Genomic DNA, 288,358 nt, shown 5'->3' with positions numbered 1-288,358 from the left:
CTGCTAAATGCTAAAATATGTAAATGTAACGTAAATGTAAACCCATTGCCGTTATTATTGAGTTGTTCCTTTCTTTTTGGCTGTAACAGCTCTTCCGCTCTTCTGGTAATATGTCTGTGGGAATTAATGACCATTTAGATACATCTGTGTGTACATTCATTTACATTTAAATTTTTGGCATTTAGGAGACTTACAGTACTGTTACAGTATACCATCTAAGCAATTAAGAGTTAAGAGCCTAGCTCAAGTGCCCAACGATGGCAACCTGACAATGGTGCTAGGTTACGGTCCTTGCTCAGGGGCCCAAAAGTGGCAACTTAGTGGTGTTAGGGCTTAAAACACCTTCCGATTGTGGGACTTGAACCAATGACCCTTCAATTACTAGTCCAGTACCTTAACTGCGAGTTATTGCCCTGTGTGTGTGTGTGTGTGTGTGTGTGTGTGTGTGTGTGTGTGTGTTTATGTATATATACTGTATGTATGTGTACATACAGTGTATGTGTATACATATATATGTATATATATATATATACAGTGTATCACGAAAGTGAGTACACCCCTCACATTTCTGCAAATATTTCATTATATCTTTTCATGGGACAACACTATAGACATGAAACTTGGATATAACTAAGAGTAGTCAGTGTACAACTTGTATAGCAGTGTAGATTTACTGTCTTCTGAAAATAACTCAACACACAGCCATTAATGTCTAAATAGCTGGCAACATAAGTGAGTACACCCCACAGTGAACATGTCCAAATTGTGCCTAAAGTGTCAATATTTTGTGTGACCACCATTATTATCACTGCCTTAACCCTCCTGGGCATGGAATTCACCAGAGCTGCACAGGTTGCTACTGGAATCCTCTTCCACTCCTCCGTGATGACATCACGGAGCTGGTGGATGTTAGACACCTTAAACTCCTCCACCTTCCACTTGAGGATGCGCCACAGGTGCTCAATTGGGTTTAGTCCATCACCTTTACCTTCAGCTTCCTCAGCAAGGCAGTTGTCATCTTGGAGGTTGTGTTTGGGGTCGTTATCCTGTTGGAAAACTGCCATGAGGCCCAGTTTTCGAAGGGAGGGGATCATGCTCTGTTTCAGAATGTCACAGTACATGTTGGAATTCATGTTTCCCTCAATGAACTGCAGCTCCCCAGTGCCAGCAACACTCATGCAGCCCAAGACCATGATGCTACCACCACCATGCTTGACTGTAGGCAAGATACAGTTGTCTTGGTACTTCTCACCAGGGCGCCGCCACACATGCTGGACACCATCTGAGCCAAACAAGTTTATCTTGGTCTCGTCAGACCACAGGGCATTCCAGTAATCCATGTTCTTGGACTGCTTGTCTTCAGCAAACTGTTTGCTGGCTTTCTTGTGCGTCAGCTTCCTTCTGGGATGACGACCATGCAGACCGAGTTGATGCAGTGTGCGGCGTATGGTCTGAGCACTGACAGGCTGACCTCCCACGTCTTCAACCTCTGCAGCAATGCTGGCAGCACTCATGTGTCTATTTTTTAAAGCCAACCTCTGGATATGACGCCGAACACGTGGACTCAACTTCTTTGGTCGACCCTGGCGAAGACTGTTCCGAGTGGAACCTGTCCTGGAAAACCGCTGTATGACCTTGGCCACCATGCTGTAGCTCAGTTTCAGGGTGTTAGCAATCTTCTTATAGCCCAGGCCATCTTTGTGGAGAGCAACAATTCTATTTCTCACATCCTCAGAGAGTTCTTTGCCATGAGGTGCCATGTTGAATATCCAGTGGCCAGTATGAGAGAATTGTACCCAAAACACCAAATTTAACAGCCCTGCTCCCCATTTACACCTGGGACCTTGACACATGACACCAGGGAGGGACAACGACACATTTGGGCACAATTTGGACATGTTCACTGTGGGGTGTACTCACTTATGTTGCCAGCTATTTAGACATTAATGGCTGTGTGTTGAGTTATTTTCAGAAGACAGTAAATCTACACTGCTATACAAGCTGTACACTGACTACTCTAAGTTATATCCAAGTTTCATGTCTATAGTGTTGTCCCATGAAAAGATATAATGAAATATTTGCAGAAATGTGAGGGGTGTACTCACTTTCGTGATACACTGTATATATATATACAACAAAGAATGCAAGGAAAAAAGGATTTCTGAATAATTTACTCATTATATTTCATTGTAAAGTGTTGTGTTAGAGAGTGCGGACATGAAAAATATTTTTTTTCAGTAATATAGGGGGTTTTATTATGTTTTAAATTATATACTATATATACTAAATTTGCAATTAGATCAATTATTATTTAATTTTACTTAAATATTAATTTCTATACAAAATAACTTATTTTTACATTTATTTAAATAAAGGTTTTAACAGTAATTTTACATGTCTAAGGGTTTTAACTGATTATGTGTTTTAACAGTAATTTTTGCTGAGTAAGAAATTAAAGGTACTTTTCCTGAATACGAGTTTTAGCAGTAGTTTTATATGCGTCAAGGACTAGTATTATTTATTTATTTTCTAAATAATGGTTGAACAGTACTTTGAATTAAATAATAGTTCAACAGCAATTGATTTATAGTGTAGCTGTGTTTTACTTGAGTTATGTTTTAACAGTATTTTTACTTGAGTAAGGGTTTTACCTACTCTCACTTATACGTCTTTGCCATATAAACACAGCCAGCGTGGATAAAAAGGGAAAAGAGTAATGTTTCGGAGGGTATTTTTAGTGATGTATGGCCTTTTTTTATCAAGGGAATTTAAGAAAGCAGCCAGCACTCGCAAACTTCCCCCTTGGGGCTTCTGTGATAAATTTCCAAGTGATGATTAATAAATAGCGTTCAGTGTAAGTTAAATTAGGCTAGGGGAAATCTGTCCTTTCCGAGTTCTCTATTATCCTGTTAAATATGATTACAGAGTTAATCATACGGCTTACGTGTTGACAAGCAGATGCCGTTACTGTGTTTGGTTTGGTATTTACAATAGGATTAGCTTGCTACAACATCTGGATTGCATTAAAGCCATGTTTCTCTAATATTACAGGGTTTCAACCAGCATCATATTTTCCTCCCTTATTTACAATGTCAATGTATGTGCATATGTGTATGATTTAGCCAGTCATAGTACTTTCCCTTAATCCTTTATATATTTCCTAAATCACTACCAGCTTTAGGTCTAATCACTAATACAAATGGTTTTACACTGTATGATGACTTTACTTTACCAGTTTATAATTATGTGTAGAACATTTATACCCAGTGCATGCTTCTTAGGTTATACTTTTAATATACAGCTTTCAGAATCCTCTATAGTAGACTGTAAGAGCTCAGGACCAAGACTATGAATATAAAATTGTGTAAAAGCAGTCATGTAAACCAGCCTTGAACTATTATGTGATTACCAATTATTTTAATAGAAAAACATCGTACTTTCCACAGGTGTATTATTTAACCAAACAACCATTTGATATACCCATACTAAACACTAGTCAGTTTTTAGGCTTGTTCATTTATTAATATCTATTCATTTTACTAGGGACAGTGGAAGCCTAGTGGTTTAGGCTTTAGGCAATTAAAAGGTTGAGAGTTTGAATCCCAGCTCCCACTGTTGGGCCCTTGAGCAAGGGCTCTGACCCCAGCTTCCACTTACTGTACATGTGTAAATGTATACATGACAAATGGAGGCATTCTATTATACACTGATCAGCCATAACATTAAAAGCACCTCCTTGTTTCGACACCTACTGTCCATTTTATCAGCTCCACTTACCATATAGAAGCATTTTGTAGTTCTACAATTACTGCCTGTAGTCCATCTGTTTCTCTAAATACTTTTTTAGCCTGCTTTCACCCTGTTCTTCAATGGTCAGGACCCTTCACAGGACCACTACAGAGCAGGTATTATTTAGGTGGTGGATCATTCTCAGCACTGCAGTGACACTGACATGGTGGTGGTGTGTTAGTGTGTGTTGTGCTGGTATGAGTGGATCAGACACAGCAGCGCTGCTGGAGTTTTTAAATACAGTGTCAACTCACTCTCCACTCTATTAGATACTCCTACCTAGTTGATCCACCTTGTAGATGTAAAGTCAGAGACGATCGCTCATCTATTGCTGCTGTTTGAGTTGGTCATCTTCTAGACCTTCATTAGTGGTCACAGGACGCTGCCTACAGGGCGCTGTTGGCTGGATATTTTTGGTTGGTGGACTATTCTCAGTCCAGCAGTGACAGTGAGGTGTTTAAAAACTCCACCAGCATTGCTGTGTCTTATCCACTCTTACCAGTACAACACACACTAACACACCACCACCATGTCAGTGTCACTGCAGTGCTGAGAATGATTCACCACTCAAATAATACCTACTCTGTAGTGGTCCTGTCGGGGTCCTGACCATTGAAGAACAGCATGAAAGGGGGCTAACAAAGCATGCAGAGAAACAGATGGACTACAGTCAGTAACTGTAGAACTACAAAGTGCTTCTATATGGTGAGTTTCACTTCTGCTTTTTTTTACTCTTTTCTAAGCTTGGAACAGCCATGCACTTCTTTTTGAACGTATATTTTGTCAACTTCTTGGATGCTAAAAGCACTTTAAACAATCAAAGACCTTTCTAACTAAAAATTGATGACTCCTATCTAAACCCTGACTTTAAACTAAATAAAATTGGCTATTCAGCTCACTTAAGTATTTTGGCTTATCAGGACAACCAAGCAGACAGTAAAATATACAATAAGACAGACGACATGCATCTGAAAAATTGAATTTTCTTCATCTCAAGCTGTCTACAAAGAGTAGTAATCCATCTTACATCTTAAATGCCTGGCTGTGTTTCTACTCCTGTCCTCCTAATAGATAGAAAGTGAACGGAACGTGAACCAGGGTGATGTTACACTGGCGAATGACAAAAATAGTCCATAGGAGGTTAGGGTTTTATAATAGTTACAGAGCTGTGTTAGTGATTGCGGTGTCACTGCGTGGTCTCGACATGACGCGTGTCTAATCACTGACAGCCGAATGTAGATTTTCTGACGCAAGACCCTCGTAAAAGTGTCATAACCTCGGCAAATGGCTTCGTTAAGCTGCATGATGTAAAAAGCAATATGTCTCCATTCGTTTCGAATTCCTACAATCCGGGCGTAGGGTAAAATCGGACCCTTAATAAGGTCATTAAGTTATTCAACCTAATAAGTGGCTAAATGATGCTGTTTAGACTCGTACAGCGACAGAACCCTATCTCTTATCGTTCTTTGTAGGGTTTCGAAGTGTTTCCCATCGGCTGTGGAGTGTTTCCCTAAGCTGGGGTGAACCGGGGGTCAGGTGGTCTGTCTGTGACAACGATAAGCCTCTGTGTGAGGGGACGAGAGAAACGCTTTCATGGCCGAGCTGGCTGAAATGTGCATCATCTGCTAACACTTAGACATGGTGTTGCTGTGGCTTGTGGTGGGCTCCTACGAAGCCCCGGCCGCGGGCGTCGGGACCTGTCACTCTGATGGACGGCTGCCAGCCCTGCCAGGCTTCAGTCAGAAAGTGACGGGATGCAGGGTGACAGATCGCAGCGTGTCCTTCTCTCATCCTGTGAGAATATGAAACAAAAGCTTTACTGTAGCATCAGCTGCTGTTGATCCTTAGATGTGTCATGTGTGAGCTGTGATTCCCTCTCACTGCTTTTCAGTGATTGTACACTTTCAAATGTATTGTTCTACTGTCACAGAACTTTGTTGTGTGAAACTTTATCTCAGCAGTGCTATCAGCCTGGTTAGGTGCTTAACAGACACCATTGACAGGACAGATACTGTACATGACTCCTGCTGTCTTAGGTGCCAGCACAAGCAGTGGACGAACTCAGAAGATATATCATGCATAACATTATGACCACTGACAGGTGAACTGAGTAACACTGATTATCTCTTCATCACGGCACCTGTTAGTGGGTGGGATATATTAGGCAGCAAGTGAACATTTGATCCTCAAAGTTTGACAAGGGCCAAATTGTGATGGCTAGACGACTGAGTCAGAGCATCTCCAAAACTGCAGCTCTTGAGGGGTGTTCCCGGTCTGTAGTAGTCAGTATCTACCAAAATTGGTCCAAGGAAGGAACAGTGGTAAACCGGCGACAGGGTCATGGGCGACCAAGGCTCATTGATGCACGTGGGGAGTGCTACAGACAACAGACGAGCTACTGTAGCTCAATTTGCTGAAGAAGTTAATGCTGGTTCTGATAGAAAGGTGTCAGAATACACAGTGCATCACAGTTTGTTGCATATAGGGCTGCATAGCCACAGACCACGTGATCAGGCTGACCCCTGTCCACCGCCGAAAGCACCAGCAATGGGCACGTGAGCATCAGAACTAGACCACGGAGCAATGGAAGACGGTGGCCTGGTCTGATGAATCACGTTTTCTTTTACATCATGTGGATGGCCGGGTGCGTGTGCGTCGCTTACCTGGGGAACACATGACACCAGGGTGCACTGTGGGAAGAGGGCAAGCTGGCGGAGGCAGTGTGATGCTTTGGGCAATGTTCTGCTGGGAAACCATGGGTCCTGCCATCCATGTGGATGTTACTTAGACACGTAGCACCTACCTAAGCATTGTTGCAGACCATGTCCACCCTTTCATGGAAACAGTACTCTTTCAGCAGGATAATGCACCCTGCCACAAAGCAAAAATGGTTTAGGAATGGTTTGAATACGCTGAAATATGCCTGCAAAATGCCCACAACAATGTAAAGGGGTCACTATGGAGATCAAACATTCAAGCCAGTACTTTACAACAGTATAATAAGCCTGTCTGGACTCATTATATTTCTCTATTAATTTCTTTCTTTATTTCTCTTCTCCGGTCTACAAAATTGCAGCACAACCGGTCCTTTTTTATTGTTTCTTCCATTGCAGTAATGGAAACTGTGGCCTCTGATTTTTGGAAGTGGGTCTGGGCTTAGATCTCCAGTGTATAATGTCCACCGTGTAATACTTTACATAGAGGAGCTTTCTGCCAAAAAAATTCAATCATAGTGGCCTGCAGACCTTAAAATAAAAAGGAAATCCTGAACAGATCACATGCATTTAATACATATTTGAGGTTTTTGGCAAACTGGGACTAACCAAATTTTAAATAATGCAGTAGGATTTATTAAGGAAGGCCACTTGTGCTTTCATGCTCACAGGCTAGCCAAAGGAACAACACAGTACATATCCTGGTGGTATTATAGTCACATCCCCAAAGTGCATGTTGGTTAAACTCTAAATCTGGCATCTTATAAATCTGGAATTATGCTGTAATAGATGCTGTGGTGCAGCAGACCGCTTAGCTCTAGTGTGAGTGGATCAATCGCCACTAGTCCAGATAAATCTTTTTGAGTGGTTAGCTTACATAGTTATCCAGGTGAAGTAAAAAAAAAAATACTGATCAAAAGTTTTTAGACACTTGTAAGGGACAGTCTTGGGATTTTTAATATTAAGTAAATGATTGGAACACTTTTCTTTCTGGAAAAACAAACCAAGTTTGTCATTTCTGCTATACACAAGTACATTTTGAAATAGACCAGGGTGCAACACAATACAATATGCACAGTGGAGATAAACAACAGTACAATAAATACAAGAACTGCAATTAATACAAGGCATATTTCTAACCTAAGAAGTGAAGGGTACATGACCAAAAAACAAGTGTTGTGTTGGCCAGTAATGATGTGTTAGTCCTGAGTAAATGTTAAGTGATAATAGCAGCATATTTGAGAATAATGTGCAATATTGTGCCAAGATATAAGTGATAATATAGTCAAGACTGTAAACCCAAGACGTGGTGGTAAATTCGGTTCATTTTATGGACTCGGTTAATCTGAGTCACTCATACCCCTTTTCCACCGACGGGGAACGGAGCCCGTTCCGGTTCCCGAACCTGATTTTGAACCGGTTCCACGTGTTTCCACCGGAAAAAAGAGGTTCCAGACAGCGAACTAGCGGGCCAATCTGGCACCACAGAATACTTGGTTTTTCAGCGTGAACTGTGACGTCACCTGTGGGCGTGTCATGTTGTACAGCATACCGACAGCAACAATGGCGTCCGCTGGTGTCTCGTATGGAGCTTAATGCTGCATTTTAATCTTTTAAAGTTCACCTGATTCAATTTTGAGCCAGTTTGCTGCTGATATTTTCAAAGCGCCTTTAAAAAGATGAATTGTGTGATATGATGTGGTAAAAGTGACCCGGACAGTACGAACAACGCTTAGCGTGAAAAATAAAGCATAAAGTGGCTAAAACAATGAGCGATGAATTTGGGCAGTACAGAGCATTTATAACCAGTAATAACGGTGAGAAATGTAGTGTTTCTATGTTGTACTTTTAGTACATTCATCCACTTTACACTTTATTTTTTACGTGAAGCTTTTTCGACTCTCCTGAGAACCCCGAGCTGCAGAACCACCACACGTGAAGTAAATCCAGCTAAATACAGACACGTTGTATTTCAGAGTGGATTTGATGATTATCTCACACAGATGGATGTTCGTGTTGTGGAACTTTAATGATGTTTTATCGCTCAAGTCGAGCGCTGAGCAAATCGGTTATTTGCGCCGAGTCGCAGTGAAAGCGAAGCGCAAAACGCTTCTCATGTCAATGAACTAAAGAAAACAACAACTGCGACAAACACGTCCACGTCTTCTTATCACCGATAGCTGATTGATGCTTTTTTGCATAAAAACCAACATCTGTAACAACAGCACAAATGCTCGCACATAATCTACACACTCCGCCATCACATCACTGTTCTTTACTTTGGTTAAGCAATGCCCACTGTTGATGACGCAGGCAATTTGGGTAAACTGGTGGAAACGAGCGTCGGTTCTCTACAGAACACCAAGGTTCTAAGAAACCGGTTCAAGAAAATGCATCCAAATATCACTTGCTTCCGTCCACTCATCTTCTGTAAATAAATCCTTCTCTCTTAATTCTCTTGGCACCTCACACCTCTTGTCAGTGACGAGTTGACACTTTTTTCTAAGTGGAATCTTGATCATGGGGGAGAGGGGGTGGACTAATCTACCAATCTGATAGTTATATTAATGGGTCAAGGGTTCAAGGGGGATGGTCAACAACAACTTGCAATGGTAACTTCACCCATTCAGGCAGCCACAGTGACACCAAAACAAACAGTCAATAAGTTACCATGGGGACTATGATACTTCTTAAGTGGTACAGTCCTAAAGTAGCCTGTAAGCATTTGCATTTTAATAATAATATAACTATATTATAACAATATACTATTGTTTCCAGTGGTGTTTCCAGTGAGCCTGCTCGCTCGCCTTGTGTACTTAGCAGCAGCCAATCAGAGGACTCATAGGATCCGGGTTAATTGAGATTTCGAACTCGTGATTCCTGATTCGAAGATTCAAATCATTAACCCGGGTGATTCAGGAACCGCCCAGCTCTAATTACAGAGATTTTTTTTCCGACCTTGCCAAAGACACCACTGGTTTAACTACTTAATTATGGACAGCTGTTTGTACAGATGATTTTGGGACCTGAGATTGCTTAAGATAGCTCCGAGTGACAATCCAATACCAATTTAAATGACAGTATGTGTTGGAACAGCAAAAGATCCTTGAGAAATCTTGGCGTTCAGATCCTCTCCAGTGTCATTTGCTTTTTTGAGTTTGAGAGAAAGAGCTCTGCAAAATCTGAGTGCCCATGGGAAGAAACTCACACAGAGAATCAGAGTAAGCTTCCAGTTTATTACAGGGAGGAAGGAGTTTATATAAATGGAGATAACAGGTGTACATGAGAATGTGAGAATGTCCAAGCTTAGTGGAATTTTAATGATAGCAGAGAAGATGATTTTCAAGCAGAACCAAGTTAATGGTTTGGGGTGTTGGGGTTGTTTAACATTCAGAGAAGGTAGTAACACCCCATACGCAAATGTAATACATGTACATCTATAAAAATTTTCATATATAAAATATATGCCCATATTTGTGCAAACTATATATGAAACCTATTAGAAATTGGAACAATTTCATATATTGACATACAGTATATGTGTGTGGCCCATAGAAATATGTATGCTCACAAATGTGCAATAAATTTATTTGACATACACCGATCAGCCATAACATTAAAACCACTCCTTTTTTTACACTCACTGTGTAGTTCTACAATTACTGACTGTAGTCCATCTGTTTCTCTGCATGCTTTGTTAGCCCCCTTTCATGCTGTTCTTCAATGGTCAGGACTCTCCCAGGACCACTACAGAGTAGGTATTATTTGGGTGGTGGATCATCAGCACTGCACTAACACTGACATGGTGATCGTGTAGTAGTGTGTGTTGTGCTGGTATGAGTGGATCAGACACAGCAGCGCTGATGGAGTTTTTAATGTAAGAGGTCGTAATCGCATTCTGACAGAGAGAGACCCACATCCGGTTCTTTGTCCTGCCCCCCCCAACTGAGCAACCGGCCAATCGTTGCTCATACAGCCGCCCAGCCTCAAACCGGGGAGGCAGAGCTGGATTCGAAACAATGTACTCAGAATCCAGCTCTGGTTGCAGCGTGTCTTTTAACCGCTGCGCCACATGAGCGGCCTGATGGAGTTTTTAAACACCTCACTGTCACTGCTGGACTGAGAATAGTCCACCAACCAAACATATCCAGACAACAGCACCCCATGGGCAGTGTCCTGTCACCACTGATGAAGATCTAGAAGATGACCAACTCAAACAGCAGCAATAGATGAGCGATCATCTCTGACTTTACATCTACAAGAAGGACCAACTAGGTAGGAGTGTCTAATAGAGGGACAGTAAGTGGACACTGTATTTTGAAAACTCCAGCAGTGCTGCTGTGATCCACTCATACCAGCACAACACACACTAACACACCACCACCATGTCAGTGTCACTGCAGTGCTGAGAATGATCCACCACCTAAATAATACCTGCTCTGTACTGGTCCTGTGGGGGTCCTGACCATTGAAGAACAGGGTGAAAGCAGTATGTAGAGAAACAGATGTACTACAGTCAGTAATTGTAGAACTTCAAAATGCTTCTATATGGTAAGTGGAGCTGATAAAATGGACATTGAGTGTAGAAACAAGGAGGTGGTTTTAATGTTATGGCTGATCTGTGTGTATGCAGTTCCACGGGAACATGGAACACATTAACAGGTTTCCCATACATCCTTATAGGCAAAAATACCTTGATACTCAACGCCACTCCCAAAACCAACTGACGTTGAGTTTCAAGGTTCCACTGTATATTAGAATTTGGGTAAACTGAGGATCCAAATACAAATCCAGAAGGGCTTGTTTCCATTCCTCCTGTCAGTCACATCCATCTTTACTGCAATAATCACTTCAGCCCACATGATATGATAGAAAATCTCCTTTCCACCTTTAATACTCGTCACACTTTTCTTAGCAATGATGTAATGATGTTACACAATCTGTAATCTGGATGGGCTCCTGTTAAGCCATGTCAAGAAATCTCCTAAAATACCTGCACCCATGCTGTTAGCCCAAGATACGCGCCAAGTCCCCCATTACAGTCACCGTAGCCAGCTAAAGCAGCATGGCTTCATTATTTATTGGCATGACGTTCCCTTCGCTCTATGCATCTTACTGAAAGTGGATTTGAGGGGCTTCGCATCCAGTTTATCTGTGTTTACACCAGCGCTATCGGTCATGTTCAGCAAGCCGCCTCCGTACCAAGAGCTGGCACCCTTGTCTCTTTTTTTCCCCTCCTGCCCATTTTATTTAGGTATTAATCATTAGCTGTTTGCCCCCTGTCAGCCTGCTGCATGAGAGTGGGTGACGTTTCGTATTTCGCTTCAGACACGCTTGGTATCTGCCTGGTGCTGTTAGGAAGACTGGTATGCTGTCAATTTTTTTCCTTAGCACACTTTTTGGTGGAATGAAAAATAGCTAAATATACAGCAGATGGAATTATGGGTCTTGCTTTACTTGCTCCAGATCATAAACAAGACCAGTTCTCTCTCTACTTACCTTAATTTCATCTTACCTTGGAACCTGAGATCCTCTTTCTTTAGTGCAGTGGTAGCTCAGTGGTTAAGGGCCTGGACTAGTAATCAAAAGGTAGCTGGTTCAACCCCCACCACCACCAAGTTGCCACTGTTGGGCCCTGAGCAAGGCCCTTAACACTAAATTGGTCAAATTGTATTCAGTGGATGTATGCACTTTCTCCCACCATAAAGCATTCTCACATTGAAACCCTTCAGATACTCTATATGGTCAAAAGTATGTAGACACTTGAATATGAGCTGGTAGACACAAAATTTAAAAACTACAGACTCTTGGATCAATACTGTATGAAGGCCACTGGTGTTGGCCTACTGCACAGGGACACAGTCATGCTGAAACAAGTTGAACGTATCTGATTTATTGCCTACACCTGTTAGCAATAGGTGTGGCTCGATCACTCAACCTCAATAATTAGGAGCGTCCACATACACTTGGACATATAGTGTAGTTGTTCCTATAGAGAAGTACAGTGGCACAGCAGCTAGTTTGGGAGTCCTGAGAACATTGAACAGATACTCACCTCTGGTCATTATCTATGGGTAATAGATAATGAATCACGTGGGTTTTTTGAGGCTGTTTAGCATAGTCAATTTGTCTTCCGCCGCTAGGGGATCCCCGATTGCAGTCGAGGTGGTTATATTGCTGCTCCCGCCTCCTCCAGCCCTTAGTGGAACCCTTTTTTGCTCATGCATTCTGCATGCGTCCACATAGTCCGGTCATCCCGACCTAGCAGAACCATGTCTGCTGCAATTATGCCCGCTAGATGGCACCCAGCTGACCAATGGCAACGCTGAGTTTCGAACCGAGGAGTTTAGAATCTCGGCACTGGTGTGCTAGCTGTGCCACCTGGGCGCCCAAGCATCTACATTTACATTTTCGGTATTTAGTAGACGCTTTTATCCAAAGCGACTTACAATTATGACATGAACATGATTTTGAGCAGTTGAGGGTTAAGGGTCTTGCTCAGGGGCCCAACAGTGGCAACTTCAGTGGCAACTTAGCAGTGGTAGGGCTTGAACCAGCAACCTTCTGATTACTAGTCCAGTACCATAACCACTGAGCTATCACTGCCCTACATCTAATTTTTATATGTTGTAGATCTCTTAAAATGATATATTCTCTAAATGGTGTTTAACATCATTTATATAATGGTGTTAATAACATTGTATTAAACCATTCACGTCATGTCACTACATTGTAGTGATGGGAATTTCGGCTCCTTTTAGAGAGCCGGTTCTTTTGGCTCGGCTCTTTCGGCTCCCTGATGGCTCCTTAGATTTTTTTGTTGCTTAAAGTAATTTATTACCAAATTACATGTCAAATGAATTACTAATGTAAAAAACATTGTATCAAATGTTTATTATTTAAATTGCTTTATTTATATACTCAACATGGAACAGAGTGCTCCAACAATAAATTATAAAATACAAAAACAAAGACCCATCTCAATTAGACAACAAGATCTGATTGTGTAAATTATTTGTAAATTTGCATCTAGAGTGGGACGGCACGGTGGCTAAGTGGTTGGCACTGTCGCCTTACAGCAAGAAGGTCCTGGGTTCGATCCCCAGGTGAAGAGCCCGGGTCCTTTCTGTGTGGAGTTTGCATGTTCTCCCCGTGTCTGCGTGGGTTTACTCCGGGGGCTTCGGTTTCCTCCCACAGTCCAAAGACATGCAAGTGAGGTGAATGTTCCTGTCATGAATGTGACCAAAGTGTAAAACGTGACGTTAAAATCCTAATAAACAAAACAAAATAAACAAGCATCTAGAGTGAAACAACACAACATCAACGAAGCATCACTCACACTCAACAAAATATAAATGAAAATGTGCAAAAGTAAAAGAAAAATCAGCATCCAGGTGACAGTATTTGTAAGTATTTAGTGAAGATTAGCATTCAGAAAAACCAAGGAGCTCATCTTTGATGGGTTGATCCTGTTTCTCTTTTCTGTTATAGAGGGACTGAGCACCTAAGCATTTCACTCACCTTTCACACCTGTGTTAATGTGACGTGACAATAAAGTGATTTGATTTGTGTAAAGCGCTGAGTTCTCTGTGTGTGTGTGTGTGTGTGTGCGGTTTTGACAGAAAAAAACGAATCGGCTCCCAATCAGGAGCCGGATCCCGTCGTTCACTTTAAAGAGCCGGCTCTTAGAGCCGAATCGTTCGCGACCGACCCATCACTACTACATTGTCATTGCTTTGTGATGGTTGGCTGCACAGATGCGTCAACTTTCTTCAATGCCCCTCATGTCCTTTGTAGCAGACTAGCACCTGATAATGCAATCCATATGTTGATGTCAATTCAGCTTATTCTTAGTCTTCCTCATCTTCTGAGTCCTGAGTGTCTACAAAAGTAGCGTAACTTGCAGGTCTTAATGTGGTTCAGTTGGTCATTTATTGTTCTGGCCATCTTGTAGAACTGCTCAGTGGCACACAGCGACTTCAGACTCGACTCTGACTCGTTTCAATGACTTCAGACTCGACTCATGACTCACAAAAAAATGACTCGTAGACAACAAGAGTCCCTAGCGTCAGCATGTGTTAACATTAGTTACATGTGACAAGTTCACATTTACCAAATAACGGATTGTATTCCTAATGGGACACACGGTTATGAATTGAATAGTATCTGGAAGAACATAAGCTAAGGTAAGCAGTGGTTATGATTTTTTTTTTCTGTGTTTTGGATTTTGGCCGCTGTGCCATGATTTATCGCGCGCTTTTGTTATTCCATGAAAACAAAACGTATCAGTTTAAGCTTTTAACTGGTACCTTCTTGTTACGGAAATTACATTTATTTGCACAATGACAAGGAAAGTACAGGCACTAAGTAAAACGGCTAAATACAGTTGCTAATCTGTTGTTGTTTTTTTATCTGAATTTACATATTATTTGTTTATTTCTACGCTACATTTCCAATATATGTTTTGTGTAGATTATATTGACTCGTGACTTGACTCGGACTCTAGCCTAAGGACTCGTGACTTGACTCGGACTCGTATTTTGTGACTTGTGATCTCTGTTCAGCACTCATTCTCAAAAGCCTGAATGTGTCTTTCTTCCTTTTTCTTAGCTTGCTAACAAACATTGCACACTGGGTTTAAATGTACTGTATAATATCTGGAATAATGCTTACCAGCTTGCTAACATACTTACATGGGTTTAATTACCCCCCCCCCCCCCCCCCCCTTCCTTTTTATTAAAAACAGGACAGATCAGCTTTAGTAAACCACTGGAATAGATTCTGTCCTTCGTCTTCGTCTGAGACAGACTGGTCGTCCTAATACCCTACTTTCATTGTTAAACTGTGTCTGGGTCCAATTTAAGGAAATTACTTGACTTTTATTGCCAAAAAGTAATTTTCTATAAGAAAGGGCTGTCTAATTTAACGTCTACATTGTTAATACACTGCTCTCATTTTGAAAACACATTGTTTTAATATAAAAGAGCAGCATAAATGTTGTCAGACAACAATAACGTTTAAAAAAAAATAAAGGTCTCCATAATGTAATTCTGTATTTTGCTAGGCTGCCAATAATTGGCTAGAAACCCAAAGTCTGTCAACTCAGTTCACCGGCTGGGTACAATAACCGGCATTGCTCAGTGACATTGAAGCCAGTTCTAATTCATATCTCTTGCCAAAACCAACTCCTCATCTAGTATCAACAGATTAAAGGGTGTTTACTTGTCTGAATAACACAAAGACCTATTCAATATGATACCAAGCTAGGAGACCTTAATGCTTCTAAATCTATCTAAAATCACCCGACCAGAGAAATTAGTACTTTTTTTGACGTGAGGCACCGTCCGTCTGTGCTATTTTAGTTTGACAGTATTGTCAAGCTGGGTCTTGGGCATTTGCACTAATGGTGATACAGAGACTTATAGACGCTTTCCTGCTTGGACTGTTCATGTCTCGACTGCAAATGCAGACACATATTGGGTAAGCTTATGGCTTTCTCACCAAGTGTAGATTTTATTTCCTTTTACTTGGTTTATTCCTCAACCTTATGAGAATGAACTCATCAGAAATGTCCATGGATATCTAGGCTGGTCTGTTTTTGCTGGTCCACCATCATGGTCAAGCTTAATCTGCTCCCATTATGTGTCATTTTGGTCTGGATTAAGGCATTTCTATGAAGAAAAAAAAATGTCTATTTCATTGGTTTTTGCAGGATTGAGACTTGATACTTGGGAAAAAGTTGGGACAGTATGGGAAAATGCAAATAATAAAAAACAGTGTTCCTTACATTTATTTTGACTTTTATTTGATTGCAGACAGTTTGAATCTAAGATATTTCATGTTTTATCTGCTCAACTTCATTTCATTTATTAATAAACATCCATTCTTGCATTTCAGGCCTGCAATACATTCCAAAAAAAAGTTGGGACGGGGGCAATTTAGGGCTAGCAATGAGGTGAAAAAAACTAAATAATTATGTGGTTCCAAACAGGTGATTGTAATCATGGTTTGGTACAAAAGCAGCATCCAAGAAAGGCTGAGTCTTTGATGAGCAAAGACTATCAGAGGATCTCCAGTTTGTTAACAAATGTGTGAGAAAATTATTGAAATGTTTAAAAACAAGAAAGATTGGAAGGGATTTGCATATTTCTCCCTCTACAGTGCATAATAGCATTAAACGATTCAAGTGGGTGGGGTCTTCAAACACTGTGCAGGGACCCTGGTTTGTGGACCGAGTTGTCTGTGCAGAAGCACGGGCGTAAAAAAAGGGGGTCTGCTAGGACTGCGCATGGGTCGGAGGGCACATGAGCAGCAATATACCCTCCTCGAACGCAAACAGGGATCCACAGCAGCGGAAGACAAATTGGCTATGCTAAATTGGGGGAAAAAGGGAGCTAACAGGTTAACTGGGTCCAGTTATTATACTCTTAATGCCACTGCCGAGAGCTAAACTAAGAGTGTGGGTTTGGATCCTTCTTTTTGTGCCACAGCAACACGTGACCCCGGGACGCGGGTCGGATTACGGCCCTCTCACTCCAATAACCCGGTTGTGATTGACACTTTCCACCTCTGCCTCACCTTCGCCACTTCCCACACTCAACACGGCGATCACCAGCGGGTGTACCAGGCCTGTCAATTAGCAGCTAATGTAGGGTGCAGCTGTGTGTCACACAACTCTTTCCCTCACCGCCGGCCGCACATCAGATGTCCATCTGTCTGCCTGCGGGACGCGATGTCTTGTTACCGAAGAGGAACGAGGGAAAAAAACACCCAGCGGGAGAGGAGGACGGTCGAGACGAGGCTGGCGCGTTAGAGACCGGTTTTCCAACGCTCCGGCTAACGCAAAGAGACGTTACAGTTCGATTGATTTCAGACCTAGGGTCGTTTGTGGTGATTGTGAGGTCAGTGGCATTGCTTCTACTTGGCTGCAAACTTATTGTGATGTCATTGAAGTAGTTTATTTATTCATTTATTTATTCACCTCATTAACAGCCTTATGTCTAATTTGGGTTCTGGAAGCATTGGTGCAAACCAAGAGCACATACTGGACAGAATGCCAGTCCATCACAGAGCATCACATATTCACCCATGATCTCATTCACACACACCTAGGGGTCATTTAAAGCTGTCAGTCTAAAGGCGCATTCACATCAGAAGCAGCAAAATCAGCGCTTTGTTCAGCGATTGGCTTGAGCAGTGCGGTAAAACATCATCAAAGTGCAATAATGAGACGAATCTGCATTTGTGTGGAATAACCGTTAAATCCACTCTGAAAGCTCCATATACAACGTTCAGCCACAACATTAAAACTACCACCTTGTTTCTACACTCACTGTCCATTTTATCAGCTCCACTTACCATATAGACGCACTTTGTAGTTCTACAATTACTGACTGTAGTCCATCTGTTTCACTGCATGCTTTGTTAGCCCCCTTCCATGCTGTTCTGCAATGGTCGGGACTCTCTCAGGACCACTACAGAGCAGGTATTATTTAGGTGGTGGATCATTCTCAGCACTGCAGTGACACTGACATGGTGGTGGTGTGTTAGTGTGTGTTGTGTTGGTATGAGTGGATCAGACACAGCAGCGCTGCTGGAGGTTTTAAATATTGTGTCCACTCTATTAGACACTCCTACCTAGTTGGGCCACCTTGTAGATGTAAAGTCAGGGACAATCGCTCATCTATTGCTGCTGTTTGAGTTGGTCATCTTCTAGACCTTCATCAGTGGTCACAGGATGCTACCCATGGGATGCTGTTGTCTGGATATTTTTGGTTGGTGGACTATTCTCAGTCCAGCAGTGACAGTGAGGTGTTTAAAAACCACTCATACCAGCACAACACACAGTAACACACCACCACCATGTCACAGGACTCCCACAGGACCACTGCAGTGCTGAGAATGATCCACCACCTAAATAATACTTAATCTGTAGTGGTCCTGTGGGCATCCTGACCATTGAAGAACAGCATGAAAGGGGGCTAACAAAGCATGCAGAGAAACAGATGGACTACAGTCAGTAATTGTAGAACTACAAAGTGCTCCTGATGATAAAATGGACAGTGAGTGTAGAAACAAGGAAGTAGTTTTAATGTTGTGGCTGATCGGTGTATTCATTCATTTGTTCATTGCCTGTTTTACCACCACTTTTTCCTGGTCAGGGTTGCAGTGCATCTGATTTATTGGGCAAAAGGCTCCACTTAGCCCTTCTTTATGTGAGATGACAGTGCTACCCAATGCACCACCGTATTCGACCCTATAAATAAAATACATTAAATTTAGTTTCAAGGCACTGTGTATTAAATTACACTGAGTATTAATTAGCTGCACTAATATGACTGAATATCAGATTCTTTATCCAAATATTTAGCCAACATTAACTTAAATCCACAAACATTTGTAGGAACAGAACGAAAGCCACTGGAACTCTGCACATTTCCTCACATAAGCTGACCAAAAGCACAAATTATCCCTCCCCGCTAGCTGCTCTACCTTTTCCAAAGAAACATAAACATCATTTCATAAGAACCCTATCACCTCTTAAAAATAACAGTAATTACCCATTTTTAAAGCGAGCCAGACAAAGAGTCATGGATATAATTAATCATCTGTCAACAGGCATCACTTTATCCTGACTGAGAAGCGTGTCAAACATATTCCTTCTGAATCTCAACTTCATACGTTCCTGCCAAACACATGCATCGCAATGACATCTGCCAAAAAATATTTAAGGATTTTAAAGGAAATTATACATGTCACACCCACTCACTCATTATTAAGGAATCAGGCTTGTGGTAATTGAGGTGAGAAAATTTCAGCTTTTAAAAATGAAAAGCATGCCAACATAGAAATGTCTTAAATGATGAGATGGATGTTAGGCAGCCAGAGCATACAAGCTTTTGTCTGATGTGCCATTTTAATGACAACTCCAACGAAGGGGAGATTGAATAAAGCAGGATATGAAAGTCAATGCCCCCCTCTAGTGGTACTAAAGAAACATTACATCCTAGTCCAGCTGCAAATTCTTCCATTTTCCGTTGAAATGTCAGTTACATTTACAAATGTCAGTTACAGTTACAAAACATCCCATAATATTGCTTCTCATTTAATTTCATTTCATGGTGGGAGTTCACAGGAGTTCAAACCTAATTCTTCTATTAAAACCCTTTAATGATCTGCTCAACCATTTGGTCAAGCTTGTTCTAAATACTTGAGTCTAAATACTTGGGTAGAAATAAGCTGTATTTAAATCATCTTGTTTGGGATGTATTTACTCCTTGGTGTATGTATTCAACTCAAAAATATTTGTAGCTGACACTAGTTTAAAAAAAACAGCCATAACATTAAAATCACCTCCTTGTTTCTTCTTCTTCTATTCATTTTATCAGCTCCACTTACCATATAGAAGCACTTTGTAGTTCTACATTTACTGAATGTAGTCCATTTGTTTCTCTATATACTTGGTTAGCCACCTTTCATGCTGTTCTCCTTCTGTCTTTTTAATTTCTCTTTCTTTTTTCTTTCTTTCTATCTTTTTTCATTCTTTCTTTTTCTTTCTTTCTTTCTTTTTTCTTTTTTTCTTATTCTTTTTATTCTTTTTTCTTTCTTTCTTGTTGAATTTCTTTTTTTCTTTTCTCTTTTTTCTTTCTTTTTTCTTTCTTTTTTCTTTCTTTTTTCTTTCTTTTTTTATTTTTTGTCTTTCTTTTTTGTTTCTTTTTCTTTTTCTTTTTAATATTTCTTTATTTTTTCTTTCTTTATTTTTTCTTTATTTATTCTGTTTTCTTTCTTTTTTCTATTTTTTCTTTTTCTCTCTTCTTTTTTTTCTTTTTCTTTATTTCTTTCTTTTTCTTTTTTCTTTTTCTGTTTTTACTTTTTTATCTTACTTTCTTTTTTCTTTCTTTATTTTTTCTTTATACTTTTTTCTTTTTTCTTTCTTTATTCTTTTTTTTCTTTCTTTTTTCTTTCTCTATCTTTTTTCTTTCTTACTTTTTTCTTTCTTTTTCTTACTTTCTTTTTTCTTTCTTTTTTCTTTATTCTATTTAATTTTTTTCTATTTTTTTTCTTTCTTTCTTCTTTCTTTCTTTCTTTTTTCATTCCTATTTTCTTTTCTTTTTTCTTTCTTTTTTTCTTTCGTTCTTTCTTTTTTTTCTCTCTTTTTTCTTTTTCTTTCTGTTTTTCTTTTTTCTTTCTTTTATTGTTTTTTCTCTTTCTTTTTTAATTTTTTTTCATTTTTCTTTTTTCTGTCTTTTTATTCTTTTTTCTTTTTCTTTCTTTTTTCTTTTTCCTCTTGTCTTTCTTTCTTTTGTCTTTCTTTTGTCTTTCTTTTTTTCTTTCTTTTTTTCTTTCTTTTTTTCTTTGTCTTTTGTTTTTTCTTTCTTTTTTTTTCTTTTTATCTCTTTCTTTCTTTTTTCATTATTCTCTTTTAATTATTGATTTCTTTTTCTTTCTTTCTTTGTCTTTCCTTTTTCTTTTTATCTTTTTTTTCTTTTTTTTCTATATTCCTTTCTTTCTGTCTGTCTTTCTTTTTAATTTTTTAATTTTTTTCTCTTTAATTCTTTTTACTTTTTTCCTTCTTTATTTCCTTTCATTTTTTCCTCTTTCTTCCTTTTTTCTTTTTCCTTTCTTTCTCTTTTTTCTTTCTTTCTTTATTTTTATTTTTCTTCATCATTTTTCTATCTTTCTTTTTTCTTTATTTATTCTTTTTTTTCTTTATTCTATTTTTTGCTTTTTTCTTTCTTTTTTTTCTCTTTTTTCTTTCTTTTTTTCTCTTTTTCTTTCATTCTTTTTTCTTTCTTTTTTCTCTTTTTCTTTCAAGTATCCTATTTGGCATGTTCTACTTTTATCTACTATTACGAAAACATTACATGAGTTTTAAGATTTACCTAAATTTTTGTCATTTTAGATAAAATCATTATTTATTTACTTATTGATGTATTTGGGCAGTATTTTATTCAAGATTTGTCTGGCAATAGTCCATCAAGCCCCCAGATTTCTGGGTTTCCATTAGTTCAGTAGTGGTTGTTTATTGCACCATTTAGCTAATGCTAGGCTTTGTGCATTTTGATCTTAGGCTTGTGTGCTTGTGTTTATAATAGTATAAAATAAAAGTATAAAAAAATCAAAAAGACAAAGTGTACGAATTTAAAGCCAGTATATTGTGAACAGGTTCCAACATATTCCAGCAGTTGCATTACAAGCCTTGTGAGGTAACAGTGTAAAGAGGCACTGAAGATAGAGTTGGTACATTGTGGCTGAATTTAGGAGTTCTTGCTTCAGCAGTAATAAATTACCCACCATACATTACACTTATCACTGTTTCATTTAGAATTCAACACTGTCATACCTGTCTTTAGATGCAATTGTATTCACCAATATTATAATTGCATTAATACATCATAAAAAGCAAGACAAAGTAGGCAAAATAAAATACATCACATGTGACCAAATGTGGACACCTGAACATCACCTATAGTCCCAAATGGCCGCAAACAAACAAAAACAATGATATTTTATTACGTATCCACAAAACTTTACAGTTGGCACTAAAGTAGTCAATTATAAGGTTTATTCTGGTGACCAATAAATACTGTTTCATCCAGCATTGCACATTTTGATCTTAGGCTTGTGTGCAAATTCAGTTCTGTTTTATAAGCTTGTGTAGTGTCAAACTTTCAGTCTGAGCAGTTGTTGCTCCTAGATCTCTCACTTCACACCATGGATGGAAAGTCTGAAGGTTATTTAGCTCTACCAACAACGTTCGTCTGTGAAGATTGCATAGCCGTGTGCTTGATTTTATGCACCTTTATGCAAATTAAGTGGTTGAAAATTACAAAAGTGTTTACATATTTTTGGTCACGTAATGAATTTAATAAACCCTGTTTATCTTTGAATGTGTATCTTAACATACAGTATAATAAACCCGCCGGATACAGTAGCAATGAAAAGCGCATTGTGCATCTTCCAATTTACACCGACCAGGCATAATATTATGACGAAAAATGTAAAGTAAAAAAAAAAAAAAAAGAAGGAAAAAAGAAAGAAAAGGAAAAGGAAAGAAAGAAAAATACATAAATAAAGAAAGATAGATAAAATAAAGAAAAAAGAAATTAAAAAAAAGAAAGAAAAAAGAAAGAAAGAACGCAATATTAGGAAGTCATAATGTTATGCCTGATCGGTGTATACTATTTAATTGAATTAAGTATTTCTACTTTACAGTTAGTGTCTGTGCTTCTTTAGCTATGCATGCAGTTTGGCAAACAGAATAAATAAGTTCTATACTATATTAGCATGTTCATATTCGATACACTTAAACTCCACACAGACATTAACCAGAGTCACGGATCAAACCTAGGTCAATGAACCTGCGTGCACCTTAGCTGCATACTAAACCACCCTGCCGTCCTTAGCCAAGCTGAAATTCACATTCTTTTGAGCCAAACAAAAAAACGTATATGGAAAATTAATGCTGGTATTTTTCATTTCTTGCTTTATTCATTTATTGCAGAATAGCGCAAAACTTATTCCTATTCAGTTCATAATTTGCTACTCATTTTATGTCTATCTCCACCCTGGTTGAGGAGAGCCGTGACTAACACCCGCCCACTCCGACACGTGTGCGAGTTTATACGTGGATCAGCTTTGCGTACGGAAAAACACACCCTGATCCCATTATCCCTCGACTCTGTGAAGGCGGCATCAATCAGCCAGCAGAGGTCGTAATTGCATCTGTTATGACGTCCCCCCCGCCACCCTGCTGTTGAACAACAGTCACTCGCTGTTCATGTAGGAACCCAGCGCTGTACCCCCATGGCATTTGCTTTTTTTTTTTTTTTTTTGCTTGGGGTCAGTTAAACCATGGTGACCAAACGCCAGCAAGCAATGATGACCTATAGTCAGAGGTGGAAAGTAACGATTTACATTTACTCGCGTTACTGTAATTGAGTAGTTTTTTGGTGTACTTGTTTTTTTTTTATTTAGCACGTCCAATTTCGTCCCCATCTATCATCCTCTCATTAGTGCGGATTCCTGCTCCTGATTGGGGCTGACGAGGCCGTTCCACGCCTCCTCCGACACGTGCACAGCCAATCGACCGTCTTATCACCCACATTTGACGAGTGTAGCGTGGCAGAGTACTGTGCACGGAGGATCACACACTCCGCCACACCCCCTCCCGTCTCCATACAGGCGCCACCAACAAGCCAGCAGAGGGCGCGACCGCCCCGTTCCTGAGAGGGCATCCCCTACGGTCTCAAGTCCCGCCCCCCACCCGGACAACAGGCCAATCGTTGTCCATAGCCGACCAGCCTCGACCGTGAAGGCAGAGCTGGATTCGAAACGACGCTCCTTCGAAATCCAGCTCTGGTTGCAGCGTGTGTCTTTTACCGCTGCGCCACCTGAGCGGCTTGTACTTGTACTTTTTAAAGTAGATTTTACAACCAGTAATTTGACTTTTACTTAAGTATGTTTTGTATTAAGAATTGTAATTCGCTACATTTTAAATAACATCCGTTACTGAGTAAAATAAACGCTTAAAAAATCGCGTCTGGTTAACTGCTGCAGTAAATTCTGCGATGGGGAGTCGGATCTTTTGGCTCGGTTCCTTTTAAAGAGCCGTTCAAAAAAATGGCTCTTCATTCTTTTGTTCATGCAGCGAGGCAACGACTCCCAAAGGCACGACTCGGTTCCTTTCGTTCATTTTAAAGAGCCGTTCAATAGAATCAGATCGTTCACGGACGACCCATCACTAGTGGTTATACAGTTTGAAAAAGTTTTATGGGATGTCTGTACTAAAATGACACATTACACATCCCTAAATGTTTTAAATGTTCTATCAACATGTTTTTTCTATTATATTTGAATAAAAAACAACTACTGATTTATATCTACTTGTCACCCTCCCCTGTTAAAAAAAGTAACTAAGTAACGTTTACTCTGAGTACATTTTAAATGAGTTACTTTTTACTTGAGTAGATTTTTAGACTAGTAACTTAAGTAAAAATTCATTAAAGTAATAGTACTTTTACTTGAGTACAATATTTTAGTACTCTTTCCACCTCTGCCTATAGTGTAGGGTCAATGCCAGATTTTGACCTGTCACAACAGAATGTCACCAGACCAGGCAACTTCTGGCACCAACAACCAAACCACAAAGTCACTAGTATTACTTTTACCCCATTTGATGTTTAAAGTGACCTCTAAATGTATAATGCATGCCAACTGACTGTCGGATTGGATAATTACATGTAAATAATTAGTTTGTGTACAGTTGTTCCTAATAAAGTGGCCAGCAAGTCTATCTTCATACTGTTATGTTATTTCTGGAAATACGTTCCGCAGCCTGCAAATGCTTCACGCCAATATTGGTGCCAAGCCCTTTCTGCATCTACTTGCAGTTCAGTGCCTGAAAGCTTACAAATTGAAGGTGGGGGAGATTTAAAACCAAATAATGCCATATGATATTAAAGTAGCATAATCCAGTGCAGTCCATCGCTGACGGAATTTGCCCCACTATCTAGCATGATAGAAAATAACCCAACAATATTCATGACTACGTCTAGCATATCATGTTTTAAACTAGACCAGTGGAATATGTGCAAAAATAACCCTTTGACCTTCACATCACTTCACATCACACAAAACCCATTGAATACAGCCACACCATATTACCCATAAACCCAGGAGAGTCGTCCTGATTTAGTCCAGTACACTTTACCAACTAATTACAGGCACAGCAGGAATTGGAAGCCCGTAGAGCCAAACTGGCTATAGACTTTACAGCAGAGGTTGTGACTTTGTGACAAGCTCCAGCTCTGGAGATGTAGTTGGACGCCAGACGATGCAGCCTCTTAGCCCCGAAGGTATTATAGTGCCCGGGCATGACCTGTTCTACTTCCTCCTTATCCACCATCTCTACCAGTCTCTGGCAACTGCGAACGTAGTCTCCGACGGCGCTGTAGGGCAGCCAGTCGATCATGGAGCCGTCGTAGACCACGTCCCCACTGAAGAGCATCTTGTTGTCCTTGTCGTGGAGACAGATGCTGCCTCTTGAGTGACCCGGCATGTGCAGCACCGTCAGCTGCCTGTCCCCGAGATTGATGACGTTACCTAAGGAAGAAGAAGGGTGTACAGGAATAGGATATGAGACTGCACTGCAGCACTGACACAGCACAAATCGAACGGGGTAGAAATTATACAGGAAACAGAAAATCAGGTGATTTGTGGGGTTGTGGCAATGCAGATGCAACACACCCACTACAAATATACACCGATCAGCCATAATATTAAAACCACCTCCTTGTTTCTACCCTCACTGTCCATTTTATCAGCTCCACTTACCACATAGAAGCACTTTGTAGTTCTACAATTACTGACTGTAGTCCATCTGTTTCTCTACATACTTTTTTAGCCTTCTTTCGCCCTGTTCTTCAATGGTCAGGACCCCCACAGGACCACCACAGAGCAGGTATTATTTATATGGTGGATCATTCTCAGCACTGCAGTGACACTGACATGGTGGTGGTGTGTTAGTGTGTGTTGTGCAGGTATGAGTGGATAAGACACAGCCGTGCTTCTGGAGTTTTTAAACACCTCACTGTCACTGCTGGACTGAGAATAGTCCACCAACCAAAAATATATCCAGTCAACAGTGCCCGTGGGCAGCGTCCTGTGACCACTGATGAAGGTCTAGAAGAAACGGCAGCAATAGATGAGCGATCGTCTCTGACTTTACATCTACAAGGTGGACCAACTAGGTAGGAGTCTTTAACAGAATGGACAGTGAGTGGACACGGTATTTAAAAACTCCAGCAGCGCTGCTTTGTCTGATCCACTCATACCTGCACAACACACACTAACAAACCACCACCATGTCAGTGTCACTGCAGTGCTGAGGATGATCCACCACTTGAGTAATAGCTGCTCTGCGGTGGTCCTGTGGGGGTCCTGACCATCGAAGAACAGAGTAAAAGCAGGTTAAAAAAGTATGTAGAGAAATAGATGGATTACAGTTATTAATTGTGTCTGATCCACTGCTGTGTTTGGATATTTTTTTTTGGTTGGTGGACTATTCTCAGTCCAGCAGTGACAGTGATGTTTTAAAAAACTCCATCAGCATTGCTGTGTCTGATCCACTCATACCAGCACAACACACACTAATGCACCACCACCATGTCAGTGTCACTGCAGTGCTGAGAATGATCCACCACCTAAATAATACCTGCTCTGTAGTGGTCCTGTGGGGGTCCTGACCATTAAAGAACAGGGTGAAAGCAGGTTAAAAAAGCATGCAGAGAAACAGACAGACTACAGTCAGTAATTGTAGAACTACAAAGTGCTTCTATGTGGTAAGTGGAGCTGATAAAATTAACAATGTGTGTAGAAACAAGGAGGTGGTTTTAATGTTATGGATGATCGGTGTATATCTTATATGAAACCGGTCCGTGGTGCAAAAAAGGTTGGGGACTGCTGGCTTAGACTCAAACTCGGGTCACTTGTTGCTGGGATCAGGACCTGTAATAATAACCTCAAGTGTATTTTTATTTATAGAAAAGAATTGTACTATAGAATCAGAATTATTTCTATTCCATATATACTTTGAATTCCATGTTTTTGTTACCAAGTCCTGGTTGGTATCCAGTGCATGAGCTCATCTCTGTTTGCATTACTTCTCTCAGTGGACGATAACAAAATCCATCACGCTTTGTAAGGTGTGGGTCCGACTGCATCGATTCCCTGACCATTTGCGGGATAATCGCATAGCCCACCATCTCAAGACAATTCAGACTGACATGAAAACCACATTAGGCACTAGGATTGCCTCTCGGACCACATTCTTCCTCCGTTAAGACTCATGTAATTAAGTTAAATTCGATTCCACTTAAGATCGAGTGAAAACGTCAGGATGAGGGGAGTCGGACTGTGGGTACGAGGCAAATGACTACCCGGAAATCCAACATGTGGATAGATTTCCCCTTAAAAAGCTTAGAAAAGAACCGTGAACCTAATTTAATATTTGTGAATCTTTTTTTTTTCCCTTTTTCTCCCACTTTAGTGCATCCGATTACTGCCCGTCAATCATCCTCTCACTAATGCTGGTCCCCGCTCCTGAAACGAGGCCGCCCCACGCGCCCTCCGACACGTGCACAGCAATCGAACATCATATCACCCACACTTGACGAGTGCAGTGCAGTGGAAATGTACAGAGCAACAGATGGGCTACAGTCAGTAATTGTATACCCACTAAGTTCATCAGTATGGTAGGTATAGCTTCTGAAACAATCCATAACTATATATACTAGATAGGTGTTCCTAATAAAGTGCTCTGTGGGTGTATATTAAACACTCACTGTCCATTTTATCAGCTTCACTAACCATATAGAAGCACTTTGTAGTTCTACAATTACTGACTGTAGTCCATCTGTTTCTCTGCATGCTTTTTTAGCCTGCTTTCACCCTGTTCTTCAATGGTCAGGACCCCCTCAGGACCACTACAGTGTAGGTATTATTTGGGTGTTGGATCATTCTCAGCACTGCAGTGACAATGACATGGTGTTGGTATGAGTGGATCAGACACAGCAGCGCTGCTGGAGTTTTTAAATACCGTGTCCACTCACTGTCCACTCTGTAAACTCCTACCTAGTTGGTCCACCTTGTAGATGTAAAGTCGGAGACGATCGCTCATCTATTGCTGCTGTTTGAGTTGGTCATCTTCTAGACCAGGGGTGTCAAACTCACGGCCCGCGGGCCAGATCCGGCCCGCCGCGTCATTTGATCCGGCCCGCGAGAGCTTAAACGACTTTGTGATGGTTCGAGTCGTTATAATTTAATGCGCTCCTGCGCCTTTAAGAGACAACGCGACATCGTAGTCATGGCAACTAACTTTAACCTTCGCTAAGAAGCCATGTGACTTTTACGGCAAAAGAAGCGTAGTCAGTAATGTAAACAATAATAAATAAATACAAATAATTATATTGCAATATAATACCCAAGCATCGTCTGTAAGAAGTGGCGTTTATATTCTCAGTTGTTAGTAAATGTTTAGTGAGTATATCACAGCGCTTTAGTTACAAATTTACCGTAATTAAATACTGTTGTTACGTTACTATAGCAATTAGTATCTTTACACACAATTTTAACTCGTTATTTTACGTTTGGTTAAATCTCATATTGTACCAGATGTAACACTTGACTACAGCTGTGTGCTTTTACTGTATTAGGTTCTTTATTGTTTTTATTGTTTGTATTTTTACTTCATTTTGATGCACACAGCTGGGGAGCAAATAAACCGACTGTATTCTGAAGGGAGCTGTCTGTGTCTGTCTGTCTGTCTAGCTGAGAAAGGGGGATAAACTATTAGTGAGGGCAGAATGATTGTTTTAAAAATACACTGTAAAATCCTAAACAAACTGCATCTTTAATTTTGTGACCTACAAAGTGACACAGCCCGCCAGTAGATGATGTTACACATATTTACACATGATCCTAAAATGTACAAGAAGATAATTAAGAAAATTAAGCAGAAGGAGGAAATTTAATGAAAGTGAAAACAAGTTTGTGCTTCAGGAAGAGAAAACGGTGCGTCTCTTGTGTTATGAGGCTGTGTCTGTGGTAAAGTAGAACAATATAAATGCAGAATTCAGCCTCCAAGAAAAACAGCAATGTGACTGCAATCACAGCAGGATACGTTCCAATCGGCCCTTTGAGGGCCACCATAATGCTGATGTGGCCCTCGGTGAAAATGAGTTTGACACCCCTGTTCTAGACCTTCATCAGTGGTCACAGGACGCTGCCCACAGGACGCTGCCCACAGGGCGCTGTTGGCTGGATATATTTTTGGTTGGTGGACTATTCTCAGTCCAGCAAGGTGAGGTCTTATCCACTCATGCCAGCACAACACATACTAACACACCACCACCATGTCAGTGTCACTGCAGTGCTGAGAATGACCCACCACCCAAATAATACCTGCTCTGTAGTGGTCCTGGGAGAGTCCTGATCATTAAAGAACTAACAAAGCATGCAGAGAAACAGATGGAATACAGTCAGTAATTGTAGAACTACAAAGTGCTCCTATATGGTAAGTGGAGCTGATAAAATGGACAGTGAGTGTAGAAACAAGGAGGTGGTTTTAATGTTATGGCTGTGTATATCTTCCACATTCATTGCTGTATATATAATTCAGTGGATTATACCATTTCTACTCTTGTCTGCCTGCCTGGTTGTGTTTTCATTAAGCTTGCACTTGTCAAAGCCAAAGAAGGCTCTGCATGGTAATGTAAGTAGCTATCTAGCCTGTTTAATGCTCTTGTTGTCTGAGTTTCTGAATTAGAATGTGCCAACTGCACATTAGCTAGTTTCATTTTGCCAGTTTTGGGGTGTCCAAGTATTAATTAGGATGATCAGACCTCCCAATCTCCCCATAATGTGTGCAGGTAAGCTTGCATAACAATGGAAGTTTATTCTCTAATTCTAATTCTCTAATCACGTATACTCTGTTAGTCTGAGATTGATGGGTGTACTGGGAAAATCGATGTTTAGTGCTGGATAGTTTCAGCTTTGAATGCGAGCAGACAGCCTCATTCAATTAATTTCTCGTTCTATAGTCTGCCACATGATTATATTGACCGTGTCTTGTCTAAAGTTTAACTTAGTTCAAATCACAGTTCAGAGTCCATTATTACAGTCCATTATTTTCATTTAAATTAATGGCCACTATGCCATAAAGTCATTTTGAATACGACTGTATAAAATAAGGTTTTGTACTACTGTAGTAGTTTATGTGTACATGTGTTTGTGTTGAAAGGATGGGGGGTGTTGATACTAATTTCAATATAAAGCACTTCATGGGACGGGCTTGTTTAGATGATATGATGATATGTAGCCGTTACCACAAGGAGAAGCTCAACAGTTAAGGTATGGACTAGTGATCAAACGTTCGCTGGTTCAAACCCCACCATTGCCAAGTTTGTTTGTTTGTTTATTAGGATTTTAACGTCATGTTTTACACTGATTACATTCATGACAGGAACGGTAGTTACTCATTACACATTACACACAGTCATGGACGATTTAGTGTCTTCAATTCACCTCACTTGCATGTCTTTGGACGGTGGGAGGAAACCCACATGGACACGGGAAGAACATGCAAACTCCACACAGAAAGGACCCAGACCGCCCCACCTGGGTATCGTACCCAGGACCTTCTTGCTGTGAGGTGACAGTGCTGCCCACTTAGCCACCGTGCTGCCTGCGGGGCTTGTAACTCACATTTAGTAGGTAGGTGGATGTTTTAGGTGGATGTTTTACCATGAGGAGAAGCTCAGCCTTTAAGGTACGGGACTAGTGATCAAAAGGTCGCTGGTTCAAACCCCACCACTGCCAAGTTGCCACTGTTTGGCCCTTGAGCAAGGTCTTTAAACCCCAATTGTTTCTACTGTATTTGGTAACAAAAGTCACTTTTGATAAAAGCATCTGCTAAAGCTGTATCTGTACATATTTACATTTTCTGCATTTAGCACTTACAGTAATCTGACAGTATACTGTCTATTCAATTGAGTGTTATGGGCCTTGCTCAAGGGCCCAACAGTGACAACCTGGCAGGGTGGGGCTTGAACTAGCAACCTTTTGATTACTAGTCCAGTATCGTAACCACTAGGCTACAACTGCCCTAGACCTTTTAGCAATGGTGTAGTTTTGTGTACCTGAAAACATTTTAGATAGCACAGCATATTCCTGGCTTGCAACGCACTGACATACGCAGTCATGTTTAACATTTAGATTGTTTTTCCACAAGGGGTGGTCATTACATCTGCATTGTGTGTGTGACTGTATGTGTGTTAGATTCAAAGCTCCCCAAAGACCTGGCTTATAACTTACATACTCATGTTTAGCAGGCAAACGTGTCTGGTTCGTGTGTTGGGACCAGTCACACTGGTGCTCCGCATCAATGACTGTTTTTATTCATCAATAAGACCACAAGTTTGGTTCACTTTGGTTCAACCCTCCACCGCTGACTGAGGACGCTTCTCAACTGACACACGCCCCCTCCGACGTGCTCAGTACAGCCTGCATTTTTTTACCTGCACGAGTTGAGTTCATATATATCGATCAGCACTGTGCACGGAGAGCCACACCCTGATCAGCATTATTCCACAGCCCTGTGCAGGTGCCATCAATCAGCCAGCAGAGGTCGCAACTGCACCAGCCACGAGGACCCATGATCTGGCTTGCCCCTACCCTATGAACAACAGCCAATCGTTGTTCATGCGGCCGCCCAGACCAGCCGGGTGGCAGAGCTGAAATTCGATATGATGTGTTCAAAAACCCAGCTCTGGTGTGCTAGCGTATTTTACCGCTGCGCCACCTGAGCGCTCACTTTAATTTGTTTGATGTACTGTATATTGCACTAGCACACTAGTTCTGGGATCAAGGGTTCGAATCCCCAGTGGTGCTATTTGCCGGCCGGGCGTCTACATACGGACAAGATTGGCTATGTCATGGGGGGGAGGGAAAGGTTAGGACACCAGTCCTCTTTTCCTGACACACCCTGGACAGGACACCAGTCCTCTTTTCAAAACCCATCGAAAATAAGACTGGTGTCCTGTCCAGGGTGTGTTTCTGCACTGCGCCTTGTGATTCCAAGGAAACCGACACACCGTGACCCTGGCCAGGATAAACTATTATTGTATCTAGCTTTTACATTCAATTACTTTTTCATTTCTCTTCAGTAACATCTTCATCCTGATCGGGGTCAAATTTGGTCCAGAGCTCATGTAGAAACACTGGGTGCAAGGCAGTTATACATACTGACAAGGGTGCTAATTTAATATTAATCATCCATCCTTTCACTCACCAATACATGGACGCAATATTATTCAGTCAATGCACCTACTGCATGTGTTTTAATGTACCCTGGCGTACATGTAATCACCATGCTACACCTACACAAAACAGATTTCTCATCCTTGTGTGACCTCTTATGAGCATCACCCTACCTAAATTATCAAATCCCTGTCAGAATCTGAGAAGCAACCACTGTTCCAGTGATGGTCCCTATAAGCCAGGGGTGTCAAACTCGGAGCTTAAACGACTGTACGATTGTTGTGATGGTTCGAGTCGTTACAGAGACGCACTTATAATTTAATGGGACTCCTGCGCCTTTAAGGGCAACCGTTGGCATCGTAGTCATGGCAACTAACTTTGACCTTCGCTGAGAAGCCATGTGACTTTTACGGCAAAAGAACGCGGGTAGTAATGTAAACAATAATAATAAATATAAATAATTATCTTGCAATATAATACCAAAGCATCGTCTGTAAGTGGTGGCGTTTATATTCTCAGTTGTTTGTAAATGTTTAGTGAGTATATCACAGCGCTTTAGTTACAAATTTACCGTAATTAAATACAATCGTCACCGTTACTATAGCAATAAGTATTCTTACACAAAATGCTAACTCGTTAATGCTATTTTACATTTGGTTAAATCTCATATTGTACCAGATGTAACACTTGACTACAGCTGTGTGCTTTTACTGTATTAGGTTCTTTATTGTTTTTATTGTTTGTATTTTTACTTCATTCTGGTGCACACAGTGTATCACACAGCTGGGAAGCAAATAAACCGACTGTATTCTGAAGAGAGCTGTCTGTCTGTCTGTCTGTCTAGCTGAGCAAGGGGGATAAACTATTAGTGAGGGCAGAACAATTGTCTTAAAATACACTGTAAAATCCTACATTAACTGCATCTCTCAAAATGCATGCTGATGTTGTGACCTGCAAAGTGACACATCCCGCCAGTAGATGATGTTAAGAAATATTTACACATAATCCCAAAATGTACCAGAAGATAAGTAAGAAAATTAAGCAGAAGGAGGAAATTTAATGAAAATGAAAACAAGTTTGTGCTTCAGGAAGAGAAAACGGTGTGTTATGAGGCTGTGTCTGTGGTAAAGGAGGACAATATAAATGCAGAATTTAGCCTCCAAGAAAAACAACAGACTGCAATCACAGCAGGATACGTTACAATCGGCCCTTTGAGGGCCACAATAATGCCGATGTGGCCCTCGTGAAAATGAGTTTGACACCCCTGCTATAAGCTATGCTTTACATACAGTAGGTGTGATCCCATTGGTTTGCTGGTCACTGCATTAGCAAAGGATGAATGAGAGTCGATTCTAGCATGAAGCAGCACCACTGTACCCACCTTCCTGCAGTATGTGGGTTGGCTGCACTGGTTTGACTTTGTACTGCCGGGCGGTCCAGCCGGGACACGGAACCTCCACGATCTCCCTGTCTGAGAGCCATGTCACCGTCTCGAAATTGTCTCCGTTAGCCAGGGCATCGACCTCAGCCTCATGCACGCCCACCTGTTGGAACTGGTGCAGCCCACCCGAATGATCGAAATGCACGTGTGTTCCGATCGCCAGAAGAGGGTTTTTGCGCTTGCTGCCCTCCCCTAGAAGACCTTTCGAGCCGATATACTCGGGCAGACTGCGCAGGCCGAGCCCGGCGTCGACCAACACGTCCTGGTGCGATCCGCGGATCAGCCAGATGTTCGCCCGGTTCCCCGATTCGTAGAAACGCTCCTGGATCCAAAACATGCCGTTTTCGAGCGACTTGTGCGCGTACCAGTCCGTCGCGGACATCACAACGCAGGCACGGTGGTGTCGGTACGAACCCAGTCCGATTAACGACGAGCTTCTGCAGCGAAAACCACCAACCCCGGGTGGTGCCTGTCTAGCGTAATACTACAGCGGGAATCGAGTCGTGTCATTCGATTCCTGGTCTGTGAACGGAGAACCGATTCGAACCGTTCGATTCCTTGATTCCCGGTTTGAGAACCGAGAACCTATTCGAACCATTCGATTCCTTGATTCCTGGTCTGAGAACGGAGAACCGATTCGAACCGTAAGATTCCTTGATTCCCGGTTTGAGAACCGAGAACCGATTCGAACCATTTGATTACTTGATTCCTGGTTCGAGAACCGAATGTGCCTTAAAATCTGTCGAATCGATTCCGTACAGTGAAAATGATTCGTCTTGAATTTAAAGCTCATTGGGCTCAAAATAATTTGTAAATAAAATACAATATCAATTAAAGTAGTAAATAAAAAATATTGCTAGCCTATATATAGGCGTATACTACCTTACAAATGTTTTTTTTATCTTCAAGCAAGGGAAGCGTCATTTAGAAAATTAGTAAGATCAGAACTTGGTTCATATAACAATATAATGTCCAGAATATGTGTTTTTATATATTCATATTTATTGAATTTATGCATATTCGATTGCGCTATTGAATCAGAATCAGAGTCGACTCAGTGCTGTTTGAATTGAACAGCTCCAGTCCCCTTTCCGTAAGTAGCGCTTGTGCTAGAGTGACTCACACAGACTGCGAACTACGATTGGTCAAAAGGAGAACTAGTCCCGCCCATTATAGGCAATTTTGTATAAATACGCAGCATGTCATTTCACCCCAGCGTTTCTCAGCTTGTGAAAGTCAAACTATTGTTGTTGTTCACTACAAAATATATACATAAATATTACTAAAAGCATTAACAAGAAAAAATGGCAGGGAAAGGTAGAGGCATAGCAGCTTTTACCTTCAACGTAGAGGCTTTGGGCCTCACCAGAGGATCCATGCCTGAAACACAACGAGGGCCACAGCCATTGTTTCCTGTGAGTTGGGCCAATTTTAAAAATATTATATTATTTGTACTGTTCTTCCATAAAACCATTGCTATAAAAGATATACCAAACCGAAAAGATCCATTTTTGCACTCATAATGAACCTCTGCTGTTTTACTGATACATGGTTATATTCAAGAATTGGGCAGGTGCTAATTCAATTTCTTCCTATTTTTTTTTTATTGTAATACTTGTTTTAAAACAACTTAATAGTATTATTTAGAATACTCTACATCAAACCATCCTATTCATAAACCTTTGTAATAAAAAATGGGAAACAAACACCAGGTGCCATGCAGGAACATACCCTTGAGAGGGTGCCAATACATAACAGGGCATTACACATCTACAAATTCACCCACTTGTTAACTCTTTTTAGTTCAATTTAGATGGTCCAGTCCACACAGACACAATAAAAACATGTCCACAGAGGTGTGCATCTGTACAACCAATTAAATCCCAAACCACAGTTTAGATACAGATATATTTCACTGGTTCTTGATTGTAAAGTTTTGTCTTATGTTTATTCACAAATATAGTTTCTACATCACGATTCTCAGTGTCAATCCTGAAGGCCCACTGCATAAAGTTTCAAGTTATTCCTGCTTGAAGAACACCTGATCCACCTCATGAGCTAATCAAGCTTTTCTGAGGTAGATCAGGTGTGCTGGGAGCAGAGACAACAGCAGATGCGGTTTCTATTTTAGTCCACTAGGTGGAGACAAACGCACCATAAAATACACTGATCAGCAATAACATTAAAACCACCTCCGTGTTTCTACACTCACTGTCCATTTTATCAGCTCCACTTACCATACAGGAGCACTTTGAAGTTCTACAATTACTGACTGTAGTCCATCTATTTCTCTACATACCTTTATAGCCTGCTTTCACCCTGTTCTTCAATGGTCAGGACCCCCACAGAGCAGGTATTATTTAGGTGGTGGATCATTCTCAGCACTGCAGTGACACTGACATGGTGGTGGTGTGTTAGTGTGTGTTGTGCTGGTATGAGTGGATCAGACACAGCAGCGCTGCTGGAGTTTTTAAATACCGTGTCCACTCACTGTCCACTCTATTAGACTCTCCTACCTACTTGGTCCACCGTGTAGATGTAAAGTAAGAGACGATCACTCATCTATTGCTGCTGTTTGAGTTGGTCATCTTCTAGACCGTCATCAGTGGTCACAGGATGCTGCCTACAGGGTGCTGTTAGCTGGATATATTTTTGGTTGGGACAGTGAGGTGTTTAAAAACTCCAGCAGCGCTGCTGTGTCTGCAGTGCTGAGAATGATCCACCACCCAAATAATACCTACTCTGTAGTGGTCCTGTGGGGGTCCTGACCATTGAAGAACAGCATGAAGGGGGGAGCAGATAAAATGGACAGTGAGTGTAGAAACAAGGAGGTGGTTTTAATGTTATGGCTGATCGGTGTATTATCAGAACCCACGACAAGCAGACAGTAGATGAGCCGCGCACCACAGTGGAATTACTACTTATTCATTTTACAATCAGGTCACCCAGAATAAATGCTGCCAAACGTAACTAAATGTAACTTGATTGTTTCAGTAGCAGCTTATTATAAATCTTAATTCGATCTCAAACAAGCCAGATATAGGGCGGTGTGAGGTATGGTGCAGGTCCATCAAGCATCTTACTGTTTTACAGCAAACTGAGTTTAAACCAGTGCCTCTAAAAGCCGGCGAGGACGAGGACTACATGCTGGCTTTGAAACAAGAGATCCGAGGAAGAATGAAGGACCTGCCGTTCAACATCAAGCCCTGCTCTGGCAAGAGTGGTGAGTCGTGTTCTGTTAGAGTAAATCACTGTTATTCTAGTGCTTATGATCAAAGCTGATGTGCGTTGTCATTACTGATCCTGTGAAGAAAACATGGTGTTTTGGGGGTGGTTTACACACCTCTTAATATGTCCATTTACATCTTGTTTAAAATCTGTTCTTAGATGTTGAACGATATAAAGAAAAATACATAAGGGATTGCCAGAACATTGAGGATGAAGAGTGGACGCCAGGTAATATGTACTACAATTACTGACTGTAGTCCCCCTTCCATGCTGTTCTTCAATGGTCAGGACTCTCCCAGGACCACCACAGAGCAGGTATTATTTGGGTGGTGGGTCATTCTCAGCACTGCAGTGACACTGACATGGTGGTGGTGTGTTAGTGTGTGTTGTGCTGGTATGAGTGGATCAGACACAGCAACGCTGATGGAGTTTTTAAACACCTCACTGTTCCTGCTGGACTGAGAATAGTCCACCAACCAAAAATATCCAGCCAACAGCGCCCTGTGACCACTGATGAAGGTCTAGAAGATGACCAACTCAAACAGCAGCAACAGATGAGCGATCGTCTCCGACTTTACATCTACAAGGTGGACCAACTAGGTAGACGTGTCTAATAGAGTGGACAGTGAGTGGACACGGTATTTAAAAACTCCAGCAGCGCTGCTGTGTCTGATCCACTCATACCAGCACAACACACACTAACACACCACCACCATGTCAGTGTCACTGCAGGGCTAAGAATGATCCACCACCTAAATAATACCTGCTCTGTGGTGGTCCTGTGAGGGTCCTGGCCATTGAATAACAGGGTGAAAGCAGGCTAAAACAGTATGTAAAGAAACAGATGGACTACAGTCAGTAATTGTTGAACTACAAAGTGCTTCTATATGGTAAGTGGAGCTGATTTTCATATCATTATCGTTTTATTATTATTTTTGCAGATTGGAATCGTCTTCCAAAGGAGCTGATGCCCCAGAAGAAAAGAACAAGAAAGAAAACTGGTATATTTACTACAGAACCCTTAATAATTCACATCGCTTTAATTCTTTTAATTTTTAAGGTAATTAAGATTATTATTTACAGATGTTAAGAAATCTCAAAAGGTTTCAAGCAAGGACCAGGAGGCTCTGCTGTCAAAACTGGATGCAAGTTCCATTTTTGTATTTAATTAATAAACAACTTTTAATGTTCAATTCCAAACAAGAATACAAATGTTTGCTTCTTTTTAAAGGCGCTTGAAAAGAAAGGTGACGTGAAATCGGACGACGAGAAAGAGAAGGAGGAAAAGAAGGGTAATCAAGTTGATGAAGAAGAAGTTGAAGATGAAGAGTATGATGAGGAGCTTGAGGAGGTAAGACACCTTAAGTATGATATTGCATACTGCATATTAAGATGAGCTAGTAACGACAGGAAGAGGACTGTTGGAGCCCTGGTTGTTATTGGTCACTTACAGCGATCAGCCATAACATTAAAACCACCTTTTTGTTTCTACACTCACTGTCTTATCAGCTCCACTTACCATATAGGAGCACTTTGTAGTTCTACAATTACTGACTGTAGTCCATCTGTTTCTCTACATACCTTTTTAGCCTGCTTTCACCCTGTTCTTCAATGGTCAGGACCCCCACAGAGCAGGTATTATTTAGGTGGTGGATGATTCTCAGCACTGCAGTGACACTGACATGGTGGTGATGTGTTAGTGTGTATTGTGCTGGAATGAGTGGATCAGACACAGCAGCGCTGCTGGAGTTTTTAAATACTGTGTCCACTCACTGTCCACTCTATTAGACACTCCTACCTAGTTGGTCCACCTTGTAGATGTAAAGTCAGAGACGATCGCTCATCTATTGCTGCTGTTTGAGTTGGTCATCTTCTAGACCTTCATCAGGGGTCACAGGACGCTGCCCACGGGGCGCCATTGGCTGGATATTTTTGGTTGGTGGACTATTCTCAGTCCAGCAGGAACAGTGAGGTGTTTAAAAACTCCAGCAGCGCTGCTGTGTCTGATCCACTCATACCAGCACAACGCACACTCACACAGCACCACCATGTCAGTGTCACTGCAGTGCTGAGAATGATCCACCACCCAAATAATACCTGCTCTGTGGGGGTCCTGACCATTAAAGAACAGCATGAAAGGGGGCTAATAAAGCATGTAGAGAAACAGATAGACTACAGTCAGTAATTGTAGAACTACAAAGTGCTTCTATTTGGTGAGTGGAGCTGATAACATGGACAGTGTGTGTAGAAACAAGGAGGTGGTTTTAATGTTATGGCTGATCCTTTCTTCATGAGATATGTGACCCTCAAAAGCAGTGGTCATGATGATGTGACTCGACTATGTATTATATAATGTGATAATATTGTTTGTTGTTCTGGTTACTTTATATCCTTTTACAGGACAATGACTACATTGAAAACTACTTTGAGGATGGAGACGACTTCGGAGCTGGCAGTGATGACAACATGGATGAAGCCACATACTGATTCTTGTACAGAAGAAGAACTGAGTTTTTTTTTTTCTGCCAAACGGAAGGACCTGGTGAAATATTACTAGTGAAGCACTTGTCTCAGTTATTTATTTTGATCAACAGAAAAACTATATTTGTATGCTCTGTTACTAACATTCATATTAAAAAAAGGCTCTCCAGACTCAGGTACTAAAATATTTCATTTATTTGTAATTATTCAACCTGCAACTACGTTCCACAGGCCGAAGGCACAGACAGCTCGAATTCATCATTAACCAAAACAGACATGGTTAGGAGATGCAACTTGAATCTTCACGTGAGTATTGAACATGTCGCATCATATTGTCAAATTTAATAAGAATGTCAAACTGAATTAAAAGAAAAAAAACTTAGCATCAATACTGATTTGCTGTAACTATGACCATGTTTGAAAATAAATTAGTGTGTACATCCCTGATGAGACATTATCTCTGTGTTAATTTTACCATTAATAAGAATGTTACGTTTAATACAGTTACATGGCGAGAAAATAGCCAATGCAGAAACAATTATTTGGAAAAAATGTGCAAAATGCAATAAGCAGACTGTCAGTTCGATGTAGCTCAAACGTAATGTCCGAGCAGTAGCAGAATGGTCCCGTTAACAGTTATTTAAATGCAGTTACGGCTTGGCAGCTTAAGATTTTTGGGGGTTTAGCAAAAATCTAACTCACAAGTTCAGCATATCAGCAAGGACCTGATCGTCTCCCCTCTATTCCCCACTGGAGCCAAATACTCACTCACTCACTTTCTTAATCGCTTATCCAATTAGGGTTGCGGAGGAGGGGGGGGGGTTGCTGGAGGCTGGAGCCTATCCCAGGTTTTCAATGGTCGCAAGGCACACAGTAAGACCCCTGGACAGGGCGCCCCTCCATCGCAGGGCAGACACGCATACACACACATTTCAGGGCAATTCAGTGTCTCCAATTAACCTGACTGCAGTGTGGGAATACACCAGACAGGGCGTCAATGCAGAGCAGGAACACACCGGGCAGGGCGCCAATGCAGAGCAGGAACACACCGGGCAGGGCGTCAATGTAGTGCGGGAACACACCGGACAGGGCGTCGATGCAGTGCGGGAACACACCGGGCAGGGCGTCAATGCAGTGCGGGAACGCACTGGAGGTGCAAAAACACACTGGACAGGGCGTCTCTGCAGTGCAAAAATACACTGGACAGGGCGTCGATGCAGTGCAGGAACACACCGGACAGGGCGTCGATGCAGTGCAGGAACACACCGGACAGGGCGTCGATGCAGAGCAGGAACACACCGGGCAGGGCGTCGATGCAGTGCGGGAACACACCGGGCAGGGCGTCGATGCAGTGCGGGAACACACCGGGCAGGGCGTCGATGCAGTGCGGGAACACACCGGGCAGGGCGTCGATGCAGTGTGGGAACACACCGGGCAGGGCGTCGATGCAGTGCGGGAACACACCGGGCAGGGCGTCTATGCAGTGTGGGAACACACCGGACAGGGCGTCGATGCAGTGCGGGAACACACCGGGCAGGGCGTCGATGCAGTGCGGGAACACACCGGGCAGGGCGTCGATGCAGTGCGGGAACACACCGGACAGGGCGTCAATGCAGTGCGGGAACACACCGGGCAGGGCGTCGATGCAGTGCGGGAACACACCGGAGGTGCAAAAACACACTGGACAGGGCGTCTCTGCAGTGCAAAAATACACTGGACAGGGCGTCTCTGCAGTGCAAAAATACACTGGACAGGGCGTCTCTGCAGTGCAAAAACACACTGGACAGGGCGTCTCTGCAGTGCAAAAATACACTGGACAGGGCGTCAATGCAGTGCGGGAACACACTGGGGGTGCAAGAACACACCGGACAGGGCGTCAATGCAGTGCTGGAACACACCGGACAGGGCGTCAATGCAGATCTGTTTAGATGCCAGGCTGACCGATAGTACCACTGACATTTGAACCCTGATCTCGTTGATGGTCGATTAGTGCAATAAACCGCAATGCCACGCCACTGCCTTTGATTATTGTTATGAACTGTAATAGTTTTGTGATTTGTTGGATGGCTCACCCTTAATCTACCTCAATATTTACCAGTACAGCCAGTACCGACAGCTTTCATTACCTCACAGCTTTCACCTACACAGTAAAGTTCTATTTTTATCATATTGCAGCCTTTGAGATAAATTGTACAATACAATATTATTTACTGAATGTCGAATAAGCCAGATCAAAATTGTTGAATTATTGTTGGTCTTCATTATAATTACATTGGCTTTGTATTTCCAGTGCAAGACTAAAGTGGACGGCAGATACTGTATGTCTTGGTTGATCAGCTACGCTTGTGGTAAGTGGAACCTTTTTGTATATTTTAAAGGAACCCAGAATATAATTTCATTCTCCTTAACCTCTGACCACTCAATCCAGTTATTAATAGTATACAAATGTAGACTAAAGCTATTATTAAACAATGCTTTAGTTACAGTTGGCAGCCTGATGTTTGCAAAACAATGCCTTATCACTGGTATTATTTGTTCTAGGCTGTTATCAGTCTTGTGAAATGTGGCTTATGTAATTTATCATGTAACTGATTGATTAGAGCAGTGATGCACTCTAGTTTTTGCTCTGGAGAGACAAAGTCCGGCAAAGTTTGGTGATTTTTGTACGTAAGGATATCTGACTTTATTTCCAAGTTAATCCTGCACTGGGTAAAATTTTGGTTGACATTTTCTGTCCCTAGTATTAAAGATTAAGCTAGAGAACTGAAAAAAGCAATGTGCTGTAGTTGTTATCTGAGCAAGTCAATGATCAAACTCTCCTCTGGTGCAGGTCTTTTTGTGGGGCATGTCAGTTTGCTGTCGTACTTGCTAATGCCAGACATTTACAATGAATAAAATAGTAACGTCCCCATGATGGGCTGCTGTGACACAAGCTGCACTCTTAAATGGTAAATGAGCTTATTTAGGCCACTGATTGAGTTTAACACAATGACTTCAGCATCGTTAGCTCTAGTATTTAAGATTTACCTTCACAATTTGCTTTCAAAATTCCAAAAATTGCTCTGTGGAATCAGAGATTTGTGCTGTACGTTGGTGTTATAGTGTACCAAAAATGACAATGCTTCAGTGTAACCAATAGCCTTTCTTCTTCCAGAGTGGTAAAACACTCTAGCACACCAGAGCTGACATCTTAAACACGTCGGTTCGAATTTCAGCTCTGCTCCCGGCAGGTTGGGCGCCTACACTAAAAATGATTGGCCTGTTGCTGAAGGGGATTCCTCATAACTGATGCAATTATGACCTCTGCTGGCTGATTGATGGTGCCTGCACAGAGACGAGGGTTAGTGGGATCAGGGTGTGTCTCTCGGTATACAAAGCTGATCCATGTATGAACTTGTCTAGTGCAGGTGAAGATGCAGTCGCCTACTACACACAAGTGTGTTAGTCAAAACGAAAAAAAAAACCCAGCCCTTCTTCTGCACTTAAATGCTCACTGACTCAACTGCCCCCATGATCAAGTGGTTCAATACCAATTAACTTGGCATGTAAGGTAGAATCACTACAACAGTGGTTATAATTACAAATCCCTAATTATTCTGCAAACGCACAGGTCCACGTCTGTCCCTTTTATGTTTTCTGGTCCTTCCCTAGAACCGACGCCCCATGTTCAACAGCTGAATGCATAATAGAGTTCTCGTGAGCCACAGCCTTAGCAGGCAAAACAGGATGAGCGCCAAAGTCTGATTGCGTTGGCTCCGGCCTGATCGACTCCGTGGTAGCGTGGTGACTAACGTCTGCTTTCATCAGCACCTCGTAGTACAGCAGATAGAACACCGGCGTGACAATTCCCACCACCAGCATGATGGCTACTGCAGTCCACCACCTCATGCCCCAGTCCGCTCCGTAGTAGGGGTCTTTCCTGACGACCGGCCTGCGCTCGGCCTCTCCCAGCAAAGGTTGCTGCTGAGAGTTCAGCGAGGAAACGACTTCGCTCAGTGACGATTTAACCAGAAGCTCTATGTCCCTGTCTTTCTCCTGCAGGAAACACTCCACGCTGTCGGTGGAGGAAGATGAAGATGGGGAGCAGTCAGCAGCACCTGTGTCGGGCTGGATTTCCGAGACTCTGTGAACGCCGCTGGGCGAGCCGGTTTTGTGTGGAGCTGCGCTGTGAGTTTCGGTGAATGAGCTGAACCTTCTGACGGGGATCTTGATGGATCTCAGGACGAAGAAGTCCTGCTCCGTCAGCAGACTGTTGGCTCGTTTGAGGTCAGCAACCTGAGACGACAGAAGTACGTACTGTATTATGGTTTTTGGTTAATGGTCTTATAATTCACATAGTAACTCTTAAATTAAAGGTAAGTGCAAAATGTACACCGATTAGGCATAACATTATGACCAAGTATGTGTTCGAAATCCCAGCTCTGGTGTGCTAGCGTATTTTACCGCTGTGCCATCTAAGCAGTGTCTTTCTTTGTTATATGTTGGGCATTCTGTAACTATGTGCTTCTTAGTAATGGGTATCTGACAAGCTTTTTTGCAGTATACCATGTAGTTCAGGTTCCCCAAGTCAGGTGCAAACTCTTGATCCTTTTAACTAAGATCACCTCCCCGTGCCTGCGTGGGTTTCCTCCGGGAGCTCCGGTTTCCTCCCACAGTCCAAAGACATGCAAGTGAGGTGAATTGGAGATACAAAATTGACCATGACTGCGTTCGATATAGCCTTGTGAACTGATGAACCTTGTGTAATGAATAACTACCGTTCCTGTCATGAATGTAACCAAAGTGTAAAACATGACGTTAAAATCCTAATAAACAAACAAACTAAGATCACATTACATCCTGCAGCACAATTGTGTTCCAAATACTTACAGCAAACTGTTTCTATGGTAATAGTTTGTGGCGCACTTAAGGGCCGATGCCTATATTTAGAAAGCAGTGAGGCAGATAATTGGATAGTACTTGAATATAATTGTTTTAGTTTTAATGATCATAAGCTTATCTTGATTACTTAAGAGTAGTATTTCTGCTTTGTGGTGTTAAGGTCCGGGCCTCCATGTAGGATACGCTAAGTGTGATTTGCATGGTTGCAGGTTGGTGCTGCTTCACAGGTGTTTGTGTGTAAGGGTTGGTATATCCTGGGCACATACTGAAAGGGAGGATTTCATCTAGCTTGTTGTTTCTGTATCTCATCGTTTCCCATCTGTCTGTACTGTTTAGAAAAGGGCACTTTTAGCTGATCTATTTGCTTGGTCATTTACCGTAAACCCACAATGGCCTGGTATCTAGGGCTGTCGCGCTAACCGCAATTTTGAAATATCGCGGTATAGACCAGCCAACCGCAGGGCATGCCAAGCAACCGCAACACCGCGGTGTTCACGTTTTTTCTTTCTTTCTTCTATTTTTTTTTGTTTATATTGTTGCAGGGTCCATCTTGTTTCACGCTTACATTCGGGCATAATAAATGTTAAATAAATTCATAATGAAAATGAGCTAGGAGCGTCATTTTCCCGCAACCTGTTCCTATCCGTTGCTGCTGAGTGTCAGGCTTTGTGTTTTAAAATGTAAACAATCGCAACAGGAATTATAGGCAAGTTTATTAATGATCAAATTGAGTTCACACTCAATAAATACTTGTAATTTAGACTTTATTCAAACAGCCTTGGTGAACTAAAGCACTTAATGACGGTTAATATGGCATTGCAGCCTGCAAATATTCTCTTTCTGGTCTTGCTGGAATGATTTAAATGTATTTTTTCGTTGAATAAAAATGTATTGAAACGAATAATAACTTGAAATGTAGTATATATTGTTATGTTAATTATACCTACTAAATAGATAGTTTGTCGCATTGTAAAGTCGCATGCAGGTACAGTACACGTGTATTAGTGTAACGAGCCCCATCAGAGAGAGTTTTAGTACCGAGGGGAACATCGCTACCCCACTCAGATTCTCTCTAAACCACATCAGATGAACGTGTTGGTTCTTCTAGCGCGCATAATAACGCAGGTTTAAACTCTTACAGACTTTATTATATTTCTTTTTTACCATATTTTGATTAGATGTGTATTTACAATATTTAGCCTAAACACTTTTTTTTTTCCATTTCACAGTGTATATCTAGCCTAGGAGCTAAATTTAAACCTTTTTTTAATAGAGAAAAGACGCGCATCCCTGCTCTGTTCTGTATTTAACATTAAACACGCATTTCATTGGTCTTAAAGCTGTCTCATCTTTGTCATTATAAAGCAATAATATACCGAATCATAGCCTAACAATAAAGCTTGTTTATATAGCTCTAAAATGCAGATTAATTAAGTAATTTTCAAAAACAAAAAAAAATGGCGATATTACCGCGTACCGCGATATTGAGACAGGTTGAAAATCGCAAGTGGAAATTCTTTCACCGCGACAGCCCTACTGGTATCCACTAGAAGGTTATTTGGTATTGTTGCTTCTATTATTGTAGTGCATTTGCTTAGTGATCTGGGTTTACTGATCCAGTGGCTTGTAAGTAGGTGTTAGAATCAGTGCTTATTAGAACTTTAAGTTATATTTGGATATTTTAATGCAAAAAGCAGAGCGTGGGCCTTTGCTATAAAATCAGAGTTCTAGTCTGGTAGGCGGATGCTATGTTAGTCTTGGTGCTGTTATGGCATTTTCTGTTTTGGACCTTTATAGGGTCTGTAATTAATTTTGTATTAAGGAAGAGGAGAATGTTGTGTTTTGGTCCCATGGGGGGGTTGGGCAATGGTGTGTATTGGCTAGGATGTCTAGTTGGATGTTCAGATGTGCTATGTTCAGGTATGATCTTATCTGCTCTCCAAAGGGTCTTTCATAGTTATATATACAGCAACAGCAGTAGCAGTATGTGATCAGCCCCCTATCCGGCTTATAATCGTTTGGCCTCTGTAGGACAGTTTGCTGTTCAGCCTAGGAACTTTGTCTCTCTTGATATCATAATGCTGTCTCCATCGTAGTTGGCAAAAGTGTTTTGCATATGGCTTTAGAGAATTTAAATCTGTTTTCCATTTTTATGTGGTGAAATACCTCAAGCTGGATTATAAGTAGAAATGAGTTTTAATCCTGTCTGCAGAGAAGGATCACACTAACAAAGTCTCACATAGAGTCTCACATAGAGACTATGATATCAAGAGAGACAAAGTTCCTAAGGAGGGGGGAAAAAAAATCACCCTTAATACTCCCAGTGACCTTGTAGGACAGTGGAAGATTCCACCGTTAACAGAGATTTCTTAGCTAGAACATAGGAACTGGTCTAAACCAGCTAGAACTGGGTTTTTGGAGGGTCATACAATGTAATTGACACTAGGGCTGCAACGATTAGTCGACGTAATCGATAACGTCGACTATAAAAATTTGTCGACGTGGAATTTCATTGTCGACGCGTCGTTATTATTGCAATGCACTAAAGGGACTGCAGGGGGCGCAGCATCGCTTCCATGGCGCAGCGGGGAGTTTATGAAGACAGAGAGGCAAAGATAGAGACTGAAACTTTCTAAAGTATTTCAGCCAAAATAACCCAAAGAAACGAACTGGACGCAGACACTACAAAGCAGAGTTATGGTTTCATGCCAGCACTACGGTGAAACGCCTTGCAGCCGTGATGACCAGCGTTATTCCGGTAAGTTTTTACACCGCTTTGTGCTTTAACCAACGTAGTTAATGTTTGTTAATGCTAGAGTACTTGTCGGAAAACTATCGCTATTTTTCAGGTTTGTTTGCTAGCTAACGCATTAAGTGCAATAGTTAATCAGTCATTTATATGAGTAACGTTATATATAACTTAACATTATAGCCTAACGTTACCCTGTCTCGTCTTCCATATTTTTTGCTCTCGTTAATGAGAGCATTCATTCTAAATAATAAGCCTCCTCCACTTAATGATAGCTAGTTAGCTCAGCAGATAATTCAGTTAAGATATTTAACCTGTTATGGTTTAGTTGGCATAGCCAGTACACTATTTGTAATAAACTATGATACATAGCCTTCAGTTTGTGATAATTAATACAGCTTTCTCTTTTGCTCTTTCTATTAATAGCACTAAGCAATGGAGTGTGGATGACTTGGACCAGAGAAGATGTTCATGCACCCCTCAAATGGCTGAGGTCTTCACAGACAGCATTCACATGTTTCTCAACGACATGTTATAAATGTTTTTGACTTCCAGAGTGATAACTTCTGAAACATAACAGTTTCTAATGCTGTCCAAAGCTTTCTTATTTAATTGAATTTTTTTATTGTGATTGTGTATTAATGTTTCAAATATATTTAATTAAACTATCAAGTTTCATATTCATGTTTCATGTGTCATTATTTTAATTTGATATTGGAACTTAAATAACATAACAGGGTTTTGTTATGTTAAGGCAGAGATGGAGCGTGACATAAATAATCGTTGACTAGTCGACTAATCGAAAAAATAATCGTCAGATTAGTCGACTACTAAAATAATCGTTAGTTGCAGCCCTAATTGACACACTTCTTGTCACGTACACCATGTACACATCCAGTAACATTCCACTGTAGCAGTACAAATATTTGAATATGGCAACTGGCAATCATGCCCTAAATATATATATATATATATATATATATATATATACACAGTCTAAGTAGTAATTGATTATGGTTTTTATTGTGTCACATTTTCTTTGCAACTGTTATAAATGTCAGAAAAACATGTTAATTTACGCTTGGAGTATTAACACAGTGTTAACTTACCGTGCAGAAATACTGTAGAGAAATGCTAATCAGGGTGTCTCCCTCCTTAATGTCTCTCACTACGTAGACAATGTCATCCATCCTCTCTCTGGAGGCACTGCAGCGCAGCCTCTCTCGACCTCTGGAGCGCAGTTCGTAACTCTCGCCATCCTCCTCAGAGTACTCCGCCTCGGAATTGTTCCCAAAGATATACGTGTGTGTCCCCGTTGCAGTTGTTGTAGCAGACTGGAAGCCATTATATTGGTTCTTTCCAGTCATTTTCTCCCTGTTTGCAAAAACAGACATTAAAGTAAAAAGTATTGGGACACAACTTCTAATTTTTAACTCATGTAGTTTTGCCACAATATTTGCTAATCAACTACAGTATATAAAGACAAATATGTGCTTCCAACTTTGCAGTTTGGGGAAGGCCCTTTCCTGTTCCTGTGCACACAGCAAGGTCTATAAAGACAAACGCTTGGTTTAAACAAACTCCAATAGCCTGCCCAGAGCCCAACTAAATACAACATTGGTGACAAAATAACCACTGCCAATAGTTTTTGGGGGTCAAGACTTAAACTAAAGAATGTAAATGGCTTCCTGCCATTCAGAATGTTCTTACCGTATGAAGAGTTGCACTAACCTAATGCCAGGTGGGCTGTCCTAGTTTATTTTGGAAACATGCAAATGTTAACTGACGTAAATAGCACTAAAACTGTGACACACCTGGGATGTGTTGTATACCTTAGCCATAAACTTACACAGTCTGTATTAAATGCTCATTTTATTCTCTCTAAAATCTTCCATTCTGTATCTGTGCAGACCTTGGCTCTAAATATGCCTGCATATTCCATCACATTTTACATGGATATTATCTTGGTGGTTCAACATCATTATGCAGCATGTTCATTTTCATACGATTAGCCAGCAAATTTAGGATTAGTCAGCCAAAGCTGCTTCCAAGTTCCAAGATCATTAAGCAAGCAGAAATCTTTGTATACATTCAACGTGAAGAACAAACCACAGTATCACACGTCTATGACCAAGCACCCTTTCATTTCAGCCAAGTACATGACTTGGTATTGTAAGGTAATGTCCGGGCTGGCCACGTATGCCTATAATCACTATTTGTTTAATACCCAACAAGCTTTTGAAAGTGCTCAAAGTTTGTCTACTGTAAAATTTATGTTTGGAAACAGTTACAGGCTCAAACGCCACAACCAGGATGTTACATTTTATTAGCCCACATTTTATTAGCCTGCACAGTTTAATTTTTCGATTACAATTCAATTAGAAATTAATCAGGTATTTAACTATTAAAAAGAAACATATTATTGTGTTTATAATCATGTTATTAGGCATATTAAGTGGTTTGTCACCATGTTATTAATAGGGCCATGACAGTCATTGGTGTGGGTCATACATAAATTTATAGAAAAAATAAGCATGTAACAAATTGGGGCTACAAGTGGCCAGCGATGAAGAAATCCAACACAAGCTGGCGTTCATATTCAGAAAAATGCTGAGACTGTAAGTGCACATATTACACACAAGTGACAATAAAGAAAGCATGTGTTGTGCATAAATCAATATGAGAAGAATATTTATTTTGCCATCTATAAAAATCTGTGATGGTTGCTATGACATTGTCAGGCCATTTCAGTATTAATACAATGAGTAATGAAAACAATTTCAATGTCCCTAACAGTTGTTTTGTTTCTTTCTCTTTCTCGTAGCTTTGGTCACAGATTTTGATCTTAAATTCCTGACTCTGTCGGAGTTGGTTGTCTTTGATGACAGGATCACTAAAATCGTCTGGTGGTGAGGAGGATGTGTGTTCCAAGACCACCAATCCTTACAACCAAAAATCTTTCACAATAAAAGTGACTGCAAAATCAGGGCTCACAGCAAGAAGGTCCTGCGTTCGATCCCCATGTAGGGAGGTCTGGGTCCTTTCTGTGTGGAGTTTGTATGTTCTCCCCGTGTCTGCAGGGGTGTCCTTACACAGTCCAAAGACATGCAGATGAGGTGAACTGGAGATACAAAATTGTCCATGACTGTGTTTTGACATTAAACTTGTGAACTGATGAATCTTGTGTAATAAGTAACTACCGTTTGTCATGAATGTAACCAAAGTGTAAAATATGATGTTAAAATCCTAATTATCTCAAGAGGATTCATAACCAGATTGACATCCTAAAGTCTATTTAAATCGCTATGACTCGAGTTCCTGCAGTTAACAGATTGATGGATTTATCAAGTTTTAGATTTATCGATCCCGATCAATTGGTTTGTTTGTTTATTAGGATTTTAACGTCATGTTTTACACTTTTGGTTACATTCATGACAGGAACGGTAGTTACTCATTACACAAGATTCATCAGTTCACAAGTTTAATGTCATGCACAATCATAGACAATGTAGTATCTCCAATTAACCTCATTTGCATGTCTTTGGACTGTGGGAGGAAACCCCCGCATACAAACTCTACACAGAAAAGACCCAACCTGGGGATCGAACCCAGGACCTTCTTGCTGTGAGGCGACAGTAAATACTCATTACACAAGGTTCATCACTTCTCAAGGTTATATCGAACACGGTCGTGGACAATTTAGTGTCTTCGAGTCACCTCACTTGCATGTCTTTGGACTGTGGGAGGAAACCCACGCGGACACGGGGAGAACATGCAAATTCCGGACAGAATGGACCCAGACCACCTCACCGGGGGATCGAACCCAGGACCTTCTTGCTGTGAGGAGACAGTGCTACCCACCTAGCCGCCCCCATAACCAGATTGACATCCTAAAGTTCATTTAAATCGCTATGATTTGAGTTCCTGCAGTTAACTGATTGATATGTATTGATGTATTTATCAAGTTTTAGATTCATCGATCCAGATTAAAATTGTACAATACTAAACACCTGGTATATAATATAGTACTCTTAACATGAGCTAGACTAGAATGTAAACTTGATCTTGGCTAACTTGTAAGGAAATGTGAGAGGAACAAATATTGTAACTTCCAATAGATTAGAATCTATCTTAATTATATATTACTGGAAATGAACAGACAACAGTAACAGACAGTAAACATTTAAACTAACCAGAATGTAAATAAGAACCAAATGTGAGCAATAGTGCTGGCTAATTCTAACTAGCCACTTATAGTTTAACAACTAAGCTAATCTAATGCTTAGCTTAAAGTGTAGCGTAAAGTCAGTTAGCACACTATGGCTAACTTCAGTTAGCATTTATTAGCTGGGTAAATTAGCTCGCTCCTCGTCGTAAACAAACAAGTTCAGGGCGTGAATTTGAGCCATATTAAGAAAGAAAACGAGTGTTATTAGTAGAGGAGCGCGTACCTGATAATACCAGATGAATGCAGTGTGTTTGAGCTACGCCATCATTGTTTGTACTAACAGCTACCGCTACATCGCTTCAGCTCACCAGCCGTTACGCCACGTCAACACACGCCCGACGTCATGACGCAAGAACGCGTGGGCGGGTCCAGAAAGGTATAACGTGCGAAGGTTCTTCAAAAAGTTTCCGCACTTTTTAAAACTAATAAGAATTTCGAAAACAAAGTACCCCATTTTTCTACATAGTCTCCTTCCGATGCATTTTCCCAGCGTCGGACTAGCTTCTTAATGCCATCAGCAAAACACGTTTCTGGTTGAGCAAGAAGCCACTGATGCACCTCTGCTTTCACATCATCATCACATGAACATCTTCTTCCCCTTAAAGCTTCTTTGTGTGGTCCAAATAGGTGGAAATTAGGTGGCGCTCGGGTCATTCGGACTGTAAGCTCTCTCAGTCTCTCAAACACGACAAATTACTACTCCTCCCACATCACCTTTCCAACAAAAATATGAAAGTGCGGAAACAATGTTTGAGGATTTTGGTTTCCTTATTGTTTGTTTTGTAGACAGTATGTTCACTCTCACTTTTTACACTGCTCAATGGTAGTGGACTAGTAATCAGAAGCTTGCCAGTTCAAGCCCCTCGACTGCCAAGTTGCCACTGTTGGACCCCTGAGCAAGGCCCTCAAGTCTCTATTGCTATAATTACAACCAAAGATTTCTGATTTATTCTTGATTTTAGAATTACCTGTACTTCAGTATTTTGGATCATTTTTAAATATTTATTTAGTTGTAAGAATGCAAACTTCCACGAGAGGGCAGTGTTAACACATGCTACATCAAAAACTTCAGCACACAGCCTTTTGACAGGTGCCTGTGGGGATTTGTGTACAGGTATATTCAGTCACTCATACACTTATGTTGGCCAAGAAGGCCTGGCTTGCAGCCGACATCTCAATTTATCCCAAAGATGTTTAACATGAGTACAGATCACAGTACAGTTCCTTCACTACAAACCCATCAAACCTTGTCTTTATGGACACTGTTTTTGTGCACAGGGGTACAGACATTCTACAGAAGAATGAAAATTAATTTTGTAATAATATTCTAATAAGAAAAAACAAATAAAATGTTTATTAATTATTAATAATTACAGTAAACTGTTGGCAGTTATCTCCAATCAGCAACCTCCTGATTACAAGTCCAATTTCTTAACGACTGAGCTACCACTGCCCCCAAATAGTATTAACCCATTGTTTTTTTTCCTTCCACATTTTCATGTATGGCATTTAGAGGATGCTTTTATCCAAAATGAATTCCAATTGTGACCTAATACAATGCAAGCAATTGAGGGTTAAGTGTCTTGATCAGGGCCCAAGAGTAGCAACCTTCTACTCAGTAGTCCAGTACCTTAACCAGTAAGCTACCACTTGCCCTTTATGTACATTTACAGCATTTGTTTGTTTGTTTATTAGGATTTTAACGTCATGTTTTACACTTTGGTTACATTCATGACAGGAACTCATTACTCAAGTTTCATCAGCTCACACAAAGTTATATCAAACACGGTCATGGACAATTTTGTATCTCCAATTCACCTCACTTGCATGTCTTTGGACTGTAGGAGGAAACCGGAGCACCTGGAGTAAACCCACGCAGACACGAGGAGAACATGCAAACTCCACGCAGAAAGGACTGTGAGGCGACAGTGCTACCCACTTAGCCACCGTGCCGCCCCATTTACAGCATTTAGAGGACATTACCCAAAGTCTATTAATTGAGGGTTAAGGGTCTTGCTTAAGGTCCCATCAATGTCAACCTAGCATTGGTGTGTCTTGACCTATTGACCTTTCAATTACTAGTCCAGTAAACTCAAAAGTACTGCATACATACTGATGTATGTCGAGACTAGAGACTCAGTATGACGTTTTTAATGTGTGCCATGACTAACCTTTAAAAGAATATTATTATTGATCTTATTGCAACCGGATAGTAGTGGTTTAGGTCTGGGACGGTGGAGGTCATTGGGACAGGAATAATAACAGTTGCTTTGAACCATGTAGTGATGGATGGATGGATGGATTTTTGTAATTGATTGATTAATGTAGATGTTTTACGCCATGCCTACACAATGGTTATATTTATTCATGACTGGAAAGGTGGGTAATTTTCATATTTCAGTTTATAGTCCTTGTCAAGTGTTGTTCTTATATGTTGTTCTTTAGATGCGCTTTTTTAGACCAATTTTTCCATAAACTTGATTAAAGATTAAATATTTTTCTCATAGTCTTAGGCATTGCTACATACTGTCATTGCTGTAAGTATTTAAGAAATTAAGAATTTCTGTTAGTCTATGTTTGATAGAAACAGGTACAATGGTACCTTGTAAATTAACGTCCCTTAAACTCAAAATCTTTGAAGCTCAACACCCTTTGTCGAGAAATTTGTAAACTCAACGTTTCCCTTAAACTCAACATGTTCAGTTTAAAAAAATTTTTTTTTTAAATTTAATTTCAAATTAACAATGAACAGTCGCTTTGTTCAGCGCTTTTCTTAGATAGATAGATAAATAGACAGACAGACAGACAGACAGACAGACAGACAGACAGACAGACAGATAGATAGATACTTTATTGATCCCGAATGAAATTAAAGTCCCAGTAGCATTATACAGTACATCAAATACACACTATAAAAATTCAACAATATAAATTCGAAAAAAGTGGTGTGGTAATATGTCATCAAAGTGTGCATATGAGACAAAACTGCATTTGTGTGGAATTACTGTCAAATTCACTCTGAAAGCGTCCACATGTATCTGTGTTGAGCTGGACTTTCCACACTGTTTCACTTTTAAACTTGTGTTACAGCTCAGGGTTCTGAGAAATTGTAAGAATCAGCTTTTTATTTCAGTGTTTTTATATTGTATTTTCAGTGTATAAGTGTCAAAAACAACCCAGTTATTTTACATTAGCCTAAAATATATGCAAGTCTACGTGACAATGGAACGCATTAACAGGTTTCCCATACATCCTTATGGAAAAAAATACCCTGAAACTCAACGCCAGTCCCAGAACCAATTGACGTTGCGTTTCAAGGTACCACTGTATATGGAAGGTATCACTGAGTGGAAGAGGTTAGTGATGGATAATTTTGCTTGTGCAGGTGAAATGTGATAGATGTCTGTGTGAACGTATGTCATCTAGTATGCACATTTGGCACTGGTGTGTACATACTTTTGGTCATATAGTGCACATGTCCCTGGTAAGTATTTGTAAACTGATGGTTTTAACTGTGCTGTGTCGCTGGGTGGAGCTGTTTGATGGATTTGAAGGCTGTTGGAAGCTGCTTGATGGTAATGAGATTAGCGCTCCTGTGTGCAGGCTGAGCGCTACTGGAGTAAAGTGCGCGTCCTCTCCTGAGTTCAGTGCTGATCAGCGGCATGTTTACACACCTCACACGGAATACAGGAGCACACTGGGTGGAATTAAAGTGCGGGGAAATTCTATCTGGATATTTTGGGGTGGACAGAGATGCTGGACTGAAGCTTTGGAACAATGAGCCGTGAGCCGCGGTGGTGACAAACACAAGTGTTTCTTCTGGTCTGCAGGTTTGATCAGCCAGATCATCTCTCCTGTTCATCAAGGATCGTTTGTAGAAGATTTTAGGTGAGTAGTGATTAGAATTGATCTAAGAGATGAATGTGGACCTTGCATTAATCCCAACAGGTGTTTAAGAGCAATGCACTTGATCAGGAGACATGTGCAACATGTTGGGCATCCAGTGAATAGAAAACTACCAGAGTGCTTTGTTCATGTTCATAAACTCGCTTTGATGTTTAGGGTCAGTTTATGTTTACATCCACAATAAAGATTAATAACACGTCCTGATCAGTGATACCTATTAGTTTTTCCTGTCTCTGTGTTAGTAAACATCTGCTAGACCCTGACCCGGTTTGCCATTGGGTTAGAACCAAATCCAGGAACACTGGCCACCATCTAAAGGCATGGGGTAACACACCCTGTATAGGGCATCACAAACTCACCCATTTACCCACTCCATTGAGACAATTTAAGGTATCCAATTCTCACATTGGCATGTTTTTGAGCAGCTGGAGATAGAAAGAAACCCATCAAGACGTGCCTAGAATGGCAAACTCACAGACAATACCCAGAGACCAACGATGACTGGTCCACGGGACTTGAGTTTGATTTTCACCTTTGTGTCCATTCCCTTGAGTTTGATGAGCCTACAAGTGTTACTGTCTGATATTCTGGATTCCAATTTTTTTAAATGCCAGCAGGTAGATTGAATTATTAAGTTATATATTTATATAGGTGAGTGGGTGCGTGTAAAGCCTTGTTTATGTCCAGGGTACATTTCCACAGCTCTAGACCAGCTAAAACATGGATTAATGAAGTGATCTAATTATTAATTTTATAATGGATCTTAATCTAATAATTTAATTAATTTAATAAAATATATCCTGTAATTAAATGTCCTCAATTAAAACTTGAGATTTCCAAATCCAGTGTGAAGTATTCGTAAAGCTGCACAGAACACATTTGATTAAATTAAAATGAATCCCAAAGTTGGTAAAATATGCTGGTATAGCTCTGTATTACGAAAAAAAAGTCCCTATAGAATTGTTTAAACATTTAAACATTTTGCAAAATTCAATTTACAGTTTTATAAGATATACAGATGTATAAAAAAAAGGTAGAACCCTTCAAAGGATACAAAATAAACACAAATTCTATTAAAGCTCATGCATCAAAAAGTTTGTCAAGGATTTTGAGTCACAAAACATTTTTATATATTAAATTCTTCTTAATTAAGAGCTGACAATGAAATAAATTGTGAAATATATGAAATATATAGGGCAGTTGTAGCCTAGTGGTTAAGGTATTGGACTAGTAATCAGAAGGTTGCCACTGTTGGGCCCTTGAGCAAGACCCTTAACCCTCAATTGCTTAGATTGCATAAAAAGCTGCTAAATGCTAAGAATGTAAATATATTCTCAGGGAGTAAACATTGTCTAATCTTCCCTCTTCTTCAATAATTTCAATAAATCTTCAATAATTTCCTTATAAAAAATCTATCCATCCATCCATCCATCTATCTATCAATCAAACAGAAGTCACAGTCAGTTTGTAATCAAATAACACAAAAAGTGCCTCTAAGTAGTGTGAAAATTGTGCTCATGTGGTGCAGCGGTCTATTACCCCGTACCCCACCACCGCTGAGATCTGTGTTTAAATCTTGGCAGTGCTATCAGCCAGTCAAAGTGCCTACACATATGATTGACTATGTCTGAAGCCCTATGATGGTTTTCCCCCCATCAAGTGTATTAATGCCTCGTCGCACCCACTGTTTTTTATTAGATCCGGACCTTCCAGGTCCTTTCTGTGTGGAGTTTGCATGTTCTCCCCGTGTCCACGTGGGTTTCCTCCGGGTGCTCTGGTTTCCTCCCACAGTCCAAAGACATGCAAGTGAGGTGAATTGGAGACGCTAAATTGTCCATGACTGTGTTTGATATAACTGTGTTCGATGTAATGAGTAACTACCGTTTCTGTCATGAATGTAACCAAAGTGTAAAACATGACGTTAAAATACAAGTAAACAAGAACCGGACCTGCCGTGACCCTGACCAGGATAAAACGTTGATGAAAATTGAGGAAAAAAGAGATGAAGCAGCTTGAACATGTGTATGTTTAGTGTGTCTGAAATGAGGGCTTAGACTGATTAGAAACTGTTCAGCTTAAGCTTAACAGTCACTTTACTTCACTTCACTTTAGCTGAAAATGATCAAGAACTAATAAAATAAAAATATAAAAAATATAGAATATAAAATTTAATGATGTAGCAACATTACAGTAAACTAACTACACTTAAAATTTTATGTTAAATGAATATTGTAAACTGTTAATTAAACTTCACCAGAACATTCAGTTGCTTGGGACTAACAAATGCCTTGGGCTATACTGCTTAAGGAGATCAGCAAAATGTACTAGATCTCAGATGTTTAAAATAAATGTGTTTTTGTTATATTTAAATTGTGTTTACATAAACATAAAAAGTAATTAGGCATAACATTATGACCACCTTCCTAATATTGTGTTGGTCCCCCTTTTGCTGCCAGAACAGCCCTGACCCGTCAAGGCATGGACTCCACTAGACCCCTGAATGTGTGCTGTGGTATCTGGCACCAAGATGTTGGCAGCATGCTCGTCTGTTGGATCGGACCACACGGGCCAGCCTTTGCTCCCCACTGTCGCCGGTTTACCACTGTTCCTTCCTTGGACCACTTTTGATAGATACTGACCACTGCAGACCGGGAACACCCCACAAGAGCTGCAATTTTGGAGATGCTCTGATCCAGTCGTCTAGCCATCACAATTTGGCTGTTTTCAGACTTGCTCAGATCCTTACGCTTACCCATTTTTCCTGCTTCTAACACATCAACTTTGTGGATAAAATGTTCACTTTGTCCCTAATATATCCCACCCACTAACAGGTGCCTTAATGAAAAGATAATCAGTGTTATTTACTTCACCTGTCAGTGGTCATAATGTTATGCCTGGTTGGTGTATATGTATTTACAAAATGGATGTCAGAAATCAAACATTTGGCTGGTTGGGTGTTTACTTACTGACATGATTGGCTATGTCTGGGAAGGCCTGGTTGGATGGGGGTTCGGGGGTTTGTTGACCCTGCAATTGGCTTCCTGTCTAGGCTGTGGTACTGCATTGCAGCCAGTGATTTCGGGGAACCCAGACCAAATTGTGACCCTGACCAGAATACAGCAGTGGTAAAACATAATAACAAATTAATAATTAATTTAATTTAATTGTATTTAATTATTGAGAAATAACTTTGCGACCAGTTTATAATAAGTGTAAAACAAGACGGGAAATCCTGGAACAATAATATTCATAATGGAAGGCTATCCATTTACCGTTTCCATGGTAACTCAGTGGCGGCTGGCAAGGACAGCGTGTTTTGTGCATCTGTCCCCCCAAACCCATTGAGCTTGAACAACAGGGATCCCTTATTTAAAATAAGTACATTGTAAAATCATAAATAGTTTCATATGAGTAAATAAAATTGGTTCTAAATGCTGTTTGCACCACCTGTTTTTTACTGAGGGTTTGAGAAAGTAGTTTTTTTTGGCAATTTGGGTATAGATTTTTATTTCATTTAAGACTGATTATGCAGTAGCACAGGTCTATAAAGGTCAGGATGTCATAGGTCATGATGCTCTCTTGGCTTTAATGCTTTAACCTTATTTCCTCTGCTAGTCATGAATATTCAACCCAAGGAGATAAATGACTGCTGATTTATTTCTGTTGGTGTTCGACAAAAAGCAAAAATGAAACCTTTGCAATGCATAAGAGTTGTAATCAGTAAGGGATTGTGTTTATATTGATATAAATTAAAAAATAAAATAAAAATTACTTGCTTTTAGCTGTCCAACCCAAAATCACAAAATCACACATGGATTATTCTGCGGTTTTAAGACTACTACTGATTTTCATGAGTAGTCGGTTCCAGAACTCAAGGAAGACCAGCATCAAGGCTCTTTTTTGTACTGGCACCCAAGTAGTGGAACGAATTCCCCCTGTCCCTTCGAACATCTGAGTCTCTCACTGTCTTCAAAAGATTAAAGATTAAAGACACACCTCTTTTAGGGATGTAACAATACACTCTACCCACGATGCGATGCGATTCACGATACTGGGTTCACAATACGATTTTTTCAAAACTGAAATTGAAGACAAATTATGACAAAGTTTCCTTTTATTATTTCTTTTAAAAAAATAAAATAAAATACTGTATTTGTGCTTAACTTTTATTCATCTAAATAATGAATACCCTTTCATTTCTGAGGTAGGTACAAACTATGCAAAACAATTTTGAATTAAGCCGAATTTGGCTGAAAAACCCTGAATTTGGCAACCAGGCGTATAGCGCCAGTGACGTTCAACCAGGCGCGGTGAATAGCGCCAGCGCCCTCTGCTGTTTAAAGTGAATATCGATTTATTTATTATCGATAATTGTGAAATCTTTGAATCGGTTATTAACTGTCTTGTGGTGAATCGTTACATCCCTAACCTCTTTACTAAGCACTTAAGCTGAGAACTAATATGCACTTTCTAACCTTCTATAGCGGGGTGCCCAATACGTCGATCGCGATCTACCAGTCGATCGCACAGTGCACGCTGGTAGATCACGCCTCATTCAAACAGGTCAACGTGATTCACATGAAATGTAGCCACTGTTTCTTTAATTTGTGGTTTGTTACCATAGTTACGCCTCAGCCTGCCTAAAGCACTGCTAATCTAGAAAGTTTTCATTCATCAGTAGCCAGTTTGCACCATTTTTGCAATTTTTCTTTTTGTAACCTGCACTGTTTGTAAAGATGATTGCACAAAGTAGATTGCGATGGTCTGTCGACTGAAATAGTAGATCTCAAGCCACGAAAGTATAGGCACCCCTGTTCTATAGCATCTTATTTATAAAAACGAGTAAGGTAATGTTTACTGTGGAACACTTCTGTAAGTCGCTCTGGATAAGAGCGTCTGCTGAATGCTGAATATGTAAATGTAGATGCTTTTGTTTTATACTGTAGCTACTATGCAAACTAGCAGATTCATAAAATTCAATTCAGCTCTTTAGTATTGTTACCATAACCAAAGCCCGTGCACATGAACCAGAGCCGCTGAGTAACTCACACCATTGTGTGACGTACCGTAAACAGCTTGAGCATTGATGAGGCGCTAAGGCTTTGATTGATGATAAACAGACCACACTGGGACCACACATGATGAGAGAGCAGCAGGTGTACTGAGACAAAAGAGACAGTCATCCATACAGTGCAGCAGCTCAGACCAAGCTGGTACCTCCTCTGTACTCACTGTGAGCCGGACGGGTTGGGCCATCTTTCACTTGGACTTGGATGGATTTCTTTATTAGCTTTTATACAGGGATAAGCCAAAAAATTAGGAACACACCTCAAGAATGTGCATGGCACTATACTGTGCAACTATTTTATACCAGTTGTGCAGGTCACAGTACCCTATACCAGTATCACAGTACCACCCATTTCATACCAGTACCACCCATTTCATACCAGTACCACAGTACCAACTATTTCATATCAGTTGTGTAAGTCACGGTACCCTATACCAGTACCACAGTACTACCTATTTCATACCAGTTGTGCAGGTCACAGTACCCTATTTCATACCAGCTGTGTAAGTCACTGCTCCCTATACCAGTACCAATTATATTATACCAGATGTGCAAGTCACAGTACCCTATACCAGTACCACAGTACCACCTATTTCATACCAGTTGTGCAGGTCACAGTACCCTATACCAGTACCACAGTACCACCTATTTCATACCAGTTGTGCAGGTCACAGTACCCTATACCAGTACCACAGTACCATCTATTTCATACCAGTTGTGCAGGTCACAGTACCCTATACCTGTACCACAGTACCACCTATTTCATACCAGTTGTGCAAGTCAGAGTACCCTAATGCATACCAGTACCTATACCAGTGCCACAGTACCACCTATTTTATACCAGTTGTGCAAGTCACAGCACCCTTTACCAGTACCACCTATTTCATACCAGTTGTGCAAGTCAGAGTACCCTAATGCATACCAGTACCTATACCAGTACCACCTATTTCATACCAGTTGTGCAAGTCAGAGTACCCTAATGCATACCAGTACCTATACCAGTACCACCTATTTCATACCATTTGTGCAAGTCACGGTACCCTACTGTATACCAGTACCACAGTGCTATTTATTTTATACCAGTTGTGCAAGTCACAGTACCTTATACCAGTACCATAGTACAATCTATTTTATACCAGTTGTGTAAGTCACCGTATCCTATACCAGTATGACAGTACCACCTAAATCATACAGCTCCATACCATTACCGTATACCAGTACCAAAGTACCACCTATTTCATACCAGTTGTGTAAGTCACAGTACTTTATTTCATACCAGCTGATCAGCTGTGCAAGTCAGAGTACTTTATACCAGTACCACAGTTCCCTATTTCATACAAGTTGTGTAAGTCACAGTACCCTATACCAGTACCACAATACCACTTATTTCATACCCGTTGTGCAAGTCACAGTACCCTATAACAGTACCATAGTACAACCTATTTCATACAGTTGTGTAAGTCACAGTACCCTATACCAGTACCACAGTAACACCTGTTTCATTCCAGTTGTGTAAGTCACAGTAACCCTATACCAGTACCACAGTACTATTTTTTTCATACCAGTTGTGATCAAGTTGTTAAATAATTCACACATGTTGACCGAGAGCAGATTTTCGAGCCCTGAGCAAACGCCGGGCAAAGATCGTGTAGTGTGAACTAGGCATTACAGAAGTGCTTCCCTACTCTAGTTTTAAGTAAACAACATGCCAAGGATACAAATTTGCTGAAACTCAAAGGGTTAGAACCCTTTGCTAGATAGTTTTTTATACGATGCTATAAAAGGTTAGAAAGTGCATGTTAGTTCTCAGCTTAAGTACTTAGTAAAGAGTGAAACAGTCAGAGACGTTTAAAGAGACAGGTAAAGTTTGTTCTACCACTTGGTTGCCAGTACCTAAAAGAGACTTGATGCATGACATTCTTGAGTTTTAGGTGGGGGATCAAGGACGATAAGTTCTGTAAGGTAGCTTAGGGCTGGTCCATTTTTGGCTTGGTATGCAAGCATCATTGTTTTACACTGAACGCGGGCAGCTTTGTTGTCCACATACTTTTAGCCATATGGTGTATGGGACCGCTACACGTTTTAACACATTCACAAAATCTGTAGTTGCTGGCCTTTACACTGGCTCACCAATGAACGAATGATGCAAAACATTTAGTAGCCAAAAAGAACAAATCCAGAAACCGACCGATCTTTCAAGTTGGCATTAGTTATGGTCTGGTTCAGATTTCTACACCTTCTGAACTGACATAGCAGGGTTCCAATATGGATCGTCTTTTCCCACCAGATTGGGGCCTCTGGTAAAACAAAAGTGCCACACATGGTGCTAAGCGGGGTGAGAGGATGAATTCAGCTGCTCGAGACTTCACAAAACCTGTTCACCCAGAGCCACATGACGACACAGCGGGAACATTTCACTGGGCTTTACTCTGCATTCCGTAATCAATCCCGGTGTTAAATACGTGCCCCGGGTTGCTTGATAGATCTGTATAATACATTTGGAGTGCTTGACTTTAGAAGATTTGTCATTGTCATTTTTGCAACATTTTAATACTTTCACATGCTGGATGATTCTATTAACACAAGCCTCACAGCAAGTCTGCATTTCCTTTCAATAAATTCCCCAAATCTGCCCCATTATTTAAGAAAACCTACAATGGGCACGCAGGCATGGAAACTGGACATTGGAGCAGTAACTGGTCCAACAAATTCTGCTTTTTCCAAGATTATGTGGATGGCCTGACGTGTTCGCACCATTTACCTGTAAAAAAGATACCAACCGACCGCACAACATGCAGAAGTTGGTAATGTCCTGGTACCAGATATCTTGGCACTCTTTCAGGTCTTGGCTGATCAGAGTTGTTTTGACAGTATGTCATGCATCTAATGTTTTGGCTCATCGTTGTATAATCTTTTTTAGTTAATAAGGTAATTTAAACGTGAGACTCAATTTTTACAAATTTTTACACCAAAACACATTTTCTGGCAACCTTATCAGTGCCATTCATGATTAAAGGAAACTTTCATGTGGAAGTAGGGAAATATTAATGTAGATTTTAGTTTTTTGTGCTGGATTATGTTAGAAAAGCAGCGCTTACATGCATTTAAAGCAGCAGTCCCCAACCTTTTTTTGCAGCACAGACCGGTTTCATGTAAGATATAATTTCACGGACCTCTCCCAGGACCACTACAGAGCAGGTATTATTTAGGTGGTGGATCATTCTCAGCACTGCAGTGACACTGACATGGTGGTGGTGTGTTAGTGTATGTTTTGCTGGTATGAGTAGATCAGACACAGCAGCGCTGTTAAACACTTCACTGTCACTGCTGGACTGAGAATAGTCCACCAACCAAAAATATCCAGCCAACAGCGCCCCGTGGGTAGCGTCCTGTGACCACTGATGAAGGTCTAGAAGATGACCAACTCAAACAGCAGCAGTCGTCTGATGAGCGATCGTCTCTGACTTTACATCTACAAGGTGGACCAAGTAGGTAGGAGTGTCTAATAGAGTGGACAGGGAGTGGACATGGTGTTTAAAAACTCTAGCATCGCTGCTGTGTCTGATCCACTCATTCCAGCACAACACACACTAACACACCACCACCATGTCAGTGTCACTGCAGTGCTGAGAATGATCCACCACCCAAATAATACCTACTCTGTGGTGGTCCTGTGGGCATCCTGACCATTGAAGAACAGGGTGAAAGCAGATTAAAAAAGTATGCAAAGAAACAGATGGACTACAGTCAGTAATTGTAGAACTACAAAGTGCTTCTATATGGTAAGTAGGGCTGATAGAATGGACAGTGAGTGTAGAAAGTGAGTGTGAGGAGTTTTATGTGCTGGATTATGTAAGAAAAGCAGCACTACATGCATTTAAAGAATAAATAAAAAGCGATGTTTCGTCTAAGAGTTTCAATTCTGTTGCTTTACTACTCTGTATGCTTTATTAATAATAATAATGAAATGAAATCTATGTGAAATTTTATCTGAGCTATATGTGTAATCTTGTTCTGCTACAGAGCATTTATTTACTCATACGGGGCATGAATCCACACCACATGCAATTCACTTTCTCTCTTCTGTTCTATTTCTGGAAAGGCAAATGTTTTCTTGACATTGTTTGGTATGAAAACCAAAGCACAGCAGTTATGTAAATGTCAAGTACTTTTGGTGGTCATTGCAAACATCCAGAGGAATGTTCCTTTTAAATAAAAATAGATTATAATATTTAAATAGAATTAAGAAACATATTTAAATCTTGTATATTGCCACTGTACTAACGCTACTAATGCCAAAACAGTTAAAGAGTAGTTAAAGAAATGCAAGGCTGGCCTGTGTGGTACTGTAACTCAAATTGCTGGAGAAGTTAATGCTGGTTCTGATAAAAAGGTGTGAGAATACACAGTGCATCACAGTTTGTTACGTATGAGGCTGCATAGCCGCAGATTAGTCAGGGTGCCCGTGCTGACCCCTGTCCACCACCAAAAGCGGCAACAAGGAGCAGGTGAGCATCAGAACTGGACCACAGAGCAATGGAACAAGGTGGCCCGGTCTGATGAATCACGTTTTGTTTTACATCACGTGGCTGGCCGGGTGCGTGTGCGTCGCTTACCTGGGAAACACATGGCACCAGGATGCACTATGGGATGAAGGCAAGCCGACGGAGGCTTTGACACATACCACCTACCTAAGCATTGTTGCAGACCATGTCCACCCTTTCATGGAAACAGTACTCCTTTATGGCTGTGGCCTCTTTCAGCAGTACAAAGCAAAAATGGTTCAGGAATGGTTTGAGGAGCACAACAATGAGTTTGAGGTGTTGACTTGGCCTCCAAATTCCCCAGAAGCTCAACTCCTCTGCTCTACTGTTCATCACACACAGTGAACTACTGATCAAGACTGAATGATGTACAATCAGCTTATGATACTGCAGGACAGCATGACAGGATTTGTGACAGCACTGGAAAGACAGGAGACACTAGTTTAATATGATATCCCATCACAGAGTTCCACTGGCCTTGTCTGCCTTTTATTGTCTGGTTAAGACGTTGGCAGTAGCAGAGGAATTTAGAGGGCATAGTGTGATCCTCTGTATGTGTTGGGGCTCTCTGGATGAATCTTAGCGGGATAAATTAGCAGCTGGTGGTGTTACACGTGTCGGAAAAGGCGTGTGCTAGCCTGTGGTTTACCTCTGGTAGGAAGCGTGTTGTGCATAGGGGAAACTAAATCTGTGTAATTTGGTACCATGTACAATAATAACAATTAAAGAAAGAACTGTAAACCTTGTATTCTTTCAAATCTGCTACTTTGTTTATTATCTCTGCGTCATTGACTCCAAAGCAGTACATTACAGCTATGCTATTTACATTAGCTTATGCTAATGACATTTGCTATGCTAATTACATTTATATTACTGTAATGTAAGATAAATTGATCATACATGACTTAAGCAAAACATGATCAAAGTTTGTAATTTAAATTGACTTCAGATTCATCAATTAAAGATGTTTTAATACTGATTTGTAATATACACAGATTAGGCATAACATTATGACCACCTCCTTGTTTCTACACACACTGTCCATTTTGTCAGCTTCACTTACTATATAGAAGCACTATGTAGTTCTACAATTACTGACTGTAGTCCATCTGTTTCTCTGCATGCTTTGTTAGCCCCCTTTCATGCTGTTCTTCAATGGTCAGGACCCCCACAGGACCACCACAGAGTAGGTATTATTTGGGTGGTGGATCATTCTCAGCACTGCAGTGACACTAGTGTGTGTTGTGCTGGTATGAGTGGATCAGACACAGCAGCGCTGCTGGAGTTTTTAAATACAATGTCCACTCACTGTCCACTCTATTAGACCTTGTAGATGTAAGGTCAGAGACGATCGCTCATCTATTGCTGCTGTTTGAGTTGGTCATCTTCTAGACCTTCATCAGTGGTCACAGGATGCTACCCATGGGGCGCTGTTGGCTGGATATATTTTTGGTTGGTGGACTATTCTCAGTCCATTAGTGACAGTGAGGTCTTATCCACTCATACCAGCACAACACACACTAACACACCACCACCACCATGTCAGTGTCACTGCAGTGCTGACATGGTGGTGGGATGGGGGGGGGGGGGTATTGACCATTGAAGAACAGCATGAAAGGAGGGTAACAAAGCATGCAGAGAAACAGATGGACTACAATCAGTAATTGTAGAGCTACATAGCGCTTCTATATGGTAAGTGAAAAATTAATTAGCTACTTTGCGCTTGAATAGAAGTGAACATTGAAATAATAATCTTGACTAGTAGACGTAAACTATGTATGGCCACCACATTGTTGGTTCTAATGAAAGAAATTATAATTAAAAATACATGTTTATAATAATAATAGATAAGTAACTATGACTACAGATAAAAAAAAAAAAAAAGAGCTGTAAATATGCAGCGCTATCATTTAGCATTCAGTTTGTCCTTTAGATGGGCAGTGTAGCCCACAACCAACAATCTTCAGCAGCTGGATCAGATCAAATCACTTTCACAATCTGAGAACGAGACACATCAAAGGAATCATTTCTCCAGGATGTGATTCAAATGAACTAAATCTGTGTGTGAAAGGGTCCTGGGATAAAACCCTTGAGTTTAATCAGCTCACACAGGGGAGTCACAAATCCCAACCTGTTATACCTCTTGCTTTTGAGGGACCCCTAGTGCTTTGGTAAACTTCCTGGCTGTGGATGGTGAAACAGTTGTTATGGGAACAAAAGATTATTTTAAAGCTGCTATTATGTCGGAAACTTACAGTTTAAAAAAGGAAAAAACGAAGCAAAGACGCATTAAAGGTCAATGCAAACAGTTCTATACAGTGGAACCTTGTAACTCCCCTAAACTCAAAATCTTTGAAACTCGGCGCCCTTCGTTGAGAAATTTGTACCCTTAAACTCAACGTGTTCAGTTTGTTGACTGTTGAAACTGCATTAGTGTGGTATAATTGTCAGATTCTCTCTGAAAGCTCCACATGTATCTGTGTTTAGCTGGATTTTCCTCACTGTTTCACTTTTAAACTTGCGCTACAGCTCGAGGTTCTGAATGTATAGAATCAACTTTTTATTTCAGTGTGTTTATATTATATTTGTGTTATTTTCAGTGTGTAAGTGTAAAAAAACAAGCCCATTATTTTACATTAGCCTAAAATATATGCAGTTCTACGGGACCACAGAATGCATTAACAGGTTTCTCATACATCGTTATGGGAAAAAAAATACCTTGAAACTGAGCGCCTTTTAAACTCAACGCCAGTCCCAGAACCAACTGACGTTGAGTTTTAAGGTACCGCCGTATTTAGCAAAGTTGACTTTTTTACGTTACAACCCTCATTCCAAAATAGATAGATAGGTAGGTAGATAAGTAGGTAGGTAGATAGACTTTATTGTCATTGTAGTTAGACAATGAAACTTTAATTGTTAGCTCTTAGTGAGACCAGCGGCGATAATAAAATAAAATAAAAATTAATAAAAATTAGGGCTGTCGATTAACGCGTTAAAATTTTAATCGCGATTAAAAAAATTAATCAAGATTAATTTTAATTAATTAAATTTTTAATCTAACTATTTTTATTTGGCTGTTTGTGCCACATACATGTGTGTCTCTGTGGTAATTAACTGTTTTTCAGATGAATTAGGATGTAAAGCGCATGAACTGTCCGATGATAAACTACTTTTAGCGGTTTAACTTTTTTTACGTGTTGATGAAAAGATGAATGAAATCACGCAAGCTTTGTAACGAGTATTTCCATTGGCTGCTAGACCTGTCCATCAAAACCGTGTAGCTCCGCCTCCTCCCCCTCCGGCGGGAAGTGAAACTCTGTGTGTTGTTTCATCTCTACAGTTTATTCAGCTTATTCTATCACATGGTTATAAACATGATTTATATTTGTGATGTTTGTAGTTTTCTAAAAACACATTCGTATCTGATATTTATATGGACTAAGCGTTTACATGGACTGTTTTAATTAACACTTTTTTTATATAGCTACAGTCAATTACTTATAGATAATGTCTGCTAACTTGACTGTTTCAGGTATTTATAGGTGTTTAAATGGTAATTTAGAACAGTATTTCCCAGTATTCTTTCTGCACAAACACAGTATTAAAAGGTTTTCTTAATAGATCTATGAAATAATCATATCTGTGTTTTGATGCTTTATTGATGCCTTATATTAGATCAAAACATTATGGTTGGTGCACCTGATTTCAGTGTCAAGGTCATGAACAGGAAAAGATCCTCACTTTTGTCAGATAATGTGCTTTCTACAATGAATTAAGATTTAATAATTTTATCATATTTTATGAATGTTTTATTGGTAAACACATTCTTGCAATAACAATGTGCATAACTGTTCAAATTTTGCTTAATTATTAGTTTGCGATTAATTGAGATGAATACATATATATCAGGGCTGTCACACGATAATTTTTTTTAATCACGATTAATTTTGTTCTTTAATCGCGATTAATCTCGATTAAAATTTTTAAGCGTGTGACAGCCCTAATAAAAATATATATAAATTGCTGCATTAAGACGGACATGGGCAACACAGACTTCTTCACCATTGAGACCGGCGTCCGGCAAGGGTGTATCCTCTCACCCTTTCCGTTTCTAGTGGCAGTCGACTTCGTCACGAAGAAAGCCTTGACCGGGCTAGACGCAGGCACCAACTGGGATGGGCACAATCGACTTACCGACATCGACTTCGCAAACGATATCGCCCTGCTGTCGGAAGGTGGACATCATCTCCAGGACCCAACATCCAACCTGGACAGGGAAGCGGAAAAAATCGGCCTCCGTATTGGCGCTGAGAATTAAAAAATCATGCATATTGGCACCCAAACCGGCATGCCCAAGATCAAGATTGGTGGACAGGAACTCAAGGAAGTGGAGAGGTTCACATACCTCGGCAGCATCATTGGATGGGATGGAGATGCAGAGACCGACGTCAAATGTATCCATCTCTCTTAACATCAAGCTTCGTCTGTACACCTCTATCATCCTCCCGATGGCAGCTTTATCCTCTGAAACGTGGAAAGTGTCGGCCAGTGTCACACAAAGGGTGGACGTCTTTCACCAGATACTGCGCATCCGATACTTTGACCACATCACCAACGAAGAGGTCCTACGATGAAGCAGCATGCCCAGTCTCAGCATAACAATCGCACGCCGCCGCTAAGACTTGCTGGACACATCATCCGCATGGACGACAGGCAAATCCCGAAGACGGCGTTTCGATGGGTTCCACCTGAAGGCCAACGTGGCAGGGACCGGCCACAACTGACCTGGCGTCGGACCTTCATCAACGACCTCAAAGCCCTCAATGCCTCCTGGGATGAAACTGAAGACCTCGCGACGGGCCGTGATCGATGGAGAGCTCTTGTTGCCCGATACGTTCATTAGCGTGGGTGAAACAGAAGAAGAAAAAAAAAATTACTCAGTGCAGCTCAAATATAAGCTAAAATTTACATGGTGAAAAAAATATAGATATTTACACATGGTTGAATAGTGCAAACAGAACAGTGTAACGGTATCTTATCACAGTACAGAAAAATAATAATTATTATTATTGCACAAGTAGTATTTATTTATGTACACAGTGTAAAGTGCATTCAGTGGCAGCTTGGGGAGAAGAGGTTTCTAAAGATGCATGAATGTAAAAGCTAGTGTGGCTCTGGCTTTATAATGTGAGGTCTGAAAAGAGGTAGTTCTGTCCTCATTCCATCTCTGTCTTTATTTCACCAGAAGCAAAGCAAGGTTTCTTGCTGTTGTGCTTTGTCAGGGTAGAAGAATTTCTGGAGTGGTAGGAATTAAATAGAATCTGGGGTCATGCAGAGATTCCCATTGACTAGTGAATGCTGAGTGTAGAGCTGTTGCTTTCACTCTAGGAAGAGCTAAATGTTGTGCTGCGATGCTGCAATATCTTCATTGTTCAATAATTCAGTGGTTTTCAAACATTTTATAATTGTGTTTTCTCTGAGATGTTAAGGAGACAGTTGCACATAGTACTGCTATATACGACGGTTTTCATGCTAGACAGAGCAGGAAACCCTCTCTAGCAACAGTACACGGTTGCAAACAGCTATCGAAATGCATTTTATAAATCTAGCTCAGAAGTTGGTGTGTGAATCAGTGTTTTTTTCCCCCTTAAAAATTGGTTAATATAAGAAAAGGTTAAAATTAGGTTTGAATATCTTGTTAAAATATCTCAAACATTTCCAAAATTCAAGCATTCATGTTTATTTATCTTAAATCGGTAGCATTACTGGGTTCTCCACATGAAAAATAGATATTTTATTTTTTGTTATTCATTTTTCATTATTCATTTTTTTATTATTTATTAAATAATTTAATATTTTATATTTATTTTTTTCATTAAATGTAGTAATTTTTTTTTAAATTATTTATTAAATTAATCTAATATTTTATATGTATTTTTTGATAAAATTTAGTACATTTATTAAAAAAAAATTTTTATTTATTAAATAATCTAATATGTTATATTTATTTTTTCATTAAATGTAGTACATTTATTAAATGTTATTTCTTTATTTATTAAATTAATCTTGTTATTTTTATTTTTTCATTAAATGTAGTATATTTATTAAATTTTATTTCTTTATTTATTAAATTAATCTAATATTTTATATTTATTTTGTCATTAAATTTAGTATATTTATAAAATTGTATTTCTTTATTTATTAAATTAATCTAATATTTTATATTTATTGTTTTTCATTACATTTATTAAATTTTATTTATTTATCTATTAAATTAGTCTAATATTTTATATTTATTGTTTTTCATTAAATTTATTAAATTTATTAAATTTTATTAAATATTAAATATTTAAATAGATATAAATATTTTTTGCAACACTGAATGTACCCCATTGTCACCGATTTACATTTTTGGCATTTAGCAGACACTTTTATCCAAAGTGACCTACAGTGTATGCATTTTTTTAAGCAATGGAGAGTTTGCCTTGCTCAAGGGCCCAACAGTGGCATCCTGGCAGTGGTGAAGTTTTGAACCAGCAACCTTATGATAACTAATCCAGTACCTTAACAGCTAAGCTTCAACTATCCTGCACTTTTTAAGAATAACACAAGTGATGGTAAGTTAACATCAACTACAAAATTGTTAAAAAAAAAAAAAAAAGTAACAAAATAATAAAGGCTTAAATCGGCTCTCGAACTGCCTCTTCTTACGCTGGCATTTCATTTTATCCTCAATCCAACCATCTGCCCGAAGGCTGCCAAACTGGCCAGACTGAAGAGATCACGGCAGAAATTTCCCACACCTCTCCCCAACCGGAGGGGTCTTGGAAGGGGACGGATTTGGAGAAAGAGACCTAACTGTCTGAATGGGGGTTTCATTTGGAGGAGTTCTTGCATGAAAAAAGAGAATTGGGAGGGGTGCCTTAGAAAAAGAGAGAGGAAAAAAAACAATGTTGCAAGAAAAGAAAGAGCACAACGGTGAAGTTTGGGGGAAAAATGCCTGTTCACATTTTAGTGCGGCGGTTATTGAATCGAGCACTCGCTCTCGCTGCTTCGCTCTTTCTCGCTCGCTCGTACTCCACACCCATGGCTTCTGTCTGCAGATACAAAGAAAAGCAATTAGCATTTTGAGCCAGGCTTAGTCAGCCATGTCTGATGAAGTAATAAGTTTTATAATTTGCTCTAGGCTTCCATTTGAAACGTTGGCATTCGTTTAATCCTATAAAAGTACCTTTTCTTTTCGTTTTCAGACACCGTTCGACACAATAGCCAATCAGTCATGGAGCGCCGTGGCCCCAGGAGCATTCACAATGCCTTTTCTTTGCTTTCGAATTGTAACTAGAGAAGTCATTGTGTTTTTGGTAAACAGGAATACTCAATGCCCTTGGAACCAGTCAGACAATCCTTTTAAAGTGCATATTTCCCCTTTTTACTTACAACCCCAAATCAGAAAAAGTTGGGACATGTAAATTTGGGAAAATGATTGATGATAGATGATTCCGAGCCCAGAGAAGTTGACGCCGCTTCTGGACATGGTCAACGTAAGGCTTCTTTTTTGCACAGTAAAGTTTTAAGTGGCATTTGTGCATGTAACTCTGTATTGTAGAGCTTCACAAAGGTTTGCCAAAGTAATCCCTCACCCATGTGGTTATATCAGCTATTGTTGAGTGGCCGTTCTTGATTCAGTGCCGTCTGAGAGATCGAAGATCACGGGTGTTCAGCTTAAGCTTGCGCCCTTGGCCTTTAGTAACTGAAATTCCTCCCGATTCCTTGAATCGTTTAATGATATTATGCACTGTAGAGGGAGAAATATGCAAATCCCTTCCAAACTTTCTTTGAGGTTCATTGTTTTTAAACATTTTAATAATTTTCTCACACATTTGTTGACAAACTGGAGATCTCCTGATCATCTTTGCTCATCAAAGACTCAGCCTTTCCTGCATGCTGCTTTTGTACCAAACCATGATTACAATCACCTGTTTGGAATCACATCATTATTAATTTTTTTTACCTCATTACTAGCCCTAAATTGCCCCCGTCCCAACTTTTTTTGGAATATGTTGCAGGCCTGAAATGCAGGAATTGATGTATATTGTAATTTGAGCAGATAAAACATGAAATATCTTAGGTTCATCCTGTCTTCAATCAAATAAAAGTCAAAGTAAATGTAATGAACACTGCAATTTTATTTTATTTACATTTTCCATACTGTCCCAACTTTTTCTGATTTGGGGTTGTAGCTTTTTGCTTATACAGACTTAGTTTGCACTCCATAAACAGAAGGAAAAACTTTCTTTGGTCTCCTTATTCATGCCCCCTAAATAGATGAGCATTTGCTTCCACTTAAACCTCTCAGCACTCGACGGGGACGCAACCAAATTCACTCACAAACACATTTTTCTTTACTCGCACTGTAATTCTAGGTTCTAGGTTTAAATCGTCCAAAAATAAAAGCGTTTCGGGAAGTGCCATGCCAAATTAGTGTCTAACTGATGAAAACTAAAGGCTTCCAAAAAATGCTTCTCTGGTTTAATGATGTATGTTTTACCCATAGTCCCTTATTAAATTTCTTAATTTCCCCGACCACGAGATGCCCAGGACAGCGGCTTGCCTAAAATACTTTAGAGGCTGCGCGAGTGGCAATTACTGGCTTTTGAGCTCTCCATATAGATCAGCGCTGAGGGTTGCCAGAGCCCCTTAAACAAGGCAGTTACTGAGGCAACAGAGCATGTCATGAGAAGAAATGAGAACATCTCAATTTGTAAATATGCAAAGTCAGTGTTCAGATGTCTCAGCAATGGGCTTTGTGTTGAATTGCTTTACTGAAAATGTTGTCTACATGTGTGTAGGAAAACCTGGATCCTAGAAAGGCAAAATAAATAAAGAAAAAATTGCAAAAGTTGAGGTGGTTATATGGTGCGTCCCCTCGTAATCCGAGGATAGATCTCCATTACGACGTTTGGTTCTCCGTCTGTGTTTGGCTCTCTGATGGCTGGTGAGGCCAGTTCTTGAGGCAAACATTCTTGGACATTGTTCACAGGGGGTTGTAGGAGCTCTGGGTTGCCGTGCTCTTTCCTTCCTCCGTTGTCGTCGACCGGTGACAACGGCGAGTTTCGAACTGAGGAGTTCAGAATCTCAGCGCTGGTGTTCTAGCGGAACATCTTGCTGCGCCACCTGGGCACCACAAACAGTGGCCATGTTTCATGTCAGTCACGCTGACCTGTTTAAATGAGGCGCAATCTAACAGTGTGCACGGCGAGATCGATGTATTGGGCATTCTTCGTCTAAGTGAATGAACAAGTGTATGATGCCTTGCAAATAATGACCAGGGTGGTCCAAGGTATTTTTTTTCTTCCATTCATTGGTTTTGGAGGTGGTTTAAAGCAGTGTCCATTACCAGGATCTAAGATATACAAGTACATATTTTTTGTATCTTATATACGTATATATTAATTAAACAAATGAAACAAGTGACAGTCAGAGTGCCAGTGACATCCATAATTCTTATAGCAGAGTCTTAGTCATGCTTACAAGCCTCGGTTATGTGAGCCTGTTTGGTTCTCATAAATGTCTAATCAATGTGATACAAAAGCTGGATAGGATGTTTACCCAACTGCTCGATGCTGAGTCATCAAGGTCCAGCTTTTGGCCAGCATGTCCTAAGAGGAGATTGTGTAAGGATTAAGCTTCAGAGATAAACCCAGTCTGTGTGCTGTGACACCAGTGCTACACCAGTGGTTTATTGTCTAGATCTAAGCCATGTTCTGTATTATTCTGTCATTATTCAGAATAATATTGAATATTATTGAATAATATTATATATAGCCAGAGGTAGCTCAGTGGTTAAGGAACTGGACTAGTGGCCGCTCAGGTGGCGCAGCGGTAAAGTACGCTAGCTCACCAGTTGGGGTTGGGGTTTCGAATACATCGTATCAAACCTCAGCTCTGCCTCTCCGACTAGGCTGGGCGGCAGTATGAACAACGATTGGCTGTTGTTCAGGGTTAGGGGTAAGAAAGTCGGATCATAGGTCCTCATAACTGGTGCGACTGCGGCCCCTGCTGGCTGACTGATGGCGCCTGCACAGGGCTGAGGAATAATGCTGATGGGGGTGTGGCCCTCGGTGCACAGTGCCTGTCAAGTGTATGAACTCGACTCGTGCAGGTGAAAAATGCACTATCTGTACTGACTGTGCATACCGGAGGGGGCGCATGTCAGTTGAGAGTCGTCCTCAGTCAGCGGTAAGGGGTCAAATTAGTATAGAGGACGCATTCAGGGTAATTGGACACGACTAGACTGGGGGATAAAAATTTGGGGAAAAAAGAGGGGGGAAAAATATATATATAAAAAAAAAAGGAACTGGACTAGTAATCAAAAGGTTGCAGGTTCAAGCCTCACTACTCCCTTAACTCTCAATTGCTCAAACTGTATACAGAATTGTAAGAATTGTGAGTCACTTTGGATAAAAGCATCTGCTAAATGCTGAAAATGTAAATGGTTTTTTGGCCTGCTGTTTTGCGTTTGTGGTAGTCCACCCTTGTGTAGCTTTTTGAGAAGAATAGTGGCTTTTCCAATTATACGCCATTGGTTGGAACACAAACAAGGTTAAAAGTGATTGATGAGTTCACATCTTTAGCCACTTTATATGTCACCGTATGTACAACTGCCTATCACAGAAGCATTTCACAGATTAGAAAAGTAAGACCACCATTATATTAAGACATTTATGTCCGATAAGTCACGTGTGTGGTGTACTCCAAGAAATGCTAGCTATTTTTGCTATTTGTTGGCTTGGTGGCCTGGTTTGCGTCCTAGTCCTTTTAGAAGGAAGGGTCATAGCAAATCAATATAAATTTAGCCCAAAAACGTATTAATCATGATGGCTGTGGTCTCTAAAGGTTGACAGTACAGACATTCACAATGCATGAGGGGTCATTAAATAGTATAAAATTATGTAAACCATATGCTGTAGCCTTTTCAGTCATCAGACACTTATTTAAACACACTTGGCATTACTCACAGCATCAAAAGATCAATTTAGAAAATAATTTTGGAAAAATGCTGCTCTACCCCCTGTCAAAAGCTTGTAGAATCTATGCCAAAGTGCATTAAAGATCTTCTGGTGGCTCATTATGGCCCAAAACTCATACTCAAGGCTTTAAAGGTGGCAAAAGTAAATTTTCCACCATTTTGGCTATGTCCTAAACTGCATACAACTCCACTAATTGCTTTAATAGAAATTTGCACACTACTGCATTAATATTACTCTTTTAACATGCTGTGTAGTAAGCAGTAGAGTAGGATTTCACAGCTCCACATGGATGAGCTCTCAGAACAAGTTTAAGACCCTTTGTAATTTGTAATTAATAAATGTTGTGAACGTGTATTTGATGGGCAGTGGTTGCTCAGCGGTTAAGACACTGGACTACTGATTGAATCATGCCCCACCAATGTCAAGTGGCAACTGTTGGGCTCCTAAGCAACCTGAGGGTTGGTGCGATTAGGTTTGTGGCACAGAATACAGTTTAGCATTAAATGAATAAAATATATAAATATATTGCTGCTCATGCCTCCTCCGACCCGCTCACAGCCCTTAACGGAACCCTTTTCCACCTATGCACTCTGCACAGGCGCCTCTATCCGCCAATCAGGGTCCTTACAAAGCGTTTTGAAGACCCCACCCACATATCCTGGTCATCCCTGCCTGCAGGCACTGCCAATTAAGCCCGCTAGATGGCGCCCAGCCGACCGGTGGCAACGCCGAGTTTCTAACCGAGGAGTTCAGAATCTAGGCGCTGGTGTGCTATCTCGCTGCGCCACACGGGTGCCTGTTATTGTTCACTTTTAGTTTACATTATAAAGTACAGCCCCTGTCAGTCAAACAGTGGCGCAGGTCTCAGGAGTACATTTCCCGGTGTTTGCTCTTTTTTTGACCGATGATTTGTTGTAGGACTATTAAAAGGCATTTTGGGTTTGGCCTATTTTTGTGCCCAGAAGCCTATTGGTTTAATAGCGTTGCCATTTTTAGTTTAAAAACTACTAAAGTCTAAAGTCTGAATCACAAAAAAAGAAATAATTAAAAAGGAGTCAAAAAAATCTAAGAAAAATCTAAAAAGTTAAATTTGGAAACTATAAAAAGAATTTTACTGGTTTGTGTGTTATCTCACATAACAGAAGAACTAACATCATGTAATCCAGAGTCTCTTGGCTACGAACACTTACACACAGTACCTACAGTCCGGTTTACCTTCTCTGGAGCCTACCTCTCCACACAGGTTGCTCAGCCCTGGCTGTGAAGCCTTATTGATTGAATTATTGATGTTAAGATTACAGATCCCGGGGCTCAGCAGGGGTAATCCAAGAGGTAGCCGCTGGGCTACAGAGCAGACCCGTAACCATACACTTTGTCACATCTTTGGTCAACTGATCTAGTTTAATTGCTTAAGTCTCAGTTACATCGGTTACACTAATACATAGCTGCTATTTGAACCTGCTTCCAAGTTCAAGGGTTATAAGGGTCAAGTCCTTACTTTATGTATTAAGGTTGCCACATGAAGTTTTTTGACACAGTTAATGAATTTAACTAAATAAAGCTGCCAAGACTGGACATTATTGTGTAAACTTTGACCTGCTAATACTTAAGCAGCTTAATCTGCATCAACAGAAAAAGTGCTGAGTGCTATTCTAATCAAGTTTCCTGGCTTGAGCGGGTGGGTGTTTTTTTATTAGGGTTGGTAGTTCCAGAGATCTGCTACTGAAAAGCGATAAGATAAATCGTAAAATGTAGAAAGTGTAGGATGGAGCTGGGCTAGGCTTAAAGCAATTCAGGTTTTTACAGAGTGTAATTTTACACTGGGCATAGTTGCTGAAAGGTACCTTGTGAATGTAGCCTGTACACATTTAAGATTAGCTATTGTCGTCCTGATTAATACCAGAGACTACAGGACTTCTGTTCCTACTATTCATTTTACCCAGGAACCAATTTGGACTTGTTTTAGTGTTCTGGTTACAAAATGATATAATTATTGGGACTCAAACTTATGATCTTTTAAAAGCTTGGCTGTTGTACCACTTAGGAGCATGAGCCAACTTTCAATGGTTGTTGCTATTGCTAAATTATTCATAATCTGCCTCTGCTGAAGCTAGTTGTACGGATTACCAATGTAGGCAGTTTCACAACTGAACTAATGGGTAAAGCTAGACTAGGGCTGGCACCGATCTGATAATCTGTATCGGTATCGGTCCGATATTGGCACAAATCACTGGATCAGATATCGAGAAAAAAAACATGTACATGTACAATGAAACTGTACAATGTACAATGAAACTGCCTACAACATCCGATACTGTTGCATAATGTAAATAACACTTAATGTAAATAAAGCCATTGTTTGTGTGTAAAGCAAATAACACACGAAGATACGTTCCAACAGAGCACTGTTTATTGCTAGCTCACTCGGCAACTGCCATATCAAGGTGCATCTTGATGATCATTAACATGTGCCACTGATCTACAACTCATCTGCAGCAGCCATTCAGAAATTAAAACACACTGATCTACTTAAACTTAAGCATTTTTAAAAAATCATCTACTACTGCACATCTAAAAACACTGTTTAAACACAATAAAAATCATCTACTACTGCCACATCTAAAAACACTGTTTAAACACAATAAAAAATCATCTACTACTGCCACATCTAAAAGCACTGTTTAAACACAATAAAAATCACTTTATAAATGATAAATCGCTCACCTGAGATAAAGAAAACCTATTTTGTCCCGGCTTGGAGATATCTCACATCCTCAATGATTAATTCATTAGTGTTATGAAATAAAACAAACTCCACAGTTTCCTGTTTAGCCACGGATGTCCTCTTCAGAATTCAGCAGGGTTTTTTTAATAAGCATGCTTTGGTTTTTAATAATCTAAAAACGTGACAGAAAATCAACTCTGCGTCAATTCTAATTGGTCTAAGGTTCTTGTCTAGGTTCTTGATTTTGTTGTAGGTTCTGTATTTATTCCATTAGACTATTTGTTTCACAGTCTGATCAGTGTTATTTAGATAGCTAGTTTAATCTTGGTGCATTGAGACATGTATTATTACTTCTTAGTTGTTTGAGAGGAGAAATGATGGTATCGGATTGGTATCGGTATCGGCAGATACTCAATTTGCTGTATCGGTATAGGTATCGGACATAAAAAAGTGGTATTGAGCCAGCCCTAATCTAGACATACTACCTGTTTTTGCAAACATGGGTGCACTCACTGGCATTAATGCTAACCATCAAAGTGACAGCCTAGCAAAACTATTGGCAGGTGCTTGGGTGGTGCAGCGGGAAATTATGCTAGCCCACTACCAATGAGATTTAAGGATCGAAACCCTAGCAGTGCTATCGGCAGGTCAAGTGTCTACACACAGACTCTATTGGCTAACTCTCAGGACAGTCTAGGCACCGTGGTGGATTGTTGTCCAGTCTAAGGTGTGTTACCGGATGTGCCAATTGATTCTGGCGGGGAAACTGACCCAGTTCAACCCTCACCAGGATAAAGCAGTGGTAAAAATATGAAAATGAGTAAATGGAGGAATAAACTAGTGGCCTATAGGTGATGCCTGATCAGTTTGGTGAACATGCCATTCCAAAACATGGCAGGCCTTTTGTGTGAAGGCTTTCCAGAAGATTGCACCTAAGGGAATGTGTGACCTTTGGTTCAAAAGAGCATTTGTGCAGTTAGGCACTAATGCTGGCTTACACTCAATGTTACAATTTATCCAAAAGGTGTTTGTTGTGGTGGAGTTCGGGGCTTTGTCCAGGCCACTGTAGTTCTTTATAGACTTTACTTTGCACACAGGAGCACAGTGGTTCTGATTTTATACACCTGTTTGCAGTGGGTATGGCTAAAACAATTGAAATCATTAATTAGAAGCGGTGTTCAGATACTTTAGGCTATATTGTGTTGTATATCTAGTAGATTCTTGAACAGGTGCCACCATATGCCGACCTCATTTGATGGCAGATTTACTCATTCACCCTTTTTTTTTGTTCAATAACTCATGCTGGGGTCAGTCAAGGGGCCAGACTGCCAGGTTCTTGGCTGCACTGGTGCTTTCTGGTCACTGATAAAACACTTGATGTGACTCTGGCCAGTGTGTCCTGTGGTGGGCTGGCAGACAATGAAAAGATCCTTGTAGAGTCTTTGTTAATTAGTGTCAATAGGCTTCGCTGAAGCTCCTGCGGTAACGTTTTTGATGAACGATTTCTTGGTCACCTTTAATCAACCATCACAAATGTGACAGACAGTGTCGTGATCTTGGCATTTATTGAATGTCTGGATTGAATTTTAAAACATTTAAATATTAATGGGTCTGTAAGTTTGGCTTTGCACCAATCGAGCCAACATTGGCAGTAGAACTACAGTGTGGCCATTAAAAACCTGGAAGCTAAAATCCATTGCTGTCTTAGAAATTCATGACAAGACAATCCTGAATCTTGACATATCCAACTAGTTCTACTGATTAAGACACTTTATTAGAGTTGCCAGGTCTCCAATTTTTCCCCCACGCGGAAATGTAATATATGACATACTGTATATGCCCCTATATCAATAATGGTTGTGTGTGTATATGTATAATATATAATATAAATACACTCACTGTCCATTTTATCAGCTCCACTTACAATATACAGTAGAAGCACTTTGAAGTTCTACAATTACTGACTGTAGTCCATCTGTTTCTCTACATACTTTTTTAGCCTGTTTTCACCCTGTTCTTCAGTGGTCAGGACCCCTACAGGACCACCACAGAGCAGGTATTATTTAGGTGGTGGATCATTCTCAGCACTGCAGTAACACTGACATGGTGGTGGTGTGTTAGTGTGTGTGTGTGCATAACAGCGCTGCTGTAGTTTTTAAATACCGTGTCCACTCACTGTCCACTCTATTAGACACTCCTACCTAGTTGGTTCACCTTGTAGATGTAAAGTCAGAGACGATCGCTCATCTATTGTTGCTGTTTGAGTTGGTCATCTTCTAGACCTTCATCAGTGGTCACAGGACGCTGCCCACAGGGCGCTGTTGGCTGGGTATTTTTGGTTGATGGACTATTCTCAGTCCAGCAGTGACAGTGAGGTGTTTAAAAACTCCAGCAGCACTGCTGTGTCTGATCCACTTATACCTGCACAACACACACTAAGACACCACCACCATGTCAGTGTCACTGCAGTGTTGAGAATGATCCACCACCCAAATAATACCTGCTCTGTGGGGGTCCTGGGAGAGTTTGTTGACAGATTTTGTCCTTTTAGTAAATTAATATTAATAAGGGTTGGATTTTTCTCTTTTTTTTTGGGTGAGATTTAGCTAATTCACCAAAAGGAAAACCGTAATAATGGAACTCAATTCTAGACCTTATAGTCCACTACATGTCTGATAGAATCCAATTTATTGAATTAACTTAAAGTAAAAGTAAAACTATCCCACAATTCTTACAAAAGTGAGTTAATAGATGTATTATGTCTCTACCCTGCACTTTCACATTTCATCACTTTATTCAGAAAACACATGATATGGTAGAGTAGAGAAAATGTCATTTTTAAATATATTACAGGGGTCCGCACAGATCATTAATGATGCCATATAAACATTTAACCAGAATTGAAAGTAAATCTGTCAAGATTTTGGGTCCGACTTGAGCTTGTCCGTAAGGAAATGCTGTATAGTACTTTTCCAAATCCTGATCATTATTACGACCGTTATTATCATCATTCATCATCTGTTCACTGAACAGAAATACAGACACAGCATGAGTATTACAGACCTCAGCTATGCTCTGTTATAAAGTTTTGATCAGTATATAGATGTCGAGCGGAAGAATGATTAAATATGAGATTAAATCTGGATTAAAGGACAGAAGCAATGTGATAGTTAGAAGCATGGTAAAAAAAAGAGGCTTCCTTATATTGTCTCTGCTTTGTCTCATCTTTATATGGTTTATTTTTTACACATGATGTTACTGAAAAGGGGGTAAAGTGTAAATACTGGGTAGACCATTCAAACTACGGCCCGCTGGCCATTTGCAGCCAGTTATCATTTTTTAAATGGCTTGTGAGGTGTTTTAGAAATGAAAATGTAATCATGAGCTACATTAATTACCCAACTATTCATACATACTTTCTATGTGTGGAATGTTTGGGATCACTGGGGGCTCAATGCAGTGACACACCCTGGACAGGATGCCAATCCATCACTAGACCTCGGCCAGAGTGTATTGCCCCGTCCACATAGAACACATGTTCAATAGATGTGCTTTAATTAGTCAGAACAATAATGCTACATGCCACAAAGCCATACTACCTCATGGCTGTCTTTAAAATAGTGTGAATAAGGCGTCCAGGATGCCACCTGTCACGTCAGGGTTTGGCAAGGCTGAAATGTGGCAATGCTAATCTTAATCTGCATTCAATCTGCCACCTTTTTTGTTTTTACATAGACATGAATCTCAAATGACTTTGTTATGTATTTGTTATTGTGTTTTCATCCATGCATCCATCCATGCTTCCTCCATCCAGCCCCCCAGACTCCACACTCAGTAGAGCCTATCAACATTAATTCAGTAGTATATACGTTGCTAATTTTATATAGGTTTCAGTCATACTTATTGCTACCAGGTGAATAAATTAATTACAGAGTCGAGTCACATTATTATGACCAACAGCTAATATCCAGAGTAACCGCCTTGTGCAGCAGGGACAGAAGCTAGACGGCCTGGGAGTGAATCAATAAGGTCCTGGTTAGTTGTCACAGGTATCTGGAGTCATGCTGACTGCAGTGCATCCCACAGCTGCTGGAGGGTGCTTGGAAGAGGATCCATAGAGCGAACATGACCATCGAGGTGGTCACACAGATGCTCAATTAGGTTCAATCGAAAGTTGGAAGTGGTCATGATAATGTGACTTAACTGTGTGTATACATTTTCCCAATTTTCTTTGGTGTAGAGAATCTCCATTGACCTGTCCTCAGCCCTGTTCTCAATCTCATTAAACGTAAAACAGGCCTTCTTGTCCTAATCACTGCCTGACCTCACAAAAGGTCTAATGACTGAATGAACTCAAATGACCTCAGACATTCTAACATCTTGTAAAAAGTTTATGTTAAAGAATAGAGGGTCATGGTTTTGAAGTAGGGTGTCCAATAAGCTCATGGTCAGGTGTTTACATACTTCTGAACATATAGTGTATATAAATCTAAACAAATCCACTGTATCATAGTGTTTGCAAAGTCTTCCTTCCTGTTTACCAGAGCATGATCTTCACTTTTAACACCCTCAAGACCTCAAATAGCCCCAAAATGATGTACCAGGAGTAGAACAGCTTTCCTAAGCAGTCTCCCTTCTGCAGAATTAAATGATAATGCCCCAAAATACATATAAAAAAAAACCTTATTCTGAACTTGTGTATTTTTCCATCTTTAAGTACAGTACACATGAACTCATTCATACCAGACTAAGCATATAAATGAGCAGATGCCCACAAGCTAGTGTAAGCTGTTTGTTTTGTTAGCCATGACGACTGCCCTTTATCCGCCGAATGCCCGACTGGAAGAACGAGAGAGGGAAAAGTCCCTTCACCCGGGCTTGATGAGGAAAACGATCCCATCATTTTTTTTGTAGGCCAGGCTGCAACTGACCTTTAAAGACCAGGTCATACGTACACGGTGATGTATTTTGGGCCATAAGAAAAGTTTTGACTATCATTTTAGGTTCAGACTACGTTCAAAAGTATGTGGACACCCCTCTTAATTTTTGCGTTTAGGCATTTTTGCCTAAGGTCATTAATAGGTGAATAAAATCCATGATAAAAATGAATGAAATGCTTCCAGTTCGTGGTAACAGTTTGGAAAAAGCTCCGCCAAGCATTACTGTGTAAAAAATGGGAATTAATGTAGAGGAATTCCAATGTCTTGCACAAAGCCCTGACCCCAAGTAGGGCTGGGCGATATATCGCAGAGTATGCGTCGAATACACAGATTACCATTTGAGAACGTTTAAAACAGAGCACAAATGCGCTGCGCGGAACGCTTTCCTTCGCGTATGAGCGGGTGGGCGCGTGCACGCACACACAGGGAAACTGAATCACTGAGTCAACGAGTCAGAAATGACTCTTTTCAAACGAATTATTCATTGGAATCGAATCAGGGAGCTGTGCTCTTATCTATGGTAAGGATTCATCCGTTTTACTCACTCTGTTTCAGTTTATTTGCTGAAGAGATTCAGATGCATAAACCAATCAGAGCTTCCGAATTCATATTTTGGGCGGAATTTCAATCGCTCTCTTCATTGGTTGTTGTATAAGTGACAGCTTAGTGAATGAATTACCAGTTTCAGCTTTTTACTGCGAAAGCTGAGAGAATAAATGATCTAAAACGGTTTTCATTAGTTTGGTGGATAAACACAGTTAAATATGGATTTTTATATTCTGGAAATATTCTGGAAACATACAAGATGGCCTCCAAGAAGAAAAAAAGCAGATTATATTCCTAATTAAACAACACACGGATATAGGATTTATGTTCTCAATTTGAAGAAGAGAAGCTCAGGTAAGCAGCGGTTATGATTTTATGCTGCTGTGTGGTGCGGTTGATCTGGGTCGTGGTTCTCCTGTTTACCGTACGCTTTAATTTTGCAATGATAGCAAAGCATTATCAAATATTGAACTTTTTCGTCCTTTTTTGATGCTCATATATTTGAAGTAAAACGAACAGCACAAATGTGATTGTGAGATTCTGCTGGTTTGTTTGATATAAATATTGTCAATATGAATACAAAAACAACCTGTAATAATACAAAATATAAACACTGTAATTAGTACTACAGTATTTTGTGTTTTTAAGATAACTTGTAAACAATATAAGCTAAAATACGGGCGGTGGCCTGCCATTGTACTTTAAGTTTACATTATATTGTATAGTATCGTATATCACCACTTCTCAAAAGCATATCGAGTTTTTTTGTCATATCGCACAGCCCTAACCTCAAGCCCTTTGAAAACCTTTGGGATGAATTGGAATGTGAATTGTAAGCAAGGCCATTCTCCCAAAAAGGCCTCACTTTACTATTGCTTTTTTGACTAAATAGGCACAAATTCCTACAAAAGCAGAAGGCTAGACGCTGTTTTATCCACAAGGTTTGTGCAAGGTGGAAGTAGTCAGGTGTCCACATACATGTTGCCAATCCCTTTAATGCCAAACCTTTCTATGTCTCTCTGTATCGTTCTGCAGGAATGCCAGGTCTCCTGGCTCTAGCCGGCTTATTCCTGGTGCTCGTCATCCCCGGTGCCAGGTCAGAGTCAGCAGAGCTGAGGTTCCTCGGCCAGACGGAGTTTGTGGTCAATGAGAGCAGCAGAGCCATCGTACGTCTGGTGGTTGAGCGGGTCGGAGCCCCTGTCAACGTCACTGCTCTAGTCCTGGTAAGCTCTTCAGAATGAGATCACATCTTCATGTATTTAGAATTTATCTTTAGCAAATGCTAATGATCTGGTCAGGGTGGTGGTGGAGCCAGAGATTACTTCAGACAATCTTGCCACAAGGGAGGAGAATATACTCAGGACAGTCGGAAGGCATCACACCAACTGGCTCATTCACACTTGGATAGGAACCCAAGATTCTAGAACCCTGGAGTTGTGCAACACCTATAAAAAAAGCTTTTATTTAAAATTACTTACAGTTGTAACTAAATAGAATGCATCGATAAAGGGTAACATGCCTTCCTCAGTGGCACAACTAATGGCAACTTGGTGGTGAAAGGCTTGAACCAACAACCTTCCATTGAGAAATCCAATAACCCTAACCACTGAGATACCATCAAGCGATTCAGAATTGTGACTGAATGCAATCAGTGATATTGACCTGGTCTGGGACGTCCAAGCAGGCACAATTGGCTGTGCCTGAGGTAGGGAGGTCGACTGGGCTTTATTGCTACTGTACAATCTAGTGTGTATCTCCATACGCTATACGTCTGAGACCCCATTACTGTCAAGTGGAAGGATTCCCCTGGCGACAACCCACATGCCTAAGGGGTGCGCTTAATAGTCTCAGCTAACAGCCGCTCAGGTAGCGCAGCGGTAAAAAGACACGCTGCAACCATAGCTGGATTCTGAGTATGTCATATCGAATCCAGCTCTACCTTACCGGTTCGAGGCTGAGTGGCTGTGGGTGTGGGTCTCTCTCTGTCAGAATGCGATTACGACCTCTGTCGGCTGATTAGAGGCGCCTGCACAGAGATGAGGAAGAGTGCCCTTAGGGTGTGTCTCTCCGCATGCAACGCTAGGTGGCACAACACTCATCAATGTGTGGGTGTCAAAAATGCATCTGGCTGCTGCCCATGTTTCGGAGGGGATATGGGTTCGCTTCGATCTCCTCGGTCAGGGCAGGGTTCGGCATAGACAGAGAGGAAGGACGATTGCAAATTGAACAATTGGATGCTCTATAGGGGGAGAAAAAGGGGAAAAATTTAAATAAATAAATAAATAATAGTCTCAGCTAACTTCGGCTAGCACAAAGGGGTACAAGCACCACGAGAATTGCAATATGGCACCTGCCAATGATCAGATTGGGAGAAATATGGGGGCAATGCTAATAACACATTTGTCAGTCATAGAGCTGTTAGCCAGATGTGCATCTTGCAGTAGCAGCAGGATGGATCCCCATCCAGCCACCTGCCTCTCCTAACTTGCCAACTCACTTCAGTGCACATCTGGCCACAATTAGCAAAGCAGTGCTAAATCCCCTACTGTTCAACAAAGAGTGCCAACGGCTGTGCCAAGCATTTCACTGTGTAGAGTTATGCATCCCAGTGTTGCACTCCAGATGCAGCCAGTTGACTCCTTTGTAGGTAAGAAGAGAGAATCTGTGACCTTTTCATGTTGCCAGATGTAGTGGGTGGACCGTTTCTGTGGTGAGAAAGCTTTAAAGGATGTAAAGGCCTCAGCGTACTTCATGCGGAGACGACGTTCGTCTGGCTTCGGCGACCAATGTGACAAAATTGCGGAAAAAGCGAACAACCACGAACGTCACGCAGAGGCTTCGCTCGCCTTGTCACGCACATGGAAGCTGGAACGCCTGTGATTGGTCGGTCAAAAAAAAAAAAGAGTATGATTTTGGCTGCTCAGGTGGCGCAGCGGTAAAAATACACGCTGTTCACCAGAGCTGAGATCTCGAATACATCGTATCGAATCTCGGCTCTGCCTTCCGGCTGAGGCTGAGCGCCCATATGAACAATGGTTGTTCAGATAGGCGGCGGGATTAAGCCGGATGGGGACTCTCTCTCAGACCAGTGCGATTATGACCTCTGCTGGCTGGTTGGTGGCACCTGCAAGGAGATGGGAAAGGAGTGCGGTAGAGGGTGTGACTCTCCGTACACAGCGTTGTACTGCACTGCACTCATCAAGTGTAGGTGATAAGATGTTCGATTGCTGTGCACATGTCGGAGGGGGCGTGGAGCAGCCTTGTCCTCCCAAATCAGGAGCGGGGACCAGCATTAGTGAGAGGGTGATTGACGGGCAGAAATTGGATGCAAACATGGATTTTGAGGAGCGTCTCAACTGTGATCATCGGCTACGTCCGAAATCGCTACTTTCATACTGAACAGTACACAGTAGCGGGGAGTGTGTTCGAATACATAGTATTTACACTTGCGTACTGAAAGAGCTTACTTCTCTACCGGCCAAGCAGTGCGCACTGCCTCTAATTTAGTACGTACAGTTTAAGTATGCGATTTCGGCCGCTCAGGTGGCGCAGCGGTAAAGTACGCTAGCTCACCAGAGTTAGGGTTTCGAATACATCGTATCGAAGCTCAGCTCTGCCTCTCCGACTGGGTTGGGCGGCAGCATGAACAACGATCGCCAACTGCGGCCCCTGCTGGCTGACTGATGGCGCCTGCACAGGGCTGAGGAATAATGCTGATGGGGGTGTGGCCCTCCATACACAGTGCCCGTCAAGTGTATGAATTCGACTCGTGCAGGTGAAAAATGCACAATCCGTACTGACTATGCGTGCGCCAGAGGGGGCGCATGTCAGTTGGGAGGCGTCCTCAGTCAACGGTGAAGGGTCGAATCAGTATAGAGGACGCATTCAGGGTAAATTGGACACGATTAGACTGGGGGATAAAATTGGGGGAAAAAAGTGGTAAAAATAGTAAATAAAAAAAAAAAAATAAGATAAAAAAAAGTATGCCATTTCGGATGCAGCCATCGTTTTTCGGTAGTCATGGAACTTAACATCATAAATGTCACAGCGTCACCTGCAGCTGTGGAGCAGACGCATCAGGCAAAATGAAGTATGCCAGCTTGTAAGTTCGTGAAGGTGAGTCCAGCTTCTTGAACTTAGTTTCGCAGGAAGTATGCAGAGGCCTTAAGAATTGCTCCCATCTCTTTGTTCTTTGGGACAGGTCACAGTATTAAGGAATGGGTACATCCATTGGCAGTCATGCTTTTCAGCTCAATCTGGCAACGTGATTCAAATTAAACATGGTGGAAATAAAATGTTTGATCTTTTTCAAAGCATAAAACATAACCAGATTCATATTTTAGCATGTGGGTTCATTCACATTCAATTCAATATTTTCCACCCTGGTTGTCTTGCCTATATCATGAACGTATAATTATGACTAGATACTTAATGAAATATGATGACGATAATAAAAATGGGATTTGTGGTGATGCAGCTGCAGGGTGAGGACACCGGAGACTTCGAGGCCACCACTGCAGCTGCTTTCCTGCTGTCCTCCGAGTCAAGCAAAACCATTTTCATCGCCGTGAAAGACGATGATCTACCTGAAGCCGATGAGACCTTTGTGTTCAACCTACAACTCCAGGTAATTAGCTTTCAAGAGGGTGTTAAGAAGAGAAAACTTAAGAGGTTTGAGACATTATTGAAGGGAAAATCTACAACCCCAAATCTGAAAAAGTTAGGACAGCATGGAAATGCAAATAATAAAAAACACAGAATTTCTTACATTTACTTTGACTGTTATTTGATTGCAGACAGGATGAACCTGAGATATAACTTCATTTCATTTATTAATAAACATCCATTCCTGCATTTCAGGCCTGCAACACATGCCAGAAAAAGTTGGGACAATAAAGCATTTACCACTTTGTAATGTTGCCATTCCTTTTCACCACACTTAAGACATTTTGGCACCGAGGAAACCAAGCGATTATTTTGTTCCATTCTTCCTGCAAACACGTCTGAAGATGTGCAACAGTACTGGGTCGTCAGTGTCGCATTTTTCTCCACACATTCTCTGTTTGGGGCAGATCAGGACTGCAGGCAGGTCAGTCCAGTACCCGTACCCTCTTCTTCCAGTCATGCCTTTGCAATGTGTGCAGCATGTGGTTTTGCATCGTCTTGTTGAGAAATGCATGGACGTCCCTGGAAAAGATGATGTCTTGAAGGCAGCATATGTTGCTCTAAGATCTCAATGTACTTTTCTGCATTAATGCTGCCATCACAGAAGTGTAAATGAACTTTGCCAAGGGCACTGACACAACCCCATACCATGACAGACCCTGGCTTTTGGACTTGTTGCTGATAACAGTCTGGATGGTCCTGTTTGTCTTTGGCTCGGAGCAGACGGCGTCCATTTTTTCCAAAAAAGACCTGGAATGCTGATTCATCTAACCACAATACACGTTTCCACTGTGTAATGGTCCATCCTAGATGCCTCTGAGCCCAGAGAAGTCGACTCCGCTTCTGGACATGGTTAACATAAGGCTTCTTTTTTTGCACAGTAAAGTTTTAAGTGGCATTTGTGCATGTAACTCTGTATTGTAGTGCTTGACAAAGGTTTGCCAAAGTAATCCCTCACCCATGTGGTTATATCAGCTATTGTTGAGTGGCGGTTCTTGATGCAGTGCCGTCTGAGGGATCGAAGATCACGGGCGTTCAGCTTAAGCTTGCACCCTTGGACATTACACACTAAAATTTCTTGAATGGTTTAATGATATTATGCACTGTAGAGGGAGAAATATGCAAATCCCTTCCAAGCTTTCTTTGAGGTTCATTGTTTTTAAACGTTTTAATCATTTTCTCACACATTTGTTGACAAACTGGAGGTCCTCTGATCATCTTTGCTCATCTTTGCCTTTCCTGGATGCTGCTTTTGTACCAAACCATGATTACAATCACCTGTTGACATCACCTATTTGGAATCATTATTTAGTTTTTTTCTCATCATTTCTAGCCTTAAATTGCCTCCATGCCAACTTTTTTTGGAATGTGTTGTAAGTTGAGCAGACAAAACATGAAATATATCGGGTTCAAACTGTCTTCAATGAAATAAGTCAAAGTATCAGTCAAAGTTTGCATTTTTCACACTGTCCCAACTTTTTCTGATTTGGGGTAGTATGTTGTAGTATGTTCTATAATATCTGTAATTATTTTAAATCACTTTAAATTACATGTTTAATGGCACTCATAATTGTTCTGGTTGCAATGTGGGAGGTACATTTCATTAATCATTTATTTCTAACAGAGCTCACTTGTACCTAGAATCTTATAGTAGTTAAAGTACAAGTCTTAGTGTGATCTCTCTGGGTGCTCTTCACCTTTTTAACCTGGTTCAAAGGACCCATAATCCCTTACATTCCCTTTGATGGTGCTGTTTTCCCTATTCAGTCCGTGTCCAAGCTGCTTTGGCAGCAAGACTGCTTTAAAAGTCACATACTTGTCAGAGGAAACGAATAGTGACAGGCACAACTCAGCTGGCTGTAAGATTAAAAGGAAATTATGCACAGCGACTTGCTGAGAAAACCAACACTGTAACTAATCTCCCACTATGTGCAGTGACTAAATATTACAGTAGAATTTATAGTGATAGTGTTTTTGGTAAAACTGTTGTAAGAGCCCTCAAACAACATTCCAGTTTATCCCAAAGTGTTCAGTGGGGTTCTGTGCAGGCCACTGAAGGTCCTTTTTATGGACCTTGCTTTGTGCACAATAACAAAGTACACCGACCAGGCATAACATTATGACCCCTGACATGTGAAGTTAATAACACCGATTATCTCTTCATCACGGCACCTGTTAGTGGGTGGGAAATATTAGGCAGCAAGTGAACATTTTATCCTCAGTTTTATTCTTTTATCTGCTATTGTGGGGTGTTCCAGGTCTGCAGTAGTCAGTATCTATCAAAAGTGGTTCATGGAAGGAACAGTGGTAAACTGGCGACAGGGTCATGGGTGGTCAAGGCTCATTGATGCACGTGGGGAGAGGCTGGCCCGTGTCGTCCGATCCAACAGACAAGCTACTGTAGCCTAAATTGCTGAAGAAGTTAATGATGGTTCTGATAGAAAGGTTTCAGAATACACAGTGGCCATAATGTTATACCTGATCGGTGTTTGTGTCCACATACTTTTGACCATTTATTATACATACTGTGTCTAAACTAACAACACAATAACAGCTGTATTGCTCATGTTCTATTTAAAATAGCAATTAGCTATTTACAGTCCAGGCTGGTTTTACCAGTAGAGAGAGATTTTAGACTATTCTGGTATTTCATTTCATTAACAGGCCTCTTCAGGTCAGGTCAGGTCAGACCAGGCCAGTGAATCTTGAATTGGTGGGTTCTGATTCGGACCTTCTGTGTTTTTACCATCTAACTTCTATCTGGTGATAGACCAACTATCCTGACATTGTTCTGAATTTATTGTCTAGCCAGTGATTGTTAGCTTTCCAAATCCTGCCAAAACCACAGTATAATGCATCCTCCACCATGCTTTGGAGTTGGTATAAAGTTTTCAGGTACTCCAAATATATTGCATGTCAATCAAAAAACACCCACACACACACACACCCACAAACACTTGTTCTGTCTTATCACATTTTAGATCCACCCCTATCTCCCAGCTTCATGCATTTCAACAAGGTTCTTTAACATGTTTGATTGAGACGAGGTTCCTGTAAAACCTTTCTCAAAGGAGCACCTAAGACACAATTTTATAAGTAATAGAAAATACAAGTTATTTCAAATTGTTCATAAATACTTTAATGTAACTGTATAATAAAATTAAGGTTTGATAGAAGGTTTGATTGATAAGAGACCCTCCTTGTGTCTGTGGGCAGACAGACTGAGGGCAGAGGGCTTTTGACTGTGCTGGGATTATGTTTTGTGTCTCTGTGAGACGGATGGTAAAGGGAATTATTTGACTGTGTGTTCAGAGCTCAGTGTGTGAAGGAAAGCTTTGTTACAGCTGGGAAATGCTGGGCTGAATACAGAGGTTTGAACAGGGGTTAAGAACTGAGCTACTTCTTTTTTTTATATATAAACAGCACAAACCATCACCTACTTTGAAAGTGTATAAATACTCCTCTAACTCCTATTCCTTACTTCTACTATTTTATGTCTGATTTAAAAGCATTAAGATTTTTTTAATGCAATTTTAGGTGCAAAAGTTTTGCAAAATTAAAATTATGCAATTTTAGGTGTTATCATGCATGAACTTTAATGGTTAAAAGAATCTCTTAGTTTCAGTATTTTGTCATATTCTAATCTGAACCACTTGTGTTATTCCAGAGCTCATCGAATGGTGTGACAGTGGGCACTCCGAACATTGCCAGGATTACCATCTTGTCTAATGACAATGCCTTCGGAATAATATCCTTTAACTCTGTAAGTCTGAACATATATATAGTAGGGCAGTTGTAGCCTAGCAGTTAAGGTACTAGACTAGTAATCAAAAGGTCACACCACTGCCAGGTTGCCGCTGTTGAACTTTTGAGCAAGGCCCTTATCCCGTAATTGCCTAGACAATATACTGTCACAGTACTGTTAGTCGCTTTGGATAAAAGCGTCTGCTAAATGCTAAAAATGTAAATGTACTATACACCGGATGAGCCAAAACATTAGAACCACCTGCCAAAAATATGCATAGCAGTGCTTATTTAATAATAATTAGTAATAACTGACACATTCAGGTTAATGTTAAATGTTGGGCAGATGGTAGTTACTCATAGTACACATGGTGAGCTCAGCAGATATCAGCATGCATAAAGACAGTGGTAAGACAATGGTAGTTTAGAGGTTAAGGTACTGGATTAGTGATCAGTAAGTTGTTGGTTTAACACCCACCTCTGCCAAGTTGTCACCCTTGAGCAAGGCCCTCAAGCTTTAATTTCTTGACCTCACAAAAAAGCAGCAATTATATGCCGCAAATGACTGGGTTGAAGTATCTCCAAAACAGCATGGGTGCTCAAATGCTTCCGTTTAGAGTAACCACCAAGTGATCCCAAAATGGACAAGCCACGAACCACCAACTGGTTGTTGGGCGGACAAGACTCATTGATGCTGGAGGATGTGATTGCTATGGCATCTGTTACGGGCCAACAGAAGAGCTACTGGGGCTCAAAATGCAGATTTTAATACTGACGTTAAAGTGAATGTGTCACCACAGTGCATTGAATCTTTAAGCCAGTCAGAGCACCCATTCTAACTCTTGTCCACTGTCAAAAGCACCTATGGGCAAGCAAGCATTGGAACTGGACGTTGAAGCAATAAAAGAGGGTTGAATGGTCTGCCAAGTTCTTCTTCAAGATCATGTGGACAGCCAGACATATATGCATTATTTAACTGTGGAAGAAATAAAACCAGGATGCACTGTAGGAAGATCCACTTGGCAACTTATAGAAGTTGAAGGATTTTAGAGTGTGTGTCTTTTTAGTACCCACCAACAGTGATCCAAAGAGGGACAAGCCACGAACCACCAACTCATTGTTGGGCGACCAAGACTCATTGATGCATGAAGGCTATGGCATCTGTTACAGACCAACAGAAGACCTACTGGGGCTCAAAATGCAGATTTTATTACTGATGGTAAACTGAATGTGTCACCACACAGTGCATTAAACCCTTAGGCCAGTCAGAGAACCCATGCTAACTTCTGTTCATTGTCAAAAGCACCTACAATGGGTACAGAAGCATAGGAACTGGACACTGAAGCAATGAGGGTTGAATGGTCTGCTAAGTTCTTCTTCAAGATCATGTGGACAGCCAAGCATATATGCATTATTTAGTAGAACTAGGATGCACTGTAGGAAGATCCACTTGGCAACGTATAGAAGTTGAATGATCTTTGTGACCATCCCAAAGGTCTCCAATAGGAATAATAATGTGGAAAGGACCTTTCCCAAACTGCAGAAACCCCTAAACTCAATAATAAAGCGAGGTGTCCACATACTTTTCCCCCGTCTTTACATACAGACGTGAGAAAATGATATAACTACCGATGACATTTGTTCAGGATATGGCTGAGAGAGTTTCCAGGGTGACTCCTGTTGAGTTATTTTGTGTGTTTATTGAAGGGCAATTAAATCTACAGGGGAGGGACAGGGAGGAAATGAAAGTCGGGAGTGTTTCGGGGGGTGAGATGCCTCCTCAGAGGGGTTGTTCAGGTGAGTTGCTAGGGTGAGTAAAACTACACACAGTAACAATTTACTGAATGGATTAACTTGTCAATGGAAGTTTGGATATTGTCATGGGACCCAGCTAGGCTGTCACCCCACCTCAGGAGTCACCCTGGTTTTTAATCATTTCTTTAGAATGTGGTGGTTTGCTTTGACCTCGGAAAAAACATTGTGTTGAGTCATAACACATCACAATATTATAAACATGCCAATATAATGATTAGTGATGTGAATTTAATATTCTTTGCTGTCCAGACTGGCCTGATCACTGTGGAGGAGCCGAAGGGTAGAAACCAGTACGTGCCTCTTACACTCATCAGAGAAAAAGGAACTTATGGAACAGTAACTGTGAATTTTGTGGTAAGCACATGAAAGTGGAGTCATTCTATAGGAACACTTTTAGTCTTTAGCATTTATTAAAATGTGCGTAAACAACAATCTATCAATGTAATACAAAATATATAATAGTAATTATCTTAAGTAAAATTTAATATTATAATATTTAATATTAAAATTTTAATAAAGAATATAATAGTAATTATCTTAAGTAAAATTTAATAGTATATTTAATATTAAAATTGTAATTAAAATATAATAGTAATTATCTTAAAAGTAACATTTAATATATTTAATATTAAAATTGTAATAAAAAATATAATAGTAATTATCTTAAGTCAAATTTAATATTATAATATTTAATATTAAAATTGTAATAAGAAATATAATAGTAATTATCCTACAAGTAAAATGTAATATTATAATATTTAATATTAAAATTGTAATAAAATATAATAGTAATTATCTTAGAAGTAACATTTAATATAATATTTAATATTAAAATTGTAATAAACATATAGTAATTTTCTTAAAAGTAAAATTTAATATAATATTAAAATTGTAATAAAAATATAATAGTAATTATCTTAAAAGTAACGTTTAATATTATAATATTTTATATTAATATTGTAATAAAAATATAATAGTAATTATCTAAAAATTAACATGAAATATTGTAATAAAAATATAGTAATTATCCTACAAATAATATTTTATATTATAATATTTCATATTAAAATTGTAATAAAAATATAATAGTAAATATCTTAAAAGTTAAATTTATTATTGTAATATTAAAATACTCTATAAAGAACATTTCTTATCAATGTAGCAAATGGTACATGTAGGGCCAGTAGTACTTCAGCAATTATGATACTCAAATTTCAGGTTCAAGCCCCACTTGGCCTACATAAAGTGTGTACATGCATACTTACAATGTGAATGTTTCACACTTCTAGATTACTGGAGGCCCAAACCCAGCCAGTGATGATCTGAGTCCTGACAGAGGAAACATCACTATTCCTCCTGGTCGAGCAGTCGTGGTATTCAGCATACTAATAGAAGATGATTTGGTAGGGTTGCTTCCATAAATTGTTTTTTATTTATGTATTGTTAGAATGGCACAAACTGACCAGCAGTGAAGTGTTTTATGTAATGTCTGAATTATGGTAATTATAAAGCAATGACTCAAAAGCTGTTTATCCTCTCTGACTCAGAAATGAGTCACTCTTATATCAGCTTTAACACTCGAAACCAGGGGATTTAACTGGATACAATCATCAAACATGTTCATTTACACCTACAGCTTTGTTACATCACATTTTTTCTTTAGTACATACAGTTGATGTCTAATGTTCACACTTGTAAGAGACGTTTGTCAGTCCTGGAATTGTAATAATTTCTGTAACGCAAGCTTCACACAGGAAGGACCCAGACTGCTCCACCTGGGAATCAACACCAAGCCACCGTGCCTACACTCAAACAGTTAGGGGAAATTTAGAGGGTGGGTCAGGCTTTCTTCCCTTCAAATGTGCCTTCACACAAGTTAGAGGTTTCATAAAGCAAATAAAAATACACACACATTCACACCTAGAGGGATTTTAGTATTCCTAGTTAACCTGACTGCATGCCTTTGGACCGGAGCACCTGGAGGAAACCCACACAGACATTTACATTTTCAGCACTTAGCAGACGCCTTTATTCAAAGCGACTTACAGTACTGTGACAGTATACAGTCTAAGCAATTGAGGGTTAAGGGCCTTACTCAAGGGCCCAACAGTGGCAACCTAGCAGTGGTCTGGCTTGAACCAGCGACCTTCTGATTACTAGTCCAGTACCTTAACAGCTAGGCTACTCCTAAGCAAGCTTCACACATGAAGAACCCAGACTGCTCCACCTGGGAATCAAACACAGGACCTTCTTGCTGTGAGGTGACAGTGCTACCCACCAAGCCACCGTGCCTACACTCAAACAGTTAGGGGCAATTTAGAGGGTGGGTCAGGCTTTTTCCCTTCAAATGTGCCCTCACACGCTGATAAGTTAGAGGTTTAATAAAGCAAATAAAAATACACACTCATTTACACCTAGAGGGATTTTAGTATTCCTAGTTAACCTGACTGCATGTCTTTGGACTTGTGGGAGGAAACCGGAGCACCCGGAGGAAACCCACACAGACATTTACATTTTCAGCACCTGGCAGATGCCTTTATCCAAAGCGAATTACAGTACTGTGACAGTATACAGTCTGAGCAATTGAGGGTTAAGGGCCCAACAGTGGCAACCTAGCAGTGGTCGGGCTTGAACCAGAGACCAGCGACCTTCTGATTACTAGTCTAGTACCTTAACAGCTAGGCTACTAACAAGCAAGCTTCACACATGAAGGACCCAGACTGCTCCACCTGGGAATCAAACACAGGACCTTCTTGCTGTGAGGTGACAGTGCTACCCACCAAGCCATCGTGCCTACTCTCAAACAGTTAGGAGCAATTTAGAGGGTGGGTTAGGCTTTTTTCCCTTTAAATGTGCCCTCACACACTGATAAGTTAGAGGTTTCAAAAGTTTGTAACTGGTAATTATGAGTTATGAAGACGGGAAAAATTTTTACAAGAGGGAAACTTAGAATTATGGTCATTTACATTTCCTCTCTACACAAATACATTTATTAGAATTTAAATGATAAAACAGACCTGCCGTTAGCACGGTCAGGATTTTGGCTTTATAATATTTGTTTTGGACTTGGCATTTTTGCTGATGTTTTCTCTTTTCCATTAAGGTTCCAGAAGATGACGAGATCTTCACAGTGCTGTTGACAGGGGTAGAAGGAGGCGCTTTACTGAACCCCAACCACACCAGTGTGCAGATCAAAATCCTAAGTAACGATGCCCCCGTGCGCTTCCTGCAACCCTCCATCGGTGTTCCAGAAAGTGCCGGTGTCATCAATCTCACAGTTACCCGCGGCAAAACCGACGAAGGCTTTCTGATTGGCTCCGATGATCGTGAAGTGTCCGTGGCGTACACTGTAATCACTGGGAACGGAGCAGCCAGTGCAGCACTACTGGAGGACTTCTTGGACCTACAGGTTAAGAAGATCGTGGTTTTTCCTCCGGGCATTCATGAAGCAGTGCTGCGGTTTAGCATAGTAGATGACAGACTTCCAGAAATCGCAGAGTCCTTTCAGGTTGTTCTTTTGGAGGAGACACTGCTGGGAAATGCAGTGCTGGTGTCACCTAGCGTGGTGCAGGTGACCATTGAGCCTAATGATAAGCCTCATGGGGTGCTGTCCATCATCAGTCCTCCCCCAACACAACCCATCATTATAAACGAAGACACGACTACAAGGTGAAATATATTTTTATTTCTTGTTTACCATAGTTGTCATGTGGTCATATTGTTTATAAAAAAAAAAAGTCAAGAAAAAGTTTGTGAACCCCTGGAATTACTTATTTGATTTTTATTTGTCTTTGGTTTATTACCTTGTTGCATCTTTTAACCATTATTAGGCTTTAGGTGCTTCTCTGCCACTTGACCCCACACACACACACACACACCCACCCACACACCCACCCACCCCCACACCCCCACAGATCCCCCCCAGTGGATCTTCACAGAGTTGTACCATGTACCACAGTCACATTGTGCCCAAACCCTTCACCTGACAGCAGGTGTCTCCTGAACAGAGCACCAATTCAACAGCACCATTAAGACTTAAACTTAGAAGTTTAACCCCCCTTCTGTAGTGTGTTTGCTACCCTGACTTAGTTTAATATACTGAATGTCTTAGTTTCTAATGGCAGCAAATATATGATGCACCCTCCACCTAGCTTTGCATCTGGAATAAGGATTTGGTATGCAGTACCTTTTACTTCTTGCCTCATCTATCATAGCACATTCTTACATAAGCATTGTGAAACATCCAGGTATTGCTATAGATAGTCATTCATGTAAGTATTTAGGGTATTATGTTTTATAGAACATTCATATTTACATTTATATTTGTGGCATTTAGCTGACTTTTATCAACGTTTGAGCAATTCAGGCTCCTTGCTCAGGAGCCCAACAGTGGCAACTTGGCAGCAGTAGGGCTTGAATTGGCAACCTTCTGATTACTAGTCCAGTACCTTAACCGCTGAGCTATGACTGCTAGACATAGGTATTTGGTAGATTGAGGCAATAAATGCAAATTAATTATCTTCTTTCCATTCCAGATTTGAAGGCATCACCATTGTGAGAAACGGAGGAACTCACGGCTCAGTCTCTGTCAACTGGACCATAATCCGAAATTCCACAGACAAGGCCCCTGTCTCAAGTGACCTATCCCCAGTCTTTGGAACATTGAGATTTGCAGAGGGGCAAATGAGTGCCATCCTAACATTAAATATCAGTCAGGATGATCTCCCTGAAGAGGCAGAGGCCTTCCTACTTAGACTGATTGCTAGCTCTGTTCAGGGTGGGGCGGAAGTAGATGAGCCCATGGAGGTAAGTCAGACTGCTTTTAGTATTTTAAAATACACCGATCAGCCATAACATTAAAACCACCTCCTTGTTTCTATACTCACTGTCCATTTTACCAGCTCCACTTACCATATAGAAGTACTTTGAAGTTCTACAATTACTGACATCTGTTTCTCTACATACTTTTTTAGCCTGCTTTCACCCTGTTCTTCAATGGTCAGGACCACCACAGAGCAGGTAATATTTAGGTGGTGGATCATTCTCAGCACTGCAGTGACACTGACATGGTGGTGGTGTGTTAGTGTGTGTTGTGCTGGTATGAGTGGATCAGACACAGCAGCGCTGCTGGAGTTTTTAAATACCGTGTCCACTCACTGTCCACTCTATTAGATACTCCTACCTAGTTGGTCCACCTTATAGATGTAAAGTCAGAGACGATCGCTCATCTATTGCTGCTGTTTGAGTTGGTCATCTGCTAGACCTTCATCAGTGGTCACAGGACGCTGCTGGCTGGATATTTTTGGTTGGTGGGCTATTCTTAGTCCAGCAGTGACAGTGAAGTGTTTAAAAACTCCATCAGCGCTGCTGTGTCTGATCCACCCATACCAGCACAACACACACTAACACACCACCACCATGTCAGTGTCACTGCAGTGCTGAGAATGATCCACCACCTAAATCATACCTGCTCTGCAGTGGTCCTGGAAGAGTCCTGACCATTGAAGAACAGCATGAACAAAGCATGCAGAGAAAGAGATGGACTACAGTCAGTAATTGTAGAACTACAAAGTGCTTCTATATGGTAAGTGGAGCTGATAAAATGGACAGTGTGTGTAGAAACAAGGAGGGAGGATTTAATGATATGGCTGATCGGTGTATACATAAACAGGTGTACAGTACAATGAAGTTCTTTCTTCACATATCCCAGCTTGTTTGGAAGCTTGAACAAATCTGTTAAATGATGGAGATGTCTACATACTTCTGGTGGGTGATTCTGGTTATTTTCAGACAAGCTGAAACCCCCTTTTAACCCTTTATAACGTCATCTGGTTCCCACCGAGTGCCTGCACGAGGATGTGGTCTGAAAAGAACCATGTGCATCTTTGCCAGCAACATCTATGCCCTGTTTGTTACATTAAGAGTCACCTGGTCGCTCCCTTCATGTGGTCATGATGGAAAATCAAGTTCCCAGAAGAGTGCAGTGAACCAGTGCGCTTGTGTGTGTTCTGCCCTTAAGAACTTTACGACTGTCGCAGGTTCGGGTTCTAATTATGTGCGAAAGCGGTGGGTAGATCAAGCCCTTGTTTACGTTTAAGCTATTAAATTGCACTAATGCATGAATGTTCCCTTCCGCCGATCCTACCAACCTCTGTTACACATGTGGCTCCCAGAAAATCACTCAGCAGCATGTGAGGCCTGAGCGCAGAGACGAATCACAGCTTGTACATGTCAAGTGCCCGTATATACGAAATCCTTCTTTTAAATTGCAATGAAAATATGAATAAAAGGCTTTTGCTTGGCCCACATGATGTGTGGATAAATGACTTAACGGTAATAAAGTGGTTTGAGGAATCTATTCTTGGATGTGCATCTAATGGAAGAGGAAAGTTTGCCAATATTGGCACATGAATGCAGTTTTTAACATCTAAGATTTGTTAAATAAATGTTTGTGAACCTGTTGCAATTACCTAGCTTTCTAACTAAGCATAAATAATCATAACTTGGTAAAGACAGGCACAATATTGACTTTCTATTTGCCGTTTGTGTGGGTGAGTTGAGAAACTGAAGGCCCAGGGTCTAAATATACAATGTACACCGATCAGCCATAACATTAAAACCACCTCCTTGTTTCTACACTCACTGTCTATTTTATCAGCTCCACTTACCATATAGGAGCACTTTGTAGCTCTACAGTTACTGACTGTAGTCCATCTGTTTTCTCTGTATGCTTTGTTAGTCCTCTTTCATGCTGTTTTTTAAGTCAGGACTCTCCCAGGACCACCACAGAGCAGGTATTATTTAGGTGGTGGATCATTCTCATGTGTGTTGTGCTGGTATGAGTGGATCAGACACAGCAGTGCTGCTGGAGTTTTTAAATACCTTGTCCACTTACTGTCCACTCTATTAGACACTCCTACTTAGTTGGTCCACCTTGTAGATGTAGTCAGAGACGATCGCTCATCTATTGCTGCTGTTCGAGTTGGTCATCTTTGAGATCTTTATCAGTGGTCACAGGACGCTGCCCACAGGGCACTGTTGGCTGGACATATTTTGGTTGGTGGATTATTCTCAGTCCAGCAGGGACAGTGAGGTGTTTAAAAACTCCATCAGCATTGCTGTGTCTTATCCACTCCAGTACAATGGTCCTGGGAGAGTCCTGACCATTGAAGAACAGGGTGAAAGGGAGCTAACAAAGCATGCAGAGAAGCAGATGGACTACAGTCAGTACTTGTAGAACTACAAAGTGATTCTATATGGTAAGTGGAGCTGATAAAATGGACAGTGTGTTTAGGAACAAGGAGGAGGTTTTAATGTTACGGCTGATCGGTGTATATTTAATTATTTAATATAACTACTGTATATTGTGGCTTTGTTTGTAATGCCATGTTTTCACATGTGTGATATTCATGGCAGGAATTGGTGCGTTATGCTTGTTTTTCTTATATTTTCATTGTTGTATTTTGGGCATTCATTCAGGATATGTTTTATGGTGATTGTGTCTGACCTTCTTACTAGTGTGGGGTCTGTTGTGGTCTTAAAATTGCTGTTGGTCTCCTGGTAGAGCACCATCTTTGTGCCAGCCTACATATCTTAAGTTTGGCCAAAGTTAGTCATTAAAATAACCAAATCATTGGTTTCAATTATGATTCATATTACTTAGAAATAATAATAAAAAAAATGCTTTTAATCAATCAATTCCCTTTTATATATACTGAGTAAAATAACAGGATTGGTATTGGGCTTGTTTGGGAATCACTTAAACTCTTTTTACTAAGATGAATTGTTTTGGAAACTGAGTCGTACAAACAAACTGGACATTTTTTATTAATTGTATATATTTTAAATGCTTTTTTTAATTAAATGGCTACAGATTGACCAAATAACTCATTAAAGGAGGCTGTATTCTATCTACTGGCCACTTGTTAGTATAAAATACAAACCTGGACAAACACTGACTGGCTAAATTTAACTCTGTATTGGGATGTTGGAACAATACTATGAACTCCTGCATCTATAAACACAAAATAATATTAAGGCTATACATAAACCTGAGAAGCATGAGGGCTGTGTGTTCACTCGGACAATGGCAGTCTTCTACTGTGAGACAAAAGACCTGGGCAAACCATTGCTCATGAAATATATAGTCCCCATTTCCCGCCAAAACTTGGCACAGTGCATTGTGTTCTCAACAGAGGGGGGGTCTATGAGTATGCTGTTTAGGTAAATACAGTTTAATTTTGATGGTAAACATGCTTATTTTAATAAAGTGTGCTTGTTCTGTGTAAGTAAGTAGTTTATTTCAAACTGATTTATCTTATTTGCATGAATAAAGTTATTGTTCTTAAAATGGTTTGATCCAGGTGGCTTATACCTATTTAAGCAGTCAGAATCATTCAGTTGGTGGTTTGCTGCTGAGCTGTGTGGACCTTGCTGCTATGTTATATTAAAAGCTCATTTTCGTTCTTTCCTTGTTTTAGTTTCTTTTAGTGTGTTTATTTATTATGCCCTTTTTACTGTGTTTTGGACACATTGGATTATGCTAGCATTTTTTGTCTGGAAGTTGCTTCTTTTACTTTGTGGTAGAAGTTTGATTTGGGAAATACTCTTATTTCCTTCTGATTTTACAGAATTACAAATATAAATGGTTTACTGAAACAAACAAAACCTGACCGGCCTGTAAACAGTCCAGACTTTAACTTTAATTGTGGTGAATTTGATCAATTACTGCATCGTTGTGCTTAATATTATTATTTTTTGTTTAAAAAAATCCCCATGATTATGGATCCAAATCTATTTATTACATTTATTATTATAAGCTTTCCTGAGGAATGAAGCCTGTTACAGTAGCTAAGTGTCCCAACTGCTCATTGATGTTAATGGGTTTGGATATAATTTTAAAATGTCTGTAAACTTTGAGCCTTATAGTGTGTTAGAGTGTGTAACTGAACACATATCAGCTGTAGTATCTACCTTGGTACTTCTTGGTGTACAGGTAGTACTTTACCAGATATTGTCCAATGCACATTGTGTGGTAGTTTTTAATATTGGGACTCACTAAATACTTTGGGCCGGACTATTTTAACCTAGAAGTAATATTAAAAGGCATGTTTGTGTCTTTGGTTCTAAGAATCTGGTCAGAGGTAGATCTGTGCTTGCTAATTGCAAAGTTACCATAAGCTAAAATGCCTGATAAAGTGTCTGTTTGGGTACAAAGCAGCAGTATCAAATACATTTAAAAAAATATGTATTGTACTAGAAGTTTTGGCATTGTTTCTCAATCATTGTCATCTTGCTTTGTCTTTAAATTTATTGTTATAACCCTTCCTGAGAAATAAAGGCAGTTACAGAAGCAGTGTCCCAACTGCTAATTTCTGTAAACTTTGGGCCTTATAGTGTGTTAGCGTCTAACTGAACACCCATTGGCTGTAGCCTCTAGCTTGGTACTTCTTGGTGTACAGGTAGAACTTTACCTGATATTGTCCTATTCAGTGTTTAGTGTGTTAGTTTTTGATATCAGAACTCACTAAATACTTTGGGCTGGACTATGTTAACCTAGCAGTAATATTAAAGGACATGCAGACTAGCTTTGTATGGTCATAAGTAGATCTCTGCTGGTTCCTTTTTACTGATAAGCTGCAGTTCATAATTGCAAAGTAACCTTAAGCTAGAAATGCCTGATAAAGTGTCTGTGTTTGGGTACAAAGCAGCTGTATCAAATAAATAAAAAAATGTTTTGTATTAGAAGAATTATTGGCTTTGTATATCAGTAGTTCTCATCTTGCTTTTGTTTGATCCAGGTGGCTTATACCTATTTAAGAAGTCAAAATAATTTGTTTGGTGGTTTGCTGCTGAGCTATGTGGACCTTGCTGCTATGTTATTATTAAAAGCCCACTTTTAGTTTCTTACTACCCTGGTTTTCTTTCTTTCAGTGATTTTATTATGTGTTGTACTTTGTGGTATATTGCATTAAACGTCCTTGGGCAGGATGGAAATAAATATATATATTTTTATGCTAGCATTTTTCTGTGCGGATGTTTGTTTTTACTTTGTGGCAGAAGTTTGGAAAAAAATTACCTCCTTATTTCTTTCATATTTTACTGAATTACAAAAATAAATGGTTGTACTGACTGACCTGTAAACAGCCTAGACCTTAAAACAGCTAATGCAAGCCAGGCCTTTATAAATGTTCATGTTTTGAAAGTTTATCCCCATGGTTCTGGATGCAAATGTATTGGAAACCCTTTCGGAAGCTATTATAGCAGTATAGAGTGTCCCAACTATAGGTTGACGTTAATGGAGTATTGATATGATTGTTAAATGTCTGTAAACATTGGGTCTTAAAGTGTGGTACAGTGTGTAACTGAACACCTATCGGTCTTATAGTTTGCTGCTATTGAGCACATCTACCTGGGTACTTGTTGGTGTACAGATAGTACTTTATCTGATATTGTCCTATTCACATTTGTGTGTTAGTTTTTAATATCATGACTGACTAAATACTTTGGACCATAAGCTAGAAATGCCTGATAGAATGTCTGAGGTTGGGTACAAGGCAGTTGTACCAAATAAGCTAAAAAAATATGTATTGTACTATTATATATCAATTGTCTTCATCTTGCTTTCCTTAATCCCCAGATGGTGTTCTACATCCAAGACAGCGACGACGTCTACGGTCGATTCGGTTTTCATTCAGCTGAAAGACAGAGCATACAGAGCCAGCCTGAGGGGAGATTCCTCTCCCTTAGCTTTCTTCGTGAAGGGGGCACTCTGGGAGAAGTGCGTCTGGTGTTTACAGCCCTTTACATTCCTGTAGGATCCCTGGACCCAGCTAGAGCTCGGGATGGGGTCTTGAACGGTACCAGTGCCAACAGCTTGTTGTTCAGTTCGGGTCAGTCGAGAGTGCAGTTAATCCTGCCCATACGTAATGATGCATTCCTGCAGAACGGAGCCCACTTTTTGATACTGGTAAGCCCACAAACCTTTCTGCACTATAATACTCCCACTATGTAAAAAAAACAAAAAAAAAAACTAGATGATTTACATGTCAATAATTGTAATGGTATTCTTTAAGGTGCTTGTCTTTTTTCATGTTGTCTCTTCAGACTTGTAGGAACAAACTCAAGGGTTCTAACCCCTTTTGTTTTAAATACAAGAGTCTCTTAATGAGCTTGTCTGGCATCCACCTTAATGCATTAATGTGAAGACTTTGGCTTAGGATTTGTGTTGTTGCCCAAACAAATATCCTTTTAATTAAGCATGGCTAAGAATTTGACATGCCCCAATGAAAAAAAACTGATATGGTGGAACCTTAAGAGGTCCTTCTGAGAAAATCAACAAGACACACATACATAGACGTCTGTGTAACAACGAGAAGAGCTTGTTGGAAAGGTCATAGCATGTAACTTAAGATCTTGTTACCTTGATGTGATGAACATAAGAACACTGAGCTTGATCTTGACTTTTTGGTCCACATGTTGCAAGTCTGATTGCAACTAAAGGTAGGGTTGCACAATGCAGTATTTGGTGGGGGAAAGGCTGTGCACACCAGCACCATTAACTAACTGTGAAGCATGGTGGAGGGAACATCATGGTTTGGGGTTGCTGTGCTGCCTCTAGGCCTGAACTGCTTGCAATTTAAATTTGTATTAAGTGGTTTTACACTGCTTTGCTCATCTGGCCCTAATATTTTCTGTTCACAATTTAAAATAAATACATTTGCACAATATCTCTTCTCCTCAGCTGGACAGTTTGCAGCTGGTGAACATCACTCCTCCCATCCCTTCTGTAAGCCCTCGCTTTGGAGGGGCTACCAACATCTCCCTGGTTATTACACCAGACATTGCTAATGGAGAGATCGGCTTCACCAGTAACCAGACGGTGGTGGCAGTAGAACCAGAGGAATCAAACACAAGCGTGGTATATTACATCTAATTTGATCAAGTGTATCACAGACTGCAGATATGAATTGATTTTTGTATAACATATTCTGTATCTACCTAGATCGTTCTTCCTCTGAGAAGAGATGGGACAGATGGGCGAGCCGTGGTCTTCTGGAGCGTCCGACCTGTCGGGGAGAACAGAGTCGATGTTACTAGAGATGACCTCTCGCCGTTTGCTGGTTCAGTCACGTTCCTGTCAGGGCAGAGTGAAGCGAACATCACCATCACTGTCATGGCTGATGATGTTCCGGAGATCAATGAGACGGTCTTGCTCACTTTGGACAGGTGCTGATTAACACATAGCCAATAATCTAAATAGGCACTTTTTATTTATTATTGCACAATTTGTTAAGATGATATTGATGCTTTATTTGGTCCACATTTGTGGACAGTTAATTTAATTGGGTTAATATACACCGATCAGCCATAACATTAAAACCACCTCCTGGTTTCTACACACACTGTCCATTTTACCAGCTCCACTTACCATATAGAAGTACTTTATAGTTCTACAATTACTGACTGTAGTCCATCTATTTATCTACATTCTTTTTTAGCCTGCTTTTACTCTGTTCTTCAATGGTCAGGACCACCACAGAGCAGGTATTATTTGGGTGGTGGATCATTCTCATCACTGCAATGACACTGACATGGTGGTGGTGTGTTAGTGTGTGTTGTGCTCGTATGAGTGGATCAGACACAGCAGCGCTGCTTGAGTTTTTAAATACCGTGTCCACTCACTGTTCACTCTATTAGACACTCCTACCTAGTTGGTCCACCTTGTAGATGTAAAGTCAGAGACGATCGCTCATCTATTGCTGCTGTTTGAGTTGGTCATCTTCTAGACCTTCATCAGTGGACACAGGACGCTGCCCATGGGGCACTGTTGGCTGGATATAATTTTGGTTGGTGAACTATTCTCAGTCCAGCAGTGACAGCATTGCTGTGTCTTATCCACTCATACCAGCACAACACACACTAACACACCACCACCATGTCAGTGTCACTGCAGTGCTGAGAATGATCCACTACCTAAATAATACCTGCTCTGTAGTAAAACAGATGAGAAACAGATGGACTACAGTCAGTAATTGTAGAAGTACAAAGTGCGAGTGTAGAAACAAGGAGGTGGTTTTAATGTTATGGCTGATCGGTGTACAGCGCCAGTAATAAAAGTAAAGTCAGGGAGACAAGATGAGAAATTATATAAACCCTAGACAACTCATTTGGGATATTGGAATTCTAATATAATTAATTCTTACACATCCATTTTCTGACCTTGTTATTACACCTGTGGCTGTACGGGATTTAATCCCCATAGATATGTGGATTAGTAGCGTAGATATAAAATCTAGTTCAATGCCTTATCAGAAAAGTCTGTAAAAAGACTGTTTACCTTATAGCAATGGTGATATTTTTAGAATGAGATGTTTAGCAAGCATGTCTAAATGTTATGTCTGGGCGTCTAGACATAACATAATTTGTTTACAAATAAAAATGCTAATAATTGTGTAGCAGTTAGTTGTGAGCATTTGTTAATAATCATGGCTTCTTACATTGATCAAGCATAACATTATGACCACCTTCCTATGCAGCCCCATACACAACAAACTGTGATGCACTGTGTATTCTGACACCTTTCTATCAGAACCAGCATTAACTTCTTTAGCAATTTGAGCTACAGTAGCTCATCTGTTGGATCGGACCACACGGTTCAGCCTTTGCTCCCCACGTACATCAATGAGCCTTGGTCGCCCATGACCCTGTCGCCGGTTTACCACTGTTCCTTCCTTGGACCACTTTTGATAGATACTGACCAATGCACACCCCACAGGAACACCCCACAGGAGCTGCAGTTTTAGAGATGCCCATTTTTCCTGCTTCTAACACATCAACTTTGAGGATAAAATGTTCACTTACTGCCTAATATATTCCACCCACTAACTAACAGGTGCCGTGATGAAGAGATAATCAGTGTTATCCACTTCATCTGTCAGTGGTCATAATGTTATGCCTGGTCGGTGTATTTATTTTGAATAGTTGTATGTAAGACGAGGTTTTCTTTAAAGCCGTGACCTACGTGCCCTAATCGTTCATTCTGTCTGACTAAAAAACCCCTCTGTTATTAATGAGTTCTGACGGGAACGCTCCTTCTCGCCTCCCACTCTTCCATTGCAGGGTAGAGACTGCACGCTTTGTAGTGTACTTTGGGTAAGTGTACACTAAAGACACTCTGCCCTTTTGTGTGCTGTGAATCAGCACTCTGTGTGATGGAGCACTTTGGACCATGCTTTAACATTTCGATGGGGGAAGCCTTTTTCATCTGGGTGTGTGAACTAAAGAAAAAAAAAAAAAAAGGGGTGTGTGGGTCTGTGTGTGTGCATGCAAATGGATTGTGCGTCTATAGAGCGAATCAGTCAGGCCCAGCCTGTTGCTTTTTTTTGTCATTTAGCACCTCATTTAGCCACTTCCTTTCTTCCCGGCTGGAAAGCCATCAGTGTTTGTATGCATGCGGTGCATCCTCTGAATGCGTTTGTTTGGAATGCCGCTCCCTGTCTTGTCTTTGTCTGCCGTTTTACTAATTATCTTAGGCTTCCAGCATTGGCTCAGCCCAAGCCGAGCTCAGGGAAAACATTCACACCCCTGCTGGGTGGAGAGGGGCTTGTAGGCTATTGTACAACCTGGCTATGCACAGAAGCCCTAAAACCCCAAAGTTCCTAGTATATAATTGTAATTCTGTTTTATTATGCAAATTATAGTATAATACACTGTCGACTTTTGATGGCTGTGGCAGTATTATGATCTGGGGAATATTTTTGTGGCATTCTCTGGGCCCATTATACCTTGTGGAAGGTACTCTCAACTGATTTGGGTATAAATCAATCCTTGCAGATCATGTACACCCATACATGCTGTTTTTTCAGCAAGACAATGCGACATGTCACATGGCTAAAAATGTCCGACATTGGTTGGAAGTGCATGACCAAGACTTCCAAAATACAACCCTGGCCCCCTAATCTTCCAGACTTGAACCCAATTGAGCATGTGTGGGACCACCTCGATCATCGTGTTTGCTCTATGGATCGTCCCCCACGCCTCCTTTAGCAGCTGTGGGATGCACTGCAGTCAGCATGGCTCTAGATACCTGTGACAACCTACTAGGACCTTATTGAGTCACTCCCAGCCTGTGAATATAGTATAAAATATGTTTAATATCAATTGCTAACACACATTGTTCACTTTAAGAGCATTCGGAGCTGCCACATAGTTAATAACATTGCTACTGCCATTGCTATATTGCCTTGCTTACTATTGCACGTGACACCATATATCGAAACCTGGAGCTTTCTACCCCCGGATCCTTTTCTACTACCTCATATTTCTCATTTGCACATTCATACATATTTAATGCCTGTCCATATGTACCAATAAAGCATTGCACTTTGCATACTTTTCAACTGGACTACTTGTATATACTCTATCTATTTTATTTCCTAAGCAGAGCACAATGAATCTCATTGTACTTGTACAATGACAATAAAGGTGTTGTATTAATTTTGTAGATAAATATCTAACCTGTGTTTGATTATACAGGACCAATGTGGAGAACCAGATCCTGAAGCCTGGTTTCACCAGCCGAGAGATCGTTATACTGGAGAACGATGACCCTGGTGGAGTCTTTGAGTTTTCGCCTGTGTCTAGAGGCCCCTGGTATATCAACGTAAGTCCTCTGTTACCAAAGTTCTGTATTCTGAGTGGAGTTAGATCTAACTAATGAAAAATTATGACAGAAATTGTTTGTGCATATTCAAACTGCAGATATGCCTCTGGAGTTGCACAGTACGATATCTCTGTATATGACTACAAATAAACCTTGATTTGATTTGATTTTGTTGCTGTATTTTTCTGTTATTCTTGGTAAATTATCTATATAACATGAATAACTTTACTGATCTGTTATATGTGCCCTCTCTACAGGAGGGGGAGACAGTAGAGCTGAGGGTTATCCGACAGCAAGGCCAGTTGCTGAACCAGCTGATCCGATACACCGTGACACCTTCTGGAAATGAAGATTTTTATGGAGCCACAGGGATTCTGGAGTTTCAGCCTGGAGAGAGGCAGGTGGTGGTGGCACTGGTTGCCCGGCCTGATGGAATTCCCGAGGTAAAGCTAATTTGGTTATTGCTTAATGGATGTTTTTCGGAGAATGCAAAGTCGTGCAGTTACAGGAATAGTTCATCACATAAAATGAGCAATAGTAAAATGTGCACGACTTGTACAGATGTGTAAGTAATGTCAGCCTCTTTATAAAAATAAATAAATGTGGCATTTGATTCATTGATTCGAGTGGTCCAGGATAGACTTCACAACTTTAGATCAGACGTGAGGTCTTGCCTACGTCTTAGAAGGCTTAGTATAACTCTTGTGTTCATTGACTTTACTGCCTTGTTCTTTGGGGTTCCAGAGACCCCGGTGTTGTGTGGGTAAAATAAAATGACCATGAGTTCCAAACCTAAAGAGGGACCCATGGCTGACTATGGACCCTGTCATTGATTGAGCCATTGAGTGAGCTTCTTGTATGTGTATTTGCAGCTGGATGAATCGTTCGCTGTAATCCTTAGCAGCCACAGCACCCCTGCTAGTCGCCTGGGTAACCGCAGACAGGTCAACATCACTGTGCTTAAGAGTGATGACCCCTTTGGAGTAATCCAGTTCATGCAGCTGGACCTCAAATTCTCCATCAATGAAAGCAAAGGGATGGAACTTCATTCAGGTACACATGTTAGGTCTGTTTTAAATTTCTAAAATGCTGTCTGTCTGTCTGTCTGCATGCCTGTCTGTCTGTCTATCTGTCTATCTACCAGACAAAACAATTAAACTCTACACTTTCATAGTCACACAAACACACTAACCATTTGTACACACAAGTAAAGAAAGAAAGCAAATCAACCCCCTTGAGTAGCACTGTTACCACACAGCCAGAAGGTAGATTGGTCGGGGTCTCTTCTGTGTAAGGTTTACATGTTCTCCTCGTATCTGTGTGGATTTCTTCAAGGGTTACTGGTTTGTAATAGTCATCTGTGTGTTTGATTGAACTGGGGGTGGAGTTTTGTTTGATTAATCTATTTCATTGCTCTTTAATGGCATCAATTTATAAACAAATGGCAAATACGTTTCTGTTATAGCATCCTACCCCATTGTCAGAGGGAAAGGCCGCTTTGGGAACGTCTCAGTCCACTGGATTCTAGAGCCTGCCAATTTAAGCGATGTCAGCCCTGTGGAAGGGGAAGTCTTCTTTGCTGATGGGGAGTATCTAAAAAACCTGACCCTTTATTCCAAGCCTGATGAGGTAAAACCTTCTTTTGCTTCCAATAATATTACTACTATTTACTGATCAGCCATAACATCAAAACCACCTCCTTGTTTCTACACTCACTGTCCATTTTATCAGCTCCACTTACCATATAGTTCTGCAATTACTGACTATAGTCCATCTGTTTCTCTACATACATTTTTAGCCTGCTTTCACCCTGTTCTTCAATGGTCAGGACCTTCACAGGACCACCACAGAGCAGGTATTATTTGGGTGGTGGATCATTCTCAGCACTGCAGTGACACTGACATGGTGGTGGTGTGTTAGTGTGTGTTGTGCTGGTATGAGTGGATCAGACACAGCAGCCCTGCTGGAGTTTTTAAACACCTTACTGTCCGTGCTGGACTGAGAATAGTCCACCAACCAAAAATATATCCAGCCAGCAGCGCCCTGTGGGCAGCGTCCTGTGACCACTGATGAAGGTCTAGAAGATGACCAACTCAAACAGCAGCAATAGATGAGCGATCGTCTCTGACTTTACATATACAAGGTGGACCAACTTAGAAGGAGTGTCTAATAGAGTGGACAGTGAGTGGACACGGTATTTAAAAACTCCAGCAGCGCTGCTGTGTCTGATCCACTCATGCCAGCACAACACACACTAACACACCACCATGTCAGTGTCACTGCAGTGCTGAGAATGATCCACCACCACAGGTTAAAAAAGTATGAAGAGAAACAGATAAACATACTGTCAGTAATTGTTGAACTACAAAGTGCTTCTATATGGTAAGTGGACAGTGAGTGTAAAAACAAGGTGGTTTTAATGTTATGGCTGATCAGTGTATAATATTAATATATATTATTTTATACTTTAGGTGCCAGAAGCTGTTGAAAAATTCAGCATCACTCTTATTAATACAACTGGTGGTGCGAAGCTTGGAGATGTTCTGAAAGCCACCTTGGAGATTAACAAGAACGATGATCCCATTTACTTTGCAGGTTTGATTTTAAGGATTTGTTTGAATTAGTTTGAATTACAGTTTTATATTACCATCTAACAGTATTGTTTATTTCCATTGGTGTAGAACCAGTGATACAGACTGTCAGAGAGGGTGATGTGGCAAATCTTACCATTCTGAGGGCTGGGTTGGCAAGTTTTGTAGCCACGGTGATGTATCGGTTTGAGTTCGGAGGCACCTCATTGGGAGACTTTGTCGCCGTGAGCAATGATTCGATGCTGGTATTTGACTATGGTGAACGGATGAAGAATATATCGGTTGCTATAAGGAACGACGACATCCCGGAAACAGACGAGCCCTTTTACGTAGTTCTGTTCAATGCTACAGGTGAGTTACGTCCACAGAAAAAGTTTGTGAACCCTTTGGAATTGCCTACATATTCGCATTCATTATGGCAAAATGTGGTCTAATTATTATTACAAATTTATTAAATTAACTGATTCGTTATTCAATCATTGATGGAATTTATTTATTTGCTTATTTTTACTATTTTATCTCACCTTTTCACATATTTTAGCATAGCCAACTATTCTTTCACTGCTGGGGACCCCGATCTCTGCCAAGGAGGGTATATTTTGCCTGACACACGCTCCTTCCAATGTATGCGCAGCCCACCGACCCATTTTTATTTGCCTGTACTTTGGTAAATTTGCACATGAGGCCAGTTTTGTACATCTTCATGCTCCTCCACTTCTGTACAGGCACCTTGAGCTACTACCCAGGGTCCTTATGAAGCATTGGAGACCCCAATTCCTTTTTCAGTCCAGTCTTTTCCCACCCAGCAGACTAGTGGCCAATTTTGTCTGCTGCAGGTACTTCTAATTGTGTCTGTAAAGGGGTGCCCATCCGACCGGTGGCAAAGCCGAGATTCAAACTCAGAGTTCAGAATCCCAGTGCTGGTGTGCTATTATTGCTTGTGTGTTATTGGTTTAGGCAAAATCACATTTTATACTCATGATGCAGGAATCAAGTTCATTCCATAGAGTTCATAAGTGGAATTACACCCTAAATCAGCATTTTCATCCAGCCATGCCTCATTAGTAACTCAAATAAATATGTTTTGTGTATATTGAATGTGTTTCCATTTTCTCCATCTTTAAAAAGCAGTCTATTTGTTTCTGTTGGGCAACTGAATCGTTCAGACTTCCATTCATCCATGCAATGAGCCAAATAACGCACTTCATTTCCTTCTCCTTCAACTCCAGCTAATGAATCCACCTTATTTGGCAGTGACTTCAACACACTCTTGATTAAGCTCGACTGGTCTGACCCTGCAAAGCCCTGTCTAATCCCTGTATTGTGTAACACACATACACATGAAAAGAAGGCGGTACACTGTAGGAAGTTAATTACATATGCAGATTTTTTTTCTTCTTAATCTGTAAAGCAAACAACCCACCGAGTAGCTTCTGCTTTTAGTGGTGGAGATAATCACATGCTGGGATTATGCAAATGATTCTGGATTACCAACATCCACAATCAGGCAGTTGTTTCTACTGCTGTGATTAATATTTAGATTTATAATGATAGTAGTGCTTAGCCTAGGTGCTAAGCAGTGCTCAGATTTGTATGTGATTAAATTTACCTTAGTTTGACTGCACTAATTACAAACTGCATGATAATCTAGGGCTAGGTCTGGAATGCCTTTTTTATACTGTAATATATACAGTACATGTACATGTAGACACTACGGTAAAATTCTTCATTTCCATATGAGTCAGAACACAAAGGCAGTCAATGTACGGCACCCCTGGAGCCCAAGCCTTGCTCAAGTGCCCAACAGTGGCTGCATTGCACCTGAATCCACAACATTCCAGTTTGTAACCCACAGCTTTGGCCACTTGGCTACAACTGTTTCTGGCTACAACAGTGATCCACATGGACCTTATAACAGGGTCAGATGTAAAACCCAAATAGTCACCTTATGCTGAGGAAATGCAGATTATCAGGTGTAATCTTCCAATTATGAGCTGCAAGAATGTCCACAGTCTTGGATGTGTTACAGTGAAGATAAAAAAATAAAACAAATCCATTTTCTCCCCTTTTTATTCCCTTTTAGCTCGTCCAATTGCCCAATTGCGTCACGCTTCCTCTCCACCAAGGCCGATCCCCACTCTGATTGAGGAGAATGAAGCTAACCCATCCCCCCTCCGACACGTGGGCAGCAGTCGTATGCATTTTGTCACCTACACTTTGACGAGTGCAATGCGGATCAGCACTGTGTACGGAGAGACACACCCTGACAGCACTCTTTTCCCGTCTCTTTGCAGGCGGCATCAATCAGCCAGCAGAGGTCTCAACCTCATCAGCCATGAGATAGACCCTATCCGGCTATACCCACCCCTATCTGAACAACAGGCCAATTGTTGTTCATGTGGGTGCTCAGCTCAGCCGGCAGGCAGAGCAGAGATTTGATACGATGTATCGAGATCTGGTGTTCAGAGCGTGTTTTACCGCTGTGCCACCTGAGCGGCAGGTGTATGCTAATTTTTGACTGCAACTGTAAATGTCCTTTGAATGAACTCTCGCATCAACTCTGGAACTATGTTTACATGTTCTTTATAATGATCAGGTGGTTCTATGCAGCACTTTTACAGCCAAGTCTGGGTTGAGCAGTATTATAACTTTTACATTGACCAGATATATGATATGATTGGATGTACATGTAGCTTTTTTGAAGAAGCAAAATACACTATTTACGTGATTTACATTGCACTAGCTAAAGTAGCCTGCCAGCCAAAAGTTGAGCCTGTGGCTGCATTAAGCATGAAGGGCTAAAGTAGGCAGCCAAAAGTTGAGCCTGTGTTATTAAAATTCAAAAATTGCTCTGGACTGTCTGACCCAGACAGTACCAGCCTGGTATGCTTCTGAGCGAAAGACTCTAATGTGACTTGTGGTGTGTTACGTATGTGCAGGCGATGCTGTGGTTTATGGACAGGATGCTGCCACTGTGGTGATTGAAGCCAATGATGACGCCAATGGGATATTCAGCCTGGATGGCACTGAGAAGCCTGTAGAGGAGGGCAAGTCCAACAATTTCTAGTAAGAAACCACAACAAGAACATACAGAACTCACTAAAGTTAATTACAATGGAGATTTGTAGTCTTATAATTGTATCTGTTCTCAATGGTATCCAGTGTTATTAGGGAACGAGGGCATTTTGGCAACGTCACTGTGTTCTGGCAACTGTTTGTCAATGACACTCCTCTCGAGCCCAGTCAGGAGTTTGTCAACACATCTGGATTTATAGTTTTCACCATGGGAGAGAAGACCAAGCCAATAGTTCTGGAAGCCATCTCTGACAAACTCCCAGAGTTCAACGAGCTGTTCCAGCTGCGGTTAATAAACGTCTCAGGTCAGTGACAATCAACAAATGACTGTGTCAGCAGTTAATGTGTGTTGAGAAGCATAAAACAAAATAGCAGTTGTTTGAAACCATTAAACATTAAGTAGATCTACTTAGAATATTACAAACCATTATGGGTTTTGACTGAATTTTTACCCTCAAACAGTTACAAAAATATTAATATTTTTTAATTTGCAAACAGTTCTATATAATCCTGCTCTTCCATAATAGCAGGAAAGCTAGCTAACTGCCAACTATGTTGGCTCGCATAAAATGATTGGGACTTATTTCCAGTATCACTATCTGTCAGAATACATTAATATTTGTCATGACTTTGGTTAGACAAGTATATAGAGATTTATTTAGTACTATTTAAATATTTGACACAGTGTATTTGATGTGAAGCACCAGTGTGAGGTGAGTTACAACCAATGCATGATGTTTATAACCATTATTTTATGTAGGGTGATTAGTCACCTCAAAAGTCAACTTTGTCCACCTGATTGGGTCAACAGGTAGATTTTGATGGACTGGCAGACTGTGCATTGTTTTGTTTTTTTCCCAGTCAATGATGTACCTATTGGTAAATATTTATGAATGAAAGTTAGCATGTATAGGATTGGCTAGTATCTAAATAACCCAGTCCTCAGTCTTCAATGGTTGAATATGTTTAATCTAATAAATAAAATATGGGGGGATTGATTCATTTTGGCTTAAAAGCTAGCTTGTAATCTTACCGCCAAATCTGTGTCAGTATGTATAGTGCCAAATATACAGTACGGTGAATGAGGTCTTGGGTTGATGAATGGTTTTGTTTGGTGTACTTGGTTCCAGTGAGTGAGGGGCATTATTATTTGCTGTGGAAGTACTTGACGGGCGCTAGCAAACATCTAACAAAAAAGTTAGCAATCAACCTTAAAACTTTCCGGGGACCTCTGCGTCTGTATATTGGATTTGATTGCCTTATAATTGTGGGGCTTATAAAGGAATTTTACTTCTAACATAAGATTTGCTCAAAAAAACCTTTAGCCCTAGGCGATGATACATTGGTACCCTGTAACTCGACGTCCCCTAAACTGGAAATCTTTGAAACTCAACACCCTTCGTGGAGAAATTTGTACCCTTGAACTCAACGCTTCCCTTAAATTCAACATGTTTAGTTAAACAGTTTGTTTAATTTCACATTAGCAATGAACAGACATCATCAAAGTGCAAATATTAATGCATTAACAGGTTTCCAATACACCAGTCCCAGAATCAATTGACGTCAAGTTTTAAGGTACCACTGTATTCTTCTTACATATGTACATATGAGGTCTTTTTAAATAAGCATAATACTTAATTATTGTATCATGTCCTGGCTATGAAACTCAGTTTCTTCATTGGCTACTATTTCTTTACCTGTATTTTACTTCTTGTCATGTAGGTGGGTATCCTGGTGAAGGAGGCAAACTATCCATCAAGAACCTCAACGCCTCTGTCCTAATCCCTTTCAACGATGATCCATTTGGAGTGTTTGCCATTGACGAGAACAACCTGGACCAAGAAGTAGCAGAGGACGTCCTATCCGTGGATGACATGTCTTCAGTCACGTCCTTCACCATCCTCCGCAATCAGGGCACTTTTGGAGACGTCCGTGTGGCATGGGAGATCCTATCAGAAGCTTTTCCTCTTGGTTTACCACCGATGGATGACTTTCTCCTGATGGCCACGTTCCCTGAATCCGTCAAGCTCCAACCCCATGCCAGAAGGCACCATTCTGGAACAGATGCCTTCTTCTTCCCCGGCCTCCTCGGAGCTTACGGGACCATTGGCGCAGAAGCCCAGCCAGAGGCCGTTCCTCACAGCCTGGTGAACTTTACCTTCTCGGCCTGGCTCATGCCCAGACCCAACACGGATGGGTTTATTATTTCAAAAGGCACCGCTAATGGAGCTATGTATTACGGAGTGAAAGTCCAGACGAATGATTCCCATGTTAGCGTGACGCTTCATTACACGACCGTAGGATCTAATAGCACCCAGGTGGCAGGAGCTACGGCCATGAGGTTTGTAGAAGATAATGTGTGGGTTCATGTCATCATCGCAGTGGAAGATGGAATCATTGAGTTTTATTTGGATGGGAGCCCGATGCCTGGAGGAATCAAGAGTCTGAAAGGAGAGGCCATTATGAACGGTGTGTAAACTAAGATGTTGATGGTTTTATTTGCTAATGGTTGGGATTGTAAATGTTGCATTGCTTCATTCATCTTAATAAGCGTAGCTCAGAGCATATTCTTCTTCTTCTAAGCTGGTGGATTGCTGCTAAGCAGACGCAGAAGTGTATTTGTATTCAATTTAGTGGATTTTATTAGTATACTGTATGGCAAAAAGTATCCAGACACTTGACCATGAGCTTGTTGGACATTCAATTCCAAAACCATGTGCATTATTATAAAGTTGGCATGGGCAATTGTAGCCTAGCGGTTAAGGTACAGGACCAGTAATCAAAAAATTGCTGGTTCAACCCACACCACTTCCAGGTTGTCACTGTTCGGCCCTTGAGCAAGGCCCATAACCTTCGATTGCTTAGACAGTATGCTGTCACAGTACTGCAAGTCGCTTTGGAAGCTTCTGCGTCTTGCTTTTGTGGGAATCAAACCTATCAAACCTTGATTCATGCACATTTTTTTAAAGACACATTCATGTTGGCTATCACTTGGGTTTGATTCCCAGGTGGAGCAGTTTGCATGTTCTCCTCATGGCCATGTGGGTTTCCTTTCCTCTATAGTCAGGTTAATTGGAGATACTAGTACCCCTAGGTATGAGAGTGTGTATGTGTGTTTGCCCTGTGATGGACTGGCAACCTGTCCAGGGTAGCAATATTTGCTAAATTGGGCAGCACGGTGACTCGGTGGGTAGCACTGCTGCCTCATAGCAAAACGGTCCTGGGTTCGATTCCCAGGTGGAACAGTCTGGGTGCTTTCTGTGTGAAGTTTGCATGTTCTTATGTCTGTGTGGGTTTCCTCCCACAGTCCAAAGACAGTCCGGTTAATACCTCGTACGCTAGGAATACCCCTGTGTGTGTGAGTGTGGCGACCTGTCCGGGGTGTTTCTTGTCTTTTGCCCAGTGAATTACACCCACTGGGACCCTGACCAGGATAAAGCAGTGGTAAAGCAGACAATAAATTAACGAATAAATGATTTGGTATGTAAATAATGCACTATTAATAGTATAGTTACACTTTAGGTTATGTTATGCATCAAATGCAGTTTGGGATGCAGAACTCGCTGCGTCTGCTGTGTAAACAACGTCTGCTTGTCATGCAACATTAAATCTCTAATTTATGTACATCACTGTATAACCCCTGTATGGCCAGCTATGATCTACAGTATATATCGTGATTATGCCTGGCAAAAGCAAAGAATTGGCTTTGAACTGGGCCTAAAGAGTGATGGCTACAATCACAGGCTTTTTTAAAACCTCACGCTGTTAAACAAAAAAAAAACTTATATCCACAATACAAGCAAAACAACTTTATTATTAAATATAAATAAATTAATATTTCCTAAACGTGAATGTTTCAGAAATAGCCGTATCGTTCAATTTAGTTCTGCCAGAATTGTTTGCATACAAACAAATAATGGTGAACATTGTTAACCCTTTCTCACGGAAAAATGTAGTGTTCAAATTATTATGCTAATTTATTTAGCATTTATTTGCTAAATTGGGCGGCACAGTGGCTCGTTGGGTAGCACTGTCGCCTCACAGAAAGAAGGTCCTGGGTTTGATTCCCAGGTGGAGCGGTCTGGGTCATTTCTGTGTGGAGTTTGCATGTTCTCCCTGTGTCCATGTGGGTTTTCTCCGGGTGCTCCGGTTACCTCCCACAGTCCAAAGAGGCTCAGGTTAATACCTCATACCCTCACAACCTGTCCGGGGTGTTTCTTGCTTTCCGCCCAGTGAATTGCACCCATAGTGGGCAAACACACTCTTAGACCTTGACCAGGATAAAGCGGTAGTAAAACATACTATGAATGAATAAATGAATTTGCTAATTGTTTTTTATGATATGGCCTTAGTTGTGATCAGCAGCACTGTGTGTGTGTGTGTGTTCATATAACTGATGATTAGCAATGAGCGCTTATAAAGTATATTTGGTTATGATAGCTGACATTATTTTCCAGAGCACTGGCTGTGTCTCAAATCATTCTACATTATACAAAATGTATATATATACATATTAGGGACAGTAATGCGATTTTGTAAGCAGTCGTTTGGCTAAAAACATTCAAATTATCTAAAATTCACGTTTACGCTGGTGCTGACATTTTGTTGACCTGTCTTCCTCTCACTTTTTACTTCTCTGTGATCCCTCAGTCCACATCTGGTGACAGCTAGTTTGAAAAATTCACTGCTATTGAATAAAATGTCAGAGCTTTTATGCTTGAATGAGCAGATGAATGCTACTGTCCATTGTTAGCCACACATGAAAGCAGTTAGCAAGCTAGTAAAGCTTCCTCTGGAGTAATGGGAAAACAATGTGTCTTTTGTAATGAAGTGACATCTGCTGGGGGGGCTTCCTGTATATCTCTGATGTCGATTTGTATTGAGTAGATAGAGATGTGAATAGCTAGCATGTTTGACATGGTGTGGTAGCTATACAGATGTGAGCGATCTTTGTTAAAATGATGTTAGCGTTTGCTCAAGCGTGTTTCTGTCATTTGTACAGCTTTGTCAGTTTGAAAGTTTGACAGCTTCTGAATTTAAACACAAAAATAGGACAGATGAACTGATAGCACTTCTACTGTTGGGTTAAATCTACACTTTTAGCATTTTACAGTACATCTTAATGAAGTGTGCTTATTTACTGGTATTTTGGGTTGCCTGTTTTGTACAAAATACTTGTCATATTTTAAATGTCTAGAAGAGTAAAATAAGAGGTTTAAATACAAAAATTTACTGGCGCAGCAGTAAAAACACACGCTGGAACCAGAGCTGGGATCTCGAATACATCGTATCGGATCTCAGCTCTGCCTGCCGGCTGAGGCTGGGCGGCCTCATGAGCAACGATTGGCCTGTTGTTCAGATGGGCGGGACTAAGCCGGATGGGGTCTCTCTCTTTCATGAGTGGTGCAATTACGACCTCTGCTGGCTGATTGATGGCGCCTGCACAGAGATGAGAAAAGAGTGCTGTCAGGGTGTGTCTCTCCATACACAACACTGAGCTGCACTGCACTCGTCAAAGTGTAGGTGATAAGATGCATACAGCATGCTGCCCACGTGTCGGAGGGGGCGTGGGTTAGTTTTGTTCTCAGTCAGAGCAGGGATTGGCATTGGTGGAGAGGAAGCATGATGCAATCGGGCAATTGGATGTGCTAAAAAGGGAGAAAAGGGGGAGAAAATGCATAAAGAAAAGTATATCATATATATATATATATATATATATATATGTATGTATATATGTTTTAACCCAGCTTTTAATCAGCTTATGGGTTTTCTCTGGGTACACCATATTCCTGTGACCTTCCAAAACATCCAGATGTTCCATTGCTCTAGTTTGGCTTTAGATGTAGCTCTGGACCCCATTTTTTCCCCTAATCTAGTTGTATCCAATTACCCTGGTTGCGTTCCACTTCACCTTTACCGATACTACTCTCCACTGCTGACTGAGGAGCTTTGCAACTGACACACGCCCCCTCCGACACACGAGCAGCACTTGCACGAGGCGAGTTCATATGCAGATCAGCACTGTGCATGGAGAGCCACACCCTGATCAGCATTATTCCCCAACTCTGCGCAGGCACCATCAATCAGCCAGCAGTGGTCATAATTGCATTAGTTATGAGGAACCTTGGTCTGGCTTCCCACCCTGTATGAACAACAGCCAATCATTGTTCATGTGGCCGCCCAGCCCAGCCCAGCCCGATGGCAGAGCTGAGATTCAATACGATGAATTCGAAATCCCAGCTCTGGTGTGCTAGTGTATTTTACTGCTGTGCTACCTGAGCGACATGAATGCATTTTTAATAGCACATAAAATCAAATGCAATATTAAAATATTTGGCTGGCCCATAATCTAAGAAATCCAACATAAACGTAAAATAAACATGGGGTAAAACATCTAAAAAAATTAATAATGAATAAAAATCAAACTTAGTTAAGTTCCTAGTATCTTAGGTCTTAGTAAAGTTCTTAAAACTGCTAACTTTGTTACGTGACATCACTGGTTTACCTTGTTCTAACTCTTGACAGATGCTGCTCCTATAAGAATCGGCTCGAACCCTGACGGCCACCAGCTCTTCACAGGCCTTCTGCAGGACGTCCGTCTTTATTCGGTTCGTCTGAAGCAACCTGAGATCCGTGAGCTGCATGGTCAGCCGGCTAAGACCGACCTCCGCAACGTGTCCGGATATCTGGCGTATCGGCAGGGGGAGAAGCTCAAATCGTTTATCGTGGAAACTCGGGATGATCGAGAGGAAGAGGGAGAGGAGGTGTTCTACCTGCAGCTGGTGGCTGTTCATGGGGGAGCCCGGCTGCCCACGCCCCGTCCCACTGCCAGGCTGAGGATTATGAAGAGTGACAATGCTAACGGGCTATTTGGGTTCACCGGAGCGTGTATTCCTGATGTAAGTTCTATCCTTGGATTAGAGATACTCAAATATTTATATACTTACTTAAAAATGAAAGAAACACGTAATCATTTCAGTATAACACCAAGTCAGTTAACTTTCAGGGATCATTTACATTTACATTTTTGGCATTTAGCAGACGCCTTTATCCAAAGCGACTTACAGTTACAGTTACAGTCTGAGCAACTGAGGGTTAAGGGCCTTGCTCAAGGGCCCATCAGCAGCAACCTAGCAGTGGTGGGGCTTGAACCAGCAACCTTTGGATTACTAGTCCTGTGCCTTAACCACTATCATTCTAGCTTTTTATCTATCTATCTATCTATCTATCTATCTATCTATCTATCTATCTATCTATCTATCTATCTATCTATCTATCTGTCTGTCTGTCTGTCTGTCTGTCTGTTTATCTGTCTGTCTGTCTATCTATCTGTCTATCTAGCTATCTGTCTGATTGTGTCTATCTATCTAGCTAGCTAATCTAGCTATCTGTGTGTCTGTCAGTCTAGCTATCTGTCTATCAATCTGTCTATCTGTCTAGCTATCTGTCTGTGTGTTTATCTATTTGTCTGTCTATTTATCTAGCTATCTGTCTGTCTATTTATCTAGCTAATCTAGCTATCTGTCTGTATGCATGTCTGTCTGTCTGGCTATCTGTCTGTCTGGCTATTTGTCTAGATATCTGTCTAGTTATCTATATAGTTATCTGTCTGTCTATCTATCTGTCTGTCTGTCTGTCTGTCTGTTTATCTAGCTTATCTAGCTATCTGTCTATGTGTCTGTCTAGCTATCTGTCCAGCTATCTGTCTGTCTATTTATCTAGCTTATCTGGCTTCTGTCTGTATGTCTATCTATCTATCTGTCTGGCTGCCTGTCTATCTATCTATCTATCTATCTATCTATCTATCTATCTATCTATCTATCTATCTATCTATCTATCTATCTATCTAGTTGTCTATCTAGTTGTCTATGTAGTAGTTGTCTGTCTCTTTATCCATCCATCCATCCATCACCAAGTAGCGCCACAGACTGTCCAGGAGCTCACTCATCCAGGTTTCAAAGGAGATTCTCTAAAACACTATTCGCTTTGTCCGAACTGAATACAGACACATGGGGGTCCTGAATTACACACAATTTGGATCAGCCTTTGATTTGAATTGAGATCTTGATTCCAGGCCTTAATGGTTTGATGATTTCGGTTTCCACTGAGCATTGTTACATGATTTTGCTATCAATAAATTACACAATTTATATCACTAAACATTTTTAAAATGTTTCAGTCATCAAGGTCTGATGTGTGTCAAGTGTTCCTTTAATTTCTATCATTTTTTATGTATATATTCTGCCCAAAATTAAATGTACACTTATTATTTATTTATATATTAAAATATATGGCCATTTTTGGTTCCAAATACTTGAATGTTCCACTACTTTGAACTTCCCGGCTGTACAGACCTAACTGTCGTAGTAAACCATCCCAGGGAATTAATTGATTAAGTACACCTTGCTGCTTTCTAAGTGGTGCAACGCGACCCCTCGGTTGTGAGAGCGTGTCCTCGTGTATATTTAATGTAACTTCACGCCTGGATGGAAAGAGTTCACGTTGGTCTCATTAGATTAGTCATGGCATCTCCGATAGCTGATTCGGTTAACAGAACAGATGGCAGAGCCGGACAGAGCATTCCTTTACAAGGGGTACTTCTCGCTTACGGACAAAGGAGACACCGTGGCCCTCGTCTGAGTTTTCAGTGAATGAGGTACTAGTGTAGCTCTGTTAAAACATCTTGATGGTAGTAATTATATCCGTAAATAATTGGTCATGTAGTGAACAAGTGGATTAAGCTAGTTCAGTTTCAAATAGACAAGGAAATGTAGGAGCTGCCTTGGTCAATTGTAACTGCTGTTAGTGTATAGAGGGAACGTCTAGGAAAAACAACAGCACAGCCAGTGCCCAGTGCTGAGGCATTGTCTTTCATTGGTTGTAGTGTTACTACTGGGTTTCACGTTTACTGCAGCCACAATAGATTGGGTTTTCAAGTCCTAACAATTCTAAGCAATACAGTGTGGGCTGAAGTGGTGTAAAGCACACCACTATTGGACAATGGAGCAGTAGGACCATTTTATGTAATGACATACGAATCCAAGTTTGGTGAACATCAGGAAAATTCAGCCATGTCTACTTTAGTGCCAACTGCTGTTTGGTCAAGGAGGAATAGTGGTCTGGGCTTTTTTAACCCTTGATGTGAAGTAAAAGAGAAGATAAGTATTATAGCATATGTAAAAGTAAGCAGTCTTATTCAAATGTAAGGTAAATATTTCACATAATACTACATTTGAGTACTCACAACTTTGGCATATTGCCATCTATCCTCTTGTTATCAGGTATCTGAGGAGGGCTCGACTGTCTCCTGCGTGGTGGAACGAACTCGTGGGGCTCTAGACTCAGTCTACGTAAACTACACAGTGAAACAGCTCGATGCCCCTGCTGGAGAACCCAACGTCTCGGACTTTGTCAACGCCACAGGCTCCATCCTCTTTCTCCCAGGTCAACGTTCTGAGGTAACACGTCTGGTCATGCTGGACATTCTTCAAGTCTTTAGAAAAAGATGTTTAAAAGCTGTATGTACTCTGTGATGAAATTATTAAGACCGATTTTTACCAATTAGCCCCATCTAGTGGGTACTTAGGCTGTCTATTGTTGGTTTTGAGCTAAATTTAAAAAAACTACATACTGTATAAGTGTAGTGGTCATCAATGGATTTCAAGTGTTTGCCCAAATGTTTCTTCATTAATCTAATTAAATCATTTATTTGGTTATTCAGGGTTTTCTCAGTCACATGACACTGATATTCCAGTTTGTATTTCAGTAATTCAGATTAATGAAGTTCAAACTCTATTTTACCCCCAGTTTACCCTGTTCAGTCTCCCAGTGGGTCTGATTCACTGGGGCGAAAAACAGGAAACACACCGGACAGGTCACACAGGGCCAACACAAATGCATAGTGGCACACACACTCATACCTAGGGGGATTTTAGTATCTCCAGTTAACCTGACTGCATGTCTTTGGACTGTGGGAGGGAACCAGAGCACCCGGTGGAAACCCACAAACAAACACAGGGAGAACATGCAAACTCCACACAGAAAGGACTGGATTGTTCCACTTGGGAATTGAACCCTGGACCTTCTTGCTGTCATGGGACAGTGATAATCAATGACCCACCATGCTGCCAAAACATAGACTTGCATTGTTAAACTAAACTTTTGAGTTTTTGACACATCAAATTTAGAGGCACACTTGCGACGTTCTTTCTACAGTATAAATCCGGTGGTGTGTAGGATGAACCCTTGACTGACTAGACGTGTAGCTTCTTTGGCTGACTGTTCTGGTTACTCTATATAAGTTGCAGACTCTGGATTCAACAAAAGAGCCCCAGACTACCACACTTTCTCCTCACACACTGAGGAACCACTTGAGAAACTGAAGATCAGCCCATAGGACCCTCTTTACTGTAGTCCACTGGTAGTGCTGCACAGCCCATACAAGCCTATTTTTTTTTCATTGTGCTATCTTAGCAATGAAAGAAAAGGTGTCAGTGAGTACAACCCCACGGACCATGCTGGCCATCACTATCTCTATGTAGGAAAGACCTGTAGCTATTAGGATTGTAATAACTTGGCATTACAATAGCAATATTCTACATCCTGCAGTTGGCAGCTTAACTTTCAGAGGTAAAAAATGAACCAGAAATGTTTTTAATCCTCATCCATCCGATCAAAATGTTACCCCGTTTACAGAAATTCCATTAAATAACCGAAAGGCAGTCTCTAAATAGCTACATTTGCGATGTTAATTGATATGGACCATCAGCAGTGACCTAAGGATAAATATGTAGGGAGTTCCCCCCACAGGCAAACCTACACTAGAATGGACAGTCGAGTAAACCAAACCATCCTTACAAGATGCCGACTCGGACAATCTATGTTAACGCACAAGCATCTCCTCACTAGGGAAGATGCTCCAACCTGCCATCAATGTAAAGAAAGACTAACAATCAAACACATACTCATAGACTGCAAAACACTACACTCAGAAAGACAGGTTTTTTAACGAAAACGAGATACGAAATGTGCTTAAATGTGCAGCACTGGGGAAAATAATGAATTTTTTTACATATTTAAATATAAAACATCTTTTATAATTTGTTTTAAATGACACAAAATGAAGAAACAACTTGAGTACCGCCGTATAAATGACCCCAGTGTGTCGGCACGGCATTAAAAACTAATCAATCAATCAATCAATCCCCCCACAGGCTAGCCGTGCAATCGAAAGATTGCAACCGCATTTTGGTACATTGTGAGTGTCTCGTACAGTATATTGTAGTAGTAGTAGTGGTATCAATCCTAATAGGATTCATTTGAACCTCATTCCTCTCTTAGGTTTTGAATTTGCTGGTGCTGAATGATGACCTTCCTGAATTTAATGAATACTTCCAAGTGAAGCTGGTGTCTGCCCAGTCAGGTGATGGAAATCCAGGTTCTACTCCGACCAGTGGAGCCAGCGTTGATCCTGACAATGCTGTTAACAATGTTACCATCAAGGCCAGCGACCATCCTTATGGTATACATATTGGCTCTAAATTACATATCACTTTCTGTTTATCTAAACTTATACCAATAAGCACTAGAAAGCATGCTAAGCAGCTGAATTGCACCTGTTAGCACCTTTAACAATCAGTGGCATCACATTTAAAGACATCATGAGTAATGTAAGGCAGGAGTGTGTGTCTTAATGAGCCTGTGTAGCTAATGTTAACCACATAAACACTACAGAGAGCGACTCTGAAATGGGTCCTGCCCAAACACCATGCTGATCTTCAAGAGAACAATTTCCCTGTTTAGTTAGCAGGCTTTAGCTAGTTGGCTAGTGTGTCCTATTGAATCTCATCCCACAGTAAGGTTTTGGAATGGTGAGTTTGGCCTTAACAATCAGTTTTAGTATAAAATGCCCTTGCATTGTGACTATAACAGCATCCACTCTTCCAGAAAGACTCTCAACAAGATTTTGAAGTGAGTCACTGGACGTTTGTGGCCAATTATATAAATTAGCATTTTAGCGATAAAGCAGTTATTATGGACAAGAAAGCCTGGCTCTCAATCAAAGGTTGAGGCCCTTGTGAAGGCCGCTGGAATATTAATGTCGGATGAAGTTATGGAATCTGGAAGAGGTAAGGTCCTTCCCTAAACTGTTGCCACAAAGATATAAGCATATCATTGCTTCTATATCATTTACATTTGTGACATTTAGTGGACTCTTTTTTTACTGAAGGGATTGATCCAGTTCCTTAACCACTGAGCTACCACGGTCCTCTGCCACCAATGCCCATTTACTTAATACACATACAAATAGGTCTGACTGAAACACCTAAAATCAATAATTGAAACGGTGTCCACATACTTTTGTCCAGGTGTTTGATCTGCTGTGCCCGATGTTTCAGGTCTGCTGCAGTTTCAGCTTGCACCCATAACTCAGGAGATGATCAGGCCAGCTGTGGAGGAGCCCCACGTCAGCGTGAACGAAGAGGCTGGCGTAGTCAGATTGCCAGTGGCCAGAGCACAAGGCCTACTGGGAAGAGTAGTAGTGGGATTTCGAACTGTTCCTATTACAGCCATTGGCTCAAAGGACTATGAGGTAGTATGTCACGGTTCTGAGCCGTTTTATCTGGGTTTAATATAGTTGTATTAAATATTTTATATACTTTTATCCTTTATTATTTATTTTATTGTCGAAAAATGCCCCAGGTTCGGTTCATTTTGTGCACTGGAGGTTTTTATTACTAAATAAAAACATGTTTTCTGTCGAGCAGATCACGGAAGGGTTGCTGGATTTTCTGCCCGGTGAAAGACTCAAATATATCAACGTGACTATTATAGACAACTCGGTGCCAGAGCTGGACAAAGTATTTAGAGTGGAGCTGTACACCCCACAGGGAGGAGGTAAGAGATTTATTCTGCTTACTGCAAAAAATACACAGGACACACAAGAACATACAAAACTCCATTTCAACTTTACTCACTCACTTTATAAGCCACTTATCCTAATCAGGGTTGCAGGGGGTGCTGGAACCTGTGACAGCTCTCTACGGGCACAATGCACACACACACAAACATCTAAGTGCAATTTTAGTATCTCCAATTACCCTGACTGCATGTTTTTAGACTGTGGGTGGAAACAGGAGCTCCCGCAGGAAACCCACACAGACACGGGGAGAACATGCAAACTCCACACAGAAAGGACCCAGACTGCTGTAAGGAGACAGTGCTACCCACTGAGCCGCCGTGCCCAAATAGTTGTATTTAAACCACTTTTTTACATTTGTTCACCTTAAAATTGCACATATTATGTATTTATTAGCATAAACGAAGATTAGCACGTTGTTGCAAAATCATTTTTGGCAATTACAGCTTTGAAGCATTTTGGTTTAATTTTGTAATAATTGTCTAAAATATATATACATTAAAAAACATTACAATTGCATTTGAAAACAAATCTTAGCCATGCAGTGCTAAATATGCGATTGTCACTGGCTAGCAAGTAAAACTAGTACATTAGTAATTAGGAACAATGGCTGATTAGTAGCAAAATAACCTTATTTCATCCCGTAATGTAAAATTTCACTGTTTGTTTAGATTATATATTTTATTAGATTGATATTAGTCAGCTCATGTATAGTACTGCTGTGCCCAAACAGTGTAAATATAGTTGCCCTAAAAAGTTGTGTGTTTTCTTTCCATTAAACCTCTATTTCTATGACATGATCCCTTCTACCTTCTGTGTGAATCCTGTGTGAATCTGTCCTCTCTGATTGCTGTGTGCTGTTTAAGTGGATCTGTTCTTTGGGAGTGGGGACAGTGGCAGTGCAGAGAGTGAAACTGAATTCTTCCTTCCATCCTTTCACTATCATCCTGGTAAGCTTCCTTCTCTCAAGGTTACCCTGAAATAAAACCGGACCTCTGAAGTCTGCCATATAGAAGCACTTTGTAGTTACAATTACTGACTGTAGTCCATCTGTTTCTCTGCATGCTTTTTTAGCCTGCTTTCACCCTGTTCTTCAATGGTCAGGATCCCCACAGAGCAGGTATTATTTAGGTGGTGGATCATTCTCAGCACTGCAGTGACACTGACATGGTGGTGATGTGTTAGTGTGTGTTGCGCTCGTATGAGTGGATCAGACACAGCAGCGCTGCTGGAGTTTTTAAATACCGTGTCCACTCACTGTCCACTCTATTAGACACTCCTACCTAGTTGGTCCACCTTGTAGATGTAAAGTCAGAGACGATCGCTCATCTATTGCTGCTGTTTGAGTTGGTCATCTTCTAGACCTTCATCAGTGGTCACAGGACGCTGCCCACGGGGCACTGTCGGCTGGATATTTTTGGTTGGTGGACTATTCTCAGTCCAGCAGTGACAGTGAGGTGTTTAAAAACTCCAGCAACATTGCTGTCTCTCATCCACTTATACCAGCACAACACACACTAACACACCACCACCATGTCAGTGTCACTGCAGTGCTGAGAATGACAGTAGTGGTCCTGTGGGGGTCCTGACCATTAAAGAACAGAGTAAAAGCAGTCTAAAAAAGTATGTTGAGAAACAGATGGACTACAGTCAGTAATTGTAGAACTACAAAGTGCCTTTATATGGTAAGTGGAGCTGATAAAATGGACAGTGAGTGTAGAAACAATGAGGTGGTTTTAATGTTATGGCTGATCAGTGTTTAAAGCCTTCTCTGGCATGTGCAACTGCAACCTTAATGAAGAACTGGTCGGTAATGGGAGTGAAGGCAGGCTGACGAAAGTGGAAATGGTATGGTCCACTTTATGGTGTCTGAAATTTTATTTTTGTCACTGTATAATTTACACTCTGGTAAATTATGACTTAGCGTCAACTGATTTTGTGGCCTCCAAATGAAAACCGACCTGGTGAATTTGAGACTAAGAGCTGTAAATGTGGGATCAGTTGTCCCGTTAATGCCCAAGTAAAACAATCTTTTTTTATAGCACTGGATGTTTAGTGGTCTTATGCAGTTTGAAGACTTCTGTCTGCAGGGCTGTTTACGTTGCACCAAGGCCAGTGAGCACTTGCAAGAAAAATGTGGGAAAAGCAAATAACTGTTATTGAGTAAAAAGCAGCCGTGGTGAGTGGTGAATGTCAGAAGGTTCATTTTCCCCATAGAGACTCATTTTATAATGCTTATAGAGTGATGTGCGTGAGTGTATTTGAGCTGGCATGTGGAAGGTACTTATTGGCCTGGGTTACAAATTTTTCTGATCAGCCATAACATTAAAACCACCTCCTTGTTTCTACACTCACTGTCCATTTTATCAGCTCCACTTACCATATAGGAGCACTTTGTAGTTCTACAATTACCGACTGTAGTCCATCTGTTTCTCTACATACTTTTAACATGTTTTTACCCTGTTCTTTAATGGTTAGAACACCTACAGGACCACTACAGAGCAGGTATTATTTAGGTGGTGGATCATTCTTAGCACTGCAGTGACACTGACGTGGTGGTGGTGTGTTAGTGTGTGTTGTGTTGGTATGAGTGGATCAGACACAGCAGCACTGCTGGAGTTTTTAAATACCGTGTCCACTCACTGTCCCTCTATTAGACACTCCTACCTAGTTGGTCCACCTTGTAGATGTAAAGTCAGAGACGATCGCTCATCTATTGCTGCCGTTTGAGTTGGTCATCGTCTAGACCTTCATCAGTGGTCACAGGATGCTGCCCATGGGGCACTGTTGGCTGGATATTGTTGATTGGTGGACTATTCTCAGTCCAGCAGTGACAGTGAGGTGTTTAAAAACTCCATCGGCACTGCTGTGTCTGATCCACTCACACACAACCACCATGTCAGTGTCACTGCAATGCTGAGAATGATCCACCACCCAAATAATACCTAACAGATGGACTATAGTCTGTAGTAATTGTAGTAATTGTAGAGCTACAAAGTGCTTCTACAGTGCCTTGCAAAAGTATTCCGCCCCCTTGAACTTTTCAACCTTTTGCCACATTTCAGGCTTCAAACATAACGATATGAAATTGTAATTTTTTGTGAAGAATCAACAACAAGTGGGACACAATCGGGAAGTGGAACGAAATTTATTGGATATTTTAAACTTTTTTTAGAAATAAAAAACTGAAAAGTGGGGCGTGCAATATTATTCAGCCCCCTTGCGTTAATACTTTGTAGCGCCACCTTTTGCTGCGATTACAGCTGCAAGTCGCTTGGGGGGTATGTCTCTATCAGTTTTGCACATCGAGATACTGAAATTTTTGCCCATTCTTCCTTGCAAAACAGCTCGAGCTCAGTGAGGTTGGATGGAGAGCGTTTGTGAACAGCAGTTTTCAGCTCTTTCCACAGATTCTCGATGGGATTCAGGTCTGGACTTTGACTTGGCCATTTTAACACCTGGATACGTTTATTTGTGAACCATTCCATTGTAGATTTTGCTTTATGTTTTGGATCATTGTCTTGTTGGAAGATAAATCTCCGTCCCAGTCTCAGGTCTTTTGCAGACTGCAACAGGTTTTCTTCCAGAATGGTCCTGTATTTGGCTCCATCCATCTTCCCATCAATTTTAACCATCTTCCCTGTCCCTGCTGAAGAAAAGCAGGCCCAAACCATGATGCTGCCACCACCATGTTTGACAGTGGGGATGGTGTGTTCAGGGTGATGAGCTGTGTTGCTTTTACGCCAAACATAACGTTTTGCATTGTGGCCAAAAAGTTCGATTTTGGTTTCATCTGACCAGAGCACCTTCTTCCACATGTTTGGTGTGTCTCCCAGGTGACTTTTTATAGATATCTTTGAGAAATGGCTTTCTTCTTGCCACTCTTCGATAAAGGCCAGATTTGTGCAGTGTACGACTGATTGTGTCCTATGGACAGAGTCTCCCACCTCAGCTGTAGATCTCTGCAGTTCATTCAGAGTGATCATGGGCCTCTTGGCTGCATCTCTGATCAGTCTTCTCCTTGTTTGAGCTGAAAGTTTAGAGGGACGGCCGGGTCTTGGTAGATTTGCAGTGGTCTGATACTCCTTCCATTTCAATATGATCGCTTGCACAGTGCTCCTTGAGATGTTTAAAGCTTGGGAAATCTTTTTGTATCCAAATCCGGCTTTAAACTTCTCCACAACAGTATCTCGGACCTGCCTGGTGTGTTCCTTGGTCTTCATGATGCTCTCTGCGCTTTAAACAGAACTCTGAGACTGTCACAGAGCAGGTGCATTTATATGGAGACTTGATTACACACAGGTGGATTCTATTTATCACCATCAGTCATTTAGGTCAACATTGGATCATTCAGAGATCCTCACTGAACTTCTGGAGTGAGTTTGCTGCACTGAAAGTAAAGGGGCTGAATAATATTGCACGCCCCACTTTTTCGTTTTTTATTTCTAAAAAAAGTTTAAAATATCCAATAAATTTCGTTCTACTTCACGATTGTGTCCCACTTGTTGTTGATTCTTCACAAAAAATTACAATTTCATATCGTTATGTTTGAAGCCTGAAATGTGGCAAAAGGTTGAAAAGTTCAAGGGGGCTGAATACTTTTGCAAGGCACTGTATATGATAAGTGGAGGTGATAACATGGACAGTGAGTGTAGAAACCAGGTGGTTTTAATGTTATAGCTGATATACTGTATATGTGCCATGCAGCCACTGTGGGCCCTTGAGCAAGGCTCTTAACCCTCTCGGCTCCACCTGTATATGTATATATGACAAATAAAGACTAATTATATTCGAAAACATTCTATTTTATTTTATTTTTAGAAAATGATCATGGGTAAATATTCATTGTGTCTGATTTTCTGTTTTTGTTCCCCATTTCTTTGCTTTAAAGCCAACTTGGGACTGGCATCTCACATCACTGTGACCATCGCTGCATCTGATGAAGCTCACGGCATCTTCCAGTTCAGTCCCGAATCTCTCTCAGTGAACGGAACCGAGCCAGAAGAAGGACGGAGTACTGTGGTGTTACAGGTCAGGCCTATTCATTATGAAAAAATCATTCAACGATATAGCGGACTACCCTACAAATCTGGGCTTTTCAAATGAACTTTTCAAATGAACTGTGCTAACTGTGAAGTATGGTGAAGGAAGGATAATTCCAGTGCTCTCAAGCAAAGTCCAGAAAAATGGTTTTCAAGAGTTTGGTTCCTAAGAACAGCCTGCAAATAGCCCTGACTACAACCACCATCCAATACCAATTAAATTGCAGTGGTACCTTGAAACGCGACGTCAGTTGGTTCTGGGAGTGGTGTCGAGTTTAAAAGACGTGGAGTTTTAAGGTATGCGCTCAAAGCACAAAACGCTTCTCATGTAAATGCACCCTAATGCTTACCACTTTGTTTACTTCACTCAACGTCAAGTTTAGGGGTACACATTTCTCGACGATGGGCATTGAGTTTCAAAGATTTTGAGTTTAGGGGACATCGAGTTACAAGGTACCACTGTAATTAGAATGACTGTGTGCCAGAATCCAACACCCAGCAGGCATGTTCCACAATCTAGTGCTTTCTAATTCTGGAAATCTAAGTGTTTCCAGAGGATTAAAGGCTGTTATAGCAGCACATGGGCACAATTTCATAATGTCCATATTTTTTGATGAGTTTTGTTTCTAATTTTTACCAAACATATGTGGATGTGATGTTCATGTGTCCACTGACTTGCTCTTTTAGGTTGTTCGGAATTTTGGAGCTCTTTCCAATGTGACTGTGTACTGGGAAGCAGATCAGAGTTCACAAGAAGAGCTTATCTACAGATCTGGCAACTTGACCTTCACTGTGGGACAGACCACTGCAAGCATCTATCTGTACATCGCTCAGGATGACGTTCCTGAACTGGACAAGAGCTTTAAAGTCCGTCTGTTGAACACTTCTCATGGACGGCTAGGCGGCCAGACGGTCGCCACTCTGACCGTCTTAGCTAGTGATGACCCGTACGGACTGTTCATGTTCTCAGAAAGCAGCAGGCCGGTCCGGGTCCCGGAAGCAGACGCTCCGGTCGTCTTGACGATACAGAGGAGGAAAGGATTGATGGGACGGGTACGGGTGACTTACAGGACACTTGGGGATACAGATCTACAGCCTTACATTACACCGGGTGTGGGCAGGGCAAGCGCTGGAAATGACTTTGTACCCATTTTGGAGTCAGTAACGTTCTCTGCCAATCAAAGTGAAGCTAATGTTACTATCAGAATTCTGGATGACCGAGACCCAGAGAGAGCAGAGGCGGTGTTTATAGAGCTCAGCAATGTCATGCTGGTGGAGGGTGCGCAGACCAGACCAGGTAACTTATCTTTTGATTTTTAAAGGTGTATTTATATATATTATAGGTGCCCCTATAAGGTCTCAATGTACTTTTCTGCATTAATGCTGCCATCACAGAAGTGTAAATGACCTTTGCCAGGGGCACTGACCACAGCCCCATACCATGACAGGCCCTGACTTTTAGACTTGTTGCTAATAACAGTCTTGATAGTCCTTTTCGTCCTTGATCCGGAGCACACGGCGTCAATTTTTTTCCAAAAAAATTCCTGGAATGCTGATTCGTCTGACCAGAATACACATTTCCACTGTGTGATGGTCCATCCTAGATGCCTCAGAGCCCAGAGAAGTTGACACCGCATCTGGACATGGTTAACATAAGTGGCATTTGTGCATGTAACTCTGTATTGTAGTGCTTGACAAAGGTTTGCCAAAGTAATCCCTCACCCATGTGGTTATATCAGCTATTGTTGAGTGGCGGTTCTTGATGCAGTACCGTCTAAGGGATTGAAGATCACAGGCGTTTAGCTTAAGCTTGCGCCCTTGGCCTTTACACACTGAAATTTCTTTCAACCTTTTTTTGTTTTTTTTATCAGTCGCTCAGTCACCGCGACTCGGCATGAGAGACGTCTCCGTGGCTCAGATCATCATAGAAGCCAGCGACGACGCGTTTGGGGTGCTTCAGCTCTCTTCTTCAGCAGTGAGCGTGGCTGAGAACTATGTCGGACCCATTATTAACGTCACGCGCACAGGGGGGATTTTCGCTGATGTGTCGGTCAAGTTCCGTGCAGTACCTATGACTGCAAGGGTTGGTGAGTAGAAATAAAGTCTAAATCTAAATTAGGGACTGCATTTTGAACTTAAAATAATGCTGTGTAAAATTTAAAGAACACAACAATATATGAATGCTTACGACACTTTATTTTATTATCAGCCTAGAAGGTTTTTGCATAGAAGGTACTACAAACTTTCCTGCCATAAACAAGGCCCAAGGGCAGACATGGTGTTAGAAAATAAACACTAAACTAAACCTTTAATGGTGCTAAGTTATTTAGGATTACACTAATGGATTGAGAACAAATAATACATTTGCTACATTTTGAACTTAAAATCTGTATATTTTTGGCCATTTGCTGCATAATCTGAACTACTAACAGTTGATCTGTTATGTAATACATCCTATATTTAACGTTTTAATATGGTATATAATATGCTTTCCTCCAATGGTTCTGCTTTGGCTGCATTGGACTTGAACCCTGTTACCCTGAGGTTGTAAATGCTGGTTTTTGACTTCAAAACCTAAACTTTATTGTACAGGGTTGTTTGCTCTGGATCTGAACCACAGCCTACAGTGGTTTACATCATCTGTGTTGGAACGTCAACTTTGTTGGTATTGCACCAACACTGTGTGCTCAAACCCTCCAGCAAAAACTTACTCTGTTAATGTAATATTTTATTTTATTATTTGGTTTCAGTCAGGATTTTAGGGTTTCCAGCGTTTATTCGTTGTTAGCATTTATTAGTGTGCAGCTTGTGTGCCATTGTGTGGCAGCTGTAGCCTAGTGGTTAAGGTACAGGACTAGTGATAGAAAGGTTGTCAGTTCAAGCCCCACCTCTGCCAGGTTGCCACAGTTGGGCCCCTAACTCTTCATTTCTTAGATTGTATATTGTCACAATTGTAAGTCGCTTTGGATAAAAGCATCTGCTAAATGGCGAAAATATGAATGTAAATTTTCTTAGATCAGGCCAGCCTGGGTTTTGTTTTGGATCTTGGTTTAAGTTTTTAGGCAAATAAAACAGGCAATGTAGATATTTTAAATATAGAGTAGGATTAATAATTATTATTAGGGTAAAGTATGTTCCTGATTGCACACACTGGAACCAGAGTTGGATCTCGAATACATCGTATCGAATCTCAGCTCTGCCTGCCGGCTGAGGCTAAGTGGCCACATGAACAACGATTGGCCTGTTGTTCAGATGGGCGGGACTAAGCCGGATGGGGTTTCTGTCTCTCATGAGTGGTGCAATTACAACCTCTGCTGGCCGATTGGTGGCACCTGCACAGAGATGAGAAAAGAGTGCTCTTAGGGTGTGTCTCTCCGTACACAACGCAGAGCTGCACTGCACTCGTCAAAGTGTAGGTGATAAGATGCATACGGCATGCTGCCCATGTGTCGGAGGGGGCGTGGGTTAGCTTCGTTCTCCTCAATCAGAGCATGGAGAGGAAGCATGATGCAATCGGGCAATTGGACGCGTATTTATGTTCCTGATTTACTTATATAAGAAATATAATCTTTGCTATGCATACTTACCTCAACTCTGAACTTTGCTATTTGTCTGTAGGTGAGGACTACAGCGTGGCCTCCTCAGACGTTGTCCTTCTGGAGGGAGAGAGCAGTAAGCCGGTTCCCATCCTTATCATTAATGACTTGGTGCCTGAACTGGAGGAAACGTTCCGCATTGAGCTCCTAAACCAGACCACAGGAGGAGCCTTCTTGGGCGAGCCCTCTCAGGCAGTCATCACCATCTTGCCCTCTGATGACCCGTATGGATTGTTTGGTTAGTGTGACAGTGTGACATCCTGATCTGGGAGTATTTATGTTTATAAAGTTTATATGACAGGTTTATAAGCATCTCGTTCTTGGTTGTCTTGCTTAGTCTTTCAGGCTGGACCAGTTACTGTTGAGGAGCCGATGGTCAATGGGTTTGAAGTGTCTTTACCGATTGTGAGGAATGCCGGGACAGTAGGTTACGTGGCTGTCCAGTGGAGGGCGACTGTCAACGGTAGATCAGCAGTCGGTGATCTCCGGCCTCAGTCTGGTGAGATCAGTTTTGCTCCGGGTGAAACCATGAAGACTTTAAGAGTAGAGGTTTTGGCTGATGATGTACCAGAAATTGAAGAGGTGAGGAGTCGTACCAATCTTCTTGGCACTTGAAACGTTTCTGTGTGTGTTTATCTTTACCATCGAGTGAATTCGGTTGTTTTAGATCATCAGGGTGGAGCTTACTGGTGCCACTAATGGTGGGAGCATCGGAGCTGAGAATGCAGTAAACATTATTGTCCCGGCCAATGACAATCCTTATGGAAGAGTGCACTTTGAGCAGGTGGTATATAGAGTACAAGAGCCTCTGGAGGGAGTCTACGTTGTCAACGTTACTGTTCGAAGAAGGTATTGCTGGCTTGTACCCAGTGTTTCCAACTTTGACTTCTATTTAATTGCAGACAGGATGAACCTGCTCAACTTCATTTAATTTATTAATAAACATCCATTCCTGCATTTCAGGCCTGCAACACATTCCAAAAAAAAATTGGGACAGTAAAGCATTTACCACTTTGTAACGTTGCCATTCCTTTTCACCACACTTAAAAGACGTTTTGGCACCGAGGATACCAAGTGATTTAGTGTTTCAGCTTTTATTTTGTCCCATTCTTTCAGTAAACACGTCTTACAGTGTGCAATGGTACAGGGTTTAAAATTCTCCACACATTCTCTATTGGGGACAGGTCAGGACTGCAGGCAGGCCAGTCCTGTACCTGTACCCTCTTCTTCCTCAGCCATGCCTTTGTAATGTGTGCAGCATGTGGTTTTGCATCGTCTTGTTGAGAAATGCATGGACGTCCCTGGAATAGATGACGTCTTGAAGGCAGCACATGTTGCTATAAGATCTCAATGTACTTTTCTGCATTAATGCTGCCATCACAGAAGCCAAGGGCACTGACACAGCCCCATACCATGACAGACCCTGGCTTTTGGACTTATAGCTGATAACAGTCTGGATGGTCCTTTTCATCTTTGGTCCAGAGCACACGGTGTCCATTTTTTCCAAAATAGACCTGGAATGCTGATTCATCTGATCACAATACACGTTTCCACTGTGTGATGGTCCATTCTAGATGCCTCCGAGCCCAGAAAAGTTGACTCCTCTTCTGGACATGGTTAACATAAGGCTTCTTTTTTGCACAGTAAAGTTTTAAGTGGCATTTGTGCATGTAACTCTGTATTGTAGAGCTTGACAAAGGTTTGCCAAAGTAATCCCTTACCCATGTGGTTATATCAGCTATTGTTGAGTGGCGGTTCTTGATGCAGTGCCGTCTGAGGGATCGAAGGTCACAGGCGTTCAGTTTAAGCTTGCACCCTTGGCCTTTTACGCACTGAAATTCCTCCCGATTCCTTGAATCGTTTGATGATATTATGCACTATAGAGGGAGAAATATGCAAATCCCCTCCCATCTTTCTTTGAGGTTCATTGTTTTTAAACATTTCAATCATGTTCTCACACATTTGTTGATAAACTGGAGATCCTCTGACCATCTTTGCTTATCAAAGACTCAGCCTTTCCTGGATGCTGCTTTTGTACCAAACCATGATTACAATCACCTGTTGACATCACCTGTATAGAATCGCATCATTATTTTGTTTTTTTCACTTCATTACTAGCCCTAAATTGCCCCGTCCCAATTTTTTTGGAATGTGTTGCAGGTCTGAAATGCAGGAATGGAGGAACATTAATAAATAAAATTAAGTTGAGCAGATAAAACCTGAAATATCTCAGGTTCATCCTGTCTGTTATCAAATAAAAGTCAAAGTGAAATTAAGGAACACTGTTCTTATTTTATTTGCATTTTCCATACTGTCCCAACTTTTTTGACTGTATCAATTTAATTTGATAATTTTTTGACATTAAACCATATCAAATGTATCAAATGTTAATAAATATTTTTACTTTCCAGTGGTGGTAACTTTGGTCTTCTAGAAATCGTCTATAGTACCTTTGAGATTGACGTGGTCAGTAATGCTCAGAAAACTGGCCATAACTTCCTCACGTACTACAATACACCTGTGTCTGGTGCACCCACCGCCGCCGTCCGAAGCGCGATCAACATCACCACATCCAGGGACCCGCTGAACTTCTGTGCAGCCTTTTGCCTGCGAGAACGAGCCTGCCAGGCCTTTTCTTTCACTAATACCTCAACTGCAACGTGCTTCTGGGTAACCTCAGGATCAAACCAAATTTCTGCTAGTGCCCAAACACTGACTTACATCAAAAACGCCACGGCTGCTGCTTTCCTCTTCAGCTCACAGGCCACCGCCGGGAGTGACTACGTTACCATGATCGGGCAGACCGCAACCATGCTGGACGGGTCGAGTACGGCCAACCTGACCGTGCCCATCGTGTCGGACTCATCGCCAGAAATGGATGAAAGTTTTTTGATACAGATTTTGAAAGTTAGCTTAGTTAATATGACCGTCGCTGGGAAACTCTTACCTACCATTATGCAGCCAGACATAGCTACAGTGACGATTGGGATGAATGGCGATGCGTTCGGAGTGTTCAAACTGTACAGTATTAATCCCAATGCTACCCGGAATGGGCTATATCTGGAGGTCAGAGAGGAGCCTGGTGCCAGAGTGCTTCTGGTTATTGAGAGGACAGGAGGGAGTCTAGGCCAGGTTGCAGTGGAGTGGATGTATGTTGGCGGCAGTGCCAAACCCAATGAAGACTTCAGCGGCACAGGGGAGACGCTTATCTTTGCTGAAGGTAGGTGTACAGATCGATCTCTAAATTAGCATTTTGTCCACCCTGGGACTATCAGTGACAGTGCATGCCAGCTAGCTTTGGCGCATAGGGTTACCCTTTGAACCCTATGATGAACCCTATGATGAATGATGTAGCCATAAATTAATTGTTGAAGCAACCAAATGTACTGGGATTAAGCAGGGGGCTTCTAAAACATTGCTGCCATATTAACAACTGATGGAAACACTGACAGATCCTGTTAGTACATAAGTTGCTTTCTTATTTTTACATCATTATATTATGAACATATAGGCATAACATTATGACCACTGACAGGTTACGTGAATAACACTATCTCTTCATCACTGCACTTGTTAGTGGGATATATTAGGCAGCAAGTGAACATTTTATCCTCATAGTTGAAGATGTGTTAGAAGCAGGAAAAATGAGCAAGCGTGAGGATTTGAGCGAGTTTGACAAGGACCAACTAGTGATAGCTAGACGGCTGGGTCAGAGCATCTCCAAAACTGCAGCTCTTGTGGAGTGTTCCCGGTCTGCAGTGGTCAGTATGTATCAAAAGTGGTCCAAGGAAGGAACAGTGGTAAACCGGCGACAGGGTCATGGGCGGCCAAGGCTCATTGTGTGGTCCGATCCAACAGACGAGCTACTGTAGCTCAAATTCCTGAAGAAGGTAATGCTGGTTCTGATAGAAAGGTGTCAGAATACACAGTGAATCACAGTTTGTTGTGTATGGGGCTGCATAGCTGCAGACCAGTCAGGGTGCCCATGCTGACCCCTGTCCATCGCCAAAACTGGACCACAGAGCAATGGAAGAAGGTGGCCTGGTCTGATGAATCTGATAGATCTATCTATCAATCAGTATATTAATATGTCAACGTATCTTCCACCAGATAACTGATCTTGGGCTATATTGCTTCAGGATATCACCAAATTATACATTAACCTTCCTTTAGAGACAAAAAAATACAATTTGTGTTGATTTGAACACTCATGAGGGATGTAACTTAATGCTTAAAGAATGTGTACTGTTGAAATTGGGCTTCATCTTAAATTTTAGCCCCCATTCTGGAGAAAACCAATCAAGAACCACTAATCTATATGAAATACATTTATTCAATTCAACTTATTAGTCATTATACCAATACAGGGTTGTACAGTGTCAGGCCACTTCTCTGGTGCAGATATAAAAGACAGTACTGCAGAGACAATAGACTAGACCATTTGCACTGTCTGAGATAGTATTAACAGCTTAGATTTTGTGTGCATTTTGTGTGTTTTTTTTAGGTGATGTAAGGAAGACCATTGAGCTATTCATCACAGATGACACTGAACCAGAAGACAATGAGACCTTACGTATTGGTTTGGTGAGGACTGAGGGTGGCAGTCGTATTCTGCCCAGCTCAGATATGGTTACCGTCCTCATTCTTGGCAATGACCATGCGGCCGGAGTGTTGGGCTTCCACCCAGCTTCACGGTCGGTCATAGTTAGAGAGGGTGAGTACTCTCTCTCTTGGTTGATTTATTTATTTATATATTTTTAATCCGAAGGGCTGGGTCTATGACTATGACTAAAGCTTTCATTTTTATGCATGCATAAGCGAGCGTTTTAAACACCCCATCACCCCCATACCCCATAGCAATAACATGAACACAAAGCACACTATTCAACACACTATGACATAATAACTACATAGATGTAAACAAACCACTTTTTAATCTTAAAACACATGCAAGCCGCAGCCTAGTGGTTAAGGTACTGGACTAGTAATTAGAAGGTCGCTGGTTTAAGCCCCACCACTGCCCAGCTGCTGCTGTTGGGTCCTTGAACAAGGCCTTCAACCCTCAATTGCTCAGATGTCACGTCTGCTAAATGCCAAAAATGTAATGTAAATGTAAAACACGCTGTTTATTCCCTAAAAATGCTTTGGCCGTGGTCACATGGTGTCATGGGATGATGCACCCGGTTATGCACGCAGGGGAGCGCACACACACACACACACACACACACACACACACACACTTTACTTACTTATTTATTGGATTATATGGTAGGGAAGATTTTGAAACTTAAAGTAAGTGCTGACTTTTTGTTTACAGTCATTCCCATTGCTTCTGTTAGAACAAAATTACCAAGCTTTAGGTTTTGCTATTTTTTGTATTTTTGCATTTCACATTTTAAGTGTATTTTTTACACTTACACACAATGCGCCTTTGATCCTGAGTGAAACGTTCTATTGATATGGAGAGATTCATTATTAATGTCGCCCTTTCTGTAGGTATGTGTGTGAAGGTATTCGAAACCATTTGGGTGTCATTGCATGATCAGGTTACAGTTCAGCACTTCCCAGTTACCCGTGATACACAGTGACTGGGATGAGGAGAGAAAGTCTTACAGCAGCTGGTACACTGGGAGAAGGAGATGAGATGTTATACAAGCAAGACAGAACAATATGATACATGCCTTTGTGTGTCCCACTAGTGTTGGATTACACAATGGAACAAGGAGACTTACAAATGAATGAATAGATTAACGTAACGTAATTTTTTATAAATATATTTTGTGTATTTGTGCATTTAATAATTTATGTTTTTTTATTTTGGCTTTTTACAGTAAACAGCCCTTAAAAGTTTCAGCATTTAGCAGATGCTTTTTATCCAAAGTGACTTAGTATACTGTCTAAGCAGTTGAGGGTCTGGTTAAGGGCCTTGCTCAAAGGCCCCATCGTGACAACCTGGCAGTGGTGGGGCTTGAACCAGCTACCTTTTGCTTACTAGTCCAGTACCTTAACCACTAGGCCACAACTACCCTATTTTTTTCTCTTTTTCTCAGACCCCCCTCCCCCCCTAATTTTCACCCCTAATCTAGTCGTTGCGCTTCACCTCTACCGATACAACACTCCACTGCTGTGACACGTGTGCAGTACCGACTGCATCTTTTCACCTGCACGAGGCGAATTCATATGTGGATCAGCTTTGTGCACAGAGAGACTAAACCCTGATCAGCATTATTCCATCAGTCAGTGAGCAGAGGTCATAATTGCATCAGTTCAATCGTTGTTCATGTAGCCACCCAGCCACTCAGATATGATGCCCCCACCTGAGTGGCAACTACCCTGTTTTAATAATTGGTTATTTAATTTGTTAGCATTTAGGTTTACCTGCTCTGTTCAGCCTTGATTGTTAATGATTAATTAGAATATACGACATAAATGGTACAATTGTTGATTCTTTGTTTTGTATGTTCTGTACTGTGTGTTGGACTTGGTAGGTGAGAGAGTCTCATTACTGGTGCAAAGAACAGCTCCTGCAGTAGGAAATGTCTCAGTGGAATGGAGAATCGAAGGTCCTCGTGCCTTACTGACCTTTGTGGAGACCTCTGGTGTTCTTTTCTTTACTGAGGTAAAACATACATGTGCAGTTGCAGTCAGAAGTTTACATACACTTATAAGAGGCAATCCGTTGCAGTATTTTAATGGGTCCATTTTCTAAGGATAATTATAAATAATTGTAAATTTTGAATACATGGCACTTGGAACTGTGGTCTAATTGGGAAGAATACCTAAACTGTCACCTTATGCCAAGAGAAGATTTTTGGAAGGTCAAAATTAATCCAAAAAACGCTTGAATTAAAAGCCGGTGTAACTGTCCACAGTTTACCCTGATAATAGCTTAAATAATTCCATTTGAGAAAGAAGTGCTGCACTTAAATCAGCAACTTAAATCTCCATTAATGTTTGTTGCTAATTATTTCAACAAAGGAAAAGACTTTTGGAGGACGTCTGTAGTCAAATAAAACAGAGATTAAGTTAGTTGTCCACAATGGTCGAAGTATGTTTAAAAGGTATTCATAGTTCAAACCCTACACTGAAGTAGTAAATTTCAATTCTGAAATATAGGATACAGATATACACCGATCAGGCATAACATTATGGCTACCTTCCTAATTGACTGGTCTGTGGCTATGCAGCCCCATACGCAACAAACTGTGATGTACTGTGTATTCTGACACCTTTCTATCAGAACCAGCACTAACTTCTTCAGGAATTTGAGCTACAGTAGCTTGTCTGTTGGATCGGACCGCACAGGGTGCATCAATGAGCCTTGGCCGCCCATGACCCTGTCGCCGGTTTACCACTTTTCCTTTCTTTGACCACCTTTGATAGATACTGACCACTGCAGACCGGGAACACCCCACAAGAGCCACAGTTTTAGAGACACTCTGACCGTCATCTAGCCATCGCAATTTGGCCCTCGTCGAACTCGCTCAAATCCTTACGCTTCCCCATTTTTCCTGCTTCTAACACATCAACTTTGAGGATAAAATGTTCACTTGCTGCCTAATATATCCCACCCACTAACAGGTGCAAATATCAAAGTAAATGATGCTTTAAGGAATAACTTAACACAAGTAGTACGTGTCCCAATTATTTAGTCACATAAGACTAACATGCGGTACATCTCTTTCTAACAGATGTACACTTTTACCATAATTAATAAATATATTTACTAATGGCAAATATTGCAAGTTTTTTGTTTAATTGTACTGTTGTCATGGTTACAGGGGATGCTGAATGACTCCTTGGTGCTGCAGTTATTGGATGATAGTACTCCTGAAGAAAGAGAGGAGTACAAAGTGTCCCTCTCCAACATTCAAACTATGGGTAAGCTGCCATCATGCCATCACAAATTCTTCAATCCAGTCAACTGTAATCTTTGTTTTCTTTTATTATCTGACCTTGTATATACATCACTGCCTCTCCTCACAATGGCTTTTAGGACTAAATGAGCACAAATTTCCACAGATGCATTTCCCAATCTTTTGGGAAGCATTCCCAATAGAATTGAGGGAACTGACTTCATATTAATGCCCATGGTTTTGGACTGTAATGTCCAACAATCGAATATTAAGGTGTCCACATACTTTTGGCCAAATAGTGTATATGTACTGATTGTATATCACAAGTTATCTAATATTGATTTATGTCTCTTAGGAGTAACAGCCACTGGTGCTGCTGTTTTGGATGTTCAAGGCCGGGAATCAGTGGTCAGTGTGGAGGCCAGTGATGAACCGTTTGGCATGCTGAGCATTGCACCTTCCTCCCTAAGTGTATCCACTGAGGAGAGAGATACTACCATCAGAATCTACATTAACAGAGAGTTTGGAGCTTCAGGTTTGTAGGATTGTGTCAAACGGAATGAAAATTTGTACAGTGGTGTGAAAAGTAAACTCAACAGTTTTTTTTTTTTATTACTGGATATTTACACTATTTGTTAATTATAATTTAATTTATTTACTGGATATTTACACTATTTGTAAATTATAATTTAATTTATTTACTGGATATTCACACTTTGTAAATTATAATTTAATTTATTTACTGGATATTCACACTTTGTAAATTATAATTTAATTTATTTACTGGATATTCACACTTTGTAAATTATAATTAAATTTTTTTTACTGGATATTCACACTTTGTAAATTATAATTTAATTTTTTTTACTGGATATTCACACTATTTGTAAATTATAATTAAATTTTTTTACTGGATGCATTTTTCACACCACTGTAATTTTCTATATTAAAAAAATAGTGTAAAAATATTTTTATGACCATGAATGCTAACATTTGTTGTTATTTTGAATGTATGAATGTTGTGAATGACTGTGTAGGATCAGTAAATATCAGCTACGAGACGGTGAGAGGGTCTCTGCAGGATCTGACCAAGACTGAAGGGACACTAGCAGAACCTGATCAGGATTTCCAATACGTCTCCAGCTTTGTAATCATGCAGGACGGGCAGACGTCTGTATCTATCCCAATTACTATCAAAGATGTAAGTTTCTCGCAGTAAGCTTAACTTCATGGAGTTGGTTTGTGTTTGGTTTATACTTATAGAAAATTAATAATAATAGATAATATTGTACTGGAATGTATGTTTTTTTTTTTCTTCACACAGGACGACATCCCTGAATTAAAAGAATTTTTTCTGGTCAACATAACATCAGCCGTTCTGATATCTACTCTTTCATCTGCTCCTAAGCTAGGTACTTATGTCAGATGTCTGATTCCAGGATCCTTAAACCCTTAAATTACTATATATTATTTAAAAAGAAAATGTTTTTTCTTAATTGTTCCAACCAATCTTCTTTTTTAATGTATTTATTCTGTCTTTGGACGTCACTAGTTGTGCGTTATAGACTAAAAGGTATTTGTACATGGATGATTTTACTCATGTTTACTGGTAGTACTAAAAGCTGTGTAGATATAGCCAAACCCTTTCCAGGTCTACCCTTTGTGAAGGTCAATAGCTTTAGTCTGCAAAATTAATTATAAAGCATTCTGTGGTACCACTTCACCCTTCATTATGACTCATGAACCTATAATAACAGATCATATATGCTCTTGTGAGTATTATAACAGTGTTACATAATCAACACACAATTTTTCTGACAGCTTTTATAATGTATAATGTTATATAATCAGAAGCCGTCATTATGTCACATTAAATACAATAAGAACTGTCATTATGCTAACGCTACTGGTATCATAAAGTTAAATATCACACACAGCCTCAATTTTTATGACCACCCATGACGGAATGTGACATAAACATACGTAACAGGATTGTAATGAAGGGTTTAAATAGTGTTAGTTATTACAGGTCTAGAGTGCTATATGTATTTACTTTATTAATAACACTTCCACTAGCCACATCCAGACATGATTACTGCTAGACCTGTTGATATAATAAATAAGAGGAATATAGATGTAGAAGATAAATAATTCATCTTTATTCTCTATACATTGGATGATTATTTAAAAGCAGAATTCGTGTATACGTTCTAAGTCTAATTCTGAATATGCTAACAGATACTCAGGGGCTGGTGGCAGAAGTTATCATCAGTGCTAACGATGGAATCCAGGGTATCATCAGCTGGCAAAGCACAGAGTAAGAAAATATCAAAAAAATATGAATGCACACTGTAAATCTTCTATATTATTTATACTGACAAATACTGACACTTTGCTTGAACCCTCTAGTATAAAACTGACATCATCATGTCATAAATCTCTTAAACCAGCTGCCATAAGTAATCATAGCACTGTTATTGTGAGTGAACTTAATGGTTATGTTACTAGTATTGGCTTAATGGGGTTTGTAATATGTAATGGCACTACAGCTAACGTTATGGGTACATAGCACAGTTATAATGATTACCATGGTTTACAATATGACCAAACGTCTATAGACACCTGACCATGAGATTGTTTGACATCCCATTATAAAACCACAGACCAAAATATGGTCTTCCCTCCTTCCCATTGGAGCAATTGTTTGGTCTGGCACTGATGTTGGAGGAGAAGCCCCGGCTCTCTGTAAATGTTTTATTTATCCCAGCAGTGTTTGTTTGGGTTGTGGCTCTGTGAAGGTCTCTGGATTTTCTTCCACCATCATGTCAAACGGCGTGTTTATAGACCTTGATTTGTGTTTAGTAGCACAGTCGTGTTGGAACAGGGAAGATCCTTTGTCAAACTGTTGGAAGCATAATTTGTATGACATACAGCAGTGGTCCCCAACCACGGGCTGCGGACTGGTACTTGTCCGTGGGTCATTTATTACCGGGCCGCACAGAATGAATAAATAATTGAAGATCGCTACAAGAGCAATTCAATTTCCAATACTCTTCAGGTGTTATTGTCTCCAATCACCACTAGGTGGGAGCAGCATCTTGTTGCAGCGAAAAAAGCTCAGAATTAACACTGATCCGTGAAATTATATCTTATATGAAACCGGTCCATGGTGCAAAAATGGTTGGGGTCCGCTGACATACAAAAAATAAATATTTTATATTTATATTTACAGTTTTCTCCACACTTGATAGCAGTTGGTGTGGCTGAAAACCATAGTCAACCAAGTCAAAAGCTAAAAAGGGTGTCCACTTACTTTTTGTCAGTTTTATGACTAAAAGTCAACGTTTAGAGTCACATTTTCATTGTGTTAATCATTATTCTGTAGGTATGAAGTAAACGAGACGATTGGAATCATAACTTTGGTGGCATATCGGGAAGCTGGGACGTACGGGAATGTCTCCCTGTACTTCTATGCTCAAAATCTGGAGGCTCACTCAGGCCTGGACTTCAATGCTACACCGTCTGTAAGTCAGAAATGTATTATTACTGTCAGCTGTGAATTTTGTGAAGTTAGAAGTTGTTTTTCAAGATAAATCCAATCGCTTTTGCAGGTTCTTCATTTCCTGAATGGGGAGAGGTATAAGTTTGTCCAGGTGGAGATACTGGATGACATTGTTCCTGAGGGAGACGAGAAGTTCCAACTCATTTTAACGAACCCATCACCAGGGCTTCAGCTCGGCATGAACGTTGCAGGTTTGTAATATGCAGAAGAAAATAGAACATGTGAAAGCTCCAATAATTGATGTTGAATTACTTTAATGTGTGTGTTGATACAAATGGGTGACAAATTAAAGGAAAAACCAACATAACGTTTCATATTAGGATGTTAACCCTTAATGGGGTCAAACTTTTGGGTCTGTACTGTTCTCTTGGTGTATGCCACGTATGCATTTTGCTTACTTGACTTATCCAAATCTTTCTAGACCGATGCCTATTGCTTTTGCAACAACCTTAGCCAAGTTCACCAGAGCTGAGATTTTGAACATGTCGTTTCGAATCTCAGCTCTGCCGTCCGACTGGGCTGGCCGCCCACACGAACGACGATTGGCTTGTTGTTTATAGGGTAGGATAAGCCGGATAGGGACTCCTCATAACTGAGTGGATTACGACTTCTGCTGGCTGATTGATGGCATCTGTACAGAGTAGAGGAATAATGCTGATCACAGTGCGGCTCTTCGCGCACAAAGCTGATCTGCATGTGAACTCTCCTTGTGCAGGTGAAAAGATGCAGTCGGCTACTGCACACGTGTCTGAGGGGGTGCTCTCCCTAATCGGGCCGGGGGTCAGCTCCAGTAGAGAGGAAGCATAATGCAATTGAGTAAAAAAAATTGGACTAAAAGATAGTAATTTTAATATTAATTAATATTATTAAATTAAAGTAAATTTCTATTAAATATTATTTATGTATCTATTATATATACATAAATAATTAAATAGGGTATGTGAAATACATAATGGACAAAATGCATAAAACTACAATTTACTGATATTTTTCTTAAATAAAGTATATAATTTGATACACACATATTTAACCTGATCTTACAATAAAATAAATTATGAGATATCAAGTACAAATAAGCTGCATTAATCTACTAAATATTCCTAATGAAGAATCACTAAAGATCAGTATACAGTACTTCACAAAATTGATTGATAATAGCCATTTTGAATAGCTCATTAAAAGGTCCTCTGGTGCATGCAGTACATGAATAATCTACCGGGGGCAGACATGTATCTGATTGTATACATCAGGTTTTTCAGGAAAACAATACACCTACTGATAATGTATCGGTCACTCAAATCATGTATCAAATATGATACGCTTGGCATTATAGGGTTAAAGCTCCAGTTTACTTTTTTAAAATATTCCTGTAGATGATGTATCAACTTATAGCGACTTACAAATTCAACAAAACAAAATTTGATCAAAGAAACTTTTGCATTGCATTGTAAATATTTCCCTTGTTCCATGTTCTGAAATTAATGTTACATGTGCCTGTTCAGTGTGTTTGTACATGGCACATAATGTGGTATGATTACTCACTTGTAAGAACTTTCAGGAATTCAAACATTTACTTCTCTGCTCATGTTCAATAGCAACGGTGACCATCCTGGCCAATGACGATGGGCACGGCATCATTTCCTTCAACAACAGCGAGCACTTCCTGCTGAGGGAGCCCTCCTCAGTGACAGGTCTGGGTCAGAGCGTGGCTACTCTTCACATTGTACGGAATCCTCCAGAAGGTGTATTTGGGACTGTGACTGTACAGTTCTCTATAACTGATGTGAATGGTACTCTTAACACTGATGACCTGACACCTTCTGAGGGCTTCGTGGTTCTGGAGAATGGAGTCAGATATAAGGTAAGCAGTGCTGGAGCAATTTTATGGATTTTATTTGGGTGTGCTATCAAATCCTTATTACATAATGGATTTGTTTGTTTCCTGTTGTACATTTAAATATTTGTGAAAACTGTATAGCTAAAAGTGCATGGGCAGGTCATGTCATGTTTTACACTTTGGTTACATTCATGACAGTTCACGTTTAATGTCAAAAACAACCACAGACAATTTTGTATCTCCAATTCACCTAATTTGCATGTCTTTGGAATGTGGGAGGAAACCAGAGCTCCCAGAGGAAAGCCAGGCAGACACAGGTAGAACATGTAAGCTCCACACAGAAAGGACCCGGACCTTCTAGCTGTGAGGCACTAATGCTACCCCCGGAGCTACTGTGCCACCCGACCTGTTAGACATTTCATTGCAAAACCACTTTACGGCTATAACAGTCTGACAGGAAGGTTTTCCACAAGATTTTAAGTGTGTCTGTGGAATCTGTGCCCATTTACTCTAAATAAAACTTGTCAAATAAAATGTTTAGTGACCTAAACACAAAATACAAAACAGCGGTTGTGATCAAGACAATCGGTTCAAAGAAACACTCATTACAGGCTATGGATAGCTCTGAGACCTAGCACTGGTCTGTGGAAACAAACATGCAGAAGTACAAGAATGAATCAAGACACAGGTAATGGAAACTGAAAACGGGTGGAAAGATTAAAGCGGATGGAAAACAGGTGTACATACCTAAATGGGTGGAAAACACAAAAACAAGGTAGAGATGAGTGTGAGGTATTAACATTTACTTTTTACAGTTTTTGTTACAATTAAAAGAAAGTCATTAAATCGTCCACATGTATGAATAACCTGCACCAAAGACATTAAAGAGCCATTGAGGAATTTCTAAATAAGTTTAATATTCAGGACCTGAATGTTTATGAATATAACAATATAATGTTGTGTAAATAATGTGTATAATGTGGTGTAGATTACACACAACACCTATTGTTATAGTTCCCTTGTTGTCTAAAAAGTTCCCACTTTAAATGACTTACCTGTAAATCATACTGCCAAACGTTTGCTTCTTCATAACTGGAAGGCGACTGCTCATATTTCTCTTGTTCTTTCAGTAAATTTGGGGGGGATGGGGGGATTTGGGGGCATGTGATTACATTCTTGGTTTTGTTAATGTTATTATGTACTGGGTTCTAGACTCTGGAGATCTGGGCAGTTCTGGATGCAGAACCAGAAATGAACGAGACCTTTAAAGTCTCTCTGTTCAACCCCACTGGAGGAGCACGACTGGGAGAACCTACAGAGACGTTTATCACTGTGCTGCAGAACCAGGCTCCACTGGGACTGTTCAGAATATTTCCATCTAGCAACAGGTACACTATATGGTCAAAAATATGTAGATGATTCTATTCATTATTACTTTTGAAAGCAACAATTGTGACAGTATACAATGCAATGTAAGCAATTGCGGGTTAAGGCCCGTGCTGAGGGGCACAAGAGTGGAGGTGATGGGGCATGAACCTTATCTACTGAGCTACCACTGCCCACGATTTAAATAAATTATATAAAACAAATCATATATAATACCCCTCCAACCTGGCAGTAGTAGTTCCAGCATGACTGTGCTCCTGTGAACAAAGCTAGTTGACCCAGTGTTGGGCACAAAGGGAGTGGAATCGGTCATTGGGTCAACTTCATATTATTGACCCTGATTTTAAAATGGTCAGATGCCCACATACTTTTGGCTCTATTGTATATTCACGTGCATGTGTTTGTCAGCACGTTTATATTTACTGTTTACACGTGTGTGTGTGTGTGTTTAGATCTCTGAGCACTTTGACAGCGGAGGAGACCGTTGGCACTGTGTATCTGACCGTGGCTCGCAGCAACGGTCTGGATTCTGCGGTCAGCGTGGAATTTGAGACACGCTCAGACACAGCCCTTGGCATGAGTATGGTTTTTACTACTTGTATCTTAAATTACATTCAGCTATAAAACACTACACTACAATTGAACTATTATACAACTAATTGTAATGAACGTACATGCACATCACTACAAAATACAACATATAATCGTGTGATATCTTTATAAAATGAGTAATAAAATGTGTATTTTGCAGTGGGTGATTCTTTATATCTGGCTGTGTACCAGCGCTTTAGAGAAATGCATCCGGTTGGATGGTGTTCTTTGCGTGGTGGGGAATCTGCTCTGGTACTGAGCCTAATGCAGGACCAGGTCACACTCTACTTGTGGCAGGGAGTTTTGGTGCCCATTCAGGTATGTCATTTATAATATGTACCTGGCTGGTACAGGTATGATTATTTTAGTAATATATTTATATTTACAATTCAACATAAATTATTAGACAGACCGGGCTATGATATAAACAATACAAAAAAATTCCTGAATGTAGTCAGCGATTATATTATTATCTATACAAAAAAGGAAAACAATCCCTATTTATTATCCCAAAAATAATCCCTTCAATATATGAACTTGGTCACACATCATTGGAGCAGGCCTCAAAGTTAGTGCTAATTTTCTGCTATTGGTGGGTATTGGTTGATTTAATGAGAATAGAATAGAATAGAATGTCTTTGTCACATATACATGTGTACATAACATTTATTTTCTGCATATCCTAATTTGCTAATTTGGAATCTGGAGTCAGAGCACAGGGTCAACCAAGGTACAGCACCCCCGGAGCTGAGAGGGTTAAGGGTCTTGCTCAAGGGCCCAACAGTGGCTGCGTGGCAACGCTCTACTTAATAGACTACCACTGTCCCATTATTAAAATTGCAAGTAAGAAGTCCCAGGTTCAAAATTGGCACCTTAAATCTTGACTGAATTTTGTTGCTGACCACATGTACAAGGCAGGAGCTTCTATTTTAAAGTGTATGTAAACTCATACAGTGACATGCTTTAATAATTAACATTGGTATTGCTAGAAAAATCTGTCTAAACTTGAATATAATTAACTAGGGATGTAACGATACACTCTACATGCGATACGGTTCACAATACGATTTTTTACCAATTTGTTTTTAAATGAAATTGAAGACAAATTATGAAAAAGTTTCCTTTTATTATTTCTCTTTTAAAAAAATTAATCTTTTATGTATTAAAATAATGAATGCCCTTTTATTTCTGAGGTAGGTACCAACTATGGCAAATAATGCTTATTGTGTAAAAAAAAACTGAAATGAAATTTTAAAACAAACCCCACATTATTTAAATAAATGAATAATACAAATAAAGAAAGTATCCTCACATGAATACATTTGGCTGGAAAATCCCCTACCTGGCAACTTTGTGAAGTGCCTTCAACCAGGCGAGGTGAATATCGATTCATCTTAAATGAATAACCGATTCGAATCGTGACACATGTGCATCAATTTTTAACTGTCTTGTGGTGAATTGTTACATCCCTGTAATTAACTATATTGCAAAGTCTGTCGTTTTGCTGCATAATACTGTAAGTCATTCTGAGAATGAAACACAGATGGTAAACGATGAGCCATAAAGAACCCTAAGAGTGAATTCCACGTCTGTTTTGCTGTTCCAGAGTGTGAGTGTGCGGAGGCCCAGCTCTTGTGTGGGTTTTATCGTAAGTGGCTCTACATATGTACTACTGGCCCACAGAGACACCACAGAGTCGCCTTCTGCCAACGTCAGCGTGTTCCGCCTCCAGCCAGACCTCAATCTTACTTTAGTGAGTCCCATGTGTTGGCATGTTTGTTTACTTGCTGCCTTGTACAAGCGTCAGTTGTCTCTCTGTGTTTTCACATGATTTTATTTATAGTTATTTTCTGTATTATTTCAGGAACACACCAGAGCTGTGGGAAGCCATGAGGTTAAACATTTCTCTGTCAAGTCTCAGGAATATTTCATTTCTTTGAACCAGGTTGGGAAATTTTCAAGCCTCCTCCGTGTAATCTGATATTTGAACCAGATGTACCAAAGTGTGCATATTTTTTGTTTAAATATATATATACAGTATATATTCAAATTTTCTAGACAAAGATTTTATTGGACATCTTTTAGACCTTTTTCATGCTCACTTTTTTAACCACACACATTACAAACAGGTGCATAAAATCAAGCTATGCATTTTCATTAGCCAAACGTTGGCTTTAGAATGGGTTGTATTAGAAGCGCAGTGACTTAACAAGGTATTTGGACAGCACAATGGCTCAGTGGGTAGCACTGTCACCTCACAGCAAGAAAGTTCTGGGTCCCTTCTGTGTAGAGTTTGCATGTTCTCCCCATGTCTATGTGGGTTTCCTCCAGGAGCTCCGTTTTCCTCCCACAGTCCAAAGACATGCAAGTGAGGTGAATTGGAGATACAAAATTGCCATGACTGTGTTTGACATTGAATCTTGTGTAACGATTAACTACCGTTTCTGTCATGAATGTAACCAATGTGTGTAAAACATGTTGTTTAAACACTAATAAATAAATAAATAAATGTATAAATTTAACAAGGCATTTTCATAAAGACCAAAAACGTTCATTAATTTCCTGTCTTGCTAAAGCTACCACTGCCAACTTGGATCGATCTTATTATAAATTGGAAATCTCTTGGAGCTACAACTGTTCAGCCATCTTCTTCCCCTTAAAGCTTCTTTGGGCGTCCAAAAAGGAGATTATAAATCCAGACTATAAGCTCTCTCTCAGTCTCTCAGACATGATCAATTACTATTCCTCCCACCCTCACCCTTTCCAACAAAAAGATTGAAGATCCCTCTACTACTATTTTACTTTTTACTATTATTTACTGTTTACGAATTTTTTTATGCATTGCATGCGAGGAGGGTATACTTTCCTGACACACCATGTGTGCAGTCCACCGACCCCTTCTTATCCGCCTATACTTTGGTGGATTTGCTGATCTCTGCATTCCTCCGCTTCGGTACAGGAACCTCAGGCTACTGACCAGGGTCCCTACACAGTGTCAAAGACCCCACCCACTTACTATTCACAACCAGCAGACTTGTGGCTCGTTTTGTTTGCTGCAGGCACTGCCAGTTGTGCCTGCTAGAGGGTGCCCAGCCGACCGGTAGCAAAGCTGAGATTCGAACTCTGAGAGATCTTTGATACTTTGCTGGTCCTTTCTTCATGAGAGTGCTCTCCTGGAAACCCTATTCTGTCCTTGCACCCAGTGTTTGCCTAATGTGGGTGTCACACCCACCACATATTAGCATAAAATAGTTACTAAAATCAATGAGTAAATACATTTTGGGAATTAATACATTTCACGTTTTCCTTTTCAGGTATTTGTATGGAATGGAAGCTCTCTGATCCTTCATCACACCCTGGAGATTCAGGGCACCACCATATCAACTCCCTTTAACCACACAAGTAAGAACAGCCAGTATTTAGCCACCAGCAGAAACGGAAATTCATCCAACTGCCTCATCTATCAGTGGGTTAACGGCATCTTCCAAGACCCTCAACCACTCGCCATCAGTGTCAAAATCAAGCAACTAGAGTCCGTCCACATGGGAGTCGACACGCTCCTGCTAGCTGTTACAGAAGGTAATTTTATTTTGAAATGCTGAGGTTATGTGCTGTGTAATTTCATAGAAAACTGAATCCAGCGCTAACAAGGCTTAGCTACAAACTATGGTATGTGGTTTAGGACAAAGCCAAAAGTGTGTGAAGGCTCAGGCTAACAAGGCTAACTGTAGGCTGTATTTTCAGTCGTTCTTGAGTGATGCTGTTTAAACTGTGGTGTCCGAACCACTCTACTCCCACTCCCGTCAGACAACACCAGACATGTCGGCTCTGATCCATATTTAGACTTAGGAGCTAATGTTAGATACTAAAGCATGCACTCATGGATCAGAAGTGTAGGAAATGTCAGGTTCTGAGCCAGGTTTGTTTCTAAAACTACAGCCATGAGCACGGGAAGGTTATAATTTTATCCTGGAGTGGGAGTGTGGATGGAACCACAGTCTGAACCACACTGTCACTTGAAAGAAGAGCTGCGTATTTGTGTCAGGCTTGTAGTAAACAAATCAAGTCCATGTAGGGGTCGTGCCAATATGTGGCAATATATCAAAAGTATGTGAACGCGCCTTCTAATTGGTAAATTATAAATACATTTTACACATTTATAAAATAAAATACATTTTACATTTATTTAAAATACATTTTACACATTTATAAAATAAAATACATTTTACATTTATTTAAAATACATTTTACACATTTATAAAATAAAATGCATTTTTCACATTTATAAAATAAAATAAATTTTACATTTATTTAAAATAAATCTTTCACATTTATAAAAATAAAATAAATTTTACATTTATTTAAAATAAATCTTTCACATTTATAAAATAAGAGAAATTTTACATTTATAAAATAAGAGAAATTTTACATTTATTTAAAATACGTTTTTCACATTTATAAAATAAAATAAATTTTACCCTTTATTTTGAATTTTTTTTTCACATTTATAAAATAAAAATAACATTTACATTTATTTAAAATAACATTTTCACATTTATAAAATAAAATACATTTTAAATGTATTTAAAATACGTGTTTTACATTTATTTAAAATACATTTTTCACGTTTATAAAATAAAATAAATTTTACATTTATTTAAAATAGTTTTTCACATTTATAAAATAAAAAATGTAACATTTATTTAAAATAAATTTTTCACATTTATAAAGTAAAAATAAAATTGACATTTATTTAAAATAAAATCTTCACATTTATAAAATAAAATACATTTAACTCTTAATTAAAATACAATTTCACATTTATAAAATAAAATAAATGTAATGTTTATTTAAAATAAATTTTTTCACATTTATAAAATAAAAATACAATTTTACATTTATTTGAAAATTATTTTCATAAACACACCAAAATCTTTTGTAAAGCTCCACCAAAAATGAGTAAAGGCTGTTATTGCTGCAAGTGTTAGTGCTTATACGTATGGTATGTGTTTGTGTGTGGGCGGGGAAACTAACAATGCCTAATGCTTAATTCTGGTGAATATATAATAACCCATGCGTTGTATTTTTTTTAACAAAGGCCCAAATCCTACGTGTGAGGTGTTTTTATGGAAAGCTCAGCAAGCCTTCTTCCAGCCAGCACAGTCTATTCCATTCATAGGTCTTTCCTCAGTCCATGCCTTCACCCCTTCATCTGGCACACGTACGTCTTTTGGCTTTACACAGTGTGCATGTGATTACATAAGTGTTTAATAGCTATTCAACATGCTAACAGTATCTATATTTTATAGCACACCTCTTACTTGCCGGGACTAATGACTCGGCGTTGTACACGTGGAAGTCGCATCTTCAACAGTTTACTCCAGTCCTGAGGTCCTCACCAGCTCAGACGTTTTTCTATTTTTCTGTCCTGTTGCCTAATGCAACAAAGAACCTGATCGTATCTACAGGAGGATCAGACTCCATCCTGTACGAGCTGACCCCTGTGTCCAACCAGTCCGACTTTGTCCATCGGTAAAGTACTTTCATTTAATCCATTACATTTCACCTGCACCAGGTGTTATAAGCCTGATATACTGTTAAGAAACATGTTTTATCACTGTGTAGTTCTGGTGAGCTGTTCTTCCAGCCAGGAGTGAGTGAGTTAGAGATAGCTGTAAACATAATTAATGATGATACCCCTGAAGAGGATGAACGATTCCACCTGAGCCTCAAGAACCCCAAAGGAGGAGCAGAGATTGGCTTCCGAGGACAAGTTACTGTGGTTATCCCAGCTAATGATGATGCCTATGGTTTTATCGGTTTTACCCAGGTAATGTACTACAAAGCATAAATAATAATTAATAAAAATAAAAACAATAAAAGCATATGTGTAGTAATAATAATAATAATAATAATAATAACAAGCATATGTATAATAATAATAATAATTATAATAATAAAAACAATAACAGGCAAATGTGTAGTAATAATAATAATAAAAAAACAATAACAGGAATATGTGTAGTAATAATAATAACAAGCATATGTATAATAATAATAATAATAATAATAATAAAAACAATAACAGGCATATGTGTTATAATAATAATAATAATAATATCAAGCATATATATAATAATAATTATTATAATAATAAAAACAATAACAGGCAAATGTGTAGTAATAATTATAATAACAAGCATATGTATAATAATAATAATAAAAACAATAACAGACATGTGTTATAATAATAATAATAATAATAACAAGCATATATTTAGTAATAATAATAATAATAACAAACATATGTATAATAATAATAACATGCATGTGTAATAATTATAATTATATATGTGTTTAAATGTGATAATAATAATTTTTTAATAATAATGTAATAATATATGTAATAACAGTGCAAGCATATGTGTAATAATAATAATAATTAATTAAATAATAATAATGGTATTTTATGTTTTTAAGGAAACACTGTTTTTGTGTGAATTCTTTGTTTCAAATGAAATAAGTGTTTAAATTTGAAACTTTTTTTTAAAATGTATTTTACCTTATTTTGCTTGTATTTTTACATTACACCTCTAAAGCAGAAGGGTGATGGCTAGCATGTGCTTCCTCTAAAACATTGTGAAGCCAAGCTCTTATCATGGCAGCTAAACACAAAAGAAATAATAAAAAAATATTAAAACTACTGCTTCTGTTTTACAGTTTCTTTCATGTCATTTGTTTGGTTGTGCAATATATTTAAATAGTTTTATTAATTCTATTTTCAGATAGTTTTAGTCAACAAACTTTTCTCTATTATTATTATTATTAAAGAACTATGTAGTCTTGTTAAAAAATGAAATTCAGCCACCTAATATGCAAGCTTATCACTGCACAGAGGAGAGAAGGAAGATGGGTTGTATAATTTTAAGTTAATTGTACAGACAATAAATCTAATCTGTTCTGTATCTAAGAACCATTTAACCATTTACCTAACCTGTATTTGTGGCCAGGACTCTGTGTTGTTGGAGGTAGAGGAGTTGGAGAGGGATAGCCCCATCTCTCTCAGTGTGGAGAGGAGGAGAGGTAGGTTTGGGAGGCTCACTGTGCGCTGGGCAGCAAATGGCAGTCTGGAGGACGTCTTCCCCACATCAGGAGTGGTGAGTTTGTTGGCACCCTGTTTAAATGTTGGTATTGTTTGTTACATGACAGTTGCACACACCCATTGCTAACAATGGATTTTGAATAATCAAATGTAATTAATAATTACATGAATGTAATTACATTAATTAATAACATTTTATTTCATTTATTCTGTCTCCAGGTTACATTTTCTGAGGGTCAGGCAGTGGCTACTATCACACTGACTGTATTAGCTGATAGAATTCCAGAATTAGCAGAGAAAATCACCATCATGCTAACAGACGTCTCAACAGTCGGGGTCCTGGATCCATCGAGAAGAGCTGCGATTGACCCGCAGCGTGCCAGGGCTGAGCTCACTGTTAAAGCTAATGGTTCTCCGTATGGGGTGATCGGATGGCACCTGGACTCCCAGTACTTTATCACAAGTGAACCTTCAAGTAATAAATCTATTTCTAAATTATTTATAGGGTAAACTATATAATAAAAAGTGTATTAATACATAGTAGTATAAAAATATAACATATACACTTAATAATTTTAGAAGGGTGTAGAACGGTTATATGATGTTATTTAGATTAATTTACATTTACTGCATTTATCCAAAGCAACTTACAGTTATGACTGAAGACAGTTTGAGCAATTGAGGGTTAAGGGCCTTGCTGAACCTAGCAATGGTGGGGCAGGAAAAATGGACAAGCGTAAGGAATTGAGCGAGTTTGACAAGGGCCAGATTGTGATGGCTAGACGACTGGGTCAGAGCATCTCCAAAACTGCAGCTCTTGTGGGGTGTTCCTGGTCTGCACTGGTCAGTATCTATCAAAAGTGCACCAAGGAAGGAATGGTGGTAAACCGGCGACAGGGTTATGGGCGGCCAAGGCTCACTGATGCATGTGGGGAGCGAAGGCTGGTGAGGAACGTGTGGTCCGATCCAACAGACGAGCTACTGTAGCTCAAATTGCTGAGGAAGTTAATGCTGGTTCTGATAGAAAGGTGTCAGAATACACAGAGCATCACAGTTTATTGTGTATGAGGCTGCATAGCTGCAAACCAGTCAGGGTGCCCATGCTGACCCCTGTCCACTGCCGGCTGTTTTGGCAACAAAAGAGGGACCAACACAATATTAGGAAGGTGGTCATAATGTTATGACAAGTCCTGCACAGTGGTCAGAGGGATTTTAAGCCATTCTTCTTGCAGGATAGTGGCCAGGTCACTACGTGATGCTGGTGGAGGAAAACGTTTCCTGACACGCTTCTCCAAAACACCCCAAAGTGGCTCAATAATATTTAGATCTGGTGACTGTGCAGGCCATGGGAGATGTTCAACTTCACTTTCATGTTCATCAAACCAATCTTTCACCAGTCTTGCTGTGTGTATTGGTGCATTGTCATCCTGATACACGGCACCGCCATTGGATGCACATGGTCCTCCAGAATGGTTCGGTAGTCCTTGTCAGTGACGCGCCCATCTAGCACAAGTATTGGGCCAAGGGAATGCCATGATATGGCAGCCCAAACCATCACTGATCCACCCCCATGCTTCACTCTGGGCATGCAACAGTCTGGGTGGTACGCTTCTTTGGGGCTTCTCCACACCGTAACTCTCCCGGATGTGGGGAAAACAGTAAAGGTGGACTCATCAGAGAACAATACATGTTTCACATTGTCCACAGCCCAAGATTTGCGCTCCTTGCACCATTGAAACCGACGTTTGGCATTGGCACGAGTGACCAAAGGTTTGGCTATAGCAGCCCGGCCGTGTATATTGACCCTGTGGAGCTCCCGACGGACAGTTCTGGTGGAAACAGGAGAGTCGAGGTGCACATTTAATTCTGCCGTGATTTGGGCAGCCGTGGTTTTATGTTTTTTGGATACAGTCCGGGTTAGCACCCGAACATCCCTTTCAGACAGCTTCCTCTTGCGTCCACAGTTAATCCTGTTGGATGTGGTTTGTCCTTCTTGGTGGTATGCTGACATTACCCTGGATACCGTGGCTCTTGATACATCACAAAGACTTGTTGTCTTGGTCACAGATGCGCCAGCAAGACGTGCACCAACAATTTGTCCTCTTTTGAACTCTGGTATGTCACCCATAATGTTGTGTGCATTGCAATATTTTGAGCAAAACTGTGCTCTTACCCTGCTAATTGAACCTTCACACTCTGCTCTTACTGGTGCAATGTGCAATTAATGAAGATTGGCCACCAGACTGGTCCAATTTAGCCATGAAACCTCCCACACTAAAATGACAGGTGTTTCAGTTATTTTGTCCAACCCCTGTATATTTATAATAAACATGTTACTGATCACTAGTGTTAGAGTAAATTAATTTAGCAACCATCATATGGGAACAGAGGCTAAACTTAGAATTACAGACACCTTCTTGATCATTTTAGTGTAAATTCAAATTTAAGAAGGGCTTGTCTGGAGTAAACAGCTTCATTTAAACTGCTTTCATTTGTTACATGGTTATATTAAGATATATTAATTAATTCTAAATTCAAAAAATTTTTGTCCTTATACATTTAGGAAACCCAAGCAATATCACACTCAGCATAGTGAGAGATCAGGGAGCATCAGGGAATATCCTGGTCCATTATACAACCAGAGCTGCACTCCCACTGCCACCCAGCAGTCAAGCCAGTGAGGGTCAGGACTATATCGCCAAACAATCTACAGTCATTATGATGGAGAATGCAACTGTTGCCCTCGTAACCATCACCATCTTACCGGTAACTATGCTTTTACAAAAATATATCAGCTTTTAATAATGCTCTCGATTGGCTTAGCTGAACAGAAGTCAGTTGGTATGTCCACCCTCATTACAGGGTACGTTACTGTGCCACTGGCATGCTTACTTTTAATTGACTTTAATGCCAAGCTATTTATACCCAAAAACATAATTTTGTGTAGCCTGTATACCTGTAATCTTTACACAAATCTAGATTATTGTGTCATGTGTGCACATGTGTATCATGACAGGATGAAATTCCCGAATTGGCCGAGACTTTTCTGGTGAACATAACTGGTGTGGAGGTGATGGGGGTTTCAGCTGGGGCAAGCCTGCCCAGAATCAGGAGGCCTGGAATGGAGATTGCTGAGGTCACCATCCAAGAAAACGATGACCCCAGAGGAGTCCTTCAGTTTAACATTTCTAAGGTAGAACTGTATAAACTGTATAAACTGTATAAACATTCTTTCTGTAGCGAGATATAAAAAAATTACATTGTATTTGTGTCATGTTATTTCAGTTGTACTGTGCACAAGGTTTAAAGATTCGGATAGTTTATAATGCGCTAGAATGAATTCCCTGACAGTTCCTAAACAAACACTTGAACATCCCATCAGGGGAAGGCTTTAAGAACATATTAAAGCTAGCCAGAAAGGTAATACATAAACCCCATCAGAACAAAATTCTACCATTCATAGTGCTTTTCATAGTGCTTTTCCATCAAAAGAACTCGTGGAGAACTGGTGTTTTTTTAGAGAAACGACCTGCGTTTCCACCAGTTTTGGGAACCAAGCATCAACGGTGGGCGTTACATAAAGATGGCGGAGCGTGTAGGTTACCTGAGAGTATTTGTGCTGCTGTTACAGATGTTTGATTTTATGCAAAGAGCATCACTCAACTATTGGTGATAAGACGTATACATCGCCATTGTTGCTTTTTCTTGTGCATTCACGTGAGAAGCATTTTGCGCTTCGTTCTCACCGTGACCCTTGGCACAAATAGCCGATTTGATCAGCGCTCGGCTTGAGTGGTGAACATCACTAAAATTCCATGACACGAACGTCCATTTGTGTGAAATAACCATCAAATTCACTCTAAAATACAATACATGTATCTGTGTTTAGCTGGATTTACTTCACGTGTGGTGTTTATGCAGCTCGGGGTTCTGAGCAAAAAAGCAAAAAGCTTCACCTAAATAAATTTCTCTCTGTTATTACTGGTTATAAGTGATCTGTACTGCCCAAATTCATCACTCATTTTAGTACAAGCCACGCTGCGCTTTATTTTTTACATTGAGCGTTTTTCGTACTGTCCGGGTCGCTTCTACTACGTCATATCACAGTTCATCTCTTTTGAGCTGCTTTGAAATATTAGCGGCAAATTGGATCAAAATTTACAGCTTCTCATGTAAAAGCATCCAAACCTCTACACTGAGACACGCCCACCGATTACGTCACGGTTTGGGCTGAAAAATCAAGTATTCTGTGGTGCAAAACGCTAGTTCGCTGTCTGGAACCGGTTCAAAATCAAGTTCGCGAACCGGAACGGGCTCCGTTCCACGTCAGTGGAATGGGGGTAACGGACAACTACAAGGAAATCTTCACCTCAGCACCCCCCAAAAAACTGCTTAAATTCCAGGTAGCACTAGCACTTAAAAACACAATATAACTTATAAAAAACAATTAAACCGTACATCCTCATAGACACGCAAACACTAACCACTATACACACATGAAGAAATGCAAATTGGACCATAATTTGATATTTAAACAATGAATGTACTATCCAGCCATTATAATAGCCATAGTAGCTGACATGGTGTTAAGAATTCAACAAACAAACACTGGGGATGAATAAATACCATTTTGATGTTTGAATGAATAAATATACTACTGTGTGTTTGTATTAATGCGATAGAATGATCATAATTCTTCAGGACTATAATGGACATTTGTAATTTTCAGGATGCTTCTGGATTTGTGTTTGCTTTTGAGATTCCTCCACCTGGTAATGTCCTTCATCTACCAGTGGTGAGGCTCGCTGGTGTGACCGGTCGGCTGGTTTTGTACTGGGAGACTCAGCCGGTCAGTGCTACCTTTGAGGATTTTAGCCCATCTTCAGGCAACATCACATTTCAAGATGGACAGGTATTATTATCACTTCTTATTATAGTTGAACATGCTTAATGCCGCTTTGACATTTTTAAAAGGGTAATATATGTACTGGGTTATTTATTTGTATTTAGTATTTAAGTACAAGTTTTTTTGCTTTTGTAGGCAAGCGGGTTGATCGAAATCACGATCGTTGACGACACAATCGTGGAACCTATGGAAACATTTTATTTGAAGCTGACACGTGTGATTGGAGGAGCCAGACTAGGAACTGAATCTTCGGTTCTGATTAACATCCCGGCCAACGATTCACCTCTGGGTCGCTTCGGATTCGAGAACCTAACAGTAAATATGAATTAATATTAATAGCAATTTTTATGATGCTTTCATTTAGACTGAACTACAATGCACTTTTAATTAACACTCTTAATTCATATTTTATTTACTTAATAGTTTACTGTCTCTGAGCCGCAATTTCCTGGTGACCCCGCTTCAGTGGCGAATCTAACAGTGGTGCGCAGTTCAGGTGGTGTGGGTACAGTTGAGCTCATCTGGATACTGGAGCAGAGGGGTAGAGAGGATCTACAGCCTCATAACGGGACGCTTGTTTTTAATGGGGTATGATGTAAAACTATACACATTTACTGTCACCTTTATCACAACTTTGTGAATTTTATCATTTATTTTGGATTTTATTAATTCACATAATGTTTAATATAAAGAAAATTATTTTTTTTCCGTGCTGTCTACTTTAAATGTTGTATAAATCACCTTGAATGGAATCCCATAGATAGATAGAAGCAATAAATAAATAAAAGCTCAATCTTTTTTCATTAAAATTTAATTTAGGAATTTTAACATTGTCAGTAACAGTTATATACCAATTAAATATATACTATGAAATTCCTTTTTTGTTTAAAAATAAATAAGAAAGGTTGCAACTATAAACATCCTTATAAAACAGTGGTAATGGACAACTATTGTCCATATTAGTTTGTAATTTTTGGATGTTTTTTTGATTTTCTATTTTGAAGTTGAAGTTTTATATTGATTTTTTTATTTATTATTTATTTATTTACTTACTTTTTATAATTATCACTAATATATTACTTTTTACTTTATTATTATTTTTATTTATTTATTTTTATTTACCTATTTATTTATAGAATGAATCCAGACAGTCTGTGGTGATCCATGCTTTGGCAGATACGGTCCTAGAGGGTGAGGAAAGATTCACTGTCCAGCTTCTCTCAGCCAGGAATGAAGCCATCATTGACCAAACAAGAAGTCAGTATTTGGATCATTAAGTTAGATTTAGTTTCATTTTTAAAGGCACTAGAGTTCACGTTTTGTTTTTGTTTTTCCTGCTTTGAACAAATAGACGTGGCATCTATTGTGATTAGTGCTGACCATGGTGCACTGGGTTTTGTGGGCATAGCTGAGTCCTCCAGGAATGTCCTCATTGGAGAACCTCATGGCACCTACAATGGGACAGCTCTGGTCAGGTACAACTTTTTTTATATTCTCTTAATTTTTTTATTATTTTTTTATTATTCTCTTTGTTTTTTTGTTTATCATCATGTGGTTTATGTGTGTATTTGTGTGTTTTAGTCTTGTTAGAGGACCAGGCATTTTTGGTGAGATTGAGATATCATGGAACATCGTGCCAGCTGTAGCCACTGAGTTTATGGAGATCTCTGGAAAAGTTATAATGAAAGATCAGCAGTCTGGTGCAATAATTCAGCTAAAAGTAAGTAAAAGACTGAATTGTATTTTTGTTTTACTTTTATTTAACTTTGCTTGATGTTACTTTTAGTGTGTGTGTTTTCTTTAAACATTCAGTCTATGTCTTAGTTTTAGGTAAACTAACAGATGAAAGTTTAGGTTGAAAGTGAGTGGAATGGGATTATTCCACCAGTACACCAGCTCTGGCTCAGCCGGTCGGTGGGGCGCCCTCTAGCGGACACAATTGGCCATGCCAGCAGCAGACAACAATTGGCCACCAAAGTCTGTGGGTGGAAAAGGACGGGGTCCTTGAACGCAAGTGGAAGACCAATTGGCTACACTAAATTGGGAGAACAAGAAGAGAAAATGCATAAATAAAATTGCAAAAAAAAATGATTTAAAGGACTCTCCATCTTAAAACACATTAAACAAATTATCATTTATTATTTTAGAAATATTTATGATATATGTGTATTTTATTTTAAATTTAGTCATTAGTTTAATAATTAGTTTTTGTTAATTAAAATAGTTAAATAAAAACAGACAACACTTTTAATCCCTTTAAATCTGTTTTAAAGTTAATTATTTTGCTGAAATATACGCTAATCTTATTTTATTAATCTTTTGGGCATTCGGGACACCTATTGTTGTAGTTCTGGATAGTCCAGGGTCTTAGCTTTTATAATTTATGACACTTTTTCAAAAGGAGCTGGGTCTGGACTGTAGGCAGGTTTGTCTAGCACCTGCACTTTCAGTTTACAGAACACTGTTTTTATTTACACTTTCCTTACTTTCCCAACATTTTTACATTGGGTTTATAAAATAGATCAGGGCAGTGAGTAAGTGTCTGTTTTATTTAATTATTGCATAATGATTGTTCTTGTTTTTCATTTAATAATAAGGAAAAGATGGCACACCACTATGCCAGAAATATTAAAACATTGCAGAGTAACAGTTTTAAATTCATAGCACTCCTAATTAGACAGTGTTTTGCAAACTTTAATGGATTATATGTTGATTATATGTTTATTTTTTTCAGTTTTTAGGATTTTGGAACAGTATGGTCAATGTAATAGCAGTTTAAATTATTTGTTTGATCAAAATGCTTAAGGCGATGGTTCTTCCAAAAGCTCTTTACATTTTTAAACCTTTTCATGTAAAATAAATCATGGCAGTGAATAATTGTGTTTCTGCTTTATTTAATTATTCTATAATTATTTATTATGCAATCAGTGTTTTTGTCTGTATAAAGTGGAAACAGATTTGATATTTAAGGTATTTCTTGTGGGAGAAAAATATTTATTTGGACTAGAATTATTAACACACAATCAGTTTTACTACTTAGAACATGTAGATATGCTTAGGTCACGACTGCCAGTAGTCAGTTCCAATATTCCAAGAGTACTGCTACAGTGGAATGTTACTGGATGTGTATGTGGTGTATGTGGCAAGAACTGCGTCAATAGCATTTTATGACCTTCAAAACCAAGTTCAAGCTGGAATTCTCTGTTAACTGAGGAAATGTCTATTGCCCTACTACATAAGCATGATTACTTTCCTCCCTTCTTATCACATTTCCATGTATAACGTCAGTGTGATCCTTCTCTGCAGACAAGAATAAAACTCTTTTCTAATCATAATCCAGTCTCTGAGGAATTTCATTAAGAAACGCTGTAAGGATTATTACAAATTCAGTACAAAAAGTTACCAATATGAGCAACTAAGATACTTTGTTCCTCTTGCAGGCACTGGACGATGATATCCCAGAGGACAAGCGCCTATACGAGCTGACTCTTACCTCTCTGACTCCCGGTTTAGAGATCAACCCCAGCAGACAGCGTGCCACCATCACCATGGCAGCCAGTGACCTGCCCTATGGCCTTTTTTCTTTCTCCCAGGCCTTGCTGAGCGCACCAGAGGACGTTGGATTGGTAAACCTCTCCTTACAATATTAATATGGCTCTTACAATATTAAATGAATGAGATCAATACTGCCAGTTTAAGACGGATAACCCGCTAACCATGTTGTTTTTGTAGGTGAATGTAACAGTGGTACGCACCATGGGGGTGCTGGGTAGCGTATGGATAAGCTACCAAACACAAGATCACACGGCAGTGAGCGGTCTGGATTTCGAGCAGTCATCAGGCAGGCTGCTGTTCGGCCCGAACCAGAGCTCCCGGTTCATTACCCTGAAGATCCTGGATGACTCCCTGGCGGAAGGACCTGAGCAATTCTACCTCAACATCACTCAGGTTCAGCTTGTCAATGACAGGTACAGAAAAACAGGGCACATTTAAGTGGACACCTGACCTTAGGCAATGGTCAGGTATTGATAATGGAGGAAAAGGAAAAAGCTAGGTTCACTATTAGTGTTCTAATTAATCCCGAATGGGATGACATGGGGTTAAGGTCCAGGCTTTGTGCCTTACACAAACTGTTGGCACAGAATGTGAAGCATGTTATTTATTTTATACACCTGGATTTAATAATTAGGCATGTCCACATACTTTTGACTTAAATAACACTCATAAATTGAATGATAGAGTAAATGCAGGCTACAATACACAGCACAGCCTAGCTTAACAGTTGAATGTAAACCTAGAACATCCAGCGACCCAGACAAACGCTTCCACAGAATTGGTTGGGAGTTTTCCAAATTCAGTTACCTGAGTCATGTTTTTAGCTGCTTTAGACCTCGACATATTGGACATTTTGACTAAGCGATTGCTAACTGAATTGCTGTAGGATTGCTAGGACCACCTCATAGTGCAATTTAACCAATAAACGTGAGGCACTTGAACTCGATGCAGATTGCATATTACACTGGAAACGGCTCATTTCAGGGTTCGTGATGCGATTTTCTCGCTCGTGAATTAGGCAGGGCCTTAGTCATGACCCTTGTGCATGAACCCTTGTTTCTGTATGCTCTCTTTCTACCCTCAGTACACTGGACTTCACCATCAAGGATCAAGGTCTGCAAATTGACCAGCGTCCAGCTATTGGAAACATTTCGTCCATCATGATCGACATCCAGAAGAATGACAATGCTGAGGGTGTCCTAGAGTTTGACCCGTCCTATGTGAACATTACTGGTACACACACACTTTCACAGCTTTCTGCTAGCATTAATAGTTGTGACCACTTACTGACCCCTAATCCTAAAGAATTCTGTCTTTCTTATTAATTGCTCACAGTTGAGGAGGACGTGGGGACTGTTTCTATCCCTGTCCTGAGGAAAGTGGGTACGTATGGGCAGGTCGGGGTTGATTTCATCTCCAGAGGCTTGACCGCCCAGCAGGGCTCTGATTACGTCCTGCTTAATGGCACCATCGTATTCGGACACGGCCAGAACCTCGGTTATATTAACGTCTCCATAGTGGATGATCTGGAGAGGTAAGAAGGTCATGTATTATTATTTTGGGTGGCTTGGTGGGTAGCACTGTCGCCTTACAGCCAGAAAGTCCTGGGTTCGATTCCCAATCTGGGGTTTTTTCTGTGTGGAGTTTGCATGTTCTCCCCGTGTCATGGGTTTCCTCCGGGAGCTCTGGTTTACTCCCACAGTCCAAAGACATGCTGTCAGGTTAACTGGATATACACAATTGCCCCTAGGTGTGTGTCCAATTGAATTGCACCCACCGTGACCCTGACCAGGATAAAGTGGTGGTAAAACAGAGTGAATAATATTAAATTCCAAAAATGAATACATGAATAAGCTATGTATTCAGACATCAGCTGTGTATAAGGAACAGTTTGACATATCACTCCTGAGTCCAGTGATTGTGTGATTTACACCACTCCAGTTAATACTAGGCTTAAACATGGTGATTTTCAGATAGTTCTCAGCTGCTCTGCCCCTTCCGACGCATGCACAGTCCTCAACCCCTTCTTTTTCGCCCATGCTTCAGTGGACTCGCATAAGAGGTGCCTCGGTCTGCTTGACCCCACCCACTTAATCCAGCCTTTTTCCCCTACTCAGCAGTCTGCTGCAGGCACTGCCAATTGCGCACACTAGATGGCGACCGGTAGCAGAGCTGAGATTCGAACTGGGGTGTTCAGAATCTCAGCGCTGGTGTGGTAGCGGAAAATCCTGTTGCACAACCTGGGCAGATACATTTAGGTTCTGCAACCTTCTGTCTATTGCATGTCTATAGGCAGTTGTAGCCTTGTGGATAAGGTATTGGACTAGTAATTGAAGGGCAGTTGTAGCCTAGTGGTTAAGGTACTGGACTAGTAAGCAGAATTTTGCTGGTTCAAACCCCACCACTGCCAGGGTGCCACTGTTGGGTCCTTGAGCAAGACCCTTAACCCTCATTTGCTTAGACTGTATACTGTAAGTTGCTTTGGATAAAAGCGTCTGCTAAATGCCATAAATGTAAATGAAAGGTCACTGGTTCAAGCCCCACCACTGCCAGGTTGCCACTGTTGGGCCCTTAAGCAAGGCCCTTACCTCTCAATTGCTTAGACAATGTACTGTCACAGTACTGTAAGTCGCTTTGGATAAAAGCGTCTGCTAAATGCTGAAAATGTAAATGACCATATGCTGTGTCTTTTATTGTTCCAGGGAATATATTGAAAGGTTTGAAATCCAGCTGACCGCTGCCACAGGCGGTGCTATACTCGGCTCCCGACTTATCGCCCAGATCACCATCGCTAAGAGTGACTCACCCAGCGGACTGGTCCGATTCATCAATCAGAGTTTAATCTTCGTCCCAAACCCTGACCGTGTTATGAGACTCAGCCTTGTACTGGAGCGTTTTGGTGGACTGGTGGGAAATGCCACGGTAATGATGTCTAGACAGTGATGTCATATTATCGTCTGTTTTAAATGACGTCATAACATCTGCACTGTTTTTCCAAGAATTTTTATGTTAAAGAAAATCTGTTAAGAGGTTTTAATTACATTGAGTAATGTGGTCATGGGGATCATATAAATAAATAAATACAATTTATGTGGGCTTGGGACCAACACTGGCAAGTGCACCATCTGATGGCTGGACTGTGGTGTTCACATACTTTTAACATATTGAATTAAGGTTTTTTATAGAAGCTGATTCATTTTGAACTGTGTGGTTTCCTTTTCAGATAACATGGAACATTTTAGGTCCAAACTCAAATGAGGTTTTGCCAGCTGTGAACACAGATATTAGTGAACCAGTCGATGGATCGTTCCAGTTCAGAGACGGTGAAGGAGGAATGCGTTCCATTCATCTCCAGATTTTGCCTCATGGTGAGGTAGAAGTGGAAGAAACGTTTGTGATCAGACTTAGTATCTTTTCCGGGGACATGGACATTGACCCCAGAGCTGGTTCTGTAACACTTCGGGTAGGCTGTATTAATTTTAACTTAAATCTACCTTAAATTCTAGCTTGACCTGAAACTTTTCATATAACTGTATTGACCAATCATGTTTTTTAAACAGATTGCAAAGTTTGGGGATCCGAATGGTATAGTGCAGTTCACAGAGCAGGAACTGAAAGAGCGGGTCTACAGCGAACCTGCTGACCATGAAGGTCCATTCAACATCTCCCTACTTATCACCCGCAGAGAGGGAGTCATGGGAAACATCACTGTGATTATTCCTTTTTCATTATTCCTTTTTCATAGTAGTGTTATGATTATTAGTATTATCTCTATTATTATTATTATTGCTTTTATTATTATTTTTATTATTAGTAGTAGTAGTATTGTCATTGTTATTATTGTTATTTTTATTAATATTATTATTATTATTATGGCTATTATCATTATTATTATTAGTAGTATGATTATTAGTAGTATTATCATCATTATTATTTTTATTAGTAGTAGTATGGCAATTAGTAGTATTATCATTGTTATTATTATTTTTTTTATTATCATTATGGCTATTATCATTAGTAGTAGTAGTATCAGTAGTATGAATCATTAGTAGTATTATCATCGTTATTATTAGAAGTATTATTGTTATTATTATTGCTATTATCATTATGCTTCATTTTATTATTATTGTTGGACTTATTATTATCTTTATTATTATTATTATTATTATTATTATTAATGCTATTATTATTATTAAGGCTATTATCATTATTGCTTTTGTTCTTAATATTTTTATTATTACTGTTATTGCTGTTATTATTATTATTTTTTGTTATTATTGCTGCTCTATTATTATTATTATTGTTATTATTGTTATTATTATTTTTGTTATTGCTGTTAATATTATTTTATTATTATTATTATTATTATTGCTGCTCTTATTATTATTGCTGCTCTTATTATTATTATTACTATTATTATTATTTTTGTTATTGCTGTTATTATTATAATTTTTTTATTATTATTGCTGCTCTGTTAATATTATTATTATTATTGTTATTATTATTTTTGTTATTGCTGTTATTATTATTATTATTATTATCATTATTATTATTGCTGCTGTATTATTATTATTATTATTATTATTATTAGAATTAGCAGTAGTAGTAGTATTGTTAATATTTTTATCATCATCATAATTATTATCTGCATGACTATTATTATTGTTGTTATTATACCAACAGCCATAATAATTTTAAAAAAATGACATTCAAAGGCATTAATTTTAGAAGATTTTTACTTTAACACCGTTCTTTTTTAATGTGTGTAAGCAGGTATTCAGAAATGATTATCAGACTCAACTTTTACTTTTTTGCAGGTATTCTGGGAAATTCTCAGTGATTCAGACACTTCAGGTGACTTCGCCGCAATCCGGGGCTCAACCACTATCTTGGCTGGCCAGCGTGTGGCAGAGATCACTCTCTCCCTCCTTCCTGACAGTGTGCCCGAGTTGGAGGAGACCTACACAGTTCGCCTGATCTCAGTAGAAGGCGGCGCTGAAATTGATGCCAACCGCAGCAGTATCCACCTCAGAGTCCGTGCCAACGATGAGCCGCACGGCGTGTTTGCTCTTTACACCGATCGCCAGGCACTACTTGTGAATGCCACAGACCTCAGTAGGTACCTGGTTCTGAACATTACCAGGCTGGCAGGACTGTTCGGCCGTGCCAGTGTTGAATACAGGATCAGCTATCCAGCTTCTGGGCAGAGCTTTACTGAGATCAGAGATTCCGGCAGTGTTGTGGTTAGGGATGGAGAGAGGTCTGCCAGTGTCGCTGTGCCAGTTAGTACCCAGGTTTGTAATGCAGATGTTGTGTTGATATTTTCTGAATGTTTAAATTTAGTTACTGTTTCATATCATCATACCCTGTCAGAATTTTTTTTCACATATCCAGGCTCATTTGGAAGCACAAAGTCAGCCATTGTACGGTAACCCTGAATCCAAAAATGTTAATGGCCTTGCTCAAGGGCCCAACAGCTAAGATTTAAACCCTCAACCTTGTGATTGATATCCCAAAGCTCTACCCACTAGGCTACCACTGTCCTGCGGCATTAATATCCAATTTTGACTAAATACATTTCAGTCAATTGAGAATTAAGTGCCTTGCTCAGGTGTCCAGCAGTGGAAACTTAGCAGTGCTCGAACCAACAACCTTCTGATTACATTTGACATTTTATCCAAAGTGACTTACAGTACTTTCACAGTATACTGTCTAAGCAATCGAGGGTTAAGGGCCTTGCTCAAGAGCCCAACAGTGGCAACCTGGCAGTGGTGGTGCTTGAACCAGCGACCTTTCATTTACTAGTCCAGTATCTTAATCGCTAGGCTACAACTGCCCGTACTTTACTAGTCCAGTACTTTAGCCACTAAGCTGACACTGTCTGGTATAAGTAATCACATTACAGATCATACACTAGGTTGATTGGCCCCCATCTGACCAATCATTGTGGTGTTTATTACTTTAAAGTGAAACCAGCTCTTGCTTGAGGGTTTCACTACTAGTTGTGCATGAGGTTGCAAGGAATTGTTTCAGGCTGATTCACCACTCATCACATGAAAGTCTTCTTCCTCCTCTTTGAGCATCCAAACAGAAAATCAGATGCCGCTAAATCCGGACTATAAGCTCTCTCAGTCTCTCAGACACGACCAATTACTACTCCTCCCACTCTCACTGTCTCCAAAGAAAATATAAAAGTGTGGAAACTTTTTGAAGATCCCTCGTAAAATAGAATTGTAAGCTTGTTATTAAGATGTTATCTATATTAGCATTTCGCTGGCATGTTACGGTACCCTGGATTACCCCATAGAATACACCAATTCCACCTACTGGTCAAGTTTTTCAGTCCTGTTGTACTGAGTTGATCTTTGGGCTGGTTTTCTTTACAGGTTTTCTTGGTAACTGGTTTTAATATCACTGTGGAGCTGACAAATGTGAGTCTGATCGGGACACTTTTTAGCACTCCACCACGGGTGCAGCTGGATGCCAGGGCTGCTATTGTGTCTGTGCCTGAGGAGGCTGCCAATGCTGAGGTCAGTGCTGTTATTGCATATATATATATATATATAGACTGATCAGCCATAACATTAAAACCACCTCCTTGTTTATACACTCACTGTCACTGTATGCTTTGTTAACCCCCTTTCATGCTGTTCTTCCATGGTCCTGACTCCCCCAGGACCACCATAGAGCAGGTATTGTTTAGGTGGTGGATGATTCTCAGCACCGCAGTGACACTGACATGGTGGTGGTGTGTTAGTGTGTGTTGTGCTGACACAGCAATGCTGATGGAGTTTTTAAACACCTCACTTTCACTGCTGGACTGACAATAGTCCACCAACCAAAAATATCCAGCCAACAGTGTCCTGTGGGCAGCGTCCTGTGACCACTGATGAAGGTCTAGAAGATGACCAACAGCAGCAATACATGAGCGATCGTCTCTGACTTTACATCTACAACGTGGACTAACTAGGTAGGAGTGTCTAATAGAGTGGACAGTGAGTGGACACGGTATTTAAAAACTCCAGCAGCTCTGATCCACTCATACCAGCACAACACACACTAACACACCACCACCATGTCAGTGTCATTGCAGTGCTGAGAATCATCCACCACCTAAATAATACCTGCTCTGTAGTGGTCCTGTGGGGGCCCTGACCATTGAAGAACAGGTTGAAAGGATGTTTAGAAAGTATGTAGAAAAACAGATGGACTACAGTCAGTAATTGTAGAACTACAAAGTGCTTCTGTATGGTAAGTGGAGCTGATAAAATGACAGTGAGTGTAGAAACAAGGAGGTAGTTTTAATGTTATGGCTGATTGGTGTATATATTTATATTATATATAAAGGCTGTTTTATTTCTACATACAGCATTACATGCTTTAAAGCTCTTGGTTATTGCTGTTTTTTCCAGGTGGGCTTTTCCTCTTTGGCCCTGCAGGTGTCTGATGTCGTGACCGGACGCTGTGATGCATTAGTGAGCAGGACGGGTCTCTATGGTGACGTGAGCGTGCATTGGAAAGCTGGATTTCCTCCTGGCCAGAGTCCGTCAGGTTACCAGCCCGCAGTCATCACCCCCAGCTCAGGTTAGTTGGCATCAAACATACAAACAAACAAAGTGTGGGACACAAATACATGATAATTGTCAGTTGTTGTTTTTTTTTTCACATCTTTGATTAATGCCGTTTGGTTTGGTCTGTAGGCACCGTGACCTTGTTACATGGCCAGAGAGGAGCGTCTATATCTTTTATGGCTTTGAGTAATACATCTGTGCCTGTTGCACAAGCTGTTCACCTGGCCAGCATAGAATCCAAGTCACCGGGTGGAGCCAAATTCAGGTAATTATTAAATTGAAATAAAAAATTTTTAAGTATTATGTCTTTAATTTTATTAGTTTGTCACACAAAGGAGCCAAATTCATGTAATAGTTACTGATATTTTACTCGCTCACTCACTGTCTAAACCGCTTATCCAATTAGGGTCACGGGGGGGTGCTGGAGCCTATCCCAGCTTTTTCAATGGGAGCAAGGCACACAATAACACCCTGGACGAGGGGCCATCGCAGGGCAGACATACACACACCCATTCACCTGTAGGGCAATTCAGTGTCTCCAATTAACCTGACTGCATGTTTTTGGACTGTGGGAGGAAACTGGAGCTCCTGGAGGAAACCCACACAGACACGGGGAGAACATGCAAACTCCACACAGAAAGGACCTGGATTGCTCCGTCTTGAAATCGAACCCAGGACCTTATTGCTGTGAGGCAACAGTTCTACCCAGTGCTACCCTGGCCTCAATGATCATACAAAAACAAAGGAGAAAAGATAAATGATTTAAACCTAACATTACTGTACATACTGTCAGTAATAATGATGCTGTTATGCATTACTTAAAGTGAACAGAATTATAACAAAGGAGACGATCCTAATATTCTTTAGTTGGATGTTCTTGTAGGACATTGACCCCAAACATACATTTGACCTGTGTTTTGTGTTCAGGCCTGGTCACACCGTGGCGGAGGTGGAGCCGTTAGGTCTTTATCAGTTCGCTCCAGGTTCTCGGCATCTCATAATTGAAGAGGACGTTCAGACCATCACGATCTACATCCAGCGCCTTTATGGCTTTCGCACCAACCGCACACAGCTGTACTACAAATCGTCCCCGGGTACCGCCCATCCCGGTGAAGATTTTGTCCCGGTAAATGATGGACGCCTGCTGTTTGATGGCCTGCTAACATCTGCGTCTATCAACATCTCCATTCTGGATGATTCGTTAATGGAACCCAACGAGACGTTTTATGTAAACCTGACTGACGTCCGCGTTCTCGGTGCTAACTATCCGCTGCCTGGTGCGTATCCACGTATCGTGTCTGTAAACAGCATTTCTACCATCTCTATTCTCGCCAATGATGTCATCATAGGATTCGGATTTTTGAGTATCGGCCCTGCTTTGATCCGCGCTACTGAAGACGGACAGGGAGGGGTGCTGTCCCAAAAAGTTGGCCTGAGAGTGCGCAGGACAGCAGGGCAGATCGGTATGATAAGCGTCCGGGTTCATGCTTATGCAGGAGGCTTGGTTTCTCCAGATCTGCACGGCGCTCCGTTCCTCCAGGAACTCAATGGGACATGGGCGAAGGAAGGAGAAGACTTTACACTCCAGTCGCAGGTGGTGACTCTTTTAGAGGGGCAGACGGAGGCTGAGGTCAGCCTCTTCATTCTGAATGACCAGGAGCCAGAGGCACAGGAGGTCTTCTTTATCTACCTGAGTGAGCCTGAGGGGGGAGCACAGCTCGTCAGCTCACCGGATGAATTAGGATTTACTTCTTTTGCCAAAATAATTATCCTCGGTAGGTACAGCGAATGTTGTCTGGTGTAAAATTAATTCCTTTTGAACTGACAGCTTTTCTAAAGTCAGTTTGGTCTTATTTTTTTTAAACTTTCTCATTTTTTTGTCCAAAAACCTTATCTATAAAATAATGTTATTTTAAATAAAAAAAATAAGAATTCTTTTTGAATTAAATATTATAATATAATAATAAAAATTATATTTTTAATAGATTACAATAAAAATATAAAATGGGCCCCAAAATATAAAGACAAAATTAAATAAGCAGACAGAAACATAATACCTATCTTCCTAAAGTCAGTTTGGTCTTATTTTCTTAAAACATGGTTTAAACAAAGGTGTTACAAGTAAATGTAGCAACAAGAGCATATCTAAAATCTAAATATATTTTTTAAATATATTATATTTTGGTCCAAAAAACCTTACTTATAAAATAATGTTACTTTAAATTAAAAAAATTATTTTTTTTTTTTACATTAAATAATATAATATAATAATAAAAAATAATAAATGGTAAATGGTTTACAATTAAAATAAAAATGAAAATATAAAATGGTCCCAAAATATAAAGACAAAATAAAATAAGCAGATATATATTTCTATGAAATATATCTATGAAATAATGTTATTTAAAAAAAAAAAAATTATTATTTTTAAATTAAGTAATATAATAAAAAAATAAATAAAAATATATAATGGTCCAAAAATATAAAGACGAGATAAAATAAGCAGACATAAACAAAATACCTATCTTGCCATAAAATTACACTTGTTGAACATGGCATTAAAAATAAAATAATAAATATATAATATATGATAATATACGTATAATGAATATACATAATATATAATATATATAAAATATAATATAATAAAATAAACAGATTTACAAATTACTTACCAATATATGAACAAAAGTATTAAGACACCACTAATTATTGAATCCATGTGTTTCGGCCACAGCAATTGCTAACAGGTACAATAAATCAATTATATAAAGGAAATTATTTGCTTCATACTTTGTAGCACCAGTTTAGGGAAGGCTATTTCCTGTTCCAGAATGACTGTGCCCCTGTGCACAAATCAAGGTCTATAAAGACATGAACTGGAACATTAATTGAGGCTGTCTTGACCAACATCAAGACTATCATGCCCAGTTATACTCTCTTTTGACTGAATGAGCACAAAAGTCTTGTGATAACCCTTCAGTGGCTGCTACTATAGCTAAAAAGATTATATAGATGTCACTTTAAATTGAACTGACTCATCAAGCTCATGGTCAGGTGTCCAAATACTTTTGACCTTACAGTGTATGTATATACAGTATATACCTCATAGATCTGGCTTTTAACTTAGTAGAAGTTAGTTCCTTCACCAGGCACTGCAGTAGTTTGTGTATATGTGTATCAGAACCTCATTTATGTATTTATTTAGCTGTGAATTACCTTAGTGGCAGCTGTAGCATATCATCATGTCTGACCTTATTTTACATACTTTTATTATTTCTCATCTCAGGAAGTGATCATCACAATGGAATTGTGGGCTTCACTTTGAGATCTCAGTCAGGTCAGGTTCTGGATGAAGATTCTGACAACAGGACAACCAGACTCTTCCTCCAGAGGCAGGAGAACAGGTACACATCCACCCGTCAGCACCGGCTCCCTGGCGGCTACACGAACCGTGATCGGCATGTTGTTCGGGGGTGCTGGAAAGGATTTCTCATAACTGATGCAATTATGACCTCTGCTGGCTGATTGATGGCACCTGCACAGAGTTGAGGAATAATGGGATCAGGGTGTGACTCTCCGTGTGCAAAGCTGATTCACATATGAACTCGCCTTGTGCAGGTGAAAAGATGCAGTCGGCTACTGCACACATGTCGGGGGGGTGTTAGTCACGACTCTCCTCAGTGAGGAGTGGAGGTCAGCATCAGTAGAGAGGAAGCGTAATGCAATCGGGTAATTGGATACGACTAGATTGGGAGGAAATAAATAAATAAATACCACACTGTATTTGGATGCTGTAGAATGAGTTGATGTTTTGGGCTACAAATACACTGTGCTTGTGTGTTACACAGGGCGTTTGAGGATGTTTTCGTGTACTGGAGGGCCACGTTTAGCCTCACGGCTCAAGCTGTGCTCAGTCAGGGTGTGAATCTGACCAGAGAACTACAGCAAACCTCCGGCCGGGCTCTGTGCAGCAGAGGAGAGGTGCTGTGCTTCCTTGATCTGGAGGTCCGACCTGATCAGGTACAAAAGCATGCTAATGCTAGCTAGCATTTTACTTATTCATCTACTGCTTTGTTTTATGGTCCTTAAGCTGCTTTTATTGCATTTTTATTCTTTAATCAGACTGACTACTGTTCTTTTTAATCTTCTTTATAGAATGTAAAGCTAGTTTTAGCATTTCCCATACACCACAGCCATAGTATCTAAGCATTTAATTAAGTTTCTGTCCCTGGTTAGAACAATCCTGCAGCCAAGTTATTAAAAGTGGATTATCAAAGCTGTATTTCTCATTAAAAGAAGGTCAGTAAAAATAGATTTTACTCAGTTTTCCAGTTCCCTTGATGTAGGTCATCAGAAGAGCCACAAATTGAGAAAGCCAGCCAGCATTTTTAAGCCAGTTTATTTCAGATCTGTTTGAACCCCATGTGGTCTTGTGTTTATGATTCGTAGGACCCCGAGTTCCAGATCTGGTTCCTGGTGGAGATCTATGAGGTAGGCGAAGGCGCTGCCATTAATCAGAGTTCCCGTTTTGCCAACGTGACCATGCTGGAGAGCGATGACCCACGGGGGCTGGTGTACTTTGCCGTTGGCTCCCGGCTGCCTGTGGTCACGCTCAAAACTACCAGAGTGACTCTGCAGGTCTACAGGCAAGCCAGTGTGGCATCAGCTATCTCTGTGAAGTACCGAATCCAGGTAGGGACTCTGCTACAAAGTAAGCAAAAGTTTATTTTTGTCCGTATTTCTGTAAGAAGCCCAAGTGGTGCCTACATTGATAATTTGCTAGCACACCAGCACTGAGATTCTGAACTTCAAGAGTACTAGTCTTGGCTCTGCTATCGGTCGGCTGGGCGTCCCCTAGCAGTCACAATTGGCAGTGCCTGTAGCACATAAAATTGGCCACTAGTCTGCTGGGTGGGAAAAGACCAGACTAAAAAAAGGGTGGGGGTCTTTACTGCTGTGTAAGGACCCTGGTTTTAGCCCGAGGTGCCTGTACAGAAATGAAGGAACGTGGAGATCAGTGCATGACTCTCCATGTGCAAGACTGGTCTCATGAGTGAATCCACCGAAGTGCGGACGAATAACATTTACATTTTAGGCATTTAGCAGATGCCTTTATCCAAAGCGACTTACATTGCAGTTACAGTATACAGTATGAGCAATTAAGGGTTAAGGGCCTTGCTCAAGGGCCCAACAGCAGCAACCTGGCTTGAACCAGCTTGAACCAGCTTGAACCAGCTTGAACCAGCGACCTTCTGATCACTAGTCCAGTACCTTAACCACTAGGCTACAGCTTGCCTCATCGTAGCCCCATCGTAGAATAAGAAGGGGTCAGTGGACTATGCACTTGTCTGAGAGATTATACCCCCGCAGACTTATGGCAACAGTTTGGGGAAGGCTCTTTGCTGCACCAGTGTTGAATCATGTGTCACCAGTGTTGAGTCATGCTGAAACAAAACAAGGGCGGCTCGGTGGGTAGCAGTGTCTCCGGTCTGTGGAGCGGTCTGGGTCCTTTCTGTGTGGAGTTTGCATGTTCTCTTCGTGTCTGCATGGGTTTCCTTCGGGAAAAACTTGAACTGATGGATCGTTGATTTGATTTTGAATCCATTGGCCTGAATGTGTAGGAGAAGCTGCCCTTTTTGCTGCTATAACAGCCACCACTCCTCTGGAAAAGCCTTCCACAAGAATTCAAAGTGTGCCTGTTGGACATTGTGGCCATTTGGTCAAAATGGCATTTATGAAGTCAGACAGTGGTGTTAGACGCAAAGGTCTGACAAATAATTGACATTCCAGTTCATCTCAAAGATTCTCAGTGAGGTCACGGTCAGAGTTTTGGTCGGGTCACTGGATTCCTTCACAGTAAAGTTGTGTACAGGGTCATAGCCCAAGTTAAAAGCATGTAATTTATGTATTTCTTTTTATAATCCTGTATCAATATTGTGACAATAATGCCTATTAACAAAGGCTGTCCACATACTTTTGGCCACTTTTCATAAGTGTCATGTGATTTTCTCTCACCTGTGCCGCAGGAGCTTCCAAAGGCCGAGTCTGTGGGCCCCACTCTGATCTGGCCCGCCGTGGCTGGCATGGACTTCGTCATGGCTGACGGTGAGCTCACGTTTGAGGTTGGCCAGCAGAACGCCGCTCTGGACGTCACCCTGACACCCAGCGCGGGCTCCTCCAACCCCACGCCCAAACGCTTCCGTGTGCTTCTCTCCGACGCTACCGGAGGGGCGAGGGTTCACCCGGTGTACGGCGTAGCGAACGTGACTTTGGTTGCAGATACGGAGACGCAGGCTGTGTGGGCACTGCTGGATCAGCTCCATCAGCCGCTGGATGAGACGGTGGTGGACCGTGTACTGCAGGGACTGATCAATAAAGTCAGCGTAGATATGACACGGGAACAGATGACCGCAGTGCTGGATGCGTTGGGGAAGGTGAGGATGAGTGTGTGTGGATACCTTCCCTAAATGTTGTGTTTAGGTTTTCAGTCACATCTATTGCCAGTTAATCAATTACAGTGGAACCTCGATTTAACGGACCTCCGTTTAACAGATTTCGGATTTAACGGACAAAATCTGGATAACCGATTTTCCCGTTCGATTTTTTAAAATTCCTGCGAGAAGCATACCGAGACCAGTAGTGTTAAGTAATTGTTCACATTAGTGAGTCTTTTTTTTTTTGTAGGTAGGCTCTCTTTGTTCTCGCCTTTTTCTCAGTGTTTTATGCTTAATTTTTGGCAAAACGTAAGGAAACCATAAAAATGTCTGAACTGATTTTTCACCCTGAATAATTTATGTCTCTCATGCTACAACCAGATCCTGAGCGAGGCTGAGCAGACTCCACTGACAGACAGCAGCCGTGGTTTGACCTACAACCTTCTCTGTGCGCTATCCAAACCAAGTCGCGCAGACACTCTAGGCTTGAGCCACCTGGCCGGGATAGCCGAACGCTTTGCCTTCTCGCTGGTTGGTGACGCGCCATGCAGGACGGAAGGTCAAAGGTAAAGGCTTTTGTTATACCTCTGCATCTGTCTGCATCTGTGTGTATTTGTGCAGGTGTTTAAAAGTCTAGATCAAAGTCTTTCAAACGTTTTCTAAACCAGCGGTTCCCAACCACCGGGCAGCGGACCGGTACCGGTCCATGGGTCATTTGTTACTGGGCCGTTTTCACTGCTTATATTTCGGGTGTTATTGTTTCGTATCACTCCTAGGTGGGAGCATTTTACATCATTTGTAAGCAGTATAATTAAATCCTCCCTCCCCCGCCGGTCCGTGAAATGATATCTTATATGGAACCGGTCCGTGGTGCAAAAAAGGTTGGGTTCCGCTGTTCTAAACTACCCACATTTTGTCCATGATTTTTACCGTGACCCAGGCAACACAAAACAATGCATCAAAACAAAATATACTTAAATAATAAAACGTAACGCGTAAGCCTCCACAAGGGGGCGTTCATGTACAAGTTGATTTTGTGTTTACGTGCCTGTTCGCTTGTGCCTGTGTTTGTGTATTTAATTATTATTCTTTTTTTGTTTGTGGCGTGTGACTCGCCCAAGAGTCCAGATTACACATGCTTATTGTAGCCTGCTTTTCCATGCAAGCACACATTACATATGTATATTAAGTAGCTTCCCAGGTTCATGTGTTTATTCTCATATGACTAACAATTAATGTACAGTACTTAGTTTTGACTTTGGTTCATTTCTGCCCTTTTTTTCCAGAGGAAAGACCATCCTTGATACTTGTCCTTACTTCACCATCGCTGCCCTGCACTGGTATCCGACACAGATCAACGGTCACACTTTTATAGGCACGAACGGAGACACTTTCACTCTGCCCGAAACCTTGCTGGAGGTGCCAGTAGTGCCAGGGGGTGGCATTGCTTCCTCTGCCTGCCAGAAAGTGCACTTCATAGAGTACAGTACCGAGCACTGGTTCCTCACCAACAAAAAAGCCAGTTCTCTGAATGACAAGGTGATCTCTAGTTTATAAAGTGTTAGTTTATATAGTGGTTAAGGAACTGGACTAGTAATCGAAAGGTCACTAGATCAAGCGCCATTGTTGCCAGGTTGCCACTGTTGGGCCCTTAAGCAAGGCCCTTAACCCCTAATTGCTTAGACAACATAGTGTCACTGTCCTGTAAGTGTCTTTGGTTAAAAGCGTCTGCTATATGCCGTAAATGTAAAAAATGTAAAGTGTTAGTTTTGGGGTGTCCACCTGGTGGCAGTGTTGGTCTGTTATTTTTTTTCACAGCTTGGGATTTCAGTGATGTCCTCATCACTGATCGTTTTGTGTGACTAGATGATTTAAACTCATGTTAAACAAAGTAGAGACCTTATTCTTCACATAAATTCAAGCACTTTGTAATGTTTGCATGTTCTCCTTGTGTCTGTGTGGTTTTCCAAAAACATGCAGTCAGGGTAATTAGAGACACTGAATTGTCTGTGTATGTGTGTGTATATGTGTCTGCCCTGCGATGGACTGGTGCCCCGTCCAGGGTGTTACTGTGTGCCTTGCGCCCATTGAAAAGCTGGGATAGGCTCCAGCACCCTCAATCACCCCCCCCCCCCCCCCCCCCAGACGACCCTAATTCGATAAGCGGTTAAACAAGTGAGTGATTTTATTCTAATCTATTCTATTCATAAAGCTCAATTTAGTAGTTTTAAGCTACTAAATTGAGCTTTATGAATAGAATAGAATGTAATTGAACTGAATAATTTATCATCCACTGTGTGGAAATTTGTCTTCGGACACTTAAAACTGTAAATATATACACATAAAACATATACACATACATATTTACCTTCACAGCATTCATACATTAAAAAACATTCATAAATAATTATGACATTTATCACATAAAATATCACACATCACATGATTACAGGGAGAACTACTGAGAATCCACACTTTCCACAGCATTTATTTAAAAAAAAAGACCTCTTATAGATGTTCCTAGTTGCCCTCAGCATCCTGCACCGCCTGCCTGATGGTAATTGTTGGAATTGTGGGTTTAGAGGATGTGGGTTTTATTGTATAAGTACAATCCCTGTACAGGTCTTGTAAATGTCTCACTATTCTCATATCGCTAACTGATGTACCTGAGGCTAAACATACCCAAGTTTGGGGAAACGAAGTGTCAGTCTGTAAACACAGCCATTCGAGTAAGTTTTGGGTCTTTTAATTCCTCCTTGTTGTGTAATTTTGATGTGAGAGAGGGGGTAAATGAATAAACAGTTTATTGTAAGTACAGTTTCCCAGAAGCAGTGTGTGCATTTCAGATATATAGTTACAGACTTATCAATATTTGTTTTCTTGTTTGTGTGTGCAGATCTTCTCTGTAAGTCTACAAGGCAGAGGATCCAGACCTTTAGGAGAGGGTAGAGAGGTGGTGTACCGCATACACACACCAGACCAACAGGTCAAACCACGCCAGTCATTGTGTCTTCTCTGGAACCAGGCGGCTGAGAGGTGGTTTACTTTATTCTGTTTACAAGAAGTGCATGTGTAAATATTGTATAAATGTGTTTAGTTACTAAATATCCTTACATGCCATGCCATATGGATTATTTCATCCTTGACCTGACTTTTTAAAACCTTTTACCTATCAAAAACCAAATTACATAATTCAGTGATGAATTGATTAATAACAATAAATAAGTAAACTGGATTTTACAGGGATCTATGTCAGCGTTTCCCAATTTTTTGCACCACGGACCGGCTTCATTTAAGATATAATTTCATGGACCAGCAGGGGCGGGAGATTTTAATAATATTTCTCACAAACGATGTAAAAATGAGCTTTTTTCGCTACAACGAGATGCTGCTCCCTCCCCGGGGTAACAATGACACAGTAATACCCGAAATAGAAGCAGTGAAAATCTCTCGATCTCTATTTATTCATTCGTTTTGTGCGGCCCGGTAATAAATAGCCCACGGACTGGTACAGGTTACATGCTAAAACTAGTCTTCATAATTTTGGTAGGTCAATGATGTTGTTTCATAATTTTTTATTCTTTGGCTGTTTAGGTACTAAAATACTTTTTTTTTCTGGTTTTGCATGTCTAGCTGGCTGTCTGATGGTCAGTTCTGTCGAGTGCTTGATGACACTGAGAACTATGTGGAGTGCGCCTGTTCACATCTGTCCATCTACACGGCATACGCAGAGACGGACTCACTCTCCTCTTACAACAAGGTTTTCTACGCTGCTGGGTTCATCTGCATCTCAGGTTAGAGTCTGATTGGTTTATTACAGGGCTGACAAACGGGCAAAGTGTTGGGATATTTGTATGGTGTGATGTCCTGTGATGGACTGGCAACTTGTCCGGGCTGTTTTTTTTACCTTACACTAAGTGAATTGCACCCACTGCAAGGTTGACAATGAATCAATGAATGAATTAGTAAATAAATCAATGCATGAATCAATGAATGAATCAATGAATTAATTAATGAATTTATCGATTGAATTAATTAATCAATAAATGAATGAATAGCATCAAACCTGTATATCGAACCTGGTGTGTATTTTAGCATTTAGAATCAATGAATGAATCAGTGAATGAATCAATGAATGAATTATTGAATCAATGAATTAATTATTGAATAAATGAATGAATTAATGAAATAATTAATGAATCAATTAATGAGTCAATTAATTAATGAATAGCATCAAACCTGTATATCGAACCTGGTGTGTATTTTAGCATTTAGAAACAATGAATGAATCAGTTAATTAATCAGTGAATTAATCAGTGAATGAATCAATGAATGAATTAATGACTGAATTAATGATTGAATTAATGAAATCATTAATGAATCAATTAATGAATCAATTAATGAATCAATTAATGAATCAATTAATGAATGAATAGCATCAAACCTGTATATCGAACCTGGTGTGTATTTTAGCATTTAGAATCAGTGAATGAATCAGTGAATGAATCAGTGAATGAATCAATGAATGAATCAATGATTGAATTAATGAGTTAATGAAATAATTAATGAATCAATGAATGAATGAATGAATAGTATTAAACCTGTATATCGAACCTGGTGTGTATTTTAGCATTTAGAATCAATGAATGAATCAGTGAATGAATCAGTGCACACCACTATATGGACCCTGCAGACCTGGGTTTGAACCTTGCCTCATTTAAGTTAATAAATAAAAAATAAGATAAAACATTAATGTCATGTCACTACATTGTTATCGCTTTGTGATGGTTGGCTGCACAGATGGGTCAGCGTCCCCCAGTGCCCTCTGTTTTGTGTCGACTGCAGCAGACTAGCACCTGATAATGCAACCTCCATCGTAATGTTGTTGATCCTTGATGCTTGGTCTTCCTCGCCCTCCACAGGTCCTGTCATAACACTGCCTTCATTGTTGTCATGTGAAAATCAGCTGATCTAAGCAGACTGATCTAAGGAGTGTATGGGTGCAGTACAAATATCTCAGGGCTGTGTATAGAGTGTCTGTGTGCTCATGACATGGATTTAATGCTTAATTAGTGAACTTTTTTTACGGTTGAGCATACAGCACTTTTTTTATCTCATCCTCAAGCAAGATGAAACATAGCACCACTGTGGAACGATGTGTTGTGTCGATGGTATTTCATATGAGTCATTAATGCAGTATAACAAACACAAAACAATTACATTACATTACAGAATATGATTTGAGAAAGTTACTAGGCGCTTGTTCCTAGGCGCTCAGGTGGAGCAATGGTAAATTATGCAAGCCCACTAGTACTGGAATCCAGAGTTCAAATTTTCAGCAGTGCTATCGACCAATCAGGTGTCTACATACATTACATTTTACATTTGCATTTAGCAGACGCTTTTATCCAAAGTGACTTACAGTACTGTGACAGTATATTGTCTAGGCAATTGAGGGTTAAGGGCCATGCTTAAGGGCCCAACAGTGGCAGCCTGGCAGTGGTGGGGCTCAAACTAGCAACCTTCAGATTGCTAGTCCACTACCTTAACCACTGAGCTGCGACTGCCATTTTATCCAAAGCGACTTACAGCACAGTGACGGTATACAGTCTAAGCAATTGAGGGTTAAGGGCCTTGCTCAAGGGCACAACAGAGGCAACCTGGCAGTGGTGGGGCTTGAACCAGTGACCTTTTGATTACAAATCCAGTACCTTAACCACTGAGCAACAACTGCCCAACATACATACATGCTATGTCTTACAAGGGAGCTGCAATGGATTAGCGTAGGTTGCATCCAGTGAGGACATACAATGACACACGAATAAATTGGTGGTAAAACAAAAAACAAAAAAACAGCTAAATAAAATGAAAATAACAATACAATCCCAAATCAAAAAAATTGGGACTATGGAAAATCAGCAATAGCTGATATAACCACATTGGTGAGGGATTACTTTGGCAATCCTTTGTCAAGCACTACAATACAGAGTTATATGCACAAATTGCACTTAAAACTTTACTGTGCAAAAAAGAAGCCTTATGTTAACAATGTCCAGAAGCGGCATCGACTTCTCTGGGCTCGGAGGCATCTAGGATGGACCATCACACAGTGGAAACGTGTATTGTGGTCAGATGAATCCAGGTCTTTTTTTGGAAAAAAATTTATGCTGTGTGCTCCGGACCAAAGACGGAAAGGACCATCCAGACTGTTATCAGCAACAAGTCCAAAAGCCAGGGTCTGTCACGGTATGGGGCTGTGTCAGTGCCCTTGGCAAAGGTCATTTACACTTCTGTGTTGGCAGCATTAATGCAAAAAAAAGTACATTAAGATCTTAGAGCAACATGTGTTGCCTTCAAGACCTCATCTTTTCCAGGGACATCCATGCATTTTTCCACTAGATGATGCAAAACCACATGCTGCACACATTACAAAGGCATGGCTGAAGAAGAAGAGGGTACGGGTACTGGACTGGCCTGCCTGCTTCTTAAGATGTGTTTGCTGGAAGAACGGGATAAAATCAAACCCTTAAACACTTAATCGCTTGGTATCCTCAGTGCCAAAACGTCTTTTAAGTGTGGTGAAAAGGAATGGCAACATGTGGCAACATTCACAAGGAATGTGTTGCAGGCCTGAAATGCAGGAATTGATGTTTATTAATAAATGAAATGAAGATGATCAGATAAAACATGAAATATCTCAGGTTCATCCTGTCTGCAATGAAATAAAAGTCACCTGGAGATTAAATTTTTATGGGTTGCCTGCGAAAGTAAAATTGCTCTTTTTCAGGTCAGACTGTCTTTTCAAAGAATTTGGCAACCAGCCTCTTGTTTAATTTCTGCTCTTTAAATGACCCTGTGCTTTAAACTCTCCTCTTCTGTGGAAAGTCGAGTCTGTTCCCTTTGGAAGTTGCAGTGCTTTTGGATTATAACAAAATATCTCCTATTTTATTTTAAAGTTTATATGTGTTTTGTCTCCATTCCTAGGCTTTGCTTTGGCCATCATATCTCATCTCCTGTGCTCCAGATTCCCGATGTTTGCTGCCAAACTGCTCACACACATGATGGTGGCTTGCTTAGGCATGCAGGTAGGACAAACATTTTAATTACTCGAACCCGGAGGAACAAATACCTGCAAGGTGCAAACACTTTCAGTGTATGTACAAGTCTGTTACAGGTTGACAATGATGGATTGTGTTTTTCAGATTAGGAACGTATGTTTTTCTTCATATATGACTTCATGAATGAGTTATGTGATGCTAATAAAAGTAACGACCAATCACAGTGCGAGATACAAAGATCAGAAGTCATTTTGGGAGTAGTGGTTAAGTGTGTGAATTACCTGAACTAAAGGGCAGGTATTAAACTGATGTGCATTTTGCACCATGGCTGCAAGAGAAGTGAGAATTAAGTCAAGCCAACATTATTGAATATTTATATAAAATACATACAGTATCTTGCATTTGTCTCTAATTACTTTTATTTTTACCAGGGGTGTAAAACTCATTTTCACAGAGGGCCACGTCAGCATTATGGTGGTCCTCAAAGGGCCACCAACATGGAGTTTGCATGTTCTCCCCGTGTCTGCGTGGGTTTACTCCGGGAGCTCCGGTTTCCTCCCACAGTCCAAAAACATGCAAGTGAGGTGAATTGGAGACACTAAATTGTCCATGACTGTGTTTGATATAACCTTGTGAACTAATGAACCTTGTGTGAAGATAAACTACTGTATTCTGTCATGAATGTAACCGAAAGTGTAAAACATGACATTAAAATCCTAATAAACAAACAATCACCACACATAATATCTATATTCAGCTATAGTCAGTAAAACAACCAACTAGCCAGTAGTGGAAGTGAGTACTGGAGTGAGCGGAAGATTCGTTCTTCTAACAAACTGGAGAAACTGGTCAATTTTTTCCAGCCTGAGAAAGAGAAGAAACGTCTCTTATCTCGTGAGTATAGGAGGGAGGTGTTTTAGATGTGGATGGATGGATGGATGGGATGGACGGATGGACGGATGGATGGACGGATGGATGGATAGATAGATGGCGGGATGGATGGATGGATGGATGGATGGATGGATGGATGGATGGATGGATAGATATGGATGGATGGATAGATATGGATGGATGGATGGACGGACAGACGGATGGACAGACTGACAGATATGGATGGATGGATGGATAGATAGATAGATAGATATTGTTATGCATGTTTGCATGTTCTGCTCGTGTCCAAGTGGGTTTCCTCCAGGTGCCCCGGTTTCCTCCCATAGTCCAAAGACATCGATTGCCCTTAGATGTGTGTGTGTGTTATGGTGTGAATGTATATGTGTGTCTGGCCTGTGATGGACTGACGCCCATTGAGAGCTGGGATAGGCTCCAGCATCCACCGAGATCCTGATTAGGATAAATAGCTTTAACTTAAATTGTTGTGTACCTTTTACTACTCTCATGTGAGCTGCTTTATTGCAAAACCACTGCATAAGATGAATGGAAAAACTGGAAAAAACTGGAAAATTAAGGCACTCTTTTAAAAACCAAACAGACCTGGTAGTTATTTCTCCTCAGCATGCCCCTATTACCCATTCCTAGAAACATATTGCTAACAGCTTGGATGAAAAACTTTAAGTGGGTAACAACCCAGCTATCTTTAGTCTTCATTACCATAAAACCAGAGGGAAAGTGGGCTAATGTTTGTGGACCAGTGAACATAACCCGAGTGGGAATTTTCCACTCGTTTCAGCCTGGCATTGAATAAAAGCGAAGATGTGCCTTGCTTTAGCCGGGCCTTAATAAACCGTTTGCATTCTCTCATCCATAATTGTTTTTGCTCTCTTTCCATGTCACCACCTGCTTTGAATGGAAATTTCCACTGTGGCCAGTTCATTGCCACACTGTGAAAGTAAAAGTGTTTTAATGTTGACTGGACATATGAGTAAAATTCAGTCAAAACTGGAAACAAACTGAAATCACTTCACATCAAAAGTCACAGTGAAATGTTGTTGGCTTTTTACTTTTACTCTTCTACACCTTCTACAGTATTGTTTATTTAGTTCCTGTCCTGGGCTCTGTGAAATTGAAACTAGGTCCTTAATTCACACATGTATAGATGTAATTTATAAATGTTTCACACTATTATTATAATTATTCTTAATAATTTTCCCACATCTTCACTGCTGACCTGCAGAATCAACTTGATGTATACAAATTCGTCCAGTATATTTGAAACCTCAGACAAAAGGTATTAAGTTAAAGAATCCATGATGAAGGTATATTATCTTGGTATTTTCTGATTTTGGTTGTTGTAGTGGGTTCAGTTTTGGTAAACTGGTGGTAGGAGCTTCTTCACCTTGGTTTCCTTTAGTAGGATCTGCATCAACAACTGAATTGGATTTTTTTGTAGTCGTTGTATGTTGAAAGTTAAATGGCATTATAGAACTTTTCACCGCATTGAATGTCTACGTTGGTCTATGTTCAGCATATTTTTGTAGTTTTTTTTAATACAAAGCTCAATTACTTGGTCACAAAAAAAAGACGGTTACAGAAATCCCCCCACATACCGACACTCTCCTACAGGTCTGTGTTAACCTTTCACTTCATCTGTATAAAATTTATTAAGAACCAGATTTTCAATTCAAACTACTTTCTGATAGTCTCACTTTGAACCCATCAATCTTTCTTCACAAGATGTTCTCACTCACATCTCTAAATATTCAGCTTCACCATTACTTCGGTAATTCAGGAAAGCAGCGAGCCCGTCCAACATGACTCAGTTTTTCCCTTTTCAGTTTATAACGAGCACAAAACTAAGAACCCAAGTAGATTTTCCAAACCTTCGCAGCTGTTGTTTTTTGTGAGGTCAGCATGCTCCTCGTTTAGCTTATTTTAAGGCTTATTTTAATCCAGAAGGCAGTGTTTGTAATTATTTACTGCTTGAGCATTATGATTAATCTGTTATTCATTTGTCTTAGATGACCTTTGAGTTGGTAGTTTAAAGTTTAACATAAATGCATGCATAAAAATGAAGTACTTTTTATAAGATTTTGAAACATGAGTGATAAAGCCCAGTCGCAGAACGTTCTAGAGGTGTTGGATAAAGAACATTATGTCCAATCCAACCATCATTAAAAGCAAAGAGCTATCAAAAACAGCTCCAAACCAACACAATACAATATACACCAACCAGGCATGACATTATGACCACTGGCAGGTGAAGTGAACTGTTAGTGGGTGGGATATATTAGGCACTAAGTGAACATTTCATCCTCAAAGTTGATGTGTTAGAAGCAGGAAAAATGGGCAAGTGTAAGGATTTGAGGATTTGACAAGGGCCAAATTGTGATGGCAAGACGACTGGGTCAGAGCATCTCCAAAACTGCAGCTCTTGTGGGGTGTTCCCGGTCTGCAGTGGTCAGTATCTAGGTAAACCGGCCACATGGTCATGGGCAGCTAAGACTCCACCTCACAACTTACAGGAGTTACAGGATCTGCTCCTAACATCTTGGTGCCAGATACCACAGCACACAGTCAGGGGTCTAAAAGGGGGGACCAACACAATATTAGGAAGGTGGTCATGATGTTATGCCTGATCTTTGTATATAGACCAGATTATTACCTTCTATGTGCTATGGCTGCTTACCAAACATCAGTGTAGAGCAGATTCTCAGATGAGCAGTTACTCCTCACTGCTCGACCTGAATTGTTAGATCATTAATCAATAATACAGGTTAAGCCACTTGCCCCCTCCCTCCTCTGAGAGGCAACTAAAAATTGTAGTGAGTGGAAAGTTACCCAGACGAGCTCACCCGGCCATGTGTGTCAAGGCGGTTTGCGCTCTTCATATGAGCAGCAATAACACATTTGACTAGGGCAATTAGGCAGCAAGCCTAGGCAATAAACGGGTGTTCATAAGTGCACAGTTTAGCTTCGAATGCATGCAGGCGGAGTCCACTGAAACATAGGGAGTAAACATGTACAGATTTGTTAATGTTTTTTTGTTACTATAGCCAGTCAGCGTCCCAAATCACAACAAAGGTGTTGGTTAGGGTTGAGATCAGGGTGGCTGAAGGGTGGTGAAGGACAGGTAATTTATTTAAATCCATTTCTTTATGTAATCATGTCAGGCTTTTTTAGTACAGTATATCACTGAGACTGGTTGACCAACCCGACCCAAACCATAAAGAACAATAACAAACCATTGCCCTCACCACACACACACACCACAATTTACATTTGCCAATACGATGGGAAGTACGTCTTGTTCTTTGGACAACAGATTGCCGGATAGGGAAGCGAAAGTGATCACTGCAGAGAATGCATTATAATTGTGTGATTTAAAGCACTGTAGCTGACGTGTAGCTTTGACTTTGGTGACCTTGCCCTGTGTGTGGCTGCTTGTCAATGAAAACTCAGTCTGCTCATATTACATTTACATTTTAAGCATTTAGCAGATGCTTTTTATCCAAAGCGACTTACAGTCGTGACCGTATACAATCTAAGCAATTGAGGGTCAAGTGGCAGCCTGGTCTGGTCATTGAAGTTGTCCTCCAGGCCGCCACAAGAAATATGGGTCCCTGATGAGTCTGGTTCCTCTCAAGGTTTCTTCCTGTATTTTAAGGGAGATTTTCCTTGCCACTGCTGCCCTCGGCTTGCTCAACAGGGGTTTTTTGGTCTGTTGGTCCTGGAGTCTGTAAAGTTGCTTTTTCAGCATTTAGCAGACGCCTTTATCCAAAGCGACTTACATTACAGTTACAGTATACAGTCTGAGCAATTAAGGGTAAAGGGCCTTGCTCAAGGGCCCAACAGCAGCAACCTGGCAGTGGGTGGGGCTTGAACCAGCGACCCTCTGATCACTGGTCCAGTACCTTAACCACTAGGCTACAGCTGGCTTTGAGACAATGTCCATTGTAAAAAGCGCTATACAAATAAAATTGACTTGACTTGACTGGTAGTGGTGGTGGCTTGAACTGGTAACCTTCTGATTACTGGTCCAGTACCTTAACCACTAAGCTACAGCTGCCCTGATATTGCTTTCACATTGAATTTCACTTCTCAGCACTTTGTGGTTGTCCTTTGTGGATTTAGATCTGTTGACTGGGGAGGCCATTGAATTACACTGAGCTTATTGTCATTGTGGCCATAAAATATGCACATGGTAAGCAACAATACTTAGATAAGCTATGGCAATTGTCACAATGGAAATAATCTGACCAGCTTAGGTGATCCAGAGCCCACTGTAGCCTTAAGAGTAGTTATTTAAGAACCAGTGTTTGTCAGCTTAAACCAGTCTGGTCATTCTTCTAACCTCGCTCATCAACAAGGTACTTCTAGTCAGCGAACTGCCACTCACTAGATCAGGGGTGCCCAATACATTGATCGCGATATACCAGTCGATCACACAGTGCTTGGTGGTAGATCACGCCTCATTAAAACAGGTCAACATGATTGACATGAAATGTGGTCACTGTTTCTTTAATTGCGAGTTTAGAACGTTTTCATTCATCAGTAGCCAGTTTGCACCATTTTAGCATTTTTCCTTTTGTAACTTACAGGGGTTGGACAAAATAACTGAAACACCTGTCATTTTAGTGTGGGAGGTTTCATGGCTAAATTGGACCAGTCTGGTGGCCAATCTTCATTAATTGCACATTGCACCAGTAAGAGCAGAGTGTGAAGGTTCAATTAGCATGGTAAGAGCACAGTTTTGCTCAAAATATTGCAATGCACACAACATTATGGGTGAAATACCAGAGTTCAAAAGAGGACAAACTGTTGGTGCACGTCTTGCTGGCGCATCTGTGACCAAGACAGCAAGTCTTTGTGATGTATAAAGAGCCACGGTATCCAGGGTAATGTCAGCATACCACCAAGAAGGACAAACCACATCCAACAGGATTAACTGTGGACGCAAGAGGAAGCTGTCTGAAAGGGATGTTCGGGTGCTAACCCGGATTGTATCCAAAAAACATAAAACCACGGCTGCCCAAATCACGGCAGAATTAAATGTGCACCTCAATCTTGGGCTGTGGACAATGTGAAACATGTATTGTTCTCTGATGAGTCCACCTTTACTGTTTTCCCCACATCCGGGAGAGTTACGGTGTGGAGAAGCCCCAAAGAAGCGTACCACCCAGACTGTTGCATGCCCAGAGTGAAGCATGGGGGTGGATCAGTGATGGTTTGGGCTGCCATATCATGGCATTCCCTTGGCCCAATACTTGTGCTAGATGGGCGCGTCACTGCCAAGGACTACCGAACCATTCTGGAGGACCATGTGCATCCAATGGCGGTGCCGTGTATCAGGATGACAATGCACCAATACACACAGCAAGACTGGTGAAAGATTGGTTTGATGAACATGAAAGTGAAGTTGAACATCTCCCATGGCCTGCGCAGTCACCAGATCTAAATATTATTGAGCCACTTTGGGGTGTTTTGGAGAAGCGAGTCAGGAAACGTTTTCCTCCACCAGCATCACGTAGTGACCTGGCCACTATCCTGCAAGAATAATGGCTTAAAATCCCTCTGACCACTGTGCAGGACTTGTATATGTCATTTCCAAGATGAATTGACGCTGTATTGGCCGCAAAAGGAGGCCCTACACCATACTAATAAATTATTGTGGTCTAAAACCAGGTGTTTCAGTTATTTTGTCCAACCCCTGTACACTGTTTATGAAGATGAGTGCGCAACCAAAAACAAAGAAACCCAAAAACGGTTCGATTCGGGGCCGCTCAGGTGGCGCAGCGGTAAAAACACACACTGGAAACAGAGCTGGGATCTCGAATACATCGTATCTGTTGTTCAGATATGGGCGGGATTAAGCCGGGTTGGGTCTCTTTCTCTCATAACTAATGCAATTACGATCTCTGCTGGCTGATTGATGGCACCTGCACAGAGATGAGAAAAGAGTGCTCTCATCGGTGTGTCTCTCCGTACACAGTGCTGAGCTGCACTGCACTCGTCAAAGTGTAGGTGATAAGATGCATACGGCATTCTGCCCATGTGTCGGAGGGGGCGTGAGTTAGCTTCGTTCTCCTCAAACAGAGCAGGGATCGCATCGGTAGAGAGGAGGCATGACGCAATCGGGCAATTGGATGCGCTAAAAGGGAGAAAAAGGGGAGAAAAGCATAATTAAATATATATATTTTTTTTTTAATGGTTCGATTCGGGCAGGAACACTGCAAAGACGGCTGTTTTGTTCATACACAGAAGAAGCTGACGCAGAATATTCAGATCTGATGTTACATACAGACATTTTAACCCTACAATCTGACATTTATATGATGTCAAGGGGCTCTGCTGGACAATTTTGGATCTTACTGGATGAGGAACAATATCCAATTAGGTTAGTCTGGTTTTTCAGTCACTTGCCCTGTAATGCTGAATATCAATATAGCCAACTGAAGCGCATTTAAACCTTAAAAACTAGATCACGATGACCTGTCGTCTGAAATAGTAGATCTCAAGCCATGAAAGTATGGGCACCCCTGCAGTAGATGTTTTTCCACCATTTATACAAACTCTAATAATTAAACTCTATTATTGAGAGTGGCAATCCCAGGGAAACACCAACACTTGTCCCATTCTGGTGATATAAAACCCATAACTCATGTCTGTATAATGTTATGCATGTTTTGCTGCTATAACATAACATACGGTTTAGAAAATAAGATGAGCAAATTGAAAGGTGGCTAGTGTGAACATTTGTATGAAGGATCTAGGTAACAGGTAAACAATATTTCTAAGAATATGTGTTCTTCTAACCTGTCTGGTTGTTCAAAGCTCCAAAACTGTTCTTACCCTTATATTTATACATAACATATTGCTCCTCAGGCTATGAAGGCATTTTTTTTGGAAATGGGTGCTTTAGTGCAATGAACTCGGTCATAACAGGAATGTCTTTATTGCAATCTAGGCATAGCTTTGAAACTGTCAATATGTTTATCTTAACAAGAGCACTATGTGCTTCGAACCTTGCTCTAGAGTTTTTTTTTTATTATTAATTTAAATGGTATTAAATTAGCCCATACAGGTTAACTCTTCTCTGGCTGGGTAGTGGATAGTGTTGGTACATCTAAGCTCCAGGAACGTGAGTTTGTTTCCTTTCTTATTGTTGTGTGCCATGTTTTATTTATAACTGCATTTTCCATCACATTTCAAAAACCCGTCAGTAGCTTTAAGAAATTTCCCCCTGGCTGCTCAGGTGGCGCAGCAGTAAAAACACATGCTGAACACCAGAGCTGGGATCTCGAATACATCGTATCGGCTGCCGGCTGAGGCTGAGTTGCCACATGAACAACGATTGGCCTGAGCCGGATGGGGTCTCTCTCTCATGACTGGTGCAATTACGACCTCTGCTGGCTGATTGATGGCGCCTGCACAGAGATGAGAAAAGAGTGCTCTCAGGGTGTGTCTCTCCGTACACAATGCTGAGCTGCACTGCACTCGTCAAAGTGTAGGTGATGAGATGCATACGGCATGCTGCCCACGTGTCGGAGGGGCCGTGGGTTAGCTTCATTCTCCTCAATCAGAGCAGAGATCGGCATTGGTGGAGAGGAAGCATGACCAAAACTGCAGCTCTTGTGGGGTGTTCCCGCTCTGCAGTGGTCAGTATCTATCAAAAGTGGTCCAATGAAGGAACAATGTTAAACCGGCGACAGGGTCATGGGCGGTCAAGGCTCATGGATCCAACAGACGAACTACTGTAGCTCAAATTGCTGAAGAAGTTATTGCTGGTTCTGATAGAATGGTGTCAGAATACACAGTGCAGCGCAGTTACAGGGCTGTTTTGGCAGCAAAAGGGTGAAATAATGGTTTCTAGAGAGTACTACTCAGGAAATGCCTGGCAACCTCAAAGCATTTTTGATATTATGAATGCACTGTCATTAAAGCTTGGTCCATTTACTGTAAGTTTTATTGTAAGTAACGTTTTGGGATTTTTGAAACTCTAAAAGCTATTTAGAGTCATATTGACCTTTTTTTGTAAATAGAAGAAATGTATTTTTTTTATTGGGTGCAAAGGGTCAAGCACTGACCAGAAAACATCATCAACTCTTCTCCAATAGTACACAAAAAGTCCCGGAAATCAAGCTCTGTAATCCTGGAATTTCCACTCTTGTTTAGATCTCGAGTGCCGTCATGCTGAACTGTTTATCTGTGCGAGCCAGACGCAGAAGACCGAACTCTGTGCGTCGCTCGTGATGGAGTGCTTTCTGAGCGCTCATTTACTGTAAATTGATAAATCGCGGGGTGACAGGCGGACACCTATGACGTCAAACACAGAGGGGAATGGGGAAGTGTGAGAGCCTAGAAAAGGAAGAATCACCCAAGCCCTTTACATCCACACCCCTCCCTCTTCTTCCTTTGCCTGTGCTGAGTTCCGTGTGTATTTCACTTCACTCTCGCTCTCACACGAACATGGACGAGGGAATCCAAACAGCGTGTCGGTCCCACGACGCTATCTGATTAGTTGATGCAGGCCATGTTGCATTGCGAAATGAAATCTGGTCTATTAGCTATTTTCTTCTAAACTAATTGGATTAACGTTTGTTCGTTTGGCATAAATTAAGTAAAAAATTGTTGTTCTTCTTTTCACTGTCTGTTCAATGTCTGGCTCAAACCAGTCCTAGCCCTGTGTTTTTATTTAACCCATGTGTGGTGTTTGGGTGTGTGGGACTCGTTTTCAATGTTTAACAAATGAAAAATGATGCTATTTATTATTATTTTAACCTCAGACTCCTTGCCTTTGGCTCATTTTGTGTGAAGAACATATAAAATAACACATTTTTAATGAGTTCACACTACACCCCCCCCCCTACACATGTGGTGTTCGGGTCGACTGGACCTGCAGATATAAAAGTGTGTCCCTTTACTCTGTCCTACTACAACATGTCCTGCTGTGAGTGTGTGTGTCTCTCTGTGTGTAAGAGAGACAGACAGACAGAGTGCCCGACAGAGAGAGAGTCAGACAGACGGAGAGAAACAGACACACACACAGAGAGAGAGAAAGACAGACCGAGAGAAACAGATGACCAGACAGAGACAGACAGATGGAAAAAAACAGACAGGCAGAGACAGACAGACAAATAGATAAAAACAGACAGGGAGAGAAACAGACAGGCCGAAAAAAACAGACAGACAGGCAGAGACGGACAGGAAGGCAGGCAGTCAGAGAGAGACAGACGGACATACAGAGACATACTGATAGAAAAAGAAACAAACAGAGACACAGATAGAGAGACAGACAGACAGCATACATGCATCAAATAAATGTAAGCAACACACACAGTAAAGCTGACCCTCGTGTTGTATAGACTAGCATGAACAGACTGTGTTCAGTGGGACTGATGTGTAGACTGATACAGATACTGTATCTGTTCAGACTGCTGTTTCTTACACTGACAGATGTTTTAAATTTCTTAAGGCTTTTCCAGCCACATTTTGATATTGATTTTTCTTTTTTTAAATTTTATCACAACAAATGGATGGCATTGTTATTTATGATCCAACATAGGTAGATAGTAAATGTTAACCAAATCTGCTGTCTTTATTGCTTGTAAATATCTTGAAGTATACATCTGCTATTCTGTGTGTTAAATAAGTTATTGACATTTGACATTTTTGGCATTTAGCATACGCTTTTATCCAAAGCGACTTACAGTGCTGTGAGCAATTAAGCAATTGAGGGTTAAGGGCCTTGCTCAAGGACCCAACAGTGGTAACCTGGCAGTGTGAGGCTTGAACCGGTGACCTTTCGATTACTAGTCCAGTACCTTAACCGCTAGGCTACAACTGCCCTTATGGCTGTATTAATTTAAAAACACAGTAATGCGGTGAGTAACAAAACTATGAACACCACACAAGGGTTAATAAGGGTAATTGGATGCTCTCTGTGCAGGTCAGGACCTTGCTTCTTTAGCACATGATTAAATGTGATCATCTCCGTCTGGTTTTAGGCCCAAACAGGTTGACTAACTTTACCTCCCTGTGTCAGCTCATCTTTCAAGGCACCCGTGATCAAACCCTTACGTTGATTGTATCATTTTGTTCAGGATTAAACTGAAAGCAAAGCAAAAATTGATCTAACAAATAATATCTTTCTGCATTTTAATAATATAGAATAGAATGTAGGGAAGAAACGATATGATGCTATTCATGATACTGGTTCACGATACGTTTTTTACCCAATTTTTTGAACTAAATTAAATTGAAGACAAATTATGACAGTTTCCTTTTATTATTTCTCTTAAAAAATAAAATAAAATACTGTATTTGTGCTTATCTTTTATTTATTTAAATAACGAATGCCCTTTTTTCTAAGGTAGGTACAAACTGCAAAACAATGCTGCATATTTCCCTTTTTGTGTAAAAAAAAAACTTAAATGAAATTTTAAAACAAATCCCACATTATATAAATAAATGAATAATACAAATAAACAAACTATCCTCACATAAATAAATTTGGCTGGGATACCCCGAACCTGGCAACTCTGTGTAGTGATGTCAACCAGGCGAGGTGGGGAGTGCCAGTCCCCTCTGCTGTTTAAAGTGAATATTGATTCATTTTACATCTCAAATCGATTTGACTCATGCACCAATGTTTAACTGTCTTGTGGTGCATCATTACATCCCTAATAGAATGCTTTTATTTGTCATATATACATATCCCAGCTTGTCTGGAAGCTGGGGTCAGAGTGCAGGGTCAGACATTGCACAACGCCCCTTGAACCGAGAGTGGCTGCACGACAGAGCTACGGTTTGAACTCTCAACCTTTTAATTGATGGCCCAAAGCTCTATCCACTAGGCTACTACTGTCCCTGTATTTGTCTTAATACATTTTAAATTTTAAAAATGTAATGTATTTTCTTCCTTTTTCTCCCAATTTACTATAACCAATTAGTCTTCTGCTGCTGCGGACTCTGATTGCATTCGAGGTGTGTCAGGCCTACCTCGAATGCAATCAGAGTCTGCAGCATTTGAATGCATTTGAATGTGAGACCAGTCTCGCGCATGGAGAGCCACACACTGATCTCCGCCTTTCTCCACTTCTGTACATGCTCTTCGGGCTTCTAAGACCCCACCCTCTTTTCAATCCGGTCTTTTCCCCACCCATCAGACTAGTGGCCAATGTTGTCTGCTGCAAGGACTGTCAATTGTGCCTGCTAGAAGGCGCCCAGCCGACTGGTCGCAGAGCCGAGATTCGAACTTGGAGAGTTCAGAAACCCAGCGCTGGTTTGCTAGAGGACACGGTCCAAGGTCCAGAGCGACACAGTGGCTCGGTGGGTAGCACTGTCACCTCACAGCATGAAGGCTCTGGGTTCACTTCCCAGCTGGAGCGGTGGGTTTCCTCTGAGAGCTTCAGTTTTCTACCACAGTCCAAAGACATGCAAGTGTGTGAGATGAATTGGAGATACACAGTTGTCCATGACTGTGTTTGACATTGGTGGTACAAGCCTTGTATCTCAAAACAGTAAGCCACCTCAGCCCCCCAAAAAAAACATATAAATGTTTTATTTTTACCCCCGTCAAAGCTCAAACCTACTTTATTATTTTTTTTTTTTTTAGCTTTTAATGACCTTTACTCTGTAGACCTAGTGTTTTGTTTTTAAAAGAGAAAATGTTTGAGAGCAAACACTTTACTGTGTGTCTGTGTGTGAACCCCAGGTCATGTTCTCTTCCCTGCCAACAATGACTGACCACATGTAGGCTTGAACTCATAACAAGGTCAGCAAATACAAACAAAACCAGCCTGACCTTTTAACATGATTATTTTAGCTGGGAATACTAGATTCTGCTCACAGGAGACTGTTTGTGTCTGGACAATAGATGTTTGCATTTTAGCTTCTCATTGCCATGGCATGTTCCTTACTGCAAACAATACTGTGGTGGTTTAAAGAAGAGGTGAAGGCCAGCAAGGCTTAATTTAGCATTGTGGTGGTTTGTTTAAGCCGTGTCCTGCCCAGGCTGTAAAGTTTTTGTCTTGCTGGGGGCAGGGGAGTTCATGTTCTTATTCACATTTTACACATTTACCAAATGCATTTTTTTTCCTGACAAACTCCACAAATTTAGTGATTTATTATTAATTTATAATTATGATATTTTTTATTATAACTTACAATTAAAACAATAATTCTTTAGGATTGATTGCTGTTTTATTATTTTATTTTATTTATATTTTTTTTTATTTACTTCACTCAGCACTTTACAACACTGTCTTTTTATTTATTTTTTTATTCTGCCTACCTATAATGTTTAACCTGTTTATGAGATTTTGCATTGGGACCTGAGAGTCCCATGTGAGTCATTATTACAACCCTAAATCAGAAAAAGTTGGAAAATGCAGATAAAATAAAAATGCAGTGTTCCTTACATTTACTTTTACTTTTATTTAATTGCAGACAGGATGAACCTGAGATAGTTCATGTTTTATCTGCTCAACTTCATTTCATTTATTAATAAACATCCATTCCTGCATTTCAAGCCTGCAACACATTCCAAAAAAAAGTTGGGAGAGAAAAGCATTTACCACTTTGTAATGTCGCCATCCCTTTTCACCACATTTAAAAGACGTTTTGGCACCGAGGATACCAAGTGATTTAGTGTTTCATCTTTCATTTTGTTCCATTCTTCCTGCAAACACGTCTTAAGATGTGCAACAGTACGTGGTCGTCGTTGTCACATTTTTCATTTCAAAATTCTCCACACATTCTCTATTTGGGACAGGTCAGGACTGCAGGCAGGCCAGTCCAGTACCCGTACCCTCTTCTTCCACAGCCATGCCTTTGTAATGTGTGCAGCATGTGGTTTTGCATCGTCTTGTTGAAAAATGCATGGACGTCCCTGCCTAAAGATGTTGTCTTGAAGGCAGCACATGTTGTTCTAAGATCTCAATGTACTTTCTGCATTAATGCTGCATCACAGAAGTGTAAATGACCTTTACCCAGGGCACTGACACAGCCCCATACCATGACAGACCCTGGCTTATGGACTTGTTGCTGATAACAGTCTGGATGGTTCTTTTTGTCTTTGGTCCAGAGCACACGGCGTCCATTTTTTCCAAAAAAGACCTGGAATGCTGATTCATCTGACCACAATACACATTTCCACTGTGTGATGGTCCATCCTAGATGCCTCCGAGCCAAGAGAAGCTGTTGTTGAGTGGTGGTTCTTGATGCAGTGCCGTCTGAGGGATCGAAGATCACGGGCGTTCAGCTTAAGTTTGCACCCTTGATTATTTAGTTTTTTCACCTCATTACTTAGCCCTAAATTGCCCCCGTCCCAACTTTTTTTGGAATGTGTTGCAGGCCTGAAATGAAGGAATGGATGTACTGTATATTAAATGAAATTAAATTGAGCAGATAAAACATGAAATATCTCGGGTTCAAACTGTCTGCGATCAAATAAAAGTCAAAGTAAATGTAAGGAACACTGCAATTTTATTTTATTTGCATTTTCCATACTGTCCCAACTTTTTATGATTTGGGGTTGTACATGGCAATTATGGACACTAGTTTAAATAAGCTTTTACTTAATCTACCATACCTCAATTTGCAGACTATACATTGTCTATTCTTTCTTATTAGTGGTCTATCAATTGCACTATATGGCAAGAAGTTTATGGACACCTTACTATGATCTAGTTACCCAATATTTAATTACCATTCATTTTAAATACCTACAATATTAATATTTACATTTTCAGCAATTAGCAGACGCTTTTATCCAAAGCGACTTACAGTACTGTGACACTGTATTGTCTTTCTCAAGGGCCCAACAGTGACAACCTGGCAGCGGTGGGGCTTGAACCAGCGACCTTTCAATTACTACCTTAGTACCTTAACCGCTAGGCTACAACTGCCCTATAATACACTATATGGTAACATTTCTAAAGTTGCTTAACATCCAATTCTAAAACAATGGGCTTTAATAATAGTAGCCAAACATATTAATGCCCCCCTTCCCATGCCCACACACATTATTACAGCCGTCACTCTTCTGAGAATGCATTTCCCAGGATTCATGTAGTGTACATTTGTTCCTAAAATATCTGTGCTTAGTCACATATAGTCCTCATGCTTTGTCAGGCTTCCCTCACCTACATTTACAGGGTTATGCACGTTGGTCACGAATCGTTCCCACCAAGGGTCACCTGTCTCTCCAGCACAGCAGTTTATTGGAACTTTGGACTCAGACTGCAGGGGTTGCTTTATTTTTGGAAATTTTTTAATGTGTAAGTGATTCATTTGGACGTTAAGCAGGGGTAAAAGTTCACTCTTTCGATTAGCCATGTTTGTCGACTGTGAGTGTTAGGTCAGTAGATCCCAGATGAGTAGACGAGGGCATTGTTTGGGCATTTTGTTAACATTTAATTTGAATAAATGTTACATTGTTCTGGGAATGATTTACTTAAGAGTATTTGTGAAGTCAGGCACTAATACAGAACTGAGAAAGTAGTTGAAAATCCAAATTATATTTAAGGTAGTTATTAGGGTTTAGGTCAGGGCTCTGTGCAGGCCACTGGAGCTCTTCCACAAGAAACTTGAAGCTTTGTGCACACAGGTATTGATACCCTGAAAGCATATACATTGGTATCTTGAAACTCTACGTCAGTTGGTTTTGGGAGTGGCGTTGAGTTTAAGAGGTGTTTTTTTTCCCATAATGATGTATGGGAAACCTGTTGATGTGTTCCATGGTCCTGTGGAACTGCATATATTTTAGGTTAATGTAAAATAAAAGGGTTGCTACACTTATACACTAAAAATAACACAAATATAATTTAAATAAAAAAACACTGAAATACAATTGAAAAACAGTTAAAATCAATATAAAATTACAGTACAATAAAACCGGCACTTTACCTTTACTTCTTTGTTGTTTACTTACGCTTCTTAATCCTGGAGATCTAGGAATACCGTATTCCGTTCAGTAAAGGCGCATTCACATGAGAAGCAGCAAAACCGCTTTTGCACTGGCTGTGCCATTGCTTCCTATGGAGTATGGCAGAGTGGTGGCACAAAACTTAACATTAGTAATGTTAGGAATTTCATTAGTGGAGAGAACTTATGAGCAGTAATAATTAAGAGAGGTTTAGTTTTTCTAGGTCATTCTTTTAATACATTAATCCACGTTAAGCTTTATTTTTAACGATAAGCATTTTAGACTCAGAAAAGCTGATTCTCACAATTTCTCAGAACCCCGAGCTATAACACAAGTTTAAAAGTGAAACAGTGAGGAAAATCCAGCTAAACACAGATACATGTGGATGCTTTTAGAGTGAATCTGATGGTTATTTCACACAAATGCCGATTCGTCTAATATTCGCACTTTAATGACGTTTTACCTCACCGGCTGTTCGTTGTTAATTTGAAATTATATAAATACATAAATAAATGAAGCTAAACACAGTGAGTTTAAGGGAAACGTTAAGTTTAAGGGTATAAATTTCTCCACAAAGTGCGTCGAGTTTCAAAGATTTCGAGTTTAAAGGACGTTGAGTTACAAGGTACCACTGTAAATAATTTCATATATTTAGATCAGTCGCATGTAAGCAGTGGATAAAGCACAGAAGTCTTTACGGAACTTTTGCTGTCTTTATATTGGTGTAGTTTATGTTTACATTTTCAGCATTTAGCAGACGCTTTAATCCAAAGCGACTAACAGTACTGTGACAGTATACAGTCTAAGCAATTGAGGGTTAAGGGCCTTGCTCAAGGGCCCAACAGTGGTAACCTGGCAGTGGTGAGGCTTGAACCGGCAACCTTCTGATTACTGAACCAGTACCTTAACCACTAGGCTACAACTGCCCTATATATACTGCCCTATTATATCCTTAAAGGACAGTATTGGCATGCCACTCAAAGTCTGTTTGCCCAGAAATCACCAGCCAGCAGCATCAAGAACACAGGTACCATTTTCCACATGTAGATATGAGATAGCAGCATGTCATGAAAAGTACACAGGCCAGACACACACGAGCTACGAATACGAATACCTTTATTGCCATTGTACAGTGTGCAAAGTGCGATGCTTTATTTTTACATATAGACAGGCATATGTTTAAGTGTGCAAATGAGAGTATGTGCATATGAGGTAGTAATAAAGGATTCTGCAAGTAGAGGCTCCCAGTTTCCAAGTAAGGTGTTCTGTGCAAAGTACAAGTACCAAGGCAATAGAGCAATGGTATTAACCGTTAGCAGGTCCCAATATTATTACAGTGAGCGATGTGCAATAGGGAATGATATTAAATATATACTTCACCATACTCACATACTATATACCAACTATCCATAATATGTACATGCATGGATGTAATAATGGCATGGTATACTTTTAAGCTTTTATAAGTCTTCTGAATGTCTTTGTGTCAGTTGGAATGACGTTTCCAAGGTCTGACTGAAGAAGTTAATCGCCTTGAAAAAGAAACTGTCCCTAGGTGGATTACATACCTAGAAAATGTTCTACTCTAGACCATAACACCTTAAGTATGCCCAAAAATAAGCACATACAAAATACATGGATACAATTTGTTTTGTCTAATTTTAGGGCCAGTATTAACCTGATTATATTCTAACATTTAGTCTTTGAAATGTTTAGGTAGTTATTCCAACATGGGTCATTTTAAACACTCCAGAGCAGAGCTCCAGTGATGGGAATCGTGAACATGTTACAATAAGACCTCCCAAAGGATTCTGGGAAAGGAAAGACACTGGAAGCCGATTATAATAGAGTAAAATACTGCTGTTTCCAAGATGCTAATCTGGGCAGGATGTAAATAAAACATGGAGTAGAGAAGTGAATAGAACTTCATTAAGTACTGGTGCTATTTTTGTATTCTTTTGTTTCAGTTCCTTGACTGCAGGACTGTTTGGTTTAGTTTGGTCAGTGTTAAGCGAGCATTGTGCAGATTGTCGTGTTGCCAGTCGAGCTGTCTGTCATGTTTAAATATGCTGATAAGCCAAATCATTAGGGCATGTACTAGGATTAAGCAAATTTCACATTTGTATATATTTTGTAGTAATCCTTATGTCAGACTGTCTTAAAAAGATCATGTTAATAAGAAATGTAATTAAACTAAGCAGCACTTTTACCAGCTCTAACATTTATTTACGATCTGAAGTTAAACATTTCAGTAGGAGCAGTGCCAGCTGTCTTTAATGAGGGTGAATAGACACTCGTGCATTCATTTAGCTTTCCTTTTCTTTATCATATTGCTGTGGTTTGTCAGTCATATGACCGCAATTGGATCTAGCATTCAGAAAACCTGGGCATGTGAAAACCCAGGAGCCTTCAGATGTGAATAAACATTTGTATATATGAGGTTAGAAAGCAAATAGTACAAAAAAGTGTAACTTAAGTGGGTCAGTGGTGGCTCAGCAGTTTTATCAAGGTTTCAGGCCTTACCACTGCTTAGCTGCCACTGTTGGGCTCTTAAGGAAGGCTCTGAACCCTCAGTTTTTATTGCTTTTAATAAATGCATACATATAAGTGTAATTCGGGAATTAACTGCAACCGTTATCTTTTTTCAAGAACAAGAATCTAAAGCGCCAGTAAACACCAAAATATGAAAGTTGAATGTTAAAGAAAAGTTGCCAGGTTTGGTAAATCTGGATTTTTGCTTCAGTATGCAGCTAGTATGCTTAGAGTGTGTCATAAACATCATAAATTTATGAACCCAACCTGCCCTGATTTAACAGTTCAGGCTGGTGTAGTGTAGTGGTGTGAGATGTACAGTGGTGTTCAAAAAAATAGCAGTCCAACACCATTAACCTGATAAATCACTGTTTTTAGTAGAAATGCTATTTCTACATATCAAAAATTTTTACTTGAAAGTGTAGTAGAGTAATGAAAACAAAACAAACCCAACAATTAGGACATGCATGCCGCTCATTCTGAGTAATCAAAGCATTGATTAAAAGGGGGTTGTTCAAAATAATAGCAGTGAGGAGTTCAATTGGTGAAGTCATTCATTCTGCAGAAGAACGGGTGTCAGTTTTGGCCCTTATTTAAGGTAGGAGGGGGGCAAATGTTGCACAGGTTGGTCATAGCGCATTTCCTTCTGAAATACTGGCTAAAATGGGTTGTTCCAGACATTGTTCTGATGAACAGCGTACTTTTATTAAAAAGTTGATTGTAGAGGAAAAAACATACAGAGAAGTGCAGCAAATGATAGGCTGCTCAGCTAAAATGATCCCAAATGCCTTGAAGTGACAACCCAAACCTGAAAGACGCAGAAGGAAGCGTGGAACTACTGTTCGAATGGATCAAAGAATAGCCAAAATGGCAAATACTCAGCCAATGATCACCTCCAGAAAGATCAAGGAACATCTGAAGTTAGCAGTGAGTACAGAAGATGATTAAGTGAAGCCAAGTTACCAGCAAGAACTCCTGCAAAGTCCCGTTGTTAAGAAAAAGACGTGTCCTGAATGGGTTCAAATCTGCCAAGGAACACATTGACTGGTCCAAAGAGAAATGGCTCAACATTTTGTGGACTGATGAAAGCAAAATTGTTCTTTTTGGGTCTAGTGGCCGTAGACAGTATGTCAGACGACCCTCGAGCACTGAATTCAAGCCACAGTACACTGTGAAGGTAGTAAAGCACGGTGGTACAAAATGATGATATGGGGATGTTTCTCATACCATGGTGTTACGCCTATTTATCACATACGAGGAATCATGGATCAGATTAAATATATCAGAATACTTGAGGAGATCATGTTGGCCTATGTCAAAGAAGAAATGTCCTTAAAATGGGTGTTTCAACATGACAATGACCCAAAACATCCTGGTTACAGACAAACAAGATTAAGGTAATAGAGTGGCCAGCCCAATCCCCTGACTTCAGTCCCAGAGAGAACTTGTGGGCTGATATCTGAAACGCGTTTTTTTGAGGCAAAACCCAAAAATGCAGAAGAACTGTGGAATGTAGTCTAATCATCCTGGACTGGATACCTGTTCAGAGGAGCCAGAAGTTGGTCGACTCCATGCAACACAGATCTCAGAAACAATTGTTATGCCACTAAATATTAGTTATTATTAGTTAAATATTAAAGTAAAGTGAAACCTCAAACATTTTTTTCAGTTTGTAGATACATTTTTTGAGTTTTTAAAGAAAAATGCTGGCACTGCTATTTTTTTGAACAGCCTAATATTCATTTTTCTTAACTTTCTGTAAAGGATTAACACAAACTGGCTAAATTTTGTTAATGTTTTGAATTAGAATTGAAAGTGGAGTATTTTCAGTGCATTTGCATTTATGGAAATAAAAGTTATCATAATGATTTTGTGCTTTATTCACTTTTTTAAAACCACTGCTATTTTTTTGAACACTACTGTATGCTTGGCACACCCAGGGCATTGTTTGAATGCTACAGCATATTGAGGTATTGTTGCTGACCACATGCATCTTTATGACCGCATTTTGCCATATTGTAATGGCTAATTCCAGCATGATAAAGCACCATGTCCCAAGTCATAAATGGCCTTCAATGGCCTCCTCAGTCACCAAATCTAAATGGATATTGATTACATTTGTAGCAAAGATGTGTAGCAAATAAATGTGCATATGTAACATGATGGGTAGCACTGTCGCCTCACAGCAAGAAGATCCTGGGTTCGATTCCCATTTAGAGCAGTACAGGTCCTTTCTGTGTGGAGTTTGCATGTTCTAATGTTTAACATTAAACTTGTGAACTGATGAATCTTGTGTAACCAGTGATTACCTGTCCTGTCATGAATTTAACCAAAGTGTTTAAAACATTACATTTAAATCCTAATAAATAAATGATGCCATGCCACATAGAACGGAGGCTGTTCTTAAAGCAACAGGGTACAACCCAGGATAAGTATGGCGTTTCTAATAAAGCTTTATTGAGGGTTTAAAGACATTTTGACTCAAAAGAAGGTCCAATCAGGAATGTTTTTATCCATTAATATCAGATTTAATATAATGATGTACCAGTTATCGTGGATGTTTTTGTGTGAGCTCATGTGTGATGGGGTATCTTATAGCACTGACACCCAGGAGCCAATGATGGTCTTTATTCATCTATGCATAAGACTCAACTTTGCCACTGAGCCAAATCTAGAAAATGCTTGATTGCTGTGCTTACAGACATGGCTGGATTACTGACCGGGCCAGTGGGGCCAGTGCCCAGGGGCCCTTGAGGTAAGGGGGCCCTGGGGGGGCCCTGGCCCAAAACATTTTGCGATGCCTATCAACATTTATGATACAATATATTTTTATTTCCGAGGGCCCTCCATTTTAAGGATCCTCTGACTATTAGGGACTTTGACCCCAGGGCCTCTTGGGGGCCCTAGCCATGCTTTTGGGGCCCTTATGAAAATGGATGAGGCGTTGTGGCACTGCTCTGACTTCGACTTCTGGCTATTAGGGGTCCTAGGAAAGAGGGGGGGCATATTTTTAGAGGGCCCTGGTTATGAGAGCCCCTACCAGGGGGCCCTAGAGAAGAGCAGGGCATACCATTAGAGGGCCCTTGATCATGAGGGCCCCTGCTATGGGGCCCTTGACTTCCATAGAAGTCGTTTACCATGGCTCCTTGACTTTCTAGGGACCTACAAATTGCCAGGCAAGCTACCATATTTCATATTTCATAACTCTTTGCCCAGGGGTCCAGACTATCCTTAATCCGTCCTTGCTTACAGACACACATGCTGCAAGTTGAACACTGAATAATGCAAATAGTTTGAGTATTGTTGTCATGGTCAGCTGTTTAATCTGGTCTGTCTTCCAGATATCGAGCAATAATGTGGTCTGTTACTGTATGTTAAGAAGAATGTCATGTGATCAGTCTTGATCTGAAATCTTTGGAGATCCTAAATCAGACCAATTTTAAAAGCATGTTTGAAAGCAAAATTTGTATGGACCTACCTGTAGGGGTCGCACTATACCACATTCTTCACTACAATCTTGTGTAGTTTGCTGAGCTGTTTCAGAATGAAGCGTATGAAGCTTGCTTTAGGCTCACTGGAACCCTGATCAGAAGGGTTCGGCTCTAAACAGTCGTGATGACATTTAGTGTGTTCACTCACTCACTTTCTTAACAGCTTATCCAATCAGGGTGGGGGGGTCTGGGGCTTGGAGTTTATCCCAGCTTTTCAATGGGCACAAGGCACACAGTAACCATCGCAGGGCAGACACACACACACACACACACACACACACACACTTACACACACACACATACATACACTACACCTATAAGGCAATACAGTGTCTCCAATTAACCTGACTGCATGTTTTTGGACTCTGGGAGGAAACCCACGCAGACACAGGGAGAACATGCAAACTCCGCACAGAAAGGCCCCGTCTGGGGATCAAACCCAGGACTTTCTTGCTGTGAGATGACCGAGTTATCCATCGAGCCAAGTGCCATAGCAGAATAGATTTTGGCTGGTGCCCCTTACATCATTTATTCATCAATCATTTAGTAGATAAAATGAATACTCATAATTGCAGGATAAATTAGTGACTAAAGATGATTGAATTTTTGTCTACAGGGTCTTTTTTACTCACCCTAAATTGCTTGAGGGCGTCTGGTTCATTTGGGTGCCACACCATTGTAAATGTCTATTTATAAGTGTGTTCCCATGGCTGCCTCTGTTCTTAGTCTAAGTAGTTGAGATAGCTAATGGACATCAGAAAGATAAAACGCGGATGCTTGCAGATATAAAGTACAACTATGAGCCAGGCATATTTGAATTGAATTACTAGACAAATCAAAAGCTTTTTACCTATAACCAATGCAATTAGCCAGACAGGCTAACTATCCAGACAGTTAGCTGTGTTGTAATACAAAGCACAAGTGTGAAGTATGATAAACATGTTTGTTTACTATTTAATAAATCACTAATTATGTAATAATGCAAAGCAAGACTAGTACTGAAATCATATGTATTAAAACTTGTGACCAATGGTAACACGTTAATCAGCAATTAGCTTCAGGCTGTTAGCGACATGGCTACACAGCCTCTTCTTGTAGGTTCTGTAAAAACTCCAGAACTGGATCGTTAGCTTGTCTGGTAGCCAGCTGTTTGGTTAACTGTGTGCTAATACATTTCAAAAAGTTTATGAATGTATCTAGATGTTTACTCTGACTGCAACAATGAGTATCCTCAGTTTCCAAGTATTCGTACAGTGTAATTAATAGGAAACGAGCCTCTTTAGTGCCTCTTTTTCATGCCCACACAGGTTAAAATAGGACACAGAATCCAAGGCCTTTTGTTTCTTTTGTAATCTGATCAAGAGTATGACTGTGTCCTGGTCATAAATATTTTCTGGTTTCCTGTATTTCTTGGCTCTTATCCTGTAACCACTATCACAATCTGGGCTATTCCATTATTTTTTTTATGACCAAGAGATGAGGTCTACGTGTTATGAGTCAGGTTTTAGACATGGCCTGCTCACACTTCCCTTTTCAATCATTACCAGTGTGATCTTAGTTTTTGGGCATTCATCAACTGTGTGCCAATCAGGAACACATTGCATGCCAAGTGCTATTATTCTAAAACAACTGTCTAATGAAAACATTATTTTTTTAGACCTTGTTACTGTGTCGCTTCACTGCAAGGAGGTCCTGGGTTTCATCCCCAGGTGGGGCGGTCCGGGTCCTTTCTGTGTGGAGTTTCCTCCGGGAGCTCCAGTTTCCTCCCACAGTCCAAAAAAAACATGCGACTGAGGTGAATTGGAGATACAAAATTGTCCATGACTGTGTTTGACATTAAACTTGTGAAGTGATTAATCTTGTGTAACGAGTAACTACAGTTTCTGTCATGAATGTAACCAAAGTGTAAACCATGACATTAAAATTCTTATAAATAAATAAATGTTACAGTTAAGCCAGGTTGGAGCAGCACTTAAAACTAACAGATCGTGTAATGACCAGCATCTTATGCAGGCTTTACCTAGCAGTTTAATAGATTGCACACTTTTACTCATAAACAAAGGTAAAAGGTGAATGTTTAACAAATTTTACATATAAACGCTTGAGTATTTTATCATATGTGGGATTTTTTTTTACTAAAGCACACATTAACAGTGATTCACTGCTGACTCATTCAGCAAAACAGTCACATATAGATTACTAAAGCATAGTCATGTGTTAGTCATTCAAATAGATTTTGGAATCTATTAATCCCGAAGAAAATTAAGGCCTCAGTAGCAAGTTACATTAATCAAAAGTAAAAGTAACAGCTGTAAAATATAAATTGTAAAGTGAAACAAAAAATGTGCAGATTTATGTACAAATATTTTTTCCAGTTCAGTACAAATATTCCCAGTTGATCTGTGTACTGGGACAGGTAGATTTTGTGTCTGACCTACCAGTTTATAAATATTTGCCCAGCAGCCAGGTTACGTTCTGATATTGAGTTTTAACTGTTGCTATTACTAGCATTTCTTATTTTTGGTTTCATGGTTAATGTATGTAGTAATGCACTTGAATAGTAATTAAAGTTGCATTTGGGACTTATTTGTTGCCGCTCAGGTGGCGCAGCGGTAAAAACACACGCTAGCGCACCAGAGTTGGGATTTCAAATACATCGTATCGAATCTCAGCTCTGCCATCCGGCTGGGCTGAGTGGCCACATGAACAACGATTGGCCTATTGTTCATTAAGCCGGATAGGGACTCGTAACTGATGCACTACGACCTCTGCTGACTGATTGATTGGCGCCTGCACAGAGGCGGGGAAAGAGTGCGGGTCAGGGTGTGTCTCTCCGTACACAAGGCTGATTCGCATATATGCACTCGCCTATTGTGGGTGACAAAATGCATACGGCTGCTGCCCACGTGTCGGATGGGGTGTGGGATAGCTTCGTTCTCCTCAAATCAGAGCGGGGGTCGGCATTAGTGGAGAGGAAGCTTGGCGCAATCGGGCAATTGGACACGCTAAAAATTTGGGAGAGAAAAGGGGAGAAAATGCGTAAACAAAATATTTAAAAAATGAAGAAACTGGGCAAGCTGGAGGACTAGCTATAATATGTTTTGTCCACACTTGACAATGAAGAAATGAAGACGGCTTATTCTGAATTGAGACAAATAAGGACACACTGTATATACTGTCTACCCCAAACAACATCTGACCAAGTTTTTATATGTAGGTATTTTACAGCTTACATATGTGCATAGAGCTGAATAGTTATAAAGCCTAGTCTTGTTAAACATTATCATTGAATTCAGCCTCCTATAACATTATTTAACAGGAAAAGTGGTTTTATGTGTAGTAAATCTATCAGAACTGTTGAATTTGATATCTCCTTTGTCTTGCCTCAGTAATATATCTGCTCTTATGTACATATGAGCTATGTACTAATTGAATTCATGTCAGTTTTGTCTATATTTTAGCTCTTGAAATATGTTTAGATAACAATTACCTAGTATATTGCATATAAAAACCCAGCTGGACCTGTATACACAAGTAGTTTAATTAAATGAAAGTACCCACTGTGTAATAGGTTTAAACTTACAGCAGTGTAAAGAGAATAGAAAGTGTTTTGGATAGATAATTCATAATTATTGATTGAGCCTGAAGCGTTAGGCTATGGGAGCAGGTCTGTGAGCTTTGTGCGGCACACTCAGCCTTCCAGAACAAAAGCGGAAACACCCACAAGGCTGCCAAGGCTGGAACCAGCTAGTTCAGACCGGTATCTCTTAGAGGAGGCGGAAGGGAAAGAGAGAGAGAGAAAATAAGGGAGGGAGAGAGAGTTTGGCAGTGCATTACACTCTCACAGATGTCATCTTTTTGGCCAATGCTATTAATATCTTAGTCCTGAAGCTGTATCAGCAATGAATCATTAGACTTGTGGTGATTCTCCAGAACTAATTACATAACAAGTGTGGGATACAGTTAGTGGAGAGATACAGGCTATATTGCTGAGTGTTGATTTTATATAGAATAGGTTGGTATATAATGATGTAGTATATATTTAACCCTTTGATGCACAAGCTAAGCAAACCCTTTCTGATGCACAACATGGGTCAAAAATGACCCATATTCATCCATTCAAGAATATTTTCATATGCACATTTGTCAGTTATTCATGTATTTGCGGTCTTAGCTAATAAAAGCTATCTATACTAGAATATGTAAACAGCTAGCAAGCAAATAGTATTGGACATATTCAAGATTCAAGAGCCTAATCTTTGGTTGTCTTTCAAAAGATCAGTAAATATATTTTTGACTACAAACACTTACAGATGTCAGTAGTTTCTGTCAAATTCCATAGTAAATACATAAGGGTCATTTTTGACCCATGTTGTGCCTAATTACAAGTGACTGGACCAGAATCTGAGTAGCTTCCATGGAGAGAAATGGATGGATCTTCCTGATGTTGTAGATGAGGAACCGGCACGAACTTGTCATGTTGGCTACATGAGAAGAGAAGGTCAGCTGGTTATCCAGGACAACACCAAGGCTTCTTACCTGTTTTGTCTGTTGAACTACATTTCTTCTGTTAATAAACATCAATTCCTGTATTTCAGGCTTGCAACACATGTTGGGACGGTAAAACATTTACCACTTTGTAATGTTGCCATCCCTTCTCACGACACTTTAAAGACATTATAGCACCGAGGATATAAAGTGATGAAGTGATCAGGTGTTTTTTCCCTATTCTTCCATGAAATAAAAGTCAGCATACATTTAAGAAACACTGCATTTTCCCCATACTGTCATGGTCATGTCCTGTCTGCAAGCATTTACATTTTTAAGGCCATAACCTTCGCCCAAGTTATGACATCATAACGATTTTTCCATCAAGATGTATTGGATTTTTTTTTTTTTTTTCATTTACCGCACTTCACAGATAGTACCCTGATTTGAGAACTGAACCTGGGTTGCTAAAGCTGCTCAATATATTACAATATTTAGTTTGTCTCATTTTACAGTTTTTTTTCCTACCCAATCTGGTTTTAACTGAGCGTGCCAAGGTCGGTATCTCTGAACTGTACAGAACGATCTGTCCAACCCGTATTGGCTTGCTTTAGAATGTGTTTTCATGCTTTACCCACAACATCTCTAGTCCTGTCATCTATTTATCAGTAGACAGTTTCAACCTACCTGAAGTGCATGGATCTCATAAAAGTAAAAAAGGAATTCCTATGTTACTTCACGTATACAAATAATAGTAGTAATGCACTATAATAAGCTGAAAGGCTGTTTTGTTTGTTGTATTTTTAATGTTTTAGCCTACACTGCAATGCTTAGTGTCAGCCTTGTTCTGGCTTCAAGTTGCTTTGACTAGATCACTGTTTATGAACTACACAGAACAAACTATTTAATCCTTGTCCAACATATATATACACCGATCAGCCAAACCACCTCCTTGTTTTTACACACACTGTCCATTTTATCAGCTCCACTTACCATGTAGAAGCACTTTGTAGTTCTACAATTACTGACTGTAGTCCATCTGTTTCTCTACATACTTTTTTAGCCTGCTTTCACTTTGTTCTTCAATGGTCAGGACCACCACAGAGTAGGTATTATTTGGGTGGTGGGTCATTTTCAGCACTGCAGTGACGCTGACATGGTGGTGGTGTGTTAGTGTGTGTTGTGCTGGTATGAGTGGATCAGACAAAGCAATGCTGATGAAGTTTTTAAACACCTCACTGTCACTGCTGGACTGAGAATAGTCCACCAACCAAAAATATCCAGCCAACAGCGCCCCGTGGGCAGCGTCCTGTGACCACTGATGAAGGTGTAGAAGATGACCAACTCAAACAGCAGCAATAGTTGGGCAATCGTCTCTGACTTTACATCTACAAGGTGGACCAACTAGGTAGGAGTGTCTAATAGAGTGGACAGTGAGTGGATACAGTACTGTTCCTCTCATACCAGCACAACACACACTAACACACCACCACCATGTCAGTGTCACTGCAGTGCTGAGAATGCCTGATTCTGTGTATCACGTACCGCCATCCTATACTGCCTATTAATGACTGCATGGGGCTAAAACCTATTATATCTGAATTCAGTGTGTAGCACAGTTGCCACACATCAAGAAGGTCTTGGGTTCCATTCCCAGGTGGAGCAGTCCGAGTCCCTTCTGTGTGGGTTTCCGGAAGCTCTGGTTTCCTCCCACAGTTCAAAGTCATGCAGGCAGGTTCACTGGGGGTAACAAATTACCCGTGACTGTGTTTGACATTAAACTAGAACGATGAATCATGTGTAACCTGTAACTGCCTGTCAGGTCATGAATAGAACCAAAATCCTAATAAACAAATAAGCTCTGAATTCCTCTCTGCTTATTGGGTACTAATAAGCAGATACTAAACAGGAACCTTTATATTTATTATGTATATTTTTTTTATGTAATTAGTGAAACATTTCAAAACCCTTTATTGGACAAATATATACATTTGTAGCTATATTAATATAAAAGCCATACTGATCTGTAACCCTAAAGTGTTGGAGAGCATTTCAGTTGAAGACTATCTCCATTTACAGTCCATCTGCTTTATCACTTTGCCCATGCAGCAGTTATCCCCTCTTATCTATGTTGTTCTTACTCAGCTCTGAACCTCCAGGATTATCCACTGTCCCCATGCCAAACCCCATGTTATGTCATCAGTGTTCATGCCTGTAGGGTAAGCTTCAGGAGCAACTGCATACCCGAAAGCCTAGCCGTCATGTCATCAAGTAGCTCCAGCTCCACTTAGCAGTATACTGTATATATGGAGTTGTGTGTGTGTGTGTTGCAACACATATATGAGAAAGCATTCAGGGTCCCACAGGTTTTTATAGGGTTTAGATCAGTGGACTGAGATGACCATGGCAGAAGCTTGTTTTGATGTTCAGTAAAGTGTTTTTATGTTTGACTGGACATACGTCTTAAATCATTGTCCTGCTGGAAGAAATAGACATTTTAATGCTGCCGTTTACCCTATCAAGGTATTCCAGGGCCTTTGGAGGAAAGCTGACTCGTCACCATACTTAACAGTGGGCATTAGGTTCTCATCAGTGTAGTCTTTATCTTTTTACATTAAACACATCTTGAATTTGTTGCCAAAAAGTCCCCCCAATTTTTTTCTCCCTTAATCTAGTCGTATCCAATTACCCTGATTGCGTTACGCTCCACCTCTACCGATACAACCCTCCACCGGTGACAGAGGAGCTTCGCAACTGACACACGCCCCCTCCGACACATGCGCAGTACCGCCTGCCTCTTTTCACCTGCACGAAGCGAGTTCATTTGCAGATCAGGCTTGTGCACGGAGAGCCACACCCTGATCACCGCATTATTTCCCAACTCTGCGCAGGCGTCATCAGCCAACAGAGGTCGTAATTGCACCAGTTATGAGGAACGCTGGTCCGGCTCATCCCATCCCTGGACAACAGCCAATCGTTGTTCATGTGGCCGCCGAGCCAAGATTCGATACTATGTGCTAGCGTATTTTACCACTGCCCACCTGAGCGGCCAAAATCCCAATTTTGGTTACATTTGTGGTTAGATGACAGGAAAAGGCTTCTTTATAGCAAGACTTACAAATAATCTGTTGGCGTGGAAGTGGCATATGATGGTAGTTTTGAAGACTTGGTGAGCCCAAGATTCAATTTCTTCTGTAACGATACAACAGTGATCCTTAGGGATTATTTTGTTTCTCTTACCAACATCTGGACTGTATGTAGGGGCGAAACTTGTGTCCTTGTCCAGGCAAGTTTCTCACAGTTCCAGTTGATTGGAACTTTTTAATGATTGCATTAATTGTAGAAATGGATATTGGCAGATGAATTTTGAAGGACGACACATTATTTGAGTTGTGTGTTCTTTTACCTTTTCTATGTTAAGAATTTCACCTGTTTGTCACCTCATATTTACACCCCATTGATAGAGACAACTATGCCTTACCTTATTAAAAGTTCATAGACATTCTGATCAACTTGAAAACGTAAAATATAAATGGGAAAATTGCTTGTTCTGAGAATTTGGTTTCTAAGAACGTCTAGTCGTACCAATAATTGTGGTTTTGTTAAAAATAATGATTTCTTGGTGAGGGTTTTTTTTCTCAGAATACGTGAGCTTTATTTGAAGGTTAGATTTTTTTTTTAAATGTCCATTTTATCATATAGGAGCACTTTGTAGTTCCACAATTGCTGATTGTAGTCCATTTGTTTCTCTACATACTTTTTTAGCCTGATTTCACCCTGTTCTTCAATGGTCAGGACCCCCACAGGACCACTACAGAGCAGGTATTATTTGGGTGGTGAATGGTTCTCAGCACTGCAGTGATACAGACATGGTTGTGGTGTGTTAGTGTGTGTTGTTCTGGTATGAGTGGATCAGACACAGCAGCGCTGCTGGAGTTTTTAAATACCGTGTCCACTCACTGTCCACTCTATTAGACACTCCATCCTATTGGTCCACCTGGTAGATGTAAAGTCAGAGACGATCGCTCATCTATTGCTGCTGTTTGAGTTGGTCATCTTCTAGACCAGTGGTTCTTAAACTGTGGTACGTGAAGCAGCACGAGGTGGTACGCCAGATAATCTCTGAAAAGTAATTACATGCACCGAAAAAATAAATAATTTAATAATTATAAATAAAAAAAATATGAAACAAAATGTGTAAATTACTAATAAAATCTGTTTCAAAGTTCATATAATTCTCTTTTAATAAAATTAGTTTAATTAAAACGAATGTGTTTTTAAAAATATTCGGAGCTACGCAGACACCGTACTTCATTACGTCTATACTTCAAGTTCGCGGTTTCCATCTCGAAATTTCCGAAACGCTTTTGTCAGAGCCAGATCTGCGTTTGAAGCTCACTGATCTCGTTCCTGACATCACAAGGCTGCTCGGCTAAACAGGCGCACTCACTGAAATGGTCAGTGGTAACTGCATATATACTAGTGATGAGTCGTTTGTGAACGATCCGATTCTATTGAACGGATCTTTGAAATGAATGAAAGGAACCGAGTCTTTTATTTCTGCACAGTTCTTATCGACTGTAATCCACCCATTCAGCTTCGCATCAGTAGAGGGAATTAATCATAACTCGTAATAAGAGCTGCACTTTCAGTATCACGGAGAGCGAGCGAGACACACACACACACACACACACACACACACACACTTACATTCGCATACACTAACACCACACACAAACACACACTCGCACGCATGCATACTCACACACACACACACACACATACACACAGAGCTAGAGCTAGTAGTATAATGACAAATAATTGAGAAATAAACTATAAACTTGTTATACTTGTTATTTCATTGTGCTTATGTTTTAAAGCAGAAACAAACAGTCGCATCTCTGCACAAAAGAGGATTTTTCTGAAACTTAATGCAATGCAACCACAGTATGTCTCTTGCCTGTGTTTTTTTTTTCCTTTTGAAATAAATCTTTTTTTCTCATTTAAGTGTTGTTTGAATTAGGAATACATTTAAGGCAAGGTAGCAAAATTTGATATTAATATCGGGTCTGTCTTATAGTTTACCTAGTAGCGCCTCCCGAAGAACGAAGAGCCATTTTTTTGAACGGTTCTTTAAAAGGAACCGAGCCAAAAGATCCGACTCCCTTCAAGAAGACATAATAGACATAATTCCCATCACTAATATACACACACACACCTAATTAATGTGTGCCATATGTGGTTCTGTGATGAGAAACATAGGTGGTACTTGGAACTTTTGGTTTGATAATGGGTGGTACTTGGTCTAAAAAGTTTGAGAACCACTGTTCTAGACCTTCATCAGTGGTCACAGGACACTGCCCACAGGGCGCTGTTGGCAGGATATTTTTTAAGTTGGTGGACTATTCTCAGTCTAGCAGTGACAGTAAGGTGTTTAAAAACTCCAGCAGCATTGCTGTGTCTTATACACTCTTACCAGCACAACACACACTAACACACCACCACCATGTGAGTGTCACTGCAGTGCTGAGAATGATCCAATGGTTTGAACCAACAGACGAGCTACTGTAGCTCAAATTGCTGAAGAAGTTAACGCTGGTTCTGATAGAAAGGTGTCAGAATACACAATGCATCACAGTTTGTTGCGTATGGGGCAGTAAAAGGGGGACCAACACAATATTAGGAAGGTGGTCATAATGCTATGCCTCATCTGTGTATGTTTAACTTGATGCAAAAATTACTTATCCCATAGACATCATTTTTTACATATTTTTCCAATTAATTTAAAAGCATAATTAAATAAACCTCTAGTCCTTACCATAGCTATTTGTACGTTTTGACATGGGTCCGATCATGTGACCAAAAATTAGTCAATGACACTAAAGGCATCAATTATAAGGTCTTTTAGTGCATTATCAAAGTAGTTGCTGTTAGTGTGTGATTGATGGCAAACACTACCCTGCCAGATGGCATATTTTACAAGCATGTGAGGCTTGACACATGTACACTTATATTTTTTTATTATTATTTTATATTTATTTATTTTTATGTATAGTATACAGTATAGTTTAAAGCCCATTTAGCTTGGTGGGTATTTTTTTCTAAAGCATCTTTTTATTATTTTTTTGTAAGATGTTGTGTTTTATCTCTGGCCAGACAGCAAGCCAGTAAGGTGACTAGACGAAGGAATACACCGTCTGTTCTTCCCACAAAGCAGAGTGTAAAGTTACTGATGTAATCAATTGAGTACACAAACAGTTTTCTTTAAAGCAGTAGATCCACACTCCATCCCCCCTGCTCCATTCACTTCAGGATCTGCCCTGGGGAACAATACCACAGAACATGTTTTGCCCCAGTGTGTGTGTGTGTGTGTCATCAGAGCTGTTTCTATAGAACCTGCTGTACAGTGTGTGCTCGTTTAAATGCAGAAGGTGTGAAACAAATCAGCTGGAATTTAGAGTGGTGGATTTTAAAATTACAAAAATGAATACTAAATTGTTAGGGTTGCCAGATATCAGTCAAGCAACCCTTTATTTTACTCGGCTAAACGGTTAAAAAACGAGTGATTAGAAAGTCTGATTATTTAGGTTGACTTGATTTCTTTATATTTTTTCTTTAAGCTGATAAAGGTTTAAATGAAGGAAATGCATAATGTTACTTATGACACAATGGCTTGATATGTCTGTAAAAATTATATTTTCCATTTGAAAAATACAACCCCAAATCAGAAAAAGTTGGGACGGCATGGAAAATGCAAATAATAAAAAAACACAGAGTTTCTTACATTTACTTTGACTTTTATTTGATTGCAGACAGGATGAACCTGAGATATTTCATGTTTTATCTGCTCAACTTCATTTCATTTTTTAATAAACATCCATTCCTGCATTTCAGGTCTGCAACACATTCCAAAAAAGTTGGGACAGTAAAGCATTTACCACTTTGTAATGTTGCCATTCCGAGGATACCAAGTGATTTAGTGTTTCATCTTTTATTTTGTCCCATTCTTCCTGCAAACACGTCTTAAGATGTGCAACAGTACGCGGTCGTCGTTGTTGCATTTTTCATTTTGAAATTCTCCACACATTCTCTATTGGGGACAGGTCAGGACTGCAGGCAGGCCAGTCCAGTACCCGTACCCTCTTTTTGCACAGCCATGCCTTTGTAATGTGTGCAGCATGTGGTTTTGCATCGTCTTGTTGAAAAATGCATGGACGTCCCTGGAAAAGATGACGTCTTGAAGGCAGCACATGTTGCTCCAAGATCTTAATGTACTTTCTGTATTAATGCTGCCATCACAGAAGTGTAAATGACCTTTACCCAGGGCACTGACACAGCCCCATACCATGACAGCCCCTGGCTTTTGGACTTGTAGCTGATAACAGTCTGGATGGTCCATTTCGTCTTTGGTTCGGAGCACACGGCGTCCATTTTTCCAAAAAAGACCTGGAATGCTGATTCATCTGACCACAATACACGTTTCCACTGTGTGATGGTCCATCCTAGATGCCTCTGAGCCCAGAGAAATCGTCGTCGCTTCTTGGTTAACATGAGGCTTACATGGTTAACATGGTTAACATGAGGCTTCTTTTTTGCACAGTAAAGTTTTAAGTGGCATTTGTGCATGTAACTCTGTATTGTAGTGCTTGACAAAGGTTTGCCAAAGTAATCCCTCACCCATGTGGTTATATCAGCTATTGTTGAGTGGCGGTTCTTGATGCAGTGCCGTCTGAGGAATCAACGATCACTGGCGTTCAGCTTAAGCTAGCACCATTGGCCTTTACACACTGAAATTTCTCCCGATTTCTTGAATGGTTTAATGATATTATGCACTGTATAGGGAGAAATATGCAAATCCCTTCCCATCTTTCTTTGAGATTTATTGTTTTTAAACATTTCAATCATTTTCTCACACATTTGTTGACAAACTGGAGATCCTCTGACCATCTCTGCTCATCAAAGACTCAGCCTTTCCTGGATGCTGCTTTTGTACCAAACCAGGATTACAATCACCTGTTGACATCACCTGTTTAAAATCACATCATTATTTAGTTTTTTCACCTCATTACTAGCCCTAAATTGCCCCCGTCCCAACTTTTTTTGGAATGTGTCACAGCCCTGAAATGCAGGAATGGAGGTATATTAACAAATGAAATTAGGCTGAGCAGACAAAACATGAAATGTTTCAGGTTCAAACTGTCTGCAATCAAATCAAAGTCAAAGGAAATGTGAGGAACACTGCATTTTTATTTCTATTGCATTTTCCATACTCCATAATTTTTTCTGATTTGCGGTTCTAGAACAAATCCATCAAAAAAACAAATACATTGAAATATATCAAAGGATGCCTTCATTCAGTAATGGTGCTTACTAAATAATCCTTATTTACTGACCGGGATCCACTGTTTTCATTTATGGTCTGTCTGGAGCTGGACGAAATGCCCAGTCGTGAATCATTAAAGGTTGTCCTGAGGGTTATGAGAGGCTGGAATGTCAGAATGAAAAGTGTAACTGAACTGGTATACTGTATGGCTCTATTTATGTGCTTGCGTGCCCTTCCTGTTGAGAAGATATGTGTGGTTAAAGGTGACTAATAAATCCTTGCTGGTAAATCTGGTCCTGTTGGCGACAACAACCAGCCATAATTATGTTGGGTACTAGCTGTTTATTTGGCAGGGTTTGTGTATGTGTGTGTGTGTGTGTGTTCGTTTTGAACATTTGGTGTTGTGTATTATAATATACAAAATATCAAGACAGTTTTCCAGATGTGCTGTAACAATGTAGGGGATTTATGGCATGCCATTTGTCTTCTTTTTACGATTCTAAGAACTATATGATGGTATATATTATCAGTTGAGTTGAGGTTCCAAAAAAGAATACACACCTTATTGGACTACTTTACTCATGCTTCTAATTACCCTATAAAACACTATACAATTATATACCAACTCCAGGATGACAACGGTGGCACAGTGGCTCAGTGTTTGCCCCTGACGGTGTTTGACATTGAACTGATGAATCATGTGTAACAAGTAACTACCTGTTCTGTCCTGAATGTAACCAAAGTGTTAAACATGATGTTAAAATCCTGATGAACATGAAGTATGACATCCAAAAATTATTACTTAAAACCACCTCCTTGTTTCTACATACATTGTCCATTTTATCATCTCCACTTACCATATAGAAGCACTTTGTAGTTCTACAATTACTGACTGTAGTCCATTTGTTTCTTTACATGCTTTGTTAGCCCCCTTTCATGCTGTTCTTTAATGGTCAGGACCCACACAGGACCACCACAGAGCAGGTATTATTTAGGTGTTGGATCATTCTCAGCACTGCAGTAACACTGACATGGTGGTGGTGTGTTAGTGTGTGTTGTGCTGGTATGAGTGGATCAGACACAGCAGCGCTGCTGGATTTTTTAAACACCTCACTGTCACTGCTGGGCTTAGAATAGTCCACCAACCAAAACTATGTGCAGCCAACAGCGCCCCGTGGGCAGCGTCCTGTGAACACTGATGAAGGTCTAGAAGATGACCAACTCAAACAGCAGCAATAGATGAGCGATCGTCTCTGACTTTACATCTACAAGGTGGACCAACTAGGTAGGAGTTTCTAATAGAGTGGACAGTGAGTGGGCACGGTATTTAAAAACTCCAGCAGCACTGCTGTGTCTGATCCACTCATACCAGCACCATGTCAGTGTCACTGCAGTGCTGAGAATGATCCACCACCTAAATAATACCTGCTCTGTGGTGGGCCTGTGGTGATCCTGACCACTGAAGAACAGGGTGAAAGCAGATTTAAAAAGTATGTAGATAAACAGGTGGACTACAGTCAGTAATTGTAGAACTACAAAGTGCTTCTATATGGTAAGTGGAGCTGATAAAACAAGGAGGTGGTTTTAATGTTATGGCTGATCGGTGTATATAGTAATGCAATCCTTAATTTAAGAGGGTCGTTCTTTGCTTAGGACCTTCTCACTGAAGCCACCATGCCACTCTACTTACATTAATTCTTGTAAAACCTTTAATAGGGTGGCCTGCATGTTTGTACTGTTCTAAAACTTTGACTAAAGTATATTTGCTCTTTCTTTGTTTCAGATATGCTTCCTAGTTTCAGCATTTAGGGGGAGAATGTTCTCCGAGGACAGCTGTGCTGCTTTAGGTCTCTTCTTCCACTATTTCCACCTGAGCCAGTTCAGCTGGATGGTCATACAGGTAGGAACCATCACATGTAACAACACAGCTGTGACATGAGCAGTGTAGATATATAATGGTTTAACAAATGACCTTTGTTAATTGGTTTTTTATACACAATCTCGTTCTAAATATGACTAATTTCTTCAAATAATACAGATCTTCACATTTTGGTTGACAATATTTGATAATGAACATATATTTAAAACTTTCCCTTATTCTTTTCTGCAGGCTGTGAACTTCTGGCAGACCCTGATGATGAATGACGAGCACACAGAAAGACGTTACCTGCTCTACTTCCTGCTGAGCTGGGGGCTTCCTGCCCTGGTTATCATTATTCTTGTCACGGTACTGCTGGGAGGGTACGGCTGGAACATTCATGATGTCTATGGACTGGTACATGGCGATCTGTAAGTGTACTAACACATATAATGTGAACATTTTTCATTTAATCAATCTAAAAACTACACTTGAACAGTGCAGGCCCGGGCTGGACCAGTATTTTCATGGCACCTCTTATAATGTACAACCCCAAATTAGAAAACGTTGGGACAGTATAGAAAATGCAAATAAAATAGAAATAAAAATGCAGTGTTCCTTACGTTTACTTTGACTTTTATTTGATTGCAGGCAGTTCGAACCACCCAAGATATTTCATGTTATATCTGCTCAACTTCATTTCATTTGTTAATAAACATCCATTCCTGCATTTCAGGCCTGCAACACATTCCAAAAAACAGTTGGGACAGGGCAATTTAGGGCTAGTAATGAGGTGAAAAAACTAAATAAGGATGTGATTCCAAAGAAGCAAAATGCAATGCGAAACCACATGCTGCACACATTACAAAGACATGGCTGCTGAAGAGGGTACGGGTACTGCAGTTCTGACCTGTCCCCAATAGAGAATGTGTGGAGAATTTTGACTATGACGCCCCCGTACTGTTGCACATCTTAAGACCTGCTTGCATGCGGAATTTTAAGTGTGGTGAAAAGGAACACCAACATTACAAAGTGGTAAATGCTTTACTGTCCCAACTTTTTTCGGAATGTGTTGCAGGCCTGAAATGCAGGAATTGATGTTTATTAATAAATGTTTCACCAAAATTCTATTACTTAGTCGTCCTGCTTAAGACTCTGGAGGAAATTTCTGTCCCTTTCTTATGGTGCAGCAGGAAATCTGCCTGGATATAAGTTTGGAACTTCTGGACAGTACTCCCAATAGTGTCTCTAGGAATGGTCTTCAAAATCTTAGACCCATTTAGTGCAAATGATCTCATCTATTAGCTTTTGGGATCTACTTAGTTTTCACCATGGTTGCATCACACCTTGTGAACACTTGAATCTCTGGGTGGTGTTTATATAACAAATAACAGCTGAAGCTAATTAAGGGTGGTTATTAAGTTCCCAATGGTTTAGTCATGCTTAAATCCAACTTTAGCTCATACAGAATAGCAGTAGGTTTAAGATTAGCAGTATGTTATTAGGGTTGAATAATTGTGATATGGCAGTATTAAACAATATACACTGATCAGCCATAACATTAAAACCACCTCCTTGTTTCTATACTCACTGTCCATTCTATCAGCTCAACTTACCATATAGAAGCACTTTGTAGTTCTACAATTACTGACTGCAGTCCATCTGTTTCTCTTCATACTTTTAAGCCTGCTTTCACCCTGTTCTTTAATGGTCAGGACCCTCACAGGACCACCACAGAGTAGGTATTATTTAGGTGGTGGATCATTCTCAGCACTGCATTGACACTGATATGGTGGTGGTGTGTTAGTGTGTGTTGTGCTGGTATGAGTGGATCAGACACAGCAGTGCTGCTGGAGTTTTTAAATACCGTGTCCACTCACTGTCCACTCTATTAGACACTCCTGCCTAGTTGGTCCACCTTGTAGATGTCAAGTCAGAGACGATCGCTCCTCTATTGCTGCTGTTTGAGTTGGTCATCTTCTAGACCTTCATCAGTGGACACAGGACGCTGCCCACGGGGCGCTGTTGACTGGATATTTTTTAGGTTGGTGGACTTGTCAGTCCAGCAGTTACAGTGAGGTGTTTAAAAACTCCATCAGCATTGCTGTGTCTCATCCACTCATACTAGCACAACACACACTAACACACCACCACCATGTCAGTGTCACTGCAGTGCTGAGAATGATCCACCACCCAAATAATACCTGCTCTGTGGTGGTCCTGGGAGAGTCCTGACCATTGAAGAACAGGGTGAAAGCAGTATATATACACTGTAATGTAATATTCTATTGTTACATGGTACTCTTCTTTAAAAGGGAAGCTTAGTGTGACATAAGTCAACTGGCAGTATAAAGGCTTCTTTTCTCAGTTGCCTTACCCAGAATGGGTGGAGGTTGGATTTGCTGTTTGTATTAGAGGCAGAGGGGTTATTTTTAGTTTGACTTTAATTATTTGATCTAAGATTCTGACTCTGCATGAATCCAGTTTCATACCTGCCTACGTTCTGCTAATAGAAAAGGCCTTCAGTTTCTTTTCTCCACCCTTTTTCTGACTGACATTTCAGCAGTTTCCAGGGTGGTTACACTCCTGACCGCTTCTGAAAGAGTAAACATCCCTCTCTTGGAGATGCAAACAAGTGATGTCACCTTACCTCATCTTACAAGCGCGTCTAGTTCCCGCCTCTTCTTAGGGAAACAAGTTTGAAGGACTCAGTTGTGTAGTCGGGGAGCTGTGTACTGTGTCTTAAAATGGGCTTAATTTGAGAAACGTGTTTGTTTTGACACACAGGACTCATACATTTGTACATTTTAGCCTTTTACACTAGAGAAGTGATTCTCCAGCTTTTATAATGAACTATCCCTGATCAAAACAAAACCTCATATACCACCAAATCATTTTACAGAAACTCACATTTCCTTGAATTAAATGGGCCTGTCAATAGAATACCTTTGTCATATTTTTTTTTGCATATCCCAGCTTGTTTGGAAGCTGGGGTCAGAGCACAGGGTCAGCCATTGTACAGTACCCAAGAGGGTTTGTATGGAGCCAAGAGGGTTTAGTATCTTGCTCAAGGGCCCAACTGTGGCTGCCTGGCAAAGCTGGGATTCGAACTCTCAACCTTTCAACTGATAGCCCAAAGGTCTACCCACTAGGCTACCACAGTCCCTAGTCCCTAATAATTGTTCATAATGATTATTGTCTTGCTTCTTTCCACTGGTAAAGTAAATACCAATTATCCATCATACAGCAATTTTTTAATATTTACTAGTCACATGACCAGTATGTAATAAGTTAGGTCTTAAAGATATAAAGCAATGAGTGTAATGTTGTGTGTAATGTATGTTCTACGTAGTTAAATATGGTGTCTGCAGCTGCTCAGGTGGCGCAGCGGTAAAACACACGCTGTTCACCAGAGCTGAGATCTTGAATACATCGTATCGAATCTCGGCTCTGCCTTGCCGGCTGAGGCTGAGCGGCCACATGAACAACGATTGGCCTGTTGTTCAGATAAGGGGCGGGATTAAGCCGGATGGGGACTCTCTCTCAGACTAGTGCGATTACGACCTGCTGGCTGGTTGGTGGCGCCTGCACGGAGATGGGAAAGGAGTGCGGTAGAGGGAGTGGCTCTCCGTACACAGCGCTGTACTGCACTGCACTCGTCAAGTGTAGGTGATGAGATGTTCGATTGCTGTGCACGTGTCGGAGGGGGCGTGGAGCAGCCTTGTCCTCCCCAATCAGTAGCAGGGACCAGCATTAGTGAGAGGATGATTGACGGGCAGAAATTGGATGCGCTAAAGTGGGAGAAAAAGGGGGAAAAAAATATGGTGTCTGCATAGCTAACAGTATTTGGATCGGAAGTGTTCATAGATTTAATCAAAAAAAAAAATAATTCATATTATTACCTATTGTGTTAATAGTCACAGCACATTTTTCACCATCATCTAGTGTTTCATCTGGGACTTCATGTACCACAGTTCCACTGTTCTAGAGTAATTAAAAACTGGGTCAGTAAATCCTAGCAATCCAGAGATAATTTTTCCCTTAATAAAATTGGCAAGTTGAAAATCTTTTGAGACTTTTGGCAAAATCATGTCCTTCATATTTCCAGTCTGGCATAGAATGTAAAATTGGATTTTGTTTTCACTGTACCAGACTAAATGAAATCTTTAACACCTCCGCTGCCAGATTTTACTACAACCAAGATTGAGATCAGTAGGAAAAATGAGTTGTTGCTCATTTTTATTAAAGTGGACTCTTACTTTAGTTGCACTGACATGGTGGTGGTGTGTTAGTGTGTTGTGCTGGTATGAGTGGATCAGACACAGCAGCGCTGCTGGAGTTTTTAAGTACCGTGTCCAGTCACTGCCCACTCTGTTAGACACTCCTACCTAGTTGGTCCACCTTGTAGATGTAAAGTGGTCAGTGGTCACAGGACGCAGCTCATGGGGCGCTGTTGGCTGGATATAATTTTGGTTGGGGGACTATTCTCAGTCCAGCAGTGACAGTGAGGTGTTTAAAAACTCCATAAGCATTGCTGTGTCTTATCCACTCATACCAGCACAACACACACTAACACACCACCACCATGTCAGTGTCACTGCAGTGCTGAGAATAATCCACCACCTAAATAATACCTGCTCTGTAGTGGTCCTGTGGGGGTCCTGACCATTGAAGAACAGCATGAAAGGGGGCTAACAAAGCATGCAGAGAAACAGATGGACTACAGTCAGTAGTTATAGAACTACAAAGTGCTCCTACATGGTAAGTGGAGCTGATAACATGGACAGTGAGTGTAGAAACAAGGAGGTGGTTTTAATGTTATGGCTGATCAGTGTATACTGCCAGTGTAAGCATAATTACATGTGTATTATAATTCCTTGAGAAGTTTTCACTGCCTGTAAAGCCTTATGTAAAGAACAGTGATAAAGCCTGCTCATTACCTTCAAAATGTAAGAACACATACGAGTGGAAAGCATTTTGTTTACCCTCTGAGTGATTAAAAGCCTGGTAGCGAGCTCCACTCCCTGGGGTGGTTTATTTGGCAAGTTTGCGTCAGCTAGCTTTGTATGAGCTCTCTGTTTTCTTAATCTGTCCTTACTATGTCCCTCTCTCCACCCTTCATTGTTTGGCAGGAGGCTTTGGCTACAGTTACAGCTTTACTTCAGCATCTCACCATCCTCCCATAGTGGAGCTAATATTACAGCCATGCAAGGACACGGCACCCACAATAAGACGTGACCTTCAGAGTGTGAAAAAGAGAAACTTGTTGACTACTTTGGTTTTAAACATGTTTACATTCAATGCAGATGTTCATTATATTGCCAAACGTCTAGGTTGGATATATTATTCCAGTTCCAATAGGAATTTGATTTATTACAGCCTCTTTTCTTCTGTTGAGGCTTTTTGCAAGATTTTGAAGTGTCTGATCTTTGAATTTATGGGCACAAATTCCCACAGAGACTGATGTTCATTGAGAAAGTTATTGCGTTCAGTGTTAAAAAAGGGTTTGTGGGCTACTCTTTTGAAAAGGATTTCCCACAAATCATATTGGAAGATAAGGCTTGCCTCGCAAATAGCTTTCCTTTATTTATACTGGGGGTATTGTTGAGGATTGAGTTTAGAGCTGTGCGCAGACCAGGGTGGGGTCATTTCTAGAATGTCACTTCATAAAGCTTGAATATGAAGCTTACTAACAGGTCTAGTGCTGATATTGCCTTCTTGGGCAGGTTGGAATTCGGTACTGGGTGCTGCGACTCAGCACAGGTCCTAAACTATGAGCTTGTGTGGTCTTCAGTATAACTAAGCTGTGATTACACTAGGGCAGAGGTTTAAATATCTGATATCAAAATTTAATCATCTAAATTGGCATCTAATGTCAGTGCTGAGTTGAATGTCAAGCAACTGTTCAATATGCCTTATTATATTTGTATGAAGATTGCAGTGTGGTATGATGTATGGCTGATATTTATGGCTGTCAATTTAAAAACGTCTTCTAACACACCAGCGCCAAGATTCTGAGCTCTCGGGTACGAATCTCAACTCTGCTACCGTTTGGCTGGGCACCCTCTAGCAGGCACAATTGACAAAACTGGCTTCCAGTCTGCTGGGTGGAAAAAACTGGACTAAGGGGTGGGGTTATCAATGCTGTGTAAGGACCTTGGTGGCTAGGGTGCCTGTACAGAAAGTCGGGGCGTGGCTCTCTATACACGAAGCTGACCTCACAGGCAAATCTACCAAAGTATGCGTGAATAAAAAGGGATTGGTGGACTGCACATATGTCAGAGGGAGAGTGAAGTGTGTCAGGCGAATACACTGATCAGCCATAACATTAAAACCACCTCCTTGTTTCTACACTCACTGTCTATTTTATCAGCTGCACTTACCATATAGAAGCACTTTGTAGTTCTACAATTACTGACTGTAGTCCATCTGTTTCTCTACATACCTTTTTAGCCTGCTTTCACCCTGTTCTTCAATGGTCAGGACCACCACAGAGCAGGTATTATTTAGGTGGTGGATCATTCTTAGCCCTGCAGTGACACTAACATAGTGGTGGTGTGTTAGTGTGTGTTGTGCTGGTATTAGTGGATCAGACACAGCAGCGCTGATGGAGTTTTTAAATATCGTGTCCACTCACTGTCCACTCTATTAGACACTCCTACCTAGTTGCTCCACCTTGTAGATGTAAAGTCAGAGACGATCGCTCATCTATTGCTGCTGTTTGAGTTGGTCATCTTCTAGACCTTCATCAGTGGTCACAGGACGCTGCCCACAGGGCTCTGTTGGCGGGATATATTTGGTTGGTGGACTATTCTCAGTCCAGCAGGGACAGTGAGGTGTTTAAAAACTCCATCAGCGCTGCTGTGTCTTATCCACACACTAACACACCACCACCATGTCAGTGTCACTGCAGTGCTGAGAATGACCCACCACCCAAATAATACCTGCTCTGTAGTGGTCCTGTGAGAGTCCTGACCATTGAAGAACAGCATGAAAGTGGGATAACAAAGCATTCAGAGAAACAGATGGACTACAGTCAGTAATTGTAGATCTACAAAGTGCTCCTATATTGTAAGTGGAGCTGATAAAATTGACAGTAAGTGTAGAAACAGGGAGGTGGTTTTAATGTTATGTTATGACTGATAGGTTAAGACGTAGTGACTGACTGACTTCTTACTAATTCTTGTCCTATCATATTCATCATTCAGTCTGAACAACCCTCTGAGTATATCTGCACTGGTTATGTTTCTTCATATTTATTTTGTCACATTTCATTATGTTCTATTAGTTTTCAAGTTCTTGCTCCCACTGTATGCTCATGTATGAACACGAACCTCCTACCACAGGTTTATTTATTCATAATACATTAGATCTATCTGAAAATTCCTACACAGACAACTCCTACTGAAGTTTTTTTACCATTTCTGCACACACACTGCATGCCTCGAATTCTATTATGGCTACACCATGTCGTTTACCTCTCCCTCCTAAATGCATTTGGGCTTATTTATCATTCTTGTTTTCTCACTATAAAGATGCTCTCCTGTGAATAAAGGTCTGTTCCTTACTTGGGTATCTGTTACGTCAAAACAAAATCAGCTGGCACAGCATTCTTCTAGTTTTCCCAGGGCAGAGACCAGTTTGAGGCGTCCTAATTGCATGGTGGTGAAAAACAAGTGCCGACTGAAAGAAATTCCAGAGATTAAAAAAAGAGAGCGGATGGGAAATGGAAAGAGTCAAAGAAGACAGAGAGGGACTGTGTAGATAAGCAGGAAATAATTCACCTTCCTAGAGTCCTGGGGTAACTTGGCAGTGTCTGTGTAGGATATAAACTCAGCTTAAATCATTAAATCAATTAATTAACATTAAATCAAGCTGGCAGACTATAGAATAGAACACCTTTATTTGTCATATATACATATACAGGTGTACAGTACAACAAAATTCTTTCTTTGTGTATCCCAGCTTGTTTGGAAGCTGGGGTCAGAGCGTAACATAGGGTACATAGAGTAAAAATACAGTAAACTAAGGTATTTCCTACCAGTTATTATTGAAGAAAAAGTGAAGCCATATTATACACTACACTATAATATAGACTTCACACTGTTTTTGCCCCTGGTTCAATCAAGATTCTGTCCTTTAGTGTTCAAAAGTACATTCACAAAGCGCCTTACAGTATAAAGTCTGAGCAATTGAGGATTAAGTGCCTTGCTCAACAGTGGTAACCTAGCAGTTATGGGGTTTGAACCAGCAACCTTCTGAATACTAGACCAGTACCTTAACTGCTAGGCTACAACTGCCTTCAAAAGCAGATTACATTGCATCACATTTGCAGCATTTAGTGGATGCTTTTATCCAAAGTGACTTACATTATACAGTCTGAGCAATTGAGGATTAAGGGCCATGCTCAAGGGCCCAACAGTGGTAACCTGGCAGTGGTGGGGTTTAAACCAACAACCTTCTGATTACTAGTCCGGTACCTTAACTGCTAGGCTACAACTGCCTTCAAAAGCAGATTACATTGCACATTTGCAGCATTCAGCGGACGCTCTTATCCAAAGCAACTTCTAATAGTGACTGAATACAGTTTGAGCCATTGAGCGTTAATGGCCTTGCTCAAGGGCCCAACAGTGGTAACCTGGCAGTGGTGGGGTTTGAACCAATGACCTTCTGATTACTAGTCCAGTACCTTAACTGCTAGTCTACAACTGCCTTCAAAAGCAGATTACATTGCATTACATTTGCAACATTTAGCGGACGCTTTTATCCAAAGCAACTTCTAATAATGACTGAATACAGTTGAGCAATTGAGCGTTAAGGGTCTTGATCAGGGGCCCAACAGTGGCAAGTTGGTAGTGGTGGGGCTTGAACTGTCATCCTTCTGATTACTAGTCAATTACCTTAACCCTAACCACTGAGTTACCACTGCCTTATAATTTTATTTACTTTTCTATTTGTTTTATCTATTTTGAAGTATTTTGTATCTTTTATTTACTGAGTTACAGGTTATTAAAAAGACTAACTAAAAACACAGCTTCTTAAGTCTATTTAGTGCGACAGGGTGAAAATAGTAAGTCAAGTATGGAAAAAATGCCGCTCAGGTGGCGCAGCGGTAAAAACACACGCTGTGATATGTCGTATCAAATCCAGCTCTGCCTTACCGGCCGAGGCTGAGCGGCTACATGAACAACGATTGGCCTGTTGTTCAGATGGGCGGGACTAAGTTCGGAAGTGGGTCTCTCTCTGTCAGAATGGTGCGGTTACGACCTCTGCTGGCTGATTAGAGGCGCCTACATTTAGATGAGGAAGGAGTGCTCTTAGGGTGTGTGTCTCCGCACGCAACGCTAGGTGGCGCAACACTCGTCAATGTGTGGGTGGCAAGATGCATACGTGTCGGAGGGGATGTGGGTTAGCTTCGATCTCCTCGGTCAGAGCAAGGATCGGCAGAGGCAGAGAGGAGGCGTGATGCAAATTGGGCAATTGGACGCGCTAAAAGGGGAGAAAATGCATTAAAAAAAATAAAAGCATGGAAAAAATAAGAGGTTAAACACAAATAGAAGCTAAAGTGATAGTTCAGTCACCTATTTATTTAATTAAAAAAAGAACATAGATTGATTTACTTAATTCAAGCAAAAGCACAAAGTTTGTTAGTACAATCATTGTTTAAAATTAGATTGCTAGATACCTAATGACACATTTTTGATGTTAATACTTATTCAGTAAAATCTTGTCTAAGATTGTCTTGACTACACAACTGTAAAATGCTGTAACATAATTTTTAGTAACATAATACTTTGATTATTGCACTTTTCCTCTGCAGGTGCTTTATCCCAAACATGTATGCAGCTCTCTCTACGGCTGTCTTCATTCCTCTGAGCTGTTTGGTAGGAGTGCTGGTGGTTTTCATCCACGCCTATCATGTCACACATCAATGGAAAGCCTACGACGATGTCTACAGGGGACGTACCAACAGTTCAGGTATGTTCACTTACTACATGATTGGTTGGAAGTTTTTCAAACTCGGTAACCTGAGTCGTGTTTTTAGCTGCTTTAGACTTTGACATCTTGGACATTTTTGTTTAACCGATTGCTCATGTAACCGAGTTTATAAAGTAAGAAATAAACTGTACATAGACAAACTACATTGATCAAGCATAACATTATGACCACCTCCTTGTTTCTACACTCACTGTCCATTTTATCAGCTCCACTGACCATATAGCAGCACTTTAGTCCGCCTGTTCTCTACTTTTTTAGCCTGCTTTCACCCTGTTCTTCAATGGTCAGGAAAAATATCCAGCCAACAGCGCAGCATCCTGTGACCACTGATGAAGTGAGAGTGGACATGGTATTTAAAAACTCCAGCAGCGCTGCTGTGTCTGATCAACTCATACCAGCACAACACACACTAACACACCACCACCATGTCAGTGTCACTGCAGTGCTGAGAATGATCCACCACCCAAATAATACCGGTCCTGTGGGGGTCCTGACCATTGAAGAACAGGGTGAAAGCAGGCTAAAAAGGTATGTAGAGAAATAGATGGACTACAGTCAGTAATTGTAGAAGTACAAAGTGCTTCTATATGGAAAGTGGAGCTGATAAAATGGACAGTGAGTGTAGAAACCAGGAGGTGGTTTTAATGTTATGGCTGATCGATGTATATTCTTTTGAGGCGCAGCACAGACTACACAGAGATGAGCAGGTGTGTAGAGAAGCACACTTTTACATTGATTATGGAATCCCTGAAGAAACAAAAAATGCACTCGATACGTAAATACATATATCAAATATTTTCAGCACACTAAACCACAGAAAAGGAACTTAATTGCTGTAGGATTGCTAGGACTGCCTCATATTGCATATCGCACCACGTATTTTATGCTATGCTATACACAAACCTTAAATTTTGAATTTTACAGTATATTAAATGGAAAATGGCTCATTTAATTATTATAATATATAATAATATATATATAATAATAGATCTTGTGGTTTAGTAGCTTTAAAGTACATTTTCTTTTTTACATGGTAGGATAAATGCTGCATTGAAATAAAATAAGCATTCTTTTTTTTGAACTATTACAAACATCTGATCAAACCTTTACAAGTTTAGCACAAAGCTTCTTCACTTTGTATTCCTCACTGTCAAACCAACCATGTTAACCTTTATACGGCAGCTACTCTCAGACCATCGCACATACAGATATAACATAAACAAACAACTCGGATGTGATTAGCATTACCTGCCTGACTAAAAGGTTTCCAGGAAAAAAGCACCGAGTTGTGTAAGCACTCCCCTTCTCACAAGCACCAACTGCACGGGCCAAAATAAATCTTTAAATAGTCCTCTCATACAGTAATTATTTCCACTAATAGCTCTAAAAGAACATTCTTGCCCAGAGGCTGCAGCTGTTCACGTATGAAGAAGTTGTTTCGAGGGCAGGGACATTCTGCCTTGGTGGGATTTCAAGATTTTTCAATGTCAGAGCCGCTCTTTCGACGGTTCTCAATAATGCAGAGTACACTAAGCAGTCCTGGCTCAGGCTCACGGCAAGTTTTAGAAGATGATGACAGAGGGGAAAAGGATAGCACACAGGTTGCCTGACCACAAGCTTGGCTCTTTTAACCTGTTTGATGGCAGATTGGCTCGGTGTGGTACAGACTGCAGAGTCAGCAGAGGTCTGTTTATTACTCGCTGTGGAGGGGAAGTGAAGGGCTGAGTCAACTTCTGAACCAGAGACAGAAGGGTGTCTAGAAGCAACTCCACCTCCTTGTTTCTACACACACTGTCCATTTTATCAGCTCCACTTACCATATAGAAGCACTTTGTAGTTCTACAATTACTGACTGTAGTCCGTCTGTTTCTCTACATATCTTTTTAGCCTGCTTTCACTCTGTTCTTCAATGGTCGGGACCCCCACATGACAACCACAGAGCAGGTATTATTTAGGTGGTGGATCATTCTCTGCACTGCAGTGACACTGACATGGTGGTGGTGTGTTAGTGTGTGTTGTGCTGGTATGAGTGGATCAGACACAGCAGCGCTGCTGGAGTTTTTAAATACCATGTGTCCACTCACTGTCCACTCTATTAGACACTCCGACCTAGTTTGTCCACGTTGTAGATGTAAAGTCAGAGACGATCTCTCATCTATTGCTGCTGTTTGAGTTGGTCATCTTCTAGACCTTCATCAGTGGTCACAGGACGCTGCCCACGGGGTGATGTTGGCTGGATATTATTGGTTGGTGGGCTATTCTCAGTCCAGCAGTGACAGTGAGGTGTTTAAAAACTCCAGCAGCGCTGCCATGTCTGATCCACTCATACCACCATGTCAGTGTCACTGCAGTTCTGAGAATGATCCAACACCCAAATAATACCTGCTCTGTAGTGGTCCTGTGGGTATCCTGACCATTGAAGAACAGCATGAAAGAGGGATAACAAAGCATGCAGAGATACAAATAGACTACAGGGAAGTGGAGCTGATAAAATGGACTATGTGTGTAGAAACAAGGAGGTGGTTTATTTTTAAAATGCTAAACATCTGGCAACCCTGTTTCCAACCTGGAATGTAGCCTAGGTTGGGGGGATAGTGCACATTTGACATGCAGTCTATATCTTTTATCTGTTTGGTTTTTAAAGAGGAACATAGTGAAAGTTTCAGATGCAGCGCACTATGTGTGACGTCTGTATGTGACATCTATTAGTGACATCTGGCCAGATGAGATACGTAGCTTTAAACAATAAGCTAATAAGCCATATCTTGCATACATAACCCCAACTTTACCTGCCACATTAAAAAATGGCTGATGCAGCAGTGTTTATCAGTCATATCTGTGTATACTGTATCTGTTTTACAGTATAATGGATTGTGTGTGGAGGCAGAGAACAAAGTCTGCTTTTTATGGCTGTAATTTGTACTTTGAAGTGATATTGCTCTTATCTGGATCATCTGGATCTAACATTGGCAGGTCTACATAAGAGAAAACAATGAGGTTTTTAGGATTTTAAAGTGATTTCTTTTTACATCTTACTTTAAACTCCAGGCGGGTGGTTGGTAGTGTTAAATGTAATATAGACCTTTGACTTTTAGCAGAATGTTTATACACCGATCAGCCATAACATTAAAACCACCTGCTTGTTTCTACACTCACTGTCCATTTTATCAGCTCCACTTACCATATAGAAGCACTTTGTAGTTCTACAATTATTGACTGTAGTCCATCTGTTTCTCTGCATACTTTTTTGCCTGCTTTCACCCTGTTCTTCAATGGTCAGGACCCCCACAGGACCACTACAGAGCAGGTATTATTTAGGTGGTGGGTGATTCTCAGAACTGCAGTGACAATGACATGGTGGTGGTGTGTTAGTGTGTGTTGTGCTGGTATGAGTGGATCAGACACAGCAGCGCTGATGGAGTCCACTCTATTAGACACTCCTACCTAGTTTGTCCACCTTGTAGATGTAAAGTCAGAGACGATCGCTCATCTATTGCTCCTGTTTGAGTTGGTCATCTTCTAGACCTTCATCAGTGGTCACAGGACGCTGCCCACAGGACGCTGTTGGCTGGATATATTTTTGGAGGTGTTTAAAAACTCCAGCAGCACTGCTGTATCTTATCCACTCATACCAGCACAACACACACTAACACACCACCACCATGTCAGTGTCACTGCAGTGCTGAGAATGATCCACCACCTAAATAATACCTGCTCTGTAGTGGTCCTGGGAGAGTCCTGACCATTGAAGAACAGCATGAAAGGGGGCTAACAAAGCATGCAGAGAAACAGATGGACTACAGACAGTAATTGTAGAACTACAAAGTGCTTCTATATGGTAAGTGGAGCTGATAAAATGGACAGTGATTGTAGAAACAGGGAGGTGGTTTTAATGTTATGGCTGATCGGTGTATAGTACTATAATATTTAGTTTCATCAGGTTCACATTACTCAGCCTTTTAATCTTCATGACCCCTGTATTTTTATCTCCTACAAATTACAGTAGTTACATAATGCTATTCAAGGGTAACTGTCAGTTGTTCATGTACTTGTGTGGTGGCAGGAGTCTGATAACAAGGAAAGTTCACAACAGAGAACTCACTGACCGTGTTAACAGAGAACATTATGTAATGTGATGCACTTTTACCAGGTTCATTCTTCTTTACCACCGTTTCAAGGTGCAGGCAATAAAAAATACAAGGCAGTTTGTGCTCAAATGGGAGGAAGTTAAAGAAACTAAATGAGCTCCAACAAAAGAGAAGTATTCAGATGTGTTTGGACAAAATGCCCTTATGGTACTGCTAATATCATCTTTTAATACTGTGAACCTTTTCTGGAACACAAGCTTTGGGACCTTGTATGTTATTTTAGCTCTATCGCATGCAAATCATGCACTACTGATCCCGGATCTACAAATAAAACTTGACTTGACTTCTGTCTGACCTTGCATTTTTAGTTTTGCTTAACACTCCAGCTGGACGTTATTAGTTATCCTCCAGAGAGACAGCAGGGATCGGAGAACACAGTGTGTGAAACATCTGCTTAGATATTCACTAATGCCCGGAACAGTATCCACACCCCTGGCTCTTGAAAGAAATCGAAATATCTAAATGTCACACCCATGCACACAGAGCCAGTGATATTGTTATCTTAGATGTTCTTCAGGCCTTGCTGACATCCTACTGTTGATGAAGTCAAATGTATATTTTACCAGCACTGCTCCATTGTTTCGGTTCTACCATTCTCAGGGACACTGGTTCCTGGATTACTTGCCCTGTGATACACACATCTGTACAGATATTAAGGGTCTTGATTTCAGTTAGAGCTTCTAAGGTGTCATTTAAGTAATTATTACTTTATTTGTTTGTAATTATTAAAATCTTCAATCCGATAATTAAACAGCAACTTGTCTGTTTATTGACGCTACATGTACATTTACATCAGCAGCAACATTATCTTATGTAATATTCTGATATTATGAGGGTGCTTTGCATAACAAATTAAGTGGCCTAGTCAAAGTCCTGAAATCCAAGAGATGCTGTGGCGTGACATGCTTTGTTTAATGATGCAGTCAGAAAAGAGGAATTACTTTTCAGACCACTGTAGTTTAATCCTCTGGCATGCTGGTATGTAATGTAAATCAATTTTGCTATTCACATGTGCATCACTGCACTGCACCAAAATGACACTTTCCATGCTCAAACCCAGTGCTTTGTGATTTAAGTGGCTGTCCAGAAGTATTTTTCCAGCAGCGTCCTGTTTAACATGAAACCAGATGGAAGCGTCCTCATTGTACTTAAACTCTTCTCCAGATCAGATGATTTTTAAGACGGTGCTCTGGTACTGTTGGGTATTAGTTTAGTGAGAGGACTTTTCTGGATTTGGGAACAAGCCACATGAGAAGGAGAGAGGACCAGACCAGAGGAAAGAATGTGCTTATACAGATGGAAAGCGAGGGTTTTTGGTGGGGAAGTGAAGTAGAGGCTCTAGGAAAGATGAGAGCAAAGTTAAGAGTAAATATGAAGAGTAGCCAGGAATGAAGGTTAAAGAAGACTTAACGAAAAGACTTTGTTTTAGCTTAGCGGATCAACACGGTACTTTGCACCCTGTGTTTTCTGTCTGGTGAGGAATGTGTGGCCCACTTTCATGTCTGATTTCGTCTCAGGTATCAACACCATCTCCATATACTGAGCTCCTCGGGCATTAATAACACCAGCCTGCCTGTTTGTCATTCAAACTGAATATCTTAGTCAGTCTGTTATTCAGGTCAAAATGTTCCCTGGTCCCCATTATGATCAAAGCATCCCAACCTGTGCCAGCCAACCCAGCAGATGTTAGTGCTTAGAAATAGCTCATAATAAAGAGCAACCTGGTTTTAAAAGTAATAAGAGCTTTATAGTGTTATTGGAAATGTCAGACTCTCATCAGCTCAGATAAAAGGGGATTTCTAACAGCTGTATTGGTGTTGTGTACATACTTTAGCATTGTGGCTAGACTGTTTACTATTTTAATATACAGTGTATCACAAAAGTGAGTACACCCCTCACATTTCTGCAGATATTTAAGTATATCTTTTCATGGGACAACACTGACAAAATGACACTTTGACACAATGAAAAGTAGTCTGTGTGCAGCTTATATAACAGTGTAAATTTATTCTTCCCTCAAAATAACTCAATATACAGCCATTAATGTCTAAACCACCAGCAACAAAAGTGAGTACACCCCTAAGAGACTACACCCCTAAATGTCCAAATTGAGCACTGCTTGTCATTTTCCCTCCAAAATATCATGTGATTTGTTAGTGTTACTAGGTCTCAGGTGTGCATAGGGAGCAGGTGTGTTCAATTTAGTAGTACAGCTCTCACACTCTCTCATACTGGTCACTGAAAGTTCCAACATGGCACCTCATGGCAAAGAACTCTCTGAGGATCTTAAAAGACGAATTGTTGCACTACATGAAGATGGCCAAGGCTACAAGAAGATTGCCAACACCCTGAAACTGAGCTGCAGCACAGTGGCCAAGATCATCCAGCGTTTTAAAAGAGCAGGGTCCACTCAGAACAGACCTCGCGTTGGTCGTCCAAAGAAGCTGAGTGCACGTGCTCAGCGTCACATCCAACTGCTGTCTTTGAAAGATAGGCGCAGGAGTGCTGTCAGCATTGCTGCAGAGATTGAAAAGGTGGGGGGTCAGCCTGTCAGTGTTCAGACCATACGCCGCACACTACATCAAATTGGTCTGCATGGCTGTCACCCCAGGCTGTCACCCCAGGTGTTGGGGAGTTACATTTCATTGAGGGACACATGAACTCCAATATGTACTGTGAAATACTGAAGCAGAGCATGATCCCCTCCCTCCGGAAACTGGGTCGCAGGGCAGTGTTCCAGCATGATAATGACCCCAAACACACCTCTAAGACGACCACTGCTTTATTGAAGAGGCTGAGGGTAAAGGTGATGGACTGGCCAAGCATGTCTCTAGACCTAAACCCAATAGAACATCTTTGGGGCATCCTCAAGTGGAAGGTGGAGGAGCGCAAAGTCTCGAATATCCGCCAGCTCCGTGATGTCGTCATGGAGGAGTGGAAAAGCATTCCAGTGGCAACCTGTGAAGCTCTGGTAAACTCCATGCCCAGAAGAGTTAAGGCAGTTCTGGGAAATAATGATGGCCACACAAAATATTGACACTTCAGAAACTTTCACTAAGGGGTGTACTCACTTTTGTTGCCGGTGGTTTAGACATTAATGGCTGTATATTGAGTTATTTTGAGGGAAGAATAAATTTACACTGTTATATAAGCTGCACACAGACTACTTTTCATTGTGTCAAAGTGTCATTTTGTCAGTGTTGTCCCATGAAAAGATATACTTAAATATCTGCAGAAATGTGAGGGGTGTACTCATTTTTGTGATACACTGTATATTAGAACATGTTTAACTATGTGTGTGCCACACACTTTTTACACTTATTTTGTTGTATATTTGTGTATATCTGACGTGAAGGACTCACATATTTAAAATGTTATATAAAATATATTTAAAAATGTATTTTATTCCATAATTTTGTTTTGCAATACATATTGCATTTAAATATTAATATATTAATATTATATATTAAATATTGTATTTATTTACTAATCATTTAAAATGCTGGAATCCTACTGTAATCTTAAATATAGCTTATTTACAATATTTTGATTATAAATTTTTTATTAATATATATTTTTTTTTCCATGTTCATCTCCCGCTTTATCCTGGTTAGGGTCGCTGCGGGTCGTGTTTCACTGCAAGGCAGGAATACCCTGGACACAGTGCTCCAGCCATAGAACTACATTCCTTGCTGCTACGTAGTAGCTTAACTACATTCTAGATATATTTTATAATATTACTATTAGTGTCTGTGTGGGTTTCCTCCGGGAGCTCCGGTTTCCTCCCACAGTCCACAGACATGCAAGTGAGGTGAATTGAAGATACAAAATTGTTCATGACTGTGTTTGACATTTAACTTGTGAACTGATGACGTGATAAAGTGGGTAGCATTGTCGCCTCACAGCAAGAAGGTCCTGGATTTGAAGTTTGCATGTTCTTCCAGTATCTACGTATAATCTTTATAATTGTTCAGAAAAAGAATTATGAAATTATAAAGCAGTACCAACAACGCAACAAGTTTTATTGCACATTGTATAGAATAAGGAATTTGTTTGTTTATTAGGATTTTAACGTCATGTTTTACACTTTGGTTACATTCATGACAGGAATGGTAGTTACTCATTACACAAGGTTCATCAGTTCACAAGGTTATATCAAACACAGTCATGGACAGTTTAGTGTCTCCAGTTCACCTCACTTGCATGTCTTTGGACTGTGGGAGGAAACCGGAGCACCCAGAAGAAACCCAAGCAGACACGGGAAGAACATGCAAACTCCACACAGAAAGGACCCAGACCGCCCCACCTGGGGGTCGAACCCAGGACCTTCTTGCTGTGAGGTGACAGTGCTAGCCACCGTGCCGCCCTATAGAAGAGCCTTGTAACTGTACATCATTCTTACATAGTCAGCATCCTTGTCTCTGTCTTTTAGCTGCTGTGGTAAATGTTATTGGAATTTAATAGCTTTAACCCTATTATAACCATGCACTAGCACGAGTGACAATAAGCTGATTAGCAATTGGCACATAAAAGTTTATTAGCTGCATTGCTATGTGCTTTACTACATTGCTAGATATTGTAATATTTACTTATTATTATTTTACTATTATTCTTTTGTTGTTGTTGTGTAATCCAATGAAATCTTTTTTTTTTTTCACATTCATGTGATCATTTGTAGGGCGGCACGGTGGCTAAGTTCGATCCCCAGGTGGGGTGGTCTGGGTCCTTTCTGTGCAGAGTTTGCATGTTCTTCCCGTGTCTGCGTGGGTTTCCTCCGGGTGCTCTGGTTTCCTCCCACAGTCCAAAAACATGCAGCCAGGCTAATTGGAGACACCGAATTGTCCTATAGGTACCTAGCTGCTAGGATGCATAAACCAGTGCATTGTAGTGCCAATCCCAAACCCGGATAAATAGGGAGGGTTGTGTCAGGAAGGGCATCCGGCGTAAAAACTATGCAAAATCCCTAACAGGAGCAGGTTTAGGAAATTGATACATAGATAGATGTGATCATTTGTAAATTTTCCTTTATTACACCATCAATTTAACACAGTGTTGGCCTTGGAAATTGTTCATGTACACACACTTTCACATTGCTTACTTTCACTTAGTCACTTGTGAAAATACAAGCTTTAAGAATTCTGGATTTTTCAGGCATTAGGGACATACATATGGTTAAAGTGTGCATTTTATCTCCAAAAGCTTTTAGTTTTAAATATTGACACCTTACACATCAAAGAAAGCCTCTGATCGGCTAACAGCCTGTTAACTGAGTTTTCAGAGGACCTCTAATTTGGTATCTTGCAGCTGAATGGGAGCTGGGAGCTATTCCAATTTAAATAAGGGTCAGCGTGGGTTTTGGAGACATTGTTCTCTCTGTCTGAGTGCTAACAATAGTGCTTTTTAACAGGCTGTGATGTTTTTAATGTCAGTGCATTTTAGACACTGCAATAGTGGTTGTTTGGTTTGCCATTGAATAGATGCAAAAAAGATAGGGGTTACAATAGGAAATGGGACCTGAGACACTGACCAGTCTCTTCTCTAATCTAATGCACTTTGAATGTGATGTAATACAGGTGTGATATGCTGTACTTTTTGGTTCAAGGTTACTACGGATTAGGGTCGTGGTACTTGCTCCAGTGTCAGACGTGCCACATTGATTATTGTGCACTACTGATATGATAACAGCTTATTCAGTCTGTATTTACACATTGTCTGTGCTGCATATCTTAATTTAAAAACAAGAGATTACAGCCTGTTGTAAAGTGAGATTGCTTAATGAAGAGGCTTAAGATAACACGCACTGTCAGGCAGCGTTCAAGCCCACCTATATCTTCCAATAAATTCCAATGTCAGATAAGGGAAAGCAAGTCAGCGAGAAGCCAAATGTTTAATTAGCATTTACTTACATTAAGGCATAAGTAAAACCCAGCAAGCATGAATGGACTTATCTTACTCTGTACCTTATATCCCAGAACCTTAAGCATGCTTAGACCTATTGTCATCCTTACAAATGAAGGAAAACCTGCATCATGTCAAGTCGTCAACTTTATTTATATAGTGCTTTTTACAATAGACATTGTCTCAAAGCAACTTTACAGAATCCAGGACCAACAGACCAAAAACCCCTGTTGAGCAAGCCGAGGGCAACAGTGGCAAGGAAAAACTCCCTTAAAATTAAAGAAAGAAACCTTGAGAGGAACCAGACTCAGCAGGGACCCATCCTCCTTGGGTGGCCTGGAGAATAATTTGAATAAATAAGATTTACACAATATCTTACACACAAACTAAAACTTATAATTAGCAAAAATAACTGGAGTTCTTTATTATTCAGACCAGTCTGTGATAAAGTCTGTAGTGGGTTATTGACATTATTGGTGCAAACACACCAGATTTCCGTCACATCTGGCAGAAGCAGCATTCTCGACTTGGCACGGCAGTCTCGACTTCATTCCTTAACCTCTGGTGGGTTAACAGGTTTCCATCAGAACCACCTCGGGGTGAAACAACAGAAAATGTAGTTAAAAATGGCATTGCTTAATGTTCGTTCACTCAACACAAAAAGTACTGTACTCAGTGAATTTATATCTGACAGTGAACTAGACTTTTTCTGTCTCACTGAAACTTGGCATAAACCCTTGGATTATTTTATGTTAAATCAGACCACGCCAATGGGATACTCGTATATTGATGAACCTCGTATGGAAGGGCGAGGTGGTGGTGTTGCTGCAGTCTATAGGGATGATATTAAAATAACCACTTTGTCTTTTCCTGCTGCTCTTTCTTTTGAACACCTGGCTTTCAAGTTGTCAGGGCCTACTCCTCTGGTCACTGCTGTAGTTTATCGTCCGCCAAAGCCAAACGCTTCCTTTCTCTCTGATTTTTCAGATTTTTTAACCCAGCTTAGTGCCCTCTCATCCTCTGTACTGCTTATGGGTGATTTTAACATCCATATTGATGACAACAACTGTAAATTTGCCAGGGAATTTTTGGAATTGTTACAGTGTTTTAATTTCACACAACATATACATTTTCCAACTCATAAAAAAGGTCATACTCTTGACCTTGTCTGCTCTACTGGTGTCCTAGTTCATCAGCCGTCCAGCCATGACCTTACTGTCTCTGATCATTTGACAATCATCATGGACATTGAGGTCACTAGGCCCATCACTAGAGCTAAACGTAAAATATCCTTCAGGAATCTTCAATATATCTCTCCCTCTGCTTTCTCAGATTCTCTTGTTAAAAAGATGTCTGTCTGTCCTGTACTGTCTAGTAATTCATCTGACCTTGTCGATTACTATAATGACATACTCGCCTCATGTCTTGATGAGCTGGCTCCTTTGAGAACCAAATTTGTTTCATTTAGTCATTCCGCACCATGGTACACAATTGAGCTTCACCAAATGAAATCCCGTAAACGCCAGCTTGAAAGACTTTATAAGAAAACCGGTCTAACAGTACATTATCAGATTTATTCTGATTATCTTCAACATTACAAAGACGCTCTTACGGCAGCCCGATCCACTTACTATTCCGAACTCATACATGCTGGATCAACAAATCCTAAGACTCTCTTTTCCACAATAAATAAACTTCTCAAACCAATTGACAATACTACCAATTCCTTTACAGTTGACAAGTGTAACTCTTACCTCTCATTTTTTCAAACAAAAGTTGAGAATATCCACAATTTTCTGACAGTTTCCCCTGTCATCTCTGTTTCTCCGCCTATCTCATCTCAATTTATTACCCAGCCTCTGTCTCAGTTCTCACCTGTGTCTCTTTTGGACCTATCTGAGATCTTAACAGGGATGCGAAGCTCCACTTGTGTTTTGGATCCTGCTCCATCAAAACTTGTTAAGGGTTGTTTTCCAGTTATCTCATCACTTATCACAGAGATAATCAATTCCTCTCTTAGTTCTGGCTCAGTCCCTCAATCACTCAAATTGGCTGCTGTTACTCCCATACTTAAAAAACCTGGACTTGACTCTAACATTATGAGTAACTTTCGGCCCATTTCCAATCTTCCATTTCTGTCGAAAATACTGGAACGTGTTGTTGCCTCACAGCTCAAAGATCACCTAAATTCCAATAATCTATTTGAATCATTTCAGTCTGGTTTCCGCCCCCAGCACAGCACTGAGTCAGCCCTCCTCAAAGTCACAAATGACCTTCTTCTTTCCTCAGACTCTGGACAAATTAATATTCTCGTCCTCCTTGATCTTACTGCAGCTTTTGACACCATTAATCACTCCATTCTTCTGTCCCGCCTTGAATCCTCTGTCAACATCACTGGTACTGCCCTTTTGTGGTTAAGGTCATATCTCATAAACAGACAACAGTTTGTTAATATCAACAATTGTAGTTCTGCCATTGCTCCACTGTCCCAAGGCGTTCCCCAAGGCTCAGTGTTAGGTCCCCTTTTGTTTATTCTTTATATGCTCCCCCTTGGTGACATCATACGTCGGCATGGTTTACATTTCCACTGCTATGCTGATGATATTCAGCTTTACATCTCCTCCAAATCCATTAATACTGAACTTCACTCCACTCTGACAAATTGCATCACTGAAATGAAATTGTGGATGAAAGCTAATTTCCTCAAATTAAACTGTGAAAAATCAGATATGATCATCGTAGGTCCTACAACCCTGGCAAAAACCACAAAAAATTTTCAAATTACCATTGATAATGACACTTTGTCTCCGTCTTCTAACATCCGAAATCTTGGTGTAATTTTTGATAGCAACCTCTCTTTTGACCGCCATGTAAATCACATCACCAAAACTGCTTTCTTTCATCTAAAAAACATAGCACGTCTACGTCCATCACTCTCCTTTTCTGCCGCCGAAACCTTGATTCATGCTTTTATTACATCCAGAATTGATTATTGCAATAGCATCCTTTATGGTACATCTAACAAAATCCTAAAAAAACTTCAGTATATCCAGAATTCAGCTGCTCGCCTCCTTACTCATACTCGCTCCCGTGATCATATTACACCTGTTCTACAAAAACTTCATTGGCTTCCCGTTGCTCAACGCATTCAATTCAAAATTCTTCTATTCACTCACAAAGCTCTCCATAATCAGGCCCCATCCTACCTCACCGACCTGCTCCATCAGCACATTCCCTCCCGTAGCCTTCGCTCTTCTGAGGCTAACCTACTGTCCATACCCTCTAGGACCAAGCACCGGACCTGGGGTGACAGGGCCTTTTCCATAGCTGCTCCATCTTTATGGAATGCTCTCCCCAAACACCTACGAGATTGTCCTGACCTGTCCAAATTCAAGTCACTTCTCAAAACTCATCTATTCAGAGTGGCATTTAACTTGTAACAACACAAAATAAATGCTTTTATTTTTGCTATTCTTTTTAATAGTTTTTATACTTAGATCACGACAGAAATGTGAAGTCCTAGATCCTAAAACTTGTAAAGTTTTCAGTTTCCTGATTGCATGTAAATCTGTCCTGTTTCTGTCTAATTTTAAGAAATTGTTCTATATTTGTTGTTCTCTCTCATAATTTAGCTAATTTTTAATGAACTGTCTTATGCTGCTCTCTTTGTTTTTATCTTAATTATTCTTGATGTTGATGTACTATTTTGATTTTGTACTATGATTTGTATGGTGTATGTACGTATTTGTTTTGATTATTTGTCTTATGTAAAGCGTCTTTGAGTATCTTGAAAAGCGCTATATAAATAAAATGTATTATAAAAATGTAAAATGTGAGTTGAGTAAGATGTCAGTTTTACAGAGAGTAGCTTGAGGGCATGAGGGCTTTCACAGGACATCAGCGCCCATCATGTCTGTTCTTTGTACTGACACCCAAATGAATGAACTTCCTATTGCTTCAAGCAACAACTGAAGACCTCTCTCTTCATTTAGTACCTCTGGGCTTGGTGCGTAGCACTGTCGCGTTATAGGAAGGTCCTGGGTTCGATTTCCAGGTGGAGCGGTCCGGGTTCTTTCTGTGTGGAGTATGCATGTTCTCCCCGTGTCTGTGTGGGTTTCCTCCGGGAGCTCCGGTTTCCTCCCACAGTCCAAAGACGTGCAAGTGAGGTGAATTGGAGATTCTGAAATTGTCCATGACTGTGTTTGACGTTAAAGACTTGAACTGATGAATCTTGTGTAACCAGTAAAATCCCAAAAATTGCAAAGAATTTTTTACCCATATGAACTCCTAACAGCATCTACATGACTATAAGACTACATGACTAGGAGAAGAATCTCAAGATCAGGACCCAAATTGCTGTAATTGCAAATATTAATACAATTGTGGTACATAGGAGACAGGTTATGTCCACAAGGACCTGTTAAATTCATTTCCTTGATAGTCTCTTCTCAATACAATTTATTGACCAATCTTTATTGGTTCTTGCACTCTGCCCCTGTGCCAGCCCTTAATGACATTAAGTGAAGGTTCTAAATTAAAAGCCTCTCTGTAAATTCACTTGCTTGTTTTTGGGCACCTATCCCAGGACAATAAATGTGCCTAAGCAGAGACTATGGAAGTTATGTAAGCATCAATGGGCCAGGGTATGCAAGCCCTAGTTGCCCCACTAAAAGAGCCCATGCCAAACCAACATAATTTCTGAATACCAAGACAAAAACAATAATAGTTAGTTTTAGATTTTAAACAAATACCTGTATTTATATTGGTATAACGTCAAGAGTTCTGATTACTTCCTAAATGTTTCGTTATCTTGGCATTTGCTTTCCAGAGGTTCCACTGGTGCTGCTCCTGTTTGCCCTGATCTCACTAGTTTGTCTGTGGGCTGGTCTCCACATGGCTTACCGACATCTCTGGATGCTCATTCTTCTCATCATTTTCAACATATTGCTGGTAAGAATCTCTACCTTCATTATAAATCACTTTTTTGCATTAGGACTGGCATGATGATGATGACGTGGTGCCGGACAGCTTTGGGATCCCACGTTTGATCAGACGTGTGTAGAATTTGGCTTGTTTTGTTAGTCTTTGTGAGGATTTCTTCTAGGTACTCTGGTTTTCTACCACCCTCCAAAACATTGCCTACTTTAATTTGCCCCTAGATATAAGTAAATACAAGGACGTAATGACCTATGATGGACTGACAGCAAGAATAGGGCATTCCCTCCTTCAATCTGACCACATAATCCAACATAAGCTGTGAAAGCTACAATAAAGACTTTTGATTTATATTTTTATGATTTGTACTCGGGCAGCACGGTGGCTCAGTGGGTCGCACTGTCACAGGAAGAAGGTCCTGGGTTCGATTCCCAGGCATGTTCTTCCCATGTCTGCATGGGTTTCCTCCGGGAGCTTCGGTTTCCTCCCAGTCCAAAAACATGCAGTCAGGTTAATTGGAGACACTGAAGTGCCCTATAGGTGGATGTATGTGTGTCTGCCCTGCGATGGACTGGCGCCCCGTCCAAGGTGTTACTGTGTGCCTTGCACCCATTGAAAAGCTGGCATACGCTCCAGCACCCCACCCCACCGCGACCCTAACTGGATAAGCGGTTAAGAATGTGAGTGAGTGATTTGTACTCCTTTTGTTTAGATCCCAGATCTACTACTTCCTGCAAGATTATATCCCACTATCTGCTAGTTTATTTGATTTACTATACTGTAAATTCCTATGGTCGTAACAAGCTTTGTGTGGTAAATAGGGTCAACCTTTACAGATTAACGAAAATGTACATTTCTAAAAATAGACTGGATTAGACACTGGATTAAAGTCCTGAACTGTTCTTATCTTATATTATGTAGCATTTTAATGTGTTAATGCAGAAATTCTAACGTAGTTAAACCTGGCTTAATAGTTAAATAGCCAAAATAGCCTCTTATATGTTTAGCGTATTGATTTTTCTCTGGCCCACAGGGCTGTTGCATAATATTGATTCCTTAAGTAAGTGCATACCTAGAGTGGGCTTAACATTATACATTTATCAATGGACAAAGACTGTTCAAATAATGACAGTTGTCTGCTGTAGATTAGTGTCATTAGAACATTGATAATCTTTGTAGTAAAATGACTTGTTTCTGACTGGCTCTACGTTTACAACCCTCTTATCATTAGCTTTCCTAAGTAACATTGCTTTTTCACTTCTTTTTATTAAGTGGAGAAAGTAGGGAAACATGTTTTAGTAATACTAATTTGTGCATTAAAACAAAGAGAAAATCCAAGCTAAAGTACAACCCCAAATCAGAAAAAGTTGGGACAGTATGGAAAATACAAATAAAATAAAAACAGTGTTCCTTACATTTACTTTGACTTTTATTTGATTGCAGACAGGATGAACCTGAGATATTTCATGTTTTGTCTGGTCAACTTCATTTCATTTGTTAATATACCTCCATTCCTCATTTCAGGCCTGCAACACATTCCAAAAAAAGTTGGGTCGGGGCAATTTAGGGCTAGTAATGAGGTGGAAAAACTAAATAATGATGCGATTTTAAACAGGTGATGTCAACAGGTGATTGTAATCCTGGTTTGGTACAAAAGCAGCATCCAGGAAAGGCTGAGTCTTTGATGAGCAAAGATGATCAGAGGATCTCCAGTTTGTCAACAAATGTGTGAGAAAATTATTAAAATGTTTAAAAACAATGAACCTCAAAGAAAGATTGGAAGGGATTTGCATATTTCTCCCTCTACAGTGCATAATATCATTAAACCATTCAAGGAATCTGGAGGAAATTCAGTGTGTAAAGGCCAAGGGTGCAAGCTTAAGCTGAACGCCTGTGATCTTCGATCCCTCAGACGGCACTGCATCAAGAACTGCCACTCAACAATAGCTGATATAACCACATGGGTGAGGGATTACTTTGGCAAACCTTTGTCAAGCTCTACAATACAGAGTTACATGTACAAATGCCACTTAAAACTGTGCAAAAAAAGAAGCCTTATGTTTACCATGTCCAGAAGCAGCATCAAGATTTCTGGGCTCGGAGGCATCTAGGATGGACCATCACACAGTGGAAACATGTATTGTGGTCAGATTAATGCAGAAAACGACATTGTGATCTTAGAGCAACATATGCTGCCTTCAAGACATCGTCTTTTCCAGGGACCACTTGCTGCACACATTACAAAGGCATGGCTGCAGAAGAAGAGGGTACGGGTACTGGACTGGCCTACCTGCAATTTTGAAATGAAAAATGTGACACTGACGACCCCGTACTGTTGCACATCTTAAGACGTGTTTGCAGGAAGAATGGGACAAAATAAAAGCTTAAACACTAAATCACTTCGTATCCTTGGTGCCAAAACATCTTTTAAATGTGGTGAAAAGGAATGGCAACATTACAAAGTGGTGAATGCTTTACTGTCCCAACTTTTTTTGGAATCTCGGGTTCATTCTGTCTGCAATGAAATAAAAGTCAAAGTAAATGTAAGAAACTCCATTTTCATGCTGTCCCAACTTTTTCTGATTTGAGGTTGTGCAACAAACCAGCTTTTACATATTTTTGCAAGATAGTAAAATTAAAAGTAGCTTTGTGCGACTTTTCTCTCTTAACGCAGTTCTGAGTCCGTCTTCAATAATCTCGAGTTTAATTTTCTGTATTTTTTATGGCTTCTTTTTCCATGACTCAGATTTTCCATGTTTATCTTCTTATCTCGGCTTTGTCCCTGTCATGTTAAGTGTAGTTGCTGGTTTAATGGTGCAATTCGGTCCTACAAGGAAGGGCAGTGAGTAATCGAAATGTCGTGCCAAGTTCGGTGTGCACTTTATTGTGGCTGTGTTTGTGCCTTTTTTACGAGGACCAAGCAAGTGCACACTTGAATATACTGTCAAAAATCTATGTAAATGACATCTACAAGGTTTAATTCTATTAATTAAGACATTTTAAAAACAAATTACATCAGATAGTCACCTTCCGATGCATTTTTTCCCAGCATCCTACCAACTTTTATTTATTTTTTTATTTTTTTATGCATTTTCTCCCCATTTTCCTCCCGAATTAGCGCACTTAATTTGTCTCCCCCTGCTAAGGGATACCCGATTGCATCCGATGAGAAGAACGTCACTGCACACGCCTCTTCCGACACATGCACAGCCCTCCTCTTCTCGCCTCTGCATTCTGCACAGTCAAGTCCAATTTATTTGTATAGCGCTTTTTTACAATGAATATTGTCTCAAAGCAACTACAGAATCCAGGACCAACAGACTAAAAACCCCTGTTGAGCAAGCCGAGGGCGACAGTGGCGAGAAAAATATCCCTTAAAATTACAGGAAGAAACCTTGAGCTGCTTCTTTTTGCCAATCAGGGTCCTTTACACAGTGTATGAAGACCCACTTACCCACACATAGTCCGGCTCCCCCCTGCAGATACACTGGCCTATTAGTATGTGCTGAAGGCACTGAAAATTATGCCCGCCTGATGGCGCCCAGCCGACTGGTGGCAACGCGAGTTTCGAACCGAGGAGTTAAGAATCTCGGCGCTGGTGTGCTAGCGGAATATCCCGCCTCACCACCTGGGCTCATGCGTCGTACCAACCTTTTTTTTAATGCATTTTCTCCCCATTTTACTCCGAATTAGCACACTCAATTTGTCTTCCCCGGCTGAGAGATACCAGATTGCATCCAAGAAGAGCAAGTCGCTGTACACGCCTCTTCTGACACGTGTACAGCCCTCCTCTTCTCGCCTCTGCATTCTGCACAGGCGTCTCTTCTGCCAATCAGGGTCCTTTACACAGTGTATGAAGACCCACTTACCCGCACATAGTACCCCCCCCCCCCCCCCCCCAGCAGATACGGTGGCCAAGTAGTATCTGCTGCAGGCACTGAAAATTATGCCCGCCTGATGGCGCCCAGCCGACCGATGGCAACGCTGAGTTTCAAACCGAGGAGTTCAGAATCTCGGCGCTGGTGTGCTAGCGGAATATCCCATTGAGTCATACCAACCTTTTTTTGTTTGAGTGTGTAGCCACTGATGCACTGCTGCTTTCACATCATCATCACATGAAAATCTTCTTCCCCTTAAAGCTTCTCTGTGCGGTTCAAAACGGTGGAAATCAGATGGTGCTAAATCCAGACTATAAGCTCTCTCTCAGTCTCTCAGACATGACCATTTACTACTCCTCCCAACCAAACTGTAAAAGTGCGGAAACTTTTTGAAGATCTTTCATAATTAACAGTCATATACTGTAGATAGGTATTTCATTATGGTCTCAGATTTAATTTTAAGGTTAAATTTTAGTCTACAATCTAAAATTGCTACCTGTGACAGCAAGCTTCATGTTCATTTGTTCTATTTATTACCCCAGACCCTGTCTGTGCCATGTCAGCCAGTGCTGCAGAACAGTTTTGGTACCATCCTAAAACAGGGTTTTGAATGATGATGCACACTCATCTTTTTTGACACTTTCTTAACCCGAGAGTTATAAATAGATCCATCTCCATTGGGTTATTTCTTCTTTTATTACTGCCATAAGCACTAAACCAAGCATAGGCTATATGTCAATGACAACAGCTACCTGTTAAAGGCTGCATGATACAGCCAAAAGGAAATTAAAAGTGGCGTCTAGAGAATGTGTATAATTTTAATTATAATTAATTAATTATTTTTATAATTTGTTCTCTTTTACACTGACATTGGGATGTGCAATGAGTTTTAATGTTGCAATCATTGACAGTATTTGACAGTAATGCAAGGTTTTGTGAGAGGTTTTAAATCATATCATACCTAATCTCTCTTTTTTACCCTCACTGACACCTTATCTGCAAATGATCTGAAGCACAGGATGGTTATGTAACAGACAAGGGTAATAAAGCGTTTAGCATCGGCCTTTAGCCATTTATGTACTAATCTGCCAGGAGGCAGGAGGTGATAGTGCTACTCACCCCATTACACATCACTTAGAGTAACATACCAACAATCTACTGTATGATTCAGTAAAATATGGAAAAGTTGTAGCTTGACATCATGCCTCATTTGCAAATACAGGTGAAATGAATAACACTGATTATCTCTTCATCACGGCACCTGTTAGTGGGTGGGATATATTAGGCAGCAAGTGAACATTTTATCCTTTAAGTTGATGTGTTAGAAGCAGGAAAAATGGGCAAGTGTAAGGATTTGACAAGGATCAAATTGTGATGGCTAGACAACTGGGTCAGAGCATCTCCCAACTCTCTTGTGGGGTGTTCCCAGTCTGCAGTAGTCAGTATCTATCAAAAGTGGTCCAAGGAAGGAACAGTGGTAAACCGGCGACAGGGTCATGGGTGGCCAAAGCTCATTGATGCACGTGGGGAGCAAAGGCTGGCCCGTGTGGTCCGATCCAACAGACGAGCTACTGTAGCTCAAATTGCTGAGGAAGTTAATGCTGGTTCTGATAGAAAGGTGTCAGAATACACAGTGCATCACAGTGTGTTGTGTATGGGGCTGCATAGCCGCAGACCAGTCAGGGTGCCCATGCTGACCCCTGTCAACTGCCGAAAGCGCCAGCAATGGGCACGTGAGACCTGTTTAAAGCGGTTATTGGATTACATCTGACCATCTGTTTAGCCATGCTGCAGATGCTTTAGCCCATAAGAACGTCCAGATGCAGATATTATTTAAAGACCAGTAGATATACATATTCCATACAAGTTTAGGTGAACAGTTAATGCCTGTATTCAACAACATCCTTTAAGGTTGTGGAATACAGAGCAGGGAATTTAAGACCATGCCACTTTACAGAATCTCTCTAGGTCATTCAGGGTCCCAGGTCATTTCTTGTGCACTCTCCTCTTTTGCTCACCCCACAGGTTTTGAAGCCTCACAACAGCACAGACCCTTCACCATGTTTTACATTAGACATCAGGTTCTTTTCGATTAAATCATCCTTGGCCAAACCCACCTGTTGGCAGGTGCACCCACCCAAGAAAGACCTTTCTGAGTCTGGTACCTCTCAAGGTTTCTTCCTGTAATTTTAAGGGAGTTTTTCCTTGCCACTGTAACCCTTGCCTTATTCAACAGGGGTTTTTGATTCTGGATTCTGGAAAGTTGCTTTGAGACGATGTCTATCGTAAAAAGTGCAATGCAAATAAATTTGACTTGACTCAACCTAAAACATGGTTCCAGTCAAAGTTTCAGTATTGTTTAGCAAAGTCCTGGAGTTTTTGTTTGTGGTTAGATGACAGGAAAAGCTTTTGCTTGGCAAACCTTCCAAATAATCTGTTGTTATCAGGTGGCACCTGATGGTAGTTATGGAGACTTGGTGACCCCATTTGGTTGTTGTAAAGTGTGTATAACAGTACAGTGCAATAGACGTTTAAATAGATTTTGCACCAAGTGTGTAGATTTTGAGACATTTTTAGATGAATTATTAATAAAATCTTGGTCTGTTACAACAGTAGTCCCCAGTTTCAAGGGCTGTTACAGTTACACTACCTTTAGTTCTGTCTAGCTAACTTTTCCCCCTATCTGAGCGTTCTCCATAAATTGTGTTTATGGTGAGATGGTAGTGAGATATTTTGCACCTGCATGAGCTGGCTGGTTTTCAGTTCAGTGCTACTATCGAAAACCATGTGCAAACCATGACCTTACTGACCAAGTATTATGTCATACCGATGGGAATGATGTCATGCTGTCGCTAAATCTCGTGTAAGGAATTTTGGACTTGGTGATTTGTTGGAGGGTGATACTGTAGTTGCATTCCAGTGGAAAGAGAGATATGGAGAGTTGTCTAGATCTTCAAAAACTTTCCTCACTTTTATATTTTCATTGGAAAGAGTGAGGGTGGGAGGAGTAGTAATTGGTCGTGTCTGAGAGACTGAGAGAGAGCTTATAGTCCGGATTTAGCGGCATCTGATTTCCACCTTTTTGAACCGCACAAAGAAGCTCTAAGGGGAAGAAGATTTTCATGTGATGATGTGAATGCAGCGGTGCATCAGTGGCTACGTGCTTAACCAAAAGCATTTTTTTGCTGATGGCATTAAAAAGTTGGTACGACGCTGGGAAAAATGCATGGGAAGGTGACTGTGTTGGAAAGTGATGTCATTTGATTTGAAATTCTTAATAGTTTAAAAAATGCAGAAAAGTTTTGAAGAACCCTCATATTATGCTATATGAACAATTTTATTATTATTATTTTGTATTTATTATTATTATTATTTGTATTTATATTAAAGACATTTTCATTCATTCATTCATTCATTTTCTAATCCACTTATCCAGTTAGGGTCGTGGGGGGTTCTAGAGCCTATACCAGCTTTTCAATGGGCGCAAGGCACACAGTAACACCCCGAACGGGGCGCCAGTCCATCGCAGGGCAGACACACATACACACACAGACACACCCATTCACCTATAGGGCAATTCAGTGTCTCCAATTAACCTGACTGCATGTTTTTGGACTGTGGGAGGAAACCGGAGCTCCCGGAGGAAACCCACGCAGACTCTGCACAGAAAGGACCCGGATCGCCCCGCCTAGGGATCGAACTCAGGACCTTCTTGCTGTGAGGCGACAGTGCTACTTACTAAGCCACTGTGCCGCCCATATTAAATAAAGCATTGGTTTTAATGTAGGAATTTGTGTCTGCAGGGTCTGTACGTGTTTGCTGTGTACTTCCTCATGCACAACCAGCTGTGCTGGCCGGCAAAGGCTACTTACACAGTAGAGATGAACGGTCAGGACAGAACCGATGGGGCGTTCCAGAGCACCGGAGCGGTGACAGTCGGGGGAGGAGAGATCAGCAAATCCACTCAAAACCTCATCAGCGCCATGGAGGAGGTACCAGCTCTCACTTAACGATTCACTTACCGCGTTCTGGTTTTCTATTAGGTTTAGTTTTAATTGGCATTAATGTTTCATAACTTTGTGCAGCTGTTGGCATCCAGAACTGTGTGTGTGTGTGTGTGTGTGTGTGTGTGTGTGTGTGTGTGTGTGTGTGTGTGTGTGTGTGTGTGTGTGTGTGTGTGTGTGTGTGTGTGTGTGTGTGTGTGTGTGTGTGTGTGTGTGTGTGTGTGTGTGTGTGTCCATCTGTGAGTGTTTGCTTAGTCTTCAGACACTTATTTATCACTTACATGCCCAGACTCAAGGAGTTCCTCTTTACCTACTTAGGCTGAATTTTGTTTGCTTCCAGTGCAGAGTGACTACACACACACACACACACACACACACACACACACACACACACACACACACACACACACACACACACACACACACAGAGAGAGAGAGAATGGTGGAATGCAGTATCCTATAGTTAAGTCCCTACCTAATTCACAGCTGTGTGTGTAATATGCAATTTACTGTGAAATACAAACTTTAAGGTTTATGTTTTTAAGGTAACATTTTTCATTCGCAAAGAGTTCAAGTGCTTCATGTTAACTGGTTAATTTGCACTATGAAACCACCTCCTTGTTTCTACACTCACTGTCCATTTTATCAGCTCCACTTTCAGCACTTTGTAGTTCTACGATTATTGACTGTAGTCCATCTATTTCTCTGCATACTTTGTTAGCCCCCTTTCATGCTGTTCTTCAATGGTCAGGACCACCACAGAGCAGGTATTATTTAGGTGGTGGGTCATTCTCAGCACTGCAGTGACACTGACGTGCTGGTGTGTTAGTTGTGTTGTGCTGGTATGAGTGGATCAGACACAGCAATGCTGATGGAGTTTTTAAATACCGTGTTCTCTCACTGTCCACTCTATTAGACACTCCTACCTAGTTGGTCCACTTTGTAGATTTAAAGTCAGAGACGATCGCTCATCTGTTGCTGCTGTTTGAGTTGGTCATCTTCTAGACCTTCATCAGTCGTCACAGGACGCTGCCCACGAGGCGCTGTTGGCTGGATATTTTTTAGGTTGATGGACTATTCTCAGTCCAGCAGTGACAGTGAGGTGTTTAAAAACCCCATCAGAGCTGCTGTGTCTTATACACTCATACCAGCACAACACACACTAACACACCACCACCATGTGAGTGTCACTGCAGTGCTGAGAATGACCCACCACCCAAATAATACCTGCTCTGTAGTGGTCCTGGGAGAGTCCTGACCATTGAAGAACAGCATGAAATGGGGCTAACAAAGCATGCAGAGAAACAGGTGGACTACAGTCAGTAATTGTAGAACTACAAAGTGTAGAAACAAGGAGGTGGTTTTGATGTTATGGCCGATCAGTGTATAATACAGTTTGCACCTTACTTTAATAGACTGTTGCTGTATTTCTTTATAGTTTCCTGTGTGTTACATTTGAGCCATGCTCTCTGCTAAATAACATGCAGTTTTGAGAGCTGGAATAATGACAAAATTGTACTCTTTTCAGCCTAAAGTGAAAACAAGGAAGGAAATAAAAAACTAAGTAAGAAAATTGGCTGGAGGATCTCATTACACACTATATTGTGATATAACAGAGCCGGCAGTGCCTGGCTGCCCATTATTCTCCTAGTTTCAGACATTCTGTTCAATTATGTTCCTCGCTAACGGGAGCTTTTACCAGGTCTTGGAACAGGGAACATCTGGACTGACTTTATAAAGGGAACGCCAGTATTTCCACTGTTACTGTGTGTAAAGAAAAAGAAAAATAGTCACCCTTGATGTTTTTGAAGACACGTTCAACACTCAGCAATGTACAGTATATTAACATGTTTGACAGATGCCAAAAATGTGCCAGTGAATGAAGTCTTTATGGTAAAGCTACAAGCCTTTAAGTTAGATTGTAGACAAGGTGATTGATAGTTTATGTGACTGGCTGTCAGCATGCACAGCCGAGAATAAGATACTTTTTTATCATATTCTTGCTTCTTTGGGATTTCTACCACTATTCACATATCAGCGTTCACTGTGAAATGAATAAAAAAAGTGTCTTAAATTTAAGGAACAAATAAAGTTCAGTATCAGAAATAGACTTACCATCTGAATCAGTTCTTCCTGTAGTGTTGTACTGCACTATAGTATAAGTGTACACTGGTCAGCCATAACATTAAAACCACCTCCTTGTTTCTACACTCACTGTCCATTTTATCAGCTCCACTTACCCTATAGAAGCACTTTGTAGTTCTACAATTACTGACTGTAGTCCATCTGTTTCTCTGCATACTTTGTTAGCCCCCTTTCATGCTGTTCTTCAATGGTCAGGACCCCCACAGGACCACTACAGAGTAGCTATTATTTGGGTGGTGGATCATTCTCAGCACTGCAGTGACACTGACATGGTGGTGGTGTGTTAGTGTGTGTTGTGCTGGTATAAGTGGATCAGCGCTGCTAGAGTTTCTAAATACCGTGTCCACTCACTGTCCACTCTATTAGAAATTCCTACCTAGTTGGTCCACCTTGTAGATGTAAAGTCAGAGACGATCGCTCATCTGTTGCTGCTGTTTGAGTTGGTCATCTTCTAGACCTTCATCAGTGGTCACAGGACGTTGCCCACGGGGCGCTGTTGGCTGGATATTTTTGGTTGGTGGTTTTCAGTCCAGCAGTGACAGTGAGGTGTTTAAAAACTTCATCAGAATACAACAGGATATTTAATGAACGCCCCATCTGACCTTGTAAACTTGTGTATGTGTGCGTGTCTGTCCTCCAGATTTCAGCAGACTGGGAGAGAGCTTCTCTACGGCCCAGCAGTGAAGCTGGCAGTGTGTTCAAAGAGGTTCTTCCAACTGGCACATATTCTACTGAGGGCAGCTTTGTTAACACAAACCTCGTCCAGGATGAGTCACAGGAGTTTGATGACCTGATATTTGCCTTAAAGACCGGTATGATTTAATACCAGTGCATTTTATTACCATGTTTTAATGGGCAAATCTGCTGACAGCAGTCTTAATCTGTAATTGTATGCTGTTTACCAGGATAAACCTGTTACTAAAGATGAATTAATGAATTACTATTCATTTCATGTGCTCCACAGGTTCTGGTCTTAACCTGAGTGACAGTGAGTCGATCCATGGCAGTCATGACGGTGCGAGTATGGCCAACTCCCAGATTGTCGAGCTGAGACGCATTCCAATCGCAGATACACACCTGTAACCTTGCTGTTTTTGTACTGAAACCAAGCAACAGTATTTTTCTACTGGTTCTGCCTTTGCACTCAATTTTACCAGTTTCGGTTCTTAGTTTTTAAGCTTTTTTATACCTGAAATTTGTCGATACTTCTGATCTTTTTATACATGTGTATATGTGAATTATCAGTACTTAAATTTCGTGAAGTTTTTAATAGACTGAGATGTAAATTGTTGATTAAGATGCACACAAGCAGCCTGATCCTGGAGTTCAGCGGCTTGATTTGTGTAACACACAATAAAACTTTCAACAAATTTGTGTGTGTCTATTTACCCTGAATACATTGATTGCTTTGTCCTAGTAGGTGTCACGGTGGGTTCAGAGCCTATCAACATACTGCAGGGCAGAAACACAACATGGGTTTTAGGGTCTGGAATAGCCAATCCACTTCCAGGCATGTTTTGGGAGGTGGAAGGAAACGTACTCAGTTGTTCCCACCCACTAGATTGGATGGATGGATGGATGGATGGATACTTTATTAATCCCGAAGGAAATTAAGGACACTACACAGTGTATGCCAAACTCCTCACACAGTGATATAACACTTTGATTAAACCCAGCTCAAGATTTTGGATATGTGCAGTACCCACAATGCCTGCTACTTTACTGTGCTGTCCAGATACATGCTCGCTACAAGCTCAATTGTTAGCCAAGCTTCAGGTGATTGTCCTGATCAGGAGCTCCTTTTTGAGGCAACTTCTAAGATGATTAAAAGCTTACTTGACTGTGCATGGTGTCACCTGTTTTTGCAGCTTAAATCCATTCTCAATAGGAGACAGATCTGGACCTCAGGCAGGCCAGTCAAGCACATGCACTCTGAGCCTATGAAGTCACATACAGAATTAGTCCTGACATCACCTTGCTGATATAACCGTGGACTTCCTGGGAGAAGACGTCACCTTGATACCTGGTACTTTTACACGTATGCAAGTCACCCATGCGGTCACCCATGCTGTGGGCACTTTTCGCTATTAATGCTGCCATCACAGAAGTGTAAAGTACATTTGCCAAGGGCACTGACACAGCCCCATACCATGACAGACCCTGGCTTTTGGACTTGTTGCTGATAACAGTCTGGATGATCCTTTTCGTCTTTTTTTTCCAAAAAAGACCTGGAATGCTGATTCATCTGACCACAATACACGTTTCCATTATGTGATGGTCCATTCTAGATGCCTCAGAGCCCAGAGAAGTCGATGCTGCTTCTGGACATGGTTAACATAAGGCTTCTTTTTTGCACAGTAAAGTTTTAAGTGGCATTTGTGCATGTAACTCTGTATTGTAGTGCTTGACAAAGGTTTGCCAAAGTAATCCCTCACCCATGTGGTTCTATCAGCTATTGGTGAGTGGCGGTTCTTGATTCAGTGCCGTCTAAGGGATCGAAAATCATGGGCGTTCAGCTTAAGCTTGCATCCTTGTCCTTTACGTACTGAAATTCCTCCAGATTTCTTGAATTGTTTAATGATATTTATTGATAACAGTGTGGATGGCAGAGAACTCAATGTCCTGTTTTCCAGAAACCAAGCTGACCATCGAACATGCTTCCACAGTCTTTCAGATCATCTAAGATGAGCTCTGGGCCTGAGAACTTGGCAATGTTTCTGTACAGAATTGATGTTCTGTATAGTTTTCTCTGTGTAAAAGAATCTCCGGTGGCATTTCTTGATGCAGCGGTTGGCTGTGTTAAGTGACAACAGTTTTCAAAAGTAGCTATAATTATCACAGTAGAATGATAGTTTCTCATGCAGCGTCATCTGAGGGCTCAAAAATCATGCACATTCACTAGTGGGCCCTGTTTTTGCCCTACTTAGCCTGAGATCTCTCCAGATTCCTTGAATCTTTTTAAAATATTATGTACCGTAGATGACTAAAGACTTGAATTGAGCCATGACCCATCATAGCTACTTGTTCGAACTGAGCCTTTGGTAGATCCTCATTTTATACCCAATCACAATACCTTCACATGTTACCAGCTGTTACTTATTGTGGAATGTTTCACAACACTAACTTCAATATTTTTACTCTTATTTTGCCTATCTTAACTTTTTTGGGTGTGTTGCAGACATCAAATTCTAAATTTAGATTCTAAGTTTATATTCACAAACTACAATGAAGTTGATCAGTGAAAACAGTGGAATCTTTTCTTTCTACTTTTGTCAGGTAAATATGCTTTAAAAAATTAACACTACATTCTTTTGTTGCATTTTACAAAATGTCCCAACTTTTCCGAAAACATGGTTTGTATTATTATCATAATATATAATATCTTAGCACAATTCAAAAGATTAAAGCATGCATGTATTGTCTAAGCATTATACAGTATTAGCCTTGTTGCTGAACTCCAGTGTCCCAGTGTTCCAGTTCCATGGTTACAGACTGTACTCAGTTGTGTGATGCTATCTTTAGGTTGGCAAACAGGTTCCGCAACTGTAGCGAAAACACGATCAACAGCAAACGGCAAAATCATTTTGGCAAAACAATTTGGCACGTATCATCACTCAGATCTTTGCCTGCCTATATTTGCTTCTTTTAAAGTGTTTAATATTGGTATCCCTGACCATAATGCACACTTGGGGAGTAGTTGGCTCATCAGTGTGTATATACCAACCAGGCATAACATTATAACCACTGACAGGTGAATTGAATAACACTGATTATCTCTTCATCAAGGCATCTGTTAGTGGGTGGGATATATTAAGCAGCAAGTGAGCATTTAATCTCCAAAGTTGATGTGTTAGAAGCAGGAAAAATGGGCAAGTGTTCCAAGGAAGGAACAGTAAACCGGCGACAGGGTCATGGGTGGCCAAGGCTCATTGATGCACGTGGGGAGCGAAGGCTGGCCCATGTGGTCCGATCCAACAGATGAGCTACTGTAGCTCAAATTGCTGAAGAAGTTAATGCTGGTTCTGATAGAAAGGTGTCAGAATACACAGTGCATCACAGTTTGTTACGTATAGGGCTGCATAGCTGCAGACCAGTCAGGGTGCCCATGCTGACCCCATCGGAACTGGACCATGGAGCAATGGAAGAAGGTGGCCTGGTTTGATGAATGTGGATGTTACTTTGACACGTACCACCTACCTAAGCATTGTTGCAGACCATGTACACCCTTTCATGGAAATGGTATTCCCTGATGGCTGTGGCCTCTTTCAGCAGGATAACGCACCCTGCCACAAAGCAAAAATGGTTCAGGAATGGTTTGAGGAGCACAACAACGAGTTTGAGGTGTTGTTTTGGCCTCCAAATTGCCCAGATCTCTATTCAATCGAGCATCTGTGGGATGTGCTGGACAAACAAGTCCGATCCATGGAGGCCCCACATCACAACTTACAGGAGTTAAAGGATCTGCTGCTAACATCTTGGTGCCAGATACCACAGCACACCTCCAGGGTCTAAAAGGGGGCCCAACACAATATTAGGAAGGTGGTCATAATGTTATGCCTGATTGGTATATATAGATATATATATACACAGTATATATGTTAGTGTCATTACAGTGCTGAGAAGGTTCAACCACCCAAACACCTTTCAACCAATAATTGGGTTATCAGGACAACAGATGAACTACATTCAGTAATTGCATACCCACAATGTTTTCTGTATGATAGGTGTACTTTATAAATACTCATTAAATGTATATACCAGATATCCCAGTAATACCTGCATTGCAAGTGCATAGAACAGAAAGATCCATTCTGGCTTCACCACAAAACATACAGCCATGGTGCAAATTGTGCAATACATTAATACCTGCCCTTCATTAATATTAATCTCAAAAATGAACACAGCCTGGCTCATATGTGTCAGAAAAAGAGACAGAAGCTGTTTTTTTTTTTAATAATTGAATGCTAAATCAAGTGTTGTTTGCTTTTTGGCAGGAAAGTGGAAGACCCTATCATATTCACTTTTTCACACTTGCTTTTTCTATCTCTACTGCATAACACTTATTAATGCAAAAGCACCACCTGAGAGGAAACCATTATCTGTTCAGAGTTAGCCTAGAAGCTATTCAGTAAAACAAATATGTAAACTAGCTTGTGTGTAATGCAGATGCACTATTTTTGGATCTAAGGAGTGCACTCTGTTCTTCAAAATTAGGACATACTAACGTATTAACCGTTCTGTTTCTGTTTTGAACCTGCAGGGAGAAAAATACACTGAGGATATAAGAAGAGTAAAACAGACTACTGAGAAGGTTGGTAGGTGTATGTTTCGGAGTTATATAACATAAGTTAACATGAGCTATGCTTAAGAAAGTTTTGGCTGTGATGAGTCTTCCAGCTGTCTACCATCAGCCACTTGTAAACTTGATTATATAAGATATTGAGACAGAGATACATCTGGATCTTTCCTTACAGGCTTAAGGTTTTTTTTTTTTCTTTTTTAGCTTCTAATGCTACATTTATTTTAATCAGGTGCATAAAGATTAAATGTTTATTTGTCAAGGACAAAGAAAAACAGTAAAATAAGTATAATAATTGTTCACTTAGCATCATCACGGCACTGTCACAGGATTCCAAATAACTTAATTGACTTTTCTGCACAGCTGGATCTGCACTGGTCAACTATAGGGCCTTTTTTTTAGTGGAGACATTTAGATGTCTCAACAGCTTATCTGCAAAGTAGCAGGCCATACAACATAGTACTGTAGTGTGTAGCTGGCAGGCCCGATGGCTCAGTAGGTAGCACTGTCGAATCACAGCAAGAGGGTCCTGGGTTTGATACTCAGGTGGGGCGGTCCTGGTCCTTTCTGTGTGGAGTTTGCATGTTCTGCATGTGTCTGCGTGGGTTTCTTCCGGGAGCTCCGGTTTTGTCCCACAGTCCAAAGACATGCAAGTGAGGTGAATTGAAGATTCAAAATTGTCCATGAATGTGTAGAACTGCGTCCCTGGACTTTGACCAGGATAAAGCATTTGATGGAAATAAAATCAAATAGAAAAAAAACAGTAATTTATACACTCAACATTTTGACACCAGTCATTTGACTAGTGCTGCTATTAAACATAATTAATGACTAAGGGATAAAGTTCTGTCTTAAGCTTGCCAAGATATCCAGACGATTACGATGGTCTTGATAGTCATTCTGGCAGGAGATGCGGGTCGCTTAATGCTAGAGAGGTCAAGTGAGACTATCAGTTATACAAAGAAGCAGTTTCATTTCTCAACCAACAGTGACACTATTTTGGGGGATCATTTCCAGTACCCTTAACCACTGAGCTGATGCTTCCCATTTAAGTGCACTTTGTGTAAGGTAAAAAATTGTTCTAGGCTTAACTGTACTCAAAGGTTGAAGCAGGTGAAGCATACAGTATATAACACATAACTAGTCAATATACACCGCTCCACTTACCATATAGAAGCACTTTGTAGTTCTACAATTACTGACTGTAGTCCATCTGTTTCTCTACATACCTTTTTAGCCTCCTTTCACACTGTTCTTCAATGGTCAGGACCACTACAGAGCAGGTATTATTTGGGTGGTGGATCATTCTCAGCACTGCACTGACACGGTGGTGGTGTGTTAGTGTGTGTTGTGCTGGTATGAGTGGATCAGACACAGCAGCGCTGATGGAGTTTTTAAACACCTCACTGTCACTGCTGGACTGAGAATAGTCCACCAACCAAAAGCATCCAGCCAACAGCGCCCCGTGGGCAGCGTTTTGTGACCACTGATGAAAGTCTAGAAGATGACCAACTCAAACAGCAGCAATAGAGGAGCGATCGTCTCTGACTTTACATCTACAAGGTGGACCAACTAGGTAGGAGTGTCTAATTGAGTGGACAGTGAGTGGACACGGTATATAAAAACTCCAGCAGCTCTGTTGTGTCTGATCCACTAATACCAGCACAACACACACTAACACACCACCACCATGTCATTGTCACTGCAATTCTGAGAATCATCCACCACCTAAATAATACCTACTCTGTGGTGGTCCTATGGGGGTCCTGACCATTGAAGAACAGGGTGAAAGCAGGCTGAAAAGATATGTAGAGAAATAGAAGGACTACAGTCAGTAATTGTAGAACTTCAAAGTGCTTCTATATGGTAAGTGGAGCTGATAAAATGGACAGTGAGTGTAGAAACAAGGAGGTGGTTTTAATGTTATGGCTGATCAGTTGTTTAAAAAAAGGTGTTTTGATTAAAAACACTTGCATGTTTCTGTTAGTGATGGAAGAACCATAAAATAGACTCTAGTTGTAAACAGACAGATCTGGCAGATGACTCGAACTGGCTGCGATAAGACATTCCCATCCGGCCCTGGTGTTAAGCCAGCCAGTCATGCAACGGGCAAAACAGTGCTGCCTCTATCTCTCTCTCTTACTCACTCACACTCACTTCCTCTGTCTCACTCTCTATCTTCAGCCTCATCGTATCCCTTCAGCTAGCCAGTCTGAACCAGTTTTCTTTGGCTAGTGTTTTCCTGTCTTACTTAAGTGAGGTATTCTCTTTGGGGACAGCAGCTGATATCCATAAAGTAGCGTCAACTGAGCTCAGGAGTTTAAACAAGTCTACCAAATGGAAGTTTGAAATGGAAAAGACAGTGGCAGAAATCAGAGTTTAAGGAAGTTGATAGGTTAAAATTGCTTGGGGCCAGAGGCACATTACATTTACTGTAAAGATGGTTTTTTTTACACTTTAAAATGAATCTATGTAGAATTATTAATTGTTTAGTGTATTATTTTTTAATACTAACTTTAAAATCTCAGCAAAATGTGTGCTCATGGTTTTGGAGTGAGTTCAAGTTTTACAGTCTTTTAACTGTATTTTGTAAATATTAAAAATGAAAATCTGGTGCCGCAGCGGTAAAAACACATGCTAGCACACCAGAGCTGGGATTTCGAATACATCGTATGGAATCTCAGCTCTGCCATCTGGCTGACATGCGGCCACATGAACAACGATTGGCCTGTTGTTCATATAGGGGTAGGGTATTAAGCCGGATGGGGACTCCTCGTAACTGATGCACTATGACCTCTGCTGGCTGATTGATGGTGCCTGCACTGAGGCGGGGAAAGAGTGCGGATCAGGGTGTGTCTCTCTGTACACAAGGCTGATTCGCATATATGCACTCGACTAGTGTGGGTGACAAAATGCATACGGCTGCTGCCCATGTGTCTGAGGGGGCGTGGGTTAGCTTCGTTCTCCTCAAACTGGAACGGGGATCAGCATTAGTGAAGAGGAAGCATGACACAATCGGGCAATTGGGCGTGCTTAAAAAAAAGTCGGGAGAAAATGCATAAAACAAAATATTATATGTATATACAGTATATACTGTATATATATATATATATATATATATATATATATATATATATATATAAAATATATTAAAATATTTTATATTAATATATAAAAAATTTAATATAATAAAATATATATTAATATATTAAAATATATATTAAAATAATATTATAAAACTAGTATAAAACAAGTTCATTATTAAGTTTTACCATAATATTGATTTGCATTGGCTAATTTTATGTTGGTTACGTTTGCATCCAGGTTACAAGTCAGCTATATAACTGCTTTAAACCTAGCTTGCTTTGGTCATATGTAGACATAAGGCAGATGTCAACAACTCCTAATTTATTTCATTCATTTATTTATTTATTTAAAACTATTCAAATCTTAAGCTCTGTCAATCGTCTAATTATACACTGCTGGAACTGATTTGGCTTCTTCTGCTCCAAAACTAATTACATATGCACTGGGTGAGAGGCGGCTCATATGCAGACATCAAGCAAGAAAAATAGAGTTACTGTCAGTGAAGAACAAAAGTGGAAAGAAACGATGACAGACGATATCGCTGATGGAAAACTAGAGAGCCTTTTTAAAGTTCATGTGCTTCTATTAATTACCTAGTACATACAGTATATACAAGAGGATACAATTCAAATATGGTTAAATTTGGTCAGGTAAATAAAGCTAGGTGTTCTCCCTGTGTCTGCATGGGTTTTCTCCGGGAGCTCCGGTTTCCTCCCACAGTCCAAAGACATGCACATGAGGTGAACTGGAGATTTGAAGACTTGTGAACTTATGAATCTTGTGTAACGAGTAACTATCGTTTCTGTCATGAATGTAACCAAAGTGTGTAAAACATGACGTTAAAATCCTAATATATAAATAATTGAATACACCTAGTTATGACTTTAAAGGAAAGCCACACTGCCAGGCTCAATACATCATTATGCTTGTATTGTACATAAAACCAGAAGACATGATTTATTACTGCAGGTCACAACCTAGACATTGTGTGTCATTAGGACAAGTTAATTAATACAGTTATTGGAAGTTAGAGTCCCACAAACTTCTATACCAAGAACATTCACACTGTCTCTTAATACACTGCATACCAACAGAGTCAGTCCAAAAAACTCACAACACCTGTCGCTCCAGTCCCAACAATAAAGACACATCAGTAACACAGATACTGTATGTCTGTGTCAGTCCCTGCTTTAATACATGTATGTGATTTACATTTTTATGCTTATAAAAATGCATTCATTAATGTACCCAGTTTGTTAGGGATAAATAGAAAAAATAGCATGACACATGGAATGCAGCCTAGAAATCATTAATATATGCAAACGCTAAAATTTTTATTTCAGTAATTAACAGTTTATGGACGATTTATCTACCCACAGCCTCCAGCAAGCCTAATACCTGCTGTAACTGCATTGCTGCACTTATTTTCAAACCCCGTTTCTAAAACGGTTGGGCCACTTTCTAAACATACAATAAAAACTGAAATCTGTAATTTGTTAATTCAGTTAAACTTTAGGGCGGCACAGTGGCTCGGTGGGTAGCACTGTCGCCTCACAGCAAGAAGGTCCTGGGTTCGATCCCCAGGTGGGGTGGTCCGGGTCCTTTCAGTGCGTAGTTTGTATGTTCCTCCCGTGTCTGCGTGGGTTTCCTCTGGGAGCTCCGGTTTCCTCCCACAGTCCAAAAACATGCAGTCAAGTTAACTGGAGACACCGAATTGCCCTACAGGTGAATGTGTATGTGTGTATGTGTGTATGTGTGTCTGTCCTGCGATGGACTGGCGCCCTGTCCAGGGTGTTACTGTGTGCCTTGCGCCCATTGAAAAGCTGGGATAGGCTCCAGCACCCCCCAGCGACCCTAATTGGATAAGCGGTTAAGACAGTGAGTGAATTAAACTTTTATTTTACAGACAAATGAATAAAGAAAACATTTTCAGTGTTTTAAATGACTTAATTCTGTTTGTTAAATATAAACAAATTTAGATATTGATTTTTTTTTTTTTTAACTAACAATACTAATTGTTGCAGTTTTGCAAATAGAATTTTTGCTGTACACAAGAGATAAGGATTAAACATAACCCCTTTAGGACCCAGGTTCCATGTGCCACCTACACTATCAACTAGGCCACCATGCTGGCCATTTATAAATAAATATGCAGCACATATTTCTCATGATATGAAATACACCGATCAGGCATAACATTAAAACCACCTCCTTGTTTCTACACTCACTGTCCATTTTATCAGCTCCACTTACCATATAGAAGCATGTTCTGACTGTAGTCCATCTGTTTCTCTACATACTTTTTTAGACTGCTTTCACCCTGTTCTTCAATCAGGGACCCCCACAGTTCCACCACAGAGCAGGTATTATTTGGGTGGTGGATCATTCTCAGCACTGCAGTGACACTGACATGGTGGTGGTGTGTTAGTGTGTGTTGTGCTGGTATGAGTGTATAAGACACAGCAGCGCTGATGGAGTTTTTAAACACCTCACTGTCACTGCTGGACTGAGAGTAGTCCACCAACCAAAAATATATCCAGCCAACAGCACCCCTTGGGCAGTGTCCTGTGACCACTGATGAAGGTCTAGAAGATGACCAACTCAATCAGCGGCAATAGATGAGCGATTGTCTCTGACTTTACATCTACAAGGTGAACCAACTAGGTAGGAGTGTCTAATAGAGTGGACAGTAAGTGGACACGGTATTTAAAAACTCCAGCAGCGTTGCTGTGTCCTGTGGGGGTCCTGACCAATGAAGAACAGGGTGAAGGCAGGCTAAAAAAAGTATGTAGAGAAACAGATGGACTACAGTCAGTAATTGTAGAACTACAAAGTGCTCCTATATGGTAAGTGGAGCTGATAAAATGGACAGTGAGTGTAGAAACAAGGAGGTGGTTTTAATGTTATGGCTGATCAGTTTATATTTGAGTAGGCTTGCAGACAGAAATACTTTTCATTCTGTCATGTCCTTATGTATACCAACCTTAGTTGTTAGCAGTAAGGTTAGCATGTTGGCATGCATAGGGGAAATACACTCTGTGAGCCATGTTAGCATTACAGCCCCTCATGTAATACATTCTTAATGTGCTGAGTCAAACTGACGCGATAGCTCTGTGACGCTTTTTTTAGTAAGACCACGGTCTGAAAATCCCAAAGAGGCCGTGTAATTTATCCAATCTTATAGTGGTTAGGGTTAGAAAAATGAGTCATGAAGGTACTGTTTCCTGATTCACCCTCTGAATAAGTTCAACATAAGTACAGCTGAGCTGGATAGATACTTTGAACAGGAAATAAGAATAAGAAGGTGGGAAAAATGAATGGGTGTGCCCCCCAAAAAAAGTGAAAGTGTAGAGAGGAAATTAGCAAGAGGAAATACAGAAATAGAATAAGTACTGAGTACAACACGTTCAAATTAACAGAAGCTGGTATTATAATGCCAACTTTCAAAACTGGAAATGTCTTTGATTACAAAAGAATTGGTGACCACAGTTCAGTGGTTATTTATAACAATGCTATATCTCAGGTGTCTTCTTACAAGTATCTGGGGGTTTATATTGACAGTTCACTTGGATGGCTAACCCATGTAGAGTTTCTCTGTGCCAGACTGCAACAGAGACTGTACTTTCTGAGGAGACTTTATAGCTTTGGAGTGGACCAAAGGATTATGATTCTGTTTTATAAGACCATATTAGAGAGCAATGCAAGTTATGGTATTTCTGTCTGGTTTGGTGGCCTTTCAACCCAACTAACGAATAAGTTAGCTAGTGATGTCAAAAATGCCTGGAAAATTATTGGGGGCAATCAGTACTCCTCACTGGGTGCAGTCTATGAGCGGTCTGTGCTGAGGCTGGCAAGGAATATTACTTCTGACCCCGATCATGTTATGTTCTCAGAATACCAACTTCTCCCCTCGGGAAGAAGATTCAGAATGCCATTGTGTAGATTTAGTAGGTTGAAAAACTCTTTTGTACCAGTTTCTATTACTATTCTTAATTCCAACAGGTGAGCAGAGTAGTGGAGGTATTTCAATGTATTTTAATGTGTGTTGTTTGATGTTCGATGTTTGCATTGTATAGTATGTTGTTGTATGTTTGTATATACGATATGTAGCCCGGGGTGGCCCAAGAAAAATTTCCCCTAGTGGGACAATAAAGTAAATCAAATAAAAAAACACTGGATATGTCACATCTACATACAAAGGGGTCTACACAGTCACCATCCAATGCCCTTTTCCCAGCGTCATACCACCTTTTTAATGCCATCATCAAAAATTGTTTAGGTTGAGCACGTAGCCACATCATCATCACATAAAAATCTTCTTCCCCTTAAAGCTTCTTCGAGTGTCCAAAAAGGTGGAAACCAGATGGCGCTAAATTCGGACTATAAGCTCTCCCTTAGTCTCTCAGACACGACCAATTACTACTCCTCCTGCCCTCACCATTTCCAACTAAATCCATCATACAATCCAACATGACTAATATACTTTAGTATAAAGTTATCCACCATTTAACTCTATAACTTACAATGGCCTTTAAAGATGCATAATCACGGTATGGTTATCCATTTTTGTGGATGTACAGTATTACCAAGTTCTGTTTTCCCCCTTTTTGTTTTCTGCCCTCAACCTTTAACCCTGACTGACTTAATAGATACAACCTGATAACAATCCTTAAGTCCACACTTCCATCTAAAAGAGCTGAATGTGACACTTAGTTGTTTTTCTTAAAAAGCACTTTTATATAATCTACCCTTTGGAGAACTAAATACAGAGTAATAAGTGAAATAAGAAAACAGAGAAGAAGAGGGCAGGTAAATGTAGCTTGTAGTCTCAAAATGTTTGTACATATAAAATGACACATTGCAATAAAATTGCTTAATAGGTGACATTTATATACATGCACAAATAATTACGCAACCTGTTCGGAGTGTTTAAAGGATCTGCTGCTGACATCTTGGTGCCAGATTCCAAAGCACACCTTCAGGGGTCTAGTAGAGTCCATGCCTTGTTGGGTCAGGGCTGTTTTGGCAGCAAAAGGGGGACCAACACAATGTTAGGAAGGTGGTCATAATGTTATGCCTGATGGGTATTATATTATGTACATTACAAGAGACTCTGCTGTTTCTGTAATAATAAAATTGTTTAATTTTCTGTTTTCCTTTCTTGTTTGGTTTAGATGTATCCCAAAGTAAACACACTTAGATTAGATTAACTGTATAAATAAATACTTTTTTTCCATTGTGTCCTGATTTTGACCCTGATTACCCATTTTACTCTGTGCACTGTCTGCCTCTGTTTTGCCCCTTCTTTTCCGCACTGTGTTCCTTATATAATCTGTTTCCTGTTCATGTTTCCTGTTACCATGGTAGGTAATTAATGTCATTAGCTACCTTATCTAGTTAGATTGATTACTTGCTCTGTGTTTGTCTTCCTGTTTGTGTAGTGCTGGGATTTTGTAACTACATAATCAAGGTGTAGTTTGTGATTTTTGTGGGCGTGTTACCCAGTTTGGTTTCCCCTTTCTTTGTTTGTTTTCTGACCTCAACCTTTAAAGGCCATACTTCCATTTTCATTCCTACTGTACTCTATACAAAACAGCATGTAGACGACAGCTAGCTAGGGCAAATGTGCATACAGTATTTTATGCTGGGGGGGGGTTAGGGTTAGGTTTTGGTTTTGGTTTAGGGGGTTCTGGTGCTGGAGCCTATCCCAGCTTTTCAATGGGCACAAGGTACACAGTAACACCCTGGACGGGGCGCCAGTCCATCGCAGGGCAGACACAAATACATACACACATACACACCCATTCACCTATGGGGCAATTCAGTGTCTCCAATTAACCTGACTGCATGTTTTTAGACTATGGGAGGAAACCGGAGCTCCCAGAGGAAACCCGCGCAGACACAGGGAGAACATGCAAACTCTGCACAGAAAGGACCCGGACCGCCACGCTTGGGGATCGAACCCAGGACCTTCTTGCTGTAAGGCGACAGTGCTACCCACTTGGCCACCATGCCGCCCTTTCTGTAAACTTCTATACTGTTTTCTTTTTCCATTGTGGGTTTAGAATCGGTGCAGACTGTATCCATAGGGAAAATCCCAAATGGACTTAAATCATCTACAGTTTGGAGAGTCAAGCAGAGAAGATTTCATACTGAAGGTGATGAATATACACACACAGATGGTCATTTTACAGTTATTTCAAAACAACTGAAATGATTGTTTTAAACTGACCAACTTGCCCAATAAAATTTAAATTTGTTAATAAACAAGTTTTTAAGGCTTGGGGTGATTCAAATTACGGAGTTAATGGGCGTCCAGGTGGCGCAGTGGGATATTCCTCTAGCACACCAGCGCCGAGTTTCTGAACTCCTCAGTTCAAAACTCGGCGTTGCCACCGGTCGGCTGGGCACCATCTGGCGGGCGTAACTGGCAGTGCCTGCAGCAGATACTAATTGGCTACCGTATGTGCAGGGTGGGGGCTGGACTATGTGTGGGAGGGATCTTCATACACTGTGTAAGGACCCTGAGACACCTGTGCAGAATGCAGGGACGAGAAGCGCGTGTCGGAAGAGGCGTGTACAGCGACATTCTGTCCTCGGATGCAATCGGGTATCCCTCAGCAGCGGAAAACAAATTGAGTGTGCTAAATCGGGAGGAAAATGCATTAAAAAATTAAGGAGTTAATAAAGGAATAAAACAAGTAGATGTGTGCTGTTATTGGTAAATATAAGGGGTATTCTAGAAGTTTCCGCACTTTTATATTTTGGTTGGAGACAGTGAGGGTGAGAGGAGTAGTAATTGTTTGTGTCTGAGAGTCCGAGAGAGAGTTTATTGTTCTGATTTAGCGTCATCTGATTCCCACCTTTTTGGACCACTCAAAGATGCAATGCAAATCAGCACTGTGTACGGAGAGACACACCCTCTTTTCCCTTCTCTGTGCAGGCACCATCAATCAGCCAGCAGAGGTCGTAATTGCATCAGTTATGAGACAGACCCTATCCGGCTATATCCCACCCCTATTTGAACAACAGGCCAGGTCGTTGTTCATGTGGCTGCTCAGCCCAGCCAGCATGTATTCGAGATCCCAGCTCTGGTGTTCAGCGTGTGTGTCATTTGTTTTTAAAATTCTTAATAAATAGAGTTGAAAAAGTGCGAAAACTTTTCAAGAACACTCGTATTTAATTAACTGGAGGTCTAATTTTTGCCCACATTAAAAAAAACAAAACCTACATTTTCAGATTAAACAAGTATATCCAAGAGGTCTCTTGGCAAGAGTATAAAAGTGAAGACATGCGGTCAACTTGTAATAAAAGCAAATTTGTCCAGATGGTCAGATGTAATCCAATAACCACCTTAAACAGGATGCATGATATGGAATCTGCTGGAACACAGGTGATATTGACCACCATTATGCAAGCATTTGAGCAGGTTAATTAGCCACAACTAAAAGTATGTTTGAAGAGCAAATGGCAAAGCATTCGATCACAACAACACTGTATCTGCTGTCTAGTTTGGTACTGGTAGTGTTATGCTTTTGGTCTGCTTTTTTCCAGCAAAACTGGAATGCATTGCATTAAGTGATCAGTTGCTGACCTCAGCTCTGTTATGAATAAATGGACTGTCCTGAAAAGTCAAATCTATGATATAAATATGCAAACAGACGAGAGCCGGAGATAAAGTGCCCCCATGATTCTCTTTCAGTCTATGCTGTCTGTCTATCAGTAATTTAAACTATGTGAGAAATCCAGGCGAATTCTGCTGTCTGTTTGTTTTTCTGACAGTCAAAAGTCACACGTTTAAAGACGTTGTTTACCGACTCAACCTAGTCTGTCACCTACTTATGTGGCTTGAGAGATCATAATTCATTTTCCAATGAGGCAAGGGCTTTCTAGCAGTATCAAATGTAATGGAAAAGTGAGCTCGGCTCCAGCTCATCATATTATCTAAGCAGAAACAAGAAACTGCTTATGGGTATGAGTTATGTGTCTGAAACTGTAACACATTCATTTTACTTATAAAACAGATAATCAGGAGAGCAGATAATGTATAACTATAATGTTAAAATGTATGTTTTTAACATTTTAAACCTTCCATTAGTGTATAAATACATGTATATCCCTCTATCTGTAGTTTATAAAGGAGAAAGAGAAGGGCAGCCAGGTAAAAACATGACCTATGCCCAATTTGGCATGGTTTGCATTATATTTGTTTTTGTCCAGTTTTAGAAAGGTCAAAGTTCTAAACTGAATAACAGGGTTATGGGGTTTGCTGTGTACTTTATTTTTGGTGAGCCAAGTTAAATACCAAATACCAGAGTGAAGCAAGATGTATACAAGGTGCTAAAGTTAATTTCTGTTGCTGTTGTATTGTGAGCAGAGTATGCATTATTAGTGCAGTCTTAGCAAAAGTATTGCAGTGCAGCCCTGATTTACTAACACCTTAAAAAAAACTATGTGTGCAATCTAATAGACTCAGTGTAGTTATGAGGGGTGCCACAGATAATATAGACAGGATTGTAAACAACTGTATTCTGATGTTAATCCTGTTTATGTTGTCTTTATCAGGCAATGTAAGTGTGCAAAATGGACTTATTTTACTCAGATGCTCAAGATCTCTGCGGTGATTTTGGCCCGGTCAGGCCTCTGCATGGTCATGATTGCCTAATGTAGGAGGGGAAGGGGATGGCAGAAACAGCCTAGTCATTGAAAGGTGTACGTGTCAGTGCGCTCTCAGTACAGGTCCCAAGCCTGGATACAAATAGTAGGGTTGTGACAGAAAGGCCACATGGTGTAATCACACATCTGTGCCAAGCCTGATATTCCGACCAGATCCACTGTGGCAACCAGTAAATACAGGAGCAGCCAGGAAAAAGGTTTTACTCATTTGAATAAGTAGACCTTGACCCTGTTAGTAGATCATGTTGCAGATAATTGTGGGTGTTTTAATTTGCATCCAAAAAATATTTGTTTACATTAATATATATCCATTTTATCAGCTCCACTAACCATACAGGAGCACTTTGTAGTTCTACAATTACTGACTGTAATCCATCTGTTTCTCTACATACTGTTTTAGCCTGTTCTTCAATGGTCAGTCACTGTCACTGCTGGACTGAGAATAGTCCACCAACCAAAAATATCCAGCCAACAGTACCCCGTGGGCAGCGTCCTGTGACCATTAATAATGGGTCTAGAAGATGACCAACTCAATAATAACTAAATAATACCTGCTCTGTGGTGGTCCTGTGGGGGTCCTGACCATTGAAGAACAGAATGAAAGGGGGCTAACAAAGCATGCAGAGAAACAGATGGACTACAGTCAGTAATTGTAGAACCACAAAGTGCTTCTATATGGTAAGTGGAGCTGATAAAATGGCAAAAGAGTGTAAAAACAGAGGTGGTTTCAATGTTATGGCTGATCGGTGTATATATATATATCTTTTTACCAATGAAATTTAAAGACAGGGTTGAATAATGCAGATCATCCATGAAACTCTTTTATTATAATTTGAGGTCACTGCATAATACACTAATAAAAATAAATAATGTTTAAACATCTTGTAGATTCAAGTAAGAGTTAAAATGACTGGATGAGGCTGTAAAAAAGGTTTAAAATAAATTTGACAGAGGGCCCTGTACACACCAAATGTGAACTTTACATGACTTGTAATCAGCTCCTCTTGTGCAGAATCCAGTAAGGATTAGGTGGCCTCACTGAAGACTGTTGTTTACCAGCTGCAGGCAGGACTGGAAAGTTGTGGAGCTGTTCCAGCTCAACCTCAGTGAGTGAGCATGAATGTCAAACAAATACATATTTTGCATGCATGCATTTAAATAAGGTCCTACACTACGCTACAAGGTGATAAATGTGTGGCATGTTACATGAACGTGTAGTATATAACATTATGACCACCTCCTTGTTTCTACACTCACTGTCCATTTTATCCACTCCACTTACCATATAGAAGCACTTTGTAGTTCTACAATTACTGACTGTAGTCCATCTGTTTCTCTACATACTTTTTTAGCCCCATTTCACCCTGTTCTTCAATGGTCAGGACCCCCACAGGACCACCACAGAGCAGGTATTATTTAGGTGGTGGATGATTCTCAGCACTGCAGTGACACTGACATGGTGGTGGTGTGTTAGTGTGTGTTGTGCTGGTATGAGTGGATCAGACACAGCAATGCTGATGGAGTTTTTAATCACCCTCACTGTCACTGCTGGACTGAGAATAGTCCACCAACCTAAAAAATATCCAGCCAACAGCAGCCCATGGGCAGCGTCCTGTGACTATATAGATGAGCGATCGTCTCTGACTTTAAATCTACAAGGTGGACCAACTAAGTAGTAGTGTCTGATAGAGTGGACAATGAGTAAACACGGTATTTAAAAACTCCAGCAGCACTGCTTTGTCTGATCTGCTCATACCAGCAAAACACACACTAACACACCACCACCATGTTAGTGTATGTATGTAGAGAAATAGATGGACTATAGTCAGTAATTGTAGAACTACAATGTGCTAAAATATATATATATAAACATTTAACAACCTTTGATAAAGAAAATGTTCCGGTTGGTCTGTTATATATCACACTTTTTATTCCACACCTCTGCCTCTGAGGGTAGAAGTTCTACACACAAGCCTAGCCAAACAAATAATGACTCTGCGCTTTCTAAATTGGCACTAACTTGAACTCTGGCTTGTCACAGCTGAGGTGAGGTCACACCCCCCATCCCCTTTTACACGCCAGTTATGCAGACTATCCTTGACCTGCTGTAAGCTCTAGAACTTAAAGCCTGGGAATGGAGGCGTCTGGGTTCCCAGCATTTTGTCCCTGCTAGATATGGAGGTACATGGACTGTGGGGGCAGCACTGGCCTTTGCATGTCAATAGCTATTAAAGCCTGCAGCTGTCCTCTTCACTTTAGTGTTCTGCCTTGTCTATCACCATGACTACACAAGGACTTAAGAGTCCGAGTTCGTGTTTTGTGTGGTGCTTGATAGCTGAAAACTAAAGCCCCTGAAATTGCTAGTAGCACTATGTTGTTTGTATCATTAATTAAAATTTAAATCCACCCTAAATTACTAAGAATATATAAATAAATCCAAGCGACCTCTCTTTGCTCCATTGATATATACCAGTATTTATGAATACGCATTTGGGAAACACCCTCATGTCCTCTTTCCAAATAAAAGACTGGCTACTAATAAACAATGTAAAGTCATGATTTTATTCTTGGTTTGCATTGTCATATTCTTATTATTAATTGTATTTAAACATCTACCAATTTCACCAACCACATAACACAGATTTGGGACGCAGCCCTGTGTTTATAACTAGTCAAGATTGCAGGCATCTAGTCAGCTGCTAACATACCCATACAAAAGGCAGGTTGGGTCCATGGATTCATGTTGTTTTTGCCAGGCGGCACGGTGGCTCAGTGGGCAGCAAAGTCACCTCACGGCATGAAGGTCCTGGGTTCAATTTCCAGGTGGAGCGACCCACGTTCTTTATGTGTGGAGTTTGCATGTTCTTGCCTTGTCTGCATGGGTTTCCTCCAGGAGCGCTGGTTTCCTCCCACAGTCCTAAGACATGCAAGTGAGGTGAATTGGAGATAATAAATTGTCCATGACTATGTTTGACATTAAAACGTAAACTGATGAATTAAAAGAAGAAGGTCCAAAAAGAAGGTCCTAAAGCTGACCATTTGCCTCCAGCCTCCTCCACAACTGCATTGTGCTCCAGCACCAGAGAAGTAGAAAATGTAGAGGAAGGCAGAGTTAAGCCAACAATACAATAAGCCAACAATACAAAACATCTGTAATAAGACACCACTGTACCAGTTAAAGCAGTCTTTTTTGTTTGACGACAAATCAGTTTATCATTACTACCCTATTTGGATTAATACACTGGTAAATATTTTGGCTGAACTTCTGTAACTTCTAACACTTTAAGATCTTAAAGTTATTCTGATAACTAAAACATTATTTCTGTTGGGAACAAAAGTTGGCATATATCCACATTCTGATTATATGCAGTGACCAATGTGTTTCTATTCTATACCCTAAATTTTGTATTCCACAAGCACATAATTTACCCAGACATGTGGACCATACAACAACCAGAATGCTTGTAATCGTATTTGTGCTAAAAGTCTGTACAAAGGTGGGGGCTCTCCCCAGTAATCCCATCCTTTTTGTGGAACTACTGCAGGGTCAACTTACCACAAAGACTGTGACCCTTAAAAGTATTTAATTGGTAAAGAGGTCGCAGGGGGAGTGCTAGGAGAAAGCTGACTCAGCAGAATCTAACCAAGCCTAAAAATCTTCTGGCAGAATGCAGTTGTGTAGCTGGCCAGTTACTTTGCCAATTACTGCCCAGCCCACATGCTGAATATGATTTAATATTAGTGTCATCACGAAAGATAGACTGTTTAGTGTACATTTACATTTTTGGCATTTAGCAGATGCTTTTATCCAAAGTGACTTACATTACAGTTACAGTATACAGTCTAAGCAATTTAGGGTTAAGGGCCTTGCTTAAGGGGCCAACAGTGGCAACCTGGCAGTGGTGGGGTTTGAACTAGCAACCTTCTGCTTACTAGTCCAGTACCTTAACCGCTAGGCTACACTGTACCTCGTACCTGTTTAGTGTGTCGTATGAAGGAATTTAGGACTGTTATACAATCACTTGAAAAGTAATTGTTTATTATGGTTAGTGCTGAATTGAATAGAATAGAATGCCTCTATTTGTCATATACATATACAAACGTATGTAAAGCTGGGGCCAGAGCGCGGGGTCAGCCATCGTACGGCGCCCATGGAGCAGAGAGGGTCAAGGGTCTTGCTCAAGGGCCCAACGGTGGCTGCATGGCAGAGGTGGGATTGGTAAGTCTAAAGGTCTGGTAGCTTATCACTAGCTAAGCTTATCACTGGTAAATGACTTTTACCATCTACCATGCACAATATTGTGAAAAGATTTAGGGATTTCAGAGGAATCTCAGTGTGTAGAGCGTATACTGCTGTCAAAGCAAGTTCTTGAGTATTTTAGCGAAACAATACCAGGCCTCATTCTACACGTTACAACAGCATGGCTTTGTAGGCAAAGAGTGGGTCTGCTTGACTGACCTGTCTGCAGTCCAGATTTGTCTTCTATTTGTCTTTCTATTTAGCTCCTTAATATTAAAACCTATAATGCAGGCTCCCTGATGTCCAATTACAGACTCCCAGTACCCAGGTCCCACTTTGAGAAATACTGAAAATGGCGTGGTGTCATAGCTGTCATATTTAATTTAATTTTGTGTTCTTACTTTAGCAAAGCAACCAGGGATTATGCTCAGTTTAACAAATCTCTGTTGAATTATTTTTTGTTTTATTCTGGTCAGGGTCGCGGTGGGTCTGATTCATTGGAATAAAAGCATGAAAGAACATGCACTTCTTACAGAAAGGGAAATTGAACCAAGGCCCTTTTTGCTGTGAGGCAACTGTGCCCACATCGCTCGGTTATGTATGTGTATTTCTGGTTTTAAATAAACCTCTTGGGACCTCTCCTTGCACCACTCCATGCTTTCCTTAGTCTTGTCATTAATTACAAGCTCTGATTAGTGGATGGATTTTCTAAACAGCCTTTTTCAACCTGCCACTTGATGTAAATTTTTTTTTTAAGTGACATTTCTTAGTTATACTTACTCCTCAGCCTAAGTACATAAATAATCTACAAATCAATCAAACAAGATTGTCAGGTACTTATTAAGTTAAACTGAAATCAAGCTTCTAACTATCTGTTCTATCTGTTTTAGGATAGTCATTTCATTTGGACCCTGCACAACCCTAATAGGGATGAAGCAGTAAACAAAGATGAATAATTGATAGATGCGTATTGGTCTGGACAATAGTGCCTTAGGCTGTGTATTCAGTTTGTTAAGCTGTTATATCCAGGCATTCACAACCGTTCCGTTCAGGTCATGGGGTGAACACCTATAATCGTTCCGGGCGTCTTTGCATCTGAGACTGCAGTGCAGTTTTGGCTTATCTCTGGATGAAAACCTAAAAATATGTAAAACTTGTGCATCTGTGAAAGAAAAAGTTTTATTTACACAAGCAATGGCAAAAATACCAGAGCCTTATAAATTGAACTCATGCTGGGTAATGATCCACAGTGAACTATGTCATTTAATACTTTTGCTTTCAAGGCACCCAGCAGAAAACACATTCAGCAAATGGATGGCTGTATTTACTTCCAAATGTGTCACTTGAAGATTTGTGCTTGTGTAACACTTCCAAATAACTGCTGGGAAGTACTACAATTACCAAATTGGACTGTAGAGACACATCAGCAATGAAAGTTGCAGTGTGTTGCATTGCAGTGGGAATCAGAGATGAAGTATTACTACAAAGAGCATCATACTTATATATATGAGATTAGGTATTTTTTTCTTACTAACCTTTTATTTGTACTTGTACTTGTACTTTGTCTGTCTGTCTGGCTGGCTGGCTATCTTTCTATCTATCTATCTAGACTGACAGACAGACAGATATAGGTATGTGTGTGAAGATGAAGTGCAATTTCTCACTTTAGCTTAATTCATTAGTGTCCACTCTTTAGAGTCCAATAGCAATGTGCTTTATGCAAGTGGTCCCCAACCACCGGGCCATGGACCTTTATTACCAGGCCGGACAGAAGGAATAAATGATGTATTTTTTTCTCTATTATTGACAACCACACTCTAAAAGGTAGGAGCATCTCGTTGCAGCGGAAAAAGCTCAGGGTTCCCACTGATTTTCCATCACTGGTGAGTAGTATTGTTATGCACTTTGTGTTTTTTATTATGCTCGTCTGTAATGCAAAAAAGGTTGGGGGCTTCATGCCACTCCAGATGACGCTTGGCATTGCACTAGGTAAAACCCAGAAATCTCCTAAAGCTGTCCCTGTGCTGGTAAAGAGTCGATGTGGAACTCAGTATTGAGTTTTGTTATGCTTCAGCACTTGTCCGATCCGTTCTGTCAGCCTGAGAGACCTAATGTTATGTAACTCAGCTGTTGCTGATCCTAGCAGTTTTCAGTTCACGGTAACAGCACTCACAGTGGACATTTGGTGCAGCCCTGACAGATCAGACAGATTTGTAGAAATTGTTGCGCCCTGTGACTGCCACATTGGAAGCTAAAAAGTATAACTATTTTTTGTCAAGTTTGTTTCAGGGATTGCATGACTTTGCTTTTAATTTTTTTTGCTTTTAGAAGTGATTACACTAGACGACCCTGCTAATGAGAAGGTGAGTCCTGACAAACTCATTAAAGATCTGCAATTACTCATGTTTTTCCAATGCATTGGTTTCCCTTTAAAAGGCACTAAAGATTCATTTGGTTCAGGTTTTAAGAATCAAACACAAAACAGAAATATATAACAAATGTATAACATAAGTACCTGTATTAGTATCTTTATTCAATCACTACTATAATCTAGATTTATACTGCTACCAGGATGAAACTGAAACTAGAAATTGTTGGCTATTGCACACCCCTACTCTGCAAAATTCCCTAGTTTATTGTTGTATTTTCTCCTAATCGATGTACTTGTAACTGTAATTGTCAATTAATGCTTCTCTTTGTAATGTATGACTACACCAATCAGGCATAACATTATGACCACTGACAGGTTAAGTAAATAACACAGATTATCGTTTCACGACACCTGTTAGTGGGTGGGATATATTAGGCAGCAAGTGATCATTTAATCCTCAAAGTTGATGTGTGATTTGAGTGAGTGTAAGGACCAAATTGTGATGGCTAGACGACTGGGTCAGAGCATCTCCAAAACTGCAGCTCTTGTGGGGTGTTCCTGGTCTGCAGTGGTCAGTATCTATTAAAAGTGGTCCAAGCAAGGTACAGTGGTAAAGCGGTGGCAAAGGTTTATTGATGCACGTGGGGAGCGAAGGCTGGCCCGTGTGGTCCGATCCAACCAGTGAGCTACTGTAGGTCAAATTGCTGAAGAAGTTCATGCTGGTTCTGATGGAAAGGTGTCAAAATACACAGTGCATCACAATTTGTTGTGTATGTATCAGCAAAAAGAGGACCAACACAATATTAGGAAGGTGGTCATAATGTTATGCAGAAAAATACATTTAATACAAAGTACATTCATCAGGAATGTAAGAATTTGAAGTGGAGTACAAATAAAAAGACATGACAATCATTTTAATGCTTAGTAAAGGTTTATTTAGATCAGAGGAAGAACTAAGACAAGTTCAAAACCATTCTGAACCTAAATTTGTCGATTAACATTATGTAGTGTTGATAATGATCACTAAAATATAACAGCCAAAACAAAATGTTATACTAATGTGGAAAAAAAAAAAAACTCAAATAACTCAAAATATTGCACTTTGTTTTTAAAATAAATCCACTCAACTTTGCTTCTTTTATTCTTTATAGTGAAGTTTAGCTTTAACACTGAATTAAATGGACGGCCAAGCACTGGACATTGGAACTGACCAACCACATATTTCTTTAAGCTTATCATTTTACCCAAGGCCAGGTAAGGGCTGCTAAAAATAAACATGAATGAGTTGCTCAGTCTTTCAGAAGGTGTGCTAACACAGTCAGACATTTTGCCAAAATAATAACAGAACTGAAAGCAAAAGTTCTAAATGCACCTCATGCTCAAAATGGGTGGTAAGCCATAGAAAATCTAAGTGGCATGTCTGGGGATTAGTGTTCGCTTTGAAGGACTATTTGGTGTTCCCTTTTTGTCCTTTTAAACAAAAACACATTTTAGACGACACAGAGACGGAACCTCGTACGTTGTGAGTTGTGATGAACCAGGTCAGTTCCTCAAGGCCACTATGATAAGACACTTTAAATTAGTCTGTGTATGTTCGAGTCTTGCTTAAAACTTGTTGAATTCTCCACACCCTCACCGAAACCACAAATAACACGTACACACACATGCATCATCTACTTAACTATGATCATTCATACCATCCTTGTAAATGCAAATGTAAGCTTTGTATCGTACGCGGCTTAAAACATTTCACTGGGAGATGGTTGAATTAGACACGTCCTCCAGACCTCAGCGAGATATGATTAGGCTTTCCAAAAAAAATGCTACATGAAAAAGGAAGCAGAGCTTTCATCGACCTTTGTGTTGAACAAGTTTTAAAACCAATGTAAGTCTCAATTCAACACTATCAGCCAAATTTGGGCTGCATCCCTAACTCACCATTAGTGAATGTGTGGGTTTGTAGGCTGTCTAACATTTTGAGGGTGCTCTAGACTGGCATATCTTGTACTTTCAAGTTTATTTGCAATAAATCATATCTGCCATCACTGGCCTGGAGGAATGTCAGGGCAAAAGAAGTCTGGAAGGGCAAAAGAAGTCTGGAAGTGCAACAGGACAAAAAGGGAATGTCGTTTGTCTTAGAAAGCTGCCTTGTGCATTGTCTTCTTAATCTGTTCATCTAATCTACTTTTTGCTCTTACCTACATTTTATGCTTTTTTTTATATCTATTGTGTTTCCAACCATTTGGCAAGTGAGAAGTTCTCCTGAGACTGAGGCAGTGCTGTATAGAAGCCTGCTCTATTACACTACAAACAGAAAGGCAACGAACTGTTCAAGCTGTTCGCAGACAGCCTACCGGGTTCCACCCTGTTTTATCTCTCCGCCCTGCCTTTACATGCGAGTGGCAATGCCACTTCTGCTTCTCCACCACAAAACATGCACTAGAATTAAATCCCCAAGCAAACACAGACTGACTTAACGTATACACGGTGTCTGTATGAGCAGAAGGAAAAAGTACGTCTTTCTGCTATTTCTGAACCGTACAGGAAACGATTCCAAGGCCTTACAGAACCTTAAGATGGTATGCCCATGGGCACAGTGCCATATGCATGTCTTTAAGAATAAATGAAGGAAAAAAACAAAACCACCTACAAACATCTGGAACTAGATCAGAGCTTGATTTGAGTTCATTCAGTCTGAATCTTGTTCAGAGTTGTGCGGATAAAGCCTGCGTTTAGTCGTATTAGACCAGGACAGTGAAAAACAAAACAGTTAGTGATTTTCAAACCGAGCCTCGTAAGTCAAGCTAAAAATCAAATGTGCAAAAAATCCACAACCAAAGCCGGAGTCTTCTCTCCTTTGTACTGCAGGCGGTGGCTGTTTCCTCTGTGTATATATACACACACGCACGTCTCCGGATAGCTTGGTGCACTACGACCTCATCTTGCTTTGTGCCACAGTTAGAGAAACGAGCGTTAGGACGACAGAAACTAGGCTGATGAAATCTGGCGGCGTAATCAAGTAGTCCGACCAGGTACAGCTGTCCACAGGGATCGACACAGATGAGCGTTGTGAACGCAAGTCACAGTGCAGGCGTGAAGTGACTTGGCAGTAACTTTATGCAACTGACCATCCTTTCACCTGCGTGTTTGTTTTCTCACAGCATTGACCGCAGCATGAGCATGCTCGCCGTCGCCGGGGAAAAAAACGAAAAGACGAAAGTTTAATGGGCCCGACCGCTCTGGGCTGATGTTGCGAGCTGTTCATGGGCAGGTGTCAGGCCTCTGCTCCTCCGTCTGTCTGGGCTGATCTGGGTTGGGATCAATCTAAAGAGAGAGGCAGATACAGTTAAAAATAAGACCACATGGACTGATTACAAATCAGTTTTCAGAGCTGTGCACTATTAGATTGCTTGGAAACTTGTGATACCACAATCCAAATACAATGTTTTTCAATAGGCTGCCAAACTTTACAGCTTGATTACTGTGACAATGTTTATACTGGATCAGTATCAACATCCGCTTGTTAAAAAAGCTTGTTTAGAACACCCTTATGTCATCCTTATGTGTGTCTATAATTTACATAGCACTTTGAGTGAAATAAAATAAGTATTTAAAGGCATTTTGCAAATCTACTAACATGCCATTTATCAAGATTTACCTCAGAATATGGAGGTGGAGGCTGGAAGCGAAATTCTTGGATGTAGGCAAACAGTGGGCTGTCAAAGTCCTCACGTCTACAGGACACTTGCACGCAGTTCTGTCTCTGTTCCTCTGATACCACTTCTGTATAGGCTGGTGGAGCTAAAAACATTCAAACAGAAAAAATGTTAACATTATTGCTGTTATTTTTGTAATTCTGAATTTTTCCAACTCAATTTTACCAGTAACGAAAGAAATTGGTGTTGAATGATGTCTGTAACATCTAAACTTACCTTCAGGTCTTTCTGGGAGGCTGAGGCCCAGCCAGCTCATGGTCATGCTGCACTGGCTGCTAACCGATGATGTGCGGCTTCCAAATGGATGCAGCGGGATTGTGCCGATCACCAAAGGCAGGTTGAGGGACAGGTTCATAGCTCCTGGAATGTCCACGTAGACCTGAAAAA

The 288,358-nt window shown here is 40.4% G+C and overlaps 5 protein-coding genes across 5 annotated transcripts in view; 2 read left to right on the top strand and 3 right to left on the bottom strand.

Annotated features, from left to right (window-relative positions):
* Positions 1–25,100: 25,100 nt before the first annotated feature.
* mblac2 (metallo-beta-lactamase domain containing 2) lies at positions 25,101–34,148 on the bottom strand. Its single transcript, XM_063018169.1, has 2 exons — positions 33,703–34,148; positions 25,101–25,607 (listed from the first exon to the last, which is right to left on the bottom strand). Exons 1-2 carry the CDS (start codon positions 34,142–34,144, stop codon positions 25,219–25,221), a joined length of 831 nt encoding a protein of 276 aa, XP_062874239.1. The 5' UTR covers positions 34,145–34,148; the 3' UTR covers positions 25,101–25,218.
* A 912-nt stretch (positions 34,149–35,060) lies between these two features.
* Positions 35,061–39,626, top strand: polr3g (polymerase (RNA) III (DNA directed) polypeptide G). The gene is made up of 7 exons (XM_063017849.1): positions 35,061–35,177; positions 36,856–36,985; positions 37,150–37,218; positions 37,932–37,991; positions 38,074–38,135; positions 38,222–38,341; positions 39,391–39,626. Exons 1-7 carry the CDS (start codon positions 35,067–35,069, stop codon positions 39,475–39,477), a joined length of 639 nt encoding a protein of 212 aa, XP_062873919.1. The 5' UTR covers positions 35,061–35,066; the 3' UTR covers positions 39,478–39,626.
* A 22-nt stretch (positions 39,627–39,648) lies between these two features.
* Positions 39,649–51,640, bottom strand: lysmd3 (LysM, putative peptidoglycan-binding, domain containing 3). The gene is made up of 3 exons (XM_063017848.1): positions 51,553–51,640; positions 48,211–48,475; positions 39,649–43,746 (listed from the first exon to the last, which is right to left on the bottom strand). Exons 2-3 carry the CDS (start codon positions 48,466–48,468, stop codon positions 43,099–43,101), a joined length of 906 nt encoding a protein of 301 aa, XP_062873918.1. The 5' UTR covers positions 48,469–48,475; positions 51,553–51,640; the 3' UTR covers positions 39,649–43,098.
* A 33,485-nt stretch (positions 51,641–85,125) lies between these two features.
* adgrv1 (adhesion G protein-coupled receptor V1) lies at positions 85,126–261,952 on the top strand. Its single transcript, XM_063017738.1, has 89 exons — positions 85,126–85,311; positions 88,566–88,715; positions 92,421–92,516; positions 94,562–94,666; positions 95,602–95,715; positions 97,416–97,981; positions 98,848–99,118; positions 104,952–105,281; positions 106,056–106,232; positions 106,317–106,540; positions 109,850–109,976; positions 110,234–110,419; positions 110,849–111,029; positions 111,442–111,605; positions 112,448–112,571; positions 112,658–112,918; positions 115,507–115,633; positions 115,730–115,947; positions 117,365–118,111; positions 122,168–122,541; positions 124,924–125,100; positions 126,983–127,163; positions 128,041–128,234; positions 128,410–128,539; positions 129,428–129,511; positions 133,453–133,592; positions 134,291–134,900; positions 135,475–135,690; positions 137,222–137,437; positions 137,537–137,781; positions 137,867–138,048; positions 139,611–140,419; positions 141,704–141,913; positions 143,688–143,818; positions 144,981–145,080; positions 145,411–145,590; positions 146,093–146,256; positions 146,380–146,467; positions 147,294–147,372; positions 148,441–148,579; positions 148,667–148,808; positions 150,213–150,478; positions 151,667–151,842; positions 152,293–152,420; positions 152,592–152,749; positions 154,038–154,184; positions 154,296–154,376; positions 155,746–156,010; positions 157,530–157,652; positions 157,741–157,963; positions 158,057–158,261; positions 159,442–159,588; positions 159,753–160,008; positions 162,097–162,299; positions 162,550–162,726; positions 164,263–164,445; positions 164,575–164,754; positions 164,863–165,027; positions 165,576–165,696; positions 165,791–165,914; positions 166,021–166,159; positions 167,880–168,065; positions 168,172–168,407; positions 169,079–169,227; positions 169,330–169,528; positions 170,697–170,916; positions 171,218–171,457; positions 171,555–171,704; positions 172,812–173,288; positions 174,381–174,524; positions 175,407–175,578; positions 175,695–175,830; positions 176,493–177,340; positions 178,855–178,972; positions 179,417–179,588; positions 180,018–180,260; positions 181,595–182,002; positions 182,384–182,568; positions 183,289–183,541; positions 184,899–185,038; positions 185,636–185,796; positions 188,987–189,087; positions 225,501–225,617; positions 225,828–226,006; positions 235,396–235,553; positions 250,449–250,570; positions 258,237–258,425; positions 261,223–261,394; positions 261,547–261,952. The coding sequence occupies exons 1-89, from the start codon at positions 85,126–85,128 to the stop codon at positions 261,663–261,665; spliced, it is 18,606 nt and encodes a 6,201-aa protein (XP_062873808.1). The 3' UTR covers positions 261,666–261,952.
* A 23,227-nt stretch (positions 261,953–285,179) lies between these two features.
* Positions 285,180–288,358, bottom strand: part of arrdc3a (arrestin domain containing 3a) — an 8,984-nt gene continuing 5,805 nt past the window's right edge. Inside the window, exons 6-8 of the mRNA XM_063018235.1 lie at positions 288,188–288,350; positions 287,914–288,056; positions 285,180–287,579 (exon numbers count right to left, since the gene is read on the bottom strand). Coding sequence (XP_062874305.1) covers positions 287,517–287,579; positions 287,914–288,056; positions 288,188–288,350 — 369 coding nt within the window. The 3' untranslated portion in view covers positions 285,180–287,516. The remainder of the gene's footprint in view (positions 287,580–287,913; positions 288,057–288,187; positions 288,351–288,358) is intronic.

This window comes from Trichomycterus rosablanca, chromosome 21 (assembly GCF_030014385.1).
Source record: "Trichomycterus rosablanca isolate fTriRos1 chromosome 21, fTriRos1.hap1, whole genome shotgun sequence".
NCBI lineage: Eukaryota > Metazoa > Chordata > Actinopteri > Siluriformes > Trichomycteridae > Trichomycterus > Trichomycterus rosablanca.
This window is presented reverse-complemented; position numbering and strand designations above follow the sequence as displayed.

Bases quoted from the DNA above. Each gene is read 5' to 3' on its own strand.
- adgrv1 (XM_063017738.1), top strand. From the start codon at position 85,126: ATGCCAGGTCTCCTGGCTCTAGCCGGCTTATTCCTGGTGCTCGTCATC. The intron at 158,262-159,441 runs GTAATGTACTAC...ATTTGTGGCCAG, and splicing joins GTTTTATCGGTTTTACCCAG to GACTCTGTGTTGTTGGAGGT. The intron at 235,554-250,448 runs GTATGTTCACTT...TTTGCTTTCCAG, and splicing joins GGGACGTACCAACAGTTCAG to AGGTTCCACTGGTGCTGCTC.
- mblac2 (XM_063018169.1), bottom strand. From the start codon at position 34,144: ATGTCCGCGACGGACTGGTACGCGCACAAGTCGCTCGAAAACGGCATG. The intron at 25,608-33,702 runs GTGGGTACAGTG...CTTCTTCCTTAG, and splicing joins AACCCACATACTGCAGGAAG to GTAACGTCATCAATCTCGGG.
- polr3g (XM_063017849.1), top strand. From the start codon at position 35,067: ATGGCAGGGAAAGGTAGAGGCATAGCAGCTTTTACCTTCAACGTAGAG. The intron at 37,219-37,931 runs GTAATATGTACT...TTATTTTTGCAG, and splicing joins GGATGAAGAGTGGACGCCAG to ATTGGAATCGTCTTCCAAAG. The intron at 37,992-38,073 runs GTATATTTACTA...TATTATTTACAG, and splicing joins AAGAACAAGAAAGAAAACTG to ATGTTAAGAAATCTCAAAAG.
- lysmd3 (XM_063017848.1), bottom strand. From the start codon at position 48,468: ATGACTGGAAAGAACCAATATAATGGCTTCCAGTCTGCTACAACAACT. The intron at 43,747-48,210 runs GTAAGTTAACAC...CTGTCGTCTCAG, and splicing joins CTCTACAGTATTTCTGCACG to GTTGCTGACCTCAAACGAGC.